The 288358-nt window shown below is 45.7% G+C and overlaps 1 protein-coding gene and 1 long non-coding RNA gene across 2 annotated transcripts; both read left to right on the forward strand.

The window, feature by feature from the left end:
• The first annotated feature begins 585 nt into the window (after positions 1-585).
• On the forward strand, positions 586-112004 carry LOC135051240 (uncharacterized). The gene is made up of 3 exons (XR_010242123.1): positions 586-970; positions 110620-110686; positions 111055-112004. It is a non-coding gene; the product is annotated as an uncharacterized LOC135051240 (long non-coding RNA).
• A 163014-nt stretch (positions 112005-275018) lies between these two features.
• On the forward strand, positions 275019-279146 carry LOC135048442 (uncharacterized). The gene is made up of 6 exons (XM_063955549.1): positions 275019-275308; positions 276103-276211; positions 276424-276528; positions 276765-276932; positions 277037-277180; positions 277285-279146. Exons 1-6 carry the CDS (start codon positions 275306-275308, stop codon positions 278490-278492), a joined length of 1737 nt encoding a protein of 578 aa, XP_063811619.1. The 5' UTR covers positions 275019-275305; the 3' UTR covers positions 278493-279146.
• The last annotated feature ends 9212 nt before the right edge of the window (positions 279147-288358 follow it).

The following is a 288358-nucleotide window of genomic DNA, read 5'->3' on the forward strand; positions in this document are numbered from 1 at the left end:
TATTAAATGAAAAAACAGGTGTTTCTTTGCATGTATTATTAATGTTATTTAATATCCTGCATGCAAAATCACCTGTAAATATAAGCCTTTAAAAGAGTGTGTCCTGAGAAGGGTGAGTTAATGGAGTGTGATAATAAACAGGGGCGCTGACAGTTCTGTCAGACCCTGGTACAGGGAAGGGGTGTAGCCAGAGGCGTAGCTAGGGTTTTCGGAGCCCAGGGCAAGATGGAAAATGCCCCCCCCCAAAAAAAAAAACAAACAAACAAAAAAAAACACACACACAAAAAGAAGCATGTGCGCGCGCCGGAAAAAATAAGAATTTACTTACCGATAATTCTATTTCTCGTAGTCCGTAGTGGATGCTGGGAACTCCGTAAGGACCATGGGGAATAGCTGCTCCGCAGGAGACTGGGCACAAATAGAAAAGCTTTAGGACTACCTGGTGTGCACTGGCTCCTCCCCCTATGACCCTCCTCCAAGCCTCAGTTAGGATACTGTGCCCGGAAGAGCGTACACAATAAGGAAGGATTTTGAATCCCGGGTAAGACTCATACCCAGGGCCGGCGCTATCACTAGGCAGCTTTAGGCAGCTGCCTATGAGCGCCGGCCACTGGAGGGCGGCAGAACACACTGATGAGAAAATGCTGTCTCTACAAATCTGTCGCCCCCCACCTCCGTGATAGCGCCTCACATATTCACTTGAGGGCTCAGGCATGTTGCCTGCACCCTTACCACCCCCCCACCCCCAGGGCCAGGGCACTTTTATTTTCCCTTTGCAGCCACATGCTGCAGTGTGCTCATACAGAAGCCGACGCTCTGCTGAGTTTGCTTCCTGCATGGACAGGAACAGGAAGTCACGTGGTGCACATGTGACTGTGAGAGAGGAGAGGAGAGGAGCCTTCAGATGTGAGGAGCAGCAGCCCAGCAGGTCTATCAGAAAGCCATACCATACGGGGGAGCACAGACTCAGGTACATTCTGCTGCTAATGAGGGAAACTGGTAATTTTAGTGTGTGCAGGGGAGGGGGGGGGGGGAGGGTTGTATATTAATGTGTACAGGGGAGGGGGGTGGTATATTAGTGTGTGCAGGGGGGGTATATTAGTGTGTGCTGGGGAGGGGGGTGGTATATTAGTGTGTGCAGGGGGGGTATGTTAGTGTGTGCAGGGGAGGAGGGGTGGTATATTAGTGTGTGTAGGGGGGTATATTAGTGTGTGCTGGGGAGGGGGGTGGTATTTTAGTGTGTGTAGGGGGGGTATATTAGTGTGTGCAGGGGAGGGGGTGGTATATTAGTGTGTGCAGGGGGGGTATATTAGTGTGTGCTGGGGAGGGGGGTATATTAATATGTGCAGGGGGGGTTGTATATTAGTGTGTGCAGGGTAGGGGGGGTGGTATATTAATGTGTGCAGGTGAGGGGGGGGGTATATTAATGTGTTCAGGGGAGGGGGGGTGGTATATTAGTGTGTGCAGGGGGGTATATTAGTGTGTGCAGGGGAGGGGGGGTGGTATATTAATGTGCGCAGGGGAGGGGGGTATATTAGTGTGTGCAGTGGGGTATATTAGTGTGTGCATGGGAGGGGGGGTGGTATATTAGTGTGTGCATGGGAGGGGGGGTGGTATATTAGTGTGTGCAGCGGAGGGGGGTATATTAGTGTGTGCAGCGGAGGGGGGTATATTAGTGTGTGCAGCGGAGGGGGGTATATTAATGTGTGCAGCGGAGGGGGGTATATTAATGTGTGCAGCGGAGGGGGGTATATTAGTGTGTGCAGCGGAGGGGGGTGGTATATTAGTGTGTGCAGCGGAGGGGGGTATATTAGTGAGTGCAGCGGAGGGGGGTATATTAATGTGTGCAGCGGAGGGGGGTATATTAATGTGTGCAACGGAGGGGGGTATATTAATGTGTGCAGCGGAGGGGGGTATATTAATGTGTGCAGCGGAGGGGGGGTGGTATATTAGTGTGTGCAGCGGAGGGGGGGTGGTATATTAGTGTGTGCAGCGGAGGGGGGTGGTATATTAGTGTGTGCAGCGGAGGGGGGGTGGTATATTAGTGTGTGCAGCGGAGGGGGGGTGGTATATTAGTGTGTGCAGCGGAGGGGTGGTGGTATATTAGTGTGTGCAGCGGAGGGGGGGCGGTATATTAGTGTGTGCAGCGGAGGGGGGGCGGTATATTAGTGTGTGCAGCGGAGGGGGGGGCGGTATATTAGTGTGTGCAGCGGAGGGGGGGTATATTAATGTGTGCAGGGGAGGGGGGGTATATTAGTGTGTGCAGGGGAGGTGGGGTGGTATATTAGTGTGTGCAGGGTGGTATATTAGTGTGTGCAGGGGGGTATATTAATGTGTGCAGGGGAGGTGGGGTGGTATATTAGTGTGTGCAGGGGGGTATATTAATGTGTGCAGGGGAGGGGGGGTGGTATATTAATGTATGCAGGGGAGGGGGTGGTAGTATATTAATGTGTGCAGGGGAGGGGGGGACGGTATATTAAAAATTTGTATGGGGGAGTGGCATATTAATGTGTTTTTGTTTTTTAATTAATGCAGTTTCCCACTGCCTATCACCCACTGCCTCTCCCCGCCCGTCACCTCTCTCCTGAGACCCTCTCCCTATCACTCACTGACTCTTATACCGCTTTTAGACCAACAGCGCGGGTCGCAGCCGGGAGCCTGACACGGGTGCTACCCGGCTGCGCCCTGCGTCAGCTCCCTTTCCCACTGCACTCGCCAACCCGGCATATTGCCAGTGACGCGGCGGGGGTGGCACTTGGAGATCACATGATCTCCAAGCGCCGCCCGCACATTCACTGTACACTGCAAAGTTTGCCGAGTTGAACACGTGTTCAACCCTGCAAACCACCCGAGTTGGAATACCGGGTCACTCGACCCGGATTATTCCAACTCAAACCTTTTACACTAGCCAGCAACACGGGTTATGCACCTTCAAGTGCAATAATCCGTGTTATATGCTGGTGGTGTAAAAGGGGTATTGCCCTCACTCCGTCACCTCTCTTCTATTACACTCTTCCTGTTGTTCACCATTTCCCCATCACCTCTCTCGCTTGTTACCCAGTGACTCTCACCCTCTCAATGTCACCCTCTGTTTTCACCCTCTGCTTGTCACCTTCCTGAACTCACTGGTCACTGCCTGTCCCTAGCTTCACTCTCTACCCTTCTCCCACTGCCTCTACCTGCTGTTACCCTTTTCCCGTCCGCTCTCTCTCCTGTCATCCTCTCCCTGTCACCTACTGACTGTCACCTACTGCCATGGCAACCAATCAGCTTATATAATTGTATAGAATACACTTTATAAATGTTACCTCAACACTGATTGGTTGCCATAGGCAACTTCTCCACTGTTTACACTGCATCATGAATAGACCCACATCCTCCTCCCCCCCCCCACACACACACACACCTTGCGATTTCAGTCTCAGGCGTGTTTTTGACTACCACCCCTTCAGCGATTGCAGACTCCCGCATGTTGCCCGCTAGCCCCCACCCCCACAATTGCAGACTCCTGCATGTACGGCATCCACCACGTACCACTATGTAAGCATGCGGGGGGGGGGGGGGGGAGCAGGCTAAAGTTTTGCCTAGGGTGTCAAGAAACCTTGCACCGGCCCTGCTCATACCAGCCACACCAATCACACCGTACAACTTGTGATACAAAACCCAGTTAACAGCATGATAACAGAGGAGCCTCTGAATAGATGGCTCACAACAAGAACCCGATTAGTTAACAATAACTATGTACAAGTATTGCAGACAATCCGCACTTGGGATGGGCGCCCAGCATCCACTACGGACTACGAGAAATAGAATTATCGGTAAGTAAATTCTTATTTTCTCTGACGTCCTAGTGGATGGTGGGAACTCCGTAAGGACCATGGGGATTATACCAAAGCTCCCAAACGGGCGGGAGAGTGCGGATGACTCTGCAGCACCGAATGAGAAAACTCAAGGTCCTCCTCAGCCAGAGTGTCAAATTTGTAAAATTTTACAAAGGTATTTGACCCTGACCAAGTAGCAGCTCGGCAAAGTTGTAAAGCCGAGACCCCTCGAGCAGCCGCCCAGGATGAGCCCACCTTCCTTGTGGAGTGGGCTTTTACAGATTTTGGCTGTGGCAGGCCTTCCACAGAATGCGCAAGCTGAATTGTATTACAAATCCAGCGAGCAATAGTCTACTTAGAAGCAGGAGCACCCAGCTTGTTGGGTGCGTACAGGATAAACAGCGAGTCAGATTTTCTGACTCCAGCCGTCCTGGAAATATATATTTTCAGGGCCCTGACAACGTCTAGCACAGGCCTGGCCAACCTGTGGCTCTCCAGATGTTGTGAAACTACACATCCCACCATGCCCTGCAATGGTTTTAGCATTCCTTAATAGCAAAACTGTGGCAAAGCATGATGGGACTTGTAGTTTTACAACAGCTGGAGAGCCACAGGTTGGCCAGGCCTGGTCTAGCAACTTGGAGTCCTCCAAGTCCCTAGTAGCCGCAGGCACCACAATAGGCTGGTTCAGGTGAAACGCTGAAACCACCTTAGGGAGAAACTGAGGACGAGTCCTCAATTCCGCCCTGTCCGAATGGAAAATCAGATAAGGGCTTTTACAGGATAAAGCCGCCAATTCCGACACGCGCCTGGCCGAAGCCAGGGCCAACAGCATGACCACTTTCCACGTGAGATTTTTTCAATCCACAGACTTAAGTGGTTCAAACCAATGTGATTTTAGGAACCCCAAAACTACATTGAGATCCCAAGGTGCCACTGGAGGCACAAAAGGAGGCTGTATATGCAGCACCCCCTTGACAAACGTCTGAACTTCAGGAACTGAAGCCAGTTCTTTCTGGAAGAAAATCGACAGGGCCGAAATCTGAACCTTAATGGATCCCAATTTGAGGCCCATAGACACTCCTGTTTGCAGGAAATGCAGGAATCGACCAAGTTGAAATTCCTCTGTCGGGGCCTTCCTGGCCTCGCACCACGCAACATATTTTCGCCAAATGCGGTGATAATGCTTTGCGGTTACATCCTTTCTGGCTTTTATCAAAGTAGGGATGACTTCTTCTGGAATGCCTTTTTCCTTCAGGATCCGGCGTTCAACCGCCATGCCGTCAAACGCAGCCGCGGTAAGTCTTGGAACAGACAGGGTCCCTGCTGGAGCAGGTCCCTTCTTAGAGGTAGAGGCCACGGGTCCTCTGTGAGCATCTCTTGAAGTTCCGGGTACCAAGTCCTTCTTGGCCAATCCGGAGCCACGAGTATAGTTCTTACTCCTCTCCGTCTTATAATTCTCAGTACCTTCGGTATGAGCGGCAGAGGAGGTAACACATAAACCGACTGGTACACCCACGGAGTTACCAGGGCGTCCACAGCTATCGCCTGAGGGTCCCTTGACCTGGCGCAAAAACTTTTTAGTTTTTTTGTTGAGGCGGGACGCCATCATGTCCACCTTTGGTTTTTCCCAACGGCTTACAATCATGTGGAAGACCTCCGGGTGAAGTCCCCACTCTCCCGGGTGGAGGTCGTGTCTGCTGAGGAAGTCTGCTTCCCAGTTGTCCACTCCCGGAATAAACACTGCTGACAGTGCTATCACATGATTTTCCGCCCATCGGAGAATCCTTGCAGCTTCTGCCATTGCCCTCCTGCTTCTTGTGCCGCCCTGTCTGTTTACGTGGGCGACCACCGTGATGTTGTCCGACTGGATCAACACCGGCTGGTCCTGAAGCAGAGGTCTCGCTTGGCTTAGGGCATTGTAAATGGCCCTTAGCTCCAGGATATTTATGTGAAGTGAGGTCTCCAGGTTTGACCACACTCCCTGGAAATTTCTTCCCTGTGTGACTGCTCCCCAGCCTCGAAGGCTGGCATCCGTGGTCCCCAGGACCCAGTCCTGAATGCCGAATCTGCGGCCCTCTAAAAGATGAGCACTCTGCAGCCACCACAGGAGAGACACCCTTGTCCTTGGTGACAGGGTTATCCTCTAATGCATCTGAAGATGCGATCCGGACCATTTGTCCAGCAGGTCCCACTGGAAAGTTCTTGCGTGGAATCTGCCGAATGGAATTGCTTCGTAAGAAGCCACCATTTTTCCCTGGACCCTTGTGCATTGATGCACCGATACTTGACCTGGTTTTAGGAGGTTTCTGACTAGATCGGATAACTCCCTGGCTTTCTCCTCCGGGAGAAATACCTTTTTCTGGACTGTGTCCAGAATCATCCCTAGGAACAGAAGACGTGTCGTCGGGATCAGCTGCGATTTTGGAATATTGAGAATCCAACCGTGCTGTCGTAACACTTCTTGAGATAGTGCTACCCCGACTACCAACTGTTCCCTGGATCTCGCCCTTATCAGGAGATCGTCCAAGTACGGGATAATTAAAACTCCCTTCCTTCGAAGGAGTATCATCATTTCGGCCATTACCTTGGTAAAGACCCGCGGTGCCGTGGACAATCCAAACGGCAGCGTTTGGAACTGATAGTGGCAGTTCTGTACCACAAACCTGAGGTACCCTTGGTGAGAAGGGTAAATTGGGACATGCAGGTAAGCATCCTTGATGTCCAGTGACACCATATAATCCCCTTCCTCCAGGCTCGAGATAACCACTCTGAGTGACTCCATCTTGAATTTGAACTTCTTTATGTAAGTGTTCAATGACTTTAGATTTAAAATGGGGCTCACCGAGCCGTCCGGCTTCGGTACCACAAACATTGTGGAATAATACCCCTTTCCTTGTTGCAGGAGGGGTACCTTGATTATCACCTGCTGGGAATACAGCTTGTGAATAGCTTCTAATACCGCCTCCCTGTCGGAAGGAGTCGTCGGTAAGGCAGACTTTAGGAAACGGCGAGGGGGAGACGTCTCGAATTCCAATTTGTACCCCTGAGATACTACCTGAAGGATCCAGGGATCTGCTTGTGAGTGAGCCCACTGTGCGCTGAAATTCTTGAGACGGGCCCCCACCGTACCTGAGTCCGCCTGTAGAGCCCCAGCGTCATGCTGAGGACTTGGCGGAAGCGGGGGAGGACTTCTGTTCCTGGGAACTGGCTATTTGCTGCAGCCTTTTTCCTCTCCCTCTGCCACGGGGCAGAAAGGAGAGGAGCCTTTTGCCCGCTTGCCCTTATGGGGCCGAAAGGACTGCGTATGATAATACGATGTCTTCTTTTGCTGAGAGGCGACCTGGGGTAAAAACGTGGATTTCCCAGCAGTTGCCGTGGAAACCAGGTCCGACAGACCTACCCCAAATAACTCCTCCCCTTTATAAGGCAATACTTCCATATGCCTTTTAGAATCGGCATCACCTGACCACTGCCGAGTCCATAACCCCCTTCTGGCGGAAATGGACATAGCACTTACTCTTGATGCCAGTCGGCAAATATCCCTCTGTGCATCACGCATGTATAAAAATGCATCTTTTAAATGCTCTACAGTCAGTAATATACTGTCCCTATCCAGGGTATCAATATTTTCTGTCAGGGAGTCTGACCAAGCCACCCCAGCACTGCACATCCAGGCTGAGGCGATCGCTGGTCGCAGTATAACACCAGTGTGTGTGTATATACACTTTAGGATAGTCTCCTGCTTTCTGTCAGCAGGTTCCTTAAGGGCGGCCGTATCCGGAGACGGTAGTGCCACCTGCTTGGACAAGCGCGTGAGCGCTTTATCCACCCTAGGCAGGGCCGGCGCTTCCATTAGGCAGCTTTAGGCAGCTGCCTATGAGCGCCAGGACCTGAGGGGGCGGCACACTGAGGCTGTCAGGGGCCCTGATAATTTTGTCTGTTAGCTCCCTGCCCTGTAGCCCCCATGTGACTGCTATAATAGCAGCACTGCAGCAGCAGGGCACCCGGCGGCATGGACACATTAGTAGCAGCGCTGCAAGCGGTCCTGCAGCGCTGCTGAACTTACTGACAGCAGCTGAAGCTTTTTGGCCATTCCAGGCCACTGTACACTACCTAGTGTCCCAGGATCCACCGTTGAGAGGTAGTCTCCCCCTCGGCTGGTCCTTTATACCCTCTGCCGGGCTGGTTCCGGAGCCTGGTGCTTGATGGTGGGTTTTGTTTGTTTTTATAAAGGGGGCGTGGTCACAGGTCCGTGATTAGGCCACGCCCCCGACTTTGCCAGGTCCCCGGTGGTCTGTCTGCTGCTGTGCCCATTCTATCTGACACTGGCTCCTGAAGTCTGAGCTGGAGGAGGTAACTGCTGTGGTACCGTAGTGTGTGTGTCTCAGTACGAGTGTGTGTGCCTCACTATGAGTGTCAGTGTGTGTGTGTGTGTGTGTGTGTGTGTCTCTCAGTGTGAGTGTTTCCCAGTACGAGTGTGTGTGCCTCACTATGAGTGTCAGTGTGTGTGTTCCTCAGTATGAGTGTGTGTGTCAATGTGTGTGTGTGCCTCAGTGTGAGTGTGTGGGCCTCAGTGTGAGTGACAGTGTGTGTCTCAGTATGAGAGTGTGTGTGCCTCCGTGTCAGTGTGTGTGTGTGCCTCAGTGTAAGTGACAGTTTGTGTGTGTGGGTGTGCCTCAGTGTGTGTGTGTGTAAGTGTGCCTCAGTACAGTGTGTGTGCTTGTCCGTGTGAGTGGATGTGTACCATAGGGCTTATTGGGAAACAACCAGTACATGTATTGCTATATGTACCTCACACTCTGTTAGTTACAGAAGTTCCCTGCATGAATACTATATCGCTAGTGGCCTGCAGTTGGTGAGGGCATAGGCAGATTCAGTAGAAGCACCGAACACCACATTCCTTCCCCACCCCCGCCGTTTAGGAGGATAATTATTATTTCTCTGACGTCCTAGTGGATGCTGGGACTCCGTCAGGACCATGGGGATTAGCGGCTCCGCAGGAGACAGGGCACAAAAATAAAGCTTTAGGATCAGGTGGTGTGCACTGGCTCCTCCCCCTATGACCCTCCTCCAAGCCTCAGTTAGGTTTTTGTGCCCGTCCGAGCAGGGTGCAATCTAGGTGGCTCTCCTAAAGAGCTGCTTAGAAAAAGTTTTTAGGTTTTTTATTTTCAGTGAGTCCTGCTGGCAACAGGCTCACTGCATCGAGGGACTTAGGGGAGAGAAGTGAACTCACCTGCGTGCAGGATGGATTGGCTTCTTAGGCTACTGGACACCATTAGCTCCAGAGGGATCGAACACAGGCCCAGCCATGGAGTCCGGTCCCGGAGCCGCGCCGCCGACCCCCCTTGCAGATGCCGAAGATTGAAGAGGTCCAGAAACAGGCGGCAGAAGACTTTTCAGTCTTCATGAGGTAGCGCACAGCACTGCAGCTGTGCGCCATTGTTGTCAGCACACTTCACACAGCGGTCACTGAGGGTGCAGGGCGCTGGGGGGGGCGCCCTGGGCAGCAATGTATAATACCTTTCTTATGGCTAAAAATACATCACATATAGCCCTTGAGGCTATATGGATGTAATTAACCCCTGCCAGATCTCACAAACTCCGGGAGAAGAGCCCGCCGAAATAGGGGGCGGGGCTTATTCTCCTCAGCACACAGCGCCATTTTCCTGCTCAGCTCCGCTGTGAGGAAGGCTCCCAGGACTCTCCCCTGCACTGCACTACAGAAACAGGGTAAAACAGAGAGGGGGGGGCACTTTTTTTGGCGATATTACTATATTTAAGCTGCTATAAGGATACAACACTTATATAGGGTTGTTCCCATATATATTATAGCGCTTGGGTGTGTGCTGGCAAACTCTCCCTCTGTCTCCCCAAAGGGCTAGTGGGGTCCTGTCTTCAATAGAGCATTCCCTGTGTGTCTGCTGTGTGTCGGTACGTGTGTGTCGACATGTATGAGGACGATGTTGGTGTGGAGGCAGAGCAATTGCCGGTAATGGTGATGTCACCCCCCAGGGAGTCGACACCGGAATGGATGGCTTTGTTTATGGAATTACGTGATAATGTCAGCACATTACAAAAATCAGTTGACGACATGAGACGGCCGGCAAACCAGTTAGTACCTGCCCAGGCGTCTCAGACACCGTCAGGGGCTGTAAAACGCCCTTTACCTCAGTCGGTCGACACAGACCCAGACACGGACACTGAATCTAGTGTCGACGGTGAAGAAACAAACGTATTTTCCAGTAGGGCCACACGTTATATGATCACGGCAATGAAGGAGGCTTTACATATCTCTGATACTGCAAGTACCACAAAAAGGGGTATTATGTGGGGTGTGAAAAAACTACCTGTAGTTTTTCCTGAATCAGAGGAATTGAATGATGTATGTGATGAAGCGTGGGTTAACCCAGATAGAAAAGTGCTAATTTCAAAAAAGTTATTGGCATTATACCCTTTCCCGCCAGAGGTTAGGGCGCGCTGGGAAACACCCCCTAGGGTGGATAAGGCGCTCACACGCTTATCAAAACAAGTGGCGTTACCGTCTCCTGATACGGCCGCCCTCAAGGATCCAGCTGATAGGAGGCTGGAAACTACCCTAAAAAGTATATACACACATACTGGTGTTATACTGCGACCAGCCATCGCCTCAGCCTGGATGTGCAGTGCTGGGGTGGTCTGGTCGGATTCCCTGACTGAAAATATTGATACCCTGGAAGTAAGTGCGATGTCCATATCTGCCAGAAGAAGTTTATGGACGCGACAGTGGTCAGGTGATGCGGATTCCAAACGGCATATGGAAGTATTGCCGTATAAAGGGGAGGAATTATTTGGCGTGGGTCTATCGAATCTGGTGGCCACGGCAACTGCCGGGAAATCCACCTTTTTACCTCAGACCCCCTCCCAACAGAAAAAGACACCGTCTTTTCAGCCGCAGTCCTTTCGGTCCTATAAGAACAAGCGGGCAAAAGGACAGTCATATCTGCCCCGAGGCAGAGGAATGGGTAAGAGAGGGCAGCAAGCAGCTCCTTCCCAGGAACAGAAGCCCTCCCCGGGTTCTGCAAAGCCCTCAGCATGACGCTGGGGCTTTACAAGCGGACTCAGGAGCGGTGGGGGGTCGACTCAAGAATTTCAGCGCGCAGTGGGCTTGCTCACAGGTGGACCCCTGGATCCTGCAGGTAGTATCTCAGGGTTACAGGTTGGAATTCGAGAAGTCTCCCCCTCGCCGGTTCCTAAAGTCTGCTTTGCCAACGTCTCCCTCAGACAGGGCGACGGTATTGGAAGCCATTCACAAGCTGTTTTCTCAGCAGGTGATAGTCAAGGTACCCCTCCTACAACAGGGAAAGGGGTATTACTCCACGCTATTTGTGGTACCGAAGCCGGACGGCTCGGTAAGACCTATTTTAAATCTGAAATCTTTGAACCTGTACATACAAAAATTCAAGTTCAAGATGGAGTCACTCAGAGCAGTGATAGCGAATCTGGAAGAAGGGGACTTTATGGTGTCCCTGGACATCAAGGATGCTTACCTGCATGTCCCAATTTGCCCTTCACACCAAGGGTACCTCAGGTTCGTGGTGCAAAACTGTCATTATCAGTTTCAGACGCTGCCGTTTGGATTGTCCACGGCACCTCGGGTCTTTACCAAGGTAATGGCCGAGATGATGTTTCTTCTGCGAAGAAAAGGCGTATTAATTATCCCTTACTTGGACGATCTCCTGATAAGGGCAAGGTCCAGAGAACAGCTGGAAGACGTAGTAGCACTAACCCAAGTAGTGCTGCAACAGCACGGGTGGATTCTGAATTTTCCAAAATCTCAATTGAACCCGACGACACGTCTGCTGTTCCTGGGAATGATTCTAGACACGGTTCAGAAAAAGGTGTTTCTTCCGGAGGAGAAAGCCAGGGAGTTATCCGAACTTGTCAGGAACCTACTAAAACCAGGAAAAGTGTCTGTGCATCAATGCACAAGAGTCCTGGGAAAGATGGTGGCTTCTTACGAAGCGATTCCATTCGGCAGATTCCACGCACGAACTTTTCAGTGGGATCTGCTGGACAAATGGTCCGGATCGCATCTGCAGATGCATCAGCGGATAACCTTATCGCCACGGACAAGGGTGTCTCTTCTGTGGTGGTTGCAGAGTGCTCATCTGTTAGAGGGCCGCAGATTCGGCATACAGGACTGGGTCCTGGTGACCACGGATGCCAGTCTGAGAGGCTGGGGAGCGGTCACACAGGGAAGAAACTTCCAGGGAGTATGGTCAAGCCTGGAGATGTCTCTTCACATAAATATACTGGAGCTAAGAGCGATATTCAATGCTCTAAGCCTGGCAAAACCCCTGCTTCAGGGTCAGCCGGTGTTGATCCAGTCGGACAACATCACGGCAGTCGCCCACGTAAACAGACAGGGCGGCACAAGAAGCAGGAGAGCAATGGCAGAAGCTGCAAGGATTCTTCGCTGGGCGGAAGATCATGTGATAGCACTGTCAGCAGTGTTTATTCCGGGAGTGGACAACTGGGAAGCAGACTTCCTCAGCACGCCTCAACAAAAAACTGGACAGGTATTGCGCCAGGTCAAGAGACCCTCAGGCAATAGCTGTGGACGCTCTGGTAACACCGTGGGTGTTCCAGTCAGTGTATGTGTTTCCTCCTCTGCCTCTCATACCAAAAGTACTGAGAATTATACGGCAAAGGGGAGTAAGAACGATACTCGTGGCTCCGGATTGGCCAAGAAGAACTTGGTACCCGGAACTTCAGGAGATGCTCACGGAAGATCCGTGGCCTCTACCTCTAAGACGGGACCTGCTTCAGCAGGGACCGTGTCTATTCCAAGACTTACCGCGGCTGCGTTTGACGGCATGGCGGTTGAACGCCGAATTCTAAGGGAAAAAGGCATTCCGGAAGAGGTCATTCCTACACTGGTAAAAGCCAGGAAGGAGGTGACTGCACAACATTATCACCGCATTTGGAGAAAATATGTTGCGTGGTGTGAGGCCAGGAAGGCCCCCACGGAGGAATTTCAACTGGGTCGATTCCTACATTTCCTGCAAACAGGATTGTCTATGGGCCTCAAATTGGGGTCCATTAAGGTTCAAATTTCGGCCCTGTCGATTTTCTTCCAGAAAGAATTGGCTTCAGTTCCTGAAGTCCAGACTTTTGTAAAAGGAGTACTACATATACAGCCCCCGGTTGTACCCCCAGTGGCTCCGTGGGACCTTAATGTAGTTTTGGATTTTCTCAAATCCCATTGGTTTGAGCCACTCAAGTCGGTGGATTTGAAATATCTTACGTGGAAAGTAACCATGCTACTGGCCCTGGCTTCAGCCAGGAGAGTATCAGAATTGGCGGCTTTATCGTATAAAAGCCCATATCTGATTTTCCATTCGGACAGGGCAGAACTGCGGACGCGTCCTCAGTTTCTGCCTAAGGTGGTGTCACCGTTTCACCTGAACCAGCCTATTGTGGTGCCTGCGGCTACTAGCGATTTGGAGGATTCCAAGTTGCTGGACGTTGTCCGGGCATTGAAAATATATATTTCAAGGACGGCTGGAGTCAGAAAATCTGACTCGCTGTTTATACTGTATGCACCCAACAAGCTGGGTGCTCCTGCTTCTAAGCAGACGATTGCTCGTTGGATTTGTAGCACAATTCAACTTGCACATTCTGTGGCAGGCCTGCCACAGCCTAAATCTGTCAAGGCCCATTCCACAAGGAAGGTGGGCTCATCCTGGGCGGCTGCCCGAGGGGTCTCGGCATTACAACTCTGCCGAGCAGCTACGTGGTCGGGGGAGAACACGTTTGTAAAATTCTACAAATTTGATACCCTGGCTAAAGAGGACCTGGAGTTCTCTCATTCGGTGCTGCAGAGTCATCCGCACTCTCCCGCCCGTTTGGGAGCTTTGGTATAATCCCCATGGTCCTGACGGAGTCCCAGCATCCACTAGGACGTCAGAGAAAATAAGATTTTACTTACCGATAAATCTATTTCTCGTAGTCCGTAGTGGATGCTGGGCGCCCATCCCAAGTGCGGATTGTCTGCAATACTTGTACATAGTTATTGTTACAAAAAAATCGGGTTGTTATTGTTGTGAGCCGTCTGTTCAGAGGCTCCTACGTTGTCATACTGTTAACTGGGTTCAGATCACAAGTTGTACGGTGTGATTGGTGTGGCTGGTATGAGTCTTACCCGGGATTCAAAATCCTTCCTTATTGTGTACGCTCGTCCGGGCACAGTATCCTAACTGAGGCTTGGAGGAGGGTCATAGGGGGAGGAGCCAGTGCACACCACCTGATCCTAAAGCTTTATTTTTGTGCCCTGTCTCCTGCGGAGCCGCTAATCCCCATGGTCCTGACGGAGTCCCAGCATCCACTACGGACTACGAGAAATAGATTTATCGGTAAGTAAAATCTTATTTTTTTTGTCATTTCTAATACAGCGGCAGGTGGCCTGGACTGGGGAGCAGGGTGTCCTATATCCCCCCAGGCCGCTCCTTCTCTAACACTACGGCATGAGGGTTGGGGGTAGGCTGCAGGAGGGGAGGGTTAGGCTGCAGTGGGGGGGGGGGGGGTGTTAGGATTAGACTGCAAGAAGGGAGGGTTAGCATACTGAGCGTCAGGATGCAGCTATCATTCTTCTGACCCCCGGCATCCTAGGTGCCGGGATACCTTTCCCAACCCGCTATAGGGTGTGGGAGGGGGGGGGGGAGGGAAGGGTGTGTGTGTGTGAAGTTTTGCCTGGGGTGCCGAAAAACCTTGCACCGGCCCTGACCCTAGGGGGTGTTTCCCAACGTGCCCTATCCTCTGGCGGGAAAGGGTACACTGCCAATAACTTCTTAGGAATTATCAGTCTTTTATCGGGAGAAACCCACGCTTCATCACACACTTCATTTAATTCCTCAGATGCAGGAAAAACTACAGGCAGTTTTTTTCTCACCAAACATAATACCCTTTTTAGTGGTACCTGTGGTATTATCAGAAATGTGTAAAACATTTTTCATTGCCTCAATCATGTAACGTGTGGCCCTACTGGAAGTTACATTTGTCTCCTCGTCGTCGACACTGGAGTCAGTGTCCGTGTCGACGTCTGTATCTGCCATCTGAGGTAGCGGCCGTTTTAGAGCCCCTGATGGCCTTTGAGACGCCTGGACAGGCACAAGCTGAGAAGCCGGCTGTCCCATGTCATCAAACTTCTTATGTAAGGAGTTGACACTTTCACGTAATTCCTTCCATAAGCCCATCCACTCAGGTGTCGACCCCCTAGGGGGTGACATCTCCACTACAGGCAATTGCTCCGCCTCCACCTCATTTTCCTCTTCATACATGTCGACACAGCCGTACCGACACACAGCACACACACCGGGAATGCTCTGAAAGAGGACAGGACCCCACTAGCCCTTTGGGAAGACAGAGGGAGAGTATGCCAGCACATACAGAGCGCTATATATATACAGGGATATCACTATATAGAGTGTTTTCCCTTATAGCTGCTGTTATATGTAATACTGCGCCTAAATAGTGCCCCCCCCTCTCTTTTTTACCCTTTTCTGTAGTGCAGGACTGCAGGGGAGAGTCAGGGAGACGTCCTTCCAGCGGAGCTGTGAGGGAAAATGGCGCCAGTGTGCTGATGGGGATAGCTCCGCCCCCTTTTCGGCTGACTTTTCTCCCGCTTTTTTGTAGCATTTAGCAGGGGTTAATGTACATCCATATAGCCCTGGGGGTTATATGTGATGTATTTTTGCCAGCCAAGGTGTTAATATTGCTGCTCAGGGCGCCCCCCCCCCCCAGCGCCCTGCACCCATCAGTGACCGCAGTGTGAGGTGTGCATGAGGAGCAATGGCGCACAGCTGCAGTGCTGTGCGCTACCTTGATGAAGACTGATGTCTTCTGCCGCCGATTTTCCGGACCTCTTCTTGCTTCTGGCTCTGTAAGGGGGCCGGCGGCGCGGCTCTGGGACCGGACTCCGAGGCTGGGCCTGTGTTCGATCCCTCTGGAGCTAATGGTGTCCAGTAGCCTAAGAAGCCCAAGCTGGCTGCAAGCAGGCAGGTTCGCTTCTTCTCCCCTTAGTCCCTCGATGCAGTGAGCCTGTTGCCAGCAGGTCTCACTGAAAATAAAAAACCTAAAACTAACTTTTTTCTAAGAAGCTCAGGAGAGCCCCCTAGATTGCACCCTGCTCGGCCGGGCACAAAAATCTAACTGAGGCTTGGAGGAGGGTCATAGGGGGAGGAGCCAGTGCACACCAGGTAGTCCTAAAGCTTTTCTATTTGTGCCCAGTCTCCTGCGGAGCCGCTATTCCCCATGGTCCTTACGGAGTTCCCAGCATCCACTAGGACGTCAGAGAAATGGGCGTGACCACACACCAGAAGGGGTGTGGTATCGCTCCAGAAGGGGTGTGGCCACTGAAAATGTCCCACAGTGCCAGTTACATTGCCCCACAGTGTCAGATACATGCCCCACAGTGCCAGATACATTGCCCCACAGTGCCAGTTATATGCCCACAGTGCCAGATACATGCCCCACAGTGCCAGTTACATGCCCCACAGTGCCAAATACATGCCCCGCTCAGTGCCAGATACATGCCCCACAGTGCCAGTTACATTGCCCCACAGTGCCAGTTACATTGCCCCACAGTGCCAGTTACATGCCCCACAGTGCCAGATACATTGCCCCACAGTGCCAGATACATTGCCCCACAGTGCCAGATACATTGCCCCACAGTGCCAGTTACATGCCCCAGAGTGCCAGATACATGCCCCAGAGTGCCAGATACATGCCCCAGAGTGCCAGATACATGCCCCACAGTGCCAGATACATGCCCCACAGTGCCAGATACATGCACCACTCAGTGCCAGATACATTGCCCCACAGTGCCAGATACATGCCCCACAGTGCCAGATACATGCCCCACTCAGTGCCAGTTACATGACCCATTTAGTGCCAGATACATGCCCCACTCAGTGCCAGATACATGCCCCACTCAGTGCCAGTTACATGCCCCACTCAGTGCCAGTTACATGCCCCATCTAGTGCCAGATACATGCCCCACTGTGCCGCCCCCCCCCCCCCCTCGGTCACTCACCGCTTGTTGATGATATGTGAGGGGAGGAGAGCGCAGCGCCTCTCCTTCCCCTCACCGCTCCAGTTCTCCGGCGGGTGTCTGGCGCCGGTTCACTAGCCAATCAGAGCTCGCGGACCGGCAGCCAATCAGAAGCCGGTCCGCAAGCTCTGATTGGCTAACGCCGGAGACCGGACACAGCAGCGCTGCTTGGGCTTTCAGCGGCGGTGAGGGGAGGGAGAGGCGGTGCGCTCTCCTCCCCTCATATTTCGGGTTGACGGGGGCGAGTGGGGCATGAATTCCTGGCCGCCAGCGGCGCCCCCTCTCCTGGGCCTGCCAAGGCGCCCACTCGCCCTACCCTAGATACGCCTCTGGGTGTAGCCAACAAGGGAGAGGTGTGGCCAGACACCCTACTTCGAAGATATAAAGAATTATGCCTTAGGCACCGCTGCAGATCTAATGGGCGGTGGCATGTGGGTGCTCCCCCATACGGGGGTGTGGGGGGTTAGAGAGGACTGACTGCTGCTGCTGCTGCCTCTCTCCCCAGCCCAGCGCACAGCAACATGTGCTGGGCTGGGGAAAGAGGCTGCTGCAGCAGCAGTTTTCACTCTCCGGCTTGAAGTGTGGGTCTCTGCAATGCAGAAGGGGGAGGGAGGGCAGCGAGACCTGGGCCCCCACGAGGTCCCTCCAACAGGCCCTGGCCCAGGTAAAGAGCCCCCCCCCCCCCTTCTCGGCGCCACTGGTAGTAAACAATGCATGAGATTTACTAGCAGAAAGAATAATTCTACATAGGTATCAATGTATATCACTCCACCTCTCAGAATGTGCACATATGACCTGAGGCATCACTGGGTCTGGTGACACCCGGAGCGCATTCTGTAGCTTCTTGCACACCAGTGGTGCACCCGTGTTCGAAAAGGGGTCATGGCCTAAGCTGGAGGAGGCATGGCCTTGTGAGGGATCCCGGTGACATCATTCCGGGTGCAGCCCAGCACCATAGTTCCCTCATTCTGCAGAAGACTCACTGAAATAGTAGCAATCTCCCCGCACTCCCTAACATTCTTGGGGGAAAAAATAAATCAGAGATACATACATTCAAATGGGATCATTAGTGCCATTTCCCTGCATTGGTTATAAGCATACTTGCCTACACTCCCTCATTCTACAGGAGACTCCCTGAAATAGAAGCAATATCCCTGACTCCCTGAATAGTCCAGCAATCTCCCTGATTGCACTTTAACCCTATTGTGCAGCTGTTACATTCTTGGGGTAAAAAAATAAATCACAGGTATATACATTGAAATGGGAACATGAGTGCCATTTCCCGGCATTGGTTACAAGACACAATGATCCCTATGGTTACATGCATTTAAATAAAGTTTCTCGTGGCCACTTACAGTATATGGAACCTCTTGTAAAGGACAATACACGAACAAATTCTGCAAAATATGAGTCTTTTCTTTCAACACATAGATCTTACTAACTTTGGGGCTCATTTACATTTGGATGTAAGTCATTTTTATGACACACCTCTCAGATGTAGCAGTACACGTCCACGCTGATAGGTGTTACTGTCACATCTCCCTGAAATGCTTTTTCAAAAATAAGCAAGTATGCTTTAAGTCGGGTTCTGTTGTATAAGTCAAGGTCCGCAGAAGCATGACCGGAACACCAACTGTCAGTGCAGTGCTATACGCTGGAAGTCCAGCTGCACTAAGTGAGTTTAATAATTCCACTCATACTGCATAGTCATTTTGGATGGGTTGGTATTGGGTGATCAGTGGTTGGGAGACCGGTGGTCACCATACCAATGCCGGGATCCCGCCTGTCAGGTGGCCAGCAGGGGTGGATGGGGGTGAAGGCCAGCGCAACAAAGCCCCTTACAGGCTCGCTGCACTTGCCACAGGTTCTACTCTCACTCTATGGGAATAGTCCCTGTTGCTTGGCATGCCAACTGGAGGGCTAGTCAGTGTTGACTAGCAGTAGCGGATCTTGCCACAGGCAAGCAGTACTTTTGCCTAGGGGCGCCGCCTTCCGGAGGGCGCCGGTGCCATCCGGAGGGCGCCGCACCATGGCAAGATCTGCCACTGTGCCCCACGCAGAGCCCCCCCGCTTTGAAGGGAACCAGATGCTACGTGTCTAGTTTCCCTTCATGGAGGGGACCTGTGCTGTGCAGTGCGCAATGACGTCACCGTGCACCGCACAGCATAGTGGCACAGACAGTAGGGGTCATAATTGACCTCTAGTGTCTATGCTGTGTAATTACGTCTCTCCCATAGATCCGAGGACAGAAGAGCGGCGCCGGCGGAGGAGGAGGTCTGGAATCAGGAGCAGAGATTGTAAGTATACTTTTATTTTTTTTTATTTTTTTTATTCCAGCTGCGCTACAGGGGCACAAATGGGGGCGTAACTGACCACGCACCCATATGAAGCCACGCCCCTATTTTTTGCCCGGGGCACCACAAGGGCAAGAACCGGCCCTGTTGACTAGCCCGAGATACCGGTGCTGGTATTATGACCGCTGATCACATAACCGCATCCCTTTTGGACTTGAGGAGCCTGCACATTGCAAGCGTCTGGTTGTTTATTTTTTGTTCCTGTCCCTGATGTTAGATTGAGACCATACATACCTCAGTCCTTTTCTCAGTCACTAAGCTATACAGTGCCGTAACAAGACATTTTAGCGCTGTGTGCAAGAAACGGCGTAAACCGGCGGCAGTGTGCACCGTAGGCTCGTGCAAAAAATATAGGGGCGCGGTTTCACGGGAAAGGGGTGTGGCCACAAAATAATACCAATTCATACAATGGTGCACAGTAGTCTCCATTATTCAAATTACGCCGCACAGTAGCGCCACTACACCAGGTAGTGCCCCTTTTTCACATTACGGCAGACAGATTCCCCTTTTTACACATTACAGCAGACAGCATCCCCTTTTTTACACATTACGGCAGACAGGGTCCCCTTTTTTACACATTACAGCAGACAGCGTCCCCTTTTTACACATTTCAGCAGACAGTGTCCCCTATTTTACACATTACGGCAGACAACGTCCCCTATTTTACACATTACGGCAGACAGCGTCCCTTTTTTACATATTACGGCAGACAGCGTCCCTTTTTTACACATTTCAGCAGACAGCGTCCCCTATTTTACACATTATGGCAGACAGCGTCCCCGTTTTACACATTATGGCAGATAGCGTCCACCTTTTAAACGTTACGGCAGGCAGAGTCCCCCTTTTACACGTTACGGCAGATAGGTCCCCCTTTTACACATTATGGAAGGCAGAGTCCCCCTTTAACACAGTACGGCAGGCAGATTCCCCCTTACACCCCCCCCACCCTTAGAGTGTAGTGAAGTGTATTGTGGTGTAGTGTAGTGTATTGTAGTGAAGTGTAGTATAATATACTGTAGTGTAGTGTAGTGTACTGTAGTGAAGTGTAGTGTAATATAGTGTAGTGTAGTATCTGTGTAGGCACTTACGTGATGTGTACGCTGACTCCTCCTGACAGAGTCCACTTCACAGGCAGAACTCAGCAGCAGCAGCAGCGGCTTCAGTGGGACACAGGTGGGCGGGCGGCGGCTTCAGCGGGCGACCGGGTGGGCGGCAGCGGCTTGGCTGGGAGAGGAGGTGGGTGGGTGGAGGACGGACATTGCAGCTACACGCGCTGCAGCACTATAAGCTCCGGCTTGGCTGGGGGAGGAGGCGGAGATCATCGCAGCTCTGTGTTGGTGGGGGGCGGGCATTAATCGCGGCTTCATGAGTTGTACTGCTAGCTCCGGCTTTGGGGCGGGGGGAGGCGGAGCTGACTGTCTCATCATCTGAGAGTAGATTGTGAGGCCGTCTGATTGTGCCCCAGGTCATCCTGCGCTGTGTGCAAGGCACACAGCGCACATACCTAGTTACAGCACTGCTAGGTTTATAGCAGGTGGGAGCCACATGGGGGGGGGGAGCTAGGGTTAGAGTAGGTGAGGGCCACGCAGGGGGGGAGAGCTAGGGTTATAGCAAGTGAGTGGAATGCGGGGGGGGAGCTAGGGTTAGAGCAGGTGAGGGCCACGTGGGGGGAGGGCTAGGGTTAGAGCAGGTGAAAGGAACACGCAGGTGGGCTAGGGTTAGAGCAGCTGAGGGCCATGCGAGGGGAGGGCTAGGGAGAGAGCAGGTTAGAGGAACATGGGGGAGGGCTAGGAAGACAGCAGGTGAGAGGAATGTGGGGAAGGACTAGGGTTAGAGCAGGTGAGAAGAACGTGGGGGGAGGGCTAGGGAGAGAGCAGGCGAGAGGAACATGGGAGGAGGGCTAGGGTTAGAGCAGGTGAGAGGAATGCGGGGGGAGGGCTAGGGTTAGATCAGGTGAGAGGAACGCGGGGAGGGCTTGGGATAGAGGTGAACGGCATATAGAGGGGAAAGTTATGGGGAGAGCAAGTGATTGGAACGCGGGAGGAGGGCTAGGGAGAGAGCAGGTGAGAGGAACGCGGGGGTAGGGCTAGCGTTAGAGCAGGTGAAAGGAAATTAGGGGGAGAGCTAGGGTTACAGCAGGTGAGAGGAACACTAGGGAATGCTAGGGTTAGAGCATGTGAGAGGAAGGCTGGGGGAGGGCTTGGGATAGAGGTGAGCTGCACATAGAGGGGAGAGTTATGGAGAGAGCAGGTGAGAGGCCCACCAGGTGGGGATGGGGGGCTGTAATAAGTCCCTATCTGTTCCTAACCTGCGGTGGTGGTGTGCGCTCTTGTGAATTCAACTCGCTGGCAGGCGCTGGTGCATGGGTCCCTGCTACATCCACACCTTCCACAGCTCTTCGGCGGCGGCAGGTCCCCATATCAGGCGCCGAACGCTGGCTAAGAGGAATAGGATGTCCCTGCACTGGGCGCGCATGATGATGTCATGCCCGGCATTGAGGAGCGGAGCTGAGGGGAGCCTCCTCTCCTCAAGATCAGCCGCTGCTGCCGGGTGGTACCTCCAGTCCTCCACATGTAGTAGCGCTGGTGAGTGGAGCAGCGCAGCCCAGTCTGGGGGAGGGGAGGAGGGGAATGCACGGCACCTGGCAGGTCAGCATTCCTCCACACCATGCTCCTCGGGCAGTGCTGCAGCTAACTAGGAACAAGGTGCACACATGCATTTTCCACCCCTAGGTTGGGGTGCAGTGGGCTGTGACCACCTGCTCACATATACATAGAACTTCCCAAAGAGTATATATACTTAGTAGCAGCGCTAAACTGATAATTGGCTCACAATTATTTTAGCCAAAAAGAAAATCAGTTCAATAACATAAAATTAGTATATGAAAATTATTTAATAAAACAATCGCTTTGTTCAGTGTATATATATATATATATATATATATATATATATCTAAGAAATTCTCATGGGAGCTAGACCACTTCAGATTTCACATACAAGTGTGTTTATTTTAAAAAAATTCTTTAACAGTAAAAACTGTAATCATATAAAAATATCAATAAAACATACACATAACTTTATATTACAAATGAACAGTATAGACAGATATTTATCTTGATACTTTTTATATTGGTAATATCCACAGTTGAATTCAATATCAATTTTCCCAATGAAGCGTTTCAGATGTATGTTCAATCACAAATGCGTGAATGCCCAACGCGTTTCGTCCGTACAGGACTTCATCAGGGGACGCAATCTGAGTGGTAGTTAGAAAGAAGGTGATACACCATATACTCATTATATTTATCACAGTCTTACTAAATTTAATTTGTCTACTTACATACCAATAAGATCAAAGTTTGCAAGATATCACATCCAACTTTTGCCGTGGGTGCATGCAAAATTCTCACAGATAGAAGATCTAAAAATGTCACCATTAGAATTGATATTAAATTAAAGTGACCATATATATTTAAAAAAGGACTTGTAAACAAAATCAAGGAGGGAGGAACAAACATAGTGAAACAATGGAGGAATAGATGCAATAAACTCTCTATTAATAGGTGTAATAATCACTCAATTGATCACAAGTTGAGTGCAACTCTATATTACTCATTATTCAAAAACAGAGGAGATGGTAATTATTTTAACAGATATTCAAACAGAGCTACTCACATTCCAATATTGGTGTCTATCATAAAAAGTTCACCAAAGTGTATAGACAGAAGAAAAATTGCCGTGACAATAACCTATGAATTAGAAATACAGACAATAGTGTGTATGTATATTAAGGATGAATAATTTTTACCAGCATTAATTATAAACTGCAGGTTGTTGCTCACATTGCATATATATACGTGACATTTAATTTACAAATGGAATAAATCCAAAATTGTTCTTATATATACAATATCATTGCGCTATTTATGAGGGACCATGTTGAACCTAATTGCTGATCAATAATTAAATATATTCATGGTTGCTATAATCTCGGATGCCCACTTTAGGAGAAGGCAGAGCTTAACAGCCATTATAAGTTCAAATAATACCTTAGTGTATTAGAGAATGGCAATGTTTAACAGCCACTATACATCCAGACCATATCTTAGCATATTCTCTTACAAAATTGCTGCCCTAATGTTTAATTCACGTTATACTGCAAATTAATAGATTATGAATCCTAAATAATGAAAGTGATCTGATTTATGGAAATTGTTATTGTATAAAAATAAAACTGCAACCGAATTAATTTATAATAGGGGAACGTCTTAGGCTCACCTTTTTAGTTGTAAATTGACCAATCCAATTTTGAACAAGAATATTGGGATAGACTCAAATAAGTTAATACCCTGGAAAAGAAATTAATCCATAAATATGGGTTCCTTTTCCAATGTGTCAAGATGTCTATTAATCATAATATTTACCTTAATGTTCTCTCAGGATTCTCATTCACAGCTATAGTTTTAGATGGGAACTGGGGCTGATATTTATACCTCCTCCCCAATGACCTCATTTCCTGTTTGATATTTAACTTATTTAAATTATTTTCAATGTTTCTTTTTAGTGTTCAATCTATTTGCAGTGACAGTAATGCTAACCAGTATGTCAACCACCTTAAGAATTAAAGAACAGTTGAAATAGACTAGTATATTTTCACTAAAAATGATGTTGAACGCTTTTGCGTTCCATCGTCGCTGGCGGCGTGCGTTCCACAGCCGCTACTTCCGGTTCCGGCGTGCGTTCCATGGACGCTACTTCCGGTTTCCGGTTTGCGTTCCACACATGTTAATTCCGATCCCAGCGTGCGTTTTAACTGCTGCTGCTTCCGATTTTTGTTGTGAACATGGATAATCCTAGCTTAATAGCATCCATCTTGTCTATCATTAACTGCTATTTATCTAATAATACATGCTATCTATTTACTTAGTGGTTTATTGGTTGAAAAATAAATTATAAATGTTTGTCAATCCTATTTTATTCAAGGATGATATATTATATGTGGGGACAAATGCTATATTAAAGTCCTTCCGTGATGTAATCAGTGATCTAATTAGTACTTACTGTGATAATGGTATTTAACAATTAATTAAGTGATGAGTATTATTAAATTATATTATTGATCTATATATCTAAAAAATATTAATAAATAATAATTAATTAATAAATGTATATTAGTCTACCCCATTAATGTGCTCTGTGTTATTAATCTAACCTCAACAGACTATGCATATTTAGCTAGTTATCTATACAGCCCTAAAAACAGCAGTTCAGATCAACATGGTCCCCCATTTACAATTGTTACAAGTTTGCAACACAACATCTTAATATATCACGCTTTAACCTTCAACTCATGATATAGTAGCATATCATAAGAAGACCTTGATTCAGTGGTTGTGATTTAGAGTTAAACAATTTAAGTATGATAGTCCATTATATAGGAAGTGTCATACTGAAAACATAATAAATTAGGTATGTTAGGGCCCTTTAGGGTTCTAAAACGTATTAAGTATAGAAATAGGGGAATGGTAAATTCAGGACTTAAAGGAAAGAAACTATATCTACATCTTCATTAAGGCCATTGGGGGCTAATGTATTGAGCGTATAAATCCAATACGTTTCACGTTTGGATAATCTCAAATCCCTACTTCCACCTCTTGGATCTACTGGTATATGTTCTAATACTGTAAATGAGAAGTTGTCCTTCGTCACTGTCGCACCATGCTTCTTGGCATAATGCCTTGGGAGACTATGAGAAAGAAACTTGTTTTTCACATTTCTTATATGCTCCTGAATTCTTATTTTAGTTGGTCTTTTTGTCTTTCCTACGTATGTTAAACTACAACCACAAGTGATCTTGTATACAACATACTCTGTGTTGCAATTGACCAAATGTTTCAATCTATAACAACCCCCTGACTCAAATTCCATACTGAATGATTTACGGTCCATAAATTTACAGCATATACATCTAGAGCATGGAAAACACCCTTTGGTGGGTATGATATCATTATTTTCTTTTCTAATACAAGAATGTGACCTTGACAACCTACTTGGTGCCACTATGCTTTTTAGATTCGTAGCTCTCCTAAATACCAGGTTTGGTTTTTCAGGGAGGGAGGGGCCCAAAACCGAGTCTTTTAAAAGTATACCCCAATGTCGATTTAAAATCTTTTTGATGGCTACATTTTCTTGATTGAATTGTGTAATGAAAGGTCTACGGAACCTTTGATCTGTTTGGGTTTTATTTTTGGGACATAGCATTAAATCCCTTTTTTGCAAAGATGCTTTAGACTTTGCTGCTTCAATGGAGTCTAGATTATAACCCCTTTCCACAAATCTGTTACCAATTAGAGTGGCCTGTTCCCAATAGTCATCTATATTCGTACAATTGCGTCTTAATCGTAAGAATTGCGCATATGGCACATTGTTCTTCCAAGCAGGGTAGTGGCAACTGGTTTGGGGGATGTAGCTGTTGGCGTCAACATCTTTAAAGAAGGTCTTCGTTATTATCTTTTCACCTTCTACCCCTATTAAGGTTAAATCCAAAAAATCAATATTTATTGGATTATGCTGAGAAGTAAATTTCAAATTGAAACCATTGGACTGGGAAAAGAAAAAACTTAGCGCTTGGGTGCCTCGTCTGGGATTGTCAACATCACAGAGAGACAATTATCATCAGCGGAACGCTCCCTATTAGATAAGGGATTGAAATTCGCACCAGACTTACATGTGGATAAATTTAACCTATTTGTCGATCTCAACAAATATGTCCGTAAATTAACGATACAGAGACATTTTCTTAAGAATCCCCAATTGAGTGCCAGTACGAATGAAAAAACTCCATTGGTTAAGTTACCATCAAAATATTACCCGGTAGAGTCCAGAGGAAGTAATCTGGACATCTTCTATGAATTAGTTAGGGAAGATTTCAGGAAAATAAGGCTTAAAAGTAACAAATATGGGACCAATCTCAATCCACAGGAAAAGGGAGCTTTGAAATCCCTGAAAAACGATACTGATTTGGTCATTAAAGGGGCGGATAAGGGTGGAGCAGTTGTATTGCAAACCAAAACGGCTTACTTGAATGAGGCATCCAAGATTCTTTTTGATGGGCAGACATATATGGAATTACCCAATAATCCCACTTCAACATACCAGGAGGAGCTATTTATTTTACTTTCTAAAGCCCTGAAAGATAATCTAATATGCAAGGAAGAGTTTGACTATATGTATGTTAAACATCCAACAGTCCCAATTTTTTACCATATTCCAAAAATTCATAAGAGTAAGACTTCACCACCAGGAAGGCCCATAGTGGCAGGGATAAATTCCCTGACGGCGAATTTATCCCATTATTTAGATCTGAGATTGCAGCCCTATGTATTGAAAATGAAGTCATATCTCAGAGATTCCACCAGTGTATTGCAAAAGTTGGAAACCATAGAGTGGTCTAAAGAATATCAATGGTTAACTGTAGACGTACAAGCACTGTATTCATCTATACCACATTGTAAAGGTGTAGAAGCTGTAGAATTAGTCCTGTCAAATGACTCCAGTCTATCTCAAAAAGAAGTACGGTTTCTATTGGATAGCATAATGTTCATTTTGAACCATAATTTTTTTGAATTTGAGAACAAGTTTTTTTTGCAACAACAGGGCACGGCGATGGGGACTAAATTTGCCCCATCGTATGCCAACTTGCTCATGAAAGCATGGGAGGACACTTATGTATATGATTCCAAATTTGAAGCCAATATAATATTCTACCAAAGATATATTGACGATCTCCTTTTCATTTGGAAAGGTGATGAATATAGTATCAATGGATTCATGACATTCATACAGTCCAATGGTTTCAATTTGAAATTTACTTCTCAGCATAATCCAATAAATATTGATTTTTTGGATTTAACCTTAATAGGGGTAGAAGGTGAAAAGATAATAACGAAGACCTTCTTTAAAGATGTTGACGCCAACAGCTACATCCCCCAAACCAGTTGCCACTACCCTGCTTGGAAGAACAATGTGCCATATGCGCAATTCTTACGATTAAGACGCAATTGTACGAATATAGATGACTATTGGGAACAGGCCACTCTAATTGGTAACAGATTTGTGGAAAGGGGTTATAATCTAGACTCCATTGAAGCAGCAAAGTCTAAAGCATCTTTGCAAAAAAGGGATTTAATGCTATGTCCCAAAAATAAAACCCAAACAGATCAAAGGTTCCATAGACCTTTCATTACACAATTCAATCAAGAAAATGTAGCCATCAAAAAGATTTTAAATCGACATTGGGGTATACTTTTAAAAGACTCGGTTTTGGGCCCCTCCCTCCCTGAAAAACCAAACCTGGTATTTAGGAGAGCTACGAATCTAAAAAGCATAGTGGCACCAAGTAGGTTGTCAAGGTCACATTCTTGTATTAGAAAATAAAATAATGATATCATACCCACCAAAGGGTGTTTTCCATGCTCTAGATGTATATGCTGTAAATTTATGGACCGTAAATCATTCAGTATGGAATTTGAGTCAGGGGGTTGTTATAGATTGAAACATTTGGTCAATTGCAACACAGAGTATGTTGTATACAAGATCACTTGTGGTTGTAGTTTAACATACGTAGGAAAGACAAAAAGACCAACTAAAATAAGAATTCAGGAGCATATAAGAAATGTGAAAAACAAGTTTCTTTCTCATAGTCTCCCAAGGCATTATGCCAAGAAGCATGGTGCGACAGTGACGAAGGACAACTTCTCATTTACAGTATTAGAACATATACCAGTAGATCCAAGAGGTGGAAGTAGGGATTTGAGATTATCCAAACGTGAAACGTATTGGATTTATACGCTCAATACATTAGCCCCCAATGGCCTTAATGAAGATGTAGATATAGTTTCTTTCCTTTAAGTCCTGAATTTACCATTCCCCTATTTCTATACTTAATACGTTTTAGAACCCTAAAGGGCCCTAACATACCTAATTTATTATGTTTTCAGTATGACACTTCCTATATAATGGACTATCATACTTAAATTGTTTAACTCTAAATCACAACCACTGAATCAAGGTCTTCTTATGATATGCTACTATATCATGAGTTGAAGGTTAAAGCGTGATATATTAAGATGTTGTGTTGCAAACTTGTAACAATTGTAAATGGGGGACCATGTTGATCTGAACTGCTGTTTTTAGGGCTGTATAGATAACTAGCTAAATATGCATAGTCTGTTGAGGTTAGATTAATAACACAGAGCACATTAATGGGGTAGACTAATATACATTTATTAATTAATTATTATTTATTAATATTTTTTAGATATATAGATCAATAATATAATTTAATAATACTCATCACTTAATTAATTGTTAAATACCATTATCACAGTAAGTACTAATTAGATCACTGATTACATCACGGAAGGACTTTAATATAGCATTTGTCCCCACATATAATATATCATCCTTGAATAAAATAGGATTGACAAACATTTATAATTTATTTTTCAACCAATAAACCACTAAGTAAATAGATAGCATGTATTATTAGATAAATAGCAGTTAATGATAGACAAGATGGATGCTATTAAGCTAGGATTATCCATGTTCACAACAAAAATCGGAAGCAGCAGCAGTTAAAACGCACGCTGGGATCGGAATTAACATGTGTGGAACGCAAACCGGAAACCGGAAGTAGCGTCCATGGAACGCACGCCGGAACCGGAAGTAGCGGCTGTGGAACGCACGCCGCCAGCGACGATGGAACGCAAAAGCGTTCAACATCATTTTTAGTGAAAATATACTAGTCTATTTCAACTGTTCTTTAATTCTTAAGGTGGTTGACATACTGGTTAGCATTACTGTCACTGCAAATAGATTGAACACTAAAAAGAAACATTGAAAATAATTTAAATAAGTTAAATATCAAACAGGAAATGAGGTCATTGGGGAGGAGGTATAAATATCAGCCCCAGTTCCCATCTAAAACTATAGCTGTGAATGAGAATCCTGAGAGAACATTAAGGTAAATATTATGATTAATAGACATCTTGACACATTGGAAAAGGAACCCATATTTATGGATTAATTTCTTTTCCAGGGTATTAACTTATTTGAGTCTATCCCAATATTCTTGTTCAAAATTGGATTGGTCAATTTACAACTAAAAAGGTGAGCCTAAGACGTTCCCCTATTATAAATTAATTCGGTTGCAGTTTTATTTTTATATAATAACAATTTCCATAAATCAGATCACTTTCATTATTTAGGATTCATAATCTATTAATTTGCAGTATAACGTGAATTAAACATTAGGGCAGCAATTTTGTAAGAGAATATGCTAAGATATGGTCTGGATGTATAGTGGCTGTTAAACATTGCCATTCTCTAATACACTAAGGTATTATTTGAACTTATAATGGCTGTTAAGCTCTGCCTTCTCCTAAAGTGGGCATCCGAGATTATAGCAACCATGAATATATTTAATTATTGATCAGCAATTAGGTTCAACATGGTCCCTCATAAATAGCGCAATGATATTGTATATATAAGAACAATTTTGGATTTATTCCATTTGTAAATTAAATGTCACGTATATATATGCAATGTGAGCAACAACCTGCAGTTTATAATTAATGCTGGTAAAAATTATTCATCCTTAATATACATACACACTATTGTCTGTATTTCTAATTCATAGGTTATTGTCACGGCAATTTTTCTTCTGTCTATACACTTTGGTGAACTTTTTATGATAGACACCAATATTGGAATGTGAGTAGCTCTGTTTGAATATCTGTTAAAATAATTACCATCTCCTCTGTTTTTGAATAATGAGTAATATAGAGTTGCACTCAACTTGTGATCAATTGAGTGATTATTACACCTATTAATAGAGAGTTTCTTGCATCTATTCCTCCATTGTTTCACTATGTTTGTTCCTCCCTCCTTGATTTTGTTTACAAGTCCTTTTTTAAATATATATGGTCACTTTAATTTAATATCAATTCTAATGGTGACATTTTTAGATCTTCTATCTGTGAGAATTTTGCATGCACCCACGGCAAAAGTTGGATGTGATATCTTGCAAACTTTGATCTTATTGGTATGTAAGTAGACAAATTAAATTTAGTAAGACTGTGATAAATATAATGAGTATATGGTGTATCACCTTCTTTCTAACTACCACTCAGATTGCGTCCCCTGATGAAGTCCTGTACGGACGAAACGCGTTGGGCATTCACGCATTTGTGATTGAACATACATCTGAAACGCTTCATTGGGAAAATTGATATTGAATTCAACTGTGGATATTACCAATATAAAAAGTATCAAGATAAATATCTGTCTATACTGTTCATTTGTAATATAAAGTTATGTGTATGTTTTATTGATATTTTTATATGATTACAGTTTTTACTGTTAAAGAATTTTTTTAAAATAAACACACTTGTATGTGAAATCTGAAGTGGTCTAGCTCCCATGAGAATTTCTTAGATCTGTTCTCCATTTTTTGCCTTGTCTGACAGGAGGCATTTCTCAGTGGTGTGAGCTTTATGGTGTCTTAGCGCAAAAAAAAGGGGTACTTTATTTTTTGGTTTATATATATATATATATAGATATATATAGAAAAAATAACAGTATAAAAGCAATTTAAAACAACTTTACTAGAGTTACCAGAGTCATTCACGTTTTGTCAGTCCCCATATTGATATACAGTTTGAGGCCTGTTCCTAGTTATACCTCCCAATTGTCTTGAATTTGACAGTACAGTCTTGTTTTTATGGGACTGTCCTGCTGTTCAGAGGCGGACTGGCCCAGGGGGCAGGGTGTCATGTGCCCCCCGGGCCACGCTACTGCCACGGGTCACGGGTCGGCCGCCACCTTCCTCTACACCAGCGGTGGCCAACCTGCGGCTCTAGAGCCGCATGCGGCTCTTTCTATCCCCGCATGCGGCTTGTAAGCTCCCATGGCGCCTCCCGCTGCCCTAGTCTGCAGTGCTCGGCGTCGGCCCGTGAGCCTAACAGAGCTCGCGGACTGGCAGCCAATCAGGAGTCTTAACTGCCGGTCCGCGAACTCTTATTGGCTCACAGACTGGCGCCTAATTAGAGAGAATCAACAGCGCCAGAGAGGGGGACTGAGGGGCAGGAGAGGCGCACACTGCACTCTCCTCCCCTCACAAGCAGCAGACTGAGCAGAGCAGCAACGCGGCGGTGAGCAGCACTTGGGGGGCGCAGTGTGGTGACATGTGTATCTGGCACTGGGGGCCAAATTTGGCACTGGGGAGACATGTGTTTCTGGCACTGGGGGCATATATGGCACTGGGGGGATGTGTATCTGGCACTGAGGGCATAACTGGCACTACAGGAGCATATCTGGCACTGCGGAGACGTGTAGCTGACCGGGGGGCATATTTGGCACTGGGGAGACGTGTAGCTGACAGTGGGGGCATTTTTGGCACTGGGGGCATATCTGGCACTGGGGAGACGTGTAGCTAGCAGTGGGAGCATATATGGCACTGGGGGCATATTTGGCACTGGGGGCATAACTGGCACTGGGGAGACATGTAGCTAGCAGTGGGGGGCATATTTGGCACTGGGGCATATCTGGCACTGGGGGGACATGTGTATCTGGCACTGGGGGCATATCTGGCACTGGGGGACATGTGTATCTTACTTTGGGGGCATATTTGGCACTGGGGAGATATGTATCTGGCAGTGGGGGTATATCTGGCACTGTGGGAGATGTGTATCTGGCAGTGGGGGTATATCTGGCACTATGGGGACCTATATGTATCTAGCACTGTGGGGGCATATATGTATCTGGCACTGTGGAGGAATATATGTATCTGGCACTATGGGGACATATATGTATCTGGCACTGCGGGGGCATATATGTATTTGTCACTTTGGAGGCACCCATTTATTGATGTTTTTATATGTATGGGGCACTGTACAGGGGCTTTATTTGTATGTGGCATTGTACAACATGACTAAAAATGGGGTTATGACACAAGCTCATACTCCTACAAACATCAAACTGAAAGGTGTGCACATAAAAATGGGGTGTGGCTTTGTGACAACTATGCCACTCCTCCATTTTTGCTGATGCGCCTTCAGCGCGTGCATGATTGGGATCCGGATTGAAAGTCGACAGTAACTAGGTCGACAATGTCTAGGTCGACCACTATTGGTCGACAGTAACTAGGTCGACAGGGTCAAAAGGTCGACAGGGTCAAAAGGTCGACATGTTCTAGGTCGACAGGCCAAAAGGTCGACATGAGTTTTTCACTATTATTATTTTTTTTAACCTTTTCATACTTAACGATCCACGTGGACTACGATTGGAATGGTAATCTGTGCCGAGCAAAGCGGCAGCGGAGCGAAGGCACCATGCCCGAAGCATGGCGAGTGAAGCGAGCCATGCGAGGGGACGCGGTGCACTAATTGGGGTTCCCAGTCACTCTATGAAGAAAATGACACCAAAATAACATTAAAAACTCATGTCGACCTTTTGTCCTGTCGATCTAGAACAGGGCTGGCCAAACCGGTCCTCGAGATCTACCAACAGTTCATGTTTTCCAGGCCTCCTGGAGATCTGTAGAATTGTCAGTTAGGAATAAATGCAGCACATCTTAATTAGTAATGACTACACCTGTGCACCAGCTAGGTGGTCTGGAAAATGTGTACTGTTGGTAGATCTCGAGGACTGGTTTGGCCAGCCCTGATCTAGAACACGTCGACCTTTTGACCCTGTGTTATGCACACCAGTGCCTGCAGGAAAGTACTGGTGTCAGGACTGTTATGCACTCCAGTGCCTGCAGGAATGTACTGGTGTTTGAACTGTTATGCAAAACAAATGGACTCACAGACAGACTGGGGAAAATGACATAACGTACACAGAAGGTGATAGGGTAACAAAATACACACAAAGTGAACAGAGAAGCCCAGAGGCTAAGGAACTGGGTATCTCCCTTGTATTAGAACTGCTCAGATGGGAAAAGCAAGATGTGTTTTAATACGTAGAGAACCCGAAATGCTGTTGCTAAGGGCAACAGCAAAACCCTAAAGGGTTACCAACGGGTGTGGCAGTAAACTCCTTGGTCAAAGATGGAATGATAGACACAAGGAGAGTCTCCACAATCCTAATTCTCACTTGCAGTGTACAGGTTCAGCTTACTGCCACTAAACTGACCCCTGACACCTAGCACAGTGAGACAGGATTAGACAGGCAAGTCTTAGAATACAGCCGCAAACTTGCTAAGTTCACAGAGTAGTAACAGAACCCCAGCAAGCTAAACGACTGACTCCAGTCTTACTGCTAGGTCTGGATTGGCAGAGTGTAATACCAAATCCCCAGGCCTATTTGCAGTAAGCAACAAACAAATACAAAGCTACACAGTACTGGCTAACTTTCAGAAACTGACTAACCAACAAAGATTCAGCAGCATCTGCTTACCCTGAGAAGAGGCCTTATAAAGCAGGTGCTGTCCACGCCCCACTCAGACCTCACAGACTGTGAGCACAAAAACCAGCACCGGATCCCCTGCCATGCACAGAGCCTATAACCACTGCACAGCAAAAGACCCGAACCGGAGTATCAGCTGCGCTCAGGTTACTCCGCTAGCACTTGTCTCCCGGTTGCCATGACGACGTGGCAGCACAGGGCAGGAGACCCTAACAGTACCCCCCCCTCTGACGAGGGGTCAAAGAACCCCTACCACCGGGTTTATCGGGGAACTGCGAGAAGAAAGAGCGTATCAGTCTGGGGGCATGAAGATCACAACTGCGCACCCACGACCGCTCCTCCGGGCCATACCCCTTCCAGTGCACCAAAAATGACAGCCGACCCCGAACCACCTTGGAGTCAAGAATCCTTTCAACAACAAACTCCCTCTGGCCACGTATCAGAAGAGGGGAAGGTCTTCCACTTGAAGAAGGATTACTAATCGCCCGTTTTAAAAGGGAACAATGAAATGTTTTATTGATACCCAAAGAACGGGGCAGATCTAACTGAAATGCCACCGGATTGATAACCCTGGTGATCTTATAAGGGCCGATGAACCGGGGGCCTAACTTATGAGATGGCTGTCTCAACTTCAAATTCTTGGTAGACAACCAGACGAAGTCTCCTAATTTGAAGCTGCAGGGTCTTTTCCGCTTATCAAAAACCCTTTTGGTCACTAATGACACAGACACAAGGGCTTTCTTCACTTTCCGCCAAATACCTCTAAGGACCGAAACCACAGAGGAACCACCAGGCGTGGAGTCCAGGGGGTCAAAAGAATTGGCCTTAGGATGATGCCCATACACACAAAGGAAGGGAGAGATCCCTTTAGCAGAGTGAGCCGCGTTGTTATAGGCAAACTCCGCCATGGACAGATGAGCAACCCAGTCAGTCTGACACTTGGAGACATAACACCTGAGGAACTGCTCCAAGGACTGGTTCACCCTTTCAGTCTGCCCATTAGACTGCGGATGGTAGCCCGACGACAAGCTGACAGAAATCTGGAGATCGGAACAAAATGCCCTCCAGAATTTGGCCACAAACTGGGATCCGCGGTCAGAGACCACATCAAGTGGCAACCCGTGGAGACGCACAACATGCAGCATAAATAATTCAGACAGGCGTCTGGCCGATGGCAGCCCAACCAGTGGAACGAAGTGCGCCATCTTCGAAAACCTGTCAACGACAACCCAGATGGCTGTCATCCCCGAGGATTTGGGCAAGTCCACCACAAAATCCATTGAAATGTGGGTCCATGGCTTAGATGGGATAGAGAGTGGATGTAATGGGCCAACAGGAACCCCTCTAGGAGTCTTATTTCGGGCACAGATGTCACATGCCCGAACCCACTGATCCACATCCTTAGCCACCGAGGGCCACCACACCGCCCTAGATAGCAACTCCCGAGTTCTGGCAATACCCGGATGACCTGCAGACTTCTTGGCGTGGAATTCCAGGAACACTCGCTGTCTTAACCTAGGAGGCACAAACAAAAGACCTACCGGAAGGTCTGGAGGAGCCTGCTCCTGTGCTCTAAGGACTAATGACAAGAGGTCCTGGGTAATGCCCACTTTAATACATGATGGGGAAACAATGGGCAACGGCTCCTCGGTGGTCTCCTGGATTGGAGCAAAACTCTGCGAGAGCGCATCAGCCTTGATGTTTTTTGACCCAGGGCGATATGTTATCAAAAAATTAAAGCGAGCAAAAAACAAAGCCCATCGTGTCTGCCTGGCATTGAGACGCTTCGCTGACTCTAAATATGCCAGATTCTTATGGTCAGTGAGAATTGAGACCACAAACTTAGCCCCCTCAAGCCAGTGTCTCCACTCCTCGAGTGCATCCTTAATAGCCAACAATTCCCGGTTACCCACGTCATAATTCATCTCGGCAGGCGAAAATTTACGGGAAAAGTAAGCACAGGGATGAAGGCGATTATCAGACACTCCCATCTGAGAAAGCACTGCCCCAATACCCATCTCAGAGGCATCCACCTCCACCACAAAAGGACGCTCTGGATCTGGGTGTCGCAGCACCTTGGCCGAAACAAATGCCCTTTTGAGACGGGCAAAAGCCGCTTTAGCCTCACAAGACCAGTGAGCAACATCCGCCCCTTTCTTAGTGAGTGCCACCAAGGGCGCCACTATAGACGAAAATCCAGCGATAAATCGTCTATAAAAATTCGCAAAGCCCAGGAAACGCTGAAGCGCCTTCAAACTAGTGGGCTGCACCCAATCCAGGACTGCCTGTACCTTGGAACCCTCCATTTGGAAACCTTCAGGGGAGATAATATATCCTAGAAATGCGATTTGCTGAACTTCAAATTCGCACTTCTCCAGCTTCGCCCCAAGCCGGTGGTCTCTGAGTTTCTGGAGGACTAAGCGTACATGCTTCCGATGTTCCTCCAGGGAATGGGAGAAGATTAGGATGTCATCTAAGTATACAACTAAGAATCTATCCAAATATTCCCTGAGCACATCATTCATGAAATCCTGGAAGACTGCCGGGGCATTACAGAGCCCAAAAGGCATCACCAAATATTCATAATGCCCTGAGTGGGTATTAAAGGCAGTCTTCCATTCATCCCCCTCTCTTATTCGGATTAGATTGTACGCACCGCGTAGGTCAATCTTAGAAAAAATGGTGGCAGTACGAAGCTGGTCAAACAAGACCGAAATGAGAGGCAGTGGGTATGAGTTTTTAATCGTGATACGGTTCAATTCCCTGAAGTCGATGCAGGGTCGCAACGAACCGTCCTTTTTACCCACGAAGAAGAACCCCGACCCAACTGGAGACTGTGAAGGTCTGATAAATCCCTTAGCCAAGTTCTCCTGAATGTACTCTGCCATAGCCTGAGTCTCAGGACGTGACAGGGAGTACAACCTGCTCTTGGGAAGCTTAGCATTTGGCAACAAATCAATGGCACAGTCATAGGGGCGATGGGGAGGTAGTACCTCTGCAACTTTTTTGGAGAACACGTCCGCAAAATCTGCATAACACCCTGGCAATCCTGGCAAACTTAGCTGCGAGAGCCTGACTGGAAGGCTCAAGCAACTCCTGAAACAATCAGTACCCCAACTAAGAATCTCCCCAGAGACCCAGTCAAATTGAGGATTGTGGGCCCTTAACCAGGGTAACCCCAACACCAATGGGGCAAAAGTACAGACAGTCACATAAAAGGACAATTTTTCAGAGTGTGTGGCTCCAATAAACAAAGAAATCTGGCTAGTGCAAGAGGTAATTTTACCTTGGGATAATGGTTCCCCGTTTAACCCACAAATCTCAATTTCCGATGCCAAGGGTACTAAGGAAACAGAGTGTTTCAGGGCGAATTGGCGGTCCATAAAAACCCCGTCGGCCCCACTGTCCACAAAGGCCTCAGTCTTGACAGTTTGACCGAGGATCTTCAAGGTCACCGGAATGATAAAAGTCTTCTTGGGAAATTCTGACTTCTGGCCTGACAGGATATTTCCCATCACCCTCAGGCCCTGAAGTTTTCCGGCTTTTCTGGGCATGATACTACCACATGACCTTTATTCCCACAGTACAAACACAACCCCTGCTGTCTCCTCCGCGTCTTCTCACGCGAGGAGAGGCGGGTAGCCCCAATCTGCATAGGCTCCTCAGAAAATTCCTCAGAGTCTGAGGTTCCCTTGGGAAGGAAGGAAATCTCAGTCTCCCTTTCAAGCCTACGCTCTCTCAGCCGTCTATCCACCCGGATGGATAACTGCATGAGCTGATCCAAGCTATCAGGCAAGGGATATTGTACCAGTTGGTCCTTTATCTTGTTAGAAAGACCTCTTCGGTACTGGTGTCTCAGGGCTGGGTCATTCCACTGGGTATCATGGGCCAACCTCCGAAACTCCGTACAGTAAACCTCAACCGGCCTTCGCCCTTGCTTAAGGATCGATATCTGAGCCTCGGCTGAGGCCGTCTTGTCAGGGTCATCATACAACATGCCCAGTGCCGTAAAAAAAGCATCAACACTTTTAAGCGACGGACAGTCAGGCTGCAACCCATATGCCCAGACCTGTGGGTCTCCTTGTAGCAAGGAAATCACTATGCCCACCCGCTGAATCTCCGACCCAGAAGACTGAGGCCTAAGCCGGAAGTATAGCTTGCAGCTCTCCTTGAAACAAAAGAACTGAGAGCGATCTCCAGAAAAACGATCCGGGAGATTTACTTTCGGCTCCTTAACCCCTGCAGGTGCTGCTGCTGCGGGAGCTCCGCCAGCAGCCTGGGAGGTGTGCATTTTAATGGACAAATCATTAAATTGTCGAGTCAGGACCTGCACCTGATCGACCACCTGTTGCAACGTATTTTGAGGGGTATGCTCCATATTCCCACAAAATTTCAACAGGAGTATTTGGCTGCTGAATATGTTATGCACACCAGTGCCTGCAGGAAAGTACTGGTGTCAGGACTGTTATGCACTCCAGTGCCTGCAGGAATGTACTGGTGTTTGAACTGTTATGCAAAACAAATGGACTCACAGACAGACTGGGGAAAATGACATAACGTACACAGAAGGTGATAGGGTAACAAAATACACACAAAGTGAACAGAGAAGCCCAGAGGCTAAGGAACTGGGTATCTCCCTTGTATTAGAACTGCTCAGATGGGAAAAGCAAGATGTTGTGTTTTAATACGTAGAGAACCCGAAATGCTGTTGCTAAGGGCAACAGCAAAACCCTAAAGGGTTACCAACGGGTGTGGCAGTAAACTCCTTGGTCAAAGATGGAATGATAGACACAAGGAGAGTCTCCACAATCCTAATTCTCACTTGCAGTGTACAGGTTCAGCTTACTGCCACTAAACTGACCCCTGACACCTAGCACAGTGAGACAGGATTAGACAGGCAAGTCTTAGAATACAGCCGCAAACTTGCTAAGTTCACAGAGTAGTAACAGAACCCCAGCAAGCTAAACGACTGACTCCAGTCTTACTGCTAGGTCTGGATTGGCAGAGTGTAATACCAAATCCCCAGGCCTATTTGCAGTAAGCAACAAACAAATACAAAGCTACACAGTACTGGCTAACTTTCAGAAACTGACTAACCAACAAAGATTCAGCAGCATCTGCTTACCCTGAGAAGAGGCCTTATAAAGCAGGTGCTGTCCACGCCCCACTCAGACCTCACAGACTGTGAGCACAAAAACCAGCACCGGATCCCCTGCCATGCACAGAGCCTATAACCACTGCACAGCAAAAGACCCGAACCGGAGTATCAGCTGCGCTCAGGTTACTCCGCTAGCACTTGTCTCCCGGTTGCCATGACGACGTGGCAGCACAGGGCAGGAGACCCTAACACCCTGTCAACCTTTTGACCCTGTCGACCTACTTACTGTCGACCAATAGTGGTCGACCTAGACATTGTCGACCTAGTTACTGTGCACTTTCAATACCACACCCGCATGATATGGCTCTTACCCTTGACAACAGATCTTTTCTGGCTTTTTGCCACTGACTGGTTGGCCACTCCTGCACTACACAGCTCTGCTGAAGCCACGGCCGCACTGGCAAATTTATAATACAGTATCTTTGGGATAGTATACACCAGGCCTATTTTTTTTTAAATTAATATTTTTTTAACAAAAAACACCTCCATTTAAGATGGCTCCATTACTTATGGACTTGCCCCCCCCCCCCTCCCCCCAGGCAAAAAGTTGCCTGCCAGCCAGCCCCTGCTACTGTTCCACCCACGGTTTGCAGTGTCCTGTGGTGGGGATAGGGAGGGCAGTTGGGAGACCCTCTCTCACTCTCTCTCTAGCTTGTGGAATGATGGCCAGTGAAGGAGAGGTGGACAGGTGTTGCTGATGCATATGACTTATCAAAGGTATCTTGGAGAAATGATGAAAATGGGTGGATGATTCTGATGGTCTGGTAGGCAAACATTTTTATTGTATATCAATTAAGAGATCCATGAAAGGCAATAATAATTATATCATGCATTGGTAATAAGCTCCTAAGTACTGTATATCTGCTCATACAAAATAAAGAACATAGGCTTCCTACATACTTGCTATTACCCACTTTTCTATTAATTTACAATAATGTTAAAAAGAGTTGAATGGAAAATATCAGAGTCATTTTGCAACTGTTTACATCAAAATCTGATTGAAAAATAAAATGGAATAAAAACAAATATGTTATGTTAAATCCGTGACACTCCCAACGTATTAAAGGCATTGTACTCAGAATTATTGTACATAATATATCTGAATGAATCTCCTTTGGATTACTGACACCTCAGGAGTGATGTCCTAACTTTGGGATGTGGTGTCCCAATGGCAAACACTTTGTGTGCAACTAGCGTCAAGATTTAAAAGGAGCTCCTACCATGTATTTGTTTTCTATATAAATATAAAGTAATGACAGTATTAAAATCATCATAATGTAGAACTAAATACTGCTAGTGCATGCATGGTAATGTACCAGATTTATAACAGCAATGACCTGTAACAAATGTACCAGATTTATAACAGCAATGACCTGTAACAAATACCTTATACTGCACAGTACTATTGTGTAACATATATATAATGTATAATTTAAGTACACAGTCTGGAACCTGATCCGTAGAGGAGATGGGGCCCCCAGGCAGTGGGGCCCACCATGCATTTCCCCCTATGCCTCTGTGGGCCAGTCTATTGTCTAGTGTTTACGCACCTATAGGGATATTGCCTAATGGCTAGAGGTGGCATATGTCCACAAATGACACAAAACATTAAAATGAGCAGGTGAAATATTAAGAATACAGCATGCTGTTGAACATATATACTCTACTGTGCTGAACAAAGTAAAGCAACAGAAAATGTCACGTGGAAAATGGATTACTTTCTGATTACCACCTATGTGAAATCGGTATATACGATTATTCAACATGAACAAGGTTTAGAGGCCATCTATTACCATTTGAATAAGGGAAATTGTGATACTAAAGAATAACAGTTCATCATTGAGGGTATCTCTTTAATTTTGAATAACAATTTTTTTTGGGTACGATTGTGACTTTTATATACAGCAGGTGGGCGTAGCTATGGGCACTAGGCTGGCACCCTTTTTATGGCAATTTAATCATTGCCCACTGGGAGGCTGGATCAGTATGGTCCGGCAACCAGTGGGGTGCCAGCCTGGTGCTTTTGGCCCACTACATTGATAACATTGTGCTTGTGTGGGGTGGAGACCGTCCATCTCTCAATTCATTCTGCCAACATCTGAATCAGAATAATAGAGGGATCAAACTTACCTTCGATATAAGTATGTCAGAAGTTCATTTTTTGGACTTCATCATTTATTCGGAAGATGTGAGGTTAAAAACACAGGGTTATACCAAACCCACCGACTGAAACTCTTATATTGGCTCCAGTAGTAATCACCACTTTAATTGGATTCGTAGTATCCCTAAAAGCCAATTCTAACTTTTAGAAAGGAATTGTACTGATTCAGATGTATTTGAATAACAAGCTAACAACATGGAGGAGAATTTTCTAGCTAATGGATATGATTCCACCATGGTCAAAGAAGCCCAAATGGAAGTCAGTACCATCGATAGACAATCAATGTTGATCAAAAAATCAAAAGAAAAAAGTCAGTATAATTAAATTAGGTTTGCCACCAGATACACTACTCAACATAAGAAGGTAGAGAATATAATTCGTAAACACTGGGTGCTTTTAATAAAGGATCCAGAAATTAGAAAATATATCGGGGATAAGCCAAAATTCACCTATAGGAAAGCAGAGAATTTAAAGAATGTTTTGGTGACAAGCGCACTCCCTGTTGAAAAAATGACCACACAAATTACCTCTAAAGGGTATATTCAATTAGTGTCGGATCCTTTCCGATGGAGAGGATCCGACATTTCACTATTCAATATACGGCATTTCCAACATGTTTTTGCCCATTTTCGACAAAGCCGATCCGACTTTTTTTAAAGTCGATTCTGCATTGTCGAAAACAGGCCAAAAACCTGTCAGAAACACCCGCTAATTCAACAAAACACATGGATCCGCAGCTAATCTGCCGATCCACGTGTTTTCCGACAAGTCAGAATTTCTGAAAAACTGGAAAAATGGTGCTAAAAGTATATAGGTTAAATCAAGATTCGACCAAAAAAAGTCGAAAAAGTGCAGTTTTTCCGACTTGGAGAACAAGAAACACTGAGGAGGTCCTTTCTAAGAATGAGATGCGTGCCATTTTTGGACTTAGAACCTTAGTGCCAAATGGCCTCAACAGTGAATTTGACACCAAGCGGTTTAAATAAAGTTAGTTGCAATATTACCCAGTGGGGCTCTAACCCTCTTCCCTTTGATTGCAGGAAGTCAAATTATTGATACGTGACTAATTCCTGTTTTCCTTTTTTTTTTATCTCGCCATGATGGACATATGCGAGTGTGATTGCTATGACTGTACTGTTAGCATGCAGATATTATGCATAGGTGATAATAGGACTAGGTTTTAATTTAATTTATTTACTCTTTTATAATAATTGTGTTTTTATATGAGCATATATTTTTAATGTGCTATCTTGTATATTTATTGCTATTGTAGATATGGTTGAGTGAATATTTACACCTAGGAAAAGGTTTAGATGTTTGCAGCAGGAAAAAAACATGTCACTGCAGATTTAATGTCTTGAGCATCGTCCAGGAATAAGTTCATTCTGTAGAGGGATATGTTTAAAAAAACCCAAAGGCTGGCATGCATGTTTAGTGATTGGACACAGGAATCACATGATCGGATACTGCATCAGTTAAATTCTGATCCCATGGAGAACACGGCACTCTTTGACAAAGGGGATCACTATCCCGGAAACGCGTCAGAGCTAGCCGGGATCGAGACTTTATAATTTGCTGCTTGTTACATCTGCCGGTGAGGGAGGACGTGTGCTGCTGCTATTTATCATCAAGTCTATGTCTGCAGCCGGACAGTGCCACACATAGGGGGTAATTCTGAGTTGATCGCAGCAGGAACTTTGTTAGCAGTTGGGCAAAACCATGTGCACTGCAGGGGAGGCAGATATAACATGTGCAGAGAGAGTTAGATTTGGGTGTGGTGAGTTTAATCTGCAATCTAAATTGCAGTGTAAAAATAAAGCAGCCAGTATTCACCCTGCACAGAAACACAATAACCCACCCAAATCTAACTCTCTCTGCACATCTTATATCTGCCCCCCCTCCCCCCCCCTGCAGTGCACATGGTTTTGCCCAACTGCTAAAAAATTTCCTGCTGCGATCAACTCAGAATTACCCCCATAAGCTCCAGCGTCTTCACCCTCCTGCGTCACTCTGGCTGTTACATTGTAGCTGTGAACTTTTAGTGTTTGTTACATTTTATTCTACTTATAAGAACTTGGTTTTGGCGCAGGCCTGTGTGTATGTATGTATATGTAGGATTAAATAAACTGTTATGTGAATACGAGACAGGATTTCAATGTAAGTGTCTGCTGCATACCTTTTAACTGCTGTTGGATTTAAAGAAGAGCAGATAAAGATACCTTTCAAAGCATGCTTTTCAGAACTTTAATTTAAGTTTCTGCCATATGGGAAAGGTTTCCAGGTGTTAAAAGAAAGTGTGTTTTCTGGGACAAGCCTGATTTAAGAGAGAACAGCTTCACTTCAATGTACAGTGCTGATCACTCTGCTTATTTGTTCAGAAAATGTGGATGGTTGCAGTCTCCTTAAATAGCAACTATTCAGAATTAATTTCAAGGCTTTCCTTGGATAGAGTGGATACCCCATCCAATTGCATTATGTAATGCTGTCATCCTGGAGGCACGGAAGCAGTGGGGTGTACCTGCAGAAGAGGAAGCCATTATGAGTGGGTTGAAACTCCCAGAAATTGGCTCACACCCACTCACAAGATATCTCCTTAAGTCTGCCAAGCCTCCTAGGTAATTGCTTGACATTGTGATCTAAAACTGTTGACACATAACAGGAAAAAAACTCCCAGCGTGGGGTTCCCCAGTCTCAGTGTCACACAGTCCCAGCTCTTTTCCTTGGGCATGTGTGCTCCATCCCTGGGGAAAAAAACAGTCTTGTGTTGAAAGCACCAAGTTAAGCCAACAGTGAGGACCACTACAGTTGTGCTGACCTATAAGAGGGATGCAACAATGAGTTAGCAGCAGGGAATAATGGTCATTCTAATTGCAGGGAAGCTGAGGCAGCTAAGAGTGGTTTTGTTTTGGGTACCCCCTTGCAGACTATAAATCAGTGCCCTACTTCCCATATTTTATAAAGGTACATTAATCTCACCAAAAAGCAGCGTGGTCAAACAATAGTACCCTCAATTCAAATTACACCAAACAGTAACGCAATCTTATTCACATTACACCACATGTAGTGCCCCTGATTCATAATACAATTTATTAAAGTTACGTCACTCAGTAGTGCCCTTTATTCACATTGTGCTACACTCTTTATACATGTTATGCCACACAGTAGTGACCCCTATATGCAATGCCCACAGTAGTGTCTCTTGTACACAATTCCCACAGTAGTAGTGCCTGTTAGAGATAAAAATCTTCTCCCATATCAAGTTCCTTCGGTTGTCTGTTTAAATACCTGTAACCAATCAATTGGGAGACTCAGTCAGACGACATCATGCTTGGTTATGTTGATAAGAATGAGCCTACTTTGATTTATTGTCTAGGGGTTCTTATAGGCATATGCAGGAATTTGTTACACGTCACAAAACATAAGCATAAGCGTCATTTCTCACACATAGAAATTATGAGACATTACAATCCTTGAAGTCTGTGTAGACACTGTTTCCAAAACATTACTGTTATTCAAAACATGTTCCAGGAGGTAAGTAATTAGCTTAACCTTGATTCTCAGAGACACTTCTTTCTAACAAATAAAATGTCAGCATTACTCATAACCTTAAAGCAAAAGCATTTCTTTATATTCTGATAATGTCGATTTGATTACCTTATAATATTCACTATATATGGGTAAGAGACTCAGTACGCAATTGGCGTAAGGGGTACCGTAAGGGTACGCACTTAGCGTAGTAGACGCTTAGCCGTGGTCGAGACGCACGAGCGGCACGTTCGCTCATGGCTTAATGCGTAGAGTCAAGCACGCTATAGGCTGCTGACTACCGTAATGATACGGTACCAGCGTAGCGGACGCTCGAGACCACGAGAGGAACACGAGCGGCGCAGACGCTCACAGGATGACACTCAGTAAACCTTGAATGCAACACTCAGAAAGGATATTCTAATGCTGGTAACCTTGTTATGAAATACTGCAGCGATGTAACGCTGCTTAACCTTGTCAATGCTAAAGCTGCTTGAGCGATCGAGACGCTCCTATTACCCACAGTAATGTAATGAACACACAATAATTTACTAAGGTTCCAAAACCTTTACTAACAAGCTTTTAGTTATTTTGAAAAGGGGAAACAGTTTACAAGTCATACACTACAAGCTAACATAATTCTAACAGAATATCTAGACAGAAATATACACAATAGTAAACGATCGCAAATACAAATACATAGGGGTTTATTTACTAAGATTCGTAATTTCCGTAAAAAGGTCAAAGTTCAATCACGAATGACATCGACAGTGTAAAACTGCAACTTTTTGAATTGATTACGATGGATTTACTAAGCTGTCGTATTCGGGTTTTTCTTTTCTTCCGATGTCGATGTCATTCGTTTTTTTTTACCTATTTTTACGGCAGTGATTAGCAAAACACTGCCGTTTTTTTTTACAATCAATCTCGGCCGGATCTGTGTGATCCGTGCTGGGGTTCTTATTTTTTTTTTTTTTAATTAAACAATGTAAAATCCCCCCAAAAAATGCGTGGGGTCCCCCCTCCTAAGCATAACCAGCCTCGGGCTCTTTGAGCCGATCCTGGTTGCAGAAATATGGGGAAACAAAATGACAGGGGTTCCCCCATATTTAAGCAACCAGCATCGGGCTCTGCGCCTGGTCCTGGTCCCAAAAATACGGGGGACAAAAAGAGTAGGGGTCCCCCGTATTTTTAAAACCAGCACCGGGCTCCACTAGCTGGACAGATAATGCCACAGCCGGGGGTCACTTTTATATAGTGCCCTGCGGCCGTTGCATCAAAAATCCAACTAGTCACCCCTGGCCGGGGTACCCTGGGGGAGTGGGGACCCCTTCAATCAAGGGGTCCCCCCCCCCCAGCCACCCAAGGGCCAGGGGTGAAGCCCGAGGCTGTCCCCCCCCATCCAATGGGCTGCGGATGGGGAGGCTGATAGCCTTTGTTGTAAAAGAAAAGATATTGTTTTTAGTAGCAGTACTACAAGGCCCAGCAAGCCTCCCCCGCATGCTGGTACTTGGAGAACCACAAGTACCAGCATGCGACGGAAAAACGGGCCCGCTGGTACCTGTAGTACTACTACTAAAAAAATACCCAAAAAAAGACAAGACACACACACCGTGAAAGTATAATTTTATTACATACATACACACATACATACATACTTACCTTAAGTTCCCACGCAGGTCGGTCCTCTTCTCCAGTAGAATCCAAGGGGTACCTGTTTAAGAAATTATACTCACGAGATCCAGGGGTCCAGGCTCCTCGGGAAATCCAGGGGTAATCCACGTACTTGCATAAAATAAGAAAACGGAAAGCCGAGCCACGAACTGAAAGGGGCCCCATGTTTTCACATGGGACTCCTTTCCACGAATGCCAGAAAGCCACTCTGACTGATGTCTAAGTGGGTTTCTTCAGCCAATCAGGGAGTGCCACGTTGTAGCACTCTCCTGATCGGCTGTGTGCTCCTGTACTGAGTGACAGGCAGCACACGGCAGTGTTACAATGTAGCGCCTATGCGCTACATTGTAACCAATGATGGGAACTTTCTGCCCTGCGGTTGACCTAAAGTGACGTCACCGCTGAGCAGAAAGTTCCCATCATTGGTTACAATGTAGCGCATAGGCGCTACATTGTAACACTGCCGTGTGCTGCCTGTCAGTGAAGACAGGAGCACACAGCTGATCAGGAGAGTGCTACAACGTGGCGCTCCCTGATTGGCTGAAGAAACCCACTTAGCCAGAAGGCAAAGTGGGTTTCTTGCATTCGGGGAAAGGTGACCCATGTGCAAACATGGGTCCCCTTTCAGTTCGTGGTCGGGACACCGGTTTTTTATTTTTGGCAAGTACGTGGATTAACCCTGGATTTGCCGAGGAGCCTGGACCCCTGGATCTCGTGAGTATAATTTATTCAACAGGTACCCTTGGATTCTACTGGACAAGAGGACCGACCTGCGTGGGGCCATAGGTAAGTATGTATGTATGTGTGTATGTAAGTAATAAAATTATACTTTCACGGTGTGTGTGTCTTGTCTTTTTTTGGGTATTTTTTTAGTGGTAGTACTACAGGTACCAGCGGGCCCGTTTTTCCGCAGCATGCTGGTACTTGTGGTTCTCCAAGTACCAGCATGCGGGGGAGGCTTGCTGGGACTTGTAGTACTGCTACTAAAAACAATATCTTTTATTTTACAACAAAGGCTATCAGCCTCCCCATCCGCAGCCCATTGGATGGGGGGGGACAGCCTCGGGCTTCACCCCTGGCCCTTGGGTGGCTGGGGGGGGGGACCCCTTGATTGAAGGGGTCCCCACTCCCCCAGGGTACCCCGGCCAGGGGTGACTAGTTGGATTTTTGATGCCACGGCCGCAGGGCGCTGTATAAAAGTGACCCCCGGCTGTGGCATTATCTGTCCAGCTAGTGGAGCCCGGTGCTGGTTTTAAAAATACGGGGGACCCCTACTCTTTTTGTCCCCTGTATTTTTGGGACCAGGACCAGGCGCAGAGCCCGATGCTGGTTGCTTAAATATGGGGGAACCCCTGTCATTTTTCCCCCCATATTTCTGCAACCAGGATCGGCTCAAAGAGCCCGAGGCTGGTTATGCTTAGGAGGGGGGACCCCACGCAATTTTTTTAGCAAAAATAAGCACTTTCACACCCCTTCCCACTGATATACATGCACGGATCTCATGGATCCCTGCATGCATCTCAAATCACGGATAAAAAAAGCAGGTCTGTTTTTTTTTAGGACTTTTTTACGAGTTGTAATTTTTCACGGCAGTGTTTTGTGTTTTTTTGCTTTGCACTTCTTAGTAAATGACCGAGATTCATACTTAAACAGCCGCGTTTTGACCGATGGTGTATTCATTCGTAATTTTTTACCTAAACTAGCAAAAAATTACGAATGCCCTCATCACTGCCGTGATTAGTGTTTAGTAAATGACCGAGATTTACCGAGATGACACTTTGATGAAAAAACGGCATCTCGGTCAAAATCGGGAGCTTAGTAAATATACCCCAGAGACTAAGAATGAATGGCTAACATTACATGGGTAACAAAGTGGCCACAGAGAAACATACCATACGGGGAACGCTCGCTAGCGCAACCGGAATCCAGTCCTCCAATTATCAGAGATAAATGTTGAAGAGTGAGAGTACTGGCCGGTCTGGGGACAGTGACCCTTATATACACAACATACAGTGTACTTCAAAGGGCCCTACAACCTTATTGTTCATTGGACACAGGAATGTCTCTTTGCACTATAACAAAAGGTCATAGGTGGATTTGAACAGGTGGGCTGTGACTATTACAAACAGCTCAGGTGGGAGGGAATCGCCGGATTCCCGCCGCATGGATAATGAACTGCAAATATAGGATATGTCCAGAAATTACTAATGACCATAACTATACGCAGGAGCGATTAATCAATACCTAACCAACACTGGATTGTTGCTATTAAAATACTCTTCGGTTAGGTACCAGACACCACTGTTCAACCTTAGACAGACCCTTTGTATCACGAAAAGAGGGATTCCTATGTCCATGAACAAGTCACATTAAACAAACTTACAGTTATCACTAAGGGGAACATTACCAATAAAACCTGCGATATGGATTTATTAAGCAGCGATTGAGTCGCCCGCTAGACGCACACAAACTCTACCGTAAATGCACATAGCATGCGCTCGAGCGCACGCCCGTAGAGGCGCCGTCACGTATTTGCGAATATGTGCACGCACGCCAGAGAAAGTGCAAGCGCGTGAGGTGAATATATGGCAACGTGTAGCGTGATATTTTTCCGACTTTGACAGTCCACCCTTTGGCAGTCACCAATAACTGCCACTTCCTAAAACAGTTCAAAAAGAGAAAAATATATGTCATATGTAAATACATTTCTATGATTGGGTAAGGGAGAAGAGAAGAAGGTGGGAAAAAGGTATGACCTAGTTAGATAGTAGAAGCATGTGTGTATGAGTCCATGTTTGAGGGGTCATGTATCATCGTGCCGTATGTGTTTTAATCAAGCTTCGAGGTATTGCGAAGTATACATTTGAATCCTTCTTATCCCGTATTAAGGGTCTGTGGATGGGCTGCCAAACTTTACCGAGCTCTTTTCGGCTTTTGGTTGCAACAAATGGGAGAGCACATTTAGTTGATGATACATGAATGGGGGAATATGTGAGTGCTGATATCTGTGTCTATATTCCCTATCGACTATGTGTGTCATTACCTGAAGGTTGTAGAAATGAAGATAAGAAGCAATTATGGCAAATGCAGTCATAATCTATGTGAGGTTAATATACATTTGTTGATTGAAGTCTTGTCTTGTGTCTTGTCTCGATGTACATGTTGACTGTAGTCTCCCGATGCTTTTGCTATAAATGGTGGCAAAAGTTTTTCCATTGTCCAGAAAATTACAGTCTCTAAAATATTTGGGGCTATCGTAAAATTTACAGTCACTAGGGATATTGGGGGTCTGTGGTATTATTCCATCGATTGTCTGTATAAAAGAAATTGTCAAATTCTTCTTCCAAGCGGATGTCTTTGTACCTTGGAGGAAAACAAAGGAGAAACGGGTGAAAGAAACGGACCGTGGAATCACATTTTCATCACAACATTGTCTCTATCGTTGGGTCATAAATCAAATTAGTCGTTGTTATTACAGTGTCTTCGCTCCTTAAGCTCATCACTCTGGTGTTACCTTTACACTTTGTCAAACCCCGAACGCATCTAAATATCAGACCGACCAATATGATGACACCCAGAATACACAAAAGAAATTTCCCTACATCCATAATAATACCTTGTGCCCATTCTCCTAAACCAGAGAACCAATTTCGTGGGTTCAACCATGACACCCAACTGGTCAGCTCATTTCCCACAGCAGCGAGGGTGAGATTGTGTTTCCTTCGGAACTCCCATTTTAATTGTAAAATGTCATCCATCTTTTGGTCTATGACCTCGACCGGGTCCTCAGTGCTGTTTGTAATGTACGTGCAGCACTTTACTCCATATTGAGTAGACAAACAATTTGGAAGCTGCTCAATCATACCTGGAGATAATTATATATCAGGTGCTGGAAGGGGGAGGGGTCACAGACAAACAAACAAAGAGGGTAGGGGTTGCAAATCCCCACCCCCAAATTCCCTTCCGCACACTGAAAATTACCTGTAACCATCCCTGAATCTATCTGGTAATAAAATTCAGAGAATTAGTCACAAATGTTTGCAAACACATGTTTAGCTGCTGGCCAATTCACGGCTTCTCTGATACAGCAGTCCTAACTACTTGATAGCAATGCCCACATTGGGCCATGTAATTTGTCACAGTATGCCTCATAATAAAGGCCATTACTAAAACAGTTCCAGACTGAGAGCTAACTTACCAGGGAGCCACCCCCAGGATCTCCCATTGGCACTACAAGGAACAGCATGCCTTCCAAATGCTGCTCCCATTCAATGCCTCATGCACACAAGCAGACAAACAATTTGGAAGCTGCTCAATCATACCTGGAGATAATTATATATCAGGTGCTGGAAGGGGGAGGGGTCACAGACAAGCAAACAAAGAGGGTAGGGGGTGCAAATCCCCACCCCCAAATTCCCTTCCGCACACTGAAAATTACCTGTAACCATCCCTGAATCTATCTGGTAATAAAATTCAGAGAATTCGTCACAAATGTTTGCAAACACATGTTTAGCTGCTGGCCACTTCACGGCTTCTCTGATACAGCAGTCCTAACTACTTGATAGCAATGCCCACATTGGGCCATGTAATTTGTCACAGTATGCCTCATAATAAAGGCCATTACTAAAACAGTTCCAGACTGAGAGCTAACTTACCAGGGAGCCACCCCCAGGATCTCCCATTGGCACTACAAGGAACAGCATGCCTTCCAAATGCTGCTCCCATTCAATGCCTCATGCACACAAGCAGACAAACAATTTGGAAGCTGCTCAATCATACCTGGAGATAATTATATATCAGGTGCTGGAAGGGGGAGGGGCCACAGACAAACAAAAAAAGAGGGTAGGGGGTGCAAATCCTCACCCCCAAATTTCCTTCCGCACACTGAAAATTACCTGTAACCATCCCTGAATCTATCCGGTAATAAAATTCAGAGAATTCGTCACAAATGTTTGCAAACACCTGTTTAGCTGCTGGCCACTTCACGGCTTCTCTGATACAGCAGTCCTAACTACTTGATAGCAATGCCCACATTGGGCCATGTAATTTGTCACAGTATGCCTCATAATAAAGGCCATTACTAAAACAGTTCCAGACTGAGAGCTAACTTACCAGGGAGCCACCCCCAGGATCTCCCATTGGCACTACAAGGAACAGCATGCCTTCCAAATGCTGCTCCCATTCAATGCCTCATGCACACAAGCAGACAAACAATTTGGAAGCTGCTCAATCATACCTGGAGATAATTATATATCAGGTGCTGGAAGGGGGAGGGGTCACAGACAAACAAACAAAGAGGGTAGGGGGTGCAAATCCCCACCCCCAAATTCCCTTCCGCACACTGAAAATTACCTGTAACCATCCCTGAATCTATCTGGTAATAAAATTCAGAGAATTCGTTACAAATGTTTGCAAACACATGTTTAGCTGCTGGCCACTTCAAGGCTTCTCTGATACAGCAGTCCTAACTACTTGATAGCAATGCCCACATTGGGCCATGTAATTTGTCACAGTATGCCTCATAATAAAGGCCATTACTAAAACAGTTCCAGACTGAGAGCTAACATACCAGGGAGCCACCCCCAGGATCTCCCATTGGCACTACAAGGAACAGCATGCCTTCCAAATGCTGCTCCCATTCAATGCCTCATGCACACAAGCAGACAAACAATTTGGAAGCTGCTCAATCATACCTGGAGATAATTATATATCAGGTGCTGGAAGGGGGAGGGGTCACAGACAAACAAACAAAGAGGGTAGGGGGTGCAAATCCCCACCCCCAAATTCCCTTCCGCACACTGAAAATTACCTGTAACCATCCCTGAATCTATCTGGTAATAAAATTCAGAGAATTCGTCACAAATGTTTGCAAACATGTTTAGCTGCTGGCCACTTCACGGCTTCTCTGATACAGCAGTCCTAATTACTTGATAGCAATGCCCACATTGGGCCATGTAATTTGTCACAGTATGCCTCATAATAAAGGCCATTACTAAAACAGTTCCAGACTGAGAGCTAACTTACCAGGGAGCCACCCCCAGGATCTCCCATTGGCACTACAAGGAACAGCATGCCTTCCAAATGCTGCTCCCATTCAATGCCTCATGCACACAAGCAGACAAACAATTTGGAAGCCGCTCAATCATACCTGGAGATAATTATATATCAGGTGCTGGAAGGGGGAGGGGTCACAGACAAACAAAGAGGGTAGGTGGTGCAAATCCCCACCCCCAAATTCCCTTCCGCACACTGAAAATTACCTGTAACCATCCCTGAATCTATCTGGTAATAAAATTCAGAGAATTCGTCACAAATGTTTGCAAACACATGTTTAGCTGCTGGCCACTTCACGGCTTCTCTGATACAGCAGTCCTAACTACTTGATAGCAATGCCCACATTGGGCCATGTAATTTGTCACAGTATGCCTCATAATAAAGGCCATTACTAAAACAGTTCCAGACTGAGAGCTAACTTACCAGGGAGCCACCCCCAGGATCTCCCATTGGCACTACAAGGAACAGCATGCCTTCCAAATGCTGCTCCCATTCAATGCCTCATGCACACAAGCAGACAAACAATTTGGAAGCTGCTCAATCATACCTGGAGATAATTATATATCAGGTGCTGGAAGGGGGAGGGGTCACAGACAAACAAACAAAGAGGGTAGGGGGTGCAAATCCCCACCCCCAAATTCCCTTCCGCACACTGAAAATTACCTGTAACCATCCCTGAATCTATCTGGTAATAAAATTCAGAGAATTCGTCACAAATGTTTGCAAACACATGTTTAGCTGCTGGCCACTTCACGGCTTTTCTGATACAGCAGTCCTAGCTACTTGATAGCAATGCCCACATTGGGCCATGTAATTTGTCACAGTATGCCTCATAATAAAGGCCATTACTAAAACAGTTCCAGACTGAGAGCTAACTTACCAGGGAGCCACCCCCAGGATCTCCCATTGGCACTACAAGGAACAGCATGCCTTCCAAATGCTGCTCCCATTCAATGCCTCATGCACACAAGCAGACAAACAATTTGGAAGCTGCTCAATCATACCTGGAGATAATTATATATCAGGTGCTGAGTAGCCAAGGTGACACAATACCCGCCTGTTACTGCTGTGAGATAATTGAGAATCATCCTATGCTGAACCAGTTCTGTTTTGTAGGCTTGTAACGCTCTTCCAGTATACCTGAACGTGTCGTCATACATTTCAGTGATATTGTCTAATAAATTTGCAAGCGCAGATATATACCTAAAGTTTATCACTCCCCTGGCGGTACGAGTGATATCCATCGCGAGAAGGAATTGAATCCCGGTGGATTTATGGATCAAATCAGAGGCATGATGCTCTGTTTTCTCTATCAGGTGCCTTTTAATGACGTGCTCATAATGAGTGTGAGTATAAGGAGCTTGGGCACCACGGTGAATATCTTTCATTTTAGTGTGGGATACAGTCATTACCTCAGGCAGTACTTTTCCAATATAACACAACCCTTCTGAGTTTGGGGCAAGCCACTTATACGCCTTCCTCCCGCATATGAAATATGCATCATCGGGGAGAACATATGGGACGGAGTGTGACATAACCATGTTACAAATTTTCCAAGTGAAATCTCCTAACCCTAATTCTCCCATCTGTTTAGTACACGTATCTGTTTGTACGACATGTGCACAGTATCCTGGTGATACTTCTCCAACTCGCATGGTCCTACTTCCTAAGGTGTACCTATACCGGAAGAATCTTCCATGGTCAGCTATCTGGCGTATAAGTTCTGTGTCTATGGGCATTTTATCGGCTCTGTGTGAAAATGTCATGGTTTGGTTACTCCATGACACTTCCCAATTTCCCGGCTTTCGGGGATTGGAAATATTAAAGCAAACTAGGGATCTATCCACATGATATTGGTGGAGCTTCAAACTAGGAGGACTAGAGATATTAAACCTCTTGTCCACCGGCCTCCCACCACTTAGCTCAAGTACCTCTCCTACAGTTAAAGGGAATGGTACTAGTCCTGATTTGCTATGGCCTTGAGGTACTTGAGAGCATACCCAACAATCTGTCTGGTTTAACACTTTACCCACTAAGGAGTGATAGTCACTCAATGGATGTCCGTCCATGCGGATATTAAAACTGGATTGACACTTCTTGATGCACCCATCCTCAACTATGTTATCGCAATGCCTACAGATGCAGTTTTCTTCAGCTAACAATTCTTCACAATTTCTTCTATTGTCAATGCTACCAGATCGTTTTCTGATACTCGCCTTTACTCGGTGGTTATGTTGTTCTTGGAAATTTACGCCTTCATCCTGGCCATCAGAACCCATTCCAGATCCTTTCTCGACTTCCATGGTACTCTCACCGAAACAGACTGCTCTGGTCAACATCATGGTCAACAGGAAAATCCAGATCACAGTCTCTTGGGGCAAGTCCATCTTAGAGGAGTTAAAGGAGAAAAATAAGAAGGGGGAAAGGAAATAGGAGGGATGTGGGAACTGGAGAAAATAACAAATTGGGAAAAAGAAATCTGGTTCGACAGACGCCTCTGGTCTTATTATTCTCCACGCTCAGGTGTCGTCTCAATCTTCCTTGAACAGACACTCTAGTGATACAACCTCTACCGTCTGTTCTTTATCACGCGACCTCTCTGGGTCGGCAACCTTTTTACAATGAGACGAATGAACCCAAGTCTCTCTCTCGGCAACCTTCAATGCAGTGGTGCTGGTCAATAAGATTTGATATGGTCCTTCCCATCTGTCAATAAGGCAACCTGAGCGTAGAAAATTCCGTATCATTACATAATCCCCAGGTTCAATGTCATGACAATTACTGTCTGGCAAATCAGGAATCACCAACTTTAGATTATCATTCTGATTCCTCAATTGCTTACTTATCTTAACCAAGTACTTTACGGTTACTTCATTGTTACATTTCAAATCATCTTGGGGGTTAATCATAACATGGGGTTGTCGACCAAACAGAATTTCAAAAGGAGACAGATTAAGAGGGGACCTGAGAGTGGTTCTGATGCTGTATAATACAATTGGCAAAGCTTCAGGCCACAACAGTCCTGTTTCAGTCATTACCTTGCTCAATTTATTTTTAATAGTGCTGTTTACTCTTTCCACCTTCGCACTTGCCTGGGGGTGGTACGGAGTGTGCAGTTTACTATTAATTCCCATCAACTTACACATTGTTTGAAAGACTTCACCTGTAAAATGGGTACCCCTATCACTCTAAATGATTCTAGGGATACCGTACCTACACACAGATTCCTGCACAATTTTCTTTGCAGTAAATACAGCGGTATTTGTGGCTGTGGGAAATGCTTCGACCCAATTTGAGAATACATCAATACAGACCAAAACATATTTTACATTTCTACAAGGTGGTAATTGTATGAAATCAATCTGTATTACCTGGAAAGGGCCATCTGTCGGAGGGATATGGGATGGCTCTGTCGGTATTGCCTTTCCGATATTCTTCCTCAAGCAGGTGAGACATGTCATTGCTCTTTTACCAGCATGGGAGGAAAATGGAGGAAAATCCTGGGGCGCACCAATAAGCTCTTACTAGCTTACACATTCCTTCTTTGCCTAGATGAGTCAGCCCATGTGCTGCTTCCGCTAGACTTGGAAGGTATGCTCTGGGTGCCACTGGTTTACCATGTCCATCTATCCAGAGTCCTGAGGACTCCTGGTCATATCCTTTTGACCTCCAAACTGCCTTTTCCTGTGGAGAACACAAATTTAGCATTTCACACAATTTCTGTATGTTTACAGTATTAAATACCATCAGTTGTGTGATATCTGTCTGTCTGGGGGTACCGGCTGCTAATTTAGCAGCTTCGTCTGCTCGGCTGTTACCAAGTGATACCGGGTCTTGACTATATGTGTGAGCTTTACACTTGATAACAGCCACTCTGTCGGGTTCCTGTATCGCTGTTAGAAGTCTTTTGATGTGGGCTGCATGCGCTACGGGTGTGCCAGCTGCCATCATGAAATTTCTGAGGCGCCATAGGGCTCCGAAATCATGGACTACTCCGAATGCGTACCTAGAATCTGTGTAGATATTGGCTGACTTGCCCTTAGCCAATTCACATGCTCTGGTCAGGGCAACCAGTTCAGCAACTTGTGCTGAGTGTGGTGGGCCTAGCGGTTCTGCTTCTATGGTACTTTGGTCATCTACGACTGCTATCCAGTACACAAGTCTCCCGAGTCCGTCTGTCTGTGACAACTACCGTCAGTGTAGAAAGTAAAATCTACATCTTCCAGTGGGTTGTCATTGATGTCAGGCCTTGCCGTGAAATTTTGGGTCAAATATTCCATACAATCATGCGTATCATCCCCCGTACTAAATCCTCCTTCACCATCACTCTCATCCTCCACCCTTTGTGACTATCCAGGCACACCTGGAAGATATGTTGCAGGATTTAGTGAGCTGCATCTCTTTATAGTGATGTTTACCGGGGCCATTAATGCCAATTCCCACCTAGTAAACCGTGCTGATGAGTTTGAGCAGATTTCAGCAAGGCTGACACTGCATGTGGCATATGGATTGTGAGGTTGTGTCCTAGCACTACATCCTCGCTTTTTGTAACTAGCAATGCTATTGCTGCAACACTTCGCAAGCATGTGGGGAGGGATCGCGCTACCGTATCTAGCTGAGCGATGTAGTAAGCTACCGGCCTGCTGGCATCACCATGCTTCTGGGTTTGGACACCTGCTGCGCACCCAGCACTCTCTGTTCCGTACAGCTCAAAGGGTTTCCCATAGTCTGGCATACCCAATGCCGGTGCCTGCGTTAGGCACTGTTTAAGTCTCTCAAATGCCATCTCAGATTTGTCTGTGTGCGAAATCCGATCAGGTTTACTTGATGAAACTATCTCCTGCAATGGCAAGGCCAGTATGGAAAAACCTGGGATCCAGTTACGGCATTACCCACACATTCCTAAAAATGTTCTAATCTGTTGCTGGGTTTGTGGCAGGGTCATGTTATGAATTGCTTGAATTCTATCAGCGGTAAGGTGTCTCAGTCCTTGTGTCAGACAGTGTCCCAAATATTTCACCCGGTCCTGGCATAATTGTAACTTGTCTTTGGAAACTTTGTGTCCTGTGTCTGAAAGATGAAACAGGAGTTGTTTCGTATCTTTCAGGGACGCTTCCAGTGAATCTGAACACAGTAGTAAATCATCCACATACTGTATCAATATTGATCCACTCTCTGGTTGGAAAGACTGTAAACAATCATGCAGGGCCTGTGAGAAAATAGTTGGACTATCTATGAAACCTTGTGGTAAGCGAGTCCATGTGTATTGGACTCCTCTGTATGTGAATGCAAATAAGTATTGACTGTCAGGGTGCAGAGGTACCGAGAAGAAGGCGGAGCAGAGGTCAATCACAGTGAAAAATTTGGCAGTGGGAGGGATTTGCATAAGGATAACAGCTGGATTTGGCACTACGGGGAATTGAGTCTCAACTATTTTGTTGACCCCTCTTAGATCCTGTACTAATCTGTAACCCCTCCCCCTACTCTTTTTAACAGGGAAGATGGGACTATTGGCAGTGCTGGACGTCCTTACCAGAATGCCCTGTTGTAGCAAGCGCTCTATTACAGGGTAAACTCCTAACTCCACCTCTGGCTTCCGAGGGTACTGTGGGATTTTTGGAGCTATCCTACCATCTTTTACTTGCACAACTACTGGGGCTACATTTGCCATCAATCCAGTGTCTTGTCCGTCCTTGGTCCAAAGTGACTCCGGTATCTGGGAAGTCATTTCTTCTACCCTGGACGGACACCTATTTACAATAACAGTGTGTGACATTAATCTTGTTGGGGAGTCTAGCATATCTTGCGCTTCCTGAGCGTGGTTTTCGGGTATGTCCAAGAACACACCTTCAGGAGTACAATATATGACGCATCCCATTTTGCACAGTAAATCTCTCCCTAAGAGATTAGTCGGAGCCGATGCAGCCAGCAGAAAAGAATGCTTGGTATGCAAAGGCCCTATCGTAACCTCTGTGGGTTTGCTTAAAGGGTATTGTCGTACTACTCCTGTTACTCCCATGGCTGGAATTGTTTTACCAGTGGTTCTCATGCCCACGGTCGAATTTATCACTGACTTGGCCGCCCCCGTATCTACAAGGAAATTTTGAGATTTTCCAGCTACATCAATTGTGACCTCGGGTTCACTTCCAAGGCTCGCAATCAATTTCACTGGTTGCAGATTACAGGTGTGGCCCAACCCCTATGGTGTGTGGTGACCTCCCTGCATTGCAGTGGCAGCTATCACCTGTGAAGGGGGTAAATGGGTATTATCAGAGACTTGCCAGTCTCTTTTTGGGGGATACCTTCTTGTTTCCCCTGCGTGTGGCTCATAACTCCATCTCTGCGGTCCTTGATCCCAATTTCGTATGTCATGTCGTTGTCTAGGGTTTTTATGTGCATTATGTGAGTTATTTGTACAGTTACGTGCAAAATGTCCTTCCCTGTTACAATTGTAACATTTTACCACATGCGGCTTACCACCAGGGGTCTGTGATCGGGACTGAGGCGGCCTTGTTGTAAGGGCTTGGATACTTATTGCCATCAGTCTATCACTCTGTGACTCCCTGCGTCTTGTGATGTTCCTGTCGTGCCCAACAGCAGTCTCTCTTAGGGTGGCCACCGACATACCTCTTCAGTTAGGTTGAGTAGTTTGTACTCTACTCCTTAATACCTCCTTTAAACCGTCCATCAAGATGGACACCGCTACCTCTCTATGGTGTACATTTGCCTCAATGTCCACGATCCCAGTATATTTAGCCATTTCCTCCAGTGCCCTGTGGAAATAGTCAGGGGCAGTTTCCCCTTCCATTTGTTTGATGGAGAATATTTTGTTCCATTTTACTACAGCTGGGAAGTATACTCCCAACTGCAGATTGATTCTGGTTACATTTTCTTGATTATATTCATCCGTAAGGGGTACCTCCTCATCTAATTTACAGTCAGCTATGAACTTTACAGGGTCAATACTAGAGGGCAGACATGCCCGCAGTAGCGTCCGCCAATCTTTGTTGTTAGGCTCAGTGGAGTTACCTAGGTCCTTAATGAACCTCTGACATGCGGCTAAATCTTTCCTGAGATCAGGAAATTCAGACAAAATTGTTCTTAATTCTGCTCGGGACCAGGGACAGTGCATGGCAATATTCCTTACCATTGGGGACCGCTATTACTCTAACAGGGTTAAGATTAATTACTTCACTCTGGTTTGATTCTACAGCATGTGGTGCAATAGTTTCAGCATATTGTACAGTGCCTTACTTACCTGTAGACACAACCTCACCTGTCCCTGAGCTATGGGCCTTTGATACCACTCTTACTGGTTGGGCGGTGCCCACTCGAGTATCGCTTATGGTGGCCGCTAGAGAGAGAGCTGAAATCGTAGTGGGCTCATCTTCCTGGTCGCATTCCTGGGGGAAGTTTGAAATAGGATACAACTTGCATGGGTTAGCGTTAGTATCAACATTTGCATTTACTTTTATCTTAATCTTATCACTAATACATTGATTAAGTGCACCCTTATCGTACACCCGCATGTCATTCTCTGCAGCCACTTTGTCCCCTACTATATATGGTGGTGGTGCCGTTGCTATTAGATTCCTACCAGGATTTGAATTTGCTTTCTGAGCTAATTCCTGTTGTATTTCACTTTCCTGTTGCCATATCTGTAAACAATCATAATGTCTAATCCTCTGCTTTGCAGATTTTATTAGACCTATCCTTTTTCTTAGGTTCTGCAATACCTCAGGGTTCAAACTGCCTACCCGGGGAAACTGTTCCCCATCATCCTCTGTCATTCGTTCCCATTCTTTGCATAATACCTGTGTGTGTGATCCGTATTTTTCACACATTATATACCGTGCGGACCCTTTGGGCCAGCAACTACCAACGTGAACCCTTGTTGGACGTCCCTTCTTTGAACAACTGGCCCCCATCATTTGCAGATATTGCTGTCTTAGCGAATTCTTACAAACAGACCAAATTGCCCGCGGTAAGGCGACGGTGAAAGTTCAACTAGTGCCTTCACTCACTTCTGTCCTGTAACCTCTATTTACTGGGGCGCGTGGGAGTATGCTACCCTCCCCAGTAAGTATTGGTTGTTAGAGATTTCCTGAGTGAACAGCGAAACTCCCTTAAAATAACAAAAACATACACAAATCACGTTAGAATGTACAAATAGCGTTTATGATCCCACAGTAAATTTTTTAATGGGTATCAAGGTAACAAACTACAGATGTAGCCACCTTTATCTTGACTGGCTGAGGCGTTTGTCCCGATCGAGCATACGCAGCGTAGGGAGGCGCGCCTAGTCACAGAGAGGCGTACCTAATCGCACGGAGGCAGACAGAGCGTTTGGCGTTACCTTTACGTGTAATACCTGCGATCATCCACCAGATGTCGCCTTTTACAATCACCACTGCGCATGCGTGTGGTCTCCCGTAAAATACAATACTGAAATATATAATAAGGACTACTTTACTAAGCGTCTCATTACGCTGCATACAGTAAATACTCATTACGCTGCATTATTTAATACAGTAAATACTCATTATGCTGCATTATTTAATACAGTATATACGGTACAGACGCAAATAGTACAGCATACAGTATATGATCCATTTACAGTACTTTATGAATATGTGAGCGTTCAAGTCCCGCAGACAAAACAACATAAAACCAGTAGTTTACACTGTCGCAAATGGACGTGTTAGAAGTTCACTATTGCCTCTTGAGATTAGGAATTTTGTACAGTATGTTAGCGTCCTAATCCCATAGCCATTACAGCATAATCAAAACCAATGGATTTATTCATCTGTCTGCGGCGAAGTGGTGAAGTGTTCCGCTTCCTATACTCAGAGTCCCGAGTTAGATTTCTAAAGTACGAATGCATGTTAGTTTTTTCCAGACACTTTATTATTTTTTTATTCACATAAACCAGGGCAAAGCTGCAGGAGCGGTTCTGTTAAGGTTCTATGCACCGTACAGTACACATACAATTCTGTAGCAGGGCAGACTCAATTGAAATGGCTACCACCTATGACTCCTTGCTCCACGGAGGCCCTAGGCTACGGAGCAAGTAACAGTCCAGATTGTGCAGGCTATGGGGCAATGCTGAAGGAGCGTCACAATCCCCTAGCTAAAATACACAGGGGCGATAGGACTAAGCGAGGTATATGCACATAACGATACACTGCAAAGTTCCCCATGGTTTTAATTATGCCTTTTCTTTGAACACAGTATTTTCGACTGCCTCGCCCTACACCCATCCCACTTTCCCCTTCCCCCCTGGGAGCCTGCAATGTACATGCAGTAGACAGGGAGGGAGTTCCGATCAGGTTTCAAGACGTGCAACAGTATACTACTGTATGTAGGAAAATCCCCCGCCCACTCTGATTTATGTGAAACCTGTGTGCACCCTTCCATTGAATGTATAACAAAGAAAAAAAATAATAAAGTGAATGTTACAGGAACACATTAAAAAAAGGTTGGCACTTCCTTCCCATTGGTGTTGGTTTATGCCTTAGGGGACTCGGACGCAAATACTTGTATTTGAAAAGCACGTATTTTCCACTGCCTCTCCCTACCCCCATTGCCCTTCCCCCCTGGGAGCCTGCACAGGTCATGCAGTGGACAGGGAGGGAGTTCAGGTCAGGTACAATACACAAATGCCGACAATCTACAGTACTGTGTTGCTCAGTTAGTTGCGTCGGAATACACTAGTTTATACTCATTACCGCTGTGTATTTGTATATAGCGGAATGAATCGCTGCTGCAGATTTACTTTGATTTATGTGAAACCTGTGTGCACCCTTTCATTGAATGTATAACAAAGAAAAACAATAATAAAGTGAATGTCACGGGAACATATAAAAAAAAAAAGGTTGGCACTTTGGGACTCAAAGCTGGGACTCTCAGTGTGGGACGTAAGAGCCTTCATCGCTAGGTTGGTATGGAAGAGGAGACAATTAGCTACCAGAGGGTACCAACTCCAAGTTTCTGTGACCCCCACAAGGCTCATGGCAAGCGTCGGAACCCATGGTGGGTCTGAATTAACGGGCCCATTATAGTCTATGGGAAAATGAGTCCACTTTGCGTACTGATATCTCTGGTTCTGGGTGTCCCAGAGACTCGGGACTGGTACCATTTAAAAGAGGAGACTCTTGGCTTTCAGGGCAGACCAACGACTAGTTTATGTGACACTGGAAAGGGAAACAGTAAGCAACCGTATATCGGGTCCCCTCCAGTTGTCCGCCTAGCTTGCACAGGATGCAGGGTTTCTGGCTAGCTAGGAAATACTGTACAGAAATGCTAAGCATGGTAATTTGACATCCAGGAACATAGGGAGGAGTTTATCTCTCTCCATTATACTTAGAAAAATTACACTTGCCACTGTACGTTACAAGCTGTTCGTGCTAATTAGTACAATAGTAGAACATACTGTACAGAGATACTAAGTACAGTGATTTGGCATCCACAAACTTAGGGAGGAGCTTTAATCTCTCTCCATTGTAATCTTTCTAAGCATAATGGAGAGAGATAAAAGCTCCTCCCTAAATTCCTGGATGTTAAATTGCCATCCAGAGTATCGCTGTACTCTATGTTCTACTAGTGTACTAATTAGCACGAACAGCTTGTAACATACAGTGGCAAGTTTAATATTTCTATGTATAATGGAGAGAGATAAAATCTCCCCAGTAAGTTCCTGGATGCCACATCACTGTACTTAGTATCTCTGTACAGTATTTTCTGTTAGGGTACTAATTAGCTGTTCGTGCTAATTAGTACCCTAATAGAACATACTGTACAGAGATACTAAGGACAGTGATTTGGTATCCAGGAACTTACTGAGGAGCTTTTATCTCTCTCCATTATACATAGAAAGATTAAACTTGCCGCTGTATGTTACAAGCTGTTCGTGCTAATTAGTACCCTAATAGAACATACTGTACAGAGATACTACAGACAGTGATTTGGCATCCAGGAACTTAGGAGGAGCTTTTATCTCTCTCCAATATACTTAGAAAGATTACAGCAGAGAGAGATAAAAGCTCCTCCCTAAGGTTCCTGGATGCCAAATCACTGTCTGTAGTATATCTATACAGTTTGTTCTACTAGTGTACTAATTAGCACGAGCAGCTTGTAACGTACAGTGGCAGTTTTGATCTTTCTATGTATAATGTAGAGAGATAAAAGCTCCTCCCTCAGTTCCTGGTTGCCAAATCACCATCCTTAGTCTCTCTGTATAGTATTTTCTATTAGGGTACTAATTAGCACGAACAGCTAATTAGTACCCTAATAGAAAATACTGTACAGAGATACTAAGTACAGTGATGTGGCATCCAGGAACTTACTGAGGAGCTTTTATCTCTCTCCATTATACATAGAAAGATTAATCTTGCCACTGTACGTTACAAGCTGTTCGTGCTAATTAGTACACTAGTAGAACATACTGTACAGAGATACTACATACAGTGATTTGGCATCCAGGAACCTTTGGAGGAGCTTTTATCTCTCTCCATTATGCTTAGAAAGATTACAATGGAGAGAGAATAAAGCTCCTCCCTAAGTTCGTGGATGCCAAATCACTGTACTTAGTATCTCTGTACAGTATGTTCTACTAGTGTACTAATTAGCACGAACAGCTTGTAACGTACAGTGGCAAGTTTAATCTTTCTATGTATAATATAGAGAGATAAAAGCTCCTCCCTAGGTTCCTGGTTGCCAAATCACCGTCCTTAGTATCTCTGTATAGTATTTTCTATTAGGGTACTAATTAGCACGAACAGCTAATTAGTACCCTAATAGAAAATACTGTACAGAGATACTAAGTATAGTGATGTGGCATCCAGGAACTTACTGAGGAGCTATTATCTCTCTCCATTATACATAGAAAGATTAATCTTGCCACTGTAGGTTACAAGCTGTTCGTGCTATTTAGTACACTAGTAGAACATAGAGTACAGCGATACTCTGGACAGCAATTTGGCATCCAGGAATTTAGGGAGGAGCTTTTATCTCTCTCCATTATACTTAGATTACATTGGAGAGATTAAAGCTCCTCCCTAACTTCGTGGATGCCAAATCACTGTACTTAGTATCTCTGTACAGTATGTTCTACTAGTGTACTAATTAGCACGAACAGCTTGTAACGTACAGTGGCAGTTTTGATCTTTCTATGTATAATGTAGAGAGATAAAAGCTCCTCCCTCAGTTCCTGGTTGCCAAATCACCATCCTTAGTTTCTCTGTATAGTATTTTCTATTAGGGTACTAATTAGCACGAACAGCTAATTAGTACCCTAATAGAAAATACTTTACAGAGATACTAAGTACAGTGATGTGGCATCCAGGAACTTACTGAGGAGCTTTTATCTCTCTCCATTATACATAAAAAGATTAATCTTGCCACTGTACGTTACAAGCTGTTCGTGCTATTTAGTACACTATTAGAACATAGAGTACAGCGATACTCTGGACAGCAATTTGGCAGCCAGGAATTTAGGGAGGAGCTTTTATCTCTCTCCATTATACTTAGATAGATTACATTGGAGAGATTAAAGCTCCTCCCTAACTTCGTGGATGCCAAATCACTGTACTTAGTATCTCTGTACAGTATGTTCTACTAGTGTACTAATTAGCACGAACAGCTTGTAACGTACAGTGGCAGTTTTGATCTTTCTATGTATAATGTAGAGAGATAAAAGCTCCTCCCTCAGTTCCTGGTTGCCAAATCACCATCCTTAGTTTCTCTGTATAGTATTTTCTATTAGGGTACTAATTAGCACGAACAGCTAATTAGTACCCTAATAGAAAATACTTTGCAGAGATACTAAGTACAGTGATGTGGCATCCAGGAACTTACTGAGGAGCTTTTATCTCTCTCCATTATACATAGAAAGATTAATCTTGCCACTGTACGTTACAAGCTGTTCGTGCTAATTAGTACACTAGTAGAACATACTGTACAGAGATACTACATACAGTGATTTGGCATCCAGGAACCTTAGGGAGGAGCTTTTACCTCTCTCCATTATGCTTAGAAAGATTACAATGGAGAGAGAATAAAGCTCCTCCCTAAGTTCGTGGATGCCAAATCACTGTACTTAGTATCTCTGTACAGTATGTTCTACTAGTGTACTAATTAGCACGAACAGCTTGTAACGTACAGTGGCAAGTTTAATCTTTCTATGTATAATATAGAGAGATAAAAGCTCCTCCCTAGGTTCCTGGTTGCCAAATCACCGTCCTTAGTATCTCTGTATAGTATTTTCTATTAGGGTACTAATTAGCACGAACAGCTAATTAGTACCCTAATAGAAAGTACTGTACAGAGATACTAAGTATAGTGATGTGGCATCCAGGAACTTACTGAGGAGCTATTATCTCTCTCCATTATACATAGAAAGATTAATCTTGCCACTGTAGGTTACAAGCTGTTCGTGCTATTTAGTACACAAGTAGAACATAGAGTACAGCGATACTCTGGACAGCAATTTGGCATCCAGGAATTTAGGGAGGAGCTTTTATCTCTCTCCATTATACTTAGATAGATTACAATGGAGAGATTAAAGCTCCTCCCTAAGTTCGTGGATGCCAAATCACTGTACTTAGTATCTCTGTACAGTATGTTCTACTAGTGTACTAATTAGCACGAACAGCTTGTAACGTACAGTGGCAGTTTTGATCTTTCTATGTATAATGTAGAGAGATAAAAGCTCCTCCCTCAGTTCCTGGTTGCCAAATCACCATCCTTAGTTTCTCTGTATAGTATTTTCTATTAGGGTACTAATTAGCACGAACAGCTAATTAGTACCCTAATAGAAAATACTTTACATAGATACTAAGTACAGTGATGTGGCATCCAGGAACTTACTGAGGAGCTTTTATCTCTCTCCATTATACATAGAAAGATTAATCTTGCCACTGTACGTTACAAGCTGTTCGTGCTAATTAGTACACTAGTAGAACATACTGTACAGAGATACTACATACAGAGATTTGGCATCCAGGAACCTTAGGGAGGAGCTTTTATCTCTCTCCATTATGCTTAGAAAGATTACAATGGAGAGAGAATAAAGCTCCTCCCTAAGTTCGTGGATGCCAAATCACTGTACTTAGTATCTCTGTACAGTATGTTCTACTAGTGTACTAATTAGCACGAACAGCTTGTAACGTACAGTGGCAAGTGTAATTTTTCTAAGTATAATGGAGTGAGATAAAAACTCCTCCCTATGTTCCTGGATGTCAAATTACCATGCTTAGCATTTCTGTACAGTATTTCCTATCTAGCCAGAAACCCTGTATCCTGTGCAAGCTAGGCGGACAACTGGAGGGGACCCGAAACACGGTTGCTTCCCGTTTCCTTTTCCAGTGTCACATAAACTAGTGGTTGGTCTGCCCCGAAAGCCAAGAGTCTCCTCTTTTGTATGGTACCAGTCCTGAGTCTCTGGGACACCCAGAACCAGAGATATCAGTACGCAAAGTGGACCCATTTTCCCATAGACTATAATGGGACCGTTAATTCAGACCCACCATAGGTTCCGACGCTTGCCATGAGCCTTGTGGGGGTCACAGAAACTTGGGGTTGGTACCCTCCGGTAGCTAATTGTCTCCCCTTCCATACCAACCTAGTGATGAAGGCTCCCACCTCCCATGCTGAGAGTCACAAAGTGCCAACCTTTTTTTTTTCTATGTTCCCGTGACATTCACTTTATTACTTTTTTTCTTTGTTGTACATTCAATGAAAGGGTGCACACAGGTTTCACATAAATCAAAGTAAATCTGCAGCAGCGATTCATTCCGCTATATACAAATACACAGCGGTAATGAGTATAAATTAGTGTATTCCAACGCAACTAACTGAGCAACACAGTACTGTAGATCGTCAGCATTTGTGTATTGTACCTGATCTGAACTCCCTCCCTGTCCACTGCATGCCCTGTGCAGGCTCCCAGGGGGGAAGGGCGATGGGGGTAGGGAGAGGCGGTGGAAAACACTGTGCTTTTGAAATACAAGTATTAACGTCCGAGTCCCCTAAGGCATAAACCAACACCAATGGGAAGGAAGTGCCAACCTTTTTTTAATGTGTTCCTGTAACATTCACTTTATTATTATTATTTTTCTTTGTTATACATTCAATGGAAGGGTGCACACAGGTTTCACATAAATCAGAGTGGGCGGTGGATTTTCCTACATACAGTAGTATACTGTTGCACATGTCTTGTAACCTGATCGGAACTCCCTCCCTGTCTACTGCATGTACTTTGCAGGCTCCCAGGGGGGGAAGGGGAAAGTGGGATGGGGGTAGGGTGAGGCAGTGGAAAATACCGTGTTCAAAGAAAAGGCATAATCAAAACCATGGGGAACTTTGCGGTGTATCGTTATGCGCAAAGACCTCACTTATCCCTATCACCCCTGTGTATTTTAGCTAGGGGATTCTGACGCTCCTTCAGCATTGCCCCGTGACCTACCAAATCTGTGCTGTTACTTGCTCCATAGCCGAGGGCCTCCATTGGGCGAGGAGACACAGGCGGTAATCATTTCAATTGAGTCTGCCCTGCTATAGAATTGTATGTATACCATATGGTGCATAGACCCTAAACAGTACAACTGCTCCTGCAGCTTTGCCCTAGTTTACGTGAATAACTCCCTCCCTGTCTACTGCATGACCTGTGCAGGATCCCAGGGGGGAAGGGCGATGGGCAAGCGGGAGGCGGTGGAAAATACTGTGCTTTTGAAATGCAAGTACTGTATGAGTCTGAGTCCCCAGTAGCCTCCTGCTAGCCTATTGCCCTTCCCCCCTGGGAGCCTGCACAGATCATGCAGTAGACAGGGAGGGAATTCAGGTCATGTGCAATACACAAACGCCGAATATCTACTGTATAGTACTGTTTTGCTCACAGTAGCGTCAGAATACACTCATTTCTACTCATTCCCGCTGTTTAGTTGCATTTAGCGTAAAGAATCGCTCCTGCAGATGTACTCTGATTTATATGTAACTTGTGTGCACCTTTCCATTGACTGTCTTACAATGTAGATAAAATAATACAGTGTATTATTACAATAAAAAAAAAAAAGAAGGCACATCACGTCTCGAACCCTGGACCCCCAGCGTGGGAGGTGGGAGCCTTCACCCCTAGCCCACGACGCCTCATGAGAGACTCCCAATTTCATGTGTGAAAGTACTGCAAACAGCGCCCGGCCCCCACCCCATTGGTGTTGGTTTATGCCTTAGAGGACTCGGACGCTCGCATTTGTAAAGCACGGTATTTTCCACCGCCTCCTGCTAGCCTATTGCCCTTCCCCCCTGGGAGCCTGCACAGATCATGCAGTAGACAGGGAGGGAATTCAGGTCATGTGCAATACACAAACGCCGAATATCTACTGTATAGTACTGTTTTGCTCACTTAGTAGCGTCAGAATACACTCATTTCTACTCATTGCCGTTGTGCAGTTGCATTTAGCGTAAATAATCGCTCCTGCAGATGTACTTTGATTTATGTGAAACCTGTGTGCATCCTTCCATTGGATGTATTAGAGAGAAATTTTTTTTTTTTAAATGAATGTCACGGGAACACATAAAAAAAATGGTTGGCATTTCCTTCCCATTGGTGTTGGTTTACAGTATGCCATAGTGGACTCGGACGCTCATGTAATTGCATTTCAAAGGCACAGTACAGTATTTCCCATCGTCTCCCCCTACCCCCATCGCCCTTCCCCCCCTGGGAGCCTGCACAGGGAGGGAATTCAGGTCATGTGCAATACACAAACGCTGAAGATCTACAGTACTGTTTTACTCAGTTAGTAGCGTCAGAATACCCTCATTTCATTCCCGCTGTTTAGTTGCATTTAGCGTAAAGAATCGCTCCTGCAGATGTACTCTGATTTATATGTAACTTGTGTGCACCTTTCCATTGACTGTCTTACAATGTAGATAAAATAATACAGTGTATTATTACAATAAAAAAAAAAAAGAAGGCACATCACGTCTCGAACCCAGGACCCCCAGCGTGAGAGGTGGGAGCCTTCACCCCTAGCCCACGACGCCTCATGAGAGACTCCCAATTTCATGTGTGAAAGTACTGCAAACAGCGCCCGGCCCCCACCCCATTGGTGTTGGTTTATGCCTTAGAGGACTCGGACGCTCGCATTTGTAAAGCACGGTATTTTCCACCGCCTCCTGCTAGCTACTGTAGCCCTCCATTCCCAGACGCTCATGTATTTTAAAAGCACGGTGTTTATACATTGTCCTGTACATTCTTCCTTTTACACAATTACTGTAGTTGCGTCTCCATACACATACAGTACTCCATACTTTTTCCACCGCCTCCCGTTACGCCTACAGTATTGCCAGAGCTGTAGATCAATCCGCCGCTATACTGTACGATCGAAAGTACTGGATTAGTGGAGCATTAGCCACACAGTGGTGGAGATGTGTAATGCATGATGAGTATCTAGATCGCCTCAACGCGCCTACCTGTGATTAAACTCAGCTATCGCCTTAGCGTGACTAAACGCCCGTCTCGGCGGAGAAACAGTCAAGATAAAGGTGGCTACATCTGTAATGCACACAATTACGTGCGATACAGTCACACTGCATATAAGTAGCTTAATATTTATACGCTTTACGACCAACGGAATCGGTTGTTTAGGCTGCGAAACCTTCAGCCGGAGCTTTAACTTGACTATATGGGTGCTACGCAAAACCCCCGAGGCTGCGCTTAAAACTTCGCAGTCCTTTTGTCTGCGGATACTACTTGCTCCTTTACCTTATACAATATTAACGCGGGCAAGCCAGTCCGACGCCACCAAGTGTCCACTCACCTGATGTGGTCTCCGACGGGATCCCGATTTGTGGGTTCACAAAAATAATACTTTAATTTCCACACTCACTCCTACTCACTCATATACACACTGATCTTTCTGTACAGAAATTCCTTTCATACAGGCAGGGGTCCAATCCCTGGGTTTTGCAATAGAAAAAGGTTTTCTTTTAACTAATACTTTTTGGGGAAAAAAAACTGAACAACCGTGTGCTATTATCAGGTGGCTGTACTATACCGCCCACCCTAAACAAGGTTATTGTGTGATTTGAGTCTCGGTGGGCGTATCCGTACGCTCCGTTGCGTAAACACGCCACGTGCGTATGCCTTTGCGTCACGTACGTGATTTCGCACGTTGTCCGAGACACGTATGCACAAAGTTCAGATATGCCCACAGCGACACAATCAACACGCTTCTATCAATGTAAACAATATTCAACTGTAATCGCTTACCGTACACCACACAGTATTTGCTATGCTGTGTACGTGTCCTTTACAATTATTCCCTTAAAAATTATCCTTTTTAATCTCAACTAAATAGCACCAGATTTCCTCAGCACGTGTCTAATAATCAATTCTAATGGCAACAAGGGAGTGAGCTGCAACAATGTAGATGTGTGCGTGTTTATACACAAAACAGAAATAAACAGTTTTAAAAGACAATAGCGTATTGTTCTTACCTTTCTACCTTCCGGTTCCCGATTCCACCTCAGCACTCCTACAGCGTAGCGTAACAGACGCTTATCTAGTCAGCACCACTGTATCCCTCACCACCAATACGGATACGAAAGGATACTGCGTTCCCGCCCTTTGCTGACAGATAAAGTCTGTTTACAGTAGTGTGGATATGTGGAGGACGGACGAGCCCTCAATTGATAATGTCGATTTGATTACCTTATAATATTCACTATATATGGGTAAGAGACTCAGTACGCAATTGGCGTAAGGGGTACCGTAAGGGTACGCACTTAGCATAGTAGACGCTTAGCCGTGGTCAAGACGCACGAGCGGCACGTTCGCTCACGGCTTAATGCGTAGAATCAAGCACGCTATAGGCTGCTGACTACCGTAATGATACGGTACCAGCGTAGCGGACGCTCGAGACCACGAGAGGAACACGAGCGGCGCAGACGCTCACAGGATGACACTCAGTAAACCTTGAATGCAACACTCAGAAAGGATATTCTTATGCTGTAAACCTTGTTATGAAATACTGCAGCGATGTAACGCTGCTTAACCTTGTCAATGCTAAAGCTGCTTGAGCGATCGAGACGCTCCTATTACCCACAGTAATGTAATGAACACACAATACTTTACTAAGGTTCCAAAACCTTTACTAACAAGCTTTTAGTTATTTTGAAAAGGGGAAACAGTTTACAAGTCATACACTACAAGCTAACATATAATTCTAACAGAATATCTAGACAGAAATATACACAATAGTAAACGATCGCAAATACAAATACATAGACTAAGAATGAATGGCTAACATTACATGGGTAACAAAGTGGCCACAGAGAAACATACCATACGGGGAACGCTCGCTAGGGCAACCGGAATCCAGTCCTCCAATTATCAGAGATAAATGTTGAAGAGTGAGAGTACTGGCCGGTCTGGGGACAGTGACCCTTATATACACAACATACAGTGTACTTCAAAGGGCCCTACAACCTTATTGTTCATTGGACACAGGAATGTCTCTCTGCACTATAACAAAAGGTCATAGGTGGATTTGAACAGGTGGGCTGTGACTATTACAAACAGCTCAGGTGGGAGGGAATCGCCGGATTCCCGCCGCATGGATAATGAACTGCAAATATAGGATATGTCCAGAAATTACTAATGACCATAACTATACGCAGGAGCGATTAATCAATACCTAACCAACACCGGATTGTTGCTATTAAAATACTCTTCGGTTAGGTACCAGACACCACTGTTCAACCTTAGACAGACCCTTTGTATCACGAAAAGAGGGATTCCTATGTCCATGAACAAGTCACATTAAACAAACTTACAGTTATCACTAAGGGGAACATTACCAATAAAACCTGCTATATGGATTTATTAAGCAGCGATTGAGTCGCCCGCTAGATGCACACAAACTCTACCGTAAATGCACATACCATGCGCTCGAGCGCACGCCCGTAGAGGCGCCGTCACGCATTTGCGAATATGTGCACGCACGCCAGAGAAAGTGCATGTGCAGCGGGCAAGCGCATGAGGTGAATATATGGCAACGTGTAGCGTGATATTTTTCCGACTTTGACAGTTCAAACAAATGGATACTATTATACAAAATGGCTGAAAACTATTCTAGCATAATGCTGTCTTTCTCAGTCCCTCCTATGTATAATAATCTGACATTACAGCATACTTGCCTACTTGACCCTCTCCATGAGGGAGAAAATGCTCTGTTCCTGGACTTTCCTGGTAATGTATGATTGCCATCACCTGTAGTTAGCTAGTTAATTGATAAGAAAGGTGTTTCACCACAGTTGATGGCAATCATACATTACCAGGAAAGTCCAGGAACAGAGCATTTTCTCCCCCATGGAGAGGGTAAGGAAGGCAAGTATGCATTACAGTTGAGCTACAATGCATCGCAAAATATATACCTAACGAGTCTAGGCAAACAGTCTAGCTATGATGGTGCTAAAAGCTATGTCACAGAAAAATGGTGCTTTTCACTTTATCCAATGGAGGGTAACCACCGTTAGCTTCATATCCATCAAGGTAGACTGCTCACGGCTCTTACTTGACAAGCTCTTCTGTAACTTCTTGAACTTGGAGGTTTCACATCTTTAAGTTTATAGACTTATTTCAAGCTGAAAAGAAACAAAATAGCATCTTAAAACACAGATATATGAAAATTGCTGAGCCAACAATTTTTAATAAAAACATCACAATTCCAACAATCTATCCTTTGATCCCGCTAAACCTATTGGCAGGATTTAACCAGGAAAGGAAAACCATCCTCCCTTCCCCACCAAGTCCCCTCCAGGGAGTAAGGGGTATTATGTTGGCATATGCCTGCTTTTCATTTTCTATTTCTTGGACATATCTCTAAACCACTTCTTGTGTATTATCTATTTCATTAGTGATAAATGTACAACACATTCTTGGCGTTCTCTTCATACATATTTAAAAAATGTCACACTCTATTTAATAGTATGTATTTGCTCCAAAGAAATCTAAAACCCCCATACGCTTATATGTAGTGGGGACAAATGTCCATTCCCCTCCTTTTCCAGATGTGGGCCCGTGTGAGCCCAGCATTTCTTAACTAACTGGTATCTTTGAAATCCTAGAGATTTCATGATTTTTACTTTCATTTGCTTAACACAAGATCTATTGGCTTTGATACCACACTTCTTACATACTAAACACTGGTATGTAACTTTGGATTGGCGGACATGCCAGTCCCTGCCCTCTCCTATGAGGGATATAGAGTATATTATGCCTACAATGAGTACTGAAGTTCCCAATATAATAACCCATAGTGGCCTGTCTGGTTTAGGCCCAATTAGCCTCTGCATGTTTGTGTATTTCATTGTTCAAACTTAACTTGGGCAAGTTTGCAGTGGGACCCAACTCTCTCCTTAATTTTCACAGAAGCGGGCGTGGTCAGCAACACTCGATATGGACCATCAAATCTGGGCTCAAGTAACTTTCTCATGTGTCTTTCCAGATACACCCAATCTCCTGGTTAAAGCTTGCAGGTATTCAGATCTGCTCCTGAATCTGGGAGAGAGGCAACAACTAGAGAATACAGAGGTGTCAGTTTCTTCAGTAAGACTTTTTCAACATATGCAGTCAAATTACCATATTTATGCTGTAACTCTTGTGGATAGTAACATCCTATCTTAGGTACGCTATCAAACAATGTTTCATAAGGTGAATAACCTGTGGTTTTACTGTATATGGTTCTACTATTAACCGGTACTAAAATAAACACTTTAGCATCCCTTTCTGGTTTCTGTGACACACCCACTAACCTGTGGTCGATACAACTCATGGAATGCCTGTTGTATTCCCAAATCATACATTATGTACTACATTATTTCTTGATGATTTCAATTAAATAAATACCACTATCTGCTACTATAACCTCTGGTACTCCATATCTGATAATAATTTCTGAAACTAATTTTCTAGCTATTGATTTTGCTGTGGCTTTTGCCATTGGCCAATAACTGAAAATGTCTGTGGCTACCAATACATCTTTGGCAGCTAAATATAGTCAATTTGCAGTCTCCGAAATGGAAAATAACTTTTGGGGATTGCTCCAAGGGTTGTCTTGACCTTCTGTCCTGGATTGGACATTTCCACATATCCAGTAGGCTTGTACAACCTTGGTTGCATCTGGATAAAATTCTGGAGCTATCCATCTTTCATTAACTGAATTTCCCATTTGATCCTTTCCCAGGTGTGTGAGTCCATAGCTGACTTAACACATAAGTGGATATAAGCTTCTGGGTAAGGATAACTTCTCTTCTGATTTCCATAAGCCAGTTTCTTCTTCTTGTCTGGCTCCTCTTCTCTGCCATGCTGCTTCTTCTTCAGGTCCTGCTTCTTCCTGAAATGTCTTCAAATCCTGTAGATCAGGCATTTGAGGATTTACTACTTCTGTTTCTTTTGTCTGTGTGGTGTAGACTGCTACCTTCACTGATTGTTTGGTTGCTTTTCTTTTTTCACATGCTTCTTTCTCACTCTCTCCTGCTTGGTTCTGAAGTTCAATCAGCATAGCATAATCAGACATTTTGGTCTGGCACTGGAATGGTTACTGTATAGGCTTCCATTTTCTGCTGGGTGCATTTTGCTGCCCTATTGACTTCAGCATCTTGCCAGATTGTTGCCTCTTGTTTCAGGAGTGTAGTTTCTTGCGTGTGCCTGGATCTTCATTACTGCAACCTTTTCTGTGGCCCTTGCAGAGCTCTGAACTGGTGTCTGTTCAGTGAAGCATGATGTATGTCTTTGCCACTTGCCGTCTTGAAGCCTCTGATTTTCCATATCTGGCCCACACTCTTGTACTGGGATGGTAAGGATCCTGAAATCACAACTAACTGTTCAGTGGTTACTACATATCCTGTATGAGGAATCCCATCCTCATAGTACCTTGATCCATCCACATATAGCTCATGCTGAGCGTAAGGTAGGGCTGTGTCTGTAACATATGGCAACGGTTGAGTTTTCTTGTTCCCTTGTTCTAGTGAAGCCACACAATCATGGGAAAATGAAAATATTTTGATTATTAGAACTATTATCTTGCTCTGGACCATCCCTCTGGTCCTGAGTCCATGATGATCTGTCTCTATCTTCTTCTTCTGGACCACCTTCCTGGTCCTCATCATCATCATCTTCTTCTGAGCCATCAATAGAGAAGATAATCTGTTTCTCCCTCCTTTTGAATCTTGAGATTCAACAGCTTTATTTATGAATGCTGGTAAAAGGGTTGCCGGGTTGAGGGTAGTACATCTTCTGATGGTTACGTGTGTTGCACTTAGCAGTGCTACTTCATACTTGGTCAGACTTGCTGCTGACAGGTGCTTGGTTTTTGCTTGTTGAAGCTTCTCTGTACCTGCATGTGGTACTTGGATGAAAAGCACATGATTCAGCACTACATCGGTGCACTTGTCCTCTTCTGGGACTGCTGCTGCTGCCACTGCGCTGATGCTGGTAGGTGCGTGGTAGGCCACTGGTATTTGCCTTAGTCCATATTTTTGCGTAAGGACTCCCATGCATGGCCTCCTTCTTCTATAGTCATGTAGTTCTAGGGCCAGAGATGAGGCAACTGCTGCTTTCAATTGTTCATTTGCTTTATTCAGCTGTTGCTGTGTGTAGGATGTGGACCCTCTCCCCCTTTCAGTGTTGTCATACAATGCTTGCATGTAGACTGATGCTAGAGGTATCCATTCTCTGCAGTATCCTACTAGGCCCATGAATGGTCATCTGACTTGCTTGACACTAGTTGCATCTTAGCTTGCATTATGAGTTTCTTTCTCTCTTCCATTAGATGTCGGGTACCTGGAGTATCCTAGGAAGAGTACCTTGCTAGCTGCAATTTCTCCTTTTGAGGCTCTGCAGTCTTGTTCTTCTAGAAACTTCAGTACGGACACTGTCTCTTCTTGGTACTTCTTTTAGTAATGGCAATCAGCAGGTCATTAACATACTGTATTTAGCTGTGTGTTTTCTGGATCACTTGGTGATGTAGCCCCTCCCTCTGGAAATCTGGTCTAGCAGTATTGCTTGCTTTCTTCCACAACTGGTACTGCGGGAACGAGCCAATAGTGAACTTCTGTTCCAACTTGCTTCTAAATGGTTCTGTACCTTCTTTGATAAGTTGCTGGAAAATTCAGCTTCTGCTGGGGGGGGGGGGAGAGGGGGTACTGTATTCTTGCTTGGATAAGCTTCTAAGCTTCTGTACATTATGTCCCAGCAAAGTCACTGGACATGATCTCGAAGTCAAGAACTGGACTGGTATTGGTGACTGTAGTTCTTGCATCTCCTGTCCCTTCAAGTGTTTCTGATGTCATAATTTCTTGTGGTATCTCCCTCTGCTGTCTTCTGCGTCTGTTGTCTCCAGTATTCATTAGACATAAACATTCTTCTCTAGTGGGCAAGTTGACTGGACCATACCTTCAGTTGTTTCTTCTGGAGACATTATGTTCACTGGGAGGTACCTGAAGAAGCCTGTACTTCATGTTGGCAGAAGAAGCATCATTCATTTGCCTTCTGGTACTTCTTCTGTCTTGTGCCTTAGTTTCTTGCTTTAACTCTGGAGCTGCTGGTGCTCCAAATCTACTGATCATGGCATCACCTCTGTAATCTTGCCATGTAATACTGACCACTGTCAGATGTCTTTCTTTGTCTTTCCTAAAACAGACTTTCTTTTAGTCTATAACCTTTCATGCGACCTTCATATTGCTTTTCAACTTTTCTTTTTCCAATCACCTCTCTTTATGATCCATCTATTATCCTGCATACTTTTTCTTTGTTCACTTGCATATCTTTTCTAAAAAAATAAAACAAAACGCACTGGAATATGCACCATGCAGCTTTTGATAGTAACAATATCTTTGCCTATAACAAATATATTCTACTCTTCTCCCTTTGTGATAACCTTGTCACAAAACAAAAAATGTTTGTTATATGGGCAAATAACCCTTGGGTAATTACAGGATCATAAAGTAAAGGCCATAAAAGTTTAAAACCAATGTCTGGAGTTGGAATGTCTGATTAATTTTCCCCTGGATCAAAACTGCATTACAAAACTTTTAGTATTTGAAATAATAGCAAAGTAAATGAGTACTATGCTACTGTCTTCAGCTACATAACAGCTGAGAATTCCTTTCCTAAACCAAAACTAACCAAAACTAAAATACACATTGCATATATGCAAACTGACTTATGGGAATATATAAACATGTATAATTATGCGTGATCACCCATTAGTATAATTTGCAGTAGCATGTTCTATATAGCTAAACTTACTGCTTCTTAATTATCTTTAAAACCTTATAAGGCATTCAAGAATAAAGTGAGCTATTTTCCCTCATGCAACTTTTACTTACTATCATATTATCCATATTTTGCAGTCAAAAAACATTTTACATCCGTATGTCATCAGACACAGAACTCACATGTGAATTGTTACCTTACTTGCCATCCCCAACTAGTATATTATCAAAGCACATAGAAGAACAGATTATAATTGACAATATCACTTATTATGATAAACTTTGATACGTCAATTATATAATTTTCTGATTTTGTAATATACTGGATCTACATACTGGTACTTTGATCATACGGAACCAGCTTTTGTGACTTCCCTGTGGGATTTACAACATAAACAGGCTATAGCTGTGGTTCTGTATGATTACTTTGCCTGTCGGTTCCTTTGTTTGCTATCGCAATCTAGAGGACGTATTGTTACGCATAACTTGGTCTGAGAACATTCACATTTCCAGAAACCTTGCTTATAGGGAGTAATCCTTAACTTTTCCTTATTACCGCTTCTATTACTACATGCTGTGGGCAGTACCCCATGTCGGGGTTGCACTAAGGGTGCAGTTTGCACATGGCGGGGGTAAATCAATTTCATTAATACCACATAGTTCACTTTTTCTCTGTGTTATTTCATACTCAACCTCTTGTGAGACAGTCTGCCAGATTCTAACAGTGTCAGAAAAACCCTTGCTGTCAATCCAATGTTTGTCATTTATCTGAAACCTTCTCCATTGAGCCGGGTCAAGTGTACCTTTTCAGGAAGGTTTGCCCTTATAAAAATTGCACTTGCCCCTTGAAGTACTTCTTTCTCCCCCTTAGACTGGACAACATCTAGGGGACTCTTTTCCCTAGGATTACTACTGTACGAACCAATCGTGTGATTGATCATGTCACCTTGCGCTATCCTTCGGGGCTGCAACCATTATTTGTACTGCGCAGTATCTGCAAAAGTCAGTCTAAATTTATGGGAGAGAAAGCCAAACTAAAAAATAAGGGTCCAAAAATGAAGCAAACTATTTGGATCTTAATTTCTGACACAATAAACCAAAACTTTGATATTGCTGACTGTACTCTCTCTAGTCAACAGACATATTTAACCACAGAATCATATGTCTCTTGTATTCACATGAGTTCCCTTTTTCAATTATAATTCTAACGTCTCCCTCTAATAACGTTAAACTCTTTGGACAGACAAAATAATATTCTGGTGGCAAATGATTAAATAGGTAAAAAGCATAGAAAGTAGGGATAAGCCCCACCAACAAACTGTGATAATATATCAGGATTAATATGACAACCTATAACTGTAGCAAAACGTGTTTAAACTGTACCAACAAAACTGCAATATACCTTTAAATTCACAATAATCGGACTCCATAACAGGATTATACCACAAAAATATTGAGCATTTGCAATTCTGACATGTCATTTAAAAATAAAACCAAATTTTCCTTGCAAAAGTGAAATTGAAACTTATGCACGTACGTTATCAGGGAAAACACAGAACAGAAACATAACAAAAATGTGCACCTTTTAAACAAACAAAATGGGTTAAAAAAATAATCATGTATAGCTTACCTGACTATGGATGAGCAGCCTGACCAGCAGTATACACAGACTGATAGAGTAATCAAGATGAAGATCAAGTTTTTAGATTACTCACCCCAGGGATTTTGTCAGTGTCTGCATACGGCCATCAGTCGTGTTGTCATCCACCAGCATCAGCTGCCAGTGATCCCGGACGAGCATCCAAGTACTGTTGGAGATGAAAACCTTCTCCCATATCAAGTTCCTTCAGTTGTCTGTTTTAATACCTGTAACCAATCAATTGGGAGACTCAATCAGACGACATCACGCTTGGTTATGTTGATAAGAATGAGCCTACTTTGGTTTATTGTCTAGGGCAGAGGTTCCCAAACTGTGTGCCGTGGCTCCCTGGGGTGCCTCGGGACACTTGCAGGGGTGCCTGGGTTGGTGGTCCAGGACCAATTCAAATTATTCATGGTCAATATAATAGGCAAAACCAGTGCTGGTGGCTGCCAGTCATAAAATATGTGGCCAAACAGAAGCAAATCTTGTCCCTCACCACACAACTGACCCTAAGGATGACATATAAACGCGATCTACTTAATGTAATATTTCTTTCTAAATTTCTCAATATGAAATTTTTGGCCTAGGGGTGCCATGAAATTTTTTTTTATATTCTACGGCGCCGTGATTTAAAAAAGGCTGGAATCTACTGGTGTAGGGGTTCTTATAGGCATGTACAGGAATTTGCTGCACATCACAAGACATAAGCATAAGCATAATTTCTCACACATAGAAATTATGAGACACTACAATTTTTGAGAATCAGTCTGTAGACACTGTTCCCAAAACATTACTGTTCTTCAAAACATGTTCCAGGAGATAATCGATTAGCTTAACCTTGATTCTCAGAGATACTTCTTTCTCACAAATAAAATGTCAGCATCACTTATAACCTTAAAGCAAAATCATTTCTTTATATTCAAATGGCTGCTATTATACAAAATGGCTGAAAACTATTCTAGCATAATGCTGTCTTTCTCATGCCCCTTACACATAATGCCCACAGTTGTAGTGTCCCTTACAGATAATGACCACAGTAGTGCCACTTATACACATAATGCCCACAGAGGTGCTGCATACACACAAAATGCCCACAGTAGTCTGCTTATATACAGAATGCCCACAGTAGTCTGCTTATATACAGAATGCCCACAGTAGTAGTGCCTCTTACATATAATGACCACAGTAGTAGTGCCCTGTACACATGATCACCACAGTAGTGCCCCTTATACACATCTGTCTTTGTCACTCCAGCAGTTCACTGTCTGTATCTCTCCAGCAGCTTCCCCACCTCTCTTGTCCCTCCAGCCCCATCTCATCTTGTCTTCAAGATACACAGCCTGCTCCTCTTCATGGCTCTTCTTCACTTCACTGCAGTGGGGACAGCATGACATCACGTATGCAGTGACGGAAAAGGAAGCCACTGGGACCTGGGGGGGTGAATGCTGTCCAACAGATACAACGTGTTTGAGAAGCAGGAGTGGTTGGCTGTAGATGGAGGAAGACCATTGAGCCACCAAGATTTGAGATAGGGGGAAGGTGACTGTAGCTTATCAGTAACACTAGCACCACCTGCATCATCGATTGATGTAGATGAAGGGGTGGGCTTCTCTGTTGGAATTACTGTGCAGGGTAGGTGGAACTAGTTTCCACTACCATTACAGGTGGTGGAACTCCGTTCCACCTCATTTCCCCTCACTTTAACACCTGCATAATAGAAGGTAATATGAAGGTAGAATGTAATATGTACATTGCCTGGAATTCTCACCCTTCTTTTTCCCATACCAGCAATTAACAGAAACAAAGGTATAAACTGTGCTGTATCCTTTTCTAACCTGAATCTGGCACAGTACATTTACATTAAAATATTACTGGTTTGAATAGCTGGTTTCCTGATTAGAACTCCCAATATTCTGTTGCAGTACTTTGGGGTTGTGGGTAGAATCACATTCAAATAAAACATTGCTTCATACAGAATTATCACCATCATATCAAACAGAAGAGTCTCACTTTGGTGTGTTCTGGACAACTTCACTCAACAGTGTTAAGAAACAAACTGAGGAAGAAACTGGCTTACAATTTGGGAAATAACCCTAATATGCTAATTCATTCTCTCACAGTAAAAGGTGACTAACCTGAATGATTAGTAAGTATGAAATTGATGTCATTCCTCTGGTGGTGACCATTGTTTTTCTGTAAACTATGTCTCCTCCTGAGATCCTGCTTTAAAAATACATAAGTATTCTGTGTGCCAAGCCTGGCTGCAGCTGTATTATAGTGCATTTTTGTAAATCAGCATAATGATTTAACTTTGAGCACTTAAAATATGCATGGAATTAATAGCAGTGTAAGGAAGGTCTTAATATGAAAAGCAAAATTCTATATTATATACTTATATATAAACAGGTGTACTGTAAAACCAATACAGTATGACATTTTAATGGATAATACAAGTCAATATTTCTAGCGGCAATGACAGACAAGATGCACATTGGCAATCTCTCTCACATTGGTGCTCTAGGCTAATGGATATATCAGTTACTTTGCAGAGTAACGCACTTTGATGTATCTGACAGCTCGGTTGAGGTTGAAATAAGCAACAACTGTTAACACTTTCATATTTTCAACTTCAGTCTTTAACACATTGGTTCCCAAACTGGGTGCTGTGGCACACTGGGGTGCCTCAGGACACTTGCAGGGATGCCTTGGGTTGGTGGTCCAGGACCAATTAAAATTATTTATGGTCAATGTAATAGACAAAATCAGTGCTTGTGGCTTCCAATCAAAGGGGTATATTCAATTAAAGTCGGTTCCATTCCGACATGAATTTGTCGGAATGGATCCGACAGGATCAATTCAATGAATGGCCAAATCCGACAGGATTTGGCCAGTCCTGACCATCTCAATCCAAAAGTCGGATTGAGATGAAGGTGCTGAGAGAGGGAGAGCAGCGGGGAGACGGGGGAGAGCAGCGGCTACAGCAGCGTAGCCGGAGGATGGGGCATCGCCACCAGACCTCACAGCAGCGTCCACCTGGCTCCAGCAAGCGGGACCTCGCTTGCTGGGGCCGGGTGGACGCTGCCGTGAGCGGCGGCGGTACCCCATCATCTTGCTACGCTGCTGTAGCCGTTGCTCTTCCCCCTCTCCCCGAAGTCGTCTCCCTGCAGTGTATAAAGTCTGGCAAGTAATGAGTGTCCCACTGGCGTGACATGGTTTATCCTGGCAAGAGTCTGTGCAGCTAGCATGGAAGAGAAGTGTATGATGCTGTGTCCACTGCTCTCCCCCATCTCCTCCTCTCAGCACCCTTATCTCCATCCGACTTGTTTTAAAGTTGGATTGAGATGGTCGGAAACGGGGCCAAAACCTGTCAGATTTGGCCCCGTTTCAGACAGAAGCATGCGGATCGCCGGCTATTCCGCCGATCCACGTGCTTTCCGACAAGTCGAATTCCTCGACTTGTTGGATAAAAAAGCCGGGGATTGAATAGGTCAGAACCCCTTCCGACCTGATAAAGTCGAAAACTGCTGTCTTTCCGACAAGACGGCAGTTTCAACAGCAATTGATTATACCCCTAATCTATATTGACAAGCAGAAGTGAATCCTGTGCCTCGCCACATAATGGAAACCTACTGTAAGGATGACATACAATATAAACACAATTTACTTAATTTAATATTTTTGCTGAATTTCTCAATAAGACACTTTTGGCCTAGGGGTGCCTTGAAAAGAATTCTGATACTCTAGGGCGCCATGATTCAAAAAAGTTTTGAACCACTGCTTTAACAGATTAAACAGGGCCCAAACAACAATATTTTGTTTTGGTTGGATATCAGACACAATAAACCCATAACTCTAATGTGCAATATCAATTAGCTAAAATGTAATTGAAACTATTTTCAAATACTTTAAAATTGCTTTAGAAATGACAGTAGGGAAGAGCTATTTATTTAAGTTGAATGGCCACTTGCTCTAATATCTATACATTTAATCGGCTAAGCAATTTTTTGTGAGAGCAACGTCACCACAATGACAGCACCGATTTTGATGGTTCAGTTGTCATTTGATAGGGTGTGTGATGTAGAAGTGCAACAAGGTTGCAGAATTATGATAAATGAACAGGTTGGGGAGGAATAACATGTCAAGGTCGTGATTTTCTCACATAGAGAAAGTATTGAGTGGGGGGGTGGGGGTGCATGTATTTTGCCTTTAGGTTGTAAATTGCAGTGAAGCCCTTGCCAATTTTTTTCCTAAATTCAGCTGACATAATGAATTCTTTCTAACATTTTTGATATACAGTAAATTTTCAGGATACAGAAAAACTTTAGATGAATGCATTGTGGAGCACACGGTAAAATTTTTTTCCTTTATATCGAGCAACGCGGTTGACTAGTGAAATATTAAGGGAGGAATTCAATTAGTTGCAATAACCTGTTACATGGTTTAATGTGGCTAAATGCAACGTACAGTGGGCGGGATGTATTAAAATATATTGCCGCGCCTCGCCGCCTACATATGCTATTAACATCGCAATGCAGTGACAGAGACCCCCGTGATACCTGTGAGAAGGAGGTCTCTGTGGGTTAACTGTTAACGTAACATTATCTAATTTTTCGAATTCTCACAGCCCCATATAGCCTTCATTATTTTATCTATTCCACTCTCAATACATTGATTTTATAAGTGGCTGCATGGCTAAATCTAAGACATAGGGTCTATGGGGGTCATTCCGACCCGATTGCTCACTGCAGTTTATCGCAGCGCAGCGATCGGGTCAGAATTACGCATGCGCCGGCGCCGCAGTGGATGGAGATAAAGTACCATGTGTTTGAAAAATGACATTTAGGAGTTGGTTGGCTGGTACTTTATCTCGGTCTACTTTATCTCTCTCCAAGGCTTAGTACATACTGTAGATCCTCATGACTTGTCATCTGTGCTGCTACCATCCAGGGGCGTCACTTAGATTGTGAACACCCGGTGCTGCACGGGCAGAAAAGGGGGTGTGGCTTCCCAGAAGTGGGTGTGACTTCATGGGAGGGCGGGGCTTCACATTACGACCTCATTTTTCAGCACTTGGGGGGTTCGGGAGGTGCGGTCTGCCTCCTGCAGAGTGTTGTTTCTGCAGTGGCGGCTCCTACATAGTGACAGGAGCCGAGTGCTGCACATAATGTAACAGTGAAGCACTCGGCTCCTGTCACTGAGCAGGAGCCGGCATTTTGGGGTCACACTTCGGTGGGTGACACCCGGGAGTGGGCCGCACCCCCCTTGTGATGCCACTGCTACCATCAACAGTACTCCTGATAACTAGAGATGTGCGCGGATACCCGTGTTTTGGTTCTAATTAATCATATTTTGGTTTTGGCAAAACCATCCTCAAGAGTTTTGGTTTGGATTCAGTTTTTGGATTGGATAAAAATTAATAAATCTATAATCAATGATAAAAATCGATAAAAACAGCTCAAGTCATGTTATTTCTGAAATCCAAAACCCAAAATTCTGACCTAAAATACAAATTCCGAATTGAGGGAAGATTCAAACCGAAACTTGATTCAGATTGGATATCCTTGGGAGATCTGGACCTGGTTTTGGTTCGGATACACAAAATTTGAGTTGATTCAGATTTCTGGAGAATTGAATTGTGCATCTCTGTTAAAGAACACGGAGGGCATTTAATATGACCGTAGTGTCATAAACCACCAGGCTTGTGCTCTCCTCACTTCCATTGAACACAAGGGGGTTTAGCTTTTAGCACGGAGTGATTAGGTTTCTATTTGGGCCAATAGTTAGTGTGTTGGGTTATGGAGGAGGGCTTTGTGTTGCTTAGCTGTTTGTGAAAGTGAGGCTGTCTCTCTCTTCAATTTGAGTTCGATTGAGGTAACTATGGGGGTGATTCAGACCTGATCGCTGGGCTGCTCACTTTGCTGTCCTGCGCTCAGATAGTCGCCATGTATATTCCCCATGCAAGTGTGCGATCCCATGTCCACTGTGTGCAGTCTCTGCGCAGCTCAGGACTTGCTCCCACATTTCGATCAGAACAGGCTGATCGGGGTCGGCGCTGACGTCAGACACCCTCCCTGAAAATGCTTGGGCACGCCTGTGTTTTTACGGACACTCCCAATAAACGGTAAGTTACCACCGACAAACGGCTTCCTCCTGTTAATCACCTTGCGAATGCCCGTGCGATCAGATTTTTTGCACCATCCTGCCACTGACTGGCGATACCCTTCGTAGTTGTCCGACGTGCGTGTGCATTGCGGTGAATACGCATACGCAGTTAGGACCTGATCGCCCGCTGTGCGAAAATGCACAGCAGCGATCAGGTATGAATCAGGCCCTATGTCTGTGTTCTCCTCATTGCATTACTGCTTTTCTGTCTCTCTTTTTTTTTTCTTCTATTTTGTGTCCTGTCTTTTTTTCAACAGTTTTGCTTGAATAAAGTATTTTTAGTTCTTCTTTTTCTCACTGCTTTTCCCCATCTCTTTATTTCTTCTGTCCTATACTTTCTTCTGCCTTTATTCATCTTCTTCTTTCTCCTATATTTCTTCCTGTATTCTCCCTTTGTCTTTATCACCTCTCCCCCTTTACATTGTTGTCATGCAGCGCTGCCATATCACAGCCTCCGCTCGCCTGAAGGACTGCTCTGTCACCTGATCAGGGTCTGCTGCAGGGTCCGGAGCAGGAGAGGTGTCCAGCTCTGTTACTGCCGTGGGGCGTTGGCTCTACAAGGCAGTTCCCAGTGAGTAGCACTGTGCATAGTAATTGCGGCAGGCGTACACCAGCTGGAGCACATGCTGCATGCAGTTAGCAGCCCTTAGCTAAATGCTATTCTACGTTCTGATTCACAGTGATAGTTTTATATTATTCATTTTAATGTCAGAGGCTTAGGGGGAAATTTATCAAATCTCGGAGAAAGAAAAAGTGGAGAAATATAAAGTTCCAATCAGTCAGTTTCTGTCAGTTTACTACCACTGCCTGTAACATGACAGAAGCAGGATGGTAAGTACTTTCCAAGAATTGATAAATCTCCCCTTCAAAGTTTTGAAGGTGGTGGTTCTCTAATATAATTTAACCCTATATAATTGTGATTTTTAGTGGCCCCTCACACTGGCCCTAGTTAGTGCCTAAATCAGAGGTGACCACGACTGCATGTATTGGCTTCGCCCATCTACAACTTTATGCATATGCTACTACAAAGTCACTCCCTTGCGTACATAGGTGCACATGAATGTGCAAGGATCGAGTTGGCCATTGTCAGTGCCACAGACGCTGGTACACTTATTGGTGCATGTTTAGAAACAGCATCGATCACACCATTGAAACTTGCACCAGCGCTATGGCAGATGCAGATTCTCCATCAGTTTATAGCCTCCTAAGTGAGCTGTTGAGCGTCTATATACAAGACCACTGTCACTGACACTTCTGCAACACTCCCATTAAACCTACTAGCAGTAACCACCCAGAAACACCCATCACTTTTGAAAAATTTATGATGCCATGCGTCTCCATCTCAGCAGCATGTTTGTGCATACACTCTGCATAACATAAGCAATGTGTGATAGTTTAGACATTTTTACACATGCGCATTACCAAAACTTCACTGAACTACATGGACATCAGCATTTCGGCATTGCATGCGGCTCTGAATCAAGCCCAATGTCTCTGTGATGCTACTATACATCGGCATTGCGTGCCATTCTGAATCAGGCCCAATATCTCTGTGATGCCACCATACATCGACTTTGTTTGTGTGTGATTCTGAATCAGGCCCAGTGTCTCTGTGATACTACTATACATTGGCATTGCATGCGGCTCTGAATCAGACTCAATGTCTCAGTGATGCTACTATACATCGTCATTGCATGCAATTCTGAATCACGCCCAATGTCTGTGATGCTACTATGTATTGGCATTGCGTGCGATTCTGAATTAGGCCCAATATCTCTGTGATGCTACTATACATCGGCATTGCGTGCAGCTCTGAATCAGGCCCAATGTCTCTGTAATACTACTATACATCATTATTGCATGTGGCCCTGAATCAGGCCAAATGTAATAGGGTCTGAGTTTGGAGTGCAGGTCAAACTCACAGCTTCTCACACATTTAGAAGGTGCAACTTTGCCCCACAACTCACAAATGTAATAGGGTCCAAGTTTTCAGGCACAAACATAACTCGTATGCGACTTCACACCAGGAAGAAAGCTATGTTTTAGACCAACCGAAATGAGAGTTTTGGAATGATAGTTGCAGGGTTTGTAAGAAAGTCACCCTTTGGCAGCCAAAAGTTGCATGAATTGTATCTTCTACATCCTATATAGGGAGGCCAATCCCGGGGCATTTTTTCAATCCCGGGATTCGGGATTGAAAAATGCTCAATCCCGGGATTTCCGGGATCCCGGGATTGCAGTAGGGATCAGTGTAGGGAGCAGGGAAAGTATATGTGGAGGGCAGCAAGGCAGGGTGGATGTAGGGAGCAAGGGAGGGTGGGTGTAGGGAGCATGTAAGGAACAGGAAGGGAGGGTGGGTGTAGGGAGCAGCAGGAGAGTGGGTGTAGGGAGCAGCGGGAGAGTGGGTGTAGGGAGCAACGGGAGAGTGGGTATAGGGAGCAGTGGGAGGGTGGGTGTGTAGTGAGCATGTAAGGTACAGGAAGGGAAGGTGCCGGTGGGTGTAGCGAGCAGAGGGAGGATGTCAGGAGCAGAGAGTGTGGGTGTAGGTAGCGAAGATAAACACTTACTACTTACGGGCGGGCCGCGGGCACCAGCCATGGACACACACACACTGACCGCGCTGGCAGCATTTCAAACGTAGCGCTGGCCGCCAGCAAGTCAGAACTGGCAGTCCGGCAGCCAATCAGGGGCCGCGGCTGCTGCCGCTTCCCTGATTGGCTGCCGGTCTGCCAGCTCTGATTGGCTGGCGGCCGGCGCTATGTTTGAAATGCCGCCAGCGCGGTCAGTATGCGTGTGTCCATAGCTGATGTAACTCCCTCGCTGACAGCCGGGCAGCGCTGAGCTATAGTGCTCAGCGCTGTCCGGCAAAACTGCGCATGCGCACTCTAATCCCGTGAATCCCGGGATTGGAGGCTCCAATCCCGGGATTCAAATCCCGGCATTTTTGGGCCCAAATCCCGGGATCCCGCCGATCCCGGGATTGGCCTCCCTAATCCTATAGAAGTCCCACCTTGGCCATTATGTCCTTTGAGTTTAAGAGGCATTCGGGAAGATTTTGTTCTGAGAGAGAGAGAAAGAGAGAGAGAGAGAGAGAGAGAAAGAGATAGAGAGAAAGAGTGTTTCATGCAGCATGGATTTCAGGAAGAGAGTTGATGGTCAGCAAAGGATAGAGGAGGAGGAGGAGGTTATAATGATTTCTCAACAGCATGAGAGTGAGGAGGAGGAAGGTAGTGAGGAGCAGGAGAGTGAAGAGGAGGAGGAGGAAGGGTAGCCAACTAGACCTGAACCTGGGAAGACATGGACCTGGTGTAATGTTTAATTCACTTTTGATAAAAAATGCGCCCATGTTTATGCCATCTCCTCAGTGCCCGGGCACATAAGACACCAGCATCCTGCAAGATTGCAATGTGGAAGTTGATGCTAGACACTGTCAATGCTGTGAGTTCTTGACCTCAAGAATGTACAGAAGCACTTTGTGGGTGTCAACAGGGTCCTCAGATCAATGATGGCAGAGGAGCGCAACGAGAAGCTAGGACTGGGGGTGATTGTGCAACTCTGGTCCACTATACAAGCTTTGAGGAGGAACTGAAGCAGATCATCCACCTGAAGATCTTCCTGGAACCCATATAGTGGACACGGACCATCCAGCATCCCCAAGGAATCCTGATGAGAAAACAAACAAATGTCCTTGTTAGAGACTTCACTTTATGCCTGATCTGTTTGGAAGGACCCGGAGCTCTAACTATTGGTCAAAGAACAGTAATTCAACACGCTCGGCTGCCACCACCAGTGATAACATTAAAAAAGAGGTCACAGGTCCCCAACCACCTTTATGACAATTGCACCTAGGCTTAGCAATAACTAGACTATCACGCAGTCTGCTGGAAAGCCGCCTACTTCAGCAATGTATTCCCAAATGCACATACTCAGCAACACAGACATCCATGCAGTATTGTTGTTTGCCTACACAACAGCAATTAATAATTTGTAGCATATTCTAGAGGTCTCACAACAGATTCAAAGGAATGGGTTCTGGGAGCATATTTGAAATTACTAAACAAAGAAAAGCTTTATTTACAAAAAGGTACAATGCTTATTTTGAATAGAATGTTAACAAGAAACAGTTACAAAAGTACATACAGGCAAGCAATCAAAATAAAAATAATAAACCTTATGGTGTGTACACACGGTGAGATTTTTTCTTACGATTTTGACTATATAGTCAAAATAGTTAGAAAAGTTAGTGCAGATCGCAAGGTGAAATTCACCTTGTGATCCCGATTCGATGCCGATGCACGGTCCCGCGCGGTCGGCATCGCAATAGATAGACTGTGCAGGCAAGTCAATTTTGACTATCTCCATAGAAGAGATAGTAAAAATTGACACTTAGCCAAAATCGTACATAGTCAGTATTGAGTGTGCTTGCGATACTGACTATGTGCCGACCTAGCCCCTGTCTTATAGTGAGAATCGGGCATAGCCCAAATCTCACCGTGTGTATGGGCCATTACAGTTAACATACAGCTAATCTGTTCAGGGAGAAATGGAAGGGAATTGCAGACATTGCAAACATCTATGCCAAGCATAGATTCTCCAAAGCCTGAACACAGAACAATAGGTGGTCATCCCTTTCATCAGCAGAGTATCATACTTTGGAGGATGCTACCCCTGTACCTGCTGATTGACTGGTCACTTAATTCAGGCTAGGGTCCTCCTTAACTTGCTCATATAACGTATAACTCAAATTCACATAATTTAGCATAACTTCCCCTGCAAAATGATGATCTAGAATATTGGGTGCCCATATTACTCTCCGCTATTTTAGCTACAAAATAACGCTATACATAATATTTTGTGCGGTATTGACCTAGATATTTCATATTTTGGAAACGATTCTTCTTAGAGTATTACGTGGACTATGGTGTTCTAAGGGCTACCAGGGGATTCTTGGTGATGCTCACGCAATTACCCTTGCCCAGCAGTCTTTTAGCCTCCTGTGATGCTAGGCTTCACCTCTAGCAGCCGCCTTTCCAGGGTGAATTAGGTCCATCCCATACTCAGATTCCCCCCAGGTCTTATGTAAGGACAAGGCAACTTTTGGAGGCTGGGCAAGAGTAAATGCAGTACGGTGAGACGTTCACTGAACACAACCTAGATAACACTGTTTAATGAACAGACAGAGATAATAAACGAATGCATGTGAGTACTAGGAAGAAAGACAATTCTTCACAATGAAACATTCTGACAAAAAATTGACGGTCAGGAGTCTGGGTGCTCACCCGACCGTTTTGAAGAGGACTGCCATCTAAACCACAGACGGAAATTGGTGGAAAAAGAGTTTCCATAGGAATTCCTCGGGCAAGAGCAAATTCCAAGTCCATAAAATTTCCGGCAGCACCGGAGTCTACAAAAGCAGTTACTTCAATTGCACCAGAAGGGGTAGTTATCCTAATAGGTAACAATAAAGAAGTATTCGGGGAGATGAACAAAGATGGAACAGAGACCTGAGAAAACTCTCCCTGAATTTCTCGGGTCTACTTGTCATCTGCCTTCTGTGGACAAGTGTTCGCCAGATGCCCCTTGGACCTGCAATAAAGGCATAATCCCAGACTCCGACATCTAGCCTTCTCTTGAGGTGTCAAGCAGAAAGCTCCAATTTGCATGGGTTCTTCAGTATCCCCCGCAACCTCTGGCACCGTCCAACAAGATGAAGGTGTGGGAACCTCTTTCTCCATCCTCCGTTCCCGGATCCGCCTATCTACTTTGATGGCTAACTCCATAAGTGCATCCAAAGTGGCCGAGGAAGGATATTGAACAAGAAAATCCTTACTTTGCTCTGTTAGTCCCAACTGGAACTGACTCCAAAGTGCCGGGTCATTCCAACCACATTCATTGGCCCATCGCCAAAATTTGGTACAATATACCTCGGCGGAATTTCTCCCTTGCTTAAGGGAATGAAGATGGGCCTCCGCGAATGCTGCCCGATCTGGATCATCATAGACTATTCCCAGGGCTTTAAAGAAGGAATCCACAGAACGCAGACTGGGGTGATCTGCTGAAAGGTCAAAGGCCCAAGATTGTGGGTCACCTTGCAACAGGGAAATTATGATTCCTACTCGCTGGGTCTCAGAACTTGAAGAGTAGGGCCTGAGCTTGAAATACAGCTTACAACTTTCCCAGAAGTTCACAAACTGTTTACGGTCCCCAGAAACCCTATCTGGGAGGTTTAGTTTAGGTTCCTTCGGTCAAGCCCTAGATCTGGCCCGCCAAAATCTGGGCCGGATTTTGCACTGGATCTATCCGGAAATGAACGACCCATGGAGCTATGGTTTGTTTTGGCTGGTTATACTGTTATGTGGACCAGGGCCGGTGCTAGCCACTCAACAAATGGATGCAGTGCAGGGAGGCGCCAAACTGAAGAGGCTCTCAGCCTATCCCTGCTCTGCATCCCTGCTGCTGCCACTGCGCCTGTCACACTGGATGACAGGTAGCGGCACTGGTAGCTTGCAGCACGGCTCCCTCCCCCTCCTCCTTCCCAGAAAGTGTGCACGCAGTGTGTGGCCTCAGCCCACACACAGCGCCACTGCTGCTGACATCCAGAGCTGCCTAGAGGGTTGGGGATGTGGCCTAATCACAGGAGCAGTGATCACGCCCCTTTATGGGAAAAAAGAAAAAAAAAAGTATTTGCAGTACAGAGCAGGGTAGGTGCAGTGCCTGATCCCTGAGCCCCCAGCCCTCAGCCCCTCAGCCTTTCAGCCAGGGTCAATTCAAGGGGGAGTGTGATTAGCAATAACAGCAACCTCTCTGCAGCATGGGCTGTGCTGCCAAGATGAGAGCTGCTGCTGCTGCTACCCAGTAAGGTGGGAGGGGGGTGGGATTGCAGGGGACCAGGGCCCCTCCATCAGTCCCAGGCCCAAGTAATTAGTACCCACTCCCTCCCCCTCTCGGGATCGCTGACAACATCCTACAGAGCCACTGGAGTAACGGAGCCTGCAAGAAACCAGAGGAGAAGAGAGAGAAGGAGCAGCGCCCGAGCAGGGACCTCCTGCAGGTACCGGAGCCGCACTGTGGAGGGAATGAAGGCTGTACCTGGCATAGGAGGTCATTCGGAGATGAACGCAGATTGCTGCATGCGCAGCCGGATCTGCGTTGACCTCAGCACATGCTCAAGGCCACCCAGCACAAAGTACTGTGCAGTGTAATGTGACTAACGGACACTACTGTGCAGTGTAATGTGACTAATGGACACTACTATGCGATGTAATGTGAATAATAGACACTACTGTCCATGTAATGTGACTAATGGACACTACTATGCGGTGTAATGTGACTAACGGACACTACTATGCAGTGTATTGTGACTAACGGACACTACTATGCTGTGTAATGTGACTAGCGAACACTACTATGCGGTGTAATGTGACTAACGGACACTACTATGCAGTGTAATGTGACTAACGGACACTACTGTGTGGTATAATGTGACAAGCGAACATTACTATGCAGGTGTAATGTGACTAACGGACACTACTATGCAGTGTAATGTGACTAACGGACACTACTGTGTGGTATAATGTGACTAGCGAACATTACTATGCGGTGTAATGTGACTAACGGACATTACTATGCAGTGTAATGTGACTAACGGACACTACTGTGTGGTATAATGTGACTAGCGAACACTACTATGTGGTATAATGTGACTAACGGACACTACTATGCAGTGTAATGTGACTAACGGACACTACTGTGCGGTGTAATGTGACTAACGGACACTACTGTGTGGTGTAATGTGACTAGCAGACACTACTGTGCAGTGTAATATGACTAACAGACACTACTATGCGGTGTAATGTGACTAACGGACACTACTGTGCAGTGTAATGTGACTAACGGACACTACTATGCAGTGTAATGTGACTAACGGGCTTTACTGTGCGGTGTAAGGTGACTAACGGACACTACTGTGTGGTGTAATGTGACTAATGGACACTACTATGTGGTGTAATGTGACTAACGGACATTACTATGCAGTGTAATGTGACTAATGGACACTACTGTGCTGTGTAATGTGACTAACAGACACCACTATGCGGTGTAATGGGACTAACGGACACTACTCTGCGGTGTAATGTGACTAATGAACACTACTGTGCCATGTAATGTGACTAACGGACACTACTATGCGGTGTAATGTGACTAGCGAACACTACTGTGCAGTGTAATGTGAATTGGTACTATTCTGTTGCCCCTATATATTTGCTGCTTCCCCCTGCTGGGGGAAATGGCATGTGTAAAAGGGTGCTCTACCTGGCGCAAAGTGTAAAAGGGAACTCTACCTGGCTCAGTGTGTAAAAGGGTGCTCTATCTGGAATAATGTGTGACTGGCTCTACCTGGTGCAATATGTAAAAGGGGGCTGTATCTGGCGTAATGAATATAAGGGGCTCTACCTGGCGTAATGTATATAAGTGGTACTATTGTGTGGTGTAATGTTGAATAATGGAGACTACTCTGCATCATAATTATTTTACGCCCCCATATTTTAGGTAATTTTTTTTATTACCGTATATTTATGGATCTTGAGGGGGGGGACCAAAATGTCTAGTTACAGCTCTGAGGATAAGATGGGTCATATTTGTATTTGTAGAAAGGTGCAAAATTGATAGTTTGCAGGAGGGCGTCGAACACCCTAGCACCGGCCCTGATGTGGACTATGGTGTTCTAAGAGCTACCAGGTGATTCTTGGTGATGCTCATGCAATTACCCTTGCCCAGCAGTCTTTTAGCCTCCTGTGATGCTAGGCTTCACCTTTAGCAGCCGCCTTTCCAGGGTGAATTAAGTCCACATTGTACTCAGATGCCCCTAGGTTTTATGTAAGGACAGGGTGACTATTGGAGGCTGGGCAAGAGTAAATGCAGAGATAATAAACTAATGCATGTGAGTGCAACAATACACAGGTTGGAATAATAATTAACACAAACTGTATGTAAATGCAAAAATGCACAGGGTGGTAGAGAACACAGACTGTATGTAAATGCAACAATGCACAGGGTGATATAAGTAACCAAACCATAAATAAATGCAACAATGCACAAGGTGGTAACAATAAAGAAATAAATCCACACAAAAACATGAATTCTAGGCAAGCTTGATCCGACCAGGAAAATGATCTAGACAGAGTATCTGAATCTCTGGAGTTCACAGGACTGACAGGTTCTCACATGTAGCAGGAACTATAACCAGTAGATTGAGAGTGACCACGAAGGGAATTTATATGTGACTGCTCCAATCAGCCCCAGGAATCCAGAGAGGTAATGATTAAAGTAAACAACATGCAGCTGGACAGCTAGACACACAGAGAAAAACTACTAATTATGCAGCAGCTGAGGCTGAACACAGGGATACATGCAGGAATCTAGCTGCAGGAGTGTAGCAATACAGATGCGCCGCTAGGGGCTTGTAACATAGAGATATAAAACTCGCACCCCACCTGCAAATAGACCAGATATGTTTTAATGGAAAATGGAATGTCCTTGGTAATTATGGAAATATTAATTTTACTTCATAAACCATATTGTCACAACTGAGGGCCTGAGCTGACGGGAGGCAGCCTCAGTTGTAGGGGCTGAGATGTAACGGAACCTGGGAGGTTGTATCAGACCCCTAGACATGTAAGTAACATGTAGAATAACTGCCCGAAGGCGTGACCACGACAACCAGGATAAAAGTCAATGATGTTTATTATGACAAACTCCGTAACACAGCAGCAGTAAAGGAAACATAAAAGTCAACAGAGGATAAATACAATTCCTGGGTACTACAGGGTGGCAAGGGCCACAGGCACTGGTAGTGTGAGACAGTTCTTATAATCTTCTAGTTGGAAAGTCCTTACCAGGCCTGACTGTAGCAATGGAGAGAACCCAGGATCGTACCAGCTGGTGTTCCAGGAAAGGCTGGGCTGCTGAAGATAAAACGGCTGCTGTGGATACTGGCTGGAACCAGTTAAATAATAAACGAACTTGAGAGCGATGAAATAATAATGAAGTTTGGAGTTTGAGAGCGGTGAAATAATAATACCGGTGGAGAGTGGTAAACTGCAGAAAGGACACCGGCCCTTTAAGAGAAGCTGTACACTGCTGGAAGCTGGGCTGGAAGCAGGTGATTGTTGTAACTGGAAACAGGTGAGTCCAGAATGGATCGGAGAGTCAGGCTACACCGCAGATGGAATGCTGGTACACCGGCCCTTTAAGAGAAGCTGTACACTGCTGGAAGCTGGGCTGGAAGCAGGTGATTGTTGTAGCTGGAAACAGGTGAGTCCAGAATGGATCGGAGAGTCAGGCTACACCGCAGATGGAATGCTGGTGCGGGTCTCTGTAGTGGAAGGATTGACACAGGAGCTGGAACCTGGAAGACAATCACAGGAGAGAGACAAACTGGAACTAGGTTTGACAACCAAAGCACTGACGCCTTCCTTGCTCAGGCACAGCTTACTTATACCTGCAGCAAGGAAGGGGTTGGCTAGGCAATTATGCAAATCAACAATACAGACAGCAGATTGGTGGAAATGATCAGATGACAAAATCCAAGATGGCTGCGCCCATGCAGACACTTGGAGGGAAGTTTGGTTTGTAATCCATGTGAGAATTGAAGCAGCAATGGCGGCGCCGGCCACAGGAGACAGGAGACGCCAGACTGATGAATGCACATCCAAACCACGCGGGCACAGCGGAGGCCGCGGCTGACGTAATCGCCACTCTGACACTTTGCATGCAGAAACTCAGGGACGGCGGCGGAGGCCGCGGGAGACGCCATGCCAGATGTAATATGGCGTTTACTGTGACCGCGTCTCAGAGAGACAGGAGAGGATGCAGGAATGTAAACATCAGGATAACAGATGGGATCCGGTCCTGGAGCGCTGAGCCAGCCTTAGGAGGCATCTGAAGGGTAAGTAATGGCGTCCAGATACCCGGATCGTGACAGCACCCCCCCCTTTAGGAGTGGCCCCAGGACACTTCTTAGGCTTTAAAGGAAACTTTGCGTGGAAATTTCGGACCAAGGCAGGAGCATGGACGTCTGAGGCATTGGTCCAAGAGCGTTCTTCAGGACCATAGCCCTTCCAGTCAATGAGGTATTGTAACTGACCGTAACGGAAACGTGAGTCCAAAATCTTGGCCACCTCGTACTCGACTCCCCGTTGAGTCTGAACTTTGGGAGCTGGAGGAAGTGCGGAATGAAACCGATTCAGGATCAGCGGTTTCAACAAAGAAACATGAAATGTCCTGGGTATTTTCAAGAAGGATGGTAACTGTAACCTGTAGGCAACAGGATTGATGACTTGTTCAATCTTGAAGGGTCCGATGTAGCGAGGTGCAAATTTCATGCTGGGAACTCTCAACCTCAAATTCTTCGTGGACAGCCACACACGATCACCCACCTTGAGAGCAGGAACCGCTCTACGCTTCCTATCGGCAAACTTCTTATACCTGAATGAGGCTTTAAGCAGGGCTGCGCGGACGTTCCTCCAGTTATTTGAAAACTGACGCAAGGTGACATCCACTGCTGGAACAGAAGTTGCGGGAAGCGGTTGGAATTCTGGGACTTTAGGGTGGAATCCATAATTAATGAAGAATGGTGTAGAAGAAGATGAGGAATGGTATTGATTGTTGTGGCTGAACTCGGCCCAAGGAAGGAGTTGAACCCAGTCATCTTGAGAGGAAGACACATATATACGGAGGAAGGCCTCCAAGTCCTGATTCACCCTCTCGGTTTGACCATTGGTCTGAGGATGGTAAGCCGTGGAAAACTTTAACTTGACTTGGAGGGCTTGACACAAACTTCGCCAAAATTTGGCTACAAATTGTACTCCACGATCCGAGATGATCTCTTCAGGAAGACCGTGAAGTCGGAAGATCTCTTGTATAAACACTTGAGCCAACTTGGAAGCTGACGGAAGACCGGTGAGAGGGATGAAATGTGCCATCTTGGTGAACCGGTCAACTACCACCCAGATGGTATTAAACTTGTTGCAGATAGGTAGATCGGAAACAAAGTCCATCGACAAATGGGTCCAAGGTCGACGGGGAACAGATAATGGAACCAGTTGCCCCGCAGGCGACTGGCGGGAGACTTTGTGTTGGGCACACTTTGGGCAGGAGGCAATAAATTCCATAACGTCCTTCTTCAGAGTTGGCCACCAGTAGGACCTAGAAATAAATTCAAGGGTTTTCTGAATGCCTGTATGTCCAGCAAAACGGGAAGCATGGGCCCAATGCATGAGCTTCTTCCTTAGAACTGGCTTAACAAAACTTTTCCCTGGTGGAGGCGTAGAGTCCATCCCTACCGTGGAGAATGCCAACGGATTAATAATAGGATGCTTGTCTGCAGACTCGGACTCATTTTCTTGCTCCCATGAGCGGGAAAGGGCATCGGCCTTACGATTCTGAGAACCCGGACAGAACTGGAGTTTAAAGTCAAACCTAGAGAAGAAAAGTGCCCATCTGGCCTGACGAGGATTCAGACATTGTGCGCCTTTGAGATATAAAAGATTTTTGTGGTCGGTAAGTATGGTGATTGAGTGGGAAGCTCCCTCCAACAGGTATCTCCACTCCTCCAGAGCGAGCTTGATGGCTAGCAACTCCTGATCGCCAATGGCATAGTTGCGCTCAGCTGGGGAGAACTTCCTGGAGAAGAAACTGCAAGGATGTAGATGTCCATCTTTGGCCCTCTGGGATAACACTGCTCCTACTCCAACGGAGGAGGCATCTACCTCTAAGATAAAAGGAGAGTCGGTGTCGGGCTGTTTCAGAACTGGTGCAGAGATGAACCGTTGCTTCAGAAGGTGAAAGGCCTGTGTAGCTTCCTCGGACCACTTGGACGGATTAGCACCTTTCTTGGTTAATGCAGTGATAGGCGCCACAATGGTGGAAAAGTCTCGTATAAATTTTCTATAATAATTGGCGAACCCTAAGAACCTCTGGACCCCTTTGAGGCTTAAGGGTATAGGCCAATTCTGGATTGCTTGGAGTTTCTCAGGATCCATCTCTAGTCCGGAACCGGACACAATGTAACCTAGAAACGGAATGGTTTTAACTTCAAACACACACTTCTCCAATTTACAATAGAGGTGATTGACACGGAGACGGGAAAGAACCTCTTTTACCCAGAAACGATGATCTTCGAGATTATTAGCAAAGATGAGGATGTCGTCTAGATAAACCACGACATGGCGGTACAAGATGTCCCTGAAAATCTCATTCACGAAGTGCTGGAAGACTGCTGGAGCGTTGTTCAATCCGAAGGGCATGACGAGGTACTCATAATGTCCGTCACGGGTGTTAAAGGCGGTCTTCCACTCGTCACCCTCACGGATTTGGATGAGATTGTAGGCACCCCTCAAGTCCAGCTTTGTGAAAATAGTTGCACCACTAACTCTATCAAAGAGCTCGGTAATCAGGGGTAAAGGGTATCGGTTCTTGACGGTAATGTCGTTCAGACCTCTGTAGTCGATGCACGGACGCAGACCACCGTCTTTCTTCTTAACGAAGAAGAAGCCTGCGCCGGCTGGAGAAGAAGATGGTCGGATGAAACCCTTCGCCAGGTTCTCTTTGATGTACTCTTCCATGGAGTGTGTCTCAGGCAGAGACAACGGATAAGTTCGGCCTCGCGGTGGAACCTTCCCTGGAATGAGGTCGATTGGGCAGTCCCATTCTCTATGAGGAGGAAGGATATCAGCAGAGGCTTTACTGAACACGTCCGTGAAGTCTTGATATGGAGGAGGCGGAACATCAGATGACCTGGGGAAGGAAGAACAAACAGGAAGAACTTTGGCTAAACAAGTCTCAGCACAGGAGGGACCCCATGCCAGTATTTGCGTAGTCGTCCAGTCAATTGATGGGTTGTGGAGACGGAGCCATGGAAGGCCTAAAACCACTGGATGTGTGGCTCTTGGAATCACTAAAAAAGAAATATACTCAGAATGAAGAACTCCCACTCTCAGACGAACTGGAAGAGTCCTTAAGGAAATGACTGCGTCAAAAATCTTGCTGCCATCCACGGCAGTCAAAGAGATGGACGAGGACAGTCTCTCGGTGGGTAGGGACCACCGTTTAACATAAGCTTCGGTTATGAAATTCCCAGCTGCTCCGGAATCAAGGAGGGCAATGACGTTCCTGTAACGTTGAGCAATTTGGAGCGACACTGGGAGGTTACAGTCATGAGGAGATGGAGAGGAGATCATTACTCCTAGCCGGCCCTCTCCTTGGCGAGCTAGGATCTGGAGTTTCCCGGACGTTTGGGACAGGCATTGATAGTGTGCGACGGAGCTGCACAGTAGAGACAGAGAGACTCAGAGAGACGTCTTCGGCGCTCAGCGGGAGATAGACGGGAACGACTAATTTGCATAGGCTCATCCTTGGATGGAGATGGTTGACGAGGAGGAGGAGCAGAAGATTTAGGAGTAGATGATCTTCCTCGCTCGGTTGCTCTCTCTCTGAAACGTAGATCAACCTTCGTGCAAAGAGAAATTAGCTCATCCAACTTAGAGGGCAAGTCTCTGGTAGCTAACTCATCCTTGATGCGTTCTGATAAGCCATGCCAGAATGCAGCATACAGGGCCTCGTCGTTCCATGCCAGTTCGGATGCCAGGATTTTAAACTGTATAAGATACTGTCCCACAGTACGTGTTCCCTGGCGTAAACGGAGAATCTCAGATGAAGCAGATATTATCCGGCCTGGCTCGTCGAAGATGCGCCTGAATGTAGCTACAAAGTCAGTATAGGAGGATAGCAGGGGATCATACTTCTCCCATAAAGGTGATGCCCAGTCAAGGGCTGAGCCACTGAGAAGGGAGATGATATAGGCAATTTTGGTACGGTCACTGAAGAAATTGCCAGGTAGAAGCTCAAAGTGGATTTCACATTGATTGAGAAATCCCCTGCAGAACCTTGGAGATCCATCAAATTTTGCTGGCGTTGGAAGATGAAGATGTGGACTGGAAATGTGTAAGGTGGGTGGGGTTACAGCTGGTGTCACTGTAGTGGACGCACCGGACGTGCCAGGTCCACGGAGGGTCGTTTGGATCCCATCCAGCCGTGTAGAGAGATCCTGGAGACAGCGGATGATGTGGCCCTGTGCAGCCTCCTGATGTTCAAGTCGGGCTGCCAGTTCTTGCATCGGCCTGGCCGCTTGATCCTGGTCTCCGGCTAGATTCATTAGGTCAGTGCTTACTGTCACAACTGAGGGCCTGAGCTGACGGGAGGCAGCCTCAGTTGTAGGGGCTGAGATGTAACGGAACCTGGGAGGTTGTATCAGACCCCTAGACATGTAAGTAACATGTAGAATAACTGCCCGAAGGCGTGACCACGACAACCAGGATAAAAGTCAATGATGTTTATTATGACAAACTCCGTAACACAGCAGCAGTAAAGGAAACATAAAAGTCAACAGAGGATAAATACAATTCCTGGGTACTACAGGGTGGCAAGGGCCACAGGCACTGGTAGTGTGAGACAGTTCTTATAATCTTCTAGTTGGAAAGTCCTTACCAGGCCTGACTGTAGCAATGGAGAGAACCCAGGATCGTACCAGCTGGTGTTCCAGGAAAGGCTGGGCTGCTGAAGATAAAACGGCTGCTGTGGATACTGGCTGGAACCAGTTAAATAATAAACGAACTTGAGAGCGATGAAATAATAATGAAGTTTGGAGTTTGAGAGCGGTGAAATAATAATACCGGTGGAGAGTGGTAAACTGCAGAAAGGACACCGGCCCTTTAAGAGAAGCTGTACACTGCTGGAAGCTGGGCTGGAAGCAGGTGATTGTTGTAACTGGAAACAGGTGAGTCCAGAATGGATCGGAGAGTCAGGCTACACCGCAGATGGAATGCTGGTACACCGGCCCTTTAAGAGAAGCTGTACACTGCTGGAAGCTGGGCTGGAAGCAGGTGATTGTTGTAGCTGGAAACAGGTGAGTCCAGAATGGATCGGAGAGTCAGGCTACACCGCAGATGGAATGCTGGTGCGGGTCTCTGTAGTGGAAGGATTGACACAGGAGCTGGAACCTGGAAGACAATCACAGGAGAGAGACAAACTGGAACTAGGTTTTGACAACCAAAGCACTGACGCCTTCCTTGCTCAGGCACAGCTTACTTATACCTGCAGCAAGGAAGGGGTTGGCTAGGCAATTATACAAATCAACAATACAGACAGCAGATTGGTGGAAATGATCAGATGACAAAATCCAAGATGGCTGCGCCCATGCAGACACTTGGAGGGAAGTTTGGTTTGTAATCCATGTGAGAATTGAAGCAGCAATGGCGGCGCCGGCCACAGGAGACAGGAGACGCCAGACTGATGAATGCACATCCAAACCACGCGGGTACAGCGGAGGCCGCGGCTGACGTAATCGCCACTCTGACACTTTGCATGCAGAAACTCAGGGACGGCGGCGGAGGCCGCGGGAGACGCCATGCCAGATGTAATATGGCGTTTACTGTGACCGCGTCTCAGAGAGACAGGAGAGGATGCAGGAATGTAAACATCAGGATAACAGATGGGATCCGGTCCTGGAGCGCTGAGCCAGCCTTAGGAGGCATCTGAAGGGTAAGTAATGGCGTCCAGATACCCGGATCGTGACAGCACCCCCCCCTTTAGGAGTGGCCCCAGGACACTTCTTAGGCTTTAAAGGAAACTTTGCGTGGAAATTTCGGACCAAGGCAGGAGCATGGACGTCTGAGGCATTGGTCCAAGAGCGTTCTTCAGGACCATAGCCCTTCCAGTCAATGAGGTATTGTAACTGACCGTAACGGAAACGTGAGTCCAAAATCTTGGCCACCTCGTACTCGACTCCCCGTTGAGTCTGAACTTTGGGAGCTGGAGGAAGTGCGGAATGAAACCGATTCAGGATCAGCGGTTTCAACAAAGAAACATGAAATGTCCTGGGTATTTTCAAGAAGGATGGTAACTGTAACCTGTAGGCAACAGGATTGATGACTTGTTCAATCTTGAAGGGTCCGATGTAGCGAGGTGCAAATTTCATGCTGGGAACTCTCAACCTCAAATTCTTCGTGGACAGCCACACACGATCACCCACCTTGAGAGCAGGAACCGCTCTACGCTTCCTATCGGCAAACTTCTTATACCTGAATGAGGCTTTAAGCAGGGCTGCGCGGACGTTCCTCCAGTTATTTGAAAACTGACGCAAGGTGACATCCACTGCTGGAACAGAAGTTGCGGGAAGCGGTTGGAATTCTGGGACTTTAGGGTGGAATCCATAATTAATGAAGAATGGTGTAGAAGAAGATGAGGAATGGTATTGATTGTTGTGGCTGAACTCGGCCCAAGGAAGGAGTTGAACCCAGTCATCTTGAGAGGAAGACACATATATACGGAGGAAGGCCTCCAAGTCCTGATTCACCCTCTCGGTTTGACCATTGGTCTGAGGATGGTAAGCCGTGGAAAACTTTAACTTGACTTGGAGGGCTTGACACAAACTTCGCCAAAATTTGGCTACAAATTGTACTCCACGATCCGAGATGATCTCTTCAGGAAGACCGTGAAGTCGGAAGATCTCTTGTATAAACACTTGAGCCAACTTGGAAGCTGACGGAAGACCGGTGAGAGGGATGAAATGTGCCATCTTGGTGAACCGGTCAACTACCACCCTGATGGTATTAAACTTGTTGCAGATAGGTAGATCGGAAACAAAGTCCATCGACAAATGGGTCCAAGGTCGACGGGGAACAGATAATGGAACCAGTTGCCCCGCAGGCGACTGGCGGGAGACTTTGTGTTGGGCACACTTTGGGCAGGAGGCAATAAATTCCATAACGTCCTTCTTCAGAGTTGGCCACCAGTAGGACCTAGAAATAAATTCAAGGGTTTTCTGAATGCCTGTATGTCCAGCAAAACGGGAAGCATGGGCCCAATGCATGAGCTTCTTCCTTAGAACTGGCTTAACAAAACTTTTCCCTGGTGGAGGCGTAGAGTCCATCCCTACCGTGGAGAATGCCAACGGATTAATAATAGGATGCTTGTCTGCAGACTCGGACTCATTTTCTTGCTCCCATGAGCGGGAAAGGGCATCGGCCTTACGATTCTGAGAACCCGGACAGAACTGGAGTTTAAAGTCAAACCTAGAGAAGAAAAGTGCCCATCTGGCCTGACGAGGATTCAGACATTGTGCGCCTTTGAGATATAAAAGATTTTTGTGGTCGGTAAGTATGGTGATTGAGTGGGAAGCTCCCTCCAACAGGTATCTCCACTCCTCCAGAGCGAGCTTGATGGCTAGCAACTCCTGATCGCCAATGGCATAGTTGCGCTCAGCTGGGGAGAACTTCCTGGAGAAGAAACTGCAAGGATGTAGATGTCCATCTTTGGCCCTCTGGGATAACACTGCTCCTACTCCAACGGAGGAGGCATCTACCTCTAAGATAAAAGGAGAGTCGGTGTCGGGCTGTTTCAGAACTGGTGCAGAGATGAACCGTTGCTTCAGAAGGTGAAAGGCCTGTGTAGCTTCCTCGGACCACTTGGACGGATTAGCACCTTTCTTGGTTAATGCAGTGATAGGCGCCACAATGGTGGAAAAGTCTCGTATAAATTTTCTATAATAATTGGCGAACCCTAAGAACCTCTGGACCCCTTTGAGGCTTAAGGGTATAGGCCAATTCTGGATTGCTTGGAGTTTCTCAGGATCCATCTCTAGTCCGGAACCGGACACAATGTAACCTAGAAACGGAATGGTTTTAACTTCAAACACACACTTCTCCAATTTACAATAGAGGTGATTGACACGGAGACGGGAAAGAACCTCTTTTACCCAGAAACGATGATCTTCGAGATTATTAGCAAAGATGAGGATGTCGTCTAGATAAACCACGACATGGCGGTACAAGATGTCCCTGAAAATCTCATTCACGAAGTGCTGGAAGACTGCTGGAGCGTTGCTCAATCCGAAGGGCATGATGAGGTACTCATAATGTCCGTCACGGGTGTTAAAGGCGGTCTTCCACTCGTCACCCTCACGGATTCGGATGAGATTGTAGGCACCCCTCAAGTCCAGCTTTGTGAAAATAGTTGCACCACTAACTCTATCAAAGAGCTCGGTAATCAGGGGTAAAGGGTATCGGTTCTTGACGGTAATGTCGTTCAGACCTCTGTAGTCGATGCACGGACGCAGACCACCGTCTTTCTTCTTAACGAAGAAGAAGCCTGCGCCGGCTGGAGAAGAAGATGGTCGGATGAAACCCTTCGCCAGGTTCTCTTTGATGTACTCTTCCATGGAGTGTGTCTCAGGCAGAGACAACGGATAAGTTCGGCCTCGCGGTGGAACCTTCCCTGGAATGAGGTCGATTGGGCAGTCCCATTCTCTATGAGGAGGAAGGATATCAGCAGAGGCTTTACTGAACACGTCCGTGAAGTCTTGATATGGAGGAGGCGGAACATCAGATGACCTGGGGAAGGAAGAACAAACAGGAAGAACTTTGGCTAAACAAGTCTCAGCACAGGAGGGACCCCATGCCAGTATTTGCGTAGTCGTCCAGTCAATTGATGGGTTGTGGAGACGGAGCCATGGAAGGCCTAAAACCACTGGATGTGTGGCTCTTGGAATCACTAAAAAAGAAATATACTCAGAATGAAGAACTCCCACTCTCAGACGAACTGGAAGAGTCCTTAAGGAAATGACTGCGTCAAAAATCTTGCTGCCATCCACGGCAGTCAAAGAGATGGACGAGGACAGTCTCTCGGTGGGTAGGGACCACCGTTTAACATAAGCTTCGGTTATGAAATTCCCAGCTGCTCCGGAATCAAGGAGGGCAATGACGTTCCTGTAACGTTGAGCAATTTGGAGCGACACTGGGAGGTTACAGTCATGAGGAGATGGAGAGGAGATCATTACTCCTAGCCGGCCCTCTCCTTGGCGAGCTAGGATCTGGAGTTTCCCGGACGTTTGGGACAGGCATTGATAGTGTGCGACGGAGCTGCACAGTAGAGACAGAGAGACTCAGAGAGACGTCTTCGGCGCTCAGCGGGAGATAGACGGGAACGACTAATTTGCATAGGCTCATCCTTGGATGGAGATGGTTGACGAGGAGGAGGAGCAGAAGATTTAGGAGTAGATGATCTTCCTCGCTCGGTTGCTCTCTCTCTGAAACGTAGATCAACCTTCGTGCAAAGAGAAATTAGCTCATCCAACTTAGAGGGCAAGTCTCTGGTAGCTAACTCATCCTTGATGCGTTCTGATAAGCCATGCCAGAATGCAGCATACAGGGCCTCGTCGTTCCATGCCAGTTCGGATGCCAGGATTTTAAACTGTATAAGATACTGTCCCACAGTACGTGTTCCCTGGCGTAAACGGAGAATCTCAGATGAAGCAGATATTATCCGGCCTGGCTCGTCGAAGATGCGCCTGAATGTAGCTACAAAGTCAGTATAGGAGGATAGCAGGGGATCATACTTCTCCCATAAAGGTGATGCCCAGTCAAGGGCTGAGCCACTGAGAAGGGAGATGATATAGGCAATTTTGGTACGGTCACTGAAGAAATTGCCAGGTAGAAGCTCAAAGTGGATTTCACATTGATTGAGAAATCCCCTGCAGAACCTTGGAGATCCATCAAATTTTGCTGGCGTTGGAAGATGAAGATGTGGACTGGAAATGTGTAAGGTGGGTGGGGTTACAGCTGGTGTCACTGTAGTGGACGCACCGGACGTGCCAGGTCCACGGAGGGTCGTTTGGATCCCATCCAGCCGTGTAGAGAGATCCTGGAGACAGCGGATGATGTGGCCCTGTGCAGCCTCCTGATGTTCAAGTCGGGCTGCCAGTTCTTGCATCGGCCTGGCCGCTTGATCCTGGTCTCCGGCTAGATTCATTAGGTCAGTGCTTACTGTCACAACTGAGGGCCTGAGCTGACGGGAGGCAGCCTCAGTTGTAGGGGCTGAGATGTAACGGAACCTGGGAGGTTGTATCAGACCCCTAGACATGTAAGTAACATGTAGAATAACTGCCCGAAGGCGTGACCACGACAACCAGGATAAAAGTCAATGATGTTTATTATGACAAACTCCGTAACACAGCAGCAGTAAAGGAAACATAAAAGTCAACAGAGGATAAATACAATTCCTGGGTACTACAGGGTGGCAAGGGCCACAGGCACTGGTAGTGTGAGACAGTTCTTATAATCTTCTAGTTGGAAAGTCCTTACCAGGCCTGACTGTAGCAATGGAGAGAACCCAGGATCGTACCAGCTGGTGTTCCAGGAAAGGCTGGGCTGCTGAAGATAAAACGGCTGCTGTGGATACTGGCTGGAACCAGTTAAATAATAAACGAACTTGAGAGCGATGAAATAATAATGAAGTTTGGAGTTTGAGAGCGGTGAAATAATAATACCGGTGGAGAGTGGTAAACTGCAGAAAGGACACCGGCCCTTTAAGAGAAGCTGTACACTGCTGGAAGCTGGGCTGGAAGCAGGTGATTGTTGTAACTGGAAACAGGTGAGTCCAGAATGGATCGGAGAGTCAGGCTACACCGCAGATGGAATGCTGGTACACCGGCCCTTTAAGAGAAGCTGTACACTGCTGGAAGCTGGGCTGGAAGCAGGTGATTGTTGTAGCTGGAAACAGGTGAGTCCAGAATGGATCGGAGAGTCAGGCTACACCGCAGATGGAATGCTGGTGCGGGTCTCTGTAGTGGAAGGATTGACACAGGAGCTGGAACCTGGAAGACAATCACAGGAGAGAGACAAACTGGAACTAGGTTTGACAACCAAAGCACTGACGCCTTCCTTGCTCCGGCACAGCTTACTTATACCTGCAGCAAGGAAGGGGTTGGCTAGGCAATTATGCAAATCAACAATACAGACAGCAGATTGGTGGAAATGATCAGATGACAAAATCCAAGATGGCTGCGCCCATGCAGACACTTGGAGGGAAGTTTGGTTTGTAATCCATGTGAGAATTGAAGCAGCAATGGCGGCGCCGGCCACAGGAGACAGGAGACGCCAGACTGATGAATGCACATCCAAACCACGCGGGCACAGCGGAGGCCGCGGCTGACGTAATCGCCACTCTGACACTTTGCATGCAGAAACTCAGGGACGGCGGCGGAGGCCGCGGGAGACGCCATGCCAGATGTAATATGGCGTTTACTGTGACCGCGTCTCAGAGAGACAGGAGAGGATGCAGGAATGTAAACATCAGGATAACAGATGGGATCCGGTCCTGGAGCGCTGAGCCAGCCTTAGGAGGCATCTGAAGGGTAAGTAATGGCGTCCAGATACCCGGATCGTGACACATATCCAGTATGATGTGCCTATGCTCTAATATAGTTACAAATAAGGCCGTCTCAATACACACGTGGCCTAATGACACCTTACTGGTGTGCTTTCCTGTAGATGGAAACACAGACAAAGGACTGTCCTGTCAGGTAATTGGCCTCTTCCTCTGACTTCAATTACCTTTGATGTAAAAACCTGACATAAACCAAAAACCCTTCCTAGGCCTCAATTAGCATTGACATGCTAATGATAATCTCCTAGGAATTTGGCATGATTTACGGATGGTCGGGATCCTGGCGGTCAGGAGACCAATGCCAGAATTCTGACAGCGGCACATCGAGTGCCTCCCCCTCGGTTGGTGGCATGGACCCACCAACCCAGTGGGAATAGCGAGCGTTTGTCGGAATTCCGCCTGTCAGCATTTTATCAGCTGTCAGGATTCTGTGATTGGTCTCCTGACCGCCGGGATCCCGACCGTCGTGAAATTAACTGTGAACCCCTTCTAGGTGCTAACAAAAAAAAAGTTTTCCTGTGGCTGTCTATTTTGATAGTTCACAAAGACAGAAGCCCAAATCAGTCTATTGACAAGTGTGTAGTAGATTCATAGCTCAGACTTAAAAGACACAGAAATAAATTATATTCTATCCTTAATATCTATGATTCTTCACAGCCCCCGTTTTAACTGTGTAAAGTTCACCTCTTCAGGGACAAATGAATATGTTACACATATATAATTTTTTTTTGCATTTTATTTTTAACTGTTGTTGCCTGTAAACAGACTTTATAAATTAATATAATCACCAATGTTGTCAAAAATATAGCTTCAAAAGTAAAAAAAAAAAAAGTAATGCATTTAAAAATATAATTTACAAAAAAAAATATAGCCATCTGACACAGCTGGCAAACTGAAAGCGGGATAGTAAAGTACTGTCTTGGTTGGTGCACTCACCTACCCTAATATAACAGATCTAGGGCGGGATGGAAGTAAGCTTTTTGTGCGATCAAACCTCTGAATATGCAGTTTTCGGAGGTTTGGACACTTATGGTGTTTGCACCAAGCTCCGGAATAGACCAGATGGGTAACGTCATCTTTAGATGGCAGTACCCAATAGCCTATGTGCTTCTTATCTGACTCTGCTCCTAGAGGGATTCAATCGGATCCCTCCCAGCACCCCCCGCGGTGCATGCAGCATACGATACATGCGCAAAAGGACTCCCGGGTCCTATTTCCAAAAGTCCCCACACGGCAAAGAACAGCTCTCAATGGGAGAGCTGTCCTTTGGTATAATATTCATGCATAGAGCATTAGTAAATGCCGATATGCATGTGATAAGCGTTGGGATGCATTGCATACAAAATACGATGCTTGATGCATCTCACCCCTACTGTATAATACTTAACATTTAATAGAACATATGGCAAAAAATGTGATCTCAAAAAAAGGAAATCCAAAACACACAAACATACATAAGATACTCAAGAGGTACTTATTGAAAACCTACAATCACGAATACGATCTCAAATGCTGAAAAAATGCATACACAGGTGTGTAATAGGTGTGTAATAAAATAAAGCAAATCAGATCACTGTTAAAGTTACAGAAACAATGTAATTCTAGATTGTCTGGTAATCAAAGATCAGGAAATTGATCAGCACCAAACAATGAGCAATATAATTGTTGATACAGTTGTGGTGTTATTTAGTATCAGTATAACATGATAAGGTCACAATATAAATAACAATGATATAATTCACAATTTTTAATATCACAGAAGTACAGCAGCTGCTCAGACATTTTGAGGGGCCCAGGACTGACGAAATAGTCAGTGCCCGCCCCCCACCGGGGCAGAGGTGGAGGGGACTCTGGATATTGTGGCTATAAGATGCGTTCCAGCACTGTCGTGGAACCATTCCCTTCTTCCACCGCAGGCCACCTCATGCTGTGATCTGTCACCAATGGAAGCTCTATTTTCTACGACAGAGTTGTTCCCCTGACTCAGGCACACAGCATTTTCCACTCAGCTCTCCTTTTTCTACTTGGCTCTATCTTTTCTTGCATGTGCTTTTTTTTTCATTCCTTCGTTACCTTACCTGTTCTCTACTGTACCTTTTTGAGCTTTTTATTTGTTCAACTGTCCCTCCCCCATAACTGTTCCCTTAGTTGTTTCTGTTACCCCCATCTATCCTCTTCTGCCCCACTTAATTCCCTGCGCTGTCCTCCATTACTGTCTCTCTTCTCCCCTCATCTGCTTCTGTATCTCCTGCTGCCAGCTAACTGCACAGCGGCAGCCTTCATTTTTCCAAACAGCAGTGATTAGTTCCAGTTCCTTCCTACATAAGCCATGGAGTGTGCATGTTGGGTTTGACCACCTGCAATTAGTCCCAAATCGGAAATTCCAACTGCAGTGCGCTGCGCGTACAATCCCTCATGGCTAGAGTGTCTGCCGCTGGCTGCATTTAAAATGTGGCGCTTGTTGCGAGCTCCTTATTGGCTGCCAGTCCGCGAGCTCTGATTGGCTCGCAGCCGACACAACATTTGAAATGCTGCCAGTGCTGTCTTTTGCTGGTGGCTGCCTACTTGTGCACCAGCTGCAAGTACACAGCTAAGCACCAGTGCAATCGATGCCACCCGGGACCCCTCTTTGCCCAGGCCTGGGACTGCCGATCCAACAGTACCCCCCTGATAGCAGCCCTGACTGAAGCAAAGATATATAAGGACAAATCTGTAAATATTGTCTTTTCAATCGCATGACTGATTGACTGTGTGACACCCTAGCAGAGTAAGGGACATTTGCTAATGTGCGCAATGTGCACCCTACATCCAAAAAACATTATTTGTGTAGGCAAGACCATTAGCACATAATGCATGGTGTATTTTATCCTTTAGGATGCATATTATACAAAAGGTACTGTACATATATTAAAAGAAACATTAAACATAACTGATTTTTACATTGTTTTTTCACCAGCTGCTGCACCGAGGAGACTGGCTCTACCTAAAAGGTGGCACACAGAATGGGCAAGAAGGAGGCCTCTGTAAGCTAAGTGTAATGTCATATAACATTAATTACATTAGCAGTGTGACATTAAGGCCTGCAACCATTACATAATGCAATTATGACACAAACATATCAGTGATTATTTTTTACTGTCATACTTAAAACACACTGATATGTAAAGCAGTATTTTTTTTAAAAAATGCTCCCCAAAAAATGACTTTAAAAACATGCATCCATTGTGGTATTTTGCTTAATTTAATGCTGTCCCTAATGAATGCGCCTGTTATAAAGCATGGATATCTTTAACACATGCATTGTTAGGTGTCCTAAATTACTAGTAACAGTATTTTTTTGTAGAGTACAATTATGTTTACTTAATTTTAATTATTTTTGTTTCCTTTTCAGGTTTCTTTTCATGTTTTCTTCCCTCTGCCTCTCCCCACACCACCAGCTCCTCAGGCTCCATGTTGGCCTGATGGCATATTTTTCAGGGGAGTAGGAGGAGAATGTAGACAACCTGATCCTCATTCCCATGAGACATGTTGACCTTGTGGCCTATTTTTCAGGGGAGGAGGAGAATGAGTACACCCTGATCCACACTCCCATGGAGCCACCATTCCCAAGCCCACCAACCCAGTTGCAGTTACCACAGAGAGATGCCTTGTACCACCACACCAAGCCTCAAAGACCTAGCAATGTCCCTTGACAGCTTCCAGCAGCATCAGATGGAGTTCATGAGCCAGCAAACCATACAGATGAACTCCATCAACCATCAGCTCCGGAATCTGAACAGGACCACTGTGGTGGTCCAGGGGACCCGCATCTGGATGGCCTGCAAATTTACTTACCGATGCAGGAGCTCACGCAGGTGTCCCTGAGCAAATGCAGGCCATCTGGGAACATGGTCTATCATACGGTATTTTAAAGTGGTCAATGGGTGACGTTGCATGGCAAAATGCCTAGCTACAGGCTGTTCGCTGGATCCCTTGGCAATCGCCAATTTGATGGCGGACCTGTGGGCTGCCATACGCTCCTTGAACATACGTTCGGTCTTACCAACATATGACAGCCCACAGGGGCACATCAGTTGGTACACCACATACCTAGAAGAGCAAGTAAGAGTATGGTATATAAACATTGTTTTGCCGAAATGAGGATGTTGAAATGTGTCCCCAGGGATCATAAAGTGTCCCGCCGGCCATACGGTGTTAATCACAGGGTGATTTACTGCCTTTATAAGGTAAGGTTTTTTACTGTCTTTGTATACCTGAGGAAAATGCCTGAATAAACCGGCATTGAAACGTTGTATCCTTCATTCTGCCTGCTTGAGAGTTCTTATTGTCACAAGTCATCAGGAGTGCCGCGTCTATTGTTTGTCTATATATATATATATATATATATATATAAGCAATTGGTATAAGGGTTCTGGCGACCACCGGTGTGTTAAAAATATGTATCAGTCCATGTATATAATAAAATAAGATATACAAATTTATTTGGTACAGATAAAATACAAATAGAGTAACAGTAAAAAATGTATAATACAAAAAAAAAATTCTCTTAAAAAAGTGGGAAGAGGGGATGGATTGTGCTATAAAAACACATAAACAAGGTTCTAAAACCAGAAATTACATAAATAAATAAAAATGTTCCAATAACTAGAATGAATAAAGGAGAGTCTTAACTTTTAGGTAGAGGGTCACAGAGTGAGAGCCCAACACGTTTCGTCCTGATGACCCCTTGAAGAAGTCATCAGGACGAAACGCGTTGGGCTCTCCCTCTGCGACCCTCTACCTAAAAGTTAAGACTCTCCTTTATTCATTCTAGTTATTGGAACATTTTTATTTATTTATGTAATTTCTGGTTTTAGAACCTTGTTTATGTGTTTTTATAGCACAATCCATCCCCTCTTCCCACTTTTTTAAGAGAAATTTTTTTTTAGTATTATACATTTTTTACCGTTACTCTATTTGTATTTTATCTGTACCAAATAAATTTGTATATCTTATTTTATTATATACATGGACTGATACATATTTTTAATACACCGGTGGTCGCCAGAACCCTTATACCAATTGCTCATAAACCATTACTACAGTAATTTACCACTACTGCATACTTAAGGGACGGCAGGCGCCCAAAATCATTGGGAGTGTTTTTAGTTGGGTGTATTTATAACATTTGTGGCGCTTGCATATTCTCTATCTTATATATATATATATATATATATATATATATATATATAATTTTTTTTTTATATATATAGAGAGAGAGAGAGAGAGAGAGAGAGAGACTCTATGCATGTAGGAGGATCTTGATAATTCTTCACACAACATTTTTATTGAGATACTGATATCGATTAAACAAAAATGTCTCATAAAGTATGTTCATTTCTTTATTAAGTATGTTTTTCAATATTGTTAAAAAAAAGTAATGGTCTACAGATCTTCTGGAAACTCTTATGTGTACAGGACAGTTAATTCCATGAAAAAAATCAATGTCACTGGATCAGATTGCTGAAATAATCCTTAAAATTACATTTTGCTGCCACCCAATGCACTTAATTCACATCATCATGATTCAGCAGAAACAATAGGGAATGTGACATAATAAAGCCTCTTAATCTCCCTCCCACACTGTTTTCCTGCTGTTGGGAAACTACATAGTTTCCTACTTATAACATTACAGGTTGAGTCTCCCTTATCCAAAATGCTTGGGACCAGAGGTATTTTGGATATGGGATTTTTCCGTATTTTGGAATAATTGCATACCATAATGAGATATCATGGTGATGGGACCTAAATCTAAGCACAGAATGCATTTATGTTACATATACACCTTATACACACAGCCTGAAGGTCATTTTAGCCAATATTTTTTATAACTTTGTGCATTAAACAAAGTGTGTCTACATTCACACAATTCATTTATGTTTCATATACACCTTATACACACAGGCTGAAGGTCATTTAATACAATATTTTTAATAACTTTGTGTATTAAACAAAGTTTGTGTACATTGAGACATCAAAAAACAAAGGTTTCACTATCTCACTCTCCCTCAAAAAAGTCCGTATTTCGGAATATTCCGTATTTCGGAATATATGGATATGGGATACTCAACCTGTAACAGAGTAACTTAAAAATTATCTCCCCCCCCCCCCCCCCCCTTTAAAGAAAAAAAGTAGTTATTTGAACACAGCAGTTTTCTAGTATTATAGTTACTGCTCAAAGGCGCCAACATTCATGATATCCAAAACAATGTAGGTGCATCATTATGGCAAATAAAGTTTACGATGTTTTGAAATTCTATGTCAAGAACTATGGGATCTATTTACTAAGCCTTAGATGGAGATAAAGTATCAGCCAATCAGCTCCTAACTACCATGTCACAGGCTGGGTTTGAATAATGACAGTCAGGAGCTGGTTGGCTGGTACAGTATCTCTGTGCGGTTTATCTCCATCTAAAGGGGGGTACTCACGGAGCGATATTCTAAGCAATCTGACTAGATTGCTTAGAATATCGGCATGATCGCTCCGTGTGTAGCCCCCTCGGCGATAGCGATGCGCGGCCCCGCACATCGCTATCGCTGCTGCTAGATTGGCCTGCATGCAGGCCAATCTAGCGGGTTGCTCACTTCACCCGCTGGGTGAAATGAGCGCCCCTACCGTCTCCCCCCGCGTGCTCAGCACAGATCGCGCTGTGCTGAGCGGCAGGAGAGATGTGTGCTGAGCGGTTTGCAACAACCATTTTATATTACTGTGCATAATTAAGTCCAGAGAAAAAGAAAATAAAGTTGCCACAAATTCTCTAAAGGATCTATTTATCATTGAACATTCGCGGCATATCCCAGAAAAACACCAATTTTGGGGGGATTCCCTCAAATATTAAGTATACCTCGAATGTATGAAGGAGGTACCGCAACAGGGATCTCCATTTCTGGCAGCAGCCACAGCCCCCATCAGTTTCTATGGGGGTTGCAATGCTGTCAGATTTACTAAGCTTAGCTCCCGCTGATAACACCATCTGAAGATGACATTAGACGCTGTAGCCTATGGGCTAGTTTGCAAAAATTACCGGGAGTGGGTTCCACTGGAACACTTCCCGGCAATGGTCACTGCATATGTAAGGTCCGTGGAGCACGTATGTGCAGTAGTCCCATAAAGAGGAGTGAAGAGAGTGCTGATTGTTTTCTCTTTTGGAGGCTTCATACATCTCCCCCACACACACAGCAGAAACAACTGTCTCATGAACATAGGAAAAAAAGTTTTGCTTAAAAAGCTTTATTTATGTAATATATGAAAATTTACACAAGAAATCCTTCTGTTCTATGTTTTATACTCCAAATCTTACAGTATGTATCGCATCAGAAAACCACCAAGCTAAGGTGTTTAACACAGTTATAAAATGTTTGCATGTACTGCAAGCAGGAAAAGTTATAATTATTAGGTCTAGAACCTAATAACTAATAATTATTCCCAAAAGCATCTCTGTAATTAGAGAAACTCATTGTGTCTCATTTATAGTTCAGAACAAATTTAAGTATAGGCATAGCTAAATTCACAATAAGGTGGATGGACAGCATCAGGCTAACAAATAACAGTAGGCCCATCATCCTGATAGTATGTTGATGATCATCTGCCCAGCTGGCTTTGCGGTCAACTATAAATCATAAGTAGTCAAACTGTATTTCGAATTTCCCCACAAAATTATTATATTTTTCCACTTTTATGTATATAGGAAAACTTTAAGGCTGAACTTAATAGTACACATGGCACTGACACACCCACATGACACTGGTCACACCCACATGGCACTGGACACACCCACATGACACTGGACACACCTACATGATACTGGTCACATCCACATGACACTGGTCACACCCACGTGGCACCATACACACCCACATGACACTGGTCACACCCACATGGCACTGGTCACACCCATATGACACTGGTCACATCATCTCCACTTCTCATGATAGACCCTTTATCATTTTTGCCCCAGGCCCATGTGACCCTTCATCTGGGCCTGGATAAAGAGTGCATTTTTGCACATGCACAAATTAAGATGCAAATAAAGGGTGCAAATGCTAGTTTTCTGTAGAAGCTGGGCACACAAATACTGAGCAGGTTAATTTTTAAACAGTGATTTACAGCTCATAGAGGACTGTTTGACTTCCCAACTAAAAATATATTCACACATTTCAAATTCTCCTCTGCAGCACAACATAGCTTTGCCAAGGTGCAAATTTACACCTAAACTAATCTAGCTGGATTTACACCTAGTTCTGAGGAAGAGCAGCCAGTGCAGAGAGCTGGAGCAGAGAACAGACTGGAAAGGTAACAAACCTACATTTGTGGGAAAATTTACACTATTGACAAGTATGAAATTGCTTAAAGGTACAATACTCAAAGTGACCAATCAACATTTGTTTTTATTGTCTAACTAGAATTCGTTCATTAATTAACAACAAGTGCCCTGTGAGCTTTCACATTCCTAAAAAAGCTGCCCTTTGCGATGATAGGGCTTCAAGGTTTATGACCCAGGAGTCCTTCTGTGCATGCATTGGCCACCGTGCTTGGACTTGAATTAGTGACTGAACAGCGGTCAGCTTTCGTGGTACATTATCAGTGAGAATAAAGGATACAAAAATGGCCAAGAAATCAAGATGGGTAACGTCATCTTTAGATGGCAGTACCCAATAACCTATGTGCTTCTTATCTGACTCTGCTCCTAGAGGGATTCAATCGGATCCCTCCCAGCACCCCCCGCGGTGCATGCATCATACGATACATGCGCAAAAGGACTCCCGGGTCCTATTTCCAAAAGTCCCCACACGGCAAAGAACAGCTCTCAATGGGAGAGCTGTCCTTTGGTATAATATTCATGCATAGAGCATTAGTAAATGCCGATATGATTATGCATGTGATAAGCGTTGGGATGCATTGCATACAAAATACGATGCTTGATGCATCTCACCCCTACTGTATAATACTTAACATTTAATAGAACATATGGCAAAAAATGTGATCTCAAAAAAAGGAAATCCAAAACACACAAACATACATAAGATACTCAAGAGGTACTTATTGAAAACCTAGAATCACGAATACGATCTCAAATGCTGAAAAATGCATACACAGGTGTGTAATAGGTGTGTAATAAAATAAAGCAAATCAAATCACTGTTAAAGTTACAGAAACAATGTAATTCTAGATTGTCTGGTAATCAAAGATCAGGAAATTGATCAGCACCAAACAATGAGCAATATAATTGTTGATACAGTTGTGGTGTTATTTAGTATCAGTATTACATGATAAGGTCACAATATAAATAACAATGATATAATTCACAATTTTTAATATCACAGAAGTACAGCCAGGGCCGTTTTAACAGCAGTGTGGGCCCCTGGGCACAGCAATGTACTGGGCCCCTACCCATCCTCAAGGGGGGGGGGGCTATCAGCGGCAGCTTTGATGTCCTGCGGGGGTAGGGGGGTTCTATCTTCCGCTCAGCATGTAGAACCTGGAGCAGTAATCTGCTAATTACTCCTTTACTGCACAGATGGTGGGAGATGGGGCAGGATGGAGAACACTAAACTGTAGAAGGTGGCATTGGGCTGAATGAAGGGGCCCGGTACATAACCTCCAGGGTGGCAGGGAGTGTTTAATACACAGGGGAGGGGTGGATAGCGGAGTGGGCTTAATATTCATCATTTTCTGGTGAGAGAGCAGCTTGCATGACTGTAGATATCTCAAGTTCCTGGAAAATGATTTCTTAGATTTGAATGGGATAAAAATGAGAAAGTCTCACCTTTCAGGAGGTACTGGGGTCTTGGGGATCAGAGTTCAGGAGCCAGAGCAATCCACCAATGAAAATATAAAACTGCATCCCAGGCGTGTATAGCTGGAGCAGGGACCAGCTGCTTGAAGGCTGATATCTCTGGTTCTGGACATAGTAGAGACAAGCTGCCAGTGTCCACCAAAAGTGGAGAGTCCCAGCTTTTGAAATGTACCCTCAGAAAAACTCTACATCATACAGAGCCCGAAATATCTGGCTGGCAAGAGCAATTAACAGGCTTGGATGGGGACCACTGCTTTGAAGTCGGATATCTCTGGTTCCCTATGGCCGATTTTCAAAAATTTGGTACCTCTGGAAAGAGGGGACCCTCAGCTATCAGCCTAGGGCCCTTATACTCCTGGGGCTCTTGGGCAAGAGCCCATTGAGCCCATACGAAAAGACGGCCCTGAGTACAGCAGCTGCTCAGACATTTTGGGGGCCCAGGACTGACGAAATAGTCAGTGCCCGCCCCCCACCGGGGCAGAGGTGGAGGGGACTCTGGATATTGTGGCTATAAGATGCGTTCCAGCACTGTCGTGGAACCATTCCCTTCTTCCACCGCAGGACACCTCATGCTGTGATCTGTCACCAATGGAAGCTCTATTTTCTTTTTTTTTTTAAACATATTTTTTATTGAAGCAATATATGTAATACATACATAAATTTTCACAGTAGGTCAAACCTATATCTAATAGGAAAAAGCGGAAGGGGAGTAAATAATAATACAACCAATTCCCCTATCAAGAGACATTTTAAACACAATACAAACAACAATATTACACTTATATAGAACATGCCTCTCGGGGCTCCAGAAACCATCAGATTAAGAGCTGGTCTAGTCAACTGATCCAGACGCGTGCAGGTGAGGATAACAAAAAAAAGAAAAAAAAATATGCCGTGCCTGTATGCCAACCCCCGCCCAGTCGTCAACCGAGCTGAAAATGGCAGTCAGTCCTATAGCACAATCGGCGGATCCCCCGCAAATCGTTCTAGTCAAAAACCATTCTGTATTAGAGAAAGAGTTAATGAGCTGTGTCCTGACTGCTATCGACAAGGTCGTTATATAGCTTTCCCATACTTCAAAGAATTTTTGTATCTTAGTATCTTTGTCTAGCAAACATCCTATCCATTCCATCCGAAAGAGATAAAATAATTTGGCCTTAAACAATGAAAGTGTAGGTGGATCTTTAGCAATCCATACTTGCAGAATAGCCTTTCTGGCTGCTATACTAACTGCTAGCAGTAGCTTTTTACTTCCCTGAGAGAGACGTAGATCCGGGGAGAATATACCGAAAAGCGCCCATTCTGGGCACAAACTCCAATAATTCACTAGGTTAGTCGTTAAGTAATTCCTTATCCTTATCCAGAACTGTCTAATCAGAGGGCATGTCCACAAGCAGTGATAAAGGTCTGCCTGGGGAGAGCCACACTTCCAACAAGCATGTGTGTCAGCTAGCCCTATGAGACATCTTCTATGAGGTGATAAATAAGTCCTGTGCAAAATATTGAGAGACATTTCTTTATACCTAGACGAGGGAAACAGTTTACAAGCTTTTACATGGGCCGTAAGCAAGTCAGTCGTCCCGATCTCCGGGAAACATTCCGTCCAGGACCGGATACCTCCCTGTCCCGTAGAGTAGTCTAGAACAGTCCGAAAGTACCCATATGCCATTGATATTGCTTTCCTAACTCTAGGGGCTTGTTGTAGTAGTTTATCTATCGGATTGTTCCAATCCATAGGTGAGAAACAGCCAATAGTAGCAGAAACATAGTGTTGGGCTAATAAAAAGGCCACAGGATAGGCCAGTAGTACTGGATGTCTAGCAGTGGCTTCCTGGAACGTGAGCGGCCTCAAGCTTTGCGAATCCACCAAATGAGCTACCTTGGAGACACCCCCCATCCGCCAGATGTTGAATGGATAATGCGCCCTACCCTCCTGGAAGTCCGGATTAGCCATGAACGGAAGGTACAATGATTTGTGGGAGTTCAGATCCAGTTTATTACGCATATCAGTCCATAGTTTTTTAATGGTCCACAATAGTGGATTCCTCCTCCACTCCCCAGACACCTCTCGAGCATGCAAATGTAAAAAGGCGACCAGGTCCCCCCCTTGTAAAAATTCTCTATCTAAGTCAGTGTTTGTGTAGTTGTTGTCATTGTGCACCCAGTCATGCAAATACCGTAGTTGAGCGGCATGGGAATACCAAAGAACATTAGGAAAATTAATTCCCCCATTCTCCGTAGTTTGCTGTAATTTAATCAATGCTATACGTGGTTTTCTTCCCTGCCAAATAAAGCGTCTAAAAAGAAAATTGATGCGTTGAACATCTTTGGGTAGGAGGACATGTGGCATGGCCTGTATAAAGTACATCAGACGGGGGAATGATAACATCTTTATCAAATTCGCTCTTCCCAAGTACGATAAAGGCAGAGATTTCCAGGAGTCAAGTTCTGCCTCAATTTTTCTGATGGCCGAGGTAAAATTTAGGGTGTAAAGTCGCTCCGGTTGTCTCGATATCTGAATCCCCAGATAGGTGAGTTGATCTGAGCTCCATGTCAGTGGTAAACCCACCACCCCGTTTCTCAAAAACGCACCACTCCCCAGTCGTAGTGCCACTGACTTCGACCAGTTAACATTGAAGCCAGAAATATGTCCATACGCCTGCAGTAGATTGAATATATGAGTCAAGGAAGTCCCCGGATCTGAAACATACAGCAGTAGATCATCAGCAAATGCCGTAAGCTTTAGCTCTCTGCGACCTATCTGAATGCCATGAAACTAAGTTTCAGTCAATAGCAAACGATGGAGGGAATCTATGGCCAAATTAAACAATAAGGGTGACAAGGGACAGCCCTGTCGTGTGCCACGATGCATAACCACCGGATCACTGGTATAGCCATTCAGTAAGAGGGTAGTGGAGGGAGAGTCATATAAGTAACGAATAATATTAACAAAGTCTTGGTGGAAGAGTCTACGTTCCAAGACCCTGAATAGATGGGGCCAAAGTACCGTATCGAAGGCCTTAGTAGTGTCTAGGCTGAGGAGTATATTCCTGGATTGGGGCGAATGAGCAGAGGCTATGACTGCAGCAACAGCAGCCCGAATTCCTTTTACCGAATGTGTATTACGAACAAAACCAAGTTGATGAGTAGTTAGTGCGTGGGGGAGAATCGTTTGCAGTCGATCTGCCAAAATCTTGGTGAATAATTTTATGTCGGTATTTAACAACGTAATGGGCCTGTATGAAGTCACCAATTGAGGGTCCTGGGCAGGCTTGGGGATCATAATGGTATGGGCTGTTGTGAAATGATGAAAAGGGGCACGGTGCTGCAGCATGCCGTTAAACAGTTCTAGCAGAGTCGGAATTATATGAGGCTGGAGGATTTTATAAAATTCATTGGAGAGGCCATCCGGGCCCGGGGATTTGTGCAGGTGGAGTTTGGACATAGCCGAGACAAGCTCCTCCTCAGTAATTGCACTCACCAGAAAATCCGACTGCACACTCGTTATAGGAGGCAAAGCTGAATCAGGTACAAGTGCGGCATGGGCACATTCATTAAAAGGGAGATCCGAATATAAGTCGGCAAAATAAGATTCAAAATGCTTCACTATAGCAGGGGAAGAGGTAAGGAGATGCCCCGTATCCCGATGCTTAACAGCCGTTATGAATTTTCGAGCAGTTTTCTTCCTAGCCATATTAGCCAAAAGTCGACCAGACTTGTTACCCCACTGGTAATACTTGTGAGAAGAATACACCACGTCCCACTTTGCTTGCGCCAGCAAGTGGTCATTCAGTAGTTGTTTTGCCTGCAAATAGAGCCGCAAAGATTCCTCAGTTTGTAGGGCATGGTGATTCTGCAGCGCAGCATCTAACTCTGAATGTAGTGCAGTATAAGTCGCCAGATTTTTCTTTTTCAATCTATGGACATAATCAATAATCTGACCTCGAAGAACAGCCTTCGCTGCACCCCAGAGGATATTCGGGCGATCCCAGTGCTCAAGGTTATCGTCTAAGAAGTTAGCCCAATTAGTTATCAAGAATTTTCGAAAGTCATCGCAATTATAAAGATAACTCGGAAACCTCCAGTGTCTGGAGCCCCCTGACTGAAGAGTTTTCTTTAGCATCAATGTCACCGGAGCGTGATCCGAAATCAAAATGTTATGTATATCAGCATGCGCGACTCGCGTGACAAGAGAGTCCGTAACTAAAATTGAGTCAATCCTGGACCAGGAACGATGAACCCCAGAGAAGAAAGTGAATGATTTATCGGAGGGGTTTAGGAGACGCCAAACGTCGTTAAGCTGGAGGGAGACCATTAAAGTCTGAAGATGTGACCAAAAAGAAGATTGAGACGTGCGTGGGACAGGAGATTTATCAACAGTAGGATCATCTACAGTGTTCCAGTCACCCCCCAGGACAAGCTGAAAATTGTCGCGTTGCAGCAACTGAGAACTCAATTCCTGGAGGAAGGCAGCAGTTTCGACATTGGGTGCGTAGACATTCACTAATGTATATTTAGTACCCCAAATTTCCACATCCAAAATTAAATAGCGCCCCTGTGGGTCAATAATAGAGTCCAGAATAGTGTATTGTAAATTCTTACTAAATAGGATCGCAACCCCCCTGGTCTTTCGTGTATTGTCAGCTGAAATACAGTCATCTAACCAAGGTGCCCGAAGAGCAGAGGAGGCGCCCGACATCCAGTGGGTTTCTTGGAGAAATATAATCTGGGGTTTAAACCGTTTTAAATGCGTAAGGACCCGTTTACGTTTAATCGGGGAGTTGAGGCCGCCCACATTCCAGGACAGAATCTTAAAAAAAGCATCCGACGAGGAGGCTCTTGTATCGAAGGCAGTCATGAGTCTGTTAACCTACACCCACCCAAGGGTGGCAATCCAGAAGGAACCCTACATCACACAGTTGCCCTCCCCCGTCCCAGCTAGCGGAGAGGGACAATCTGAACCACAATGAACCATAGAGCTCGTTAACGGATCTGGTGAGGGAGGCACGGCACGGGCAAAGCAAAAAGAAAAACAAAAAAAACACACATTGCTTCACATAACAATTTTCACATTTTCCAAACCAAACTAGTAACAGCGCAAGTGCTAAACCGTCCGGTCGCACTGGCGAGGAACACATCAATAATAACTGTAGTAATTGACGTAAAGTAAAATTAAATTAAGCTGAGCAGCAGATAATGAGACCTGAGGCCTCCTTCATGTGTACATTAAAACAACTCAATATAAAAGGCAGGGAGTACCAAAACAACTATAATTCCGCAGCGCAGTCGAGGACCACAACAATAATAGATACTGCGTTGAAGAGTAAGCTGGTTGGTGTGGTACGGGACTTATGGTCTCCCAGTTGTTAAAGATAGGCCCACCCAAGGCAGTAAACATGTTGTGGAGTAATAACTAATACTTATGTTACGGTTTCTCAGGATTCAACATATTTGTGACATGGGATTTGGCAGTAACAGGATCAGCAAATAGTAGCGTGCGGCCATTGTCATGTATCCTCAATTTAGCTGGATACATCAACGCAAATTTCGTATTGCTCTCGTGAAGCATCCTGCAAACGTCAGAAAACTCTCTCCTCTTTTGCGCAACAGAGGCAGAGAAGTCCTGAAAGAGTAAAATACGTTTACCATTCACTAGCAATTGCGGGATTTTCCGGTAAGAGAGCAAAACATGTTCCTTCATGCGGAAATCCAGAAATCTTGCAATGACAGGCCGTGGCCTCACATCGACATCAGGGCGAGTGGGACCAATTCTATGCGCTCTTTCAATATGCCTTAGAAATGGGGGGTCTGAGATATCTAGAGCTGAGAACAGGTCATGTAGTATAAAATCAGCCAACTGCCCGTCCCTAATTGATTCGGGGATGCCCACGAAGCGCAAATTCGATCTCCTATCTCTGTTCTCAAGATCATCTATCTTTGCCTGCAGAGCAGCAATAGATGAATCTTGGGTGGCAGTGGATCGTTGGAGTGTATGCATCTGATCCTCCCCGTCACTAACCCTTTGCTCTAAGGAGTTTATCCGTGAGGTGTTCTGATCAATCTTTGTAAGTGTGGAATCTAGTAGTGTTTGAATCTGCTCCAATCTTTTGTCAATTAACGGTATATTTTCAAGTTTCTTGTCAATTTGAGGCATGAGGAGTCGCGAGATCTCCTGTGCCATATGTAGTAAAGAGGGCTGGTCAGGCAGAGCCTCTGTTTCTTGAGGCCGAGCCTGAGGATTGCCCTCACCCGGAGGAGAGGGGGGGTTAAGTTTCCCCGCATTGTTTTTATTTTTACTCATTCTTGTATTCACTGAGGACTGAGAAGGTCTAACCGCTGGAGTTTTATGGACGAATTTGTCCATCACTCGGTCGTCAGACCACTAAACAGAAAGGGTAGTAGGCCCTGATGTGAACACACTGTGGTATATGATAATAAAACACCTCACGTAAGAGCTCAAGTTGGAAGATATGTCAGAGCTACTCAGCGAAAAATAAAAAATAAATTACAACATCAAGTTACATACTAAGCATAATAAAGCACGCCATAATGATGACGTCGCGGATCCATCTGATGGAAATTAAACTCAAAGCAGTACCAGGTAACGGAGGATTAATATAGCTAGTGAAATGAATCTGAGCGTCACAGCTCCAAGCAGCCAGCAGGTGGCACCGTGACCCCAGAGATTACTGCACAGGGGTTACTCAAGCCTCTATAAACTCACGTACCAGTGCTGTATAAGGTCAATTCAAACAATCAATAGTGGTAAGTACAATATTAATGGTGGACAGACAGGGGGGAGACAAAAGGAGAGATTTTAGCAAGACAGAGAAGAAAGGTGTGAGGTAGTGCGAAAGAAGTTGGGGAGAGGCATTTAGCAGGCAGGTGGCAACAAGTTTAAAAGAAGGTCCCACAAGTCCCACAGGTAATGATGCAGTCCCAGGCTGCAGGACCGAGCAGTCAGTGATCAGTGGCAGGCAGGTTCTTAAACGACCACTCTATCTTCCAGTGCAGCGGTCACTACACGGCCCCCAACTCCAAATCACGGCCAATATCAAATAGTCTCCCCAGAGTGGCCAAGCAGGCACAAAGCTCACCCCAGTAATCCCCGTTGCTGAATGCTACAATGTCCCAGTACTCAGGGCGTTCAGTCACCGGCAGCAGGTTCAAAGGGCTGGGTAAAGGTCCCAACACTCCGGGAGCCGAGGGCAACAGCGGCCACCCCCCCGGTTAGTAGCCGGCACCAGTTCAGCAGGCTCTCACCTCACCCCGTCACTCCTCCGGTACCCGTCTCCGGAGCCGATCACTGCCGCGTCGCCCAGCCTCGCCTCCGGACCCTGCAGCGCAGCCATGGAAGCAGGGGGGGAGCCGGGTCAGAGTCCGCTTCTCCAATTCACGCCGCAGCCGGTCAAGCGTCGCCTCGCCGCTCGGTCTCACCTCCGGAAGCAGAAGCCGGGGGGGGTGGGGGGACGGCTCGAAGTCCACCGCTCCACACCACAGCCAATGGCGAACACGAGAGCTCAGCGGAGTAGGGGCTGCAGATCCGCCAGCAGGAGCTCCTCGCCTCCACACCGTCCCAGGACGAAGGGGTCACCACCAGGGAGCCGCAGGTAAGGGAGAGTCCCAGCGTGGGCGGCAGGGGTCGGGTAGCACCAGACCTCCAGTTTTCGCGCCAGACCACACGCCAGCGTTCATGCAGGCCGTCTCTTTGAAGGCCGAACTTCAGGGGTATACTTTCACGCTCCTGCCTCTGCAAGGTATCCCCAGGTTCCCCGTGATGTAGGGAGAAACAGAGAGGGTTTCTCAGGGGATTAGAGGTTAGATAGCAGGGGGATGCCTGTGGATTTCTATCCCGCAGACCGGAGCTCCTCTAAAAAGCAGCCATGCTGGATGGCCCGCCCACCGGAAGCCGGAAGCTCTATTTTCTACGACAGAGTTGTTCCCCTGACTCAGGCACACAGCATTTTCCACTCAGCTCTCCTTTTTTTTACTTGGCTCTATCTTTTCTTGCATGTGCTTTTTTTTTCATTCCTTCGTTACCTTACCTGTACTCTACTGTACCTTTTTGAGCTTTTTATTTGTTCAACTGTCCCTCCCCATAACTGTTCCCTTAGTTGTTTCTGTTACCCCCATATATCCTCTTCTGCCCCAGCTAATTCCCTGCGCTGTCCTCCATTACTGTCTCTCTTCTCCCCTCATCTGCTTCTGTGTCTCCTGCTGCCAGCTAACTGCACAGCGGCAGCCTTCATTTTTCCAAACAGCAGTGATTAGTTCCAGTTCCTTCCTACATAAGCCATGGAGTGTGCATGTTGGGTTTGACCACCTGCAATTAGTCCCAAATCGGAAATTCCAACTGCAGTGCGCTGCGCGTACAATCCCTCATGGCTAGAGTGTCTGCCGCTGGCTGCATTTAAAAATGTGGCGCTTGTTGCGAGCTCCTTATTGGCTGCCAGTCCGCGAGCTCTGATTGGCTCGCAGCCGACACAACATTTGAAATGCTGCCATTGCTGTCTTTTGCTGGTGGCTGCCTACTTGTGCACCAGCTGCAAGTACACAGCTAAGCACCAGTGCAATCGATGCCACCCGGGACCCCTCTTTGCCCAGGCCTGGGACTGCCGATCCAACAGTACCCCCCTGATAGCAGCCCTGACTGAAGCACGTTTTGTCCTGATGACCCCTTGAAGAAGTCATCAGGACGAAACGCGTTGGGCTCTCCCTCTGTGATCCTCTACCTAAAAGTTAAGACTCTCCTTTATTCATTCTAGTTATTGGAACATTTTTATTTATTTATGTAATTTCTGGTTTTAGAACCTTGTTTATGTGTTTTTAAAGCACAATCCATCCCCTCTTCCCACTTTTTTAAGAGAATTTTTTTTTAGTATTATACATTTTTTACTGTTACTCTATTTGTATTTTATCTGTACCAAATAAATTTGTATATCTTATTTTATTATATACATGGACTGATACATATTTTTAACACACCGGTGGTCGCCAGAACCCTTATACCAATTGCTCATAAACCATTACTACAGTAATTTACCACTACTGCATACTTAAGGGATGGCAGGCGCCCAAAATCATTGGGAGTGTTTTTAGTTGGGTGTATTTATAACATTTGTGGCGCTTGCATATTCTCTATCTTATATATATATGTATATATATATAGATATATATATATAGATATATTTATATATATATATATATATATAGAGAGAGAGAGAGAGAGAGAGACACTATGCATGTAGGAGGATCTTGATAATTCTTCACACAAAATTTTTATTGAGATACTGATATCGATTAAACAAAAATGTCTCATAAAGTATGTTCATTTCTTTATTAAGTATGTTTTTCAATATTGTTAAAAAAAAAGTAATGGTCTACAGATCTTCTGGAAACTCTTATGTGTACAGGACAGTTAATTCCATGAAAAAATCAATGTCACCGGATCAGATTGCTGAAATAATCCTTAAAATTACATTTAGCTGCCACCCAATGCACTTAATTCACATCATCATGATTCAGCAGAAACAATAGGGAATGTGACATATTAAAGCCTCTTAATCTCCCTCCCACACTGTTTTCCTGCTGTTGGGAAACTACATAGTTTCCTACTTATAACATTATCAGAGTAACTTAAAAATGATCTGTCCCCCCCCCCCCCTTTAAAGAAAAAAAGTATTTATTTGAACACAGCAGTTTTCTAGTATTATAGTTACTGCTCAAAGGCGCCAACATTCATGATATCCAAAACAATGTAGGTGCATCATTATGGCAAATAAAGTTTAAGATGTTTTGAAATTCTATGTCAAGAACTATGGGGTCTATTTACTAAGCCTTAGATGGAGATAAAGTATCAGCCAATCAGCTCCTAACTACCATGTCACAGGCTGGGTTTGAATAATGACAGTTAGGAGCTGGTTGGCTGGTACTTTATCTCCATCTAAGGCTTAGTAAATAGACCCTATATCCTTAAAGTGATAACTATCACCACCACCCTTTCATGCACCATTAAATTGATTAAGCAACAACCATTTTATATTACTGTGCATAATTAAGTCCAGAGAAAAGAAAATAAAGTTGCCACAAATTCTCTAAAGGATCTATTTATCATTGAACATTTGCGGCATATCCCAGAAAAACACCAATTTTGGGGGGATTCCCTCAAATATTAAGTATACCTCGAATGTATGAAGGAGGTACCGCAACAGGGATCTCCATTTCTGGCAGCAGCCACAGCCCCCATCAGTTTCTATGGGGGTTGCAATGTTGTCAGATTTACTAAGCTTGGCTCCCGTTGATAACACCATCTGAAGATGACATTAGACGCTGTAGCCTATGGGCTAGTTTGCAAAAATTACCGGAAGTGGGTTCCACTGGAACACTTCCCGGCAATGGCCACTGCATATGTAAGGTCCGTGGAGCACGTATGTGCAGTAGTCCCATAAAGAGGAGTGAAGAGAGTGCTGATTGTTTTCTCTTTTGGAGGCTTCATACATCTCCCCCACACACACAGCAGAAACAACTGTCTCATGAACATAGGAAAAAAAGTTTTGCTTAAAAAGCTCTATATATGTAATATATGAAAATTTACACAAGAAATCCTTCTGTTCTATGTTTTATCCAAATCTTACAGTATGTATCGCATCAGAAAACCACCAAGCTAAGGTGTTTAACACAGTTATAAAATGTTTGCATGTACTGCAAGCAGGAAAATATATAATTATTAGGTCTAGAACCTAATAACTAATAATTATTCCCCAAAGCATCTCTGTAATTAGAGAAACTCATTGTGTCTCATTTATAGTTCAGAACAAATTTAAGTATAGGCATAGCTAAATTCACAATAAGGTGGATGGACAGCATCAGGCTCACAAATAACAGTAGGCCCATCATCCTGATAGTATGTTGATGATCATCTGCCCAGCTGGCCTTGCAGTCAACTATAAATCTTAAGTAGTCAAACTGTATTTCTAATTTCCCCACAAAATTATTATATTTTTCCACTTTTACGTATGTAGGAAATCTTTAAGGCTGAACTGTAAGGCTGATAGTACACATGGCACTGACACACCCACATGACACTGGTCACACCCACATGGCACTGGACACACCCACATGACACTGGACACACCTACATGATACTGGTCACATCCACATGACACTGGTCACACCCACGTGGCACCGCACACATCCACATGACACTGGTCACACCCACATGGCACTGGTCACACTCACATGGCACTGGTCACACTCACATGGCACTGGTCACACCCATATGACACTGGTCACATCATCTCCACTTCTCATGATAGACCCTTTATCATTTTTGCCCCAGGCCCATGTGATCCTTCATCTGGGCCTGGATAAAGAGTGCATTTTTGCACATGCACAAATTAAGATGCAAATAAAGTTTTCTGTAGAAGCTGGGCACACAAATACTGAGCAGGTTTATTTTTAAACAGTGATTTACAGCTCATAGAGGACTGTTTGACTTCCCAACTAAAAATATATCCACACATTTCAAATTCTCCTCTGCAGCACAACATAGCTTTGCCAAGGTGCAAATTTACACCTAAACTAATCTAGCTGGATTTACACCTAGTTCTGAGGAAGAGCAGCCAGTGCAGAGAGCTGGAGCAGAGAACAGACTGCTGATAGATAATCACAACTGGAAAGGTAACAAACCTACATTTGTGGGAAAATTTACACTATTGACAAGTATGAAATTGCTTAAAGGTACAATAATCAAAGTGACCAATCAACATTTGTTTTTATTGTCTAACTAGAATTCGGTCAATGATTAACAACAAGTGCCCTGTGCGCTTTCACATTCCTAAAAGAGCTGCCCTTTGCGATGATAGGGCTTCAAGGTTTATGACCCAGGAGTCCTTCTGTGCAAGCATTGGCCACCGTGCTTGGACTTGAATTAGTGACTGAACAGCGGTCAGCTTTCGTGGTACATTATCAGTGAGAATAAAGGATACAAAAATGGCCAAGAAATCAATAGTATGACTGGCAATATCTACTCAACATAGTCTCTACCCAGGGGTGTATCTAGGGGTCTGAGCTCCGCTGGCAAAGAAAGGGACTGGCGCCCCCTTCGGCACTCACTTTCCTGAGTGTGAGCACATCCCGCACTAGCCTGTGAGAAGCTGCCAGTGAGGAAGGGTAGGGGGCGGGACCTTGTGCTGCAGACATAAAGGCTGCATTGCTGCTGCTGCACAGTCCTGTCAGAAGGCTAGGCATATCCAGCCCCTGCCTCCGCTGCCGCGCACACATGCGACCACACGCGCTGTCACTGTGTGACAGCGGCTACTGATGAGAGAGGGTGTCGGGCCAGGGTGGCAGCTTCGGGCGGCGCCCCCTCCTCAGCAAGCACCCCTGGCGAGTGCCATCCTGGCTAATGCTTAGATACTCCCCTGTCTCTACCTACTGTTAGCAAGTTAAGTTCAGAGTGGAAGATTCTGAGTTGAGGGGTGGTCTAAGGTCACTGGAATGAAAGACCCAATGAAGTTTCTCAGTGGTAGATGACTAACTAGGAATCCCAAAAACATCACATAGAGTCCTTTCTTCTTCAAGGTGAAAAAGATCCTACATTGATTGAAATACATTGGAGGGAACTTCTGACACTACATTTGTGGACCTATCCAAAGGAAGAAGAAAGGACTCTATGCAATGTTTTTGGATCCCTAGTTTGTCATCTGCCGTTGAGTAACTTCCTTCCATGGATATAAGATTCACTTGTCTGTTTTTATGAACGTTTTAGTGTTTCAACAAAAGTTTTATTTTAAATATTTTGACCTTTTTGGATGCATTAATAAAATCACGCCAAGCACCAGGAACAATACGAAGATGGTTCTGGTGTCTGTACAATGCACATACTACATGTCTGATTGCAAGTGGGACGCTGTGAGTGCTCTGTGTGGTGGGCAATACCGTTAATCATCTAGCATTTGTGGTATTTGTGCAGGCACTGGTGTTGAGATATTACTACATGTCTGAATACCAGCGTATAGCTGTGAGTGCTATGTGTAGAGGGCGACCTCAATAACCTCCAGTTACCAGGGTGGTGGATAAAAGCTCACTATTTCTGAATATCAAGAATTTTGTTACACAGTAGGTATTGTGTATATATATTAGTGATGTGCACCGTAAATTTTTCGGGTTTTGGTTTTGGATTAGGTTCCACGGGCGTGTTTTGGATTCGGACGCATTTTGGCAAAACCTCCCTGAAATTTTTTTGTCGGATTCGGGTGTTTTTTCCCCAAAACCCCTCAAAAACAGCTTAAATCATATAATTTGGGGGTCATTTTGATCCCATAGTATTATTAACCTCAATAACCATAATTTCCACGCAAAGAAAAAGAAAAACGCAAAGAAAAAAAGAGGTGCACCAAGGTCGCTGGATGGCTAAGCTAAGCGACCCAAGTGACTGACACAAACACCTGGCCCATCTAGGAGTGGCACTGCAGTGTCAGACAGGATGGCACTTCAAAAAATATTCCCCAAACAGCACATGATGCAAAGAAAAAAAGAGGTGCACCAAGGTCGCTGGATGGCTTAGCTAAGCGACCCAAGTGGCCGACACAAACACCTGGCCCATCTAGGAGTGGCACTGCAGTGTCAGACAGGATGGCACTTAAAAAAATAGTCCCCAAACAGCACATGATGCAAATAAAAAAAGAGGTGCACCAAGGTCGCTGGATGGCTAAGCTAAGCGACCCAAGTGGCCGACACAAACACCTGGCCATTCTAGGAGAGGCACTGCAGTGTCAGACAGGATGGCACTTCAAAAAATAGTCCCCAAACAGCACATGATGCAAAGAAATAAAGAGGTGCACCAAGGTCGCTGGATGGCTAAGCTAAGCGACCCAAGTGGCTGACACAAACACCTGGCCCATCTAGGAGTGGCACTGCAGTGTCAGACAGGATGGCACTTCAAAAAATAGTCTTCAAACATCACATGATGCAAAGATAAATTAAAGAAAAAAGAGGTGCAAGATGGAATTGTCCTTGGGCCCTCCCACCCACCCTAATGTTGTATAAACAGGACATGCACACTTTAACAAACCCATCATTTCAGCGACAGGGTCTGCCACACGACTGTGACTGAAATTACTGGTTGGTTTGGGCTCCCACCAAAAAAGAAGCAATCAATCTCTCCTTGCACAAACTGGCTCTACAGAGGCAAGATGTCCACCTCCTCCTCATCCTCCGATTCCTCACCCCTTTCACTGAGTACATCCCCCTCCTCACAGATTATTAATTTGTCCCAACTGGAATTCACCATCTCAGGTCCCTGTGTACTTTCTGGAGGCAATTGCTGGTGAATGTCTCCATGGAGGAATTGATTATAATTCATTTTGATGAACATCATCTTCTCCACATTTTCTGGAAGTAACCTCGTACGCCGATTGCTGACAAGGTGAGTGGCTGCACTAAACACTCTTTCGGAGTACACACTGGAGGGGGGGGCAACTTAAGTAAAATAAAGCCAGTTTGTGCATGGGCCTCCAAATTGCCTCTTTTTCCTGCCAGTATACGTACGGACTGTCTGACGTGCCTACTTGGATGTGGTCACTCATATAATCCTCCACCATTCTTTCAATGGTGACAGAATCATATGTAGTGACAGTAGACAACATGTCAGTAATCGTTCACAGGTCCTTCAGTCCGGACCAGATGTCAGCACTCTCTCCAGACTGCCCTGCATCACCGCCAGCGGGTGGGCTCGGAATTCTTAGCCTTTTCCTCGCAGCCCCAGTTGCGGGAGAATATGAAGGAGGAGCTGTTGACGGGTCACGTTCCGCTTGACTTGACAAGTGTCTCACCAGCAGGTCTTTGCACCTCTGCAGACTTGTGTCTGCCGGAAAGAGAGATGCAACGTAGGCTTTAAACCTAGGATCGAGCACGGTGGCCAAAATGTAGTGCTCTGATTTCAACAGATTGACCACCCGTGAATCCTGGTTAAGCGAATGAAGGGCTCCATCCACAAGTCCCAGATGCCTAGCGGAATCGCTCCGTTTTAGCTCCTCCTTCAATCTCTCCAGCTGCTTCTGCAAAAGCCTGATGAGGGGAATGACCTGACTCAGGCTGGCAGTGTCTGAACTGACTTCACATGTGGCAAGTTCAAAGGGTTGCAGAACCTTGCACAACGTTGAAATCATTCTCCACTGCACTTGAGTCAGGTGCATTCCCCCTCCTTTGCCTATATCGTAGGCAGATGTATAGGCTTGAATGGCCTTTTGCTGCTACTCCATCCTCTGAACCATATAGAGGGTTGAATTCCACCTCGTTACCACCTCTTGCTTCAGATGATGGCGGGGCAGGTTCAGGAGTGTTTGCTGGTGCTCTAGTCTTCGGCACACGGTGGCTGAATGCCGAAAGTGGCCCGCAATTCTTCGGGCCACCGACAGCATCTCTTGCATGCCCCTGTCATTTTTTTTTTAAATTCAATAAATTTTTTATTGGGTTTTACATTGAGTTTTCATTTAAACATTGCCAATGGCAATACATAACAAACCTAAAAAATACAAACTAAAATAATAAAACAATTAGAAAGCAACAAAATCAATTTAGCAATAGGCTTACGTTTGTGTATAGAGAGCATATCGGGGCGTGCTGACACGTATCCCATCAAAGTCATATATCAACAGAGCAGTGATGACCCAGTGTTACTATAAGTTTTACACATATCGTATTACACTTTGCCACGGTATTATCACACATTGGAACCCGGCCGGCCGCGGGCCACACATTCCAACGATCTCCCACAGAAGGCACCCCTAACTGCTAATTAAATAATTCTAGGGCTCAGCAGCACTTATCCGTGAAATAAAATAGCGAGAGCTCATCCACCTTCCCCATATAGCAATAAACTTTTTTTCCGCATTCCTGGCTAGATATACAAATTTTTCATGTGTAACAGAGGTGTTAACCAGAGAAAACCAGGATTGTGGGGTTGGGGCTTCATTAGCCAACCACAGTATGGCTATGCAGACCTTGGCCAAAGCACAGAGGTTCACAATATAGCGTCGACTGGGCGGATCCAGAACCTCCTCATCCATAGCCGCTAATATACAGGAGATAGGTGTAAGTACTGAAGAGGGGATACCTGTATCAACTATAGCACGCATAACCTCCTCCCAAAAAACCATCACCAAGGGACATAGCCAGATCATATGCCAAAAGTCTGCTCCCAGACTACCACATTTGGGACATTTTGAGCTATGGGATCCCCCTATATGTGACAGCCTCACTGGGGTCATATATGCCCTATGTAGCACGTACAACTGAATTTGCTGATATCGGACAGATGAAGTTGAAAGCCGGCACGATCCCAGAGCACCCTCCCATATGTCATCCGATAATGGACCCAGATCAGACTCCCACTTAGTCCTAAGGGAGATAAGGGGGTCTATATGGTGCATTTGAAGTAAACGGCCGTATATTTTGGAAACTAAATGTCCAGGTCCCACCGTCTGCAACAGCAATTTGACCGGGGAATCAGTAAGCGCCGGAGGGCCATCAGGGAATTGGGCAGACATAGCATGTCGCAATTGAAGGAAGCGAAAAAAATATGCAGAGGGGACATTAAATTCATGTTGAAGCTGCTGAAAGGATCTAAAAAACCCGTCAGAATATAAGTGTCCCAGTGAGATTACTCCCCATGGTTCCCATACCCCCCTGATTTGAAGCTGACACAACTCGGGCAATCCATATTTATTGTCCAGTGGAGTGTCAGGGTCAATACCCTGGCCTTGCAGTATAAAGTGCACCAACCTCCAAATAGTAATATATTGTTTTATGAGTGGTAGTGCCGACATTTTGACGCTTCCACAGAGAAGCAGTCTCAATGGGGAACCACCTGGGTATTCCTGCATTACCAACTGCGAATGCAGACTCGATATGTCAGAATCATTGACCCATTCCCAGAGATGTGCTAATTGTGCTGCAAAGTAATAAAAACGAAAGTTGGGAAGAGCCAATCCCCCTGAAGTTTTTAACCTGGTCAAAGTATTAAGTTTCAACCGTGCCCGTTTACTAGCCCAGACCAAGGAAGATAATAAACCATCAATTCGTTTGAAAGTCCTCTGAGGGATGTATGCAGGGGATTGTTGTAGAATGTACAGGAGTTTGGGCTGAAAGACCATTTTCACCATGTTAACCCTCCCTGTGACTGTCAGGGGCAATTTCCCCCAGACCTTCACTTTATTGCGAAGATAAGTTATTTGCGGTGCGACATTGAGGGAGGTAAATTTATGAGGGTCATTAGATACCCAAATGCCTAGATACTTAAAGGAGTTCACCCATCTTAACGGGAGAGCAATCAATGGGGAGGCAGGAACCTCACCCTGAAGCGGGATAATGGAGGATTTCTCCCAATTAATCAGGAGCCCAGAGTAACACCCGAATGTATTAATAATTTCTAAAATCCTAGGCACAGACTCAGCATAGTGATCCACAAATAGCAGAATATCATCGGCATATAGAGCTATCTTCTCCTCCCTGGTGCCCACTTTATAACCAAAAATCTCAGAGTTCGCCCGCAGAAGGCATGCAAGGGGTTCAATGGCCATAGCAAACAGGGTAGGGGACAGTGGGCACCCCTGACGCGTACCTCTAGACAAAGGGAAGGAGTGTGATACAAAACCATTCACCGCCACTCTGGCCATGGGAGATGAATACATCAACCGAACAAATTTAATAAAGTTAGGGCCTATACCAAACTTGCGCTTGATGCTCAACAGGTACTCTCACTCCACAGAATCAAAGGCCTTAGCGGCGTCCAATGATACAACTATGGATGAGGATGCCGCACGGGGGATCTGTAGCTGGGTAAATAAACGTCTGAGATTAATGGATGTTGATTTGTTGGGCATAAACCCCTTCTGGTCGGGGTGTATAATGTGCGTGATGACCTGATTTAGTCTACATGCCAGGACTTTGGCCAGAATTTTAATGTCGGTCGGCAGAAGGGAAATAGGTCGATAGGAATCAACCTTCCTATGATCCTTGTCCGGCTTCGGAAGGACAATAATCAATGCCTCCGCCATAGATAATGGGAGAGATTCCTGTGTAAATATCTGATTATATAACTCAAGTAATTGGGGGACAAAAAAATCTAAGTGATGTTTATAGAGCTCAGACGGTATGCCGTCTAGTCCCGAAGCCTTCCCATTGGGAGCAGCATTGATAGCAGCCACAATCTCCTCTGGCAAAATAGGTGCCTCAAGGAAGTCATGTGCCTCACAAGTCAGCAAGGGGATGTGTATAGTCTGTAAATATTCATCTAATTGCATCGGGGTACAGTCTAATTTAGAGCTGTATAATCGCCTATAATAGGACACAAATTCCGATGCAATCTGTGGAGTCTGCAATTAAGTGGTACCATCTGAGGCCTCAATTTCAACCACGGTGTTAGAAGATCTCTCACCCTGTGCCAGGGCGGCTAAGTACGACCCCGGCCTATCCCCAGAAGCATAAAAGGCATGAGAGGAGAAGAGGAGTCTATGCTGAGTCTTTTCCATGAGATATTCCCTCCACTCCCCTTGGGCTGACAACCATGCAGACTTGGAACTATCCAAACAATCCTGTAAATATTGTGCTTCTGCAGCAACACTTACGGTCTCCAGTTCGGACTCCCGGTGCCTAAAAAAGGATTTTAAATTAGCCACTCTTTTAATTAAGGTTCCCCGCAAAAAGGCCTTAAACGCATCCCATAAATTAGAGATAGACCGCCCAGCCTTGTTTAACTCAAAAAAATCCCGCCATGCAGCCACCAAATCGGAGCCATCTCCCATATGTACAAGCCAAAACGGATTAAACTTCCACACAGCCTGGCCTCTAGAGCAATTAAAATCCAAGACCAGCGTTAAAGGAGAATGATCCGATATACCTCTAGTCTCATATCTGCTATCCCGAACCTTAGGAACCAAATTGCTCGATAGAAGGGCCAGGTCAATCCTAGAGAACGAGGAGTGGGAATGTGAAAAACATGAATATTGTTTAACTGATGGATGTCTCAGTCTCCAGGGATCGACCAGGCCCAGCCCCGAGACAACTTCAGCTAAGCTGTTCCTTCCAGAATGTGGACCCGAGGGAGTAGTAGAGAATCTATCCATCGCTATATCTAACACATTATTGAAATCCCCAAGACATACCACAAGTGTTCCCGGTGACAAGGCCATAAACCCTGCAGCTTTTTTCAGGACATCGGAGGAGTACAGGGGAGGCACATATACGGCTAATAAAAGCAGAGGGTTGCAATGAATTCTACACTTTAAAAATACATATCTCCCCCATGGGTCCGATTGTACTGAGTCCAGCACAAAGGGAACAGTCCTTTTTACAAGGACAGAGACCCCCCGAGAGGCAGAAGTGTGTGTAGAGTGGAATGCCCAACCTACCCAAGGTCTCTTAATGGCAAGGGTCTTACTGCCCACCAGGTGAGTCTCCATAAGACATACCACGTCAGCGGTATACTGTTTGATTTGTCTAAGCACCAGAGATCGTTTAATCTTATCGTTAAGTCCCCGCACATTCCATGACAGCACCCTAAGTCCAACCATGAGGAGTCGTTATAATGATAATAGGGGCTATAGCCCGCAGCCAGCCAGATCCACCCTCGCGGTGCATAATTACAAGGTACCACCGCTCAGTGAATAGATTCGTAAGCCACTCATACACAAACTCCAGACATCTATACAAAAAATAACCATAGCCTTTAACTTCCCCTCTCCCCCCTCCCTGTACACTACTCCTAACCTGCAGCATACCTGGATCCCCAAACAGAACACTGACTCAAACCCAAAGCACACAACGAGCTATATTCTGGGTGGAGCCAAGAATCTAATGGCCCTGAGAAAAGAGAAAACAAAACACAAACAAAAACACTCTCAGCCATTAAACTAAATCACCCCTAAAAGGTAGAAAAAAAGGGGCGAAACATATAAAGTCTCCCCCCGAGACTTAAGAACAGAATACTATCGGATACATGTGGACCACAGATACACCCCCCCCCAGCCCCCCCTGCCCCCGCAACCCAGCAATAGAAATATAATTGGCCTATATGAGAAGAGAAAATCAGGCAAAATATTATCCCCCTCCCTCCACCCCCACATCCCCAAGGAGCAACACATAGATAATTAAACATTTCCTCATCCTGCAGCCCCCCAGCAAATATACACAGAATCATATCCTGCACAGGAAATCTCATGCAACTAGAGTCACAGGAATAAATCAAGGATCAGTAAGAGCCCGCCCCGCCGGGAAGCTTCTATCCAGCCATATCAATGCCTCTCGAGGAGTCGCAAAAAATTTTGTTTCACCATCCGCCACCACTCGCAGTCTCGATGGAAAGAGCATAGCGTATGGCAAGTCGAGTTCACGGAGTCTTCTCTTAACAGGCAGAAATTGGGCCCTATCTTTCTGCACCTCCACCGCGAAATCCGGGAAGACCGATATTGGCGACCCGTTCCATTTTAAAGGGCCTTTCGTGCGAGCAAGTTTCACAACAGTGTCCCGGTCACAGAAGTGGAGGAACTTGGCGATGAAGGTACGGGGCGGAGCCCCCGGAGGTAATGGGCGCATCGGGACTCTATGAGCTCATTCTATTGTGAAATGAGGCGAGAATTCTTCGGACCCAAATGCATTCCGAAGCCATTTTTCTAGAAATTCTTCTGGTGATGAGCCTTCCTCTTTCTCGGGTAAGCCAATGAAGCGGACATTATTGCGCCGTAAGCGTCCCTCCATATCCGTCAGTTTTTTGCGCACATCAGTCATCTGAGACTCCAAAGCATCAGTACGCCGTCCCAGCGGGGTGACAGTATCCTCGACATTGGAGATACGGGTTTCGGCCTCACCCACCCTCTCCCTCACCCGCTGAAGGTCCTGATGGATAATGGAGAGGTCAGACTGCACCTGCCCAATTTTATCAGCCAAGTGGGCCTCACTAGCAGTCACGGCATCTAACACTCTCTGTAATGCAGCATCGGGCGGTTCAGACGAAGCCGTGCTGTGTATAGGAGATGGGGGGCGACGCCTCAGATTGTGTAGTCTCCCTCCTCTGCTGTTGAGGACCGGGATTGCGGACAAATCTCTCCATTGCGCCTGCCGCCGCACTCTGTTGGCGGCCTTTCACCATTTTGGATAACACAATGCCGCCGCACTCAACCAGTTATATATCAAAGCAATGCAGGCAGAGAGAGGAGGCGCAGGCACTAGCACACTGTGAGAGGGCCAGGAGGTGCGGGAAGAATATATATATATATAGAAGGACCAGTGGTCTTAGTTGTGTCGCTGAATGTCGGCACAGCGGGTTTGGAGAGTGCTGCAGGTCGAAACAGGGGATTAGGCAACTTCCACCTGAACGGTCGCTATCCCTTTAAGGCACAGTGAGGCAAGTCCCTTAATAATCCTGGGCCTGGCAGGGGAACTCAGATCCTGTAATTATATTTATACTGGTAGGGCATCCACTTCACTGCATCCAGGATAGGAGAGGGGGGAGAGAGGGTGACAATCCCAGCACAAGCTTCCAGCAAGGGCACCCCCCGCAGCAGGAAACAAACCCCCGTACCTCGTGGCGTGGGCTGCGTCCGTATATGTAGCAGCAGAGGCCCAGGGAGCGGTCCGTGGGACAGCGCGGTCAGGCATCACAGGGTGGGCAAAGTAGCGCTCAGAGGCCGCCCCAGGTGTCTGCACCGCTGGACGGAGCGGTGTGCTGTGTGCCCTCACTTCGCGTATCCTTCTGCAGCGGCCGCGTCAGGCGGCGGTCGGAGGTGATGGAGCCGAACTTCCGGGTGGAGGGGGAGCGTGAGCCCGCGGCGTCCCCAGCAGCTCCAGGCCTCGTCAGGCCACACTCAGGACGGCCCACAAACGGCCGGGGAGACAGCAGCACACGGTCCAGGGCACTCCAGGGGGGGCACCAGTCATTCACCCAGCCCCAGTCCACAGGTCAGTCCCAGGGGGATCCACAGGATAGTTTTTCAGGATATATTGGCTGGAGAGTTGCACGATGTGTGTGCTACTCCATGCCCGTCCTGGCCACGCCCCCCATGCCCCTGTCATTTAAAAAAAAATTCTGCACCACCAAATTCAATATATGTGCAAAACATGGGACGCGCTGGAATTTGCCGCACAATAATGATGGCGTTGTCCGATGTCACAAATCCCCAGGAGAGTCCAATTGGGGTAAGCCATCCTGCGATTATGTTTCCGTAAGAGGTTGTCAGTTGTGTGCCTCTTATGGAAAGCGGTGATACAAAGCGTAGCCTGCCTAGGAATGAGTTGGCGTTTGCGATATGTTGCTACTGGTGCCGCCGCTGCTGTTCTTGCTGCGGGAGGCAATACATCTACCCAGTGGGCTGTCACAGTCATATAGTCCTGAGTCTGCCCTGCTCCACTTGTCCACATGTCCGTGGTTAAGTGGACATTGGGTACAACTGCATTTTTTAGGACACTGGTGACTCTTTTTCTGAGGTCTGTGTACATTCTCGGTATCGCCTGCCTAGAGAAATGGAACCTAGATGGTACTTGGTACTGGGGACACAGTACCTCAATCAATTCTCTAATTCCCTGTGAATTAATGGTGGATACCGGACACACATTTAACACCACCGCAGCTGCCAAGGCCTGAGTTATCCGCTTTGCAGCAGGATGACTGTTGTGATATTTCATCTTCCTCGCAAGTGACTGTTGGACAGTCAATTGCTCACTGGAAGTAGTACTTGCTAAACAGTCATACTTCAAGAACCTCATCTCCTCCCAGTCTTCCAACCCCCGGCGCCTCTTTGCCACTCTCAACTCACTCCTCTGCCCACCTCCACCTCGTCTCCCTTCCTCACTCTCTGCTCTTGACTTTGCCACTTACTTCACATCCAAAATTGACTCCATACGTCAGGACATCACATCACACCAGACCATCAGTAACCAGCCTTCTCCCATCCCTTACCAACCCTCCCCATCCCTCGCACCAACTCTGTCATCTTTCTCCCATGCATCTGGAGAGGAAGTCATGGCCCTCATTCGTTCCTGTCCCCTCACCACCTCCCCACTTGACCCTATCCCCTCCCGCCTCCTCCGCTACCTCTCTTCTTCTGCTTTTTCCCATCTTTCCCACCTTCTCAATCTCTCCCTATCATCAGGCACTGTCCCCTCTGCCTTCAAGCATGCACTCGTATCTCCTATTCTTAAAAAACCTACCCTTGATCCAAACACTCTCTCCAACTACCGACCCATCTCTCTCCTCCCTTTTGCCTCCAAACTCCTTGAGCGTATTGTCTACAACCGCCTTACTTCCTTTCTTTCCTCACACTCACTGCTTGACCCATTCCAATCTGGCTTCCGTCCTCTCCACTCCACTGAAACTGCCCTTACAAAAGTATGCAATGACCTCCATGCTGCTAAATCTAAGGGACACTACTCTCTACTTATTCTACTTGATCTCTCTGCTGCTTTTGACACTGTGGACCATCCTCTCCTACTGCAAATCCTTCACTCCATTGGTCTGCGTGACACTGCCCTCTCTTGGTTGTCGTCCTACCTTTCTGACCGTTCATTCTCTGTCTCCTCTCATGACTCCACCTCCCCCTCACTTCCACTAACTGTAGGGGTACCCCAAGGTTCTGTCCTTGGTCCTCTTCTCTTCTCTCTCTATACGTCCTCACTAGGTAAGCTCAGTAGTTCTTTTGGTTTCCAATATCATCTCTATGCTGATGACACTCAAATCTATCTTTCCTCTCCAGACCTCTCCCCTACTCTCCTCACTCGTATCTCCAACTGTCTCTCTGCTATCTCTTCCTGGATGTCCCAGATCTTTCTTAAACTTAACATGTCTAAGACCGAGCTGATCATCTTCCCTCCCTCCCGCATAACCTCACCTCCTACAATCTCATTATCTATTGATGGCACTACTATCTCCTCTACCCCCCAAGTGCGCTGTCTTGGAGTAATCCTTGACTTTTGCCTCTCCTTCAAACCACACATTCAGCACCTCTCACAAACCTGCCGTTTTCATCTAAAAAATATTTCCAGAATCAGACCCTTTCTGACCCAGGATGCTACTAAGACTCTTATCCACTCACTGGTCATCTCCAGACTGGACTACTGTAATCTCCTCCTGACTGGCATTCCTGACAAATACCTCTCTCCACTCCAATCTATCCTCAATGCTGCTGCCCGGCTCATTTTCCTCACCAAATGCACTACGTCCACCTCTAACTCTCTTACTAGACCTTCACTGGCTCCCCTTCCCTTTCAGAATCCATTTCAAGCTTCTCACACTTGCTTACAAAGCCCTCACCCACTCCTCTCCTATCTACATATCTGATCTTATCTCGCTTTACACTCCCACCCGTCCTCTTCGCTCTGCTAATGCTCGCCGACTCTCCTGCCTACGGATTACTTCCTCCCACTCCTACCTCCAAGATTTTTCACGCGCTGCACCACTTCTCTGGAATTCCCTACCTCTCCCCCTCAGACTCTCCACCTCTCTACAAAACTTCAAACGGGCTCTCAAGACCCACTTCTTCACCAAACCCAGCCAAATCTCATCCTAAACCTCTGTTCCACGCTCTCTATGTACCCCATCTGTCTCACCCCTGTCTGTCTACCCCTCCCCTTTAGAATGTAAGCTCTCACGAGCAGGGCCCTCTTCCCTCATGTGCTTATCCTTTCTTACTTTAATAGTCTTCAACTGCACCAAATCCAGCAGTCTTCTGCCACCTGATACTTATTCCAGTGTCATCTGCTGATGTAGCTATGTTTATTTACCCTGTACTTGTCCTATATTGTCGTCAACTGTAAGTTGCTGTTTTCCTGTTTGATTATTTGTTTATGTACTCTGCAATTGGGCGCTGCGGAACCCTTGTGGCGCCATATAAATAAAGGATAATAATAATAATAAAGTGGTCTTCCGACTTCCCCTCTGGGATGACGATCGACTCCCAGTAGCAACAACAGCAGCGCCAGCAGCAGTAGGCGTTACACTCAAGGATGCATCGGAGGAATCCCAGGCAGGAGAGGACTCGTCAGACTTGCCAGTGACATGGCCTGCAGGACTATTGGATTTCTTGTCTAAGGAGGAAATTGACACTGAGGGAGTTGGTGGTGTGGTTTGCAGGAGCTTGGTTACAAGAGGAAGGGATTTAGTGGTCAGTGGACTGCTTCCACTGTCACCCAAAGTTTTTGAACTTGTCACTGACTTCTGATGAATGCGCTCCAGGTGACGTATAAGGGAAGATGTTCCTAGGTGGTTAACGTCCTTACCCCTACTTATTACAGCTTGATAAAGGCAACACACGGCTTGACAAATGTTGTCCGCATTTCTGTTAAAATAATTCCCCACCTACGAGGTGATTTTTTTTGTAATTTGACCAGGCATGTCAATGGCCATATTCCTCCCACAGACAACAGGTGTCTCCCCGGGTGCCTGAATTAAACAAACCACCTCACCATCAAAATCCTCCTTGTCAATTTCCTCCTCAGTGCTAGCAACACCCATATCCTCATCCTGGTGTACTTCAACAGTGACATCTTCAATTTGACTATCAGGAACTGGACTGCGGGTGCTCCTTCCAGCACTTTCAGGGGGCGCGCAAATGGTGGAAGGTGCCACCTCTTCCCGTCCAGTGTTGGGATGTTCAGGCATCGCAACCAACACAATTGGACTCTCCTTGGGGATTTGTGATTTAGAAGAACGCACAGTTCTTTGCTGTGCTTTTGCCAGCTTAAGTCTTTAAATTTTTCTAGCGAGAGGATGAGTGCTTCCATCCTCATGTGAAGCTGAACCACTAGCCATGAACATAGGCCAGGGCCTCAGCCGTTCCTTGCCACTCCGTGTCATAAATGGCATATTGGCAAGTTTACACTTCTCATTAGACGCTTTTAATTTTGATTTTTTGGGTCATTTTACTGAACTTTTGTTTTTTGGATTTTACATGCTCTCTACTATGACATTGGGCATCGGCTTTGCAGACGACGTTGATGACATTTCATCGTCTCGGCCATGACTAGTGGCAGCAGCTTCAGCACAAGGTGGAAGTGGATCTTGATCTTTCCCTATTTTACCCTCCACATTTTTGTTCTCCATTTTTTAATGTGTGGAATTATATGCCAGTAATATATCAATAGCAATGGCCTATTGTACCGTACTGCTATATATATACTGGGGGTCAGCAAAATTCTGCACTGTCCTCCTACTATATACTGCGCACAACTAAAATGCAGCACAGGTATGGATGGATAGTATACTTGACGGCACAGAGGTAGAGCAATGGACTACTGTACCGTACTGCTATATATATATACTGGTGGTCAGCAAAATTCTGCACTGTCCTACTACTATATACTGCGCACAACTAAAATGCCGCACAGGTATGGATGGATAGTATACTTGACGACACAGAGTAAGAGCAATGGACTACTGTACCGTACTGTTATATATATACTGGTGGTCAGCAAAATTCTGCACTGTCCTCCTACTATATACTGCACACAACTAGAATGCAGCACAGGTATGGATGGATAGTATACTTGACGACACAGAGGTAGAGCAATGGACTACTGTACCATACTGCTATATACAGAGTCGGCCCTAACCAATTTGATGCCCTAGGCAAGATATTGGCTGGTGCCCCCTAGCACCACCGCTAGTTCTGCAGGAAATGCCTGGCATGAGTCAGCTGGCAGCTCTGCTAACATCGGGCGCCTTTTGTTTATGAAAATGCATCTTATTTGCATTACTATGTGGCTAGGACGCACAAGCAGCTTCTGCTGATTAAAATGATATGCAGCATGCCTATATTCTGTGTGCGACTACGGCTGTATCTGCATATGAAATGCTACATTACAGTGATTTCCAGGAATACACTGAAACGTAGCATTTCGTATGCAGATACAGCCGCAGTCACACACAGAATATAGGCATGCCGCATATCATTTTAATCAGGAGAAGCTGCTGGTGCCCCTAAGCATACCAAATGCCCTAGGCATTTGCCTAGTTTGCCTATGCCTAAGGCCGGCTCTGGCTATATATATATTATATACTGGTGGTCAGAAAAATTCTGCACTGTCCTCCTACTATATACTGTGCACAACTAGAATGCAGCACAGGTATGGATGGATAGTATACTTGACGACACAGAGGTAGAGCAATGGAATACTGTACCGTACTGCTACATATATACTGGTGGTCAGCAAAATTCTGCACTGTCCTCCTACTATATATTGCGCACAACTAAAATGCAGCACAGGTATGGATGGATAGTATACTTGACGACATAGAGGTAGAGCAATGGACAGTACCATACTGCTATATATATGCTGGTGGTCAGCAAAATTCTGCACTGTCCTCCTTCTACATACTACAATGCAGCACAGATATGGAGCGTTTTTCAGGCAGAGAACGTAGATATTTGCAGCACACTGAGCACAGATATTTGCAGCACACTGAGCACAGATATTGCAGCACACTGAACACAGAAACTGAGAGAACGCAGCCATGTCCTCTCGCTATCATATCCAATGCACGAGTGAAAAGGACGGTGACTCGCGGCTCCTTAAATAGAATACGAATATAGCGAGAATCTGACAGTGGGATGATAACTTTCGGGCACGCTTGGGTTAACCGAGCAAGGCGTGAAGATCCAAGGTTGCCTCGGAACCGTGTAAAATGGGTGAAGTTCGGGGGTATTCGGATCTCGAGAAACCGAACCCGCTCATCTCTAATATATATATATATATGGGATCCGGTCTGATGGTCGACACTGTCTAGGTCGACAATGTTTAGGTCGACCACTATAGGTCAACAGTCACTACGTCGACATGGATGGAAGGTCGACAGGGTTTCTAGGTCGACATGTGCTAGGTCGACAGGTCTAAAGGTCGACATGATTGTTTCAAAAATGTTTCTTTTTTTAAATTTTTTCATACTTAACGATCCACGTGGACTACGATTGGAACGGTAATCTGTGCCGAGCGATGCGGTAGCGGAGCAAAGGCACCATGCCCGAAGCATGGCGAGCAAAGCGAGCCATGCGAGGGGATACGGTGCACTAATTGGGGTTCCCGGTCACTCTACGAACAAAACGACACCAAAAAAAACAAAAAAAACCTCATGTTGACCTTTAGACCTGTCGACCTAGCACATGTGAACCTAGAAACCCTGTCGACCTTCCATCCATGTCGACCTAGTGACTGTCGACCTATAGTGGTCGGCTTAAACATTGTCGACCTAGATACTGTTGATTTGATGAACCACACCCATATATATATATATGTAAACAGGATTACAAAATTGCGTGTTGTGTTTTGAGACACACAACCATCTTTAGATAAAAAATAATAAGAATTTACTTACCGATAATTTTATTTCACGTAGTCCGTAGTGGATGCTGGGGACTCCGTAAGGACCATGGGGATTAGCGGCTCCGCAGGAGACTGGGCACAAAAGTAAAAGCTTTAGGACTACCTGGTGTGCACTGGCTCCTCCCCCCATGACCCTCCTCCAAGCCTCAGGATACTGTGCCCGGACGAGCGTACACAATAAGGAAGGATTTTGAATCCCGGGTAAGACTCATACCAGCCACACCAATCACACCGTATAACTTGTGATCTAAACCCAGTTAACAGCATGATAACAGAGGAGCCTCTAGAAAGATGGCTCACTACAGCAATAACCCGATTTTTGGTAACAATAACTATGTACCAGTATTGCAGACAATCCGCACTTGGGATGGGCGCCCAGCATCCACTACGGACTACGAGAAATAGAATTATCGGTAAGTAAATTCTTATTTTCTCTGACGTCCTAGTGGATGCTGGGGACTCCGTAAGGACCATGGGGATTATACCAAAGCTCCCAAACGGGCGGGAGAGTGCGGATGACTCTGCAGCACCAATGAGAGAACTCCAGGTCCTCCTCAGCCAGGGTATCAAATTTGTAGAATTTTACAAATGTATTTGCTCCTGACCAAGTAGCTGCTCGGCAAAGTTGTAAAGCCGAGACCCCTCGGGCAGCCGCCCAAGATGAGCCCACCTTCCTTGTGGAGTGGGCATTTACAGATTTTTGGCTGTGGCAGGCCTGCCACAGAATGTGCAAGCTGAATTGTACTACAAATCCAACGAGCAATAGTCTGCTTAGAAGCAGGAGCACCCAGCTTGTTGGGTGCATACAGGATAAACAGCGAGTCAGATTTTCTGACTCCAGCCGTCCTGGAAACATATATTTTCAGGGCCCTGACAACGTCTAGCAACTTGGAGTCCTCCAAGTCCCTAGTAGCCGCAGGCACCACAATAGGTTGGTTCAGGTGAAACGCTGAAACCACCTTAGGGAGAAACTGAGGACGAGTCCTCAATTCCGCCCTGTCCGAATGGAAAATCAGATAAGGGCTTTTACAGGATAAAGCCGCCAATTCTGACACGCGCCTGGCCCAGGCCCGGGCCAACAGCATGACCACTTTCCATGTGAGATATTTTAACTCCACAGATTTAAGTGGTTCAAACCAATGTGACTTTTGGAACCCCAAAACTACATTGAGATCCCAAGGTGCTACTGAAGGCACAAAAGGAGGCTGTATATACAGTACCCCTTTTACAAACGTCTGAACTTCAGGTACTGAAGCTAGTTCTTTTTGGAAGAAAATTGACAGGGCCGAAATTTGAAACTTAATGGACCCAAATTTCAGGCCCATAGACACTCCTGTTTGCAGGAAATGTAGGAATCGACCCAGTTGAAATTCCTCCGTCGGGCCTTACTGGCCTCGCACCATGCAACATATTTTCGCCAAATGCGGTGATAATGTTTTGCGGTTACATCCTTCCTGGCTTTGATCAGGATAGGGATGACTTCATCCGGAATGCCTTTTTCCTTCAGGATCCGGCGTTCAACCGCCATGCCGTCAAACGCAGCCGCGGTAAGTCTTGGAACAGACAGGGTCCTTGCTGGAGCAGGTCCCTTCTTAGAGGTAGAGGCCACGGATCCTCCGTGTGCCTCTCTGGAAGTTCCGGTTACCAAGTCCTTCTTGGCCAATCCGGAGCCACGAATATAGTGCTTACTCCTCTCCATCTTATAATTCTCAGTACCTTGGGTATGAGAGGCAGAAGAGGGAACACATACACTGACCGGTACACCCACGGTGTTACCAGAGCGTCTACAGCTATTGCCTGAGGGTCCCTTGACCTGGCGCAATACCTGCCGAGTTTTTCCCAACGGTTTATAATCATGTGGAAGACTTCTGGGTGAAGTCCCCACTCTCCTGGGTGGAGGTCGTGTCTGCTGAGGAAGTCTGCTTCCCAGTTGTCCACTCCCGGAATGACTACTGCTGACAGTGCTATTACATGATTTTCCGCCCAGCGAAGAATCCTTGCAGCTTCTGCCATTGCCCTCCTGCTTCTTGTGCCACCCTGTCTGTTTACGTGGGTGACTGCTGTGATGTTGTCCGACTGGATCAACACCGACTGACCTTGAAGCAGAGGTCTTGCTAAGCTTAGAGCATTGTAAATGGCCCTTAGCTTCAGGATATTTATGTGAAGTGATGTCTCCAGGCTTGACCATAAGCCCTGGAAATTCCTTCCCTGTGTGACTACTCCCCAGCCTCGCAGGCTGGCATCCGTGGTCACCAGGACCCAGTCCTGAATGCCGAATCTGCGGCCCTCTAGAAGATGAGCACTCTGCAACCACCACAGGAGGGACACCCTTGTCCTTGGTGACAGGGTTATCCGCTGATGCATCTGAAGATGCGACCCGGACCATTTGTCCAGCAGGTCCCACTGGAAAGTTCTTGCGTGGAAACTGCCGAATGGGATCGCTTCGTAGGAAGCCACCATTTTTCCCAGAACCCTTTCATTGATGTACTGAGACTTGACTCGGTTATAGGAGGTTCCCGACTAGCTCGGATAACTCCCTGACTTTCTCCTCCGGGAGAAACACCTTTTTCTGGACTGTGTCCAGGATCATCCCTAGGAACAGAAGACGAGTCGTCGGAATCAGCTGCGATTTTGGAATATTGAGAATCCAAACGTGCTGCCGCAACACTACCTGAGATAGTGCTACACCGACCTCCAACTGTTCCCTGGATCATACCCTTATCAGGGGATCGTCCAAGTAAGGGATAACTAAAATTCCCTTCTTTCGAAGGAGTATCATCATTTCGGCCATTACCTTGGTAAAGACCCGGGGTGCCGTGGACCAGCCCTACGGCAGCGTCTGAAACTGATAGTGACAGTTCTGTACCACAAACCTGAGGTACCCTTGGTGAGAAGGGTAATTTTGGGCATGAAGGTAAGCATACTTGATGTCACGAGACATCATGTAGTCCCCTTCTTCCAGGTTTGCAATCACTGCTCTGAGTGACTCAATCTTGAATTTGAACCTCCGTATGTAAGTGTTCAAGATTTTAGATTTAGAATCGGTCTCACCGAGCCGTCCGGCTTCGGTACCACACAGTGTGGAATAATACCCCATTCCCTGTTGCAGGAGGGGTACCTTGATTATCACCTGCTGGGAATACAGCTTGTGAATAGTTTCCAAAACTGCCTCCCTGTCAGAGGGAGACGTCGGTAAAGCCGACTTTAGGAAACGGCGAGGGGGAGACGTCTCGAATTCCAATTTGTACCCCTGAGATATCACCTGAAGGATCCAGGGGTCTACTTGCGAGTGAGCCCACTGCGCGCTGAAATTCATTGAGACGGGCCCCCACCGTGCCTGAGCTTGTAAAGCCCTAGCGTCATACTGAGGGCTTGGCAGAGGCGGAAGAGGGCTTCTGTTCCTGGGAACTGGCTGATTTCTGCAGCCTTTTTCCTCTCCTTCTGTCACGGGGCAGAAATGAGGAATCCTTTGCCCGCTTGCCAACGAAGGACTGCGCCTGATAATACGGCGTCTTCTTATTTTGAGAGGCGACCTGGGGTACAAACGTGGATTTCCCAGCTGTTGCCGTGGCCACCAGGTCTGACAGACCGACCCCAAATGACTCCTCCCCTTTATAAGGCAAAACTTCCAAATGCCGTTTGGAATCCGCATCACCTGACCACTGTCGTGTCCATAACCCTCTACTGGCAGAAATGGACAACGCACTTATACTTGATGCCAGTCGGCAAATATTCCGCTGTGCATCATGCATATATAGAAATGCATCTTTTAAATGCTCTATAGGCAATAATATACTGTCCCTATCTAGGATATCAATATTTTCAGTCAGGGAATCCGACCACGCCAACCCAGCACTGCACATCCAGGCTGAGGCGATTGCTGGTCGCAGTATAACACCAGTATGTGTGTAAATACATTTTAGGATACCCTCCTGCTTTCTATCAGCAGGATCCTTAAGGGCGGCCATCTCAGGAGAGGGTAGAGCCCTTGTTCTTACAAGCGTGTGAGCGCCTTATCCCCCCTAGGGGGTGTCTCCCAACGCACCCTAACCTCTGGCGGGAAAGGATATACTGCCAATAACTTTTTAGAAATTATCAATTGTTATCGGGGGAAACCCACGCATCATCACACACCTCATTTAATTTCTCAGATTCAGGAAAACTACAGGTAGTTTTTCCTCACCGAACATAATACCCCTTTTTGGTGGTACTCGTATTATCAGACATGTGTAAAACATTTTTCATTGCCTCAATCATGTAACGTGTGGCCCTACTGGAAATCACGTTTGTCTCTTCACCGTCGACACAGGAGTCAGTATCCGTGTCGGCGTCTGTATCTGCCATCTGAGGTAACGGGCGCTTTAGAGCCCCTGACGGCCCATGAGACGTCTGGACAGACACAAGCTGAGTAGCCGGCTGTCTCATGTCAACCACTGTCTTTATACAGAGCTGACACTGTCACGTAATTTTCAACAGTTCATCCACTCAGGTGTCGACCCCCTAGGGGGTGACATCACTATTACAGACACTCTGCTCCGTCTCCACATAATTTTTCTCCTCATACATGTCGACACAAACGTACCGACACACAGCACACACACAGGTAATGCTCTGATAGAGGACAGGACCCCACTAGCCCTTTGGGGAGACAGAGGGAGAGTTTGCCAGCACACACCAGAGCGCTATATATATATAGGGATAACCTTATATAAGTGTTTTTCCCCTTACAGCTGCTTTATTTTTAATACTGCGCCTAATTAGTGCCCCCCTCTCTTTTTTTAACCCTTTCTGTAGTGTAGTGACTGCAGGGGAGAGCCAGGGAGCTTCCCTCCAACGGAGCTGTGAGGGAAAATGGCGCTTGTGTGCTGAGGAGATAGGCTCCGCCCCCTTCTCGGCGGCCTTTCTCCCGCTTTTTTGTGGAAAAACTGGCAGGGGTTAAATACATCCATATAGCCCAGGAGCTATATGTGATGTATTTTTAGCCATTAAAAGTATTTTCATTGCGTCTCAGGGCGCCCCCCCCCAGCGCCCTGCACCCTCAGTGACCGGAGTGTGAAGTGTGCTGAGAGCAATGGCGCACAGCTGCGGTGCTGTGCGCTACCTTATAGAAGACAGGACGTCTTCTGCCGCCGATTTTCCGGACCTCTTCACTCTTCTGGCTCTGTAAGGGGGCCGGCGGTGCGGCTCCGGGACCCATCCATGGCTGGGCCTGTGATCGTCCCTCTGGAGCTAATGTCCAGTAGCCAAGAAGCCCAATCCATTCTGCACGCAGGTGAGTTCGCTTCTTCTCCCCTTAGTCCCTCGATGCAGTGAGCCTGTTGCCAGCAGGACTCACTGAAAATAAAAAACCTATTTAAAACTTTTACTCTAAGCAGCTCAGGAGAGCCACCTAGTCTGCACCCTTCTCGTTCGGGCACAAAAATCTAACTGAGGCTTGGAGGAGGGTCATGGGGGGAGGAGCCAGTGCACACCAGGTAGTCCTAAAGCTTTTACTTTTGTGCCCAGTCTCCTGCGGCGCCGCTAATCCCCATGGTCCTTACGGAGTCCCCAGCATCCACTAGGACGTCAGAGAAAACTGGATTAACGGGGAGTACTATTCACTTTTATGCAATCTAACCGTTGTTTGAATATGTGAGAAAAACAAACACACACAAACACACAGCCAAACACGGGTGTGCGACTCTCCATTCCACAACCCACCCATTCAGGTTGTATAACCATTTCCCGTCCAGGACATTTGGTTTACGACATACGCCAATGCAAGGAGAGAACATCATCTAAGCTTAAAAAATTAACAAAGCCTCACCACAGTATTAACTCTAGACTGGCTGATTAACTAAGCTGACTACATTAGAGGGGAAAAACCAATACATTTTTTTAAAGTGGCAACGCTCAAAACCCATTGTAGTTTAATGTCCCTCAAGGTTACTGTCAGCCTTCGGATATACAAATGTGCAGATAGATTTAGATTTGGGACGGGTGTGTCCAATCTCAAATGTAAATTGTAGTGTAAAGGGGCATAAACACTAGACGATTTAAGTGGATGATTTGCACGATAAAGATAAAGATAAAGATATTTTCTCATATGTCCTAGAGGATGCTGGGGTCCATTTCATGACCATGTGGTATAGATGGTTCCACAGGAGCCATGGGCACTTTAAGACTTTTCAATGGTGTGAACTGGCTCCTCCCTCTATGCCCATCCTCCAGACCTCAGTTTTAGAAATGTGCCCAGGCAGACTGGATGCACTCCAAAGGAGCTCTACTGAGTTTCTCTGAAAAGACTTATGTTAGGTTTTTTATTTTCAGGGAGAACTGCTGGCAACAGTCTCCCTGCTTCGTGGACTGAGGGGGCAGAAATAGGAACCAACTTCCTAAAGAGTTTCATGGCTCTGCTTCTGGCTAACAGGACACCATTAGCTCCTTAAGGGAACTGAACGCTAGCCGTGCCTAGATGCTCACTCCCACAGCACGCTGTCACCCCCTCACAGAGCCAGAAGTCAGAAGACAGGTGAGTGTTAGAAGACAGATCTTCAAACAAGAAAGTGATGGCTAAAGGTACCGCGCGGCTGGTGGGAGCGCAGCGCGCCATATTGCCCACACATACACAGGCACTGAAGGGTGCAGGGCGCGGGGGGGGGGGGGCACCCTGGCCAGCATGAAACCTATGGAAACTGGCATAAATAAGGGGCATAAGTTGCTGAGGCACAGTCCTACCTCCGCCAGTATAAAAAATTACCTCATAAAAGCTGAGGAGAAACACGACATTGAAGAGTGGAGCTTCCTCCTCAATCAGCCAGCACACTGCTCAACGCCATTTTCTCTCTCTCCTCAGGCTGCAGAGACAACGCTGGTCCTCCTCCACTACTGAACAAGTATCAGGGTGCAAAACGGGGGGCCACAGTGAATTTGGTGGTATATAATTGTCTGATTAGCATGATAAAAACGCTGCATGTCAGTGGGTATTTTGTGTTCACAGACATTGTGTTACTGGCGCTGAGTTGTGAACTGGTAAATCCTACCTGTGTCCCTCTGACAGATTTTACTGTGGGTCTGTCCCCTATAAGTCCCGGAGTGTCTGTGGTGTGGTTGTGCACATGTGTGACATGTCTGTGGCAGGGAATCTCTTCCTCTGTGGGAGACATGTTAGAGACACAGAGGTGTAATATGACACCAAGAGCCTGACTGGGTGAAAGGTTACATGATAGTGGGAATCACTACTGAATCTCATACAGAAAACTGAATATAATCTGTTGAAGATGTGATTTTTAATAGTTCTACCTTTCATCCACAGGGACCCCTCTGGGTCACATACAAATTTGCACAAGTAGTACAAACTGATACCGACACGGACTCTGATTCCTGTGTCGACACTAGTGATTTCAGGGAAATAGGTCCTAAGTTAGCAAAAAGCATTCAAAACGTGTTTTAGCTATAAAGGAGGTGTTAGAAGTTACAAAGCCTCCTCTTTTACCACAAATAGAGGGTTTACTTTAGTAAAGACGTAATGTAATTTTCTCTCCACCTCAGGAGTTGAACAGTCTCTTGGGGGGAGTCTGATTTAACCTGAAAAGAAATTTCAGAATCCCAAAAGGAATTCTGGCAATTTACCTTTTTCCAAAAGGTGGGAGTCACCATGCATTTTAGACAGGGCCCTGTCATAAAAGAGAAAAAGTGTTTCTCCCTGTGCCTGGAATGGATTCACTTAAGGAGCCGACAGACCGCAAGTGAGTGAGGTGATCTATTGATGTGGCCAAGGGGACACTACTCAGGCCTACCATTGTCTGTGCGTGGGTGACTTGTGCTATTGAAAAGTGGTCAGAAAACTTGTCATTAGACATTGACACAATAGATGGAGACGAGATACTCCTAGCGTTAGGTCATATCAAAGATGCTGCTGCGTACGTGCTAGAAACCATGAAATATATTGGTCTCTTGGGATCAAGAACAGCTACCATGGCAGTATCGGCTCGGAGTGAGTTGTGGATTCGCCAGTGGAATCCTGATGCAGATGCCAAAAGAAATATGGAGGCTCTCCCATATAAAGGCGAGGCCTTGTTTGGTGATGGGCTGGATGCGTTAGTCTCGGTGGCTACCGCAGGTAAGTCAACATTCTTGCCTTATGCTCCTGCACCAGAAAAAATGACACATCACTCTCACATGCAGTCCTTTCGGCCCAACAAGTACAAAAAGGCCAAAGGTTCCCCCTTCTTTGCAGGTAGGGTAAGGGGAAAAGGAAAGAAGTCTGCAGCGTCTCCAGGATCCCAGGAGCAGAAGTCAACCCCTGCTCCTGCCAAATCTGCAGCATGACGCTGGGGCTCCCTTGCGGGAGTCCTCTTGGGTGGGAGCACGTCTGAAACTTTTCAGCCAAATCTGGATTCAATCTGGCCTGGACCCATGTGTCTCACAAATAGTGTCCCATGGGTACAAATTAGAGTTTCAAGACGTCCCCCATGTTGATTGTTCAAATCGACCTTGCTAGCTTTTTTTCAAGGAAGAGAGGCATTAACAACGGCAATTCAAAAATTATGTCAGGATCAGGTCATTGTCCTGGTACCCTTCTCACAGCAAGGAGAAGGTTTTTATTCAAGCCTCTTCGTAGTTCTGAAGCCGGACGGCTCGGTCAGACCGATTTGAAACCTGAAAAATCTGAATCTCCACCTGAAAAGGTTCAAGTTCAAGATTGAATCCCTGAGGGTAGTGATTTCCAGTCTGGAGGAGGGGGACTTCATGGTGTCAGTAGACATAAAGGATGTTTACTTGCATGTTCCCATTTATCCTCCTCACCAAGCTTATCTGAGATTCGCAGTACAGGATTGCCATTACCAGTTCCAGACGTTGCCGTTTGGACTCTACACGGCACCGAGGGTATTCACCAGCTTGATGGCGGAGATGATGGTCCTCCTTCATCAAATAGGAGTCAATATAATTCCTTATCTGGATGATCTCCTCATAAAAGTGAGATCCAGGGAACAGTTGGTGCAGAACATCGCACTCTCCCTGTCAATACTCCAACAACACGGTTGGATCATGAATTTTCCAAAGTCGCAGTTGGAACTGACGACAAGATTGTCTTTTTTAGGGATGATTCTGGACAGAAGCACAGAGAGTATTTCTTCCAGTGGAAAAGGCTCTGGAAATCCAAAAAATGGTCAAACAAATATTGAAACCAACAAGCGTGTCGATCCATCAATGCATTCGGTTGTTGGGGAAAATGGTAGCGGCCTACGAGGCCGTACAGTTTTGCCAATTTCATGCCAGAGTATTCCAGTGGGACCTGTTGGACAAGTGGTCTGGATTCCACCTACACGTGCACCGGAAAATAGTCCTATCCCCCAAAGCCAGGATTTCGCTCCTGTGGTGGCTACACAGTTCTCACCTACTAGAGGGATGCAGGTTTGGGATTCATGACTGGGTCCTGGTAACCACGGATGCAAGTCTCCGAGGCTGGGGAGCTTTCACACAGGGGGAAAGCTTCCAAGGAAAATGGTAAAGTCAGGAAGCCTGCCTTCACATAAATGTCCTGGAATTGAAAGCCATTTACAACGGCCTTCTACAAGTGGTACATCTCCTTCAAGATCATCCCGTGCAGATCCAGTTGGACAATGTAACAGCAGTCGCGTACATAAACAGGCAAGGCGGAACGAAAAGCAGAGCGGCAATGGCAGAGGTGACAAGGATTCTCCTCTGGGCAGAAAGACATGTTAGAGCTCTGTCAGCAATTTTCATTCCAGGAGTGGACAACTGGGAAGCAGACTTCCTCAGCAGACACGATCTCCATCCAGGAAAGTGGGGCCTCCACCAAGAAGTCTTCGCAGAGGTGACAAGTCTTTGGGGAGTTCCCCAAGTAGACATGATGGTATCTTGTCTAAACAAGAAGCAATAGCAGTGGATGCACTGGTGACCCAGTGGGTGTTTCGGACGGTATATGTTTTCCCTCCACTTCCACTGATTCCAAAAGTTCTCAAAATAATAAGAAGAACAAGAGTTTGAGCAATCGTCATTGCCCCAGACTGGCCAAGGAGGGCTTGGTATCCAGATCTTCAGGAGTTGCTCATAGAAGATCCTCGGCCTCTTCCTCCTCGAGAGGACCTACTACAGCAGGGGCCGTGTGTGTATCAAGACTTACCGCGGCTACGTTTGACGGCATGGCTGTTGAGAGTCGGATCCTAGCCCGAAAGGGTATTCCCAAGGAAGTCATCCCCACTCTTATTTAGGCCAGGAAAGCAGTAATGTCTAAACATTATCACCGTATTTGGAGAAAATATGTGTCTTGGTGTGAATCCAAGAAGGCTCCTACGGAACAGTTTGAGTTGGGGCATTTTCTCAATTTTCTGCAGGATGGTCTGGATGCGGGCCTTAGATTGGGGTCAATCAAGGTCCAGATTTCGGCCATATCAGTTTCTTTCAAAAACAATTGGCTTCTTTTCCAGAAGTTCAGACCTTCGTGAAAGGGGTTTTGCACATCCAGCCTCCATTTGTGCCTCCAGTGGCACCATGGGACCTTCAATCGAGTTGGTTTGAACCTCTACAGGAGATAGAGTTGAAGTTTCTCACTTGGAAAGTGGTGATGCTTTTAGCCTTGGCATCCGCAAGACGGGTGTCTGAGTTGGGGGCCTTGTCTCACAAGAGCCCTAACCTGATCTTGCATGAAGATAGGGCGGAGTTGAGAACTCGCCAACATTTTCTTCCGAAGGTGGTTTCATCTTTCCACATAAACCAACCTATTGTAGTGCCAGTGGCTACTGACAGGTTCACTGAGTCAAAGTCTCCAGATGTGGTTAGGGATTTGAAGATTTATGTCGCTAGAACAGCTTGGAATACAGAGGCTCTGTTTGTCCTGTATGCTCCCAACAAGATTGGGTGTCCTGCTTCCAAGCAGACCATTGCGCGCTGGATCAGAGGTACGATTCAGCACGCTCATTCTTCAGCAGGTTTGCTGTTGCCGAAGTTGGTGAAGGCCCATTCTACTAGGAAGGTGGGATCGTCCTGGGCGGCTGCCCAAGGGGTCTAGGCAGCCACTTGGTCAGGGTCAAACACTTTGGCTAAATTTTATAAGTTTAATACCTTGGCCGAGGTTGACCTCACGCTTGGCCATTCGGTACTGCAGAGTCGTCCGCACTCTCCCGCCCATTCTAGAGCTTTGGTATAACCCCATGGTTCTTGATGTGACCCCAGCATCCTCTAGGAGGTATAAGAGAAAATAGGATTTTAATACCTACCGGTAAATCCTTTTCTCCTAGTCCGTAGAGGATGCTGGGCGCCCGACCCAGTGCGTACTTTACCTGCAGTTTTGTTCAGTTAGTTACACAAGTTGTGTTACATTTGTTTTCAGCATGTTGCTGTAAATGGGTCAAGCCTGTTGGCGTGTGTTATGTTGAATGCCATGTTGTGCGGCATGGTTGAGGTGTGAGCTGGTATGATTCTCACCGTTAGTATAAATGCAAATCCTTTCCTCGAAATGTCCATCTCCCTGGGCACAGTTACTAGTTAACTGAGGTCTGGAGGAGGGGCATAGAGGGATGAGCCAGTTCACACCCTTGAAAAGTCTTAAAGTGCCCATGGCTCCTGCGGAACCATCTATACCCCATGGTCATGAAATGGACCCCAGCATACTCTACGGACTAGGAGAAAAGGATTTACCAGTAGGTATTAAAATCCTGTTATCATGAATATCGTCAAGTGTGTATGCAGGATAACGATAACAATGCGCGCTCCTGTGGGTCGTTATCGTTTATCTTTATCAACCGAACATGCAGTACAATTTAGGCTATATCTTTCATAACTGCATGTTAAGGGATGGGAGAGGTGACGTCACTGAATGATATCGTTCACTATATTGTTCAGTGTGTATGCACTTTATCATTCTGCAGCTGGGGACACTTCAAGGGACATCTTTATCTTTATTGTATCAAAATTGTCTAGTGTGTGCCTGCCTTAAGATTACAGCTACCCATTACATGTGAGCTATATACAATACCATTGTTTGTTTTAGAAACAATTTACTAAGCCTTGGATGGAGCTAAAGTGGACGGAGTTAAAGTACCAGCCAATCAGCTCCTAACTGCCATGTCACAGGCTGGGTTTGAAGAATGACAGTTAGGAGCTGGTTGTCTGGTACTTTACGTCCATCCACTTTATCTCCACCCAAGGCCTAGTAAATAGTCTCCAAAGGGCCTGATTCTGATTTGGAATTAAAGCAAAAACATCATGGTACTTTGTATCTGGAACAAACTAAGTTGCAATGCAAGGGGAGCTAATACATTTATGTTATATCGCTATAAAGTGGGTTCGTACCTGAAGCTCTGTCGTTTTCGTGGTCGGCCGTATCCACTTTTCAACTATGTCGAGGCCAGGGACTATTCTTCCCGTCACCTGTGAGGCTGGGGCAAAAGGACCAGGAGAACCCCAGAAGGACAACCCAAACGCAATGTACTCAAGGACCACTACACATGGAGGCGGTGACAACTGTTTATTGCACTGAAAATATCAGTCACCGCTATAACTCAATTCACATTTTGAGCAATTGCATAGGTTGAACATCATTACACTATCTTGCTTCTTTCCCTGGCTATAACAGTGCTCACAGTTTTAAACATCTTAAAGGTATGACTATGACTGAACCAAACAATCAAATATATCACATGCACGAACAATCATTTGGGAGGTAGCATTATCTTAGGGTAAGGAATGTCCTAGCAGTGATGCGGACACACTTCCTAAACCGTCCACAGGATGGCGTTATACGCCGGGCACTAATTTTCAGTTCCTTCGCCTCAGAGGGCGTTTGCCGTCAGCGTCCTTTTCTTATAGAACTCTTGCACTCTAACAGAGAACTCCTGAGAGGACGTCAGTGGGCGTTAGGTAAGTATTCGTAGGAAGGTGTGCAGAACTAACTGTTGGTAATACAACACAGCAGCGATGGCTAACGGTACTAACCGTATTTGTATCCACGGAAAAGGTAAATCAATTTCAACCTAGATCTTGATAATGCCGCTCAGTAAAGTCACAACCTGGGGGCAGCGGTGAGGTGCGGCTGATTGGCGGAGTCTTTGACCGGATTATCTGGGGTCAGGGGCATCCCCCTAGTTCCCCCCTTATATTGGACACAGCTGGTGGCAACTTCCCCCTTTTTATAGGGCACAGTAGGTGCAGGACCGTGTAATAAGGGTGGAGGGAGGTATGTGAGTGTACCTGCAGTGCGAGGGTTACCTTTCCCCTTCTTGGTGCTCACGCAGCGGCTCAGTTCAGCGGCCCTGGCTGGTAATCGCGGTCGGGTCCTCTCTCCGACCGCGGCAGTCACCCGGTGGTCTGGGCGGCAGACAGTCCTCTCCTCCCGCTCCCCGTTCCTCCTGCGGCAGCAGCTGACGGCTCCCGGCTCAGACGCTGGTCCCGGCTGCACTCTCCGTGCGGCGTCTCTCTACTCTCTCTGGCGGTGGTGAAGCGGCAGCATGTCTGGCGGCGGGATGCGCTCTCCTGCTTCCCTCACGCCGTGGTCCTCTCTCCTCTTCTACCCGCCCTGTTGGCTTCACAGCTCCCATCAGCGGCGGCTAAGCTGGCGGCGGCGGTCAGGTCCCGGCTTCAGCTGGCGGCTTTGTCTCCTCACCCGCAGTGGTTCTCCTGCCACCCGTACCTCAGCTCGGTCATCTCCTCAGCGCGCCCGCTCCCCCCTCTCTCTTCTTTTTGGTGTGCAGCACTTGTCCAATCCTGCGGGTCCAGGACTTCCCACTCTCAGGGTAAGACGGCCGGACTGCCCTGGGTCCTTGTGTCCACGGTTAGTGGGAGGGTTAACCCTCTCAGCGCCAATCACTAGAAATCTATGTAGGCAGTGCTGGCTATCCTTATAGCTGCATTGCATGGAGCAGGGGTACCCCATCGTGGATATCACATATTCCCCTGGTGGAAGAATGTATATCCTCATGCGTTTAGTAATAATTCAAAGTTTCTAACATGAGCTTTCTCAACAATAACATGAAACACGTGCAAACGAATCAGGTATAAGTATACATAAACAAAACAGTTAACAGTTTACTCTCTATGGGGTATATGCAATTGCGGTCGAAATGCCGCAAAAGTCGAAAAGCGGGACATTTTTTCGACAAAAAAACATGTCGAATTGGATTCGACAATGCAATACAGTACTTTTCGACAAAATACCTGCCGTTTCAGATTCGACTTTTTTAAAATCGAAATTTTCAAAATTCGACATGTTTTCAATGGTCAAAATGCGGCTTTTCGACAATTGAAGAATGTCGATTCGACAATAGTGCTTTTCGACCGTAATTTCGTCAATTTCATTCCGCCTCACTTTGCTGGCGAGATCTGATTAAATTTTTTTTTTAAATGTATTTTTTTTTGCTTTTTGGATTGATAATAGCATATCTATTTATATTTGAAGGGATTATCTACTTGGTTTGTCTTTTTTTGACTCACAAGTATTATTTAATTGATTTTTAAAAATAATATTTTTTTCTTCACTCTGCTGAGGGGAATGTACCCATGATTCCACAGTTTAACCCAGGATACACTTCTGCAAAGCCACTCCTCTATCCTCACTCCCGGTTTTGAGACTTCAGGGAGAAGGAGCCATTACAGTCAGCTCTATTGTGGAATCGTTTTTTTTAGGACAATCCCTGCGTTTTAACACATTTATATCCTATTTTTGTACTGACTACAATAATGGAGCCTTTTTCTGACCAGATTGTGATGTTCATGCTGGCTGCAAGCATGGAGGAAGAAAGGGCTGCTGAACATCAGGATCAAAGTTAGCAAATGTTTGCATTGGGTGAGTCAGTATTGTGTGTTTCATTTCCACGTCCACGCCAGTATCGCACTAGGCGTGAACTGGAGGATCTCAGCGAGTTCGAAGTGATTCAAAATTATCGCTTATCGACTCGCAACATATATTCGCTGTACGCTCTGCTGGAGGCCGACCTGGAACCTTGGGCACGGACCAATCACGCAGTCAGCGGTTTCCAGAAACTGCTGGCTATGTTACATTTTTTGGCGTCAGGCACATTCCAGCCTACTTTGTCTCAAACATGCGGTTTTTCACAGTCGACACTGTCGCGCTGTATAACCCAGGTCATTAGGGCTTTCCGCAAATTGACGATCCAGTTCATCAGATTTCCAGATACGGACAGCGGATGGTGTGAGATCAAATTAGGCTTTTTCACCGAACACAAATTTCCCAATGTTCTGGGTGTGATTGACTGTACCCACGTGCAGATCAGACCGCCACGGAATTCGGAAAAATGTTTTCGGAACCGAAAACAATTCCATTCCATGAATATACAGGCGGTCTGTGATGTCAACAGGAAATGTTTTAATATTTTTGTGGGATTTCGTGGATCGTCTCACGACTCCTTCATCCTAAGCCAGTCATCGCTGTTTGACGATTTCGAAACAGGAAAAATGCCAGGTGGCTGGCTGTTAGGTATTTATTTTTATTTTTTTTATTTTATTTTTTATTTTAATTTTTTATATTACCCACCATTTTTCTTATTTCCATAAGCGATGCGGGTTATCCCAACAAATCTTGGCTCTTGACCCCATTGTCTAATCCTGTTGATGAAGCAGAAAAACGTTACCAAGAGACACACAAAGCATCGAGGGGAGTAATTGAGCGTGCCTTCGGTGTACTTAAAAGCGGGTTTAGATGTTTAGACACTTCCGGTGGTGCTCTTTTGTACTCACCAGCGAAGGTTTGCAGCATGGTAAATGCATGTTGTATTTTACACAACATATGTGTCGCAAACTGTTTGCCGGTGACTCTTCGTCGCAGGGCTTTCCGATAGAGATGAGCGCCTGAAATTTTTCGGGTTTTGTGTTTTGGTTTTGGGTTCGGTTCCGCGGCCGTGTTTTGGGTTCGAACGCGTTTTGGCAAAACCTCACCGAATTTTTTTTGTCGGATTCGGGTGTGTTTTGGATTCGGGTGTTTTTTTCAAAAAACACTAAAAAACAGCTTAAATCATAGAATTTGGGGGTCATTTTGATCCCAAAGTATTATTAACCTCAAAAACCATAATTTACACTCATTTTCAGTCTATTCTGAATACCTCACACCTCACAATATTATTTTTAGTCCTAACATTTGCACCGAGGTCGCTGTGTGAGTAAGATAAGCGACCCTAGTGGCCGACACAAACACCGGGCCCATCTAGGAGTGGCACTGCAGTGTCACGCAGGATGTCCCTTCCAAAAAACCCTCCCCAAACAGCACATGACGCAAAGAAAAAAAGAGGCGCAATGAGGTAGCTGTGTGAGTAAGATTAGCGACCCTAGTGGCCGACACAAACACCGGGCCCATCTAGGAGTGGCACTGCAGTGTCACGCAGGATGTCCCTTACAAAAAACCCTCCCCAAACAGCACATGATGCAAAGAAAAAGGCGCAATGAGGTAGCTGACTGTGTGAGTAAGATTAGCGACCCTAGTGGCCGACACAAACACCGGGCCCATCTAGGAGTGGCACTGCAGTGTCACGCAGGATGTCCCTTCCAAAAAACCCTCCCCAATCAGCACATGATGCAAAGAAAAAGAAAAGAAAAAAGAGGTGCAAGATGGAATTGTCCTTGGGCCCTCCCACCCACCCTTATGTTGTATAAACAAAACAGGACATGCACACTTTAACCAACCCATCATTTCAGTGACAGGGTCTGCCACACGACTGTGACTGATATGACGGGTTGGTTTGGACCCCCCCCAAAAAAGAAGCAATTAATCTCTCCTTGCACAAACTGGCTCTACAGAGGCAAGATGTCCACCTCATCTTCACCCTCCGATATATCACCGTGTACATCCCCCTCCTCACAGATTATCAATTCGTCCCCACTGGAATCCACCATCTCAGCTCCCTGTGTACTTTGTGGAGGCAATTGCTGCTGGTCAATGTCTCCGCGGAGGAATTGATTATAATTCATTTTAATGAACATCATCTTCTCCACATTTTCTGGATGTAACCTCGTACGCCGATTGCTGACAAGGTGAGCGGCGGCACTAAACACTCTTTCGGAGTACACACTTGTGGGAGGGCAACTTAGGTAGAATAAAGCCAGTTTGTGCAAGGGCCTCCAAATTGCCTCTTTTTCCTGCCAGTATAAGTACGGACTGTGTGACGTGCCTACTTGGATGCGGTCACTCATATAATCCTCCACCATTCTATCAATGTTGAGAGAATCATATGCAGTGACAGTAGACGACATGTCCGTAATCGTTGTCAGGTCCTTCAGTCCGGACCAGATGTCAGCATCAGCAGTCGCTCCAGACTGCCCTGCATCACCGCCAGCGGGTGGGCTCGGAATTCTGAGCCTTTTCCTCGCACCCCCAGTTGCGGGAGAATGTGAAGGAGGAGATGTTGACAGGTCGCGTTCCGCTTGACTTGACAATTTTGTCACCAGCAGGTCTTTCAACCCCAGCAGACCTGTGTCTGCCGGAAAGAGAGATCCAAGGTAGGCTTTAAATCTAGGATCGAGCACGGTGGCCAAAATGTAGTGCTCTGATTTCAACAGATTGACCACCCGTGAATCCTTGTTAAGCGAATTAAGGGCTGCATCCACAAGTCCCACATGCCTAGCGGAATCGCTCCCTTTTAGCTCCTTCTTCAATGCCTCCAGCTTCTTCTGCAAAAGCCTGATGAGGGGAATGACCTGACTCAGGCTGGCAGTGTCTGAACTGACTTCACGTGTGGCAAGTTCAAAGGGCATCAGAACCTTGCACAACGTTGAAATCATTCTCCACTGCACTTGAGACAGGTGCATTCCACCTACTATATCGTGCTCAATTGTATAGGCTTGAATGGCCTTTTGCTGCTCCTCCAACCTCTGAAGCATATAGAGGGTTGAATTCCACCTCGTTACCACTTCTTGCTTCAGATGATGGCAGGGCAGGTTCAGTAGTTTTTGGTGGTGCTCCAGTCTTCTGTACGTGGTGCCTGTACGCCGAAAGTGTCCCGCAATTTTTCTGGCCACCGACAGCATCTCTTGCACGCCCCTGTCGTTTTTTAAAAAATTCTGCACCACCAAATTCAAGGTATGTGCAAAACATGGGACGTGCTGGAATTTGCCCATATTTAATGCACACACAATATTGCTGGCGTTGTCCGATGCCACAAATCCACAGGAGAGTCCAATTGGGGTAAGCCATTCCGCGATGATCTTCCTCAGTTGCCGTAAGAGGTTTTCAGCTGTGTGCGTATTCTGGAAAGCGGTGATACAAAGCGTAGCCTGCCTAGGAAAGAGTTGGCGTTTGCGAGATGCTGCTACTGGTACCGCCGCTGCTGTTCTTGCGGCGGGAGTCCATACATCTACCCAGTGGGCTGTCACAGTCATATAGTCCTGACCCTGCCCTGCTCCACTTGTCCACATGTCCGTGGTTAAGTGGACATTGGGTACAACTGCATTTTTTAGGACACTGGTGAGTCTTTTTCTGACGTCCGTGTACATTCTCGGTATCGCCTGCCTAGAGAAGTGGAACCTAGATGGTATTTGGTAACGGGGGCACACTGCCTCAATAAATTGTCTAGTTCCCTGTGAACTAACGGCGGATACCGGACGCACGTCTAACACCAACATAGTTGTCAAGGACTCAGTTATCCGCTTTGCAGTAGGATGACTGCTGTGATATTTCATCTTCCTCGCAAAGGACTGTTGAACAGTCAATTGCTTACTGGAAGTAGTACAAGTGGGCTTACGACTTCCCCTCTGGGATGACCATCGACTCCCAGCGGCAACAACAGCAGCGCCAGCAGCAGTAGGCGTTACACGCAAGGATGCATCGGAGGAATCCCAGGCAGGAGAGGACTCGTCAGAATTGCCAGTGACATGGCCTGCAGGACTATTGGCATTCCTGGGGAAGGAGGAAATTGACACTGAGGGAGTTGGTGGGGTGGTTTGCGTGAGCTTGGTTACAAGAGGAAGGGATTTACTGGTCAGTGGACTGCTTCCGCTGTCACCCAAAGTTTTTGAACTTGTCACTGACTTATTATGAATGCGCTGCAGGTGACGTATAAGGGAGGATGTTCCGAGGTGGTTAACGTCCTTACCCCTACTTATTACAGCTTGACAAAGGGAACACACGGCTTGACACCTGTTGTCCGCATTTCTGGTGAAATACCTCCACACCGAAGAGCTGATTTTTTTGGTATTTTCACCTGGCATGTCAACGGCCATATTCCTCCCACGGACAACAGGTGTCTCCCCGGGTGCCTGACTTAAACAAACCACCTCACCATCAGAATCCTCCTGGTCAATTTCCTCCCCAGCGCCAGCAACACCCATATCCTCCTCATCCTGGTGTACTTCAACACTGACATCTTCAATCTGACTATCAGGAACTGGACTGCGGGTGCTCCTTCCAGCACTTGCAGGGGGCGTGCAAATGGTGGAAGGCGCATGCTCTTCACGTCCAGTGTTGGGAAGGTCAGGCATCGCAACCGACACAATTGGACTCTCCTTGTGGATTTGGGATTTCGAAGAATGCACAGTTCTTTGCTGTGCTGCTTTTGCCAGCTTGAGTCTTTTCATTTTTCTAGCGAGAGGCTGAGTGCTTCCATCCTCATGTGAAGCTGAACCACTAGCCATGAACATAGGCCAGGGCCTCAGCCGTTCCTTGCCACTCCGTGTGGTAAATGGCATATTGGCAAGTTTACGCTTCTCCTCCGACAATTTTATTTTAGGTTTTGGAGTCCTTTTTTTACTGATATTTGGTGTTTTGGATTTGACATGCTCTGTACTATGACATTGGGCATCGGCCTTGGCAGACGACGTTGCTGGCATTTCATCGTCTCGGCCATGACTAGTGGCAGCAGCTTCAGCACGAGGTGGAAGTGGATCTTGATCTTTCCCTAATTTTGGAACCTCAACATTTTTGTTCTCCATATTTTAATAGGCACAACTAAAAGGCACCTCAGGTAAACAATGGAGATGGATGGATTGGATACTAGTATACAATTATGGACGGGCTGCCGAGTGCCGACACAGAGGTAGCCACAGCCGTGAACTACCGCACTGTACTGTGTCTGCTGCTAATATATAGACTGGTTGATAAAGAGATAGTATACTCGTAACTAGTATGTATGTATAAAGAAAGAAAAAAAAACCACGGTTAGGTGGTATATACAATTATGGACGGGCTGCCGAGTGCCGACACAGAGGTAGCCACAGCCGTGAACTACCGCACTGTACTGTGTCTGCTGCTAATATATAGACTGGTTGATAAAGAGATAGTATACTCGTAACTAGTATGTATGTATAAAGAAAGAAAAAAAAACCACGGTTAGGTGGTATATACAATTATGGACGGGCTGCCGAGTGCCGACACAGAGGTAGCCACAGCCGTGAACTACCGCACTGTACTGTGTCTGCTGCTAATATAGACTGGTTGATAAAGAGATAGTATACTCGTAACTAGTATGTATGTATAAAGAAAGAAAAAAAAACCACGGTTAGGTGGTATATACAATTATGGACGGGCTGCCGAGTGCCGACACAGAGGTAGCCACAGCCGTGAACTACCGCACTGTACTGTGTCTGCTGCTAATATATAGACTGGTTGATAAAGAGATAGTATACTCGTAACTAGTATGTATGTATAAAGAAAGAAAAAAAAACCACGGTTAGGTGGTATATACAATTATGGACGGGCTGCCGAGTGCCGACACAGAGGTAGCCACAGCCGTGAACTACCGCACTGTACTGTGTCTGCTGCTAATATATAGACTGGTTGATAAAGAGATAGTATACTCGTAACTAGTATGTATGTATAAAGAAAGAAAAAAAAACCACGGTTAGGTGGTATATACAATTATGGACGGGCTGCCGAGTGCCGACACAGAGGTAGCCACAGCCGTGAACTACCGCACTGTACTGTGTCTGCTGCTAATATAGACTGGTTGATAAAGAGATAGTATACTCGTAACTAGTATGTATGTATAAAGAAAGAAAAAAAAACCACGGTTAGGTGGTATATACAATTATGGACGGGCTGCCGAGTGCCGACACAGAGGTAGCCACAGCCGTGAACTACCGCACTGTACTGTGTCTGCTGCTAATATAGACTGGTTGATAAAGAGATAGTATACTACTAATATTATATATACTGGTGGTCAGGTCACTGGTCACTAGTCACACTGGCAGTGGCACTCCTGCAGCAAAAGTGTGCACTGTTTAATTTTAATATAATATTATGTACTCCTGGCTCCTGCTATAACCTATAACTGGCACTGCAGTAGTGCTCCCCAGTCTCCCCCACAATTATAAGCTGTGTGAGCTGAGCAGTCAGACAGATATATAATATATATAGATGATGCAGCACACTGGCCTGAGCCTGAGCAGTGCACACAGATATGGTATGTGACTGACTGAGTCACTGTGTGTATCGCTTTTTTCAGGCAGAGAACGGATATATTAAATAAACTGCACTGTGTGTCTGGTGGTCACTCACTATATAATATATTATGTACTCCTGGCTCCTGCTATAACCTATAACTGGCACTGCAGTAGTGCTCCCCAGTCTCCCCCACAATTATAAGCTGTGTGAGCTGAGCAGTCAGACAGATATATATAATATTATATATAGATAATAGATGATGCAGCACACTGGCCTGAGCCTGAGCAGTGCACACAGATATGGTATGTGACTGAGTCACTGTGTGCTGTGTATCGCTTTTTTCAGGCAGAGAACGGATTATAAATAAAACTGGTGGTCACTATCAGCAAAACTCTGCACTGTACTGAGTACTCCTAATGCTCCCCAAAATTAGTAAATCAAGTGTCTCTCTAATCTATTCTAAACGGAGAGGACGCCAGCCACGTCCTCTCCCTATCAATCTCAATGCACGTGTGAAAATGGCGGCGACGCGCGGCTCCTTATATAGAATCCGAGTCTCGCGATAGAATCCGAGCCTCGCGAGAATCCGACAGCGTCATGATGACGTTCGGGCGCGCTCGGGTTAACCGAGCAAGGCGGGAAGATCCGAGTCGCTCGGACCCGTGAAAAAAAACATGAAGTTCTGGCGGGTTCGGATTCAGAGAAACCGAACCCGCTCATCTCTACTTTCCGACGCGGGAACCGTTCTTCTGCTCCACCGGTGGGTATGGACGAAGGAGATGATTCTCGACGGACATTGATCCAAAACTTTTTTTCCACTGCCTGTGAGTATACTTTTAATATTTGTATTATTGTGTAAACTGAGATTGTAATATTCAAAAAAAAAATTTTATTTATGTATTTCAGAGTTTTATGTCCTGTTGACGCACCTTCCCAGCACTGTTTTCAAAGTTTCGTCCTGTTGACGACCTGTTACCCCCTGTTTTTTCCCGTTGTTGGGTTGCCGCAAATATTGGACCCGTTTATCCCACTCTACCATGGGCGACCTACTTGTGATATGGACCTGAACCTCCGCCATGTAGCAGACAACCCCCCTCAGGTGAGATGTATTGCCCAAAACTCCCTCTTGTCCAAGTAACCCTGGCATGTCCAAAGTACAGCCCTCCGGTATTTGCAAAACTGCACATCCAATCATGCCCTGATACAGCAATGCTTACGCTGTGTCAGGGCATGCTTGGATGTGTAGTTTCTCAAGTGCCGGAAGGTTGCATTTGGGACAAAGGCCGCTATAACCTGCTTGTGTTGCTTGTACCTTGTCTTTTCCTAGAAGGGTGACACTATTACCAATACCTGGAACATCATACTATTCTCTTCCGCAGGTCTTGCGGAGTATCCTTCCCAAGTTGCGTGGATGTGAAGAGACAAGACAGTTCCCCTGATGTACCATGGGCGACCTACTTGTGATGTGGACCTGAACCTCCGCCATGTAGCAGACAACCCCCCTCAGGTGAGATGTATTGCCCAAAACTCCCTCTTGTCCAAGTAACCCCGGCATGTCTAAGGTGCAGCCCTCCGGCATTTGCAAAACTGCACATCCAATCATGCCCTGATACAGCAATGCTTACGCTGTGTCAGGGCATGCTTAGATGTGTAGTTTCTCAAGTGCTGGTGGGTTGCATTTGGGACAAAGGCCGCTGTAACCTGCTTGTGTCCAAGTGTTGCTTGTACCTTGTCTTTTCCTAGAAGGGTGACACTGTTACCAATACCTGGAACCTCATACTATTCTCTTCCACAGGTCTTGCGGAGTATCCTTCCCAAGTTGCGTGGATGTGAAGAGACACGACAGTTCCCCTGATGTACCATGGGCGACCTACTTGTTATGTGGACCTGAACCTCCGCCATGTAGCAGACAACCCCCTCAGGTGAGATGTATTGCCCAAAACTCCCTCTTGTCCAAGTAACCCCCGGCATGTCCAAAGTACAGCCCTCCGGCATTTGCAAAACTGCACATCCAATCATGCCCTGATACAGCAATGCTTACGCTGTTTAAGGGCATGTTTGGATGTGTAGTTTCTCAAGTGCCGGAGAGTTGCATTTGGGACAAAGGCCGCTGTAACCTGCTTGTGTTGCTTGTACCTTGTCTTTTCCTAGAAGGGTGACACTATTACCAATACCTGGAACCTCATACTATTCTCTTCCACAGGTCTTGCGGAGTATCCTTCCCAAGTTGCGTGGATGTGAAGAGACACGACATTTCTCCTGATGTACCATGGGCGACCTACTTGTGATGTGGACCTGAACCTCCGCCATGTAGCAGACAACCCCCCTCAGGTGAGATGTATTGCCCAAAACTCCCTCTTGTCCAAGTAACCCCGGCATGTCTAAGGTGCATCCCTCCGGCATTTGCAAAACTGCACATCCAATCATGCTCTGATACACCAATGCTTACGCTGTGTCAGGGAATGTTTGGATGTGTAGTTTCTCAAGTGCCGGAGGGTTGCATTTGGGACAAAGGCCGCTGTAACCTGCTTGTGTTGCTTGTACCTTGTCTTTTCCTAGAAGGGTGACACTATTACCAATACCTGGAACCTCATACTATTCTCTTCCACAGGTCTAGCGGAGTATCCTTCCCAAGTTGCGTGGATGTGAAGAGACACGACAGTTCCCCTGATGTACCATGGGGGACCTACTTGTGATGTGGACCTGAACCTCCGCCATGTAGCAGACAACCCCCCTCAGGTGAGATGTATTGCCCAAAACTACCTCTTGTCCAAGTAACCCGGGCATGTCTAAGATGCAGCCCTCCGGCATTTGCAAAACTGCACATCCAATCATGCCCTGATACACCAATGCTTACGCTGTGTCAGGGAATGTTTGGATGTGTAGTTTCTCAAGTGCCGGAGGGTTGCATTTGGGACAAAGGCCGTTGTAACCTGCTTGTGTCCAAGTGTTGCTTGTACCTTGTCTTTTCCTACAAGGTTGACACTATTACCAGTACCTGGAACCTCATACTATTCTCTTCCACAGGTCTTGCGGAGTATCCTTCCCGATTTGCATGAAACAGCATGGATGAAAAGGGACACGACAGTTCCCCTGCTGTACCATGGGTAACCTAACACAATATCACTGCATCTTTGAAATACCATATTTTACCTTTTATTTACTAATAATTTAAAGAAAAACACACAAAACTTCTCATTTTAAAAATTTATTGAAGAAATATAATTGTATTTAATTTTGGATTAAAATATAGAATGTAATAAAACAAAAAAATAAGAATTTACTTACCGATAATTCTATTTCTCGTAGTCCGTAGTGGATGCTGGGGACTCCGTCAGGACCATGGGGTTTAGCGGCTCCGCAGGAGACAGGGCACAATAATAAAAGCTTTAGGATCAGGTGGTGTGCACTGGCTCCTCCCCCTATGACCCTCCTCCAAAGCCTCAGTTAGGATACTGTGCCCGGACGAGCGTGCATAATAAGGAAGGATATTGAATCCCGGGTAAGACTCATACCAGCCACACCAATCACACCGTACAACCTGTGATCTGAACCCAGTTAACAGTATGATAACAACGAAGGAGCCTCTGAAAAGATGGCTCACAACAAGAATAACCCGATTTTTGTAACAATAACTATGTACAAGTATTGCAGACAATCCGCACTTGGGATGGGCGCCCAGCATCCACTACGGACTACGAGAAATAGAATTATCGGTAAGTAAATTCTTATTTTCTCTAACGTCCTAAGTGGATGCTGGGGACTCCGTCAGGACCATGGGGATTATACCAAAGCTCCCAAACGGGCGGGAGAGTGCGGATGACTCTGCAGCACCGAATGAGAGAACTCCAGGTCCTCCTCAGTCAGGGTGTGCCCCTGACCAAGTAGCAGCTCGGCAAAGTTGTAAAGCCGAGACCCCTCGGGCAGCCGCCCACTTCCTTGTGGAATGAGCTTTTACTGATTTTGGCTGTGGCAAGCCTGCCACAGAATGTGCAAGCTGAATTGTACTACAAATCCAGCGAGCAATCGTCTGCTTAGAAGCAGGAACACCCATCTTGTTGGGTGCATACAGGCTAAACAGCGAGTCAGATTTTCTGATTCCAGTCGTCCTGGAAACATATATTTTCAGGGCCCTGACAACGTCAAGTAACTTGGAGTCCTCCAAGTCCCTAGTAGCCGCAGGTACCACAATAGGTTGGTTCATGTGAAAAACAGAAAACACCTTAAGGAGAAATTGAGGACGAGTACTCAATTCTGCCCTGTCAGAATGAAAAATTAAGTAAGGGCTTTTATATGATAAAGCCGCCCATTCTGACACACGCCTGGCTGAAGCCAGGGCTAATAGAATCTTCACCTTCCATGTGAAATATTTTAATTCCACAGTGGTGAGTGGATCAAACCAATGTGACTTTAGGAAACTCAAAACAACATTGAGATCCCAAGGTGCCACTGGGGGCACAAAAGGAGGCTGTATATGCAGTACCCCTTTTACAAACGTCTGAACTTCAGGCACTGAAGCCAGTTCTTTCTGGAAGAAATTCGACAGGGTCGAAATTTGAACCTTAATGGACCCTAATTTTAGGCCCATAGACAGTCCTGTTTTCAGGAAATGTAGGAAACGACCCAGTTGGAATTCCTCTGTAGGGACCTTCTTGGCCTCACACCACGCAACATATTTTCGCCAAATGCGGTGAAAATGTTTTGCGGTTACATCCTTCCTGGCTTCGACCAGGGTAGGGATGACTTCATCTGGAATGCCCTTTCAGGATCCGGCGTTCAACTGCCATGCAGTCAAACGCAGCCGCGGTAAGTCTTGGAACAGACAAGGCCCCTGCTGGAGCAGGTCCTTCCTTAAAGGTAGAGGCCACGGTTCTTCCGTGAGCATCTCTTGAAGTTCCGGGTACCAAGTCCTTCTTGACCCATCCGGAACCACGAGTATCGTTCTTACTCATCTCCTTCTTATGATTCTCAGTACTTTTGGTATGAGATGCATAGGAGGGAACACATACCCTGACTGGTACACCCACAGTGTTACCAGAGCGTCCACCGCTATTGCCTGAGGGTCCCTTGACCTGGCGCAATATTTGTCTAGTTTTTTGTTCAGGCGGGACGCCATCATGTCCACCTTTGGTTTTTCCCAACGGTTTACAATCATGTGGAAGACTTCCCGCTGAAGTCCCCACTCTCCCGGGTGGAGGTTATGCCTGCTGAGGAAGTCTGCTTCCCAGTTTTCCACTCCTGGAATTAACACTGCTGAGAGTGTTATCACATGATTTTTCGCCCAGCGAAGAATCCTTGCAGTTTCTGCCATTTCCCTCCTGCTTCATGTGCCGCCCTGTCTGTTTACGTGGGCGACTGCCGTGATGTTGTCCCACTGGATCAATACCGGCTGACCTTGAAGCAGAGGTCTTGCTAAGCTTAGAGCCTTGTAAATTGCCCTTAGCTCCAGTATATTTATGTGGAGAGAAGTCTCCCGACTTGATCACACTCCCTGGAAATTTTTTCCTTGTGTGACTGCTCCCCAGCCACTCAGGCTGGCATCCGTGGTCACCAGGACCCAGTCCTGAATGTCGAATCTGCGGCCCTTTCATAGATGAGCACTCTGCAGCCACCGCAGACGAAAACACCCTTGTCCTTGGAGACAGGGTTATCCGCTGATGCATCTGAAGATGCGATCCGGACCATTTTCCCAGCAGATTCCACTGAAAGGTTCTTGCGTGAAATCTACCGAATGGGCTCGCTTTGTAAGAAACCACCATTTTTCACAGGACCCTTGTGCAATGATGCACTGATACTTTTCCTGGTTTTAGGAGGTTCCTGACTAGCTCGGATAACTCCCTGGCCTTCTTCTCCGGGAGAAAACATCCTTTTCTGGACTGTGTCCAGAATCATTCCTAGGAACATTAGACGTGTCGTCGGAAAAAGCTGCGATTTTGGAATATTTAGAATCCACTCATGCTGTCGTAGAACTACTTGAGATAGTGCTACTCCGACCGCCAACTGTTCTCTGGACCTTGCCCTTATCAGGAAAGCGTCCATATTTCTTTTAGGAAGAATCATCATTTCGGCCATTACCATGGTAAAGACCCGGGGTGCCGTGGACAATCCAAACGGCAGCTTCTGAACTGATAGTGACAGTTCTGTACCACGAACCTGAGATACCCTTGGTGAGAAGGGCAAAATTTGGACATGTAGGTAAGCGTCCCTGATATCCAGTGACACCATATCGTCCTGGTTCGCTATCACTGCTCTGAGTGACTCCATCTTGATTTGAACCCTTGTATGTAATTGTTCAAATCTTTTAGATCTCACCGAGCCGTTTGGCTTCAGTACCACAATATAGTGTGGAATAATACCCCTTCCCTTGTTGTAGGAGGGGTACTTTGATTATCACCTGCTGGGAATACAGCCTGTGAATTTTTTCCCAATACTGCCTCCCTGTCGGAGGGAGACGTTGGTAAAGCAGACTTCAGGAACTTGTGAGGGGAAGACGTCTCGAATTTCCAATGTACACCTGGGATACTACGTGTAGGATCCAGGAGTCCACTTGCGAGTGAGCCCACTGCGTGCTGAAACTCTTGAGATGACCCCCCACCGCACCTGAGTCCGCTTGTATGGCCCCAGCGTCATGCTGCGGACTTGGCAGAAGCTGTGGAGGACTTCTGTTCCTGGGAATGGGCTGCCTGCTGCAGTCTTCTTCCCTTTCCTCTAACCCTGGGCAGATATGACTGGCCTTTTGCCCGCCTGCCTTTATGGGTACGAAAGGACTGAGACTGAAAAGACTGTGTCCTTTTTTGCTGAGATGTGACTTGGGGTAACAAAAGTGGATTTTCCAGCTGTTGCCATGGCCACCAGGTCCGATGGACCGCCCCTTTATACGGCAATACTTCCATGTGCCGTCTGGAATCTGCATCACCTGACCACTGTCGTGTCTATAAACATCGTCTGGCAGATATGACATCACATCTACTCTTGATGCCAGAATGCAAATATCCCTCTGCGCATCTCGCATATATAGAAATGCATCCTTAAAATGCTCTATAGTCAATAAAATATTGTTCCTGTCAAGGGTATCAATATTTTCAGTCAGGAAATCCGACCAAGCCCCCCCAGCGCTGCACATCCAGGCTGAGGCGATTGCTGGTCGTAGTATAACACCAGTATGTGTGTATATACTTTTTAGGATATTTTTCAGCTTCCTATCAGCTGGCTCTTTGAGGGCGGCCGTATCTGGAGACGGTAACGCCACTTGTTTTTATAAGCGTGTGAGCGCCTTATCCACCCTAAGGTGTGTTTCCCAACTCGCCCTCACTTCTGGCGGGAAAGGGTATACCTCCAATAATTTTCTATCGGAGGAAACCCACGTATCATCACACACTTTAATTTATCTGATTCAGGAAAAACTACAAGTAGATTATTCCCACCCTACATAATACCCTTATTTGTGGTACTTGTAGTATCAGAAATATGTAACACCTCCTTCATTGCCCTTAACATGTAACGTGTGGCCCTAAAGGAAAATACGTTTGTTTCTTCACCGTCGACACTGAAGTCAGTGTCCGTGTCTGTGTCTGTGTCGACCAACTGAGGTAAATGGGCGTTTTTACAAGCCCCTGACGGTGTCTGAGACGCCTGGACAGGTACTAATTTGTTTGCCGGCCGTCTCATGTCGTCAACCGACCTTGCATCGTGTTGACATTATCACGTAATTCCTAAATAAGCCATCCATTCCGGTGTCGACTCCCTAGAGAGTGACATCACCAATACAGGCAATTTGCTCCGCCTCCTCACCAACATCGTCCTCCTACATGTCGACACACACGTACCGACACACAGCACACACACAGGGAATGCTCTGATAGAGGACAGGACCCCACTAGCCCTTTGGGGAGACAGAGGGAGAGTTTGCCAGCACACACCAAAAACGCTATAATTATACAGGGACAACCCCTTATACAAGTGTTTTCCCTTATAGCATTTTCACATATGTAATCATATCGCCAAATAAGTGCCCCCCCTCTCTGTTTTAACCCTGTTTCTGTAGTGCAGTGCAGGGGAGAGCCTGGGAGCCTTCCTCACAGCAGAGCTGAGCAGGAAAATGGCGCCGTGTGCTGAGGAGAATAGGCCCCGCCCCCTAAAACGGCGGGCTCTTCTCCCGGAGTTTGTGAGATCTGGCAGGGGTTAAATACATCCATATAGCCTCAAGGGCTATATGTGATGTATTTTAGCCATAAAAAAGGTATAATACATTGCTGCCCAGGGCGCCCCCCCCAGCGCCCTGCACCCTCAGTGACCGCTGGTATGAAGTGTGCTGACAACAATGGCGCACAGCTGCAGTGCTGTGCGCTACCTTATGAAGACTGAAAGTCTTCTGCCGCCTGTTTCTGGACCTCTGGACCTCTTCAACTTCGGCATCTGCAAGGGGGGTCGGCGGCACGGCTCCGGGACGAACCCCAGGGTGAGACCTGTGTTCCGACTCCCTCTGGAGCTAATGGTGTCCAGTAGCCTAAGAAGCAAATCCATCCTGCACGCAGGTGAGTTTACTTCTCTCCCCTAAGTCCCTCGTAGCAGTGAGCCTGTTGCCAGCAGGACTCACTGAAAATAAAAAACCTAACTTAAACTTTTATTCTAAGCAGCTCAGGAGAGCCACCTAGATTGCACCCTTCTCGGCCGGGCACAAAAATCTAACTGAGGCTTGGAGGAGGGTCATAGGGGGAGGAGCCAGTGCACACCACCTGATCCTAAAGCTTTTATTATTGTGCCCTGTCTCCTGCGGAGCCGCTAAACCCCATGGTCCTGACGGAGTCCCCAGCATCCACTTAGGACGTTAGAGAAAAAGTAGTGTTTGTTCTTCTTTACATTCTTTTCTTGTGTAGATATCTGTGAATTTTTTTTTCCATATTAAGTAAAGACACTAATGATGTCATGTTCATTCCTTTCCCAAGAACATTTGTGGAACCACACAATCCAGCATGACCCATTGCTGGACTGTGTTGTTCCCAGGGTCAGACGGTCCAAAGTGGCAGAGTCAAGACAGCGGTCAGCACTTTGACACGGCTGCACTTGTGGAACCACACAGTCCAGCATGACCCATTGCTGTACTGTGTTGTTCCCAGGGTCAGACGTTCCAAAGTGGCAGAGTCAAGACAGCGGTCAGCACTTTGACACGGCTGCACTTGTGGAACCACACAGTCCAGCATGACCCATTGCTGTACTGTGTTGTTCCCCAGGTTCAGACGGTCCAAAGTGGCAGAGTCAAGACAGTGGTCAGCACTTTGACACGGCTGCACTTGTGGAACCACACAGTCCAGCATGACCCATTGCTGGACTGTGTTGTTCCCAGGGTCAGACGGTCCAAAGTGGCAGAGTCAAGACAGCGGTCAGCACTTTGACACGGCTGCACTTGTGGAACCACACAGTCCAGCATGACCCATTGCTGGACTGTGTTGTTCCCAGGGTCAGACGGTCCAAAGTGGCAGAGTCAAGACAGTGGTCAGCACTTTGACACTGCTGCACTTGTGGAACCACACAGTCCAGCATGACCCATTGCTGGATTGTGTTGTTCCCCAGGTTCAGACAGTCCAAAGTTTCTGGAATATATACTAGAATCATCGCTTTACTCACCTTGGTAGCACAACCCATCTACGCCATCAACTTCAAGTTTTCAAAAAATCCGATGAAGAAGCAAAAAACAAACACTAGTGAATAGTAAATTCACACTACAGTGAAAGCCTAATTTACACCAAATCAGACGTGATTTGTTTGGTATCAAAAAAAAAGTGGTATCAGAATAGCTCTTTGGCCCATCATATATGTAACCACAAGGAGCTTTCATCAGTTACCACACGCGCCCACATACCTGCCCGCGCATGTATGCCTAGACATAGCTCCTTGGTAGCATCCGGTCGGGGGTGGGGGTGCCCAACACAAAATTTAAAACAATAGTAAGGAAAAAAACAAACTAATGGGAGGGGGAGAAAGGGAAACATGAAAAACATAAATAGTAAATAATAAAACAATATGACCGGGCTTATGGTGGTTGTTGGCCATCCGGATCCTCTTCTTCCTCCTGATGTGGCGTCGATGCCCTGGGCGGCTGTGGGGGTGTGTTGAATTGGCCTCGGTGGCCGTGCTGGTGTAGACGTGGCGGCCGGTGGTGGAGGCATCTGGTAGGTGGGGTACATCCCTGTATATCCTTGTTACAGCTGTGATCGTGGTGGAGCAAGGGCAGGAGGCGTCAGTGTGGCTTGTGGTGGCGGATGTGGTGGTTCACCAGCGTGTTGTTGAGCTGGCTCTGGGAGCTTATCATAGATCATCTGTAGCGTTGTTGCAATGATCTGGTGGCTGGATGCGGAATGTCGTTGGCTCTCCGACATGTTGTCAACGTTGTGTGCCAGGCATGATGTGTTATCCACCAGCCGGTTGATGGATGTGGCCAGAACGTGAAGGATGTCCGTAGTCTCCCTGTGATCTTCTCGTCTGGTCTTTTGCGTTTCTGCCGTGCTGTCGGCAAGAGCCTTTTGCATGTCAACCAAACCGTTTGCCATCTTATCCATTGTCCTCTCAATGGCGTCCAGTCTGGTTCCAACGACAACCCGAAAACTATCCTGGCTGACATTCATCTGCCAGGGTGTTTACCCTCTGAATATTTGAGGGATCCTGCCCTTGCTGTACGTCTGCCACCAATTGCATTTGTGAAGCTGAAAAGAAAATTAGAAATTAGTATACATATTCATACATTTGTTTGAAGGTTTACAATTTGATCATTACTCACACAGGGATGTAGAAACAGCGGACTGCTGCACTTCCACCTCGTTGTCCGACTCATCCAGTCCAAGATCCGGCCTGTAGTAGGGACCAATCCCCGACGCTGATCTGCTGCTGGTCTGTGGCACCTCTGTTTGCAAAAGAAGGAAAAAAATAAATTTAATAAACTATACAAAAATGGTGACACCCCCCCCCCTCCCACACACACAAAAAAATAATAATAATAAACCTTCTCCATCCTGTGGTGCCGCTTCTCCAGGAGCTTCACTTGTCCTCAATTCTGGAGACTTTTCAAGGGTATGGCTGGATACGTCTTCACGGCTGTCTTCAAACCCAAGAGAAGTCTCGTTTATTAACCCTGTTGACTCAAACAGTTCGGGTGATGGGTCCACAAGGGTAGTGTCTTGTTGAGGCTCTTCGGTCACAGTCCCAGATCTCCTGGAGAGATGACGAGCTGGTGATGGCCTGCGCGCAGGAGATGTAGTTTGGCGCCCAGCTGGTGGTGTGGTCGCCGACGGTGTCTGGCGCGCAGGTGACGTTCCGCGCGCTGATGTCTGGTGCGCAGGTGATGGTCTGCGCGCTGACGATGTCTGGCGCACAGGTGACTTTCTGCGAGCTGATGACATCTGGCGCGCAGGTGACTTTCTGCGCGCTGATGATGTGTGGCACGCAGGTGATGATCTGCGCGCTGCTGATGCTTGCTGCGCAGGTGATGGTCCGCGCGCTGCTGCCGATGCCTGCTGCGCAGGTGATGGTCCGCGCGCTGCCGATGTTCTGCGCGCAGGTGATGTCCTCTGGGCAGGCGTGTCTGGGGAAAAAGAACAAACACATTAGCAAATTTAAAAAAAAAAGATTTAGTACAGCTCATCTGAATGTATTCTTACCATCAGGCCTCCTTTTGGACTGCTTATCTCCCGCTGTCTTCCGTCTTCTGGGCGGTTCTTCCTCCTCGGGAAAGCCAGCAGGACGGCTGGAGTCCACACCTCCGCGAACTCCTTGGACCATGACAGGGTTCATGCGCCTTTTAATAACGTTCTCCCAGGGTAGCCACTTCAGATTGAGAGCCGGACCACCCCCCGTAGCTGTCTCATGTCGGCGCTGAATCCCCATCTTCTTCTTGGTCTGTCTGCGGCAATCACTGTACCGCTTCATGCAGTTTCTGGTGCTCCGGCGGTTTCCAGATGCTGCAGTGACTTGTGTCGCGATGGCATCCCAGATGTTTCGCTTGGTCTTAGCTGCTGTGGTCTGTGCCCTTGGTCCATACAGAACATCGTAGGACCTGTCGACGCCATCCACTAGGGCACTGTTTTCCGCCTCAGTGTATCTGGGTCCACGCGGCTTCTTCTGTCCTGCATCTTCACCAGAGGCTTCCTCCTCCGACTGATCCTCTGGCTGGCTACTTGCCTTTAGGGATAAAAAAAACATGCAATTAATATGATCGGTATGTACCTGTGAGTGTGTCAGTATCCCTGGCAGTGCGCAAAGATACCTGTAGGTGTGCATGGCAGTGCGTAAACTAGGGTGTGTCAAGTTGGATGCTATTGTGTCTGCAGGTGTTGTCAGTATTTACCTTTCCAGGCCTTTTCTTTTTCTTTTGCTTCTCCCTTTGGTCCCTTGACGACCGCGGCTGGTCACTGGATGCCTGTTCGGTCGTATCCTCCTCCTGGGTCGGCTCCCACTCCTCATTGCTGTGCAGGGAAAATTCTTCTGAGGGGTGGGGGGAAGGGGGAGATTGGGGCCGCTTGTCCCTGGACATCTCTGTTGGGAAAAAAAAATATTTTTACAAATTTAACACACATTACATAATTACATGCAACCACACGTCATGCTGCTGGGACCCCAGTTCTCAAGCAGGACCAAACACACATTCAAAAAAAATTTAAAAATTGAAAAAAACTCAGCCAAACAAGCCAAAACCCCCGTACAAGCATCCCTGCACATGCTGGAGGTCAACCAGTGCTAAAAAAAGAGACAAAAAACATGTTTGGCAAACAAACGACATCACATGTCGACCACATGGCAGATACCTACACGGTAAAAGTCAGCCCAAACAAGCCAAAAAGTACCTCCAGCATGTGCAGGGATGCACCAGTGCTAAAATAGGAGCAAAAAAACATGTTTTGGGAACAAACAACAACACGTCGGCCACATGGTAGATACCGACACACTGAAAAGTCACCCCAAGCAAGCCAAAAAGCATCCCTGCACATGCTGGAGGTCAACCAGTGCTAAAGTAGGAGCAAAAAAACATGTTTTGGAAACAAACGACATCACATGTCGGCCACATGGCAGATACCGACACGGTAAAAGTCATCCCAAACATGCCAAACTGTACCTCCAGCATGTGCAGGGATGCACCAGTGCTAAAATAGGAGCAAAAAACACATTTTGGGAACAAACAACAACACATGTCGGCCACATGGCAGATACCGACACACTGAAAAGTCAACCCAAACAAGCCAAAAAGCATCCCTGCACATGCTGGAGGTCAACCAGTGCTAAAGTAGGAGCAAAAAAACATGTTTTGGAAACAAACGACACCACATGTCGGCCACATGGCAGATACCGACACAGGGAAAAGTCACCCCAAACAAGCCAAAAAGCATCCCTGCACATGCTGGAGGTCAACCAGTGCTAAAGTAGGAGCAAAAAAACATGTTTTGGAAGCAAACGACATCACATGTCGGCCACATGGCAGATACCGACATGGCAAAAGTCAGCCCAAACAAGCCAAAAAGTACCTCCAGCATGTGCAGGGATGCACCAGTGCTAAAATAGGAGCAAAAAAACATGTTTTGGAAACAAACAACATCACATGTTGGCCACATGGCAGATACCGACACGGTAAAAGTCAGCCCAAACAAGCATGTGCAGGGATGCACCAGTACTAAAATAGGAGCAAAAAAACATGTTTTGGGAACAAACAACAACACATGTCGGCCACATGGTAGATACCGACACACTGAAAAGTCACCCCAAGCAAGCCAAAAAGCATCCCTGCACATGCTGGAGGTCAACCAGTGCTAAAGTAGGAGCAAAAAACCATGTTTTGGAAACAAACGACATCACATGTCGGCCACATGGCAGACACCGACACGGTAAAAGTCATCCCAAACATGTCAAACTGTACCTCCAGCATGTGCAGGGATGCACCAGTGCTAAAATAGGAGCAAAAAAACATGTTTTGGGAACAAACAACAACACATGTCGGCCACATGGCGGATACCGACACGCTCTAAAATCACCCCAAACAAGTCAAAAAGCATTCCTGCACATGCTGGAGGTACACCAATGCAAAAGCATGACCCAAAAAACTTTTTATGAAAACAAAAAAAAAAAACGTGAAAAACTACCCCCAAACACAAAACTCCAAAAAAAAATGCAGGAGCTATATACACATACCTGCACACATATACATACCCCAAACACCCCAAAGCAACGCCACATGTACACCTCATGGCACCCCCCCACTACACAAACACATACATGCAACGCCAGACCACATGTGGTACTTACCTACAAATGCAGAAACAGACCCTCCAACATGACCCACCCCACTAGGTACAAAATGCTCTGTTCCTGGACTTCCCTCTTAATTTATGATTTCCATCACCTGTGTTGAACTAGTTAAATGATAAGAAAGCTGTTTCCTCACAGGTGATAGCAATAATAAATTAAGAGGGAAGTCCAGAAACAGAGCATTTTGTACCTAGTGGGGCGGGTCATGTTGGAGGGTATGCAGAAATCGCTCCAAAAACGACTCTCCTCCGGGGTAACAGGTATCCTATCCGTCCTGGATTAAAGCCTGCTGGGTGTCCAAACGATACCACAGCAAACAACAACCAATTTGCTAGCTCTGCACCTCCACACACCTCTCTGCAGGTTCACAAAATGGCTGCTGAGCACGCAGCAAACAAGCCCTATAAAGGGCTCCAAACGGCGGGAAGTCAAATCCAGGACGGCCACTACTCGACGATTGGTCCGTTATTCGACAAGGGGAGTGTCGAATGAGTTTTGTATTGAATATGTCGAATTCATGGTCCCGGGTGGAGGGTTTCGGCTGTCGAGTACAGTCGAATCCTAAAACGGTCGAAAAAAATGCGCAATTCGTCCGTAAATTGCATATACCTCTATACCTTAAAGGCGGGACGCCTTGTGTGCTACGTCCCGACCTTCTGGTCTCGACTACAGGAATGTCGCTCTCGATAGGGGCTGTAACTAGGTTAGGCTGATTCAGGCTTTCACCAGGCCTGTTGAACACTGGGTCTGGAGCCACAGGTGGGGCTGAATACGGTGATGGTAGGCCCCCCATAAACACTAAGAGCTCCATGGGATCGTGTAAGGGTATACCCCCCAGGGTCTGCCACAGGTGAGTCTGCACTCTTCGTCGGTAGCTCTACGGTACAGAGCTTGAGTTGGTCCCTTGGCACAATGCTGACTGGACCTTCTGGGCCCCTACGGATCTCGTAGGTATATCGTTCGCCCTCAGGAACACTGACCACAACATACGGGCAACTCTCCCACATAGCGTCAAGCTTGCTGGTGCGGTGATTCCGTTTCTTCCAGATACGGTCTCCAGTCTTCAATGCCTCAGGTCGGATGTGGGCATTGTAGTTTATCTCCTGCCGATGTTGAGCATGGTCCACTCTTTTTGTTACAATTTCACGGGCAGCTTCTATCCTCCTCTGGTGCTCACGGACTCAGTCGGTCTTTGGGTCGACGGGAGGGACCACAGCAGGGGCTAATTCCAGGTCCTGGGGTAATTTGCCTCGTCGGCCAAACATGAGGTAGTATGGCATGAAGCCGGTAGAGCAATGTTCAGTGTTGTTGTAGAGATAAGTTAAGTCGGGGAGGACGGTTGGCCACTTGGTGCGATCTTCTACTACCAGGCTCCGGAGCATCCCGATGAGGGTCTGGTTAGCTCGTCCGCACAATCCATTCCCCTGCGGGTGATAGGCTGTGGTTCGAGCTTTTCGACAGCCATAGTAGGAACAAAGTTCGTGAAACAACTGCGACTCAAAGGCAGGGCCTTGGTTGGTCAAGATGCAGTCTGGATACCCATAGGGCCTGGCAAAGTGCTTCAAAAACAGTTCGGCAGTGGTTTTAGCAGTGAGATCTTTGGCCCGGGACGGCTACTAAGAACTTGCTATAATGGTCCGTTATCGTAAGGGCGTACAGATACCCATTGGTGCTCGGCTCCAATTTCACATGATCCAGGGCAACAATCTGTAGTGGATGTTGACTCCTAATGGGATGCAGAGGGTCCTTTTGGGTGGCGTCGGGCTGCCTCTTCCTTGTGCATGGAATACAGTCACGACACCATCTTTCCACATCTTCTCGCATGCCCACCCAGAAATACCGAGTGTGTAGGATGGCTTCAGTCTTTTGAGTGCCGAAGTGTCCGGATTTGTCATGGTAGGCCATGAGCAGAAGAGTGGCTTGATCTTTAGGGACAACCACCTGAGTGACTGGGTGGTGAGTACTTGGATCTATGCTGGTACGCACTAGGATTTCCTCCTCCAGGTGAATGCGGTCTTTATGTCGTAGTAATTTGACCAATTCCGGGTCAGCATTGACCCTTTGGGGACGGGTCAACTGGCGTCGCTGGTGTATTAAGGCCACAAGTTCCCTCAGCACTGGGCTCTTCTGCTGTTTCTCGCGCCAACTGACTGTGGGAGCATACAGTAGGGCCTTTTCCACCAGCGGAGTTCCGGTGATGAACAGGGGGTCCAACGTGACCGTTCGTCCTTTTTGAGAGACTTTAAACACCGGGGTTTCAACATCCTTATCCACATCTTTATCTTCCTCTGCCACATCTACAGTGGGTAATCGTGAGAGGGTGTCAGCGTTCCCGTTGGACTTCCCACTTCGGTAGCATACGGTGTACTGGAAATTTGCTAGTCGAGATACCCATCTCTGTTCAAGAGCTCCGAGCTTGGCAGTAGACAAATGTGCCAGCGGGTTATTATCCGTCATGATGACGAATGGCGTGACCATCTCGAAGTTGCGGTGTCCGAGACAGTGCTCCATGACGTGCTGGAAGGTGGCCGGAGCGTTGCAGAGCCCGAATGGCATCCTCATAAACTCGAATAAGCCCATTGGCGTAGTGAAAGCCGTCTTCTCAATGTCTTCAGGGGCCATTTGGACCTGCCAGTAGCTGCTGGTGAGGTCCAGTGTGGAGAAATACGCGCCGTCTTTAAGGCCGTCAGGGATTCTTCGATTCGGGGAAGCGGATAGGCGTCCTTGTGAGTTGCAGCATTGAGCCTGCGATAATCTACGCAGAAGCGCAGACTACCGTCTTTCTTCTTAACTATCACCAGTGGAGCGGCCCATGGGCTGTGGCTTTCACGGATAACCCCAGCCTCTTTCCTCTCTGCGATCAGGTTCCTCACTGGCTGGTACATGGCTGGGGGGAGGGGTCGGTGTCGTTCCTTGATAGGAGGGGTTGTCCCCGTGGGGATGTGATGATACACTTCGCCCGCTTGCCCAAAATCAGAAGGGTGTTGGCTGAATGCAGCAGCGTTGCGCCGCACAATCTGTAATACTCCGTCTCTTTTATCAGTGGTGGTGTCGACATCACCGATCTGGATCTCGGCACACCATGGGGGTTCTTCCTCAGTTGCGGGCGTTTCTTCGTCTGCTGCTCCTGATTGAGCTGCGGTTACACCCTGCCCCACGATGTCTTGGAAGTCGACCTAACTGACCTTCGCCACGAGACAGTACTTGTAGAGTCTGATGGCATATGAGTGTGGGTTCAGAAGACGGACTGGTACCCTCCCGTGTACCACTTTGGCTAGTGTCCTCACCACAGCGAATTGTCCCTCCCAGTCACAGGGTTCCACCAGAGCCTCGTAGTCTCTCCCCCCGGGACCAATTCGTGTTTTGCACCACACCACTTGCTCTGAGATCGGTCTCAGCAGAACAGGTTGGTGGTTGGTGATTCGGGCCTTTCCAATCTCGCCCTGACCATTAACGAATTTCCTTTGGCCCTCTAGCACTTTAACGGTCTGTTGCAGGGCTTTTCGTTCCATAGGGGCCGCGGTCTTCATCTCGTGTCATAGGGCTTGTACTAGCTCTACTGGACAATTTCTCAGAATGTTCATGCCCAGGATCACAGGTGGCAAGTGCGCGCTGGGCGCGGTGGTGATGAGGTATCTTTGGCGGGTCAAGGCGGCATTCCCTACTTCCACGTCGGCTTCCCAGTAGCCCTGGAAGGCGATGGGTTGTCCATTGCTGGCTAGCAGGTGTAGCCATGTAGCGTGTGGGGACACAATGGTGGTTTCATCCCAGTGTTGAAGGAACTCCGTAAGTCGGATGGTAGAGACTTGTGAGCCCATATCCAAGAGAGCCGGTATTTCGATCCCATTGATGCGGATGTTCAGGTGAGGCCACTCTCCTATATACTGGGGCCACCAATCCCGTGACGGCGGACCTGTCAGTGGTTCTCCTCCCGAGGGTCGGTCCCTCGCCTCGGGGTCCCCCCGTTTAAAGGGTCAAGTGGGCAGTTCCGTTCGATGTGTCCGCTCTGGTGACATCCCCTACAAATCGGTCGACCCTGTGGATCAAACCGATCAGTAGGCCATCGGCCTGACTCTCTCGTGACCTCCCATCGAGGGTGGCTTCTTCCACCGCGTTCTTGACGCCATTCTCTACGTCGGCTTCCACTTGGTTCTTTGCCGAGTTCTTCTAGCCTCTGGCTCATCCGGGACAGGTTGAGAGTCACTCCTAACATCTGTCGATTCAGGGCTTTGATAGGGTCTGGCCCTGGTGGGGCCTGTGCCTGCTGAAGGACTGCCCCCACTCGGTTGGCGGCATCTACATTTTTGTACGGAGGGGTGCTCTGGAGGTTTTCTTCGTCCACTTTATTTGGTGCCTCGTCGTCTTCAGTCCCGTCGCCCTGATTCAATCCTAATATCTGTAGAACATCTTCTTTAAACGCAGAGAAAGGACTGTCTGGCTTTTGGCATATCCACATTCGTAATTGTGACCGAATTCCTTCGCCTTGCGCTCCTTCAATGAATAAATTAATTAGGGTGTCATCGGTCAGTCCGACATCCAGTGGGTCCAGCGCTCGTACAGCCCTCAAGGCTTCCTGTAGGCCTAGCGCAAATTCCCGTAAAGATTCACTTGGCCATTGCTTTCTCACGTACAGACGGCTCTTTGGTTCTGCTACCGTTCTGCATTCAAATATGTTCCTTAATTTCTGGAGTATACAATCTGCACTCTTCTTCTCATTATCCTCCCATGCTTCTACTTCCCTCAGTGCTGGGCCTGTTAACTGTCCCTTCAGGATCTCTACTTTTGTTCTTCCGTGAGTGTATATAGGCGAAACATGGCAAGCATCTTGTCTCTGAATGCCTTGAAAGTACTTGAGCAAGGGACTTGTTTTCCTGCGTATGTCGGCAACCATGGGGCCCCAAAGTAGTATGGCATGGTGATAGGTGATGCAGGTGTTCCTGTCGAGTTTCCGGGTGCCGCTGGTGGTTGTCCCTGTCCCGAGGACGACTCAGGAATGTATGGGTTCGACATCTTGAAACGATCCTGTTCGCGGACGCCAAATGTAATATCGCTATAAAGTGGGTTCGTACCTGAAGCTCTGTCGTTTTCGTGGTCGGCCGTATCCACTTTTCAACGATGTCGAGGCCAGCGACTATTCTTCCCGTCACCTGTGAGGCTGGGGCAAAAGGACCAGGAGAACCCCGGAAGGACAACCCAAATGCAATGTACTCAAGGACCACTACACATGGAGGCGGTGACAACTGTTTATTGCACTGAAAATATCAGTCACAGCTATAACTCAATTCTCATTTTGAGCAATTGCATAGGTTGAACATCATTACACTATCTTGCTTCTTTCCCTGGCTATAACAGTGCTCACAGTTTTAAACATCTTAAAGGTATGACTATGACTGAACCAAACAATCAAATATATCACATGCACGAACAATCATTTGGGAGGTAGCGTTATCTTAGGGTAAGGAATATCCTAGCAGTGACGCGGACACACTTCCTAAACCATCCACAGGATGGCGTTATACGCCAGGCACTAATGTTCAGTTCCTTCGCCTCAGAGGGCGTTTGCGGTCAGCGTCCTTTTCTTATAGAACTCTTGCACTCTAACAGAGAACTCCTGAGAGGACGTCAGTGGGCGTTAGGTAAGTATTCGTAGGAAGGTGTGCAGAACCAACTGTTGGTAATACAACACAGCAGCGATGGCTAACGGTACTAACCGTATTTGTATCCACGGAAAAGGTAAATCAATTTCCACCTAGAACTCGATAATGGCGCTCAGTAAAGTCACAACCTGGGGGCAGCGGTGAGGTGCGGCTGATTGGTGGAGTCTTTGACCGGATTATCTGGGGTCAGGGGCGTCCCCCTAGTCCCCCCCTTATATTGGACACAGCTGGTGGCAACTTCCCCCTTTTTATAGGGCACAGTAGAGGCAGGACCATGTAATAAGGGTGGAGGGAGGTATGTGAGTGTACCTGCAGTGCGAGGGTTACCTTTCCCCTTCTTGGTGCTCACGCAGCGGCTCAGTTCAGCGGCCCTGGCTGGTAATCGCGGTCGGGTCCTCTCTCCGACCGCGGCAGTCACCCGGTGGTCTGGGCGGCAGACAGTCTTCTCCTCCCGCTCCCCGTTCCTCCTGCGGCAGCAGCTGACGGCTCCCAGCTCAGACGCTGGTCCCGGCTGCACTCTCCGTGCGGCGTCTCTCTACTCTCTCTGGCGGTGGTGAAGCGGCAGCATGTCTGGCGGCGGGGTGCGCTCTCCTGCTTCCCTCACTCCGCAGTCCTCTTTCCTCTTCTACCCGCCCTGTTGGCTTCACAGCTCCCATCAGCGGCGGCTAAGCTGGCGGCGGCGGTCAGGTCCCGGCTTCAGCTGGCGGCTTCGTCTCCTCACCCGCAGCGGTTCTCCTGCCACCCGTACCTCAGCTCGGTCTTCTCCTCAGCGCACCCGCTCCTCCCTCTCTTCTTTTTGGCGCGCAGCACCTGTCCAATCCTGCGGGTCCAGAACTTCCCGCTCTCAGGGTAAGACAGCCGGACTGCCCTGGGTCCTTGTGTCCACGGTTAGGGGGAGGGTTAACCCTCTCAGCGCCAATCACTAGAAATCCATGTAGGTAGTGCTGGCTATCCTTATAGCTGCATTGCATGGAGCAGGGGTACCCCATCGTGGGTATCACATTTATATTTTATCTGTGCAGGATAAATACTGGTTGCTTTTGCATGTACTGTAGCTCACAAATGTTAGACAGCTTTATTATTACAACCCAACCAAATCTAACTCTCTCTGCACATGTTACATCTGCCCCACCTACTGTGCAACATGGTTTTGCCCAGCTGCACAGTTACTTGCAGCTTAGAATCAACCCCTATGGGGTATATTTACCAAGGTCCCGATTTCATTTGTTTTTGTTTTATTTATCTAAGTGTGATCACGGGATTTCACTAAACACAAATCTCAGCAGTGTTGGGGCTATTCGTATTGTTTTGTCCAGGCAGAGTTCACAAATACGAATGGATAGATCATCGGTCAAACATGGCTGTTATTTTATACAACTCGTTAATTTACTAAGAATTCGTATTCTCAATCACTGCCAACAATATTTATTTATTTATTTATTAGCAGTTTCTTATATAGCGCAGCATATTCCGTTGCGCTTTACAATTAGAACAACAATTATAGAACAAAACTGGGCAAAGACAGACAGACAGACAGACAGACAGAGGAAGGAAGGCCCTGCTTGCAAGCTTACAATCTATAGGGAAATAGGCATTGATACACAAGGATAGATGCTACCTGTTACATAATGGTTCCCCAGGTTGCTAGGTTCTTAATGGGTTGTATATGATATGATCACCCAGCAATGTTGGAAGACAAAATGTGAGTTTATGTGGACTGTACAGAGGGGATGTAACTTGATAGGGAAGCTGTGAAGGTTATGTGTGTGGGTTCTGAAATTTGGTAGGCTTGTCTGAAGAGATGAGTTTTCAGAGAACGTTTAAAGGTTTGGAGACTAGAGGAGAGTCTTATTGTGCGTGGGAGTGCATTCCACAGAGTGGGTGAAGCCCGGGTAAAGTCCTGTAATTTTGAGTGGGAACAGGTAATACATGTGGATGAGAGACGCAGATCTTGTGCAGAGCGGAGAGGTCTGGTAGGAGATATTTTGAGATGAGTGAGGAGATGTATGATGGTGCAGTTTGGTTAATAGCCTTGTATGTAAGTAAAAGTATTTTATATTTGACACGGTAGAATACCGGTAACCAATGGAGGGACTGACAGAGCGGATCAGCAGATGAAGAACGTCTGGCGGGGAAAATTAGCCTCGCAGCTGCATTTAAAATGGATTGAAGTGGTGATAGCCTATGTTTGGGAAGACCAGTAAGGAGACTATTACAATAATCAATGCGGGAGATGATAAGTGCATGGATTAGAGTTTTTGCAGTGTCTTGTGTAAGATAAGGGCGTATTTTGGATATGTTTTTAAGGTGCATGTAACATGATTTAGAGACAGATTGAATGTTTGGAACAAAGGACAGTTCAGAGTCAATGATGACACTTAGGGAATGAGCTTGTGGGGTGGGGTGGATAGTTGCATTGTCAACAGTTATAGAGATATCAGGTTGGTAACTACTCTTAGCTGGTGGGAAAATAATTCGGTTTTGGAAATGTTGAGTTTGAGGTGGCGAGATGACATCCAAGATGAAATCGCAGACAGGCATCCAGTGACACGAGCCAATACTGGTGGTGACAAATCTGGGGAGGATAGGTAGATTTGAGTATCATCAGCGTACAAATGATACTGAAATCCAAAGCCAAACACTGTCGGGAAAGTATAGAATTCATAAAAAAAGGAGCTTTCAAATAGACCTGCTTTTTGCTGGCGTGTTCAGATAGTCATGCACGGATCAGTGAGATCCGTGCATGCTTATCTGTGCAAAAGTGTCAGAAATAGTTAAAAAGGGCAAAAAAAAATTGCGTGGGTTCCCCCCTCCTAAGCATAATCAGCCTCGAGCTCTTTGAGCCGGTCCTGGTTGTTTAAATACCGGAGAAAAATTTACTGGGTTTCCCATGTATTTAGACATCCAGCACTGGGCTCTTGGGCCCTGGTTCCAAAAATATGGGGGACAAAAGATGTAGGGGTCCCCTGTATTTCTAAAACCAGCACCGTGCTCCACTAGCCGAAAAGATAAAGCCACAGCTGGGGGACAATTTTATACTGGTCCCTGCGGCCGTGGCATTACCCCCCTCAACTAGTCACCCCTAGCCGGGGTACCCTGGAGGAGTGGGGACCCCTTAAATCAAGAGGTCCCCCTTTCCAGGCACCCAAGGGCCAGGGGTGAAGCCCGAAGCTGTCCCCAGCACCCCTGGGTGGTGGGTGCCGGGCTGATAGCCTTTTTGTGTTTAAAAAAAAGAATATTGTCTTTTGTTTTAGAACTACAAGTCCCAGCAAGCCTTCCCCACTTGCTGGTACTTGGAGAACCACAAGTACCAGCATGCGGGGAAATAACGGGCCCGCTGGTACCTGTAGTTCTACAACAAAATAAATACCCAAATAAAAACAAGACACACACCGTGACAGTACATATTTATTTAAACACACTTACACACTCATACATACTTACCTACATCCCATGCTGCCCAATCACGTCCCCTTCTCCAGTAGCATCCAATCGTGTACCTGTAAAACCAAAATTCCAATATACTCACTTATCTGTCCTCTTCTTTCCTGAAGTAATCCACGGCCTTGCATAAAAATAAAAAAAATCGGTCCATGCCACTAAAGTGGTTCCATGTTTACACATGGAACCCCTTTCCCGGAATGCCGGGACCCCCCCGTGACTTCTGTCACGGGTGATCCCAGCAGCCAATCAGTGAGCGTGGCGTCATGGCACTCTCCTGGTTGGCTGTGTGCTACTAGCCTGTCAATCAGGAGTAGTGCACCGGCTAGAATGGAGGATCGCTCTCCACCATTCTAGCCTATGATGGGAACTTTGCAGTCTGCGGTTAACCGCAGGGTTAATTGGGGTCACTGTTGTGAGTGACCCCAATTAACTTGGGGTTAACCGTCACGGCTCAAAGAGCCCGAGGCTGCTTATGCTTAGGAGGGGGGACCACACGCAATTTATTTTTATTATTTTTAACTATTTCTACACTGTACACAATGAAGCCCTGCACGGATCTCACTGATCCGGCCGATCTTCATTGTGTTAAGTCTGGCAGTGTTTTACTAATCACTCCCGTAAAACACTGCCGGCAATACAAATTACTTTGACATCGGTGAACTCAAATTGACAAAACATGGTCATTTAGTAAATTACCGTGTTTTGTTTCAAAAAGTTGCATTCGTACACTGCCGATGTCAGCCGAGATTGATCTCAGCTGAAATCGACAGAAACACGAATCTTAGTAAATATACCCCTATGTCTCTTGCCCGTGTTGAGTGCTATAAATGACCCCAAATAATGCCAGCACAGTGACTATTTCCAACTACCATGTAGTGAAGTAATGACAACATTATGATGAAGAACAGTGACATTTGAATTTTTACGTCTCACTTATTTTTCTCTAACGTCCTAGTGGATGCTGGGGACTCCGTCAGGACCATGGGGATTAGCGGCTCCGCAGGAGACAGGGCACAAAAATAAAGCTTTAGGATCAGGTGGTGTGCACTGGCTCCTCCCCCTATGACCCTCCTCCAAGCCTCAGTTAGGTTTTTGTGCCCGTCCGAGCAGGGTGCAATCTAGGTGGCTCTCCTAAAGAGCTGCTTAGAAAAAGTTTTTAGGTTTTTTATTTTCAGTGAGTCCTGCTGGCAACAGGCTCACTGCATCGAGGGACTTAGGGGAGAGAAGTGAACTCACCTGCGTGCAGGATGGATTGGCTTCTTAGGCTACTGGACACCATTAGCTCCAGAGGGAGTCGGAACACAGGTCTCACCCTGGGGTTCGTCCCGGAGCCGCACCGCCGACCCCCCTTGCAGATGCCGAAGATGGAAGAGGTCCAGAAGCAGGCGGCAGAAGACTTTTCAGTCTTCCTGAGGTAGCGCACAGCACTGCAGCTGTGCGCCATTGTTGTCAGCACACTTCACACAGCGGTCACGGAGGGTGCAGGGCGCTGGGGGGGCGCCCTGGGCAGCAATGTATAATACCTTTTTATGGCTAAAAATACATCACATATAGCCCTTGAGACTATATGGATGTATTTAACCCCTGCCAGATCTCACAAACTCCGGAGAAGAGCCCGCCGAAATAGGGGGCGGGGCTTATTCTCCTCAGCACACAGCGCCATTTTCCTGCTCAGCTCCGCTGTGAGGAAGGCTCCCAGGACTCTCCCCTGCACTGCACTACAGAAACAGGGTAAAACAGAGAGGGGGGGGCACTTTTTTTGGCGATATTACTATATTTAAGCTGCTATAAGGATACAACACTTATATAGGGTTGTTCCCATATATATTATAGCGCTTGGGTGTGTGCTGGCAAACTCTCCCTCTGTCTCCCCAAAGGGCTAGTGGGGTCCTGTCTTCAATAGAGCATTCCCTGTGTGTCTGCTGTGTGTCGGTACGTGTGTGTCGACATGTATGAGGACGATGTTGGTGTGGAGGCAGAGCAATTGCCGGTAATGGTGATGTCACCCCCCAGGGAGTCGACACCGGAATGGATGGCTTTGTTTATGGAATTACGTGATAATGTCAGCACATTACAAAAATCAGTTGACGACATGAGACGGCCGGAAAACCAGTTAGTACCTGCCCAGGCGTCTCAGACACCGTCAGGGGCTGTAAAACGCCCTTTACCTCAGTCGGTCGACACAGACCCAGACACGGACACTGAATCTAGTGTCGACGGTGAAGAAACAAACGTATTTTCCAGTAGGGCCACACGTTATATGATCACGGCAATGAAGGAGGCTTTGCATATCTCTGATACTACAAGTACCACAAAAAGGGGTATTATGTGGGGGGTGAAAAAACTACCTGTAGTTTTTCCTGAATCAGAGGAATTGAATGATGTATGTGATGAAGCGTGGGTTAACCCAGATAGAAAAGTGCTAATTTCAAAAAAAGTTATTGGCATTATACCCTTTCCCGCCAGAGGTTAGGGCGCGCTGGGAAACACCCCCTAAGGTGGATAAGGCGCTCACACGCTTATCAAAACAAGTGGCGTTACCGTCTCCTGATACGGCCGCCCTCAAGGATCCAGCTGATAGGAGGCTGGAAACTACCCTAAAAAGTATATACACACATACTGGTGTTATACTGCGACCAGCCATCGCCTCAGCCTGGATGTGCAGTGCTGGGGTGGTCTGGTCGGATTCCCTGACTGAAAATATTGATACCCTTGATAGGGACAGTATTTTACAGACTTTAGAGCAATTAAAGGATGCTTTTCTTTATATGCGAGATGCTCAGAGGGATATTTGCACTCTGGCATCTAGAGTAAGTGCGATGTCCATATCTGCCAGAAGAAGTTTATGGACACGACAGTGGTCAGGTGATGCGGATTCCAAACGGCATATGGAAGTATTGCCGTATAAAGGGGAGGAATTATTTGGCGTCGGTCTATCGGATTTGGTGGCCACGGCAACTGCCGGGAAATCCACCTTTTTACCTCAGACCCCCTCCCAACAGAAAAAGACACCGTCTTTTCAGCCGCAGTCCTTTCGGTCCTATAAGAAGCGGGCAAAAGGACAGTCATATCTGCCCCGAGGCAGAGGAAAGGGTAAGAGAGGGCAGCAAGCAGCTCCTTCCCAGGATCAGAAGCCCTCCGCGGGTTCTGCAAAGCCCTCAGCATGACGCTGGGGCTTTACAAGCGGACTCAGGAACGGTGGGGGGTCGACTCAAGAATTTCAGCGCGCAGTGGGCTTGCTCACAGGTGGACCCCTGGATCCTGCAGGTAGTATCTCAGGGTTACAGGTTGGAATTCGAGAAGTCTCCCCCTCGCCGGTTCCTAAAGTCTGCTTTGCCAACGTCTCCCTCAGACAGGGCGACGGTATTGGAAGCCATTCACAAGCTGTTTTCTCAGCAGGTGATAGTCAAGGTACCCCTCCTACAACAGGGAAAGGGGTATTACTCCACGCTATTTGTGGTACCGAAGCCGGATGGCTCGGTAAGACCTATTCTAAATCTGAAATCTTTGAACCTGTACATACAAAAATTCAGTTTCAAGATGGAATCACTCAGAGCAGTGATAGCGAATCTGGAAGAAGGGGACTTTATGGTGTCCCTGGACATAAAAGATGCTTACCTGCATGTCCCAATTTGCCCTTCACATCAAGGGTACCTCAGGTTCGTGGTGCAAAACTGTCATTATCAGTTTCAGACGCTGCCGTTTGGATTGTCCACGGCACCTCGGGTCTTTACCAAGGTAATGGCCGAAATGATGATTCTTCTGCGAAGAAGAGGCGTATTAATTATCCCTTACTTGGACGATCTCCTGATAAGGGCAAGGTCCAGAGAACAGCTGGAGGACGGAGTAGCACTAACCCAAGTAGTGCTGCAACAACACGGGTGGATTCTGAATTTTCCAAAATCTCAGTTGACCCCGACAACACGTCTGCTGTTCCTGGGAATGATTCTGGACACGGTTCAGAAAAAGGTGTTTCTTCCGGAGGAGAAAGCCAAGGAGTTATCCGAACTTGTCAGAAACCTCCTAAAACCAGGAAAAGTGTCTGTGCATCAATGCACAAGAGTCCTGGGGAAGATGGTGGCTTCTTACGAAGCAATCCCATTCGGCAGATTCCACGCACGAACTTTTCAGTGGGATCTGCTGGACAAATGGTCCGGATCGCATCTGCAGATGCATCAGCGGATAACCTTATCGCCACGGACAAGGGTGTCTCTTCTGTGGTGGTTGCAGAGTGCTCATCTGTTAGAAGGCCGCAGATTCGGCATACAGGACTGGGTCCTGGTGACCACGGATGCCAGTCTGAGAGGCTGGGGAGCGGTCACACAGGGAAGAAACTTCCAGGGAGTATGGTCAAACCTGGAGATGTCTCTTCACATAAATATACTGGAGCTAAGAGCGATTTACAATGCTCTAAGCCTGGCAAAACCCCTGCTTCAGGGTCAGCCGGTGTTGATCCAGTCGGACAACATCACGGCAGTCGCCCACGTAAACAGACAGGGCGGCACAAGAAGCAGGAGAGCAATGGCAGAAGCTGCAAGGATTCTTCGCTAGGCGGAAGATCATGTGATAGCACTGCCAGCAGTGTTCATTCCGGGAGTGGACAACTGGGAAGCAGACTTCCTCAGCAGACACGATCTATACCCGGGAGAGTGGGGACTTCATTCAGAAGTCTTCCACATGATTGTGAACCGTTGGGAAAAACCAAAGGTGGACATGATGGCGTCTCGCCTCAACAAAAAACTGGACAGGTATTGCGCCAGGTCAAGAGACCCTCAGGCAATAGCTGTGGACGCTCTGGTAACGCCGTGGGTGTTCCAGTCAGTGTATGTGTTTCCTCCTCTGCCTCTCATACCAAAAGTACTGAGAATTATACGGCAAAGGGGAGTAAGAACGATACTCGTGGCTCCGGATTGGCCAAGAAGAACTTGGTACCCGGAACTTCAGGAGATGCTCACGGAAGATCCGTGGCCTCTACCTCTAAGACGGGACCTGCTTCAGCAGGGACCGTGTCTATTCCAAGACTTACCGCGGCTGCGTTTGACGGCATGGCGGTTGAACGCCGAATTCTAAGGGAAAAAGGCATTCCGGAAGAGGTCATTCCTACACTGGTAAAAGCCAGGAAGGAGGTGACTGCACAACATTATCACCGCATTTGGAGAAAATATGTTGCATGGTGTGAGGCCAGGAAGGCCCCCACGGAGGAATTTCAATTGGGTCGATTCCTACATTTCCTGCAAACAGGATTGTCTATGGGCCTCAAGTTGGGGTCCATTAAGGTTCAAATTTCGGCCCTGTCGATTTTCTTCCAGAAAGAATTGGCTTCAGTTCCTGAAGTCCAGACTTTTGTAAAAGGAGTACTACATATACAGCCCCCGGTTGTGCCCCCAGTGGCTCCGTGGGACCTTAATGTAGTTTTGGATTTTCTCAAATCCCATTGGTTTGAGCCACTCAAATCGGCGGATTTGAAATATCTTACATGGAAAGTAACCATGCTACTGGCCCTGGCTTCAGCCAGGAGAGTGTCAGAATTGGCGGCTTTATCGTATAAAAGCCCATATCTGATTTTCCATTCGGACAGGGCAGAACTGCGGACGCGTCCTCATTTTCTGCCTAAGGTGGTGTCAGCGTTTCACCTGAACCAGCCTATTGTGGTGCCTGCGGCTACTAGCGATTTGGAGGATTCCAAGTTGCTGGACGTTGTCAGGGCATTGAAAATATATATTTCAAGGACGGCTGGAGTCAGAAAATCTGACTCGCTGTTTATACTGTATGCACCCAACAAGCTGGGTGCTCCTGCTTCTAAGCAGACGATTGCTCGTTGGATTTGTAGCACAATTCAACTTGCACATTCTGTGGCAGGCCTGCCACAGCCTAAATCTGTCAAGGCCCATTCCACAAGGAAGGTGGGCTCATCCTGGGCGGCTGCCCGAGGGGTCTCGGCATTACAACTCTGCCGAGCAGCTACGTGGTCGGGGGAGAACACGTTTGTAAAATTCTACAAATTTGATACCCTGGCTAAAGAGGACCTGGAGTTCTCTCATTCGGTGCTGCAGAGTCATCCGCACTCTCCCGCCCGTTTGGGAGCTTTGGTATAATCCCCATGGTCCTGACGGAGTCCCCAGCATCCACTAGGACGTTAGAGAAAATAAGATTTTACTTACCGATAAATCTATTTCTCGTAGTCCGTAGTGGATGCTGGGCGCCCATCCCAAGTGCGGATTGTCTGCAATACTTGTACATAGTTATTGTTACAAAGAAATCGGGTTGTTATTGTTGTGAGCCGTCTGTTCAGAGGCTCCTACGTTGTCATACTGTTAACTTGGTTCAGATCACAAGTTGTACGGTGTGATTGGTGTGGCTGGTATGAGTCTTACCCGGGATTCAAAATCCTTCCTTATTGTGTACGCTCGTCCGGGCACAGTATCCTAACTGAGGCTTGGAGGAGGGTCATAGGGGGAGGAGCCAGTGCACACCACCTGATCCTAAAGCTTTATTTTTGTGCCCTGTCTCCTGCGGAGCCGCTAATCCCCATGGTCCTGACGGAGTCCCCAGCATCCACTACGGACTACGAGAAATAGATTTATCGGTAAGTAAAATCTTATTTTAATCCAATCTCTATTATTTTTCTTTTAATTCTCATAAAATACTTCAGATAGGCTCATAACACATACCTTGCTCGTATACGTATTCTAACACATTGGCAATATGTACATTCTCTCACACTTACACAATGTCACTAAGAATATTTGGCAAGTTAAGAACATTGAACACTTATGTCAGTTTCTCTATCACATTTTAAAATAGTTTGAAGTTCTGTGTTGTCTAGAAATGTTACTATAAATATTTGTTTTTCTATAAATCTATATAGATCTCCTGATTTACTGACATAAGTTATGTTTCTAAAGATTCCTTATGTTTGGTGCAATTTACTATACAACACAAATCTTTCTAGCAGTCTATACAGTAGATATAAAAAGTAAACATACAGTGCCATACCCTTAAGGCCCATATAGACGGGCCGATGCAGGAGAGATGTGTGCTGAGCGAACCGCAAAACTGTAAAAATTGCAATGCCCTGGGGTGGAGTGACCATTCCCCATGCCCATAATGTTCTGGGTCTTGCCAGCTTGGACCAAAGTGCCAGAATGGACACCCAGCTATGCTTGATAGTATGCGAGCTGCAGTGCACCCTGCTGTCCCCGTCTCCTCTTCTGTAAAGTACTGCATCTGCGCTATGACATCCAGGGGTAGATGTATGAAGCGGTGAAAAGCTGGAGAAGTGAGCCAGTGGAGAGGTTGCCTAAGGCAACCAATCAGCTGCTATGTATAATTTTATAGAATGCACACCTAGGGGTATATTCAATTAAAGTCGGATCCATTCCGACATGTATTTGTTGGAATGGATCCGACAACCCCTATTCAATCCCATCTAAAATTCGACTTTTTCAAATCGAATTTTAGATGGGACCCAGAGGAGGAGAGGGGGGACGGGGGGACAGCCGGCGGCAGCCAGAGGAGATTGTGCTGCAGCAGGATATCACTCACCAGCCCGACCTCACGGCAGCTTCCATCCCTGGAGGGAGAACGCGAGCCACTGTGCCCACAGCGTGGTGAGCGCAGCGAGCCCGCAAGGGGCTCATTTGCGCTCACCACACTGTCGGTATGCCGGCGGTCGGGCTTCTGGCGCCGGTATGCTGGTCGCCGGGAACCCGGCTGCCGGCATACCATACCACACCCGTACCTTTTGGCTCATATATTGCATGTAAATCTGGCTCTGGTGCTAGCCAGTGCCACCTGAGCCATTTAGCTCACCGCACGTCCCTGCTGTGTAGAGTGTGTATGTTCTCCCAACTTGGGCTTTCTGTGGTTGCTTCTGGTTGCTTCCCACCACACTCCAATGACTTACTGAACTGGAAATGTATTTGTCTTCTGATGAAAGTAACCTGTGTATGTAAATAGGGAATATAGATTGTATACCTCCCAACATTTAGTAGAGATGAAGAGGGACACTTGCGCGGCATAGCCACGGGTGATTTTGAAAAGCGAGCATGGCCTATGCAAAAGGGGGCATGGCTTCGCAGGGGAGCCTCGATCGTGAACCATGCCCCCATTTTCGTCACCGAGGGGGCATGCCCAGTGCTCTGTGAGCTGCTGGCATGCCCCCTCTCCTTCTGACTCCACTGAATAGACGCTATGCAGCTAAGTTAAGCAGAGCAGCGAGTGCAGGAGCCTCCCAACTGCCCCTTACCCACCACGGTACACTGTGGTCCGTAGGTGGGACAGTCCCCAAAAAACGGGACTGTCCGGCGAAAATTGAGACAGTTGGAAGATATGCACTGTAAGCTGCACTAAGGCAGGGACTAATGTGAATACTTAAATATTCTCTAAACAAAACACTATGTAATATGTATATATATATAAGTACCTGTTACTAAAATTAATAAACATATCACATATCTGCCAATTTTGTCCAGTACATTTGGGGTGAATCAGGTGTTCTACTGCTGTTACAGTAATGATCTTATAAATATCTGAGAAGGTGATGTTAAATCTATCCACTATATATTCAAGATAATCCATATCATTCACTTTAAATGATATTGCTTATTTTTGCTCACCATTTTTGATGTCACCTCATTCACCTCTAACAGAGGTCATAACATGTATTAAACTCATTTTAATAGAAATGATTTCCAGTATATTAACATTATAAGCTATGAATGAAAAAAATAGCCATTAGGCAATTTAAGAAGACTAGATCAGGGCCGTCTTAACAGCAGTGTGGGCCCATGGGCACAGCAATGCACTGGGGCCCTTACCCATCCTCCAGCGGTAGGGGTGGGGGGTGCTATCAGTGGCAGCTTTGATGTTCCGTGGGCGGTAGGGGGTGTTCTATCTTCCACTCAGTATGTAGGACTTTGGGGGTCATTCCGAGTTGATCGCTAGCTGCCGTTGTTCGCAGCGCAGCGATCAGGCTAAAAATTGGCATTTCTGCGCATGCGTATGGGCCGCAGTGCGCACGCGCGACGTACTTTCACACAAAACTATGCAGTTTCACACAAATCCGAGCGATGCTTTTCAGTCGCTCTGCTGACTCGGATGGGGACCACTGCTTTGAAGTCAGATATCTCCGGGTTCCCTAGGGTCAATTTATAAAATCTGGTACCCCTGGTATCAGCCTAGGGCCCTTATACTCATGGGGCCCTTGGGCAAGTGCCCATTGAGCCCATACGAAAAGACGACCCTGGACTAGATACAACTGCTCGTTTCATGTTAATTTTCGGGAAATTGTGTATAATGATCTCTCTTTAATGGTTTCTGTGGGCCTGATTCAGATTTGTAAAGCTAAAGAAGCATGTAACTTTGTATCTGGAACAAACCATGTTGCCATGCAAGGGGAGCAAATACATTTTTTTTTCAGTGAAGGGTAAATACTTGCTGCTTTTACATGTAGCCCACAAATATTAGACAGCTTTATTTTTACACTGCAATTTATATTTAAGTTTGAACACACCCCACCCAAATCTAAGGGGCACATTTATCACAATCCACATCTGAGAAGGCAGATGGAGTGTGATAAATTCGAGCAAACGCTCAATGTGATAATTGATTGCATCGCATGAATGTATCAATTATCGCATGCTGGGACAGTGCTTGCGGTCAAGCTCTGTCTTTGCAAATCAGCTTCCCACACATATCACTGTATTTTTCGGAAAAAAAATACAGGAATATGTGTCTGCGTATGCGCCGCCCCCACCGCTGCTGCCAGCTGACTTGCTCCTGTCTCCGCTACCTCCTCTCCTGTCTCTGCTAGTCCTATCCTAACTCCCCTGCACTCCTCTGCTGCCCGCTTACCAGCTAATACACCCCGCTGCAAGCTCCTGATAACCGCCGTTTGGCTCTAGTCAGCCCGAATCACAGGAGGGCGGTGAGCAGTGGTCTCCTCTCTGGCTGGCCGATCAGCTGTATGCAGTAAGCTGGCACTTTAATGCATCCCAGCTGACCACACACACATCAGCTGATCGGCCGGCCAGAGAGGAGATAACCGCTCACCCCCCTCTAGTGATTTTATTCTTTGTTTTATTTAGTCTTTTTAAAAAACTGTGTGCAGGGGTGCTAAGGCAGCAGCGGGAGGCAGAGCAGAGGTGATGGGAGGGGTGATTTGGGTAGCTGGTGACTGGAGCCGGGCTGCGGGTATCCGGAGCCCGCAGCGGGGAGCATCAGCTGGGAAGCATGGAGCAGGAGCTCGGGACAGGAGGCAACCTGCACTTGAGTGATCAGCCTGTGGTCTATGTAGACACACACAGCTGATCACACTGCTCCGGTCGCCCGGTCCCTGCACAGTGTTCTCTGTTGGGGGACAGAGATATCAGGGCAGGAGGTTGCATATCGCAGTTGAGACCTGTGATCTCGCCAGCCTGAGCTGGCGAAATTATCACAGGGCTCATTGCAGGTTTTTTTTCACTATTTTTTTTTTAGTAAATTCGGCCCAGATCACATTTTCCACTATAAGTATGGGGAATGCGATCTGGGTTACTAAAAAAAAAAAAAAAGTGAAAACTGCTCCAAAAGCCCTTCAATACATTCAGGTGATACTAAAATAATGTGAAAAGGGTGTGAAAACTCCCCTTTTCACATTTTTTTTTGTACAAATAATGTTAATAAATAGGCCCCTTAATCTCTCTGTACTCGTTACATCTGCCCCACCTGCAGCGCAACATGGTTTTGCCCAGTTACTTGTTTTTTTGCTTTGCTTGCAAATCTGAATCAGGCCCTATGAGAGAGGTTATCCAAAATATCTTCTTGCTATAGCTTAAGGAAAAACAACTGCTGAAAAAGATTTTGTTAAATTATGACCAACATCAGCAGTGAACTCTACAGAATTCTGGATCTGCATTAGCCCATACGCTTTTTAGTAAGAGTAATAAAAAAAGCATATGGGGAGAATGCAATTGTTTTTATGTTTTCATGAACATCACAGATAATGTTTTTGATATGTACATTCAATCAAAGCATTCCTAAACATTCTGCATCCTATAATTACAGAGAGGTTAACCACTTAACTGACGAATATCTTTTGCAAGGGTGGTCTTCTGTTTGCCGGCGGTCGGGCTCCCGGCGCTCAGTATACCGGCGCCGGGAGCCCGACCGCCGGCTTACCGACACTTATTTTCCCTCGTGGGGGTCCACGACCCCCATAGAGGGAGAATAAAATAGTGTGGCGCGCGTAGCGCGCCACCGTGCCCGTAGCGTGGCGAGCGTAGCGTGGCGAGCGCAGCGAGCCCGCAAGGGGCTCATTTGCGCTCGCCAAGCTGTCGGTAAGCCGGCGGTCGGGCTCCCGGCGCCGGGATGCTGGTCGCCGGGAGCCCGACCGCCGGCCACCCGTAGTGAACCCCTTTTGCAAAACCGCTCAGAAATTGTCATTCTTTTTAGGATTGAATTAGGTTAAGAACATTTATTAAAAATATGTCCAATGCAATTTTTTTGAAGAAAAAAAAAATCGGAAAAACATTGGTGCAAACATTTATTATCGAAACATTGCATCCATCGATGATCAGTACGTCACAACTTCAGTTTCCCGACAACGAGATCCTCTCTGCAGCCTCCAGAGCTCTTCAGGACTGCAGTGCTAAGGGGTGTTTTTTTTTTAAAATTTTCACAGTGACTTGTAATGACTACAGCTGCTGGGTGGGGGGTGCTGCTTGTCTGACTGATCAGCAGTGATTGGCAGCACGGCAGTCACTGGGGGGAGGGAACCAGCAAGCACTTGCTGGAGGGTTGAGATTACCTAATGGATAAAAAAGGGGCATACTGGATGGGCCAAGTGGTTCTTATCTGCCGTCAAATTCTATGTTTCTATGTTTGCTTCTATTCCTGCAGTCTCACAGTGAGCTTTCTGACCAGTTGCATCAGATGCGACCATGTCAGGGAAAGCCCAGCCTGGTGTGGTCGTATCTGATGTGACCAAGCCAGGCAGGTGGTTAAAAGACTTAGGATCACTGGGTCTTGGAAGATATCAGTTTCTACCTGGGGAGGGGAGAGGCATAAGTGTCTATGGGCCTGATTCAGAGATGTCTTCACAGCTGCAATTCAGTATGCAGAAGTTGTGCAAAAATATGCAAATGTCGCAGCCACCAGGATTTGTATAGAGAAGCCCACTGAAGGTGTTTGGAATCCCCCACTTGTGTATAAAGTCACAGATATTGGATGCACATTGGTCTATAATCGCCCTGTATAGCACACCCTGCACCCAGATTATAATTTCCTTGAGTTAGGAAACGGGTCTCTCCTCCTCCACAGCGCCATCTTCCCACTGACATCTTCAAGAAAATGGAAACACACAGTGAAAGCAATGACACAAGAGAGACGAGGGGACCACTGCACACGGGCTCCTCTGGAATTGAATACACCCTGTCTGCATGTATGATTATTTCTCGATACATGGAAAGGGGAGAACGTATGGAATATGCACAAGAAATAGAATAAATGTATGTGTAATCCAACAACCAACCAATCAAATATTCAATGTACGGGATTATTCGTAATGAATTTAAACAGACGGTTGAAGGTGCCCCATGGAGAAAAGTACAGTATGGAGGGCAATGATGAACCACAAGGTTGATTCAACTAAAGAAAACTTGTATTCTGATACCTTGCAGTGTATAAAAACACCCCAAACTAGGTTTCCCTCAGATGTCTCATGTAGTGGAGTCTTTGGGCCTAATTCAGACCTGATCCCAACAGCAAACTTTTCCTCTAATGGACAAAACCATGTGCACTGCAGGGGAGGCAGATATAACATGTGCAGAGAGAGTTAGATGCGGGTAGGTTATTTTGTTTCTTTGCAGGGTAAATACTGTCTGCTTTATTTATTACACTGTAATTTAGATTTCAGATTGAACACACCCCACTCAAATCTAACTCTCTCTGCACATGTTATATCTGCCCCACCTGCACTGCACATGCTTTTGCCCTCAGAGGTAATTGAAAAAAAAATCAACATTATGTTTGCATATTGGTATATTTATTCATATTAGGAGAAGCCTTGTCGATCGGCCTGGGGGCTTAACCCTATATCTGCAGATATACGCAACTAAGATCTCCGTATTATCTGACTATTATGTAGAAATATTATTCACTCGGTGTGCATTAGGGAACACAGTTTTTTTCCTACACAGAATTACCCCTCCCCTTTTAGCACCTGAGTGACATTACAATCTTATTGAGCAGCTTTCCACTTTGTGTATTGTATATAGAGAGGCATAAATGGGTCAGCATTAGGAGGGATTGCTGACTCTAGAAGTGCCATAGGTGAAGCCAGGGGTATCCCCAGGTAAGCTGGCTCTCAGATGCTGTAGGTGCCATTACCATGTGGCCTTACACTGGGAATTTAACCCAGATATATATTTGTAATTCTTTATGGGGTGGGTGTGGGGTGCGGTGGCCCCTGTGTCGGTATGGCCGGGCTGCTTCAGGTCGGCACACCCTAACACTTTATTAACACTTATTATTTTTCCTATCACTTTGTATATATTATTTTAATCACACCACTTACATAGCACTTCTGTGCTTCTTATTAACCCTTATTAATTCTCACCTGTGTGCTGACCTGGGGTGGCCGACCTGTGCCGACATCGTGGGGTCCTGCACCCCCGGCCCATACCTAGTATTAGGGACCCCCAGTGACGGAGAAGCCTTGTCGATCGGCCTGGGGGCTTAACCCTATATCTGCAGATATACGCAACTAAGATCTCCGTATTATCTGATTATTATGTAGAAATATTATTCACTCGGTGTGCATTAGGGAACACAGTTTTTTTCCTACACAGAATTACCCCTCCCCTTTTAGCACCTGAGTGACATTACAATCTGATTGAGCAGCTTTCCACTTTGTGTATTGTATATTTATTCATATTGTCACCATTATCTTTCAACACTGTGTAAATGTAAACACTGACAGTATACATAGCAATAGCTCTTCTGTGCTACCTAAACTGTACACGTAATTTATTCTGACACCAAAAGCTTAGTAGATGTTTGTAAATGGACTCACCCTCAACTCACATTTTTTCACTAAGGCGTAAAAACATTAAGAGTGCCAAAGAAAATGACATTCCATGAAATTCTCAGCAGCATACAGACATCAGCATTCAAATAAATTAGGAAGAGAGCCAAGAATATGATGTTTATATGAATAGCGTATCAGACATGGTTACTGATTATCAGTAGAATTAATATTCCATACAAGGTAACTGCCACTACAATGCCAATTTGGTGCATTTATTGTATATATAAAAAATAATAAATAAGTTAAACAGTATTTTATTATTATTATTATTATTATTATTATTATTTTATTATTATTATTATACTGAACTATGCAGAAAAAATGCATGCAAAGTATCTACACAACTAACAACTATAAAACCTTACACTAACAACATACTGCACAAAGAGCCGGATATTCAGTGCTCCAGCATTGCATGAAACAAATGCATATATTCGGCATTATCAGACTAGTATTTCATCATGTGGCAACGGCACCCTATACAAAATCTTGCCCTGGGCATCATATTGGCACCCCAAAAGCCTTAAAAAAACTCAGGTCGACCTTTTTATACATAGACTATTTTCATGTCGACCTTTTGCTTGTGTAGACCTTTTTCTCATGTTGACCTTGTGCAAGTCGACCTTTTTTTTTACCTAATAAACCAGTGATGACTAACCTTGACACTCCAGCTGTTGTTGAACTACACATCCCAGCATGCCCTGAATCAGTTTTAGCAAGCCCAACTAGCAAAACTGTAGCAGGGCATGCTGGGATATGTAGTTCAACAACAGCTGGAGTGTCAAAGTTAGCTGTCACTGCAATAAACCATACCCCTCAGCTCTTGCACATTTGGACACACGGATGTACACCAGCATTAGCATAAGTGACAGATGTGCGACTAGCAAAAGATGCAGACACGGGCATCACTGCATCCAGCTCAAAATCAGCCCAATAATGTGTTGTTTAGGCTATTCATAAAAATAACATTTTTAGGAATAAACAATATTAATTATTATATTTAAAGAAAGATAAAACATTTGCAATTGAATTGGTAATGTGAATAGAAAAACATACATAATGATTCAAAGCAATGTCTTGTGCATAACCTGCAACATGTTACCTTGAAAATTCCTAATTATCTTCAACATATTGCTTGGGGTGCAAAGTAAAACCCTGAGAGATTCAGAACTTTTGGGTTCTCATAGACCACCACATGTTTATTAGCTAACCAGAATTATCTTTATTGTATCAAAAGCTAAGCCAACTATCAGGGTCTAGTAAGGACAAACTAATTAACTGCACATATATGGCTTTCATTCAAATATACTGTGAAATGCTGCGCAGTCAGCAGGTTCAATACATAGGATCAGACTGTAGCTCAGTAAATATTTATGTGCTTGAGGTTCAAAACATTGAGATATTAGTATTGTTAAAGGAGGTTATGTGCAGTGGTGCAAGTAGAAAAAATATCCTATAGGTACTGTGCGCGCGCCCAAAAAACGGGTGTGGCCAAATGCCACATGGGGCGTGGCCAATGAAAATAGGGGTGTGATACACATATGGGGACAGTGCCAGATACACATATGACCCCAATAGTGCCAGATACACGTTGCCCCACAGTGCCAGATATACATTACTCCACAGTGCCAGATATACATTGCCCCACAGTGCCATATACACATTGCCTAACTGTGCCAGATACACAAATGCCACCAGAGTGCCAGATATACATTGCCTCACAGTGCCAGATACACATTGCCCCATAGTGCCAGATACACAAATGCCCCCAGCGTGCCAGATAAACATTGCCTCACAGTGCCAGATACACATTGCCCCACAGTGTCAGATACACAAATGCCCCCAGAGTGCCAGATACACAAATGCCCCCCACTGTGTCAGATATACATTGCCCCTCCAGTGCCAGATACAGAAATGCCCCCACAGTACCAGTTATGCCACTAGTGCCAGATACAATATGCCCCCAGTGCCAGATACACATGTCCCCTCAGTGCCAGATATGCCCTCGGTGCCAGATACACATGTCCCCTGCAGTGCCAGATATGCCCTCAGTGTCAGATACACATGTCCCCCCCAGTGCCAGATACACATGTCCCCCCCCAGTGACAGATATGCCCCCAGTGCCAGATACACATGTCCCCGCTGTGCCAGATATGCCCTTAGTGTCAGATACACATGTTTCCCCCAGTGCCAGATATGCCCCCAGTGCCAGATACACATGTCCCCCCAGTGCCAGATATACATGTTTCCCCCAGTGCCAGATATGGCCCAGTGCCAGATACACATGTCCCCCACAGTGCCAGATATGCCCACAGTGCCAGATACACATGTCCCCCCAGTGCCAGATATGCCCCCAGTGAAAGATACATATGTCCCGCAGTGCCAGATATGCCCCCAGTGCCAGATACACATGTCCCCGCAGTGCCAGATATGCCCTCAGTGTCAGATACACATGCCCCCCCCAGTACCAGATATGCCCCCAGTGCCAGATACACATGTACCCCGCAGTGCCAGATATGCCCACAGTGCCAGATACACATGTCCCACCAGTGTCTGATATGCCCCCAGTGCCAGGTACACATGTCCCCCTAGTGCCAGATATGCCCCCAGTGCCAGGTATACATGCCCCCCCCCCTCCCCCTGCTGCTGCTGTCTTGTGTGTGTGAGGGGAGGAGAGCACGGCATGCGCCTCTCCTGCCCCTCAGTCGGTGCGGGGGTGTCTTTCTTCAATTCAGAGCCGATCGGTGAGCCAATTAAAGCTTGCGGTCCGGCAGCCTTGGCTGCCAGTCCACGAGCTCTGATTGGCTCACGGGCCGGCGCTGAATTGAAGGAAGACACTGAGGGGCAGGAGAGTGAACGCTGTGCTCTCCTCCCCTCGCAGCAGCAGCGGTGATCAGTGGCGGTGATCAGCGGAGGGAGGGAGCGAGCGGCGAGTAGCTTCGGCCCGTCGGCGTGGGTACGGGGTACCCACTTCTAAATTCTTAATGGTACGCCGTACCCACCCTTACCCGCCCACTTGCACCACTGGTTATGTGTGTTCTGCATGCATGTGACCACTAGCATGAAAGAACATACATATACAGTAGTAGTATGGACTTTTAATTACCAAGGAGATCTCTTGTCAATGAGACATGCTATTTTGGTACTTATTGAGGTATGATGACCAACTGTTCCTTGTGCAGTAAGGGACAGATCCTAATTTGTGAATAAAGTAATGCTGGGTACACACTGGCAGATAAATCAATAGATCAAGCCAAAGGCCAATACATTGCAAGCCCGTCGGTGAGTTTGTACCCCCAATATGTCTGTAAAAATTGACGTTCACAGTCACAGACATCGCATCAGCTGTACAGCACTGCCGATGCGCAATATATCTACAGATATAGCGGCGCCGACCACCCGTACACTTGCTGCTGCCCACCTAGTTGTGAAGTCAGATATAACACATCCGGCAGATGAATGGTAAGTGTGTATGCACTTACCAATCGTTAGAGAGGCTAGGTGTGTAACTGGGCAAAACCACTTTGTACTGCATGTGGGGCAGATTTAAAATGTGCAGATAGATACAGATTTGAGAAAGGTGAGTCAAAACTGTTTTCTAAATTACTGTGTAAACATAAAGCTGTGTCCTCCATGCAAAAGCAGCCAGTATTCACCCTGCATGCAAACAAAATGTATGCATTTGAATGGATTCAGGGCCTACAGTAAGTCAGCATGTGATGTAGTTGTGCAGAAAAACGCACAACTACAACCCTTCACACTAGCATGTGGAGTGACGCCCAGCACAGGGCAAATCCACCCCGTATGCAGTACCCCCCCCCCCCCCTCACTCCCCAAAAAATGCTTTGTTCAGCAGCGAAGTGCTCGCACGATATTAATACTAATAAGAATAATAATTTTATTTATATAGCACTCTTTTTCCCACAGGACTCAAGGCGCTTTACAGATATCAAAAACAGTGCACATAATACAGATTTAAGTAAAATATTAATTGACAAGCCACACAGACATAAAAGAAAACCTTGAGCACACATAAGCATAATGCAGGATTGGTCTAGGCATTTTGGTTAACAACCTCCAAAGGTTGTGTATTCCACACTCACAAGGTACCAGATGCGGCAGCCATCTTGAGCGCACTACATAGGATTACCCTAGGTGGAATAGTTTATCCCTAGAAGAGATGGCACAAAATGGGGTGGTTTAGGCCTGGATGCAGACCTGATGTTCTCAGTCGGAAGGGTGGTAAGCGTGGTCCTGTAATTGTCATGGCAGAGGTGGGAAGAGGCCACATAATGACTCTGGGCTCTGGGTAGCCCTCTGCCTGTGCAGCCTAGTAGCAGAGGTAGATGGCTACCCACCATGTTTTGTGTTGCAGCTGCTGCGTGTGACGTCACGCAGCCACCGCGGCCTGTCCTGCAAATGGTCCGGACACGCCTGCACTGTCTGGGCCGTGACCTCCCAATGCCCCAACACTGCTCCCTAAATGCCATGTCGATGCATCATCCCACCCTGCAAACGCCTCTGCCTGTCAATCAGGCAGAGGCGTTCACATATGAGAGATGTCGTATCTCACTGTGTGCACACGCGCAGTGTAGCTTATGCACATGCACACACTGCAGCATGCAAACGCGTATGGGATCCCGGCGATCAGAAAGCCAACGCCAGGATCCCAAAGTTTGGAATGCCGACAGGGGTGAGTTGAGGATACTCTCCCCTGTCCCCTACCCCCTAACCCTCCCTTTCTGGCAGCCTAATCCTACCCTCCCACCTTCCCCCACAGCCTAATCCTAAACTCCCCAGGAGGCGGCTAAACTAACCCTCCGGGTGCTAAACCTAACCACGGTGCTATACTTACATAGATCAGCAGTGGCGGATCCTGGGGGGGGGGGGCACTCGGGCCCGTGCCCCCTGTGATTTGTGGCCTTCTGCTCCCCCCCCCCCGGCGCTGGCGCTGCACAGGGAGATGACGGGCGCCCGCTGAGATTGTGTTACAAGCGGGCGCCCGTCTCACAGCGGCAGGCGGAGGAAGGAGCTCAGTACTGAGCTCCCGCGCTGTCACTGTGCGGCGTGCGCTATGGGAGAGACGTCAGTCATGACGTCTCTCTCATAGTGCTGACCGAGGAGCGAACGCCCAGGGAGGAGGAGGACTGCAGCGGTCTGGAAGCTGGAACGGGGCTTGGTAAGTATGATGTTTTTTTCTTCCTTAATGCAGCGGGGGCATCTACTGGGGGCAAACTATGGGGGGACATTACTACTGGGGGGGCATCAACAAGGGGCATTACTACTGGGGGGCATTACTACTGGGGGCATTATAACTGGGGGGCATCTACTGGGGGCATTACTACTGGGGCGTCATCTATTGGGGGCAGCTACTGGGGGACATTTTTACTGGGGGCCATCTACTGGGGGCATTATTACTGGGGGCATCTACTGGGGCATTACTACTGGGGGGTCATCTATTGGGGGCAAACTCCTACGGGGCTTTACTACTGGGGGTCATCTATTGGGGGCAGCTACTGGGGGACATTTTTACTGGGGGCCATATACTGGGGGCATTATTACTGGGGGGGCATCTACTGGGGGCATTACTACTGGGGGGGTCATCTATTAGGGGCAGCTACCAGGGGACATTTTTACTGAGGGCCATCTACTGGGGGCATTATTACTGGGGGGCATCGACTGGGGGGTCATCTATTGGGGACAAACTCCTAGGGGGCATTACTACTGGGGGCAAACTACTGGAGGACATTATTACTGGGGGGCATCTACTGGGGGCAAACTGTTGGGGGACATTATTACTGGGAGGCATCTACTGGGGGCAAACTACTGGGGGACATTATTACTGGGGCCCAACTACAAAGGTGCTAACTACTGGGGGCATACTACAGGGGCATTACTACTGGCGGCTTTACTACAGGGGCATTACTACTTGGGGGCTAAACTACAGGGGGGCCAAATTACTGGGGGCATAACTACAGGGGCCAAACTACTAGGGGATAACTACAGGGGCCAAACTACTGGGGGCATTACTACAAGAGGGGCATAACTACAGGGGCTAAACTACAATGGGGCAAACTACAGGGGGGCATTACTACTGGTGGCTGAACTACTGGGCGGCATTACCACTGGGAGGCTAAACTAAAGGGGGGGGGGGGTAAACTACTGGGGTCATAACTGCAGGGGCATTGCCACTGGGGGCATAATGACTGGGGGCATTACTACAGGCAACATTACTACTGGGGGCAATACGGGCATTGCATAAGGGGCACCACTACTATTGGGTCTATATAAGGGGCACTACCAGTACAGTGGACATTGCATAATGAGCGCTACAACTGTGGGCATTGTATAAGAAGCGCCACCTCACATGCACCGAAGCCGCACGCAAATGTACTTGCCCCTTCCATGGTGCCCCCCCCTATCATTTTCTTCTGGATCCGCCCCTGTAGGTCAGGATCCCGACAGTTGGTGTATCAACCTTTTCTGTATTCTAGCGCCAGCATTGTGATGGACTCTGGTTTTGGTATTCTGACAGCCGGGATCTCGATAGCCGGTAATTTAACCGCATATCATTTAACCCCTTGCAGTACAATATGGTTTGCCCATGTGTACAGTCTCTTGTTCTTTCTTACTTTTTTCCAAATCAGAATCAGGCCTGAAAAGTGTATTTTGTTGATAACACACAAGCTGAAATATTGCTGCTGATATTGGGGGTCATTCCGACCTGATCGCAAGCTAGGTTTTTTTGCTGCAGTGCGATCAGGTCAGAACTGCGCATGAGTATGCACCACAATGCGCAGGTGCGTTGCACGGGCACAAAGTGGATCATTGCTGTGCGATGGAATTTACGAAGAAATCATTCGCACGGATTATCGCAAAGAGATTGACAGGAAGAAGGCGTCTATGGGTGTCAACTGACCGTTTTCAGGAAGTGTTTGGAAAAATGCAGGCGTGTCCAAGCGTTTGCAGGGCGGGTGTCTGACGTTAATTCTGGCCCCGGACAGGCTGAAGTGATCGCAAGGGCTGAGTAAGTGCAGACCTACTCAGAAACTGCACAAAATGTTTTTGCACAGCTCGGCTGCACATGCGATCACACACTTGCAAGGCTAAAATACGCTCCCCTGTGGGCGGCGACTATGCGTTCTCTCAGCTGCTAAAAACAGCTAGTGAGTGATCAACTCAGAATAGTCCATTTCTGCAGATTGGTTGGTCTGAAAATGAAAGTGGCACCCTAAGTAATGTTTGAAGTCAAATAAATCATTATTTGCAACAAATGTGGTCAGACGTTCATAACAGGTGACTTCTATCGGCAGGTGTGTACACTCATGTTTCAGCCACACTAAGGGGGGTATTTAATTACCTGCGATCATTGATTGTGGGTAATTGTGTCATCGGGGGCAATTCAGTTAGTCCTGATAAGCCGGCGCAAGCTGCGGCTTATCAGGGATTTTTTTTCTCCTGCCTCAGGCATGCAAAATCAAATCCCCGAAAACATCTGGAAACAGGGCTGTTTCTTGCGAAAACACACAGTTTCACTGAGCATGTGTGTTTTCAGTAGATAGTGTATTTTTTTCAGGCGACCTAATAGGATAGGGCGAAAAAAATTTATAGGAGAAACATTGAAAAACTTCCGTTTTTTGATCCCGATGTTTCTTCGCACCCAATTGAATATGCCCCTACGAAGCAATGGTCTTATATATAGAGACATGGGGGGTAATTCCAAGTTGATCGCAGCAGGAATTTAGTTAGCAATTGGGCAAAACCATGTGCACTGCAGGGGAGGCAGATTTAACATGTGCAGAGAGAGTTAGATTTGGGTGGGTTGTTTTATTTCTGTGCAGGGTAAATACTGGCTGCTTTCTTTTTACACTGCAAATTAGATTGCAGATTGAACACACCCCACCCAAATCTAACTCTCTCTGCACATGTTAAGTCTGCCTCCCCTGCAGTGCACATGGTTTTACCCAGTTGCGAACTAAATTCCTGCTGCAATCAACTTGGAATTACCCCCATGGTCCGAGTCCCATACAATTGTACCCTATTTAATATTGATCCTGTAGTATAGCAATTGAGCCGGAATGAGTATCATCTTATGTGTCGTCTCCTTTCTTCTTACGGTGTTTTCCATGGTTTGGCCTGGGACCCTTATTTCTAGTGAAGGGAAATAGAAATGCTAACAGCAAAAATGTAATTCTAGGAAATTGTCTATGCCTGTGCACAAAGCGAGGTCCATCAAAAAGGGGTTCCCAAGTTTGGTGTGAAATGACGTGACTAGCCATCACAGAGCTCTGACCTCCAACCCACTGAACACTTATTTGCTGAATTGTTAATATTAAGTGTGTGCCAGGCCTTAGAACTCAACATCACTGCCCAACCTTGCTAATGCCTATGTCACTGAAGATACGGATCGTTATGGGCAGGGGTGTAGTCAGAACTTTGTGTACCTCGCAGAAAGAGTTTTAACAAAGGTACGTTCTTACCATAAAACTCGTTTTCTGCTGCGGGGTACACTGGGCTCCACAAGGATAGACATAGGGGATGTCCTAAAGCAGTTCCTTATGGGAGGGGACGCACTGTAGTGGGCACAAGAACCCGGCGTCCAAAGGAAGCATCCTGGGAAGCGGCAGTAACGAAGGCATAGAACCTTATGAACATGTTCACAGAGGACCACGTAGCCACCTTGCACAATTGTTCAAGGGTCGCACCACGTTGGGCCGCCCAAGAAGGTCCAACAGACCGAGTTGAATTGGCCTTAATGCGATCAGGAGCAGAGAGACCAGCCTTCACATAAGCATGTGCAATCACCATTCTAATCCATCTGGCCAGAGTTTGCTTGTGAGCAGGCCAGCCCCGTTTGTGAAACCCAAACACAACAACAAGAGAATCAGATTTCCTAATAGGAGCAGTTCTCTTCACATAGACATGGAGAGCCCGTACCACACCCAAAGACCACTCTTTGGGAGACAGATCAGGAGAAACAAGTGCCGGAACTACAATCTCCTGATTAAGGAGGAACGAAGAAACCACCTTAGGTAGATAGCCGGGACGAGTCCTAAGAACTGCCCGGTCATGGTGAAATATCAGATATGGGGAACTACAGGACAAGGCACCCAAATCCGCCACTCTTCTAGCTGAAGCAATAGCCAGCAGAAACACCACCTTAAGGGAAAGACACTTGTCAGCTGAACCAAGAGGTTCAAACGGAGACTCTTGTAATGCCTCCAAAACCACCGACAAGTCCCAAGGAGCCACAGGCGGGACATAGGGAGGTTGGATACGCAACACGCCCTGAGTAAAGGTATGCACATCAGGTAAGTTTGCAATTTTTCTCTGAAACCACACCGACAAAGCAGATATTTGAACCTTGAGGGAGGCCAGACGCAGGCCTAAGTCCAGGCCCTGCTGAAGAAAAGCCAACAACTTGGCTATACTAAACTTGGAAGCGTCATAATCGTTAGATGCACACCAAACAAAGTAAGAATGCCAGACCCTATAGTAAATCCGAGCACAAGCCGGTTTCCGAGCCCACAACATAGTTTGAATGACTGCCTCAGAAAACCCTTTAGCCCTTAAGACGGAAGCTTCAAGAGCCACGCCGTCAAAGACAGCCGGGCTAGTTCCTGGTAGACACAGGGGCCCTGAACGAGGAGGTCTGGGCGTTGTGGAAGTAAAATTGGATGCTCTGACGATAGGCCTTGCAGGTCTGAGAACCAGTGCTGTCTGGGCCACGCTGGAGCTAGGAGAAGCTGAATTCCTTTTTCTTGCTTGAACTTCCGAATTACCCTGGGCAGGAGTGACACCGGAGGGAACACGTACGGCAGCCGAAACCTCCACGGTACTGCCAGCGCATCCACGAATGCTGCTTGAGGATCCCTTATCCTTGCTCCGAACACCGGAACCTGGTGATTGTGTCGAGAAGCCATCAGATCTACGTCTGGAAGGCCCCACCATTCCACCAGGAATTGAAACACTTCTGGATGGAGGCCCCACTCGCTGGCATGCACGTCCTGATGACTGAGAAAGTCCGCTTCACAATTCAGGACTCCCAGAATTAACATTGCCGATATGGCAGGTAGATGGCATTCTGCCAACTGTAGAATCCGTCAGACTTCCTTCATTGCTAGGCGGCTTCGAGTGCTGCCTTGATGATTTATGTAAGCCACTGTGGTAGCATTGTCCGACTGTACTTGAACAGGACAGTTTTGAATTAAATGCTGGGCTAGGTTCAAGGCATTGAAGACTGCCCGCAACTCCAGAATATTGATCGAGAGGAGGGACTCCTCCTTGGTCCACCGCCCCTGAAGGGAGTCTTGCTCCAGCACCACGCCCCAACCTCTTAGACTGGCATCTGTCGTCAACAGGACCCAGACGTATATCCAGAACGGACGGCCCCTGCACAGTTGCTGGTCCCGGAGCCACCAGAGCAGCGACAGACGAACCCCCCGTGTCAATGAGATCATTTGAGACCTGATCCAGTGAGGTAGGCTGACCCATTTGGCTAGAATTAGCCTCTGGAGAGGGCGAGAGTGAAATTGAGCGTACTCCACCATGTCGAATCCTGACACCATGTCTGTGCTGGGGCGGGAAAGTGGGGTGGCAAGTCTTGTGCCGTGTTGTGCTGCTCAGTCCAGTCCAGTGCAGTCACAGTGTATTGTGCTGCATCAGTCCAAGCAATCACAGTGTTGGTGTCCTCTCTGCCAGTGTAGCTGTATAAAGGGTTGTTGACTGTGTTGTGCTGCATCAGACCAGTGGTAGTGTCCTGTCTCATCAGTCATTCCAGTGACGATATATGCTGCTGCTATATGTCCACTGCTGCCATATAATAATAATAATAACAACAACAACAACAACAACCACAAGCCTCTTACAGTATTGTTGTGTTGTGCTGCATCAGACCAGTGGTAGTGTACTGTCTCATCAGCCATTACAGTCATTCCTGTGCCGCATATTGTCTCATATAACTCCCAAAAAATAATGGAGAACAAAAATTTTGAGGATAAAATAGGGAAAGATCACGAAGAACCACTTCCTCCTAGTGCTGAAGCTGCTGCCACTAGCCATGACATAGACGATGAAATGCCATCAACGTCGTCTGCCAAGGCTGGTGCCCAATGTGATAGTAGAGGGCATGTAAAATCCAAAAAGCCAACGTTCAGTAAAAAGAACCAAAAAAAGAAATTTAAATCGTCTGAGGAGAAACGTAAACTTGCCAATATGCCATTATGACACGGAGTGGCAAGGAACGGCTGAGGCTCTGGCCTATGTTCATGGCTAGTGGTTCAGCTTCACATGATGATGAAAGCCCTCATCCTCCAGCTAGAAAAATTAATTGAGTTAAGCTGGAAAGAGCACAGAAAAGAACTGTGTGTTCTGAGATGGTATCACAAATCCCCAAGGAGAGTCCAAGTGTGTCGGCGGTTGCGATGCCTGACCTTCCCAACACCGGACGGGGAGACGTGGCTCCTTCCACCATTTGTACGCCCCCTGCAAGTGCTGGAAGGAGCACCCACAGTCCAGTTCCTGATATTCAAATCGAAGATGTCACTGTTGAAGTACACCAGGATGAAGATATGGGTGTTGCTGGCGCTGAGGAGGAAGTTGACGATGAGGATTCTGATGGTGATGTGGTTTGTTTAAGTCAGGCACCGGGGAAGACACCTGTTGTCCTTGGGATGAAGAAGCCCTTTGTGATGCCTGGGAAAACTACCAAAAAAGCCACCTCTTCGGTGTGGAATTATTCCTCCACAAATCCAGACAACATGTGTCAAGCCATCTGTTGCCTCTGTCAATCTGTAATAAGTAGGGGTAAGGATGTTAACCACGTAGGAACATCCTCCCTTTTACGTCACCTTCTGCGCATTCATCAGAAGTCAGTGTCAAGTTGTGAAACTTTGGGTAAGAGCGTAAGCAGTCCACGGACACCTAAATCCATTCTTCCTCCTGTACCCAAGCTCCTGCAAGCCACACCACCAACTCCCTCAACGTCAACTTTATCCTCAGTCAGAAAGGTCCGTAGTCCTGCAGGCCATGTCCACCCACTCTGTGGAATGCTCTCCCATGCACAATAAGACTTGCCTCTAGTCTCCAAACCTTTAAATGTTCCCTGAAAACTCACCTCTTCAGACAAGCCTATCAAATTCCAGACCCACCCACATAACCTTCAGTGCTTCCCTATCTAATTACATCCTCTATACAGTATTCATAACATCACATATCTTGTCTTTCTTTAGTCTCACACCCTCCTGACACATGGCCAACTTTGCGGGGTATCATAATACAGCCCATTAAGAACCTAGCAATCTGGTGGACCATTATGCAATAGATAACATCTATCCTTGTGTATCTATGCCTATTTCCTTATAGATTGTAAGCTTGCGAGCAGGGCCTTTCTACCTCTATGTCTGTCTGTTTTTACCCTGTTTTGTTCTATTACTGTTCTAATTGTAAAGTGCAACGGAATATTCTGCGCTATACAAGAAACTGTTAATAGATAAATAAATAAATAAATATATGTCACTGTCAAGACTGAGGAGTCCTCTCCTAACCGGGATTCCTCCATAGGATCCTTGAGTGGTACGCCTGCTGTTGCTGCCGCTGCTGTTGTTGCTGCTGGGAGTCGTTCGTCATCCCAGAGGGGAAGTCGTAAGACCAGTTGTACTACTTGCAGTAAGCAATTGACTGTCCATCAGTCCTTTGTGAGGAAGATGAAATATGACAGCAGTCATCCTTTTGCAAAGCAGATAACTCAGGCCTTGACAGCTATGTTGGTTTTAGAGGTGCGTCCGGTATCCACCATTAGTTCAGTGGGACTTAGATAATTGTTTGCGGTATTGTGTCCCTGGTATCAAATCCCATCTAGGTTCCACTTCTCTAGGCAGGCGATACCGAGAATGTACACAGACGTCAGAAAAAGAGTCACCAGTGTCCTACAAAATGAGGTTGTATTCAGTGCCCACTTAACCACGAACATGTGGACAAGTGCAACAGGGCAGACTAAGGACTATATGACTGTAATAGCCCACTGGGTAGATGTATGGCCTCCCGCAGCAACAACAGCAGCGGCACCAGTAGCAGCATCTCGCAAACGCCAACTCGTGCCTAGGCAGGCTACGCTATGTATCACCGCTTTCCATAAGAGGCACACAGCTGTCAACCTCTTACGGAAAAATTGCAGGCCACTTTCGGCATTCTGCCACTGCGTGCCGAAGACTGGAGCGCCAGCAATCACTCCTGAAGCTGCCCCGCCATCAACTGAAGCAAGAGGTGGTAACGAGGTGGAATTCAACACTCTATATGCTTCAGAGGATGGAGGAGCAGCAAAATGCCATTCAAGTCTATACATCCACCTACAAAATAGGCAAAGGAGGGGTAATGCACCTGATTCAAGCGCAGTGGAGAATGATTTCCGTCTTGTGCAAGGTTCTCCAACCCTTCGAACTTGCCACATGTGAAGTCAGTTCAGACACTGCTAGCTTGAGTCAGGTCATTCCCCTCATCAGTCTTTTGTGGAAGCAGCTGGAGAAATTGAAGGAGGAGCTAAGATGGAGCGATTCCGCAAAGTATGTGGGACTTGTGGATGGAGCCCTTTATTCGCTTTGCCAGGATTCAAGTGTGGTCAATCTGTTGAAATCAGAGCACTACATTTTGGCCACAGTGCTCGATCCTAGGTTTAAAGCCTACGTTGTATCTCTCTTTCCAGCAGACACAAGTGTGCAGAGGTGCAAAGACCTGCTGGTTAGTAAATTGTCAACTCAAGCGGAACGTGACCCATCAACAGCTCCTCCTTCAATTTTTCCCGCCACTGGGGCTGCAAGGAAAAGGATAACATTTTCTAGCCCACCCGCTGGCGGTGATGCAGGGCAGTCAGGAGCGAAAGCTGACATCTGGTCTGGACTGAAGGACCTGCTTACGATTACTGACATGTCTACTGTCACTGTATATGATTCTGTCACCATTGATAGAATGGTGGAGGATTATATGAGTGACAGCATCCAACTATGCATGTCAGACTGTCCGTATGTATACTGGCAGGAAAAAGAGGCAATTTGGAGGCCCTTGCACAAACTGCCTTTATTTTACCTAAGTTGCCCGCCCTCCAGTGTGTACTCTGAAAAGAGTGTTTAGTGCAGCTGGTAACCTTGTCAGCGATCGGCGTAGGAGGTTACTTCCACAAAATGTGGAAAGATGATGTACATCAAAATGAATTATAAATTCCTCTGGGAAGACCTCTACCAGCAATTGCCTCCAGAAAGTACACAGGGACCTGTGATGGTGGATTCCAGCAGGGACGAATTAATACTCTGTGAGGAGGATGTACACAGTGAAAGGGGTGAGGAATTGGAGGATGATGATGAGGTCGACATCTTGCCTCTGTAGAGCCAGTTTGTGCAAGGAGAGATTGATTGCTTCTTTTTTGGTGGGGGCCAAAACAAACCAGTTATTTCAGCCACAGTCGTGTGGCAGACCCTGTCACCGAAATGATGGGTTTGTTAAAGTGTGCATGTTCTGTTTATACAACATAAGGGTGGGTGGGAGGGCCCAAGGACAATTCCATCTTGCACCTCTTTTTTTTCTTTGCATCATTTGCTGTTTGGGGACTAGTTTTTTTAAGTGCCATCCTGTCTGACACTGCAGTGCCAATCCTAGATGGGCCAGGTGTTTGTGCCACACACGTGTTGCTTAGCTTAGTCATACAGCTACCTCATTGCACCTCTTTTACTTCTTTGCATCATGTGCTGTTTGGGGGACTAGTTTTTTGTAAGTGGCATCCTATCTGCCATTGCAGTGCCACTCCTAGATGGGCCAGGTGTTTGTGCTGCCCACTTGTGTTGCTTAGCTTAGTCATCCAGCTACCTCATTGTGCCTCTTTTTCTTCTTTGCATCATGTGCGGTTTGGGGCCTATATTTTAAATCTGCCATCCTGTCTGACACTGCAGTGCCACTCCTCGATGGGCCAGGTGTTTGTGCCGCACGCTTGTGCCGCTTAGCTTAGTCATCCAGCTACCTCATTGCGCCTCTTTTTCTTCTTTGCATCATGTGCTGTTTGGGGCCTATTTTTTAAATCTGCCATCCTGTCTGATACTGCAGTGCCACTCCTAGATGGGCCAGGTGTTTGTGCCGCCAACTTGTGTCGCTTAGCTTAGTCATACAGCAACCTTGGTGCAACCTTATGGCCTAAAAACAATATTGTGAGGTGTGAGGTGTTCAGAATAGACTGGAAATGAGTTGAAATGAATGTCACTGAGGTTAATAATACCGGCGGATCAAAATTACTCCCAAATTCTGTGATTTTAGCTGTTTTTATGTTTTTTTCCAAAAATCATCCAGATCCAAAACCAAAACCCGAAAAGTTGGTTTTGTCAAAACCAAGCCAAAACCAAAACACGAAAGTCGCACATCTCTAATTGTAATGCTTCCAGTATAATAGAAATAAATAGTACTGCTTCCAGTATAATAGAAATGTATAGTAATAACCGCAGTATAATATAAATATATTGTAATGCCTCCAATTTAATAAAAATACATATTAATGCCCTCTTTATAACAATAATATTTACTATAGTAGTGCCCCCAGTATAATAGAAATATATAGTAGTGTCCCACATTACAATATAAATATATAGTAATGCCCCATAATAATAGAAATATTCAGTACAGTAGTGTTCTACATTACAAAAGAAATACATAGTATTGCCCCCATAATAATAGAAATATAACATAGTGTCCCACATTACAATATAAACATATAGTAATGCTCCATAATAATAGAAATGTATAGTAGTGTCCACATTACAATAGAAATATATAGTAATGCCCCATAATAATAGACATATATAGAAGTGTCCTACATTGCAAAATAAATATATACTAATGAACCAATAATAATAGAAATATATAGTAGTGTCCAAATTACAATATAAATATATAGTAATGCCTCATAATAATAGACATATATAGTAGTGTCCACATTATATATAAAAAAAATTACCCCACAGTGAAGCCAGAGACATGACCAGCAGCTCAGCCTGTGCCGATACGTCACTCAAGCCGAGTGAAGGGGAACAGCTGGACACTGCGGGAAAATGCACCCAGCCCAGTCTCCAGGCTCCTTTCTTCATGCCAGCCACGGTCGCCAGGGGAGGAAGCATGATGTGATCTCATGCCATCACTGTCGCGCTCCCTGTAGCCCTGACAAAGTGGGAGGCACCGTCATGCTGCTGAACACCATGGTCTTGTTGCCCGGCAATGCATTATAATTATATTCTGTATCTCTATGGCTAATCTGTGATACATGTGAGCAGTCCAAGCTTCCAGCAATGTTAGGGTACACTAGGGCATCTAGTGTATCTCATTTATTATAGGAAAGTGTGGTGAAGTAGGGTAATAATAGAGAGGCGTAGAACTGCCGCATCCTTCCCCGTCTTGCCAGTCACCAGAGCACATAACTGTGTTAGGCAGCTGCAGCAAAGCCCACTTTGTCACGGAGAGTAACTAACTGCTAACCTCAGAGCCCCCTAATAAAATATCCAAACCCATACTATTCACTGGTGTCAGACATCCAGGTTGGGCTATGGGTAAATCCCACTCACATACCTTCTTCCACCTTCCATGATAAAAGAACTGTGCTCTCCGGTTACAGAGAAAGCTGCATGTGTTTATATATTTTATCTGCTCACCTGGTGATATATATATATATATATATATAGAATTAGAAGATATCTTAATACGTATTGGTAGTTTGGGCAAGGTATGCACCCATACTCATTTACCCTAAGTTCCTACCAACAAAGTAACTTACTGTAGCAATTTGTTGCTGCTTATGCCATAATTTTGTCTACTTAATTAATTATACCAATGTGCTGCTGAATATACCAGCACGATGTTCAATTGATTGAAACAACACTGTGCTTAAGTTGCATTGCCAGCACTGTGCTCCAACAGTTGTAACAGTATTGTGTCCCAATGACCATGCAATCACTTTGCTTCACTGATTGTGCCAGCACTGTGCTCTATTGTGCCTGTCACTACGCTTAAAGAAAAAACAATGGGCAGTGGTCCAATGGATCCTAGAGAGTCTAAAGTCAAACAAAAGACCCAGCCATGGATCTCCCAGTCATGGCTGTGTTTGCCAACCTATGACTAAGAGTAACCTTTCCTATTCTAAAACCATTACTGGCATCTGAATGTCTACTAATTGCTGAACCATTGTGGATCATTATCATTGCTGTAGTACGTTGTTGCTGCACAAATGGTAAAATAACTCAATATCTGAAATTATGATTTAAAAACCTATTTGTCCTGCTACTGCTCTATATTGTAATTGTCGAAGTCAGAAAAATGTCTCAATGCACACTGCCATATTTGCACCGCACACTGGTCCGTGCTGCGCATGCGTACGCTCTCCCGTGGAAGCGCATACCCGCAATAGCGTGCACTCGCACGCGCAGTATGCGCATTTACGGTAGAGTTTATGTAATCGTAGCGTGCGACTCATTCGTTACAAAAGTTCACAATTAATGTCGTTTATAGATCATGTTCCCCTCAATAGTTTCTGTAAGTTTGGTTTAGATAGAATGTCCCTGAGCGGAGGAATCCCTCTTTGTATTGTACGAAGGGTCTAACAGGAGTCATACAGTAGTATTTGGTACCCATCGGAAGAGTATTTAATTAGCAATATTCCGGTGTTGGTTTGGAGCGTATTAATCGCTCGTGCGAATAGTTATGAACATAAGAAGTTTATGTCCATTTCTATTATTTACCCATACTCAGGTATGCGGCGGGAAACCCAGTTTCCCACCCACCTGAGCCGTTTAAACTCAGCACAGCCCACCTGTATGAATCAACCTATGACCTTTGGTTACAGTACAGGGCCGAATTCCTGTGTCCAATAAACTGAAGGATTGTAGGACCAGGAGATTGCATTGTGTGTGGGGCATAAATAGGCAGGCCGACCACATCCAGCTCTCACTCTCTCATCAACGGTTATCTGCTGATAATCGGGAGCTGGATATCGAGGCGCAGGCGATCATACCCTTTGTGCGTAAGTTCTCTCCGTAATCATTGTCTTTCTGTGAGCCAATTCCTCTCTCTCCCTCTGTGTCTATTTCTCTCTCTCTATTTTCTCTTTTCTCTCGTAACTCCCCTAGACTAAACTTTATAGTATTGTATTGTATTGTGTTAGGCCAGGATAGTATTGTAGTTTATCCCTTAGTTAGGTGTTTGGTTAGGAAGGCTTTGTTATATTGTAGTGTATCATTTGTACTGTGTTACTCTTTTACAAGTATACTAGATATAATACAGATAATAGGCTTTGGAACCCTAAAACAGTATCTGTGTATTTACTATAGTGTTAAGTGTTCACTTGAGCGTCGGTGACGCTCAAACAGCTTTGTGGGTAGTCAGGCTACACAAAGTTGCATTTACACCCTGTATTCACATTAAGGTATATAGCGCATTACATTGTTAAAAGGTTTAAATATAAAGGTATTGTGCTGTGAGCGTCTGCATCGCTGGTGACCTCCTCGTGGTCTCGAGTGTATGCTACGCCATAGCGAATCTTTCCCCTAGACATAACCAATAACGTGTCCTGTGATCGCTGGGCCGTGAGCGAATGTGACGCTTGAGCGTCTCGCCTACGGCTGAGCGATCGTTACGCAAATAGCGTACCATTACGGTATTTCTTAAGTAAACAGCGTACAGTGTTCTTAGCTTCGTAAGGGTTGATTATACGACAAAGGAATTTAGCATTGTCAATTGCGGGCTCGCCCGGTCCTTTTCACATCTGCACTAGGTAGATCAGCAGACTTTATCCCCCAGCAAAAGGGTGGGAGGTTGTCTCACAGTTGCTGACGGGATAAGCGTCTGCTTCGCTTAGGTAAAGAGTGCTGAAGGAACCCGGTAACCGGAAGTAAGAACAAAACGCTTGTGTCTTTTAAAACTGTTTATTTTTCTTTTGTCTTGCGTACGCACGCATATACCTGCATTTCTTTCCACTTGTATATTTCATTTTTCGTATATCACTATTCCTGTTTGCCAATTTTTATAGTTGATAGAAAGTGCAAAAAGAGATTTGCTGTTATTTAATAGTAAAAGTAATAATTAAAGTATAGAACACGGTTTTGTCTTAGAGACGAGGCAGCCAGTGTGCAGTGTGGATTGCGGTGGATGATCAGGGATCATCTACATTGATAAATAAATATTGTGTTACGGTGGATCCTCTGCATTGCGTACACGTGTCGCTAACAAAGACTAGCGTACGCAATCCGAAAGGCAGACGCACGCAGCGTACATTACGCAACGTAGCGTCTGGTTACGTCCACGTAGCTCAAGTTGTGATAAAGTGGATTTTAGCGCAAAGCGATAATTAGCGCAAAGGCGATAAGTAACGCACAGCGGTAGATAACGCGACGCGGTAAATAACGCAAATCTATTTTTGGAAAATCTGAAATTTAGTCTAACAGATCCTGCTCCTAATTGGTAACACTCTTGGCCTGAAGACAATTTCTGCGCAGAAATAGAGGTAGAAACAAAAGTGTACATGTGTTGAGTGAGTGTGTTTATACAATTTTAAAGGGGGAACCAAAAGGAAAGCCGAGTACTCGTCAAGGAACATACGTGTAAGTGACATATACGGTGGCTAGGGAGGCATCTCTGGTTAAATAAATATTTGAGCATTAGAGTATAGCGGACCATAAGGTGTAACAAGACCAGGAGGTCATAAGGTAACAAGACCAGGAGGTCATAAGGTAAAAAGGTCCGCTATAAAAGTCCAGTGGCACAACGCCTGGGGTGTTGGTGCAGAACCCATATAGGCCATTAAGCTCTGGCTGAAGGAATTCGCAGCCGAAATTTTCGATTCCACTGGTCGCTCCGCACATAAGATTAGTTGCTTATGTGCTGAACGATTGTACCGCACGTAATTGTGTGCATTAGTAAACCTGACCGGTACTATTTGTGTACGAAGGTCATAAACGCTATTTGTACATTCTGACGTGATTTGTGTAATTTTTTATTTTTGGAAGGGAAGTTCGCTGGTCACTCAGGAACTATCCAACAACCTAAACTTTACTGGAAAGAGTAAGTGTCCTGCGGGTATCCCTCATATGTTCCAGTAAACTGAAGGTTCCATAGGGGCCCTGTATCGAGTACGCCAGCACCATATCGGTGTGATCAGGTCGTATTGGTCGAGGTGGGCGAGTGAGTGGGGTACTCGGTAAACCGCCACCGCCGGCCTACTGCGGAGTAATTTGGTTGTCTGTAAAGGCTTGCTGAAAACCTTGATACAGAAAATCCAAGGAGGACTAAGCAACACCTACAGACGATGGGGGCCAGTTGCTCAGGTAGGGGGCGATCAACCCAGGTTCAGGTTGATTCGGAGAACCGACCAGTTGGGTCGGCAAGATACATTATGTGTGAAAAATACGGTAGTCACACAGAGGTTTTATGCGATGAATGGGAACGAATGACTGTACAAGACAGGGACAAATTCCCAAGAATAGGTAGTTTCAGCCCGGAAGTGTTACAAAATTTAAGGAGGAGGATATGTCTCGTAAAACCAACAAAGAGACGAATTCAGCATTATGATTATTTACAGTTGTGGCACCAGGAAGGTGAGATACAGAGAGGTTTGGCTCTGGCGGCAGGATCTGGGGCAGTAAGGAAACTGATAGCCACAGCTCCTCCTCCACCATATATATCAGGAGAGAAGTTGATTACGGAGAAAGACGCACTGGGTTGTAAAACTAAAACTCTTAGTAACCATGTTAATGTTAATGATGTTAACCAAATAACCCATGCAAGTATTAACCCGTGCAAGTTGTACCCTGTTTTGAACCTTCCCCAGGAGTGTGATCAAGAAGACGATCCATCAACAATTTCAGCTCTCTCTCTTGCAGCCACCATTTCAGAGACTACAGTAGGCACATCAACAGCCACGAGATTAGTGAAGGCCCCTAGCGGAGGGATAGGTGAGGTCGTGTCATCAGGTAAGTACGGCACCATGCATTACACTGAAACACTTACACCCCAAGCTGTAGAATCTACACAGAGTGAAGTTATAAGAGTTAATCCAGTTAAGGTGATAGTAGTTCCCAATGGGAAAACAGATGCATCAGGAGTCACACCCATCAGGAACATCGCCATGTATTGCCCGTTCACTAGAATGGAATTAAGGACCATAGTGTCTGAATTCCCAGACCCCAGAAAGGATTTAGTGGCAAGCCAAAAATATATCAGGGATCTAGGAAACACTTTAGAGCCCAATAATAAGGATTGGCAGGTAGTGCTAAGAGCTTGCTTACCCCCCAGTGTCGACCCAGTTAAATTCTTGGCTGATTGTGGACTAGACAAAGAGGTACCACTTACAGATGTGTACGACCAGGATAATGTAAAAAGGATAAATTTGCAGCTAAAAGAATATTTCCCAGCCGTTGCTAAATGGAATAAACTATTCTCCATTAAACAAAAGGAGTCTGAAACGGCAGCAGAATATTTCCACCGGGCATTATCAGAAATGGCAAAATACACTGGTATAGAAGACATAAAGACCAACCCAAACCATCGAGAAGTAGCAGTATCTGTACTGATGGATGGTTTGAAAGAAACATTAAAGGCTAGGGTACAGACCACACAACCATGTTGGCGAGGTCTGTCAGTGTCCACTTTGAGAGAGGCTGCTGTTGATCACGACAAAAACATCACTAGGCACAGGGAGTCGCAAAGTGATAAGTTGATGTCCGTAAGTATACAGGCGCTGACCACAAGGCAGCCTGCGTATGTACCACCGAATCCTGTGGGTAAGGCAAGTGGAATAACATGTTTTTCTTGTAACAGACCAGGACATTTTGCACGAGAATGTAGATCAAAGAATGTACAAAGATCTTTTCAACCCCCCAGACAACAACACCACACACGACATTGGGAGCAGGGTCCACAGAGGCGGAGTTTTGAGCCACATACAGGGGAAACAAAAAGATACCCCCCGAACAGAGATTGGCACGCCTCTGGTAGTTCCCAGCTAACTCCCCCACAAGTAGTTGCTGCCACTGGGATTCAGGGAGGTCACCATACCCAATAGGGGTGTGGCCATACCTGTAATCTGCAGCCAGTTAAGTTGATTGCTAGTCTTGGAAGTGAACCAGAGATTGCAATCAATGTAGCTGGTAAAACTTTAAATTTTCTTGTAGACACAGGGGCGGCCAAGTCAGTGATAAATTCGACAGTGGGCATGAGAACCACTGGTAGGACAGTTCCAGCCATGGGAGTAACAGGAGTAGTCCAGCATTACCCTGTTAGCAAACCAGCAGAGATTACAATAGGACCTTTGCATACCAAGCATTCCTTTTTGCTGGCTGCATCGGCACCTACCAATCTCCTGGGAAGAGACTTACTATGCAAAATGGGTTGCGTCATCTATTGTACTCCTGAAGGTGTATTCTTGGACATACCTGAGAATCACGCTCAGGAAGTACGAGACATGTTAGACTCCCCATCAAAATTAATGTCACACACCATTATGACAAATAGGAACCCATCCCAGGTAGAAGAGATGACATCTCAGATACCAGAGTCACTTTGGACAAAAGATGGACAGGACACTGGATTAATGGCAAACGTAGCTCCAGTAGTAGTGCAAGTAAAAGATGGTAGGATAGCTCCAAAAATCCCACAGTATCCTCTGAAGCCAGAGGTGGAGTTAGGAGTTTTTCCCGTAATAGAGCGCTTGCTACAACAGGGCATTCTAGTAAGAACGTCCAGCACAGCAAATAGTCCCATCTTCCCTGTTAAAAAGAGTGGGGGGAGGGGTTACAGGCTAGTGCAGGATCTAAGGGGGATTAACAAAATAGTTGAGAGTCAATTCCCTGTAGTGCCTAATCCAGCTGTCATCCTAATGCAAATTCCTCCCACTGCCAAATTTTTCACTGTTATTGACCTCTGCTCCGCTTTCTTTTCGGTACCTCTGCACCCTGACAGTCAATATTTGTTTGCATTCACATACAGAGGAGTCCAATACACGTGGACTCGATTACCCCAAGGTTTCATAGATAGTCCAAGTATATTTTCTCAGGCTTTGCATGATTGTTTACAGTCTTTCCAACCGGAAAGTGGATCAGTGTTGATACAGTATGTGGATGATCTACTACTGTGTTCTGATTCATTGGAGGCATCCCTGAAAGATACGAAACAACTCCTGTTTCACCTTTCAGACACAGGTCACAAGGTCTCCAAAGACAAGTTGCAATTATGCCAAGCTAAGGTAAAATATTTGGGACACTGTCTAACACAAGGACTGAGACACCTGACCGCTGATAGAATCCAAGCCATTAGAGACATGACACTACCACAAACCCAGCAACAGATCAGAACGTTTTTAGGAATGTGTGGGTATTGCCGTAATTGGATCCCAGGGTTTTCCATATTGGCACTACCTCTGCAGGAAATGGTCTCCTCAAACAAACCTGATCGGATTTCGCATACAGACGAATCTGAAACGGCATTTGAGAGACTCAAACAGTGTCTAACACAGGCACCTGCACTAGGTATGCCAGACTATGGGAAACCCTTTGAACTATACGGAACAGAAAGTGCTGGGTGCGCAGCAGGTGTACTAACACAAAAACACGGTGACGCCAGCAGGCCAGTTGCATACTACAGCGCTCAGCTAGATACGGTAGCGCGGTCCCTCCCCACATGCTTGCGTAGCGTTGCGGCGATAGCATTGCTAGTGACGAAAAGCGAAGATGTCGTGCTAGGCCACAACCTCACAATCCATACACCACATGCAGTATCTGCCTTATTAAATTCTGCCCAAACCAGACATGTCTCATCAGCAAGGTTTACGAGATGGGAATTGGCATTAATGGCCCCAGTAAACATCACCATAAGGAGATGCAGCGCATTAAACCCTGCAACATTTCTCCCAGGTGTGCCTGGACAGGCACAAAGGGTGGGAGGTGAGAGTGATGGGGAAGGAGGATTTTATACAAAGGAGGATGCACATGATTGTATGGAATATTTGACCCAAAATTTTACCGCAAGGCCTGACATCAGTGACAATCCACTAGAAGATGCAGAACTCACGTTCTACACGGACGGTAGTTGTCACAGACAGTCAGACTCGGGAGACTTGTGTACTGGATACGCAGTCGTAGATGACCAAGACACCATAGAAGCGGAACCGCTAGGCCCACCTCACTCAGCCCAGGTTGCTGAACTGGTCGCCCTAACCAGAGCATGTGAATTGGCTAAGGGTAAGTCTGCCAATATCTACACCGATTCTAGATACGCGTTCGGGGTAGTCCATGATTTCGGAGCCCTATGGCGGCTCAGAAATTTCATGACGGCAGCTGGCACACCGATAGCGCATGCAGCGTATATAAAAAGGCTTCTAACAGCGATACAGGAACCCGACAGAGTGGCTGTTATCAAATGTAAAGCACATACGTATAGCCAAGACCCAGTATCCCTTGGTAACAGCCGAGCAGACGAAGCTGCAAAGCTTGCAGCTGCTACCCCCATACGGACAGACACCACACAGTTGATGGTATTTAATACCATCAACACACAGAAGTTGTGTGAGATGCAGAATTTGTGTTCCACTCAAGAGAGAGCAGTCTGGAAGGCAAAGGGATATGGCCAGGAGCCCTCAGGGCTCTGGACGGATGGACATGGTAAACCAGTGGCCCCCAGGGCATACCTTCCATGTCTGGCTGAAGCAGCTCACGGGCTGACTCATCTAGGCAAGGAGGGGATGTGCAAATTGGTAAGAGCATACTGGTGCGCCCCAGGATTCTCCTCTCATGCTGGTAAAAGAGCAATGTCATGCCTTACCTGTCTGAGAAAGAATATTGGAAAGGCAATACCTACAGAACCCTCCCATATCCCACCTGCCGGCGGCCCTTTCCAAGTAATACAAATTGACTTCATCCAATTGCCCCCATGTAGAAACTTAAAGTATGTACTTGTCTGTATAGATGTTTTCTCGAATTGGGTCGAAGCTTTTCCAGCAGCTACAAGTACCGCCATGTTTACAGCTAAGAAAATTGTGCAGGAATTTGTATGTAGATATGGTATCCCTAGAATCATTGAAAGTGATAGGGGTACCCATTTTACAGGTGATGTCTTTCAAGGAATGTGTAAGTTGATGGGAATTGATAGCAAGCTGCACACTCCGTACCGTCCACAGGCGAGTGCGAAGGTCGAGAGAGTGAACAGCACTATTAAAAATAAATTGAGTAAAGTAATGGCAGAGACAGGATTGACGTGGCCAGAAGCTTTACCCATTGTTTTGTATAGCATCAGAACCACTCCCAGGTCCCCTCTTAATCTGTCTCCTTTTGAAATTCTGTTTGGTCGACAACCGCATGTCATGATTAACCCTCAGGATGATTTGAAATGTAACAATGAAGTAACTGTAAAGTACTTGATTAACATGAGTAAGCAGTTGAGGAGTCAAAATGATAATCTGAAGTTGGTGATTCCTGATTTACCAGATAGTAATTGTCATGACATTGAACCTGGGGATTATGTAATGATACGAAATTTTCTACGCTCAGGTTGTCTTATTGATAGATGGGAAGGACCATACCAGGTCTTATTGACTAGCACCACAGCATTGAAGGTTGCTGAGAGAGAGACTTGGGTCCATTCATCCCACTGCAAGAAGGTTGCTGACCCAGAGAAGTCCCGTGATAAGGAACAGACGGTAGAGGTTGTATCACTGGAGTGTCTGTTCCAGGAGGACTGAGGCGGCACCTGAGCCTTGAAGATCGAAAGCAGTTGTCGACTCCCTTCTCCCTTTTATTGTTTTTCTCCACTTCCCATCCCTTCTCCCTTGATATTTCTTTTTCCCCTTTCTCATTCTTCTCCATTTCCTCCTCAAAGATGGACTTGCCCAAAGAGACTGTGATCCGGATTTTGATGTTAACCATGATGTTGACCGGAGCAGTCTGTTCCGGCGAGAGTACCATAGAGGTCGAGAGAGGTTCTGGAATGGGTTCCGATTATGATGATGGAGGCGTAGTTTTCCAAGATCAACCAATCCAACAAGCAAAGGCGAGTATCAGAAAACGATCCGATAGAAGAAATTGTGATGGATTGTTAGCTGAGGAAAATTGTATCTGTAGGCTCTGTGGTAATCTGGTTGAAGATGGATGCATAAAGCAATGCCAATCTAGTTTTAATATCCATATGGACCGGCATCCATTGAGTGACTATCACTCTCTAGTGGGTAACGTGTTGAACCAAACAGATTGTTGGGTATGCTCTCAAGTACCTCAGGGTCACAGCAAATCAGGGCTAGTACCATTTCCTTTAACGTTAGGGGAGGTACTTGAGCTAAGTGGTGGGAGACCGGTGGACCGGAGGTTTAACATCTCCAGCCCTCCTAGTTTGAAGCTCCACCAATACCATGTGGATAGGTCCCTCTTATGTTTTAACATCTCCAATCCCAGAAAACCGGGAAATTGGGAAGTGTCATGGAGCAACCTTACCATGACCTTTTCACACAGAGCAGATAGAATGCCTACAGATACAGAGCTTGTACGCCACATAGCCAGTAGAGGAAAATCTTTCCGGTATAGGTATACCTTAGGAAATAGGATTACTAGAGTTGGAGAGGTATCACCAGGATACTGTGCACATATCGTACAGACCGATACGTGCATTAGGCAGATGGAAGAATTAGGGTCAGGAGATTTCACCTGGAAGGTTTGTAACATGGTCATGTCCTTCTCCGTCCCTTATGTTCTCCCCGATGATGCATATTTCATATGCGGGAGAAAGGCGTACAAGTGGCTTGCCCCAAACTCTGAAGGATTGTGTTATATTGGAAAAGTATTGCCTGAAGTGATGACTGTAACACATGACAAAATGAAGGACATACACCGTGGTGCCCAAGCTCCTTATACTCACACTCACTACGAACACCGAGTTAAAAGACAACTGTCAGAAAGGTTAGAGCATCCGGCCTCTGATCTTATCCATGAATCCACCGGGATTCAGGTTCTGGTAGCGTTAGATTTCACTCGTACCGCTCGAGGAGTGATGAATTATAAATACATTTCCGCACTCGCCAATTTGTTAGACAATATCACTGAAATGTATGATGACACGTTTAGATACACTGGAAGAGAACTCCAAGCGTATAAAACAGAACTAGTTCAGCATAGGATGGTTCTTAATTACCTTACAGCAGTAACAGGCGGATATTGTGTTACATTGGCAACACAGTACGGCATAAAGTGTTGCACGTACATCACAAATAGTACCGAGGATCCGGTAGAGGTCATAGACCAAAAGATGGATGATATTCTGCAATTAAAGTGGGAATTTCGTCGGAAACACAATCTCACCCTTGCTGCTGTAGGTAATGAGCTGACTGGTTGGGTGTCATGGTTGAACCCGCGAAATTGGTTCTCCGGTTTGGGAGAGTGGGCTCAAGGAGTCATAATGGATGTTGGAAAGTTTCTCCTGTGTATCTTAGGTGTCGTTATATCTATTGGATTGATATTTAGATGCGGGCAGGCTTTGATGAGGTGTAAACAAAGTACGAAAGTGATGAGCTTGAGGAGTGAGGAAACTGTAATTAACCTGGATTTGATTTATGACCCAATGCTAGAAACCATGACGTAATGATGTAATGAGTATACGGTCCGTCTTTCACCCATTTCTATGTTTTCCTCCGAGGTACAAAGACCCACGTAGACGAAGGACCTGATGAGCCAAGGGGCCGACAACGGAAAGATGGAAAGAAGAAGAGCAGACGACCTGATAAACAAGATTTTGATGGACAATGCCATGGGTACCCCAGTTTCCCTAGGAACTTTAAAATCACGCTAGCCCAACATTTTTTGTAAATCCATGGACGTTGTTTGCTTTACTCACGATTTATGAGCAAAAGCACAAAGAAGAAAACTGCAATCAAACGACACCAATCAAGACCTCAATCGACGAACGTACATTAACCTGACATAGAATATCATTGCATTTTTCGTAAGTGTTCTTTATCTTCATCTCTGCAACCCTCAGGTAATAACACACATAGTCGATAGGGAATACAGGCACAGATAGCAGCAACCACATACCCCCCCAATTCATGTATCATCAACTAAAATGTGCATCCCCATTGTGTTACAACCACAGCCGAAATGAGCTCGGTAGAGTTTGACAGCCCATCCACAGACCTGTACCACAGGATAAGAAGGAATTCAAATGTATACTTCGCAATACCTCGAAGCTTGATTTACCACACGTACGGCACGATGATACATGACCCCCCCCAAACATGGACTCATACACACATGCTCCTGCTTTCTCACTAGGTCATACTCTCTTCACACCTACTCCATTCTTCCTCCTTTCCCCACCATGGAAATCAATTAACCCCTGACTTACATTTTTCTCCTTAAATATTTTGTGGCAGTTATTATTGACTGCCAAAGGGTGGACTGTCGAAGTCAGAAAAATGTCTCAATGCACACTGCCATATTTGCACCGCACACTGGTCCGTGCTGCGCATGCGTACGCTCTCCCGTGGAAGCGCATACCCGCAATAGCGTGCACTCGCACGCGCAGTATGCGCATTTACGGTAGAGTTTATGTAATCGTAGCGTGCGACTCATTCGTTACAAAAGTTCACAATTAATGTCGTTTATAGATCATGTTCCCCTCAATAGTTTCTGTAAGTTTGGTTTAGATAGAATGTCCCTGAGCGGAGGAATCCCTCTTTGTATTGTACGAAGGGTCTAACAGGAGTCATACAGTAGTATTTGGTACCCATCGGAAGAGTATTTAATTAGCAATATTCCGGTGTTGGTTTGGAGCGTATTAATCGCTCGTGCGAATAGTTATGAACATAAGAAGTTTATGTCCATTTCTATTATTTACCCATACTCAGGTATGCGGCGGGAAACCCAGTTTCCCACCCACCTGAGCCGTTTAAACTCAGCACAGCCCACCTGTATGAATCAACCTATGACCTTTGGTTACAGTACAGGGCCGAATTCCTGTGTCCAATAAACTGAAGGATTGTAGGACCAGGAGATTGCATTGTGTGTGGGGCATAAATAGGCAGGCCGACCACATCCAGCTCTCACTCTCTCATCAACGGTTATCTGCTGATAATCGGGAGCTGGATATCGAGGCGCAGGCGATCATACCCTTTGTGCGTAAGTTCTCTCCGTAATCATTGTCTTTCTGTGAGCCAATTCCTCTCTCTCCCTCTGTGTCTATTTCTCTCTCTCTATTTTCTCTTTTCTCTCGTAACTCCCCTAGACTAAACTTTATAGTATTGTATTGTATTGTGTTAGGCCAGGATAGTATTGTAGTTTATCCCTTAGTTAGGTGTTTGGTTAGGAAGGCTTTGTTATATTGTAGTGTATCATTTGTACTGTGTTACTCTTTTACAAGTATACTAGATATAATACAGATAATAGGCTTTGGAACCCTAAAACAGTATCTGTGTATTTACTATAGTGTTAAGTGTTCACTTGAGCGTCGGTGACGCTCAAACAGCTTTGTGGGTAGTCAGGCTACACAAAGTTGCATTTACACCCTGTATTCACATTAAGGTATATAGCGCATTACATTGTTAAAAGGTTTAAATATAAAGGTATTGTGCTGTGAGCGTCTGCATCGCTGGTGACCTCCTCGTGGTCTCGAGTGTATGCTACGCCATAGCGAATCTTTCCCCTAGACATAACCAATAACGTGTCCTGTGATCGCTGGGCCGTGAGCGAATGTGACGCTTGAGCGTCTCGCCTACGGCTGAGCGATCGTTACGCAAATAGCGTACCATTACGGTATTTCTTAAGTAAACAGCGTACAGTGTTCTTAGCTTCGTAAGGGTTGATTATACGACAAAGGAATTTAGCATTGTCATAATTAATAATAATAATAATAATAATAATAATAATAATAAATGAGACCTAGATCAAGGGCAAACAAAGTATTCCTAGAGGTGGTTCCCAAATGCTTGCATGGGGAAGCCCATGTAACAAGTATAGAATTGTTGGTAACCCATGATTTACTCTGTGGTACCCAATACTGTCATTCCTTTCTGGCAGTAGGTGGTCCTTCTATTGTCTTTGCTGGAACATTTTCACACTCCTGCCTTGCCTTGTATCCCCTACTAGAGGACCATGGAGAAATCGCAGACGGATTCAAAAGTTGTTGAAGGAGGAATTTCTCCGGAATGTAATTTTTTGTTTAAATTATCGTTATAATTATTACTTTTCAAAAAGTTGACAGGGTAAATAGTGATAAAAAAGCATATAAAAAAGAGGTGAAGTCACTTCTGTAGGAACAGAAATATCTTTGAAACTCAAAGCAGTTTAGAAAAAGATAAGGGATGCAGAGGAGATCACTGAGAGGATAAAATGTGCCTTCCTCAAAATTACCTATGAGTCCAAATGGAAAAAATTATAATAAATTAGCATATGAAAGAATATATGTGCAATAAAATAGATGTATGCGCTAATCTCCGGTCTTTGGATTTAACGTGTACTCTTTTAGAGTATTTTCCAATATCATTCTGTCCTTTAAATTAAAAATCATTACAGAACATACCCATTAGTAATAATTAAAGATTAAAGTCACAAGAAATTCGTATTCACTATATTCCATAAGACATAGCATGACTAGGCTTGTATACTCTATTCTGGTTATAAGAGTACATACCGCGCCCTGAAAATCCTGACAGTCAGCATGCCGACCAGCAGGGACTATTCCCTCTTGCTATGCTGCCCCCCCCCCCCCCGTCATTCCATTGCCGGCGGAGGTATGCTGACCACCGGTCACGCATACCAGACCCTAAGAGTAATACAGAAATATTGCACTAGGTTCACACCATGCAATACTAGTGCCAATCGGCAGTTTGGTTTTATAATCTTAGAGTGTAAATGGAGCTCCCAGGGCTCATTATTGTTTTATAAACAGTCGGATAGAATGATTGAATCTAACCTGCTACAAGACATTTCTCCAAAACAATGATAGGACACCGTATCAAGCACATTTTGTAGTGTGTATGAAAGAATTTCCAATTATCTGTCTGGCATTTCTGCTCATAGATCATTTACTAACGTCACTATGTGAAATGTTAGGGCAGATAATCATTCGGTTTGGAATTATGAAAAAGTAGTTTTTAGACTCTGAATTGGATGTTCTCAAGATGGCTTAAGCACTGAAAATTGTAAAGCTGGATTATGAGTGAAATGGTTCAGGTGTGCACCTAGCATAACTGTCATAATACTGTTAAGTCTGATTAACTTTCAGGAAGAAAAGCAATACTTTAAATGTACAACTGTTCAGGCCGCTCTAAGCGTGTGTGTGTGTAAAACCCCTATCCAATACGTACACGTTGCGTAAGCACGCCGACACGCTGTAAGCACAAAGTAGCTACACGTGCGGCGGAATACACTTTAAAACCCCTAACAGGAAAGGAATGCGACACCAATTGTATATGCAATGTTGCAGGTCCAACCCAGCAACAGATATTTACTCAAAAGGTGGTTACAACAGTAATACAATCACATAAGAAAATAGGCTACAATCAATGGATACATACGTTTGTTCGCTTACGCCACCCGGTCCCGGTCCTCAGTCAATCTGGATAGATGACCTTCAGAGAATGTATGTGACCGGCCAGGAGACTTGGCTTTTATACATTAGTCCAAATCATGAAACAATGGAAACTAATCTCTTCACCTATAGATCAAAGGACTGGTCATTTACAGTACTGGAAGGGTCACAGGTCGGTTTGAATAGGTGGGCGATGCCTGGTGCAGGTGCACTTGCAGATATTCTCCTCTGGGTTCCCGCCGAATATCAAGAGTACAGTAAATACAGTTAATAATAATATTCTGTTCCTGCGCATAGATATGCGCAGGAGCATGCTACTTTCTGCAAACTATCATTGGAGTATTGCCCTTGAAATACTGTACAACTGGATACCAAACACCACCTCCTAACCTAATTCTGTCCCCTCATATTCTGTAAAGTTGAATCCCTCTGTTGTTATACCTTTAAAGCAAATGTAACTTGCTGGTGTGGTGCATGTGAGCTATGTGTAAATTATGTACTATGTGGATTAAATATGAGATATGTCTTTGTGGCTTTTCCATGCGAATGCGTATGCTACCGTGTTTACTCATACCACGCACTAACATGCAAGACGCGTGAGCGATTATATGTAACTTGTGAGTATGCGCACGCACGGCAGAACAAGTACCCGCACGGAGGCCATCTGTATGGTGTTTGTACGTGATGCGTGTGGCTATAATATTTTCGACTTCGACAATACTGAGCATGCATACCTTCCTTGTGTGATCTAGCAATCTCAATTATTTCAATTATTAACATTTTGAACAGCAAGAAAGTTTTTAAAGGGACATAGGGGGTCATTCCGAGTTGATCGCTCGCTGACGATTTTCGCAGCGCGGCGATCAGGCTAAAAATCTGCATTTCTGCACATGCGTATGTGCCGCAATGTGCACGTGCAAAATACGGGTACAACGAACAATGTGATTTTGCACAGGCTCTAGCGAAGAATTAAGTCGCACTGACGGCCGCAGAGTGATTGACATGAAGTGGGCGTTTCTGGGTGTCAACTGACCGTTTTCAGGGAGTGTTTGGAAAAACTCAGGCATGCCAGGGAAAACGCAGGCGTGGCTGGGCGGGTGTGTGATGTCAAAGGCCAACCCTCCAACGTCAGAATCAACGCACACGAAGAGTAAGTCCAGGGCTGGTCTTGTTTTGCACAACATGTTTTTGCAGGTGCTCTGCTGCACAGGCGTTCGCACTTCTGCTAAGCTAAAATATACTCCCCAGTGGGCGGCGGCATAGCATTTGTACAGTTGCTAAAAACTGCTAGCGAGCGATCAACTCGGAATGACCCCATAGGCCGTTAGGTGTGGTCACAGAGGGAGAGTTTAGACAGACATGTTATAATACAGTTCATTTGATAGCACAGCTGAGATTTAAAACTCATGGGGAAATATTTGGTTCCTTGTGTAATCCCGTATTCTTAATTATTCTTATTTCTAACTAATATAAGAAATGATTCTATACAGAAGAGACAATAATCCATACATAAAAGGATCACTGCAAATAGCAGTTCAGATATTCTCAACAGTATTTGATTGCAATCAACTGTGAATCATAAAATTGGATACTTTCCCACACCTATTATTTCAGCATTCTTGCCTCTTGCAATAAATTAATAACCCTTCACGCAGCAAAAGCGAAAATAGTGAGAGTAATATGTTTGTATTACACTTACAATCAGAAAGTGTTATACTAGTTGGAATAATATACTTCTATTAAGATATTGTAACAAATAATGACCTGCTACTTTATAAGAATATTTAATATTAACTCTCTATTGCTCAGTAGATTACAATATTAGTGGTAATTCAAACCTGATCTCTCGCTAGGGGATTTTTGCACTGCTGCAAATAAATAGTCGCTGCCCATAGGGGAGTGTATTATTGCTTTGCAAGTGTGTGAACAAATGTGTAGCAGAGCTGTACAAACAGATCTTGTGCAGTCGCTGAGTAGCCCAGGACTTACTCAGCTGCTGCGAACACTTCAGCCTTTCTGGGACTGGAATTGACACCAAGATCCCTCCCTGCAAACACTTGGACACACCTGTGTTTTTTCAAACACTCCTAGAAAACGGTCAGTTGCCACCCACAAACGCCTTCTTCTTGTCAATCTCCTTGAATGGATTCTTTGCACAAACCCATCGCTTAGGGGCGATCAGCTTTGTTCCTGTGCGATGCACCTGCGCATTGCGGTGCATACGCATGCGCAGTTCTGACCTGATCGCAGCGCTGCAAAAAACGCTAGCGAGCATTCAGGTCTGAATTACCCCCATTAATGGGCAACTCCTATGATAATTTAACGGACATTGATTAACGCTCTATTAAGTGGACACAATAAACACAAATGTAAGGGATTAGCGCAGAAAACTATTTTAGCTCACTTTTATTTATACAGACTGAATGAATTACCTCATTAATTTGTTAATACCAATTTTTTTTAAAACATATTTACTGTATAATTAGCTATGGATGCTGGTTCAAACTTGAAGTTTGGAATTTCTGCTCAAGTTTGCAATCTGCAGTTGAAAGCAATATATCCAGGGTACCAGACAGCCATGACAAAGTGATGGATTTGCTCATCAAAACGCTGCCCAGCACAACATCTTGGAGGGTCCATGATGGTGGCCAGAGCTAAGATCTCAGACCTAAATGGGTAATTTGCAGAGATACTTTCTCATTCAAGCAGCTCCAGGCCCCTCTGGGTTAATAATTTTGGGTTGCTGAGCTATGTTGTGCACCCACAACGACAGGCACCCACAGCGATTGCTGTCCTAGTCAACCTCTAGTTATGGCCAAATGATGGTAGCAGTAACAGCAGGAACAGGGACATTAGGATATGAAAGGCATTGACAGTAACAAAACTAGAAGGCCTAAGGCCACAGATCAAGACAAGAACAAAGAATAGGACTAAGACTGTGACCATATCTAGGCTACAGCAGTCTCAGCAGTGCACTTACAAGCCGGACTGGACACAAGCAACAAAACCAGCATCTGCAGTGCTTGAGTAGGCCATATATAGACCTGGAGATTGGCTACAATAAAGTGGCCAAAAGGTAGATCGCGGAGCTTCCGCTGATAGATCGCGACAGTCTTAACAGAAAATAACTGTAAATAGCCTTCCGCCTCTACTTCTCTTCATAGTTCCCAGGGATGCAGTGTGCGGGTGATGTAATGATGGTACTAAAAGAGATTTTACCAAAGCACTAACCAATGACGATTACAGGTCATCATTGCTACATAAGGTGAAAGATATCCCTAACGCAAGGGAAAATACTTATCTTAGTTGTATGTATGTAAACGCCGGAAGCATTACTGGTAAAAAGGGTGAACTAGAAATACTTGCAGCAAGCAAACAGTATGATATTATAGGCATTACTGAAACTTGGTGGGACGAATCTCATGATTGGACAGTCAATCTAGAGGGATATACACTGTTTAGGAGAGACAGACTAAATAAAAAGGGTGGAGGGGTGTGTCTTTACGTAAAGCCGTTTTTAAAACCTGATATACGGGAAGATATTCAGGAGGGGACTGTAGACACTGTCGAGACATTATGGGTAGAAATTGCATGCGGGGAAAAAGGAATAAAAAAGTTAGTATTGGGTGTATGCTATAGGCCGCCTGGTATCAACATATCTGATGAGGAATTGTTACTAAAGCAAATTGAAAGAGCAGCAGGAGTAGGAGACATAGTAGTGATGGGAGATTTTAACTATCCAGAGATAAACTGGAAAAACGATTCATGTGATACTGCTAGGGACAATATGTTTTTAAACACACTTAATGATAACTACTTAGTCCAACTAATTGAGGAACTAACTAGGTACAATGCAATCTTAGACCTGGTATTAACAAACAATGGGGATTTGGTATCAGGTATTATAGTAGGGGAACCCATAGGAAACAGCGACCACAATATGGTCACATTCAATATCAGTTTCCATAAACAGCCCTATACTGGCTCAACTAGGACTCTAAACTTTAGCAAAGCAAATTTTAAAAGATGAGGGTATTTTTCAGGGATATTGAATGGGAAGGTATGTTTTAGGAAAAAATACTACGGATAAATGGGAGGTACTAAAATTCCTGCTAGCTAAAAATACACTCAAATATATTCCTACGCGCAGCAAAAAAAGGAATAAAAATCATAAACCGATGTGGCTTAACAAAAAGATAAAGGAACTTATGGGCAAGAAAAGGCGAGCATTTAAAAAATACAAATCTGACGGGGAAGCAGAGTCATTTCAGCACTATAAGGAATGTAACAAAATATGCAAAAAGGAAATAAGAGCGGCTAAAGTAGAAACTGAAAAACTAGTAGCAAAGGAAAGCAAAGAGAATCCTAAAAAATTATTTAAATACATTAATAGCAAGAGATTAAAGAAGGAGAGTATAGGCCCTTTAAAAGACAAGTTGGGAGTCTTAAGCAAAAATTATAATGACATAGCGGACACACTAAATGAGTTTTTTTCAACAGTATTTACTAGAGAGGACCCAATTCAGGGACTAACACATAATCTCAATAATGAGAATATCCCACTGATAGGTACATATTTAAGCGAGGAAGTAGTCTGTGACCGATTAAAACATTTAAAGATTAATAAGTCACCAGGTCCCGATGGTATTCACCCAAGGGTTCTAATGGAGCTTCACTCTGAACTTGCAAAACCGCTATTTTTGATCTTTAAGGATTCAGTAATATCAGGTATGGTTCCCAAAGACTGTCGTATAGCGGAAGTAGTGCCTATATTCAAAAAGGGAAGTAAAGCTGAACCAGATAATTATAGACCAGTTAGTCTTACATCTATAGTGGGGAAAGTATTGGAAGGTATTCTAAGAGATAGTATTCAGAAGTTCCTTGAAGTCAATAAGGTCATTAAAAGGAATCAACATGGGTTTATGAAGGAGAGAATCTGTCAAACCAACTTACTTGGCTTTTATGAAACAGTAAGCGCAAACCTAGATCAGGGTAAAGAGGTGCATGTAATCTTTTTAGATTTTGCTAAAGCGTTCGACACTGTACAACACATGAGACTTATCTACAAGCTACAAGAATCAGGGCTAGGAAGCACAATATGCACTTGGGTCAAAAACTGGTTAGATAATAGGGAGCAGCGCGTTGTGGTTAATGGATCTTTTTCAACTTGGACTGAAGTGCTAAGTGGTGTGCCGCAAAGCTCAGTATTAGGACCACTATTGTTCAATATTTTCATTAACAACTTAACAGAAGGTCTAGAGAGCATGGTGTCAATTTTTGCAGATGATACCAACTTGTGTAAAGTTATAAATGCGGAGGGGGATGCTGAGTCAATTCAGAATGACTTAGTTAAATTAGAAGCTTGGGCAGCGAAATGAAGAATGCGCTTCAATACAGACAAGTGTAAGGTAATGCACTGTGGTAACAAGAACAAAAATAACACCTACCTACTAAATGGGGTAAAATTAGGGGATTCTGTACTGGAAAAGGACTTAGGTGTCCTCATAGATGGCAAACTAAGCAGTAGTACCCAAAGTAGGACTGCAGCAAAGAAGGCTAATAAGATATTAGCATGCATAAAATGGGGAATTGATGCTAGGGACGAGAGTATTATACTCCCATTATATAAATCACTTGTGAGGCCACACCTTGCTTACTGTGTACAATTCTGGGCACCTTACTACAAAAAGGATATACTGGAGCTAGAAAAGGTTCAAAGGCGGGCGACCAAACTAATTAAGGGTATGGAGACGCTGGAATACGAGGAAAGGCTTGCAAGACTAGGCATGTTTACACTGGAAAAGAGGAGATTAAGAGGAGACATGATCAACATTTACAAATATATAAGGGGACAATATACAGATCTTGCGCAGGACCTGTTTTTGGTTAGATCAACACAGAGAACTCATGGACACTCGCTCAGGTTAGAGGAGAGGAGATTCTGCACAATACGGCGTAAAGGCTTTTCTCTGACGTCCTAAGTGGATGCTGGGGACTCCGTCAGGACCATGGGGATTAGCGGCTCCGCAGGAGACAGGGCACAAAAGTAAAAGCTTTAGGATCAGGTGGTGTGCACTGGCTCCTCCCCCCATGACCCTCCTCCAAGCCTCAGTTAGATTTTTGTGCCCGGCCGAGAAGGGTGCAATCTAGGTGGCTCTCCTAAAGAGCTGCTTAGAGTAAAAGTTTGTTAGGTTTTTTATTTTCAGTGAGTCCTGCTGGCAACAGGCTCACTGCTACGAGGGACTTAGGGGAGAGAAGTGAACTCACCTGCGTGCAGGATGGATTGGCTTCTTAGGCTACTGGACACCATTAGCTCCAGAGGGAGTCGGAACACAGGTCTCACCCTGGGGTTCGTCCCGGAGCCGCGCCGCCGACCCCCCCTGCAGATGCCGAAAAGTGAAGGTCCAGAAACGGCGGCAGAAGACTTTTCAGTCTTCATAAGGTAGCGCACAGCACTGCAGCTGTGCGCCATTGTTGTCAGCACACTTCATAGCAGCGGTCACTGAGGGTGCAGGGCGCTGGGGGGGGGGCGCCCTGGGCAGCAATGATAGTACCTTATTCTGGCTAAAAATACATCACATATAGCCCCTGGGGGCTATATGGATGTATTTAACCCCTGCCAGGTCTCAGAAAAACGGGAGAAGAAGCCAGCCGAAAAGGGGGCCGGGCCTATTCTCCTCAGCACACAGCGCCATTTTCCCTCACAGAAATGCTGGTGGGAAGGCTCCCAGGCTCTCCCCTGCACTGCACTACAGAAACAGGGTTAAAACAGAGAGGGGGGGCACTTATTTGGCGATATGTATATATATATATTAAAATGCTATAAGGGAAAAACACTTATATAAAGGTTGTCCCTGTATATTTATAGCGTTTTTGGTGTGTGCTGGCAAACTCTCCCTCTGTCTCCCCAAAGGACTAGTGGGGTCCTGTCCTCTATCAGAGCATTCCCTGTGTGTGTGCTGTGTGTCGGTACGTGTGTGTCGACATGTATGAGGACGATGTTGGTGAGGAGGCGGAGCAATTGCCTGAAATGGTGATGTCACTCTCTAGGGAGTCGACACCGGAATGGATGGCTTATTTAAGGAATTACGTGATAATGTCAACACGCTGCAAGGTCGGTTGACGACATGAGACGGCCGGCAAACAAATTAGTACCTGTCCAGGCATCTCAAACACCGTCAGGGGCTGTAAAACGCTCATTTACCTCAGTCGGTCGACACAGACACAGACACGGACACTGACTCCAGTGTCGACGGTGAAGAAACAAACGTATTTTCCTTTAGGGCCACACGTTACATGTTAAGGGCAATGAAGGAGGTGTTACATATTTCTGATACTACAAGTACCACAAGAAGGGTATTATGTGGGGTGTGAAAAAACTACCTGTAGTTTTTCCTGAATCAGATAAATTAAATGAAGTGTGTGATGATGCGTGGGTTTCCCCCGATAGAAAATTATTGGCGGTATACCCTTTCCCGCCAGAAGTTAGGGCGCGTTGGAAAACACCCTTTAGGGTGGATAAGGCGCTCACACGCTTATCAAAACAAGTGGCGGTACCGTCTCCAGATAGGGCCGTCCTCAAGGAGCCAGCTGAGAGGCTGGAAAATATCCTAAAAAGGTATATACACACATACTGGTGTTATACTGCGACCAGCGATCGCCTCAGCCTGGATGTGCAGCGCTGGGGTGGCTTGGTCGGATTCCCTGACTGAAAATATTGATACCCTTGACAGGGACAGTATTTTATTGACTATAGAGCATTTAAAGGATGCATTTCTATATATGCGAGATGCACAGAGGGATATTTGCACTCTGGCATCAAGAGTAAGTGCGATGTCCATATCTGCCAGAAGATGTTTATGGACACGACAGTGGTCAGGTGATGCAGATTCCAAACGGCACATGGAAGTATTGCCGTATAAAGGGGAGGAGTTATTTGGGGTCGGTCCATCGGACCTGGTGGCCTCGGCAACAGCTGGAAAATCCACCTTTTTTACCCCAAATCACATCTCAGCAGAAAAAGACACCGTCTTTTCAGCCTCAGTCCTTTCATCCCCATAAGGGCAAGCGGGCAAAAGGCCAGTCATATCTGCCCAGGGATAGAGGAAAGGGAAGAAGACTGCAGCAGGCAGCCCATTCCCAGGAACAGAAGCCCTCCACAGCTTCTGCCAAGTCCTCAGCATGACGCTGGGGCCGTACAAGCGGACTCAAGTGCGGTGGGGGGTCGTCTCAAGAGTTTCAGCGCGTAGTGGGCTCACTCGCAAGTGGACCCCTGGATCCTACAAGTAGTATCCCAGGGGTACAGACTGGAGATTCGAGACGTCTCCCCCTCGCAGGCTCCTGATGTCTGCTTTACCAACGTCTTCCTCCGACAGGGAGGCAGTATTGGAAACAATTCACAAGCTGTATTCCCAGCAGGTGATAATCAAAGTACCCCTCCTACAACAAGGAAAGGGGTATTATTCCACACTATATTGTGGTACTGAAGCCAGACGGCTCGGTGAGACCTATTCTAAATGGGAAATCTTTGAACACTTACATACAAAGGTTCAAACCAAGATGGAGTCACTCAGAGCAGTGATAGCGAACCAGGAAGAAGGGGACTATATGGTGTCCCTGGACATCAAGGATGCTTACCTCCATGTCCCAAATTGCCCTTCTCACCAAGGGTACCTCAGGTTCGTGGTACGGAACTGTCACTATCAGTTTCAGACGCTGCCGTTTGGATTGTCCACGGCACCTCGGGTCTTTACCAAAGTAATGGCCGAAATGATGATTCTTCTTCAAAGAAAAGGCGTCTTAATTATCCCTTACTTGGACGATCTCCTGATAAGGGCAAGGTCCAGAGAACAGTTGGAAGTCGGAGTAGCACTATCTCAAGTAGTTCTACGACCGCACGGGTGGATTCTAAATATCCAAAATCGCAGCCGTTTCCGACGACACGTCTGCTGTTCCTAGGGATGGTTCTGGACACAGTCCAGAAATAGGTGTTTCTCCCGGAGGAGAAAGCCAGGGAGTTATCCGAGCTAGTCAGGAACCTCCTAAAACCAGGAAAAGTGTCAGTGCATCATTGCACAAGAGTCCTGGGAAAAATGGTGGCTTATTACGAAGCGATTCCATTCGGCAGATTCCACGCAAGAACTTTTCAGTGGGATCTGCTGGACAAATGGTCCGGATCGCATTTTCAGATGCATCAGCGGATAACCCTATCTCCAAGGACAAGGGTGTCTCTCCTGTGGTGGTTACAGAGTGCTCATCTTCTAGAGGGCCGCAGATTCGGCATTCAGGATTGGATGCTGGTGACCACGGAGGCCAGCCTGAGAGGCTGGGGAGCAGTCACACAGGGAAAAAATTTCCAGGGAGTGTGATCAAGTCTGGAGATTTTTCTCCACATAAATATACTGGAGCTAAGGGCAATTTACAATGCTCTAAGCTTAGCAAGACCTCTGCTTCAAGGTCAGCCGGTATTGATCCAGTGGGACAACATCACGGCAGTCGCCCACGTAAACAGACAGGGCGGCACAAGAAGCAGGAGGGCAATGGCAGAAACTGCAAGGATTTTTCGCTGGGCGAAAAATCATGTGATAGCACTGTCAGCAGTGTTCATTCCGGGAGTGGACAACTGGGAAGCAGACTTCCTCAGCAGGCACAACCTCCACCCGGGAGAGTGGGGACTTCATTGGGAAGTCTTCCACATGATTGTGAACCGTTGGAAAAGACCAAAGGTGGACATGATGGCGTCCCGCCTGAACAAAAAACTGGACAAGTATTGCGCCAGGTCAAAAGACCCTCAGGCAATAGCTGTGGACGTTCTGGTAACACCGTGGGTGTACCAGTCGGTGTATGTCTTCCCTCCTCTGCTTCTCATACCCAAGGTATTGAGAATTATAAGACGTAGAGGAGTAAGAACTATACTCGTGGCTCCGGATTGGCCAAGAAGGACTTGGTACCCGGAACTTCAAGAGATGCTCACAGAGGACTCATGGCCTCTGCCGCTAAGAAGGGACTTGCTTCAGCAAGTACCATGTCTGTTCCAAGACTTACCGCGGCTGCGTTTGACGGCATGGCGGTTGAACGCCGGATCCTAAGGAAAAAAAAGGCATTCCGGAAGAGGTCATTCCTACCTTGGTCAAAGCCAGGAAGGAGGTGACCGCACAACATTATCACCACATGTGGCGAAAATATGTTGCGTGGTGTGAGGCCAGGAAGGCCCCATGAAGAAATTTCAACTCGGTCGTTTCCTGCATTTCCTGCAAACAGGAGTGTCTATGGGCCTCAAATTGGGGTCCATTAAGGTTCAAATTTCGGCCCTGTCGATTTTCTTCCAGAAAGAATTGGCTTCAGTTCCTGAAGTCCAGAAGTTTGTCAAGGGAGTACTGCATATACAACCCCCTTTTGTGCCTCCAGTGGCACTGTGGGATCTCAACGTAGTTCTGGGATTCCTAAAATCACATTGGTTTAAACCGCTCAAATCTGTGGATTTGAAATATCTCACAGGGAAAGTGACCATGCTGTTGGCCCTGGCCTCGGCCAGGCGAGTGTCAGAATTGGCGGCGTTTGTCTCAAAAAGCCCATATCTGATTGTCCATTCGGACAGGGCAGAGCTGCGGACTCATCCCCAGTTTCTCCCTAAGGTGGTGTCAGTGTTTCACCCGAACCAGCTTATTGTGGTACCTGCGGCTACTAGGGACTTGGAGGACTCCAAGTTGCTGGATGTTGTCAGGGCCCTGAAAATATAGTTTCCAGGACAGCTGGAGTCAGGAAGACTGACTTGCTGTTATCCTGTATGCACCCAACAAACTGGGTGCTCTTGCTTCTAAGCAGTCGATTGCTAGTTGGATGTGTAGTACAATTCAGCTTGCACATTCTGTGGCAGGCCTGCCACAGCCAAAATATGTAAATGCCCATTCCACAAGGAAGGTGGGCTCATCTTGGGCGGCTGCCCGAGGGATCTCGGCTTTACAACTTTGCCGAGCTGATACTTGGTCAGGGGCACACCCTGACTGAGGAGGACCTGGAGTTCTCTCATTCGGTGCTGCAGAGTCATCCGCACTCTCCCGCCCGTTTGGGAGCTTTGGTATAATCCCCATGGTCCTGACGGAGTCCCCAGCATCCACTTAGGACGTCAGAGAAAATAAGAATTTACTTACCGATAATTCTATTTCTCGTAGTCCTTAGTGGATGCTGGGCGCCCATCCCAAGTGCGGATTGTCTGCAATACTTGTACATAGTTATTGTTACAAAAATCGGGTTATTATTGTTGTGAGCCATCTTGTCAGAGGCTCCGCTGTTATCATGCTGTTACCTGGGTTCAGATCACAGGTTGTACAGTGTGATTGGTGTGGCTGGTATGAGTCTTACCCGGGATTCAAAATCCTTCCTTATTGTGTACGCTCGTCCGGGCACAGTATCCTAACTGAGGCTTGGAGGAGGGTCATGGGGGGAGGAGCCAGTGCACACCACCTGATCCTAAAGCTTTTACTTTTGTGCCCAGTCTCCTGCGGAGCCGCTAATCCCCATGGTCCTGACGGAGTCCCCAGCATCCACTACGGACTACGAGAAATAGAATTATCGGTAAGTAAATTCTTATTTTTATACGGTAAGGATGATACGTGTTTGGAATTCCCTGCCTGAGGGAGTTGTAATGGCCGACTCAGTCAACACCTTTAAGAATGAGTTAGATAAATTCCTAATGGATAAGGATATCCAGGGTTACGGGGCATAGTCACGCACTATGGTTATTATAAAAAAGAGGGGTAAAACGTAACGGCAGTCATCAAAATAATCATGCATAGGAGACCACAAATAGGTTGAACCCGATGGACAATTGTCTTTTTTCATCCTTAGATACTATTTTACTATGTTACTATGTAGGGAGCCTGGGAGCTATTTGGATCCAGTTTGATTCAGCCGGCGATGGCGACGACAGGAGAAGCATCCAGCGGGAGGCCATGCAGCGTGAAAGTGGGACGTGACTGTGGGGAGAGGGAGGACTGAAACCAGTCAGCGTGACAACTTGTCAGGGAAGTTATGCAAAGGGGGTTTCTTCACAAGGGGAGGAAAGTTTTGCAAAGGGGGGATCTGCACAGAGAGTGGTGTCTTCACAAAGGGTTTTTTCTTTTACACAAGGGCGATCTGCAAAGGGTGGAGGATCTGCACAGAGGGGAATATTGTACAAGGGGCTATTATGCAGGGTGCTGGAAGGGGGGTATCTGCAAAGTGGGGAATTTGCACCAAAGAGGGTATTGTACAGGGGACTATTATGCAGGGGAGTGGAAGGAGGGTATCTGCATGGGGGGGGGGGGATATGCACAGAGGGGGGTTATTTGATGTTGTCATTCTTAATGCTATTTTTAAATGTGCACATTATTATTGGTGCTGTCATTTGATGGCATCATTATTGAAGCTATTTTTAAATGTGAGCTTTATATTATTGGTGTTATTTGACGCCGGTAGATCACCGGTAAGTAAGTGAACAAAGAGTAGATAACAGATCCCAAAAGTCCGGCCACCCCTGGGCTACAATTTATTCCAACTCGTTGGGGTGGAGAAGAATCAGTAAACACAATAGTGTTGAAGACTGTACTGCTGCGTCTGCTCTTACAGACTACAGTCTAAGGCTTCTAAGCACATATGTTTCAGATTTAAAACCACTTCAGAACCTTACACAGTGACCTTTTATATTATATTTTTTTAATTGCGGGCTCAGTTAGAGAGCAATCATTTTCATAGCATGTACAGAAGTGAGGAGTGGTTAAGTAGATAAGAACAAAACAAAATAGTTTCCGGAACTGTGCGCCACAGCACTTTCATAGTGGTGCCCCGGCAGGTGTTTTTTTTAACTATTAACTATTGGAGCAGCCATATATAAAGGATGCACTATGTAGTGCAATGTTTTTTTAAAGTGCAGCAGTGATTGCTTGTAGCTTCACATTGATGGAGGGGCAGAATAATCTTAGTAGCAGATTGCCAGAGCTGTCTTTAGCTGTCAATCAAATGTGGACAAAGAAAGAGGAGGAGGGTAAAGGTTGCTCTTCTGTTACTCTCCTCTCTGTTGTACAGGATCCAAAATGGACTCCTCCTGCAGTAACCTGCATTACAGTTACAGCAACTGTGTGTGTCTAATAGGCATTATATGACCTATGTGGTGTTTTGTTCATATGTTTGTAAATCCAGTCATAAGGACACAGAGAAACGTGAGTTCACTGCTGTGCTGTTTTATTCCATCACCAATTCCAGACACACTGCACAAAGAATTCCTGTTTGTTTAACAGCACGCACTTTGGTTTTTTCACTTTTCATTTTACAGCATTTGGCAAAATGATTAAGTCTACCACATTTAATGCAGCTTTTACCATAAGCATTTCCACATCTACTACACATTTCCTTGTTAGACTGTGGCTTAGACTGCTTCATTCTTGAGAATGGAGGTTTGCTTGGCTCTGTTTTCTGCACTACATGTACAGCACCACCAGCTTCCTTGTGTAACTTTTTGGCTTGAAATCTAGTTATTTCTGCAGATCTGCACATAGTCACTGCCTTTTCTAGTGAATCCTTTACATCACCAAACTCACAGGTTTTACTGAGTGATTGCAGCTCTGTAACATACTGATCAAATCCATCTCCAGACTTCTGATCACATGTGAAAAACTTATATCTTTCATATGTCACATTTTTCCTTGGCACAAAGTAATCTTTTTGCATTATAGAAGATAGCACCATATTCTGCCCCTCAGCAAACTGAAAACTATTATAAATGTCCAGCACATCCTCTCCTATCACATGGAGGAAAATGGATGCCTTAGTTTTGTCAGCCTCTGTATCCGCTCCACATGCAGCAAGATATATATTAAACCTTTGCTTAACTCTTTTCCAGTCTTCAGACAAGTTACCAGACATCAGCATGCCGGTTGGAGGAGCCAGTTTATCCATGGTTACTCACTGTTTGAAGTGAGGAGCACACGGCAGGCTTTGCAGACACTGAGTATCACAGCCGTACAGACTTCTGCAAGATTTTTTCACACTCTGAGAGCACTAGCAGACCAAGTTAAACTTCTGACACCATGTTTTGTTCATATGTTTGTAAATCCAGTCATAAGGACACATGACATGTGAGTTCACTGCTGTGCTGTTTTATTCCATCACCAACTCCAGACATACTGCACACTGGACCACCCACTTCCCAGCATCCCCCTGGTCCCAGGGACCATCACTAAAGAGTCAAGCTTACATATATTAGTAAGGGAGTGTCTACAAATATTAAGCATTCTAATACACTAATATCACATGTGGCAGAGGTCTGGTGGGCCTTATAAGGTTCACATAAGGAGGACAGGGCTTTTGAGGGAGCATCTGATAAGCATATAAAAACTGTTTCGGCAGGTCTCAACACATTTGGGTGAGTCATTTGTGTATTATAAGAGACATATAAGGAGGTCTGAAGACATGTGGCAGTCCAGTGGTTCCCAAACATTTTTGAATCATGGTACACTAGAATAACCAGAATTTTTATTAAGGGCCATCCTTCACACCCACCCCATGCTAAAAGTTTCTTATTAAGAAATTTAGAAAGAAATATAAAATTAAGTAAATTGTGTTTATATGTCATCCTTAGGTTTAATTGTGTAGTGAGAGACAAGATTTTGCATCCGTTTGCCACATATTTTATGATTGACAGCCACCAGCACTGGCTTTGTCCTTGACCACCAATCCAATGCACCCCTGCACCACAGGGTGCCTAGGTACACAGTTTTAGAACCACAGTGGCAGTTTGATGGACATACTGTATAAGTTGCATGTGGGGAGGTCTGAAGGTATGTGGTGGGGTTGAAGGGAATGGTGCACAAACATTAAGGTAAATTTTCTGCTGATTTGAGTTCTCTGTTTTACAGTGCAGGCTATTTAATCTGTCTGGGGAGTTTCCTGTGGTGGTTTTGGTTGTGGTCTATATCATAGCGCAGGAGGGGGGTCATTCAGGTGTGGATGCAAAGCGGCAGTTGTACGCATATCGATCAATGTTTTCACACTGTACATGCACATGACCCGCAGTGCACACGTACAGCAAGTGATTTGCGAGTGCAGTCAGAGCAAGATTTTAGTCACAAACTGAATGTCAGGAAGTCAGCATTTGGGGGTGGTAACGGGGAGTGGTCATGTGAATGCAGGCATGGCATGGCCGTTTAGATGGTGTTTTTTGGGCATGCATATATTAGCAGCTGCAATCACACTTGCTAATGATGAAGCCTGTGCATCCCGGGAGAGCAGCTCAGCCTGCATGTCTTCATAGGCCCTTGTTCCTTGCGTGTCGAACCAATGTGTGATAATGTTAGCGACGCATCTGCAATCATGATGTACTCAAAAGATGCAATCACAGTGGGCGTCCTTTTGCACAGGTTAGGTTCTGCCTATATTAGCATATAATCGCAATTACATATGGCAAATCATTGCAACAGGATTAGGAAGAACAAACACACCTGAATGACCCCCAAGAATATAAAAACAGCTCTGAATGGGTTATTTGAATCCATTTACATCCAACATACTGGTGAACAAAGCAAAACTGAGTAGGCCAGATAAGCAGTAGTTAGAGTAAGCATGAATGAATGATTGTTTTGATGGTTTTTTTAATTGTAATAGTATGGCTACTACAACCCAATGATCCATTGATTCTCTTTACGTAGTTATGTTTGCAGTGACTTTTCTTTATTTAATCCCATTTTTTTATGCTGCAAATGCCTCCAAAACATGTGTCAGTGCAACGCCTCCCAACCTCCTGCATATCAGACTAACATCCAAATCTACAAAACCAGAACTGGCCCAAGAAAATCAGGACTATTTCATTTGGCTGACTTTATAGTGGTTATGAGCACTTTCAAGTCACCAAGCCTCATTACGTGTTGTCATACAACTTTAGTGCTTGAATGACAGCTCACATTGTGGAGACTCACTTTGCCTTGTGGTAGGCACCACTCAGGCATTAAGACCCAATTCAAAATTATGTAGTTACTCTAAGGCAGCACCTGAAAGACAGTGGCACTATGCGATTGATGCAGAAGCATTTGTAGCCAGTATTGAACCAATTTATTCTTCAGTGGCAACTAGTCATCCAAAAATATGCAGGGTAAAATTTCAAATGTTTATATTGTAAATATTATGCAGGAAGTGTTATTGACCTAGCATGCTTGCAGAGTTGATAGCATGTTAAAATAATGACTTCCAGTGGTATTTTGTTGGCAGATATTGTTGAACATTTTGTGCCACGTTTAGCTTTAGAAATGAATCCTTGTGCAGCAATGCCTAATTGCCTATGGTGGTCATTTCCGAGTTGTTCGCTCGTTGCCGATTTTCGCTATGCTGCGATTTGTTGCAAAATGCGCAAGGCACGCAGGGCGCATGCGCTTAGTTATTTAACTAAAAACTTAGTAGATTTGCTGTGGATTCTGCAGCGCTTTTCAGTCGCACTGCTGATCGGTGAGTGATTGACAGAAAAGGGGCGTTTCTGGGTGGTAACTGAGCGTTTTCCGGGAATGTCCTAAATAAAGCAGGCGTGCCAGGGAAAAATGCGGGAGTGTCTGGAGAAATGGGGGAGTGGCTGGCCGAACGCAGGGCGTGTTTGTGACATTAAACCAGGAACAATCCAGGAGTAGGTCGGGAGCTACTCAGAAACTGCAAAGAATTATTTAGTAGCAATTCTGCTAATCTTTCGTTCGCTATTCTGCTAAGCTAAGATACACCCCAGAGGGCGACGGCCTAGTGTGTGCAATGCTGCTAAAAGCAGCTAGCAAGCGAACAACTCGGAATGAGGGCCTATGTTTACACCAACACAAAGACATGTTTCCCAAGTAGGCTACCTAGAGATGTGCGGCGGGCACTTTTCGTGTTTTGTGTTTTGGTTTTGGTTCTGGTTCCATGCTCATGTTTTGGATCTAGATTGGTTTTTGAATAAAACATAAAAACAGCTAAAATCACAGAATTTTGGGGTAATTTTGATCCTACGGCATTATTAACCTCAATAACATTCATTTCCACTCATTTCCAGTCTATTCTGAACACCTCACACCTCACAATATTGTTTTTAGGCCAAAAGGTTGCACCGAGGTGGCTGTATGACTAAGCTAAGCAACACAAGTGTGTGGCACAAACACCTGGCCCATCTAGGAGTGGCACTGCGTGGCAGACAGGATGGCACTTAAAAAAAACTAGTCCCCAAACAGCACATGATGCAAATAAGTAAAATAGGTGCAATGAAGTACTGTATGACTAAGCTAAGGGACACAAGTGTGCGGCACAAACAACATGGGATGTACTAAAATTTGCCCAGATGTAATACATGCACAATTTTGGTGGCACACGAGAGCATACCCCTAAACCACACACGGCAAAGCCTTTAAAATTAATTTGGATAATAATAATAATAATAACCCTTTTATTTGGAGCTATTATAATAATATGCAGCACAGGCAAGCGTACCCCTACACCACACAGGGCAAACCCTTTAAAAATTATTTGGATAATTATATAAGTAATGTATATAACCCTTTTATTTGGAGTAAATAATATACAGCACAGGACACCACCACTGGACTTATGGCAGCACAAGACAGCACCACTGGACTGATGCAGCACAAGACACCACCACTGGACTGATGCAGCACAAGACACCACCACTGGACTGGACTTATACAGCAGTACCCCATGACTTATATGGCAGTACCCCTGGACTTGTATGGCAGTGTCCGACAGGATGGCACTTTCAAAAAACGAGTCCCCAAACAGCACATGATGCAAAGAAAAAAAAGAGGTGCAAGATGGAATTGTCCTTGGGCCCTCCCACCTACCCTTATGTTGTATAAACAGGACATGCAATCTTTAACAAACCAATCATTTCAGCAACAGGGTCTGCCACATGACTGTGGCTGAAATGAGTGTCTGTTTGGGTCCCCACCAAAAAAAGAAGCAACCAATCTCTCCTTGCACAAACTGGCTCTACAGAGGCAAGATGTCGACCTCATCCTCATCCTCCGATTCCTCACCCCTTTCACTGTGTACATACTCCTCCTCACAGAGTATTAATTCGTCCCCCTGGAATCCACCATCACAGGTCAATGTGTACTTTCTGGAGGCAATTGCTAGTAAAGGTCTTCCTGGAGGAATTTCTAATTCATTTTGATGAAAATCATCTTCTCCACATTTGTGGAAGTAACCTCCTAAGCCGATCGCTGACAAGGTTACCAGCTGCACTAAACACTCTTTCCGTGTACACACTGGAGAGAGGGGTGGGTGGGGGGGGTGGGCAATTTAGGTAAAATAAAGCCAGTTTGTGCAAGGGCATCCAAATTGCCTTTTTTTCCTGCCAGTATACATACGGGCTATCTGACATGCCTACTTGGATGCTGTCACTCAAATAATCCTCCACCATCTTTCAATGGTGACAGAATCATATGCAGTGACAGTAGACATGTCAGTAATCGTTGGCAGATCCTTCAGACCGGACCAGATGTCAGCACTCACTCCTGACTGCCATGCATCGCCGCCAGCAGGTGGGCTAGGAAATCCTTTTCCTTGCAGCCCCAGTTGCGGGAGAAAATTATGGAGGAGCTGTTGATGGGTCATGTTCCGCTTGAGTTGACAATTTTCTCACCAGCAGCTCTTTGAACCTCTGCAGACTTATGTCTGCTGGAAAGAGAGATACAATGGAGGCTTTAAACCTAGGATCGAGCACGGTGGCCAAAATGTAGCGCTCTGATTTCAACAGATTGATCACACTTGAATCCTGGCAAAGCGAATGAAGGGCTCCATCCACAAGTCCCACATACTTTGCGGAATAGCTCCATCTTAGCTCCTCCTTCAATTTCTCCAGCTGCTTCTGCAAAAGCCTGATGAGGGGAATGACCTGACTCAAGCTGGCAGTGTCTGAAATAACATTGCGTGTGGCAAGTTCGAAGGGTTGGAGAACCTTGCACAAGATGGAAATCATTCTCCACTGCACTTGAGTCAGGTGCATTCCTCCTCCTTTGCCTATATCGTAGGTGGATGTAAAGGCTTGAAAGACCTTTTGCTGCTCTTCCATCTTCTGAAGCATATAGAGTGTTGAATTCCACCTCGTTGCCACCTCTTGCTTCAGGTGATGGCAGAGCAGGTTGAGGAGTGTTTGCTGGTGCTCCAGTCTTCGGCACACAGTGGCTGAATGTCGAAAGTGGCCCACAATTTTTGGGCCACCAACAGCATCTCCTGCACACACCTGACATTTTTCAAAAAAATATGCACCACCAAATAATTGTATGTGCAAAACATGGGATGTGCTGGAATTTGCCCAGGTGTAAAATGCACGCACAATGGGGGTAATTCCAAGTTGATTGCCACCTGAATTTTGTTAGCAGTTGGGCAAAACCATGTGCACTGCAGGGGAGGCAGATTTAACATGTGCAGAGAGAGTTAGATTTGGGTGTGGTGTGTTCAATCTGCAATCTAATTTGCAATGAAAAAATAAAGCAGTCAGTATTTACCCTGCACAGAAATAAAATAACCTACCCAAATCTAACTCTTTCTGCACATGTTATATCTGCCTCCCCTGCAGTGCACATGGTTTTGCCCAACTGCTAACAAAATTCCTGCTGCGATCAACTTGGAATTACCCCCAATATTGGTGGCGTTGTCCAATATCACAAATCCCCAGGAGAGTCTAAGTGGGGTAATCCATTGTGCGATGATGTCCCTCAGTTTCTGTAAGAGGTTGTCAGCGGTGTACCTCTTATGGAAAGCAGTGATACATATTGTAGCCTGCCTAGGAATGAGTTGGCATTTGTGAGATGCTGCTACTGGTGCTGCTGCTGTTGTTGCTGTGGGAGGCATTTCATCTACCCAGTGGGCTGTCACAGTCATATAGTCCTTAGTCTGCTCTGTTCCACATGTCCGTGGTTAAGTGGACAGTGGGTACAACCGCATTTTTTAGGACACTGAAGACACTTTTTCTGACGTCTCTGTACATTCTCGGTATCGCCTGCCTAGTGAAGTGGAATCTAGATGGGAATTGGTACCAGGGACATACTACCTCCATCAATTCTCTAAGTCCCACTGAACCAATGGCACCAATGCACGTCTAACACCAACATAGCTATCAAGGCCTCAGTTATCTGCTTTGCAACAGGATGACTGCTGTCATATTTCATCTTCCTCACAAAGGACTGTTGGACAGTCAATTGCTTCGTTGAAGTATTACGAATGGTCTTCCGACGTCCCCTCTAGGATAACGATGGACTCCCAGCAGCAACAACAGCAGTGGCAGCAACAACAGCAGTAGCCGTACCACTGAAGGATTCTCCAGAGGAATCCCGGTTAGGAGAGGACTCCTCAGTCTTGCCAGTGACATGGCCTGCAGGACTACTGACATTCCTGACTGAGGAGGAAGTTAACATGGAGGAAGTTGGTGGTGTGGCTTGCAGGAGCTTGGATACAAGAGGAAGAAGGGATTTAGGTGTCAGTGGACTGCTTACGCTCTTACCCAAAGTTTCAGAACTTGACAATGACTTCTGATGAATGTGCAGCAGGTAACATATAAGGGAAGATGTTCCTAGGTAGTTAACGATCTTACCCCTACTTATTATAGATTGTCAGAGGCAACAGATGGCTTTGACCTTTTGGATTTTACCTGCCCTCTACTATCACATTGGGGATCAGCCTTGGCAGACGACGTTGATGGCATTTCATCGACTATGTCATGACTAGTGGCAGCAGCTTCAGCACTAGGAGGAAGTGGTTCTTGATCTTTCACTATTTTATCCTCCAAATTTTTGTTCTCCATTATTTTTCTGGATTTATATATCACAATATGTGGCACAGGGCAGCGTATCCCTACACCACACAGGGCAAACCCTGTAAAATTATTTGGATTAAATATTAATAACCACTTTAAATGGAGTAAATAATATAAAGCACAGGACAGTACGGCAGTACCACTGGAATTATACTGCAATATCACTGGAATTACATGGCAGTACCACTGGATTTATATGGCAGTACCACTGGACTGGATTTATATGGCAGTATCGCTGGACTTATACACCAGTACCATTAGAATTATATGGCAGTATCACTGGAATTATATGGCAGTATCACTGGACTGGATTTATACAGCAGTACCACTGGATTTATACGGCAGTACCACTGGACATATATGACAGTATCACTGGAATTATACGGCAGTACTGCTGGACTTATATGGCAGTACCACTGGAATTATACGGCAGTATCACTGGAATTACATGACAGTACCACTGGACTTATATGGCAGTACCACTGGATTGGATTTATATGGCAGTATCACTGGATTTATACACCAGTACCATTAGAATTATATGTCAGTATCACTGGAATTATATGGCAGTACCACTGGACTGGATTTATACGCCAGTACCACTGGATTTATATGGCAGTACCACTGGATATATATGGCAGTATCACTGGAATTATATGGCAGTACCACTGGACTGGATTTATATGGCAATATCACTGGACTTATATGGCACTGTCACTGGACTGGATTTATATGCCAGTACCACTGGAAGTATACGGCATTACCACTGGACATATACAGCAGTATCACTGGAATTATTTGGCAGTACGACTGGACATATATGGCAGTATCACTGGATTTATTCGACAGTACCTCTGGACTTATACGGCAGTATCACTGGACTTGATTTATACGTCAGTACCACTGGATTGATACGGCAGTACCACTGGACATATACGGCAGTATCACTGGAATTATATGGCAGTACCACTGGACTGGATTTATATGGCAGTATCACTGGATTTATACGGCATTATCACTGGACTGGATTTATACGCCAGTACCAATGGATTTATACGACAATACCACTGGACATATATGGCAGTCTCACTGGAATTATATGGCAGTACGACTAGACATATACGGCAGTATCACTGGATTTATATGGCAGTACCGCTGGACTTATACGGCAGTATCACTGGACTGGACTTATACGGCAGTACCACTGGATTGATACGGCAGTATCACTGGACTGGATTTATACAGCAGTACCACTGGATTGATACGGTAGTATCACTGGACATATACGGCAGTATCACTGGAATTATTTGGCAGTACCACTGACTGGATTTATACGGCAGTATCACTGGACTTATATGGCAGTATCACTGGACTGGATTTATACGCAGGTACCACTAGAATTAAACAGCAGTACCACTGGACATATACGGCAGTATCACTGGAATTATATGGCAGTGTGACTGGACATATACGGCAGTATCACTGGATTTATACGGCAGTTCCGCTTGACTTATATGGCAGTATCCCTGGACTGGATTTATACGGCAGTACCACTGGACATATACGGCAGTATCACTGGAATTATATGGCAGTACCATTGGACTGGATTTATATGGCAGTATCACTGGACTTATATGGCAGTATCACTGGACTGGATTTATACGCCAGTGCCACTGGATTTATATGGCAAAACCACTGGACATATACGGCAGTATCACTGGAATTATATGGCAGTACAACTGGACATATACGGCAGTATCAATGGATTTATACGGCAGTACCGCTGGACTTATACTGCAGTATCACTGGAATTATATGGCAGTACAACTGGACATATACGGCAGTATCAATGGATTTATACAGCAGTACCGCTGGACTTATATGGCAGTACCACTGGACTGGATTTATACGCCAGTACCACTGGATTTATATGGCAGTACCACTGGATATATATGGCAGTATCACTGGAATTATATGGCAGTACCACTGGACTGGGTTTATATGGCAATATCACTGGACTTATATGGCACTGTCACTGGACTGGATTTATATGCCAGTTCCACTGGAAGTATACGGCATTACCACTGGACATATACAGCAGTATCACTGGAATTATTTGGCAGTACGACTGGACATATATGGTAGTATCACTGGATTTATTCGACAGTACCTCTGGACTTATACGGCAGTATCACTGGACTTGATTTATACGTCAGTACCACTGGATTGATACGGCAGTACCACTGGACATATACGGCAGTATCACTGGAATTATATGGCAGTACCACTGGACTGGATTTATATGGCAGTATCACTGGACTTATACGGCATTATCACTGGACTGGATTTATACGCCAGTACCAATGGATTTATACGACAATACCACTGGACATATATGGCAGTCTCACTGGAATTATATGGCAGTACGACTAGACATATACGGCAGTATCACTGGATTTATACGGCAGTACCGCTGGACTTATACGGCAGTATCACTGGACTGGACTTATACGGCAGTACCACTGGATTGATACGGCAGTATCACTGGACTGGATTTATACAGCAGTACCACTGGATTGATACGGTAGTATCACTGGACATATACGGCAGTATCACTGGAATTATTTGGCAGTACCACTGACTGGATTTATACGGCAGTATCACTGGACTTATATGGCAGTATCACTGGACTGGATTTATACGCAGGTACCACTAGAATTAAACAGCAGTACCACTGGACATATACGGCAGTATCACTGGAATTATATGGCAGTGTGACTGGACATATACGGCAGTATCACTGGATTTATACGGCAGTTCCGCTTGACTTATATGGCAGTATCCCTGGACTGGATTTATACGGCAGTACCACTGGACTTATACGGCAGTATCACTGGAATTATATGGCAGTACCATTGGACTGGATTTATATGGCAGTATCACTGGACTTATATGGCAGTATCACTGGACTGGATTTATATGCCAGTGCCACTGGATTTATATGGCAAAACCACTGGACATATACGGCAGTATCACTGGAATTATATGGCAGTACAACTGGACATATACGGCAGTATCAATGGATTTATATGGCAGTACCGCTGGACTTATACTGCAGTATCACTGGAATTATATGGCAGTACAACTGGACATATACGGCAGTATCAATGGATTTATACAGCAGTACCGCTGGACTTATACGGCAGTATCACTGGACTGGATTTAAACGGAAGTACCACTGGATTGATATACGGCAGTACCACTGGACATATACAGCAGTATCACTGGAATTATATGGCAGTACCACTGGACTGGATTTATACGCCAGTACCACTGGATTTATACGGCAGTACCACTGGACATATACGGTAGTATCAGTATGCCGACTGACGGGATCCCGGCGCACAGTATACCGGCGCCGGGATCCCGACAGCCGGCATACCGACACTTATTCTCCCTCGTGGGGGTCCACGACACTCCTGGAGGGAGAATAAAATAGCGTGGTGCGCGTGGCGCGCCACTGTGCCCGTAGCGTGGCGAGTGCAGCGAGCCCGCAAGGGGCTCATTTGCGCTCGCCACACTGTTGGTAAGCTGACGGTCGGGCTCCCGGCGCCGATATGCTGGTCGCCGGGAGCCCGACCGCCGGCATATAGTAGTGAACCCCACTGGAATTATATGGCAGTACCATTGGACATATTTCGCAGTATCACTGGATTTATACGGCAGTACCACTGGACATATACGGCAGTATCACCGGATTTATATGGCAGTACCGCTGGACATACACGGCAGTATCACTGGACACATATGGCAGTATCACTTGAATTATATGGCAGTACCACTTGACATATATGGCAGTATCACTGGATTTATACGGCAGTACCGCTGGACATATACGGCAGTATCACTGGACATATACGGCAATATCACTGGACATATACGGCAGTATCACTGGACTTATACAGCAGCACAGGGACACCACCACTGGACTGATGCAGGACAACACAGCACCACTGCAATGGACTGGACTTGTACAGCAGCACTGGACATATGGCAGCAGAGGACACCACCACTGTGAATGGACTGATGCAGCACAAGACACTACCACTGTACTGACGCAGCACAACACAGCACCACTGTGACTGGACTGATGCAGCATAAGACGTAGTAGCACAAGACAGCACTGGAATTGCCACCCCACTTTCCCTCCCGCACAGACACTGAGGACGGAGACACGTCCTCTCGCTACACTCTCCAATGCCATAGTGAAAATGGCGTCGTTGCGCGGCTCCTTATATGGAATCCAAAACCCGTGAGAATCTGACAGCGGGATGATGACTGTTTGCCTCATTCTAGTTTCCGAGTCAGGCGGGACAACCCGAGCCCGAGTGAAGTCCGATAGGGTTCGGTTCTCAGGGAACCGAACCCGCTCATCTGTAGTTACAATGTATATTTTAAACACTCTTAAGGGCCCTACACACTGGGCGATGTATGCGGCCGATATGAACAATCTCATTCAGTAATGTGTAGGCACCAATGATGAACGATGCGCGGCCCTGCGGTTGTTCATCATTGTTGCTGGCTCGTTTCTACCTGCAAGCCAATATGGACAATATCATACATATTAGCATTAGAGATGAGCGGGTTCTGTTCGTCGAAATCCGAACCCCCCGAACTTCACGTGGTTTATACGGGTTCGAGGCAGCCTCGGTTCTTCCCGCCTAGCACGCAAAACCCGAACAGGGGAAAATGTCATCATCCCGCTGATGGATTCTCGCGAGAATCGGATTCCATATAAAGAGCCGCGCATCTCCGGCATTTTACTCGTGAATTGTCGATTGAGCGGAGAGGACGTGGCTACGTTCTCTGCCTGAAAAGCTCAGTATCTGTGCTGAGTGTGCTGCACTAGTACACTAGGCCATTGCTTTATCTTGCAGCTCCGTGTCAGACTCAGTTCTAGTATCCTGATCAGTGCTCAATTTATGCTGCATTGTTGTGACCAGTATATAGTAGTACAGTGCTGCATTGTGGTGACCACCAGTATATAGTAGTACAGTACAGTAGTCCATTGCTGTATCTTGCAGCTCTGTGTCAGACTCAGTTCTATTCTCCTAATCAGTGCTCAATATCTGCTGCATTGTTGTGACCAGTATATAGTAGTACAGTGCTGCATTGTGGTGACCACCAGTATATAGTAATACAGTACAGTAGGCCATTGCTGTATCTTGCTGCTCTGTGTCACTTCTATTCTCCTGATCAGTGCTCAATATCTGTGCTGCATTGTGGTGCCCACCAGTATATAGTAGTACAGTGCTGCATTGTGGTGACCACCAGAATATAGTAGTACAGTACAGTAGGCCATTGCTGTATCTTGCAGCTCCGTGTCAGACTCAGTTCTAGTATCCTGATCAGTGCTCAATATCTGCTACATTGTTGTGACCAGTATATAGTAGTGCCGTGCTGCATTGTGGTGACCACCAGTATATAGTAGTACAGTACAGTAGTCCATTGCTGTATCTTGCAGCTCCATGTCACATCTAGTATCCTGAACAGTGCTTAATATCTGTGCTCAGGTTCAGTGCTGCATTGTGGTGACTAAAAGTCCAGTGTCTTGTTCTGCATCTTGCTGCTGTAGGGTGCTGTGGTAGTGTTCTGTCACTGTGCATAGGTCATCATCATTCCAGTCACAATGGTATCTGGTATCTATCTAGTGGTATCTAATTCCAGACATTACTGCTGTCTAATTCCAAATATATTACTGGCATATAATTCCACACATTATAAAATGGAGAACAAAAATGTGTAGGGTAAAATAGGGAAAGATCAAGATCCACTTCCACCTAGTGCTGAAGCTGCTGCCACTGGTCATGGCAGAGATGATGAAATGCCATCAATGTCGCCTGCCAAGGCCAATGCCCAATGTCATAGTAGAGAGCATGTAAAATCCAAAAAACAAAAGTTCAGTAAAATGACCCAATAATCTAAATAAAAAGCGTCTGAGGAGAAGCGTAAACTTGCCAATATGCCATTTACGAAACGGAGTGGCAAGGAACGGCTAAGGCCTTCTCCTATGTTCCTCGTGACTAGTGGGTCAGCTTCACATGAGGATGGAAGCACTCCTCCTCCCGCTAGAAAAATGAAGAGAGTTAAGCAGGCAAAAGCACAGCAAAGAACTGTACATTCTTCTAAATCACAAATCCCCATGGAGAGTCCAATTGTGTCGGTTGCGATGCCTGACCTTCCCAACACTGGACGGGAAGAGGCGGCTCCTTCCACCATTTGCACGCCCCCTGCAAGTGCTGGAAGGAGCACCCACAGTCCAGTTCCTGATATTCAAATTGAAGATGTCACTGTTGAAGTACACCAGGATGAGGATATGGGTGTTGCTGGCGCTGAGGGGGAATTTGACCAGGAGGATTCTGATGTAGAGGTGGTTTGTTTAAGTCAGGCACCCGGGGAGACACCTGTTGTCCGTGGGATGAATAAGGCCATTGACATGCCTGGTCAAAATACCCAAAAAATCACCTCTTCAGTGTACAATTATTTCAACAGAAATGCGGACAACTGGTGTCAAGCCGTGTGTTGCCTTTGTCAAGCTGTAATAAGTAGGGGTAAGGACGTTAACCACCTAGGAACATCCTCCCTTATACGTCACCTGGAGCGCATTCATCCGAAGTCATTGACAAGTTCAAAAACTTTGGGTGACAACGGAAGCAGTCCACTGACAACTAAATCCCTTCTTCCTCTTGTACCCAAGCTCCTGCAAACCACATCACCAACTCCCTCAGTGTCAATTTCCTCCTTAGACAGGAACGCCAATAGTCCAACATGCCATATCACTGGCAAGTTTGACGAGTCTTCTCCTGACTGGAATTCCTCCGATGGATCCTTGAGTATAACACCTACTGCTGCTGGCGCTGCTGTTGTTGCTGCTGGGAGTAGTGATGAGCGGGTTCGGTTCCTCGGAATCCGAACCCGCCCGAACTTCAGCCTTTTTTGCACGGGTCCGAGCAGACTCTGATCCTCCCGCTTTGCTCGGTTAACCCGAGCGCGCCCGAACATCATCATCCCGCTGTCGGATTCTCGCGAGGCTCGGATTCTATCGCGAGACTCGGATTCTATATAAGGAGCCGCGCGTCGCCGCCATTTTCACACGTGCATTGAGATTGATAGGGAGAGGACGTGGCTGGCGTCCTCTCCGTTTAGAATAGATAGAGAGTGAGACACTTGATTTACTGGAGCATTAGGAGGAGTACTCAGAGAGTGCAGAGTTTTGCTGATAGTTATACTAGTGACTGACCACCAGTGCAGTTTTATTTATTTTTATTATTTAATATAATCCGTTCTCTGCCTGAAAAAAACCGATACACAGTCACATACCATATCTGTGCTCAGCCTCAGTGTGCTGCATCATCTATGTATATCTGACTGTGCTGAGTGCTCACTGCTCACACAGCTTAATTGTGGGGGAGACTGGGGAGCAGTTATAGCAGGAGTACATATTTAACAGTGCACACTTTTGCTGCCAGAGTGCCACTGCCAGTGTGACTGACCAGTGACCACTGACCACCAGTATATTGTGATTGTCTGCCTGAAAAAGTTAAACACTCGTCGTGTGGTGTTTTTATTCTATAAACGCATTCTGCTGACAGTGTCCAGCAGGTCCGTCATTATATAATATATACCTGTCCTGCAGTAGTGATATATATATATTTTTTATATCATTATCATCCAGTCTATACTAGCAGCAGACGCAATACGGTAGTCCACGGCTGTAGCTACCTCTGTGTCTGCAGTCGCTCGTCCATCCATAATTGTATACCTACCTGTGGTGTTTTTTTTTTTCTGTCTTCTTCATACTAGTAGTTTACTTTAGGAGTCTGCAGTGCTGACAGTGTCCAGCAGGTCCGTCATTATATAATATATACCTGTCCTGCAGTAGTGATATATATATATTTTTTATATCATTATCATCCAGTCTATACTAGCAGCAGATGCAGTACGGTAGTCCACGGCTGTAGCTGCCTCTGTGTCGGCAGTCGCTCGTCCATCCATAATTGTATACCTACCTGTGGTGTTTTTTTTTTCTATCTTCTTCATACTAGTAGTTTACTTTAGGAGTCTGCAGTGCTGACAGTGTCCAGCAGGTCCGTCATTATATAATATATACCTGTCCTGCAGTAGTGATATATATATATTTTTTATATAATTATCATCCAGTCTATACTAGCAGCAGACGCAGTACGGTAGTCCACGGCTGTAGCTACCTCTGTGTCGGCAGTCGCTCGTCCATCCATAATTGTATACCTACCTGTGGTGTTTTTTTTTCTTTTCTATCTTCTTCATACTAGTAGTTTACTTTAGGAGTCTGCAGTGCTGACAGTGTCCAGCAGGTCCGTCATTATATAATATATACCTGTCCTGCAGTAGTGATATATATATATATTTTTTATATCATTATCATCCAGTCTATACTAGCAGCCAGTGCCGTAACTAGCCATTTTAGCGCTGTGTGCAAGAAACGACAGTGGCGCCCCCCCCCCTCTCCATGTAACATAGGGGCAGTGCGCGCCGCAGGCGCGCGAAAAATTGAAAGGGGCATGGCTTCACGGGGAAGGGGTGTGGCCACAAAATAACAGCAATTCATACTACGGTGCACAGTAGTCTCCATTATTCAAATTACGCTGCACAGTAGCGCCACTACACCAGGTAGAGCCCCTTTTATACATTACAGCAGACAGCGTCCCCCTTTTTACACATTGCGGCAGCCAGGACCCCTTTTTACACATTGCGGCAGCCAGTCCCCCTTTTTACACATTACGGCAGTCAGTCCCCCTCTTTACACATTGCAGCAGCCAGGCCCCCTTTTTATACATTGCGGCAGCCAGACCCCCTTTTTATACATTGCGGCAGCCAGGCCCCCTTTTTACACATTGCGGCAGCCAGGACCCCTCTTTACACATTGCGGCAGCCAGGACCCCTCTTTACACATTGCGGCAGCCAGGCCCCCTTTTTACACATTGCGGCAGCCAGGACCCCTTTTTACACATTGCGGCAGTCAGGACCCCCCGTTTTTACACATTGCGGCAGCCAGGACCCCATTTTACACATTGCGGCAGCCAGGACCCCATTTTACACATTGCGGCAGCCAGGACCCCTTTTTACACATTGCGGCAGCCAGGACCCCATTTTACACATTGCGGCAGTCAGGACCCCCTGTTTTTACACATTGCGGCAGCCAGGACCCCCCCTTTTTACACATTGCGGCAGCCAGGACCCCCCCTTTTTACACATTGCGGCAGACGGTGTCCCCCTGAGAGAGAGAGAGAGAGAGAGATACATACTTACCTTCTCCCCGCTGACAGGCTCCTCGGTCCTCGTGCAGCTCCCTCGGTGCAGTGAGATGAGAAGGAGGAGGAGGGAGGGGTAGCAGGGAGCCGCAGCAGCGCTATTTGATTGGTAGTAAGCGCCGCTGCAGCATCCCCCTCTCCTTCTGTATTGGCTACCCGGTGCTGCTATGGATGCTGGTTCCTTCATCCCAGCATCCATAGCAGCGCCGGGCAGCCAATACAGAAGGAGAGGGGGATGCTGCAGCGGCGCTTACAACCAATCATATAGCGCTGCTGCGGCTCCCTGCTCCCCCTCCCTCCTCCTCCTTGAGCCCGGCGCTGGTCTCCTCTCCCTCAGCCGCGCACGGCGCACACAGAGGCGGCATGTAATGAGTCAATTTGACTCATTACATGCCGCTGGCCATTGCGCCCCCAGGGCAACTGCGCTGTGTGCCAAGCCCCCTTGGCAAACACGTAGTTACTGCCCTGCTAGCAGCAGACGCAGTACGGTAGTCCACGGCTGTAGCTACCTCTGTGTCGGCAGTCGCTCGTCCATCCATAATTGTATACCTACCTGTGGTGTTTTTTTTTTTTTCTATCTTCTTCATACTAGTAGTTTACTTTAGGAGTCTGCAGTGCTGACAGTGTCCAGCAGGTCCGTCATTATATAATATATACCTGTCCTGCAGTAGTGATATATATATATATTTTTTATATCATTATCATCCAGTCTATACTAGCAGCAGACGCAGTACGGTAGTCCACGGCTGTAGCTACCTCTGTGTCGGCAGTCGCTCGTCATCCATAAGTATACTAGTATCCATCCATCTCCATTGTTTACCTGAGGTGCCTTTTAGTTGTGCCTATTAAAATATGGAGAACAAAAATGTTGAGGTTCCAAAAATAGGGAAAGATCAAGATCGACTTCCACCTCGTGCTGAAGCTGCTGCCACTAGTCATGGCCGAGACGATGAAATGCCATCAACGTCGTCTGCCAAGGCCGATGCCCAATGTCATAGTACAGAGCATGTAAAATCCAAAACACCAAATATCAGTAAAAAAAGGACTCAAAAATCTAAAATAAAATTGTCGTCGGAGAAGCGTAAACTTGCCAATATGCCATTTACCACACGGAGTGGCAAGGAACGGCTGAGGCCCTGGCCTATGTTCATGGCTAGTGGTTCAGCTTCACATGAGGATGGAAGCACTCAGCCTCTCGCTAGAAAAATGAAAAGACTCAAGCTGGCAAAAGCACAGCAAAGAACTGTGCGTTCTTCGAAATCACAAATCCACAAGGAGAGTCCAATTGTGTCGGTTGCGATGCCTGACCTTCCCAACACTGGACGTGAAGAGCATGCGCCTTCCACCATTTGCACGCCCCCTGCAAGTGCTGGAAGGAGCACCCGCAGTCCAGTTCCTGTCCTGATAGTCAGATTGAAGATGTCAGTGTTGAAGTACACCAGGATGAGGAGGATATGGGTGTTGCTGGCGCTGGGGAGGAAATTGACAAGGAGGATTCTGATGGTGAGGTGGTTTGTTTAAGTCAGGCACCCGGGGAGACACCTGTTGTCCGTGGGAGGAATATGGCCATTGACATGCCTGGTGAAAATACCAAAAAAATCAGCTCTTCGGTGTGGAAGTATTTCAACAGAAATGCGGACAACAGGTGTCAAGCCGTGTGTTGCCTTTGTCAAGCTGTAATAAGTAGGGGTAAGGACGTTAACCACCTCGGAACATCCTCCCTTATACGTCACCTGCAGCGCATTCATCATAAGTCAGTGACAAGTTCAAAAACTTTGGGCGACAGCGGAAGCAGTCCACTGACCAGTAAATCCCTTCCTCTTGTAACCAAGCTCACGCAAACCACCCCACCAACTCCCTCAGTGTCAATTTCCTCCTTCCCCAGGAATGCCAATAGTCCTGCAGGCCATGTCACTGGCAATTCTGACGAGTCCTCTCCTGCCTGGGATTCCTCCGATGCATCCTTGCGTGTAACGCCTACTGCTGCTGGCGCTGCTGTTGTTGCTGCTGGGAGTCGATGGTCATCCCCGAGGGGAAGTCGTAAGACCACTTTTACTACTTCCACCAAGCAATTGACTGTCCAACAGTCCTTTGCGAGGAAGATGAAATATCACAGCAGTCATCCTGCTGCAAAGCGGATAACTGAGGCCTTGGCATCCTGGGCGGTGAGAAACGTGGTTCCGGTATCCATCATTACTGCAGAGCCAACTAAAGACTTGTTGGAGGTACTGTGTCCCCGGTACCAAATACCATCTAGGTTCCATTTCTCTAGGCAGGCGATACCGAAAATGTACACAGACCTCAGAAAAAGACTCACCAGTGTCCTAAAAAATGCAGTTGTACCCAATGTCCACTTAACCACGGACATGTGGACAAGTGGAGCAGGGCAGGCTCAGGACTATATGACTGTGACAGCCCACTGGGTAGATGTATGGACTCCCGCCGCAAGAACAGCAGCGGCGGCACCAGTAGCAGCATCTCGCAAACGCCAACTCTTTCCTAGGCAGGCTACGCTTTGTATCACCGCTTTCCAGAATACGCACACAGCTGAAAACCTCTTACGGCAACTGAGGAAGATCATCGCGGAATGGCTTACCCCAATTGGACTCTCCTGTGGATTTGTGGCATCGGACAACGCCAGCAATATTGTGTGTGCATTAAATCTGGGCAAATTCCAGCACGTCCCATGTTTTGCACATACCTTGAATTTGGTGGTGCAGAATTATTTAAAAAACGACAGGGGCGTGCAAGAGATGCTGTCGGTGGCCAGAAGAATTGCGGGACACTTTCTGCGTACAGGCACCACGTACAGAAGACTGGAGCACCACCAAAAACGCCTGAACCTGCCCTGCCATCATCTGAAGCAAGAAGTGGTAACGAGGTGGAATTCAACCCTCTATATGCTTCAGAGGTTGGAGGAGCAGCAAAAGGCCATTCAAGCCTATACAACTGAGCACGATATAGGAGGTGGAATGCACCTGTCTCAAGCGCAGTGGAGAATGATTTCAACGTTGTGCAAGGTTCTGCAACCTTTTGAACTTGCCACACGTGAAGTCAGTTCAGACACTGCCAGCCTGAGTCAGGTCATTCCCCTCATCAGGCTTTTGCAGAAGAAGCTGGAGACATTGAAGGAGGAGCTAACACAGAGCGATTCCGCTAGGCATGTGGGACTTGTGGATGGAGCCCTTAATTCGCTTAACAAGGATTCATGGGTGGTCAATCTGTTGAAATCAGAGCACATTTTGGCCACCGTGCTCGATCCTAGATTTAAAACCTACCTTGGATCTCTCTTTCCAGCAGACACAAGTCTGCTGGGGTTCAAAGAACTGCTGGTGAGAAAATTGTCAAGTCAAGCGGAACGCGACCTGTCAACATCTCCTCCTTCACATTCTCCCGCAACTGGGGGTGCGATGAAAAGGCTCAGAATTCCGAGCCCACCCGCTGGCGGTGATGCAGGGCAGTCTGGAGCGACTGCTGATGCTGACATCTGGTCCGGACTGAAGGACCTGACAACGATTACGGACATGTCGTCTACTGTCACTGCATATGATTCTCTCCCCATTGAAAGAATGGTGGAGGATTATATGAGTGACCGCATCCAAGTAGGCACGTCAGACAGTCCGTACTTATACTGGCAGGAAAAAGAGGCAATTTGGAGGCCCTTGCACAAACTGGCTTTATTCTACCTAAGTTGCCCTCCCACAAGTGTGTACTCCGAAAGAGTGTTTAGTGCCGCCGCTCACCTTGTCAGCAATCGGCGTACGAGGTTACATCCAGAAAATGTGGAGAAGATGATGTTCATTAAAATGAATTATAATCAATTCCTCCGTGGAGACATTCACCAGCAGCAATTGCCTCCACAAAGTACACAGGGAGCTGAGATGGTGGATTCCAGTGGGGACGAATTGATAATCTGTGAGGAGGGGGATGTACACGGTGATATATCGGAGGATGATGATGAGGTGGACATCTTGCCTCTGTAGAGTCAGTTTGTGCAAGGAGAGATTAATTGCTTCTTTTTTGGTGGGGGTCCAAACCAACCCATAATTTCAGTCACAGTCGTGTGGCAGACCCTGTCACTGAAATGATGGGTTGGTTAAAGTGTGCATGTCCTGTTTATACAACATAAGGGTGGGTGGGAGGGCCCAAGGACAATTCCATCTTGCACCTCTTTTTTCTTTCATTTTTCTTTGCGTCATGTGCTGTTTGGGGAGTAGTTTTTGGAAGGGCCATCCTGCGTGACACTGCAGTGCCACTCCTAGATGGGCCAGGTGTTTGTGTCGGCCACTTGGGTCGCTTATCTTAGTCACACAGCTACCTCATTGCGCCTCTTTTTTTCTTTGCGTCATGTGCTGTTTGGGGGGTGTTTTTTGGAAGGGCCATCCTGCGTGACACTGCAGTGCCACTCCTAGATGGGCCAGGTGTTTGTGTCAGCCACTAGGGTCGCTTATCTTAGTCACACAGCTACCTCATTGCGCCTCTTTTTTTCTTTGCGTCATGTGCTGTTTGGGGGGTGTTTTTTGGAAGGGCCATCCTGCGTGACACTGCAGTGCCACTCCTAGATGGGCCAGGTGTTTGTGTCGGCCACTAGGGTCGCTTATCTTAGTCACCCCGCTACCTCATTGCGCATCTTTTTTTTCTTCTTTGCGTCATGTGCTGTTTGGGGAGTAGTTTTTTGAAGGGCCATCCTGCGTGACACTGCAGTGCCACTCCTAGATGGGCCAGGTGTTTGTGTCGGCCACTAGGGTCGCTTATCTTAGTCACACAGCTACCTCATTGCGCCTCTTTTTTTCTTTGCGTCATGTGCTGTTTGGGGGGTGTTTTTTGGAAGGGCCATCCTGCGTTACACTGCAGTGCCACTCCTAGATGGGCCAGGTGTTTGTGTCGGCCACTAGGGTCGCTTAGCTTACTCACACAGCTACCTCATTGCGCCTCTTTTTTTTCTTCTTTGCGTCATGTGCTGTTTGGGGAGTAGTTTTTTGAAGGGCCATCCTGCGTGACACTGCAGTGCCACTCCTAGATGGGCCAGGTGTTTGTGTCGGCCACTTGGGTCGCTGAGCTTAGTCATCCAGCGACCTCGGTGCAAATTTTAGGACTAAAAATAATATTGTGAGGTGTGAGGTGTTCAGAATAGACTGAAAATGAGTGGAAATTATGGTTATTGAGGTTAATAATACTATGGGATCAAAATGACCCCCAAATTCTATGATTTAAGCTGTTTTTTAGGGTTTTTTTAAAAAAACACCCGAATCCAAAACACACCCGAATCCGACAAAAAAAATTCGGTGAGGTTTTGCCAAAACGCGTTCGAATCCAAAACACGGCTGCGGAACCGAACCCAAAACCAAAACACCAAACCCGAAAAATTTCCGGTGCTCATCACTAGCTGGGAGTCGATCATTATCCCAGAGGGGAAGTCGGAAGACCACTTGTACTACTTCCAGTAAGCAATTGACTGTCCAGCAGTCCTTTGCGAGGAAGATGAAATATCACAGAAGTCATCCTGTTGCAAAGCGGATAACTCAGGCCTTGACAGCTGTGTTGGTGTTAGACATGGGTCCTGTATCCACCATTAGTTCACAGGGGCTTAGAGAATTTCTTGAGGCAGTGTGTCCCCGGTACCAAATACCATCTAGGTTCCACTTCTCTAGGCAGGCGATACCAAAAATGTACACAGACATCAGCAAAAAGAGTCGCCAGTGTCCTAAAAAATGCAGTTGTACCCAAAGTCCACTTAACCACAGACATGTGGACAAGTGGAGCAGGGCAGACTAAGGACTATATGACTGTGACAGCCCACTGGTTAGATGTATTGCCTCCCGCAGCAACAACAGCAGCGGCAGCACCAGTAGCAGCATCTCGCAAATGCCAACTCGTTCCTAGGCAGGCTACGCTTTGTATCACCGCTTTCCATAAGAGGCACACAGCTGACAACCTCTTACGGAAACTGAGGAACATCATCGCAGATTGACTTACCCCAATTGGACAACGCCACCAATATTGTGCGTGCATTATATGTGGGCAAATTCCAGCACGTCCCATGTTTTGCACATATATTGGTGGTGCAGAATTTTTTTAAAAATTACAGGGGCGTGCAAGAGATGCTGTCGGTGGCCCGAAGAATTGCGGGCCACTTTCGGCATTCAGCCACCGCGTGCCGAAGACTGGACCACCAGCAAACACTCCTGAAGCTGCCCCGCCATTAGCTGAAGCAAGAGGTGGTAACGAGGTGGAATTTAACCCTCTATATGCTTCATAGTATGGAGGAGCAGCAAAAGGCCATTCAAGCTTATACATCTGCCTACGATATAGGCAAAGGAGGGGAAATGCACCTGACTCAAGTGCAGTGGAGAATGATTTCAATGTTGTGCAAGGTTCTGCAACCCTTTGAACTTGCCACACGTGAAGTCAGTTCAGACACTGCCAACCTGAGTCAGGTCATTCCCCTCATCAGGCTTTTGCAGAAGCAGCTGGAGAAATTGAAGGAGGAGCTAAAACGGAGCGATTCCGCTAGGCATGTGGGACTTGTGGATGAAGCCCTTCATTCGCTTAACCAGGATTCACGGGTGGTCAATCTGTTGAAATCAGAGCACTACATTCTGGCCACCGTGCTCGTTCCTAGGTTTAAAGCCTACGTTGTATCTCTCTTTCCGGCTGACACAAGTGTGCAGATGTTCAAAGAGCTGCTGGTGAGACACTTGTCAAGTCAAGCGGAACGTAACCCGCCAACAGCTCCTCCTTCATTTTCTTCCGCCACTGGAGCTGCCAGGAAAACTGACATGTCATCTACTGTCACTGCATATGATTCTGTCACCATTGAAAGATGGTGGAGGATTATATGAGTGACAGCATCCAAGTAGGCATATCAGACACTCCGTACGTATACTGGCAGGAAAAAGAGGCAATTTGGAGGCCCTTGCACAAACTGGCTTTATTTTACCTAAATTGCCCCCCCTCCAGTGTGTACTCCAAAAGAGTGTTTAGTACAGCTGGTCACCTTGTCAGCGATTGGCGTACGAGGTTACTTCCAGAAAATGTGGAGAAGATGACGTTCATCAAAATGAATTATAGTCAATTCCTCCGTGGAGACATTTACCAGCAATTGCCACCTGAAAGTACACAGGGACCTGTGATGGTGGATTCCAGTGGGGACAGTAGATAAAGTCAACCTTTCTGTCAAACTTGACAGGTACCACACCCACTTCTCCTAGGACCCGCCCCCTTTTAATATTAAATGATAGTGTTTTATATCGCTTAATATAAAAATTTATATAAATTGATAGTGTTCGATATTAAACCGTATTAAAAATTATTGCGTAACACCAGTCACAGAGTGTCAAGCAGCACCAGTCGCAGAATGTCACGCAACGCAGCGCGTCAAATCAGGCGGATGAAAGATGCATATTACACAGTGTTAAAACCAGGTAGTTACAGACCGTCTTATTTCACATGGATTAGGCTGTACACATTCAAGCATCACACATTCCAGCAGTTGAAACATCAAGCTTGGCACACATGGTACTAATTTAAAAGGTCATTTTAAATGTCACAGAAACCCCTCAGAAGCCACGATGTACAATTTGACCATGACCATTTCTTAGAAGCAAGGGTTCATCACACATGGTACTAATTTAAAAGGTCATTTTAAATGTCACAGAAACCCCTCAGAAGCCACGATGTACAATTTGACCATGACCATTTCTTAGAAGCAAGGGTTCATCACACATGGTACTAATTTAAAAGGTCATTTTAAATGTCACAGAAACCCCTCAGAAGCCACGATGTACAATTTGACCATGACCATTTCTTAGAAGCAAGGGTTCATCACACATGGTACTAATTTAAAAGGTCATTTTAAATGTCACAGAAACCCCTCAGAAGCCACGATGTACAATTTGACCATGACCATTTCTTAGAAGCAAGGGTTCATCACACATGGTACTAATTTAAAAGGTCATTTTAAATGTCACAGAAACCCCTCAGAAGCCACGATGTACAATTTGACCATGACCATTTTCGATTGTTATCTCTGTAGAGGAACATTAGCACCACCTACAGGGTTATGTGTTGACTCAAATCGGATTTTTCCATCTTTTGGATTAATTACATACCATAATGAGATATCATGGTGATGGGTCCTAAAGCTATGCACAGAATGCATTTATATTGCCTGTGCGCCTTATACACACAACCTGAAAGTAATTTTAGACAATATTTTTTGTAATTTTAGCTACAAATCAGTAAGCCAGTGTATATTTATGGAATCATAAAATAATTTTGTATTCATGTACATTAGTTCATAAGAACTTCTGTATAATGCTTTTTATGAATTAATATTGTAATTTTAGCTACAAATCAGTAAGCCAGTGTATATTTATGGAATCATAAAATAATTTTGTATTCATGTACATTAGTTCATAAGAACTTCTGTATAATGCTTTTTATGAATTAATTTTATTATTAAATAATTTATGAGCTTTTTATGAGCCTCATATTCTACAGTATAAGATATACCCATTTGGAATGACTTCCATTCAATCTATACAAGTAGTTTAGACCACTCAGGATTTTTATTTTTTATTTTTTTATTTTTTTAATTTATTTATTTTTTTCCTTCTGTATATATAATATAAATGTATTTGGTATGCGTTTGATGCGCTGTGTATGACATTTAAGAAACAGCTAAAAGATTATATCTTTATTGTAACTGAAAATAATTATCACAATTACTAAATTATAGACTAGAGTTTATATATTTAAAAGTCCCGCCCCAAGCATCTTGGAAATGTGGGACGGCGTACCACAGGTTGGTGGGGGCCATATGGCTCACAGCCAGTGTTATAAGAACAGGACACAGCACTGATGTGCACTGAGAAGAAATTTCAACTGAAGCTGCACCGCTATACACACTTGAAGTTATAATGGTAAGTGTTGTTATTATTATTATTATTATTATTATTATCATAATTATTATTATTATTATTATTATTATTATATTTATACATATTGCATTTTTTTATTTTTTTTATTTTTTTATTTATTTATTTATTTATTTTACAAATATGGCTCTGAAGGCTGTTTAAATATGTGGGCTCTATGCCACGATATACACACTGTTACACGATTCTGCCCTGCCATTGCATCCTTTGTTTTTAGACATACATGTATAATATGTTAATATTTCAAACCTATTGGACAGTTGCAAAGCGCAGTATGAACTCATATGTGAAATGCTACGTTTTTACTACTTCTTTTTGTGGGTATACCCACATTGATGTTGCTGTTTAGCGATGCATTGTAACACATAGAACATATAGCTTTTAATAATGTGACTGTCTGAAGGTTATTTAAATATGTGGTAATAGCGACATCTAGTGGTTCATTTTGGGAATGCGCCGCCGGCTTTTAATAATGTGACTGTCTGAAGGTTATTTAAATATGTGGTAATAGCGACATCTAGTGGTTCATTTTGGGAATGCGCCGCCGGCTTTTAATAATGTGGCTGTCTGAAGGTTATTTAAATATGTGGTAATAGCGACATCTAGTGGTTCATTTTGGGAATGCGCCGCCGGCTTTTAATAATGTGGCTGTCTGAAGGTTATTTAAATATGTGGTAATAGCGACATCTAGTGGTTCATTTTGGGAATGCGCCAACACATTATTTCAACTAATTCGTTTGATAGATATTAACCGTCTCTCATTTTCATTATTGGTTCAGAGACAGACAATGCAGAACATCAACAGCAAAAACGCTTTCATGGTTAGAAACAGACCTTCTTCTTCTGATGATGATGATGAGGCTTTGCCAAGTTATCAAACCTCTCAAAGTAAGCTATGTCTATAAATGACATTGACGCGTTTTTATTTATATTTCAAGTTTAAATAGTATGAAATTATAGTCAAGGTCTACAATTTGTTCATTTTTAAAAGTTTAAATAGTATGAACGTACAACAGTCTGGATACATTGATAAGTAATTATTAAATAGTAATTATTAAATAATTATTATTTTCTCATTTTTATTTCCCCCGATTTGACAGTAATCACAAATACAGAGAATTTCGATTTGTCTGTTGATAGTCCCTTTGGCTTAGACTTCAGCGCTATACCGGATTTTAATAATATTTTGGAATTGGCGCCAGATTGTGAGTAACATGATATCTTTATTTATTTTTTATTTTATTTTATTTTTTTATTTTTTATTCATTTATTTATTTTTCCACGGCTAAAGAATTAAAAATAAACCTTGTACAGTTGTGCTGATTTGTTGTCAACTGTACACACTTTATATTCTCAGTAATGAATCGCTTTTTCATGTTATTCTAATTTTATACCGTATGTAATTTTTTTTTTTTTTTTTCCATTTTTTCACCGGCTAAAGATGCCACAAAAATGGATGATGCGACGGCTGATGGTATTCTATGGGATATATTGAACAAACCTGATTATTGTCACAACACCTCTATACAGAACAGCAATGTTGTTGATGAGCAACCGTTTTTCCCACACGCGACAGGGGGTCGTGCTAAAACATTCGAATATAAAGCAGGTGTGTAATCAAGCACTGTTATATGGTATATTGTTATGCGTTGATTTAAATGCTGATTTTCAGGCAGCGTCGTTTATATTTATTTTATAATATATGTATTACAGATGACGCTGTAGCAATGCGATATGCGCCGACGATACCAACAGGCAGTGATACAGTAGCGCAAATACACCGTCTTAGTACAAGCGGGAAAATATCAAAACGCACAACCGCCGCTGAAACGGAAAGCCATCAATTCGCAGCAGCAGGTGTGTAATCAAACACTGTTATATGGTATATTGTTATGCGGTGATTTAAATACTGATTTACATGCAGAGTCGTTTATATTTATTTTATAATATATGTATTACAGATGACGCTGTAGCAAGACGCTATGCTCCTTTGATACCAACAGTCAGTGATACATGCGCGCAGATACACAGGCCTAGTACAAGCGGGAAAATATCAAAACGCACAACCGCCGCTGAAGCGGAGAACCATCAATTCGTAACGCCGGCAATTGTACATAAGGGCGTTGCTAGGTCATCAGTTATGGCTGTGCATAACGGATGTATCGTCCCGAACAAACGAAAGCCAGCTCGACCAAGAACGAATGAGAGAAGTCATAATTCAACATTTACAGATCTGAAAAGAAAATTGTCATATTCCGAAAATGATAAGCCGCAACGGAGAAGGATCGCGTTACAAACTGTATCATGCGTAAGTAATGATGTTGCTGTAACATCAAAACACACAGCGTTTAACACTGCAGACCGGGATGTCGCTGGTAATACAAAGACTGTAAAGGTTAAGAGGGCATCGCGTCTCTCAAGAAGTAATGTTAAGCAATTGTCGCAATCCGCTGTAATCACAATTCCAGATACACAGGTTTGTTCTGAAACAGAAACAAGGCACATAGCAGGCATTGGTTTGTTATCAAATATTGACTCAAGAAGTAATGTTAAGCAAATGTCGCAAGCCGATGTCATTACTATTACCGATACACAGGATTGCTCTGAAACAGAAACAAGACACATAGCTGGTAATCCTGTGATATCAGATATTGATGACATAAATGGGCAAGAGCTTATTACAAACTGTGTAGAGTCAACGACACAAGATCCGCAGAATAGTTCTGATGAAGTATTATCAGCCGTTGCAGGAATACCTGGTGATACTACAACGGTTGATTGTGTAACATCAATTCCCAATATTTTTACAACGACAGCCCTGGTACACGCATCGGCTGATGCTTGTGTACCGGTGCGAGGGCTAGCGCCCGACATAGTTGATGAATGTCAAAATTCAGAACAATTAGGCCAAGACGCTGAAATACAATTTTACGCGTTGTTGGGTAAGATACGGGAAGATGTTGAGAACATGGGCGTAAAAGCCGGATACTTGTTAAAACACATTAAAGGTGTGTGCCACGGTAGTAAATGTAAACAAGACATTGTTAAAGAAGTTGTTGAGACGTATATGAATGTCATGTCAAAATACATAGATCGGTCGGTTAAGACAACTGAATTTATTAAAGCCAACATACATCATTTTGCAGAAATAAATGAAACTGATCCGTGACTAGGCATGCTAGGCAATGGTTTGAAACGTGTTTTAAATTTAAATGCCTGTAAAAAAAAACAAAAACCACGAATTAAACCTTGTTTAACATACAGGATCTCACAGTTATTCCGACGCGCAAAGGTGAAACAGGCTGTAACAACATTAACCAGATTGAGAAAGCGCAAGCGGCACAGGGAACATGTGGTAGGCGGGACGCAGAGTGCAATGTATGTAGATATAGATCAATCGCCACCCCAAGCATTACCGAATGACGAATCACAGGCTGACAATATTGAGCGCAATGCAAGCCCCATATATGATGATGCAGACAGTGTTGAGTCACCCGGTAATGACGAAGGTCGGCAACATGTATACTTAGAGGCAATTAACAGTTATGAACGACAACGACCGCATTTCAGAGCCGTTGAGTACCACAGGCACTATCGGTTTGTTAATTTGGACAGGGTTACATCATTTGTAGAGGGGGTTCGAGCCATTCATACGGCTATACAGGCCATGCTCGATGGTGTCCTTGCGGGCGTGGATCCGGCCGACCGCGTTCAGCTTAGATTGGAGGGGGGTGGGTTACACAATGCCATCTATTCGCATCGTAAGCCGCAAGAAACATTAGACGCGGCCAGTTTTTTGAATCAGATTACAAACACGCTTCAAAGTAACGCAGAATTCTTATTATCCACAGGCTTAAGATTTGTGATCAGTATTTTTAGAAACAGATCAGGGTCTGGCTTGACTGGGCGTAGTTTACAACGCCTGCCCCAAAGTTTAATAATAAATAAAAGAAAGAGATATCTCTATGACTTCAGACGCATAGGTAATAACCTGTGTTTGGCCGCTAGCGTCTGTAAACTTCTGGATAAAGGTAACAATGCCGATGATCATGTAATACAGGAGAGAGCGATCCAACTACATAAAGCTTTGAATCTGCCGCTTGATAAAGCGGTCAGCTTTAGCGATGTTGCAATTTTTGAAAATTATTTAAATGTCTCAATCAATCTCCTCTATTATAGTCAAAATGATTGGAAATACTACAGTACGGACAGTCGTTACAAAGACACGCTGTTTGTGCTATATCACGATTGTCACTTTTATGGGATACTCGATATCAAAGCGTTTCTTGGAGCCCGATATTATTGCATCCGTTGTCATAGCGCTTACCATCATAAAAATAATCACGATTGTCTTTTCTTTTGTAAGGCTTGTCACAGGCCGGATTGTATTGACGATGGTGTGACGGCTTTAAGGTGTTCGTTGTGTAGGGTATTTTGTCGATCAAACGAGTGTTTAGAGCTACACAAAGCTTTAGCTCTTGATCACAAAATATCCTGTCTTGAACATGTATATTGTGACAAGTGTTGTCTCTACAGGCGAACAGATCATAACTGCCGAGGCCTAAAGTGTCCCATTTGTAAGGTGTTCGTTGATGGTTTTTCGAACCATTTGTGCTATATACAAACCATCAAGCCGGAAGAGCCCACAAAGAAATACATCTTTTATGATTTTGAGTGTATGCAGGAGACAGGTGTGCACATACCAAACTACTGTTACGCTTTAACATTAATGGGGGAGAAAGACTGGGAGTTTAAGGGTGTTGCATGTATCGAAGACTTTGTAAAGACATTCATGAAACCAAAATTTGAGCATTACACATTCATAGCCCATAATGCAGGTCGCTATGATGCATATTTTGTGCTGCGCCAGCTGATTAAGGAGAAATTAAAGATTGAATTATTATCTAGAGGCGGCAACATAATGTGCATCACGGTAAAAGATTTGAAGATAAGATTTATCGACTCTTTAAATTTTTTACCCATGCGGCTTAGCAAGTTACCAAAGGCGATGGGGTTTGACGGTACCAAAGGTTATTTCCCACATTTTTTTAACACAGCTGATAACCAAAATTACATAGGAACTATGCCGTCAATAGAGTATTTTGGTCCACAATACATGATGCCTGATGAATTATCTGAGTTTACAGCTTGGTATAAACAGTGTGTACACAAACCGTTTAACTTTCAAAAAGAGCTCGTGCGATATTGTAAAGACGATGTGAAAATATTACAAAAAGCTTGTGATGCTTTCAGATCTGCTGTTATATCCATGACAGAACAGGAGTTTCTAATAACAAAGAAAAAAAAAAAGGTTGTGGTTAAACGTCACATCGAGGCTTTTCAATTAGTTACGTTGGCGAGCGTATGCATGGCCATGTACCGGTGTAAATTTTTACAGGAAAAGACACTGGCGCTTGTACCGGGTGATAACTATCACAAGACGCAGAAGCGTTACTCAACGCCCGCCATACAGTGGTTAATGTACATAGAACACAAAGAAGGGGTGAGTATAAGACACGCTTTACAAGGGGGTGAGAAGAAAGTTGGTAAATACAGCCTGGATGGTTATGCCGTGATTAACGGAACACCCACTGCATTTGAATTCCAAGGTTGTTTTTACCACGGCTGTGGTGCTTGTTACAACGCCGATGATAAAAACAAACTGACTAAAACGACCTACGGTCAATTACACCACAAGACGCAGGTAAAGTTGCACTACCTTAAACGTTGTGGATTTCAGATACGTGAAATCTGGGGTTGTGAATGGAAGTCTATGCTAGATTCTGATGCGGATCTACAGGCTTTTCTGAAGGGTAAAGATTTACCCGAACCCTTGGAGCCACGTGATGCGCTTTATGGCGGGCGCACAAACGCCATAAAGCTGTATCACAAAACAGGCTGTGATGAAAAAATACACTATTTTGATTTCACCAGCCTCTATCCGTATGTTAATAAAACCAAAACGTATCCTATACAGCACCCACGCATTATTTATAAGGACTTTGGTGATGTCACAAAGTATTTCGGTTTTGCCAGGGTTAAAGTTTACCCACCTCGTGGCCTATTCTTTCCGGTTCTGCCAGTTAAAATGGGCGGCAAGTTAATGTTTCCATTATGTCGCACATGCGCTGAGTCTGGACAGACTGAGCCGTGCGTTCATGATTCAGAAAAACGTGCGCTCATCGGTACATGGTGTACCGTGGAACTAAACTTGGCTGTAGAAATGGGGTACAAGGTATGTAAAATCTATGAGGTGTGGCATTTTGATGAGAGATCTGACAAATTGTTTTCAGGCTACATTAAAACGCACCTCAGGGATAAACAAGAGGCCTCTGGTTATCCCGAATGGTGTACAGACGCCGAGAAACGCCAAGAGTATATAGACGCCTATCAAAAAAATGAAGGCTTGTCTTTACGACCCGAACACATAGAAATCAACCCCGCTAAAAGACAAATTTCAAAATTGTTTTTAAATTCCTTATGGGGTAAATTTGGTCAACGTAGCAACATGCCCAATACGTGTCTAGTGACCGACCCCGACAAGCTTTTTGAATACGCGTTCTTACCGTACTATGACGTGTCCGCTTTGGATTTTATTGACGATGATACAGTTATGGTAAATTGGAAGTATGCCAAAGACCATTACACCAGGGGTGCAATTTCAAATGTAACTATAGCTATCTTTACAACTGCTTATGCACGTGTTGAACTGTACAAACTACTGTATAGATTACAAGATAGATGTCTTTATCACGACACCGATTCTGTAATTTTTGTCAGTAGACCCGGTGACTGGAGCCCGCCATTGGGTGATTATTTAGGTGAGTTGACCAGCGAACTGCCCACAGGCACCCATATAACAGAATTTGTCTCAGCCGGTCCCAAGTCATACGGCTATCGACTAAACAACGGAAAGACCTGTTTAAAAGTTAAAGGTATAACGCTCAATGTTGATAATGCGCAGCACGTTAACTTTGACAGCCTGAAAGAACTGGTCTTAGATTATCCTTTAAACCCCGAAGGCGATGACCAGAAAAAGGTTGTGATCCGTCAACCCGGTATAGTACGTGTGAAAAAGTGCTGGCAGATAGAGACGCGTACTTTGCAGAAGACGCAAAGGTGTGTTTATACTAAACGGGCTCTTACGGACAACTTCACAACACTGCCGTTCGGCTATTAAGATGGACACCAGATTTCAACACCCTTTCTCATGTATTTTAGCGGGGCCGTCCAATTCGGGTAAAAGTTATTTTGTCAAAACGCTGTTGCAACACGCTGCAACACATATGACTCATGTACCTGATAATGTTGTTTGGTTTTACACCTGTTGGCAACCTATATACGACCAACTTCTGCGTGATTACCCCGGTACGCGCTTTATAGAGGGGTTACCAGAGTCTTTTAGCGATGATCAACTTTTTCCCCCTGATAAGGTTAATTTAACAGTGATTGATGATTTGATGGACGCGGCAAGTAATAATTCTGAGGTTGAGAAGGCTTTCACAAAGTATGTACATCATCGTAATCTCAGTATCCTGTACCTTGTCCAAAACATATTTTGTCAAGGTAAAAAGAGCAGAACTATACATTTAAACACAAAATATATGGTCCTGTTCAAAAACCCCAGGGATAAAATGCAGGTGGGCATTCTGGCTAGACAAATGTACCCATCGAAACATCGTTTTTTTCTCGAATCCTATGAATCCGCAACGGCTGCCCCTTATGGGTATTTGCTGGTTGATTTAAGAAACAACGCTCTTGACGATTATCGTTTACGAAGCGGCTTATTCCCACCAGACAAGCCTGTCGCTTTTGTCATTAAGAAGCGTGGTTCTATAAAGCTATAACAGTACAACCTTTAGTCATTTGTTGCCATTCTAACAACGGTGAACATGTCGGGGCGGATAAGACGTAATTGGGTGCTTTTAAAAACGTTAATTAAAGCAACACCAATCCAAAGAAATGCTATTTTATCCAACGCTTCAAACGATTTAGTCACGGCTATTTGTGAGATAGCGCTCAACACGCTTAAAGGCAAAATACCGCTGTCTCAACGGCAGCTGAACTACCTTAAAAAGAAGCGTGCGCTTATAAAATCACTTTGTAATAAGAAATGTGCCATTGGAAAAAAGAAGAGTCTGGTTAAACAGTCGGGGGGTTTTATCGGCTCGCTGCTTGGTTTTGCTATACCGCTAATTACAGGTCTATTGTCTAATCGCTGATGGAGTACGCTGAGAAAATGTATCTGGTGCCTCAGAATCAGATAGAACGTTTACATAATAAAACGAACAGCGACGACATACGTAAAACAGCAACGCACGGTCTAGATGTAGAGATCGTGAAAATACTACAGAATAATGATTTATCAGAATATGAAAAAGCAAAGCGATATACAATGTTGTTGCAGAGATACCTGGTGTTGAGTAAGCAGGCTGATAGTGAAATGTCAACTTTAGCTCTTTTATCACCCGTTGCAAAATCTGTTGATGAATCAAATAATACGACACAGCCTATTGCCCCCGATGCTGTTTATCATGAGCTTTTGAGCGGTGTTAATGACCGGTATAAGAAAAACTGTGAAATACTATTGAGTAAAATGACACGCTCTAAACACATCACAGACTGGAACAGTAAAGGGGAGTTTCTGTACAAAGGCGTCACTGTGCCTGGTTCCAACATGTTAGATTTAATAAGAAGCATCACGCAAAGTAACGGTGTGTCGATCCGTAATATACCGAATGGTTGGCCTGAATTTATGCGGGCTATGTCTGAATTGAATATTCCCTCAACCGTCATAGCCAATGCGGGGAATAGAATGTGTTTAGAACGATTAAAAGCTGAGATGCAGGATGACTCTGATGGCGCTGTGACATCGCCCATGTCGTTACAAACCCTTAACAAAGGGCGAATAAATGTTTTAAGTCCCCCAGGTTTAACAACACCGCACGGTTACTTACTGCCTAGGAAAAGATCCGTAAATCTATTTCAGGATTCACAGTGGCTGAAACTATAACATATAACTAATTTATATTATTTTTATACACTGTATTTTGTGTTGGTATTTTGCGCCACAATGTTTAACTTATGTCAATAATATTTTATGTAATGTTTTAAATGCATCTTTACCGTGTTATATATATATATATATATATACATATATCAATAAAATATGCTTATGCTTTATAAAACAACGTTTTGTTCTTTGTTTCTATTGCTGTAAACGGAAGAAATTTCAAGCACACGATATAAAGTTTAATAAACAACGTTGTTTATTAGAAAAACATCATAGATATGATGCGTTGTACATAAAACGTATCAAACAGAATGTTGATTACAAGTTACACAAACAATACAACGTTGTGCGTAACACGCTTCACACACAGCGTTGTGCGTGAAACGTTTTATGTACAACGTGTCAAGTTATGACACGTTGTACATAAAACGTTTCACGCACAACGCTGGTTACAAGTTACACAATTCTGTATATATCTATATGCATAATGATTCAGACAATGGCTTCTTGGTAGTCGTCTTACAAAATTTGAAACAAAACAATCATTACGTTTTGTGTCATCACTAAAACGGGCCAGTACATCCACATATTTGTATTTTTTACACATGTAAAATATAAAGTATATGCAATATTGACCGCAAACGGTACTGTTAAAATTTTGCAACTGCATATTTTGGTGATAAACACTTTTTGAATTCAAGTTTAAAAAATGTATTATTGCCTTTGGGAATAGGGGGCTGTCAGGGGCTAACCCGTAAGAATCAAAAAAGTAACATTCACGTTGTTCGTTAAAATAAGCGGCCAACCAGTGCTCACCCGGCTGCCCGCTGCTATGCGTATTGATTACAAACGCGCAGGGATATTGCAACAGTTTACTGACCGGTAACATATCGCACGGATACGTTCCTTTAAAAACATGCCTTGTGCTTTGCACGGCGTACAGAATACAGTTTATCTGTAATGTGTTCATTTTTTCAGCAGCGTAGTGTTAGTTTATTTCATTTATAGATAATCGTACAGCACATCGCGCCTTTGATTAATCTCGATGATGTTATCAAATAGAGCGTATATTATCACATTGACTGTCCGGTCCAACGCTTCTGCAAAGCGGAATTCGGCACGTAGATTGCCTGTTCTTATCAGGGAAAGGTGTTCTCCACACTCCTGTTCTGGTGAAAGGTCAAAAGCAAATAGCGTGTAGCCCCTGAGGTACTCTTCGCGGTCAATCAGTATACCATTGTCAGATTTCTGCTTATTTGTGATCTGTATGAGTGACATATACTCTCTTACAGCATTACCGCTTTCAAAGTCGGGTTGAAATGGCTTGGCGGGGTGCGGCGTTCCATCCAGATAAAGGGACGCAAAACTTACATTTTTATGTTCAAAGCACAGGGGGTTCCGGTTATGGATTCCTGAAAATGATTCGTTATCCACGAAACCGGCTATAACTGTTTTCGGCACTTGACCTAAAAATAAATTTTCTAGATTAAATACTCTACTGCCTGTTGGTACGCTGTAGATTTTCATCCCAACGCGGTCAATCGCGTATTTCGCGTTACCGTTTAACAGAGCCTGCGCGTGCCCAATCCGCACGGCCGGTGAGACCTGAACTCTTTTCACGAACAGGGATGCAGCTGTGATCTGTATTTTAAAGGCATCCGCCTCAGACGACATTAAGCAGAATGCGTCTTTGTTTCTGGTTAGTTTAATCTTCAGATCAACGGCGTTTAAAATTAGTTTATGTTGATGGAAAAGGTCGCAGTGAAGCGGTCCTAGCAGTTCAACAGTGCGACTCTGCGCTGTTGCACCTGCTCGTTTTTTGAATCCCGTATTCGGGCCGTCCAGCGTCGTGTTGTTAAATTCACCATCCACATCTTTGTAAAATAGTCCTGTTGTGTGTTTTGTTGATAATGCGTCCGAGCTGTAATTTAATATAGTCTCAATGTACGCGCGGTATGCGTAAAGATTGTTGGATTGTGATATGAGCCTGTCGCCCAAAGTTACATCCACTTGGTTGAATAAAGTCGCTATTGGGTAATTAATAAGCGCGACCCGCGCACCTTGCGGTATCGGCGTGTTATCGGTTCGTACGATCTTACATGTCACGTACAACAGCGTATTGTTCAGATCGTAGTAGTGTTCACCGCTGGCTGCTATATAAAACTCAAGCGGAGCTGTGTCGGATAACGCCGCTAAAGGTTGAACTTCGACGTATAGACTTTTCTCTATGCTAGTTTGTGTCGGGGGCACGTCAAAAAGATCCAGCTCTGTTTTTGCACATTCAACGGATTCGTGGTGTATGAAAGACATGTTTAAAAAATATCACCAGCGGCACTCTTCGGCTTTCTCTTCTTCTTTGAGTTGCGTCGTCTCTGTTTTTTATTTAAAAAGGGTATGTCCCAAGGCGGAAGCGTTATCATACGCTTCCGTTTTCTTTTAGACACGCCTTTTCTTGTATATATTAGTCCTGAACCGTCTTGCTTTGCTTGGTTCGCCTCGTGTATCTTATTCACAACGGCCGTTGTGGCTTGCCCGATAACATCTTTCGCTATATTACGAACCGCTGTCTTCATATGCGGTTTAGCCAACTCTAAACCTCTCCGGAAAAGAGGAACAGCTTTTCTGAAAAGACTTCGAAAAATACCGCCTAAACCGCAGCCGTACATGTATGCGCTGCCGTGAAAACCTGGTAATCCATTACCGGCTTGAGATTTATAATATTGCGCATAGAGTCCCGGATCGCCATAATTTTTAACAGCGACCATTCTGCTTAGTTAATAAAATTCAGTTTTGCGACGTCTGAAGTGTAGCTTCACGATCGCTTTCCCAAACTTAAATGCCATGTTCTCGTTTTGGTCGTTCTTTATCTCTATGGCTATCGTGTCAAAATGTGTTTTGCACAATGGTACGTAATCGGGTTTCTCGTATCGTATTGTGACAACCTCATTGTTATAACCCTTCATTTCAACAGTGCGAAGTAGCGGTACATAACTATCCCCGACCCGTTGGTGTTCGATAATGTCTGTGTACACGTACATCGTATATTGGCCGCCTTTGATGTCGGCGCATGGTTTAGAAATATTAGTTTTAGGTTGTAAACCCAGTATCCATGTCAGCTTAGAACCGGCGTGGATTTGATACAACAGTTTACTGTCACATGTTACAACGCGTGCAAATGGATCATACGTTAGTCTTAATCCAACGTCCAGTTTCAGTTGTACAATTTCAGCGTTGATTACGTTTAGTAACGCTTCGATTGTTTCATAAAAACCGGGTTTAATGCACAAACTCGCGACTCTCGCCACCGGCTGTTCCGCCGTTCCATCCCATGATAATTGCAGTCTACAATCTTGTAAATCCAATGTATTCCACGTATGCGGGTATTGTATCTCAGTAAGTGCCACTTCCCATTCGCCATTTAAGTCTATCGGTTTAGCCAACTTTGTCGTATAGTTAGAAATCTTATTTTGCGGGAAGGTAACAGCCGATGCGTTGCTGGGTAAGGTTATGTAGAACGACTTGTCATCCATCGCACGTCTTGTTAGATCCTGATGATCTTTATATGTCTTTTATCACCGATGCTGCGACCCAACTGTTAAATTTTGCGGGGTACCCGCGCCACTTGACTAACGCGTATTTACGGCCTCTGACCGTCTTATTTTTTAAAATCTTTTCCACTTTGTAAACTCTGTTATAGTTTTTTGGTATGCTTTGAAGCTCTTCGGGGTAAAAACTACCTGTTATAACTTCACCGTACAGATCTGCCAACTTATAAAGCGGTTTAATCCCTTTAGTGTTCACACTATGTACAACAAAAATCTCCTCAGAAAAGCTCTGTTCGTAACCTTTCTGAAATATGTCCTTATATTTAGAAATACGGACGTGGTCACCGATTCCTAAACAAACTGGGGCTTTCTTACTTCTAAAGTAATCACCGTAGGTCGTTTTGAAGACACTCAATGCGTTAGAGTCATTCACATCGTTTGGAGCGCACTTAATCGTTCTATGGTATGTGTTATTAT

The sequence above is a fragment of the Pseudophryne corroboree genome, chromosome 2 (genome assembly GCF_028390025.1).
Source record: "Pseudophryne corroboree isolate aPseCor3 chromosome 2, aPseCor3.hap2, whole genome shotgun sequence".
Lineage (NCBI taxonomy): Eukaryota > Metazoa > Chordata > Amphibia > Anura > Myobatrachidae > Pseudophryne > Pseudophryne corroboree.

Bases quoted from the DNA above. Each gene is read 5' to 3' on its own strand.
- LOC135048442 (XM_063955549.1), top strand. The intron at 276,212-276,423 runs GTAAGCTATGTC...CCGATTTGACAG, and splicing joins AAGTTATCAAACCTCTCAAA to TAATCACAAATACAGAGAAT. The intron at 276,933-277,036 runs GTGTGTAATCAA...TATGTATTACAG, and splicing joins AACATTCGAATATAAAGCAG to ATGACGCTGTAGCAATGCGA.